This window comes from Archocentrus centrarchus, chromosome 5, assembly GCF_007364275.1.
Source record: "Archocentrus centrarchus isolate MPI-CPG fArcCen1 chromosome 5, fArcCen1, whole genome shotgun sequence".
NCBI lineage: Eukaryota > Metazoa > Chordata > Actinopteri > Cichliformes > Cichlidae > Archocentrus > Archocentrus centrarchus.
The window spans coordinates 13,008,568-13,274,630 of NC_044350.1; the positions used below are offsets into that span (position 1 = coordinate 13,008,568).

The 266,063-nt window shown below is 39.3% G+C and overlaps 16 protein-coding genes and 1 long non-coding RNA gene across 28 annotated transcripts in view; 9 read left to right on the forward strand and 8 right to left on the reverse strand.

The window, feature by feature from the left end:
• The window catches only part of LOC115780863 (calmodulin-binding transcription activator 1-like), a 59,091-nt gene extending 33,462 nt beyond the window's left edge, over positions 1-25,629 (forward strand). The window contains exons 4-21 of the mRNA XM_030730282.1: positions 240-307; positions 2,929-3,064; positions 5,342-5,413; positions 7,355-7,508; positions 8,984-10,851; positions 12,148-12,274; positions 12,706-12,840; positions 16,030-16,178; positions 16,993-17,177; positions 17,263-17,341; positions 17,553-17,820; positions 18,054-18,574; positions 18,899-19,047; positions 19,140-19,386; positions 19,590-19,658; positions 20,258-20,403; positions 20,487-20,558; positions 21,243-25,629. Of these exons, the coding sequence (XP_030586142.1) occupies positions 240-307; positions 2,929-3,064; positions 5,342-5,413; positions 7,355-7,508; positions 8,984-10,851; positions 12,148-12,274; positions 12,706-12,840; positions 16,030-16,178; positions 16,993-17,177; positions 17,263-17,341; positions 17,553-17,820; positions 18,054-18,574; positions 18,899-19,047; positions 19,140-19,386; positions 19,590-19,658; positions 20,258-20,403; positions 20,487-20,558; positions 21,243-21,318 (4,521 nt within the window). The 3' untranslated portion in view covers positions 21,319-25,629. The remainder of the gene's footprint in view (positions 1-239; positions 308-2,928; positions 3,065-5,341; positions 5,414-7,354; positions 7,509-8,983; positions 10,852-12,147; positions 12,275-12,705; positions 12,841-16,029; positions 16,179-16,992; positions 17,178-17,262; positions 17,342-17,552; positions 17,821-18,053; positions 18,575-18,898; positions 19,048-19,139; positions 19,387-19,589; positions 19,659-20,257; positions 20,404-20,486; positions 20,559-21,242) is intronic.
• A 2,519-nt stretch (positions 25,630-28,148) lies between these two features.
• Positions 28,149-46,555, forward strand: hipk1b (homeodomain interacting protein kinase 1b). 4 transcript variants are annotated; one of them, XM_030730283.1, is made up of 18 exons: positions 28,149-28,481; positions 35,744-36,474; positions 36,834-37,025; positions 37,114-37,295; positions 37,443-37,566; positions 38,014-38,133; positions 38,300-38,386; positions 38,501-38,685; positions 38,781-38,931; positions 39,006-39,192; positions 39,399-39,517; positions 40,673-40,807; positions 41,823-41,983; positions 42,411-42,476; positions 42,959-43,126; positions 43,355-43,569; positions 43,665-43,777; positions 44,878-46,555. In XM_030730283.1, exons 2-18 carry the CDS (start codon positions 35,746-35,748, stop codon positions 45,355-45,357), a joined length of 3,414 nt encoding a protein of 1,137 aa, XP_030586143.1. In that variant the 5' UTR covers positions 28,149-28,481; positions 35,744-35,745; the 3' UTR covers positions 45,358-46,555. The 4 variants fall into 4 exon arrangements, with proteins under 4 accessions (XP_030586143.1, XP_030586144.1, XP_030586145.1 ...); XM_030730284.1 differs by having other exon boundaries at positions 41,826-41,983; XM_030730285.1 differs by lacking the exon at positions 40,673-40,807.
• Positions 46,556-48,137: 1,582 nt separating this feature from the next.
• On the reverse strand, positions 48,138-49,610 carry LOC115780792 (RING finger protein 208-like). Its single transcript, XM_030730199.1, has 3 exons — positions 49,501-49,610; positions 48,960-49,343; positions 48,138-48,864 (listed from the first exon to the last, which is right to left on the reverse strand). Exons 2-3 carry the CDS (start codon positions 49,280-49,282, stop codon positions 48,783-48,785), a joined length of 405 nt encoding a protein of 134 aa, XP_030586059.1. The 5' UTR covers positions 49,283-49,343; positions 49,501-49,610; the 3' UTR covers positions 48,138-48,782.
• A 512-nt stretch (positions 49,611-50,122) lies between these two features.
• ube2j2 (ubiquitin-conjugating enzyme E2, J2 (UBC6 homolog, yeast)) lies at positions 50,123-59,049 on the reverse strand. 2 transcript variants are annotated; one of them, XM_030729863.1, is made up of 8 exons: positions 58,912-59,014; positions 58,609-58,773; positions 56,025-56,155; positions 52,918-52,958; positions 52,719-52,821; positions 52,473-52,611; positions 52,287-52,367; positions 50,123-52,156 (listed from the first exon to the last, which is right to left on the reverse strand). In XM_030729863.1, exons 3-8 carry the CDS (start codon positions 56,153-56,155, stop codon positions 51,866-51,868), a joined length of 786 nt encoding a protein of 261 aa, XP_030585723.1. In that variant the 5' UTR covers positions 58,609-58,773; positions 58,912-59,014; the 3' UTR covers positions 50,123-51,865. The 2 variants fall into 2 exon arrangements, with proteins under 2 accessions (XP_030585723.1, XP_030585724.1); XM_030729864.1 differs by lacking the exon at positions 58,609-58,773 and having other exon boundaries at positions 58,912-59,049.
• A 55-nt stretch (positions 59,050-59,104) lies between these two features.
• Positions 59,105-115,337, reverse strand: LOC115780183 (arf-GAP with coiled-coil, ANK repeat and PH domain-containing protein 3-like). 3 transcript variants are annotated; one of them, XM_030729226.1, is made up of 26 exons: positions 115,145-115,337; positions 87,653-87,710; positions 82,278-82,397; positions 81,855-81,908; positions 77,383-77,441; positions 76,804-76,987; positions 76,579-76,623; positions 76,386-76,481; positions 76,169-76,243; positions 74,855-74,866; positions 70,875-70,987; positions 70,474-70,525; positions 70,137-70,237; positions 69,815-69,926; positions 69,457-69,689; positions 68,132-68,201; positions 67,844-67,938; positions 67,471-67,691; positions 67,275-67,367; positions 66,961-67,062; positions 66,604-66,827; positions 66,217-66,326; positions 65,092-65,202; positions 64,416-64,480; positions 61,307-61,356; positions 59,105-60,141 (listed from the first exon to the last, which is right to left on the reverse strand). In XM_030729226.1, exons 1-26 carry the CDS (start codon positions 115,189-115,191, stop codon positions 60,061-60,063), a joined length of 2,583 nt encoding a protein of 860 aa, XP_030585086.1. In that variant the 5' UTR covers positions 115,192-115,337; the 3' UTR covers positions 59,105-60,060. The 3 variants fall into 3 exon arrangements, with proteins under 3 accessions (XP_030585086.1, XP_030585089.1, XP_030585088.1); XM_030729229.1 differs by lacking the exons at positions 59,105-60,141; positions 61,307-61,356 and having other exon boundaries at positions 61,927-64,480; positions 66,961-67,053; XM_030729228.1 differs by lacking the exons at positions 59,105-60,141; positions 61,307-61,356 and having other exon boundaries at positions 61,927-64,480.
• A 1,143-nt stretch (positions 115,338-116,480) lies between these two features.
• On the forward strand, positions 116,481-131,944 carry pusl1 (pseudouridine synthase like 1). 4 transcript variants are annotated; one of them, XM_030729001.1, is made up of 10 exons: positions 116,501-116,515; positions 116,716-116,995; positions 117,080-117,140; positions 118,006-118,193; positions 123,181-123,231; positions 123,426-123,575; positions 125,268-125,438; positions 130,769-130,823; positions 131,016-131,178; positions 131,815-131,944. In XM_030729001.1, exons 2-10 carry the CDS (start codon positions 116,943-116,945, stop codon positions 131,865-131,867), a joined length of 945 nt encoding a protein of 314 aa, XP_030584861.1. In that variant the 5' UTR covers positions 116,501-116,515; positions 116,716-116,942; the 3' UTR covers positions 131,868-131,944. The 4 variants fall into 4 exon arrangements, with proteins under 4 accessions (XP_030584860.1, XP_030584863.1, XP_030584862.1 ...); XM_030729000.1 differs by having other exon boundaries at positions 116,481-116,995; XM_030729003.1 differs by having other exon boundaries at positions 116,481-116,995; positions 130,769-130,800.
• Positions 131,945-132,040: 96 nt separating this feature from the next.
• On the reverse strand, positions 132,041-139,732 carry ddx19b (DEAD-box helicase 19b). Its single transcript, XM_030728999.1, has 12 exons — positions 139,506-139,732; positions 138,302-138,341; positions 138,134-138,208; positions 137,880-138,015; positions 137,345-137,437; positions 137,066-137,168; positions 136,797-136,911; positions 136,510-136,687; positions 136,164-136,401; positions 135,665-135,827; positions 134,417-134,608; positions 132,041-134,278 (listed from the first exon to the last, which is right to left on the reverse strand). The coding sequence occupies exons 1-12, from the start codon at positions 139,560-139,562 to the stop codon at positions 134,217-134,219; spliced, it is 1,452 nt and encodes a 483-aa protein (XP_030584859.1). The 5' UTR covers positions 139,563-139,732; the 3' UTR covers positions 132,041-134,216.
• A 13,872-nt stretch (positions 139,733-153,604) lies between these two features.
• Positions 153,605-156,910, reverse strand: camk2n1a (calcium/calmodulin dependent protein kinase II inhibitor 1a). The gene is made up of 2 exons (XM_030728463.1): positions 156,230-156,910; positions 153,605-155,387 (listed from the first exon to the last, which is right to left on the reverse strand). Exons 1-2 carry the CDS (start codon positions 156,396-156,398, stop codon positions 155,314-155,316), a joined length of 243 nt encoding a protein of 80 aa, XP_030584323.1. The 5' UTR covers positions 156,399-156,910; the 3' UTR covers positions 153,605-155,313.
• A 1,990-nt stretch (positions 156,911-158,900) lies between these two features.
• LOC115780927 (trypsin) lies at positions 158,901-165,725 on the reverse strand. The gene is made up of 5 exons (XM_030730374.1): positions 165,584-165,725; positions 162,369-162,528; positions 160,794-160,935; positions 160,312-160,578; positions 158,901-159,077 (listed from the first exon to the last, which is right to left on the reverse strand). Exons 1-5 carry the CDS (start codon positions 165,723-165,725, stop codon positions 158,901-158,903), a joined length of 888 nt encoding a protein of 295 aa, XP_030586234.1.
• A 5,609-nt stretch (positions 165,726-171,334) lies between these two features.
• On the forward strand, positions 171,335-181,990 carry LOC115780132 (trypsin-like). The gene is made up of 6 exons (XM_030729136.1): positions 171,335-171,384; positions 172,273-172,341; positions 175,247-175,397; positions 175,631-175,772; positions 180,933-181,190; positions 181,541-181,990. The coding sequence occupies exons 2-6, from the start codon at positions 172,278-172,280 to the stop codon at positions 181,688-181,690; spliced, it is 765 nt and encodes a 254-aa protein (XP_030584996.1). The 5' UTR covers positions 171,335-171,384; positions 172,273-172,277; the 3' UTR covers positions 181,691-181,990.
• Positions 181,991-182,326: 336 nt separating this feature from the next.
• On the forward strand, positions 182,327-184,674 carry LOC115780492 (cytidine deaminase). The gene is made up of 4 exons (XM_030729710.1): positions 182,327-182,638; positions 183,347-183,458; positions 183,867-183,924; positions 184,187-184,674. The coding sequence occupies exons 1-4, from the start codon at positions 182,452-182,454 to the stop codon at positions 184,325-184,327; spliced, it is 498 nt and encodes a 165-aa protein (XP_030585570.1). The 5' UTR covers positions 182,327-182,451; the 3' UTR covers positions 184,328-184,674.
• Positions 184,627-195,040, reverse strand: LOC115780491 (dnaJ homolog subfamily C member 16-like). The gene is made up of 15 exons (XM_030729709.1): positions 194,616-195,040; positions 194,362-194,428; positions 194,127-194,272; positions 193,562-193,737; positions 191,157-191,341; positions 190,793-190,897; positions 190,288-190,446; positions 189,929-190,059; positions 189,500-189,677; positions 189,069-189,251; positions 188,847-188,923; positions 188,476-188,556; positions 188,054-188,149; positions 186,294-186,464; positions 184,627-186,185 (listed from the first exon to the last, which is right to left on the reverse strand). Exons 1-15 carry the CDS (start codon positions 194,801-194,803, stop codon positions 185,714-185,716), a joined length of 2,415 nt encoding a protein of 804 aa, XP_030585569.1. The 5' UTR covers positions 194,804-195,040; the 3' UTR covers positions 184,627-185,713.
• Positions 195,041-196,465: 1,425 nt separating this feature from the next.
• b3galt6 (UDP-Gal:betaGal beta 1,3-galactosyltransferase polypeptide 6) lies at positions 196,466-199,750 on the forward strand. Of its 2 annotated transcripts, none has more exons than XM_030728512.1 (2): positions 196,466-196,741; positions 197,122-199,750. In XM_030728512.1, the coding sequence occupies exon 2, from the start codon at positions 197,127-197,129 to the stop codon at positions 198,144-198,146; it is 1,020 nt and encodes a 339-aa protein (XP_030584372.1). In that variant the 5' UTR covers positions 196,466-196,741; positions 197,122-197,126; the 3' UTR covers positions 198,147-199,750. The 2 variants fall into 2 exon arrangements, with proteins under 2 accessions (XP_030584372.1, XP_030584370.1); XM_030728510.1 differs by having other exon boundaries at positions 197,117-199,749.
• A 1,677-nt stretch (positions 199,751-201,427) lies between these two features.
• Positions 201,428-203,207, reverse strand: LOC115780970 (protein FAM107B). The gene is made up of 4 exons (XM_030730440.1): positions 203,138-203,207; positions 202,805-202,961; positions 202,033-202,177; positions 201,428-201,882 (listed from the first exon to the last, which is right to left on the reverse strand). Exons 1-4 carry the CDS (start codon positions 203,157-203,159, stop codon positions 201,784-201,786), a joined length of 423 nt encoding a protein of 140 aa, XP_030586300.1. The 5' UTR covers positions 203,160-203,207; the 3' UTR covers positions 201,428-201,783.
• A 2,032-nt stretch (positions 203,208-205,239) lies between these two features.
• Positions 205,240-209,140, forward strand: tmem167b (transmembrane protein 167B). The gene is made up of 3 exons (XM_030729402.1): positions 205,240-205,391; positions 206,191-206,322; positions 207,338-209,140. The coding sequence occupies exons 1-3, from the start codon at positions 205,382-205,384 to the stop codon at positions 207,418-207,420; spliced, it is 225 nt and encodes a 74-aa protein (XP_030585262.1). The 5' UTR covers positions 205,240-205,381; the 3' UTR covers positions 207,421-209,140.
• Positions 209,141-210,705: 1,565 nt separating this feature from the next.
• On the forward strand, positions 210,706-231,816 carry mapk14b (mitogen-activated protein kinase 14b). Of its 2 annotated transcripts, none has more exons than XM_030728574.1 (12): positions 210,706-211,161; positions 217,715-217,844; positions 221,150-221,208; positions 222,133-222,244; positions 223,918-223,947; positions 224,370-224,417; positions 224,553-224,667; positions 225,419-225,490; positions 227,172-227,251; positions 228,389-228,467; positions 229,441-229,614; positions 229,712-231,816. In XM_030728574.1, exons 1-12 carry the CDS (start codon positions 211,043-211,045, stop codon positions 229,777-229,779), a joined length of 1,086 nt encoding a protein of 361 aa, XP_030584434.1. In that variant the 5' UTR covers positions 210,706-211,042; the 3' UTR covers positions 229,780-231,816. The 2 variants fall into 2 exon arrangements, with proteins under 2 accessions (XP_030584434.1, XP_030584433.1); XM_030728573.1 differs by lacking the exon at positions 227,172-227,251 and adding an exon at positions 227,771-227,850 and having other exon boundaries at positions 210,708-211,161.
• A 29,073-nt stretch (positions 231,817-260,889) lies between these two features.
• On the forward strand, positions 260,890-261,335 carry LOC115779735 (uncharacterized). Its single transcript, XR_004019932.1, has 3 exons — positions 260,890-260,907; positions 261,003-261,164; positions 261,265-261,335. It is a non-coding gene; the product is annotated as an uncharacterized LOC115779735 (long non-coding RNA).
• Positions 261,336-266,063: the final 4,728 nt, after the last annotated feature.

The window sequence follows — 266,063 nt, forward strand, 5'->3', positions numbered from 1 at the left end:
CTGTCTTCTGACTGGCTGCACTGTGACCAATCAGACGCCCAGACCTCACCGTGGCAATCAAGATAGTGGCACGCTCTCTGTGGGCATCAGCAGGTCATCTGGAAATACCTGTTATGTTTTATCTCTCTGTGACACACGCACGCACACACACACACACACACACACACACACACACACACACACACAGCCTGATACACACACACCAGTATAACCTTTCTGCCTTGTCTCTGTCTCTCTAGGAAATTGCTGCATATCTCATCACTTTTGAGAAACATGATGAGTGGCTGACGACGTCGCCAAAAACCAGGTGAGGGGAGAGAGAGCAGACAGTGATTTCCACACACGTACAAACAGTATCGCTCAATCAGTTAGTGACTCACAGTGGTTTAATCTCAGTGACTGAGTGCCTGTGTTTGATTAAAACATTAGTGATGTACGTCGACTGTCTCCAAAGGGTCCTTCTAACGGCCTGCTCTACATGTAGAGAATGCTCTAGAACATGCTTGGACTGTAAAGCACCTAGTCAGCTGGAAATGGAGCATTAATGAATGTAAATGAATTAGGATAAGTGATGTATAATTCAAACGTAGGAGGGTGAGGGGGGTTTGTGTATATAAGATGGGGTGTGAACAGGGATTCACATGCCAGAACTGAATATTCATCGATCCGAATGAGCCATAAGCAGCTCTTTTCCTAGAACAGGGAGAGTTTATAGCTAGGAAAGTGAGTAGGAAGGAGGGGAAGAGAAAATAAAAGACTGAAGGAAAGGGCAGTGTGAATTATTGATAAATCACCTTATTGACATTTACTCTAGTTAATACAGATGTAAGTATAGCATTGAAAGAGAATGAAAAATGACAGAGATGGAGAAGAAGAAAGAAAAGAAGAAAGAAAAGTAAAGTAAAGTTAAGGAAGTGAAATGGTCACCCCATGGCCCCATTTCTGATTACTGACACCGCTGAAAGCCCCAGGATATGCCTCTGCGCTCCCATTGTGCCAGCTAAAGGACTCTTCTCAGGAGCAGCCGGAGGCCAGCAGCACAGTTTATGTTGTGGATGGATTTCTCATTGATTGGTTGTGCTGCCGTATAGCCTCAGTCTCCCAGCAGCAACAGCAGCAGCAGTCATATTGCTGTTATTGAGCAGCAGTTAGATATAATCCCATTTACACATGACATGAGGCACGATTAGAACAGATTACACCTAATCCCATCAGATGGAAAGATCAGCTAACGGAGCCTGTGACATTTACGTGCAGCGCATGCGTTTGTGCGTGCATGTGTGTGCGTGCCCTTGTATCCCTAAGTGCGCACATGTTTGCACACTTTTGGGGGGACCAATATTAAGATAACAATCAATGACCTTCATTTCTCCCCTCACTGAAATACCTCATTCTTTCAATGTAATGACTCCCCCCCACACACACACACGCACACACACACACACACTGGATTTACCCACTCTGTCTCTTTCTGTCATGCCCCCCCCCCCACCCAAAAAAAAAAAAAATTCCTCGCCTTCTCTGTTTTTGCTCTGCTACACTGTGGAACACTGGATATGCTTTTTATATCCCACACATCACAGCCTAGTTACAATCAATAGCATTTATGTCTGCTTGAATCAGAGGCCTTGTGAGCACCACGGGCACCGACCACGCGCCCCTATCAACACACACACACACGTATGAACCCACGCACATGTGCCGCCCACACACATGCACACACGCGCAAGCACACATCTGATCTCATCCATCTTCTCCATAACATAATTAGAATCAGCAGCTCTAAGATGACTCACGCTGCTCGAGACGGAGACTAAACTCGGCTTTGATGGGAGGGTGGGGGTCTCCACTCCACTAAGAAACTGGCAGGCTCACCCCAAAACAGAACAGATTTAAGGTGTCAAAGAAAATCAGCTCAAAGTAAATTCAATTTCACTACTCACAGTGTTCTGAGTAAATTGCAGTCATCTAAGTCCACATACATACATGAGGAAAAAAGGAAAGGAAAGGAGATTAGATGAAAGGAGAAGCAGGTTAAGATAGCAGCAGAGGGAACAAATGAGATGAGAAGATCAGAAAAGTGGAGAGGAGAATGGAGGTACCAAAGAAGCCTTAAAGAGAAAATGAAGAGATGGTATGATAAGAGGGATAAAGACTAGAGGTTGATGAAGACGAGGAGGACAGTAAGAGGAGGTGTATGAACGTGTGTTTGCGTGTGCATGACTGTGTGAGACAGAGAGCGAGAGCATTCGTGAGTATATGTTAGGTTATTGATTGTTAACGTGTCTGTTCTCGTTCTGTTGTGGTGAGATAAGGCAGAGAAAGCATTTTTCATCGTCCTACACACACACACACACACGCAGAACCACGCACACACACTTGTCCTTAATGTTTTAAAGTGTAATGATTGATTGCTGAGTAGCAGGTTTGACATTGAGCCCAAAGAATGCACGGCGGTAGGTCCTGCCACCTCTGATATTATTATAGCGTCTCTAGCTCACGTGTACACGTACATGCATGGCTCCTGGTGTGCACCTGTGTGTTTGTGTGTGAGCATCCCCATAGGTGTATAGAGAATGGGAGCTCAGAGGCCAATGTTCCTGCCATGCCAATAAATCACCCTACTAAAATATTAACATGTAGGAGCCAGAGTCTATGTATGAGAGGGGAGGGGGCACATGAGACCAGCTCACTTGACTGTGGAAGAGTAACACTGACGTCACTGTGTAAACCAGGAACATGTTTTTGCTTGTTTCAGTTGACAAATGCAGGAGATTTTTGATACTACTGGAAGTTTTGGAATACAGCACAAAAAAAAAAAAAAATTTCAGTTCAGTTTCCAGGGAGCAGTTTCAGAGACATTTTAACACATTTATTCTGAATGACCAACCTAATGTTTGACTACGTCTTTATCCTGTATCCCGTCAGACCTCAGAATGGCTCTATGATCCTCTACAACCGTAAAAAGGTGAAGTACAGGAAAGATGGGTACTGCTGGAAGAAAAGGAAAGATGGCAAGACCACCCGAGAGGATCACATGAAGCTGAAAGTCCAGGGAGTAGAGGTGAGAAGCTGCAGTGGAAAAACAAGTCAATGATGTTTTTTGCCGCTGAGTGTGGTTTCACTGCCAATCTCATCTCCAACTCACTCTCCTTCATTTTGAGGTGCCACATACGTGTAGCACAAATGAACACACGTGCTGAAGCTACAGGACAGTTTGTGACCTGGGAGCAAGTGGTGCCAATCTTTCTTTCTCTCTCTTCCTGCTCCTGTCCCTGTCTCAATCCCTCCCCCTGTCTCCTTCTCTCTCTCTCTCTCCCTCTCTCTCTGAAGGATAAGAGTGTGTTTGGCCTGAGGCCAGGAATGATGTCAATGCCTCCTTCAGCAGAACAGAGAGGGGTATCGATCCAGTCTCAAGGCAGCGTCTGTGCGTTTGTGTGTGAGTGCGCGTGTGTGTGTTTGAGTCACATCAGCTAGCTCAAAAAATTGATTATTCAGCAGGAATATACCAAGAGGTGAGAGGAGTGAGCATGCATGTGTTAGAAACAGAAAGAATGATTTGGGAAGGGGAGTGAAGGAGAGCTTGTGGGGAGGCACATGGATGCTTATGGAGGGCTCAGTAGTTTCACATTAAGGGGGAGCTGGAGACACAGACGTAAAAAGGAATAATTGAGATCAAGTATTCCCATTTGCAATTTACAGCTCCACACTCACATTGCGTTTCACATGCATTTCTCTGCAAATGTTCATGTTCACGTACTCAGGCACACACACAAGACCAGCGCGTCTCTTTCTGGTACTTGGTCAGTAATTGTTTATGTCACCGTTTCCCATGACCCCTCAAGCAAGCAAGTAAGCAGTGTGTAGAGCACGGGAATGATGGAATGGGGAAAGCAGCGAGATGAGCAGAGGAAGAGGAGGAGGAGGATGGGGAGCGGCAGGAAGCATGAGAGAAAAACATAACCCTGGATGGAGAGCCTCCTCATATCGAATGGAAATATATGGAAATGCACTCTGCCTTTGGCAAAACACACTTTAGATAGAGGGCGGGCTACTTCTGAGAAGAGGCAAAATGGCGAGAAAATACAAGTGTATGTGTATGTGTGTGTAAATGAGAAAGAAAACAGGACAAGTTTTAAGTGTGGATTATATACTGCCTGATTGCTGAGTATTTGCGTTTGTGTGCAATCTTGTCTATAAAAACAACCACTTTATGTGATGTGTGTGGGTGTGTTTGTGTGGGTGTGTGATTCTTGATTAACAACACTGCATGTGTTGACCTTGATAGAAGGCTTTTCAGCCATCATTTCATCCTTCTTCTGTCAAAAATCACAACCACTCACTTCATTAAGACTGCGTATTGATTCCTCAATACATTTTGAGTATTGACTAAAAAGTTTCCACTGCACAGATGATCAAAAACTGTCAAACTCCAAAACTGGAGTCTGACTTAATACACAGTCGGACTCTATATCTTGTTCTCTGATATCCTCCGATAAAATATTTACTGGAGTAAATCCTATTTTTCTGATTGTTCTGTACCAAGAAAAAATTACTTCTGGTATTACAAAATCATTTTGTTTTGGTAGTTTTGAAAAATCTATGGTATTCTACTGGCATCAGTTTAAAAAGAATTTCATACTCTGAACCTGTGCAGATCTGTATGTCACCTACCAAAATCACATATTTGTTCTGTTTCACACTTACTCTTGTATACACTATTTTGTACATGCACTATTTAAGCATCCCTCCCTGGATGAAGTCCATACTAAATCTTTTCCACACTGAGGCTCCACTTACACTTTGTGCTTTGCCCTCCTCCTCCTCCTCCTCCTCATCTTCTTTGTCCTCTTTACTGTTGCTGATCTGTCTTGCAATGTCTGTAAGCCGACAACACTGTAACTTTTTGTGAATTCCAAGTGGGTTATGCCTAGTCTTGCAGAGGCAGTAAATTTCACAATCACTTGTGCTATAATTGTCAGCATCAGATTTATGGTATTTTAGAAAAGACATTAGGAAAAAACGCATACAGCATGTTTGCAATTTTGTTTTAGCACCACAATCAATACAACCTAAGTGGGTGTAACCTAAGTTCTCCTCTCCTGTTCTTTCCTTCAGTGTTTTCTCCTCTTCTCCCTTTTCATTTTTGTCTTGCTCCCCCATCCCCCTTCTTTTCTCATTAACCAATGTAATCTCTTTTCCTCTCCTCTCCTCTCCTCTCCTCTCCTCTCCTCTCCTCTCCTCTCCTCTCCTCTCCTCTCCTCTCCTCTCCTCTCCTCTCCTCTCCTCTCCTCTCCTCTCCTCTCCTCTCCTCTCCTTTCCTCTCCTCTCCTCTCTATAGTGTCTGTATGGCTGCTACGTCCACTCCTCCATCATCCCCACTTTTCATCGTAGATGCTATTGGCTGCTGCAGGTAAGACCACTGCCCTTTCCCACCTTTCCTTATCTCACAGTATCTATACATATACAAAAAAAAAAACTAAAAGATTTCAACAGTATTTGTAACTTTGTGATAATTTGTTGTTCCTTGTCATTTAAAGCACCATATATTTGTCATTTTTGGGCTATTTCCCTTCACATTATTGCCGTTTCGCAGCATTTATTTCAGCTGTGTTAGTTTTTATTTAACATTCTACCTAAAAAAAAAGGACTGCTAGAAATTATGTAGTATATCATTAGTTTTACACAGAGTTTCACCTGTTAAATTTTCAAAACAAAACACTAAGCTAAACCATAAACCAGCAATAAAAGTCCTCCTCTTCTGAATTAATGAGGCAGACTCGGACTGCTGGAAATACTGTCACAAAACTGGGCTTGTAATAAAACTTAATGTTGTTTGGCCAAAAGGAGTTTCCTACACACACAATTAGACCGCTGGACTACACCTAGAATAGGCTAGACATCTATAATAGATCATATACGATGCCATACCTTGTAGAGTAGTAAAAACATTTCTTCTCCAGAAGCTGACTGTAACTTCCCGAGCACAGTGTGATACCTAACTCTGAGACTCAATGCTTATAGTGAGCATAAAGCACTCAGGCACTAGTCTCTATGTGGTCTTCTCCAAGAAAACACCCCAGAGTTACAAACAACACACAACCTGCTCTCACAAACGTGCACGCACACATGGACGCATGTACAGATGTCTAGTGTGTATGAAAGCATGTTGCTTTTCAACAGAGATGTTGGACTCACTCTGCTGCTCATGTAAGAGACAGCAGAGAGCAGCATTTGTGTGCGCAGTCCCCCTCACACAGGTCTCACTCTCTCTTTTGGGACATACAGTCACCAGGACCTCATCATCTTCAGATGACAGGCTACATGATTAATCGTAAACATGTCCGCATATATATATATATATATATATATATATATATATATATATACGGCCTCTCTCTCTTCATCTCTCTCTCTGTCTGTTTTCAAAGAAAATAGTGATTGAATACCAAGCTATGGAAATGTAAAATATGGAAATGTATACTTATTTATTCATTCATTGCCAGAATTTCCTGCATAATTTGTCACATTAAATTTACAAGAAAATTCCAGCCATCAGCGTAAATTGAACATGCCCTTACCCAATAAATTTTTTGCAGCATGCCTCACCAGTTAGACTCTTGCAGTCTCAAATTTTGAAGGGAAAATTAACTTTCTTTATCTTTAATGTGCCATTTTCTGCTCTTTGCACATATATCAAAATACATCAGTGAAAATGGTCATACATCAGTCTAGGAGTGCTGTTGTATTGCACAGTGAGGCGCTGTAGCAGCCTACTGTGCTATCCTCTTTTGGAGAGAAAAGTGTTCCACCTCAGCAGGTCCTCCCCTCACCTGAGTCTCTCTACTGAATCTTTCATCAAGAGGAGCTTCTCTCTCTAACACACACACATACACATACACATACACATACATGCATGCATGCAAGTGAATGCACTTGTTGAATCATTCATGGGGTAGAAATTCCATAGGTCTGCCGGTGACCTGCAGTATAGTGAGAATTGTTCTCTCACTTTGTTTCTCTCATTTTCCCTTTCTCTATAGAAACATCACACACACACACACACACACACACACATACACAGTGCAGGGTTAGAGAGAGTGATGAGTGGGCTCAGGCTTTTAAATCTTTTATGGGCAGGTGAGAGACTCTTATCTGACACGCTATGTCCGACCTCCCTATCCTCCACTTTCTCTTTCACTTTCCTTCTACAGTTCTCCTCCCATTAGTCCTTAGATTAATAGTGGCTATCTTTTTTTATTCTCCCCCATATGTGAGAAAACAGACAGTGAAATAAAGAGCTTATGCCACATGTGTGCATGTCTTTTGTTTGTGTTCCCTTTTTGTTTGCTAGAACCCAGACATTGTGCTGGTGCACTACCTGAATGTACCGGCAGTGGATGATAGCGGGAAACCATGCGGCCCTGTCCTCTGCTCCATCAACACTGACAGGAAAGAGTGGGCAAAGTGGAGCAAGGAGGAGCTCATTGGACAACTCAAGCCCATGTGTGAGTTATCTCTACATCAGCACTTACATGACCTTCCTCCTACTCTCAAGCACTCAAGTTTTAGCCCTCATGCTTTTACTAAATTTGGGAGTATGGCTAACCCTGGGTGAATATCATTTCTACTCGTCATAATACCAGCAAAGATGTTGAAGAACCCAGACAAGCATGAAAATGAATCAGTAGACAGTTAGTGTGGAACATCTAAAACAAAGATCATTTGGTTCACTGGCTTGTTTTTATCCTTGGCAGCAGAATCGAGTCCCATCTGGAGCTGTGCCATCACTTATCAAAAGAGACAACAGGTGTTGCAGCGGTTCATTGTTGATCATATGGGAGTTTCTCTCTTGAATTGAGGAGAAATGTAGAAAAGGATTAATGGTTCGCACACTTATTGAGCCAATGAAACACTGGGAGGCACCTGTGATCGGTCACTTTATTGAGGAGAAATATGTAATGTAACTGAAGCAGCCCACTGATTATTCCTTATTGTAAAGATAAATCAGTGATCCGATAAAGAAGAGTGAATGTGCCAAAAATGCTTTAATAATTACATTATATTAATTAACATGTAAATAAATGAAAATTATATGTGTACTCTCATTAAACACAATCCTGTTCTTTAAAGAGCCACTGTATTAAGATCTATATGCTACATATTTTCAATTTGGCTTTATACAGCTATTTCTATACTTTTTTTGTTGGCCTCCAACAGTCAACGCCATGCTGCCACCTAGAGGCAAATACAAATTGCAACCAGGAAAGCGAGGGATTGAGGGAAAGGAGATGGGGTGCCTGAAATATCCATCATGTATTATTCATAAATGAGCATCAGGGAGTAGATAACTCCAGTACACACACTAACACACATATACACACACAGATTTAATCACGCCCATCTTTTGATCTGGTTTGGAGGGGCAAATAAGGACAGCTGCCCAAAACTAAGTGGCTTGTTGACTTAAGTACTGCTTCATTTCTCCTTCTCGCTTCTCCACATGTCCTAATTTGTTCACACCGCTCTCTGCTTTTTTCGTCTTCCAGCGCTTCTGGTTTGATCACTGACTTGATCCCTCTGTGGTCAAAGGGGTTTTTATTGGCATTAGGCCTCTGACACTTAAACTGTTTGGTGTTTGTTATTCCCTCTGAAAAATGAGCTGGCTACATATTGAAACTCTAAATGAATACACCTAGTTTGAAGTTTGGAAATATCTCTGGGTATTAAATATCTTGCCAAAGAACCAACTTGTGCATTTTGCATGCCCTTAAAGTTTTTGAACACTTGTGCATTAGCAGCAGTTGTATCAAGAGTCTTCATGAAGTCAGTTTTCAGTGTAGATTCTAAACACTGGAGGGTGCCATTACACACTGTCAGATGTATGTGAGGTAATGCTATGCTACTAGAAAATTTGAGCATATGAAAGAACAGAATATGATGGTAGATGTTTGGTTCTTTGTTTTGATGTCTCTTCTGTCAGGTGCTGGAAGCAGCCTTCATCAAAAATGTTCCAGTGTCAAGCAGCGCATCATCTCCTCCAAGCAGGAGTCAGGAGCAGCAGCGGGAGGGGGAACTGCAGTTGGTACCAATGTAGCAGCGGGCCAGAGAGCTGAGGAAGCAGATGGCACAGAGGTCCAGAACAGTGATGTATCAGAGGGCCAGACAGAGCCCAGTTCTGGAGGGGGGAGGAGCAGAGCAGGTGGAGGAGAGAGGAGGAATGGCAGGATAACCAAACCCTCTTTACTCCCACAGAGCAGCATGGAGGTGTCTTCTTCTACTTCCACCAACCAGGTGGAGGTCCCTGACACCACCCAAAGCTCCCCATTGTCAATCACCAGTGACATGGCTGACAGTCCTGCTCTTGCCATCGGGGCTGGCTTATCACAGAGCACAGCTGTGTTCATGTCTGAGGTCACCACGCTCACTGGGGATTCTGTGTACTCCGCTGGCCACACCCACCTGCTGGCAGCTACCCATGAGAGTACTACTGCTGGGATTCTGTTAGCTGTTGCCCCTGAAAACCAGAGGTTTGCATCATTTCCTGGTGGAGTAGGATTAGGGGAGGGAGGAGAGTTGGTTCTGTCCAGCTCTTTAGACTCTGGGGGAGCAGTCAGCCTTCCTGAGACCACCATGACCTTTGACCCCGATTGTTTCCTCAACAACCCCAAGCAAGGCCAGACATATGGAGGAGGTGGAGGGAAAACTGAGGGGTGTAACGGTGATGATGGAGGTCTCCACTGTTCCTCTAATGGCTTTGTCTACAGCCCAACCCTCGTCAACAACATCAAGACGGAAGCTACACCCCTTGAACAACCGCTGTCCACTCAGAGTAGCTATGTAGGAGAAGGAGCTGGCCTCAGCCCCAGCACCACGCTGGAGCAAATGGATTTCAGTGCCGTCATGTCATCAGCCTGTGTCCCAACCCTGACCCAGCCTTCACACCATCCTTCCCCGAGTCTCTTCCTCCAGGCCTCCCCTCAAACAAGTCAACCTTCGCAGCTGCAGACTAACGGTACTGAGGCAACCCAGGAATCCGGTGAGGCCCAGGCTTACATAGGCCTGCCCACAGTGCCAACAGACTCTCCAGTCACCAATGGAGACTCACATACACACCTCCACCAAGCCAGCACAGACCAGCAGGCCCTGTGTGCAAGGAATGGGAAAGGAGCACCAGTGGGTTCCTTTCCTCTGACACCGCAGGATACGACCGTTGACCAGTCAGGCAGCAGGGGACACCAAGAGGTCGGGGGTTTAGAGAAGCCTGCTGAGAATGGAGGCGAGTTACTGCTCAAAACTGGGGATCCTCATGAGGCTTATGCAAGTGTGGACACCGAGCACTACCTCCAGCCTACAGATGACAACAGAGGAGAGGAAGGCGGAGGAGGTGGTGGAGGGGGAGGGGGAGGGGAAAATGAGATTCTCTGTAATGGTGTAAGCTTGTCAGGGGCAAGCAGTTCAGTGGTGGCCAGTCCTCAGTCAATAGCTGCAGGAGCAGCCATTGAGGGGGCACTCTACAGCTCTCCACTTCCTCAGCAAGGTGGGGGGGTGTCAGCTGCAACAGCTGGAGCAGGAGCAGCCATCAGTCTGGAAGGCTTTGAGGCTTCATTTGGAAGCCAGTTTTCTGATCTCATCAATGATTTCATCTCAGTTGAAGGGTCTGGGAATGGGGTGGGGGCAGCTGTCAATGGGGTTCTGATGCCCCAGGAGGGGGCAGCAGGAGAGGAGCAGGGCACAGGAGCAGGCCACTTGCAGGGCTCTGAGGTGGAGCAGGGAGCTCTGGGATTGCTTCAGGAGACTGGGAGGCTGTTTGGTGTGACAGACTACTCCCCAGAGTGGTCTTATCCAGAGGTTAGTAAACCCAAGTTAATTATCATTATTTACTCATAATTGGTCCCTACAGTGAAATTAGTCTTTGCAGCACATGACTGAAGGTAGCTTGTACTGATGTTAAATGCTGAAATCATGCTGAGCACAATTTGTACTGCCAGCTTGGCTGTGTGGTCATTAAGGAGGCAGAATATTTCAGACTCAGCTGACTGGATTTTGATGAAATTTCGATATTTAACTGATTCTTCAGGATGGCCTCGTTAATTTTTCCATGTACCATTTCTAATATCCCAGACACCAGTTCTGTGGTTTAATTACAGTGAAACTTGTGATAACATTGCATCTTGCTAGCATCATTTCCAAAAACTGCCAAATTTTATGGAGGACTGAAACTGCCAAAATTAAAAATAAAACATAAACATTGATTTAAATGCCTCATGAATTACTTTATAAATTGTAGCATAAATTGATATTTTAGTTTTAATTTGCTTCTGCCTTTAAATACCTTTGATTTAATCATTCTCTATTTTTATTTTTATTAAAAATTCCAGACATGACAGTATAAATATGTGCATTTTAAAATTAGTTATAAAGCAAATATCAGTTTAGTTTACAGTTTATTAAGAACCTGTTGTGCACACTTCTAATCTTACTTTTGATACATTTAAAGGCATATTTTTATTTATTTAATTTATTTAGTTTATTATTTTGGCAGTTTTGGTCCTTCAAGTCTGCACACTTGTTGTAACTTAATTTCACTAATGTGTTTCTACAGCTTTTATTTTGGTCATCAGCAACACATCCTTTTCAGTTTTAAGTTTCTTGAAAAAATAAATAAATAAAACAACAGTTTTCTCCAAAAGCCAATGAATCCTTTTTGCACCAGTTGCCTCCTTAATTTTTTTCAGCAATGATGATCTTTATGGCAGGAACATGACAGTTTAATTCAGACAGTTCAAGTTAATTTGTTATACTTTGATGTAAGGAGTAGAACAGCCTCTAGGGGCTGCTAGCACTGATGGATCTGTCATCGTCAAAGTAGTAGGTAGCCTACTTTGTAAATGAAGAAGAATGAAGAAGAAAGTAAATATTTAGGCCCCTGTGTCTCGGACATTTGTCTTAGTCACAGATGGGATTTTGATAGAAAGACATTTGCTAGGCATTCTATGCATATATGATAGCACACTAACACACATACACATCAAGTGAAGTGTCTCATAAGACTCTTGTTTAAACTTATGCTTAGTAGCAGTTTCCTATAGGCAAGAAAAACCTACACTGTGATATTAGTCTGAGACCTTTACTTGTCCGCTGCAGGGTGGCGTGAAGGTGCTCATAACAGGTCCATGGTTGGAGTCAAGCAGTGAGTACAGCTGTCTTTTTGACCACATCAGCGTCCCTGCTGCCCTCATTCAGCCGGGGGTGCTGCGCTGCTACTGTCCAGGTAACACACCTGTGTATGCGCAGACTCTCACACAACTCACACTTTCCTTTATTTACAAATTCAAACCTTATTCTAGCCTTCATAATAAGTAGGTTTTAAACAAAAGAAACAAAAGAACCAGGAGATATGTTCTTTTTAATATAAGAAGAAAAGATGATAGAAATTAGTACAGTTTTTTTTTTTTTTTTTTAGGATATAGTAAATGATACTTGACTCCTTTCAGGCTGTATGATCAGTGTGATTGGGGTAAAGTGTGAGGCAAACACTGTCTCGCATAAGCAGCTTTCACAATTCACAGTGTATAATCTATGGTTGACTAACTTACTTTCCTAAAGTTAGCATTTGATATTCACCTTCACCAAGAGGTTCATCTCGTGCAGACACACTCCAACACTTTGACCAACACTTTTCTGATATCCATCTATTTCCAGCCCATGACACGGGACTAGTGATGCTGCAGGTAGCTATGGGCGGTGAGGTCATCTCTTCCTCTGTGGTGTTTGAATACAAGGCACGGGACCTTCCAGCCCTCCCATCTTCTCAGCACGACTGGCTGTCCCTGGATGGTGAGAACAACTATCCATGTGTATTGTCAGTTATATTTGTTCCACTGACACCGCAAACACAATGGCTTTTGCGTATAACTGATGCATTGCGTACAGTGAATATTGAGTATAAACCTGAATTTTTAAAACACAAAAAAATAGGTGCTCCTTATCTTTATGTTGAACCTGTTGTGTGTGTGTGATGCTGCCACTTTGCTCCTCTGTTCTATTTTCTGATTCTCATATCCTGCTGTGATGGGGTTTTTTTCTGTAATCAGTGAAGTGCTGACCAGTTTCTCCCACTGTTTGTCTTTAGTGTGTTCTTCTGTTCCAGCAAGCAGTTTTTCTGTCATCCTCCTGCCTGCATGTAAATTGACTTGAGAAGTATATTGTTTCAATGCCTGTTGTTTGAGTAGTGTGAGCATATACCAGTGTCTTTCATCTTAGTTGACAACATTCATAGACAACATTCAGCTTTGCCTTGTTCAATTTGTTTAGGGCAAACTCGCTTATTATAGAGTCCACTGCCAGTGTTTGCATAAAAGATTGTTTTGTTTAGGCTTTAGATGTTGTTCTTGTTTGAATTTAAAAAGAACTTTAAGATGATAGAGGGCAATTAAACTTTCGTTGAGCGCTGGGGGGGATTGGTTGCAAATGTCTGCACAGCTTCTGTGTGCAAATATATCTCCTGATGCAACTGCATCTCGGAAATACACGGGTCTCCTCGGTAAAGGCATGTCCTGGGTCTGTGTTCGCCCCCGTCTCTGCGTTGCGCAATGCGGCAATGCGGCTCTTCACAGCAGGATGGCTGTTTTGCTAGAATGAAGGGCAAGGACACAAAGGCACAAACGCGGACCATTTGACAGTCAAAATGCTGGGCACCGCTGGCAGTGGCGCTGTGCAGCCTCACCGACGCTATATATAGGCTCTGCGTGTTTGAGCGGAGATAGCGAGACTGGGTGCGTTTCCCCCTTCGTGTCCTTTGTTTGGCCTCAAATGTGAATCAGAGTCTCAAAGTACGGGAAACATACAGATAAATAACTGTAATCAAACACGCGTCAGCACATAACTTTGTCACATGCTATTGCTCCTGTTGTACGGATGACGACCGAGCCTCCTGCAGCTCCGGGTCTGGCGGGCGGATTTGAAGCTCTGCTTTCTCAGACACAACGTGGAGACTGCTCACTCCCCCTCTCTCCCTCTCTCTGTCTTTCTCTCTCTTGCTCTCTCCCGCTTTCTCGTTCTCTCCCTGCGCTTAGCTGTGTTTTGCACGGTTGGAGTAGCAACGTGTGAGTCGCACACTTCAAACTCACGGGGTTGAAGCGGGAACAAGAACAAAGAGAGAAGCAGATAGAGAAAGGCTCGCTGTTTGGGTTCGTAGCTTATTTGATTTTTTTTTTTTTTTTTAACTGACGGTAACTCCACGACGCGCTCTTTTACTGGCGTCCAGGTTGTGTTGTTTATAGCTCAGTTAAGTTTTGTTTGGCTTTTTATGTTTTGCTTTTTTTTTTTTTTTTGTCATGTTGGTGTAGATGGACAAACGTTTCTCTTTCTTTAATGCAAAGCTGTGGAGCCTCTGCTATCGTTTTGCATCCCACATTTCTGTCAAAGTATTTTTAAGGTAGCCTCCATGTGGTGCCCTGCCAGTCGATTTCAGACAAATGCAGATAAAGATGCCACACGATGCTGTCACGTTGCTTTCCTAGTCTTTTTGAGTTGAGTTGCAGAATCGAGGATTAAGTATGTGTAGCATCTTTAGTTGATCTGTTCGTTTTCAGCACCACCAGGAGTGGACAGTTCCTCTGAACACTAACAACAAATGAAAGCAAGCTCATGTGGGGGCCCTGATGACAACAAGCATACAGAAGAGTGTGGGGATGCTTATCACAGATATTTTTGACATGTTTGCTTCTGAAAGTTCCTCTACATTGATCATTTGCCCAAAAGGGTGTGTTTAATTCTCAGTGATCCGCATGCAACAAAAATCATACTGAATCCAGCATTTAGTATAAAAAGCCTTTATTTTTAGGTGGATTTTTTTTTTTTTAAAGACTTAGGTGAGTCACTTGTCTTGTGATGTTACTTGTAATTGGTCATTGGTTATTGGGCAAAAGCAAAAAGAAAATGGGAAATTTTAAAGGAACATAGAAAGTGTATACAGCCGTTGGGTAAATCTACAGATACCCCAGATAATGATTGTCAAGCAAACTTTGAAATGCAGAAAGGAAAAGAATTCAATAGAAAATGTGTCATTAGAATGCAAATGCAATTTCTTACTGGCCAATTAAAACCATATACGCAATTATTACACACAAAATAAACTGTTTATTAGATAATGTAATAACATGTTAGTCATATTAGTCATTAATCACTACATTCCATTTAAATTACTACTACTAATAATAGCAGCAGTAATAATAATGGCATGTAGAAAAATTAACTGCAAAATAATAAACACAAGAATTTACCAACCAGTTATAAAGTGGAATAAAATGACCTATTTAATTGCCTATTTTCAGTTAATATCTTCAGCTTCATGGTGTTTTTTTTTTTGTTTTTTTTTATTGTATTAGCTTATTTAATTAGCTTTTTCTGTTCTTCTAAAATGTGTTTTTCAGAGCGTGTGTGGGTGTGTGGCCAGAGGTCTTCCCCATGTATGTGTATGTTTATGTACATGCTGATGCATTACTGATAATAGGTGAGGACAGGTGTTTCTGGTGTGTTTGGCTGCTAAAATAGTCGAGTGTTTTTGCTTTGTAGTCAGCTGGAGTGGCAGAGAGGAGTGGGAGGAGCCTGAGCCTTTGTATCACATCATGGCTCCACCCACATCTGTTCAGTCTTTGTGCTGCAGGCAGCAGAAAGAAAAATAGGAGTGAAATGAGAGCAGGGTAGAAATAGAGAGACTCAGTGAGAGAGCAGCAGGTGGGATGACATAACATGCACTGCAGCAAAACTGCAGCAGCACTAAAACAAAGGGTCATATACAGCCATGCTACACAGATAAACCTACATTTGTCATTACGTGCGTGCTTATTCATACCCATACACCCTTGTTGACAATAATGGGATCTATTAGATTTCAGCCAGTATTGAACCCCTTCTCCTTTTAAGCCTCTCTCTGTAGGATTTACTGAAATCTAATATGGATTTCCTAAATGCCACAGCTTGTTGGTGCTAACAGCTTTAAATGTCTCACCTTCATTTCTGTAGATACCCAGTTCAGGATGTCTATCTTGGAGCGTCTGGAGCAGATGGAACAGAGGATGGCTGAGATAACCAATCAAAATCCCAGCTCAGAAGCCATGGCAACAAAGGGAGGAGGAGTGGAGGGAGGAGGAGCTACTGATCACCAATCTCAAGTAAGGCTGTTGGGTCTCTTATGGTGAAAGTTTCCTTTATGATGTGAAGGTGCGTCTTAAGGGCAGTGCACAGAAACCACGTGAAACCAAAAGAAACTGTTGACATTTTTTTTTAAAAATCTTATTAAGTGTTTAAAATTTGAGTCACTCATATTTGAATATTTTGGTATTGTACTTAAAAGTGAATCAATTTTTTTTCTTTATATGCTGTGTATATTTTTTAAAAAACAGGGCCAAATATATGATGTACTTTATTTATCCCAAAGTTTGGAAATTCCAGCAACATGTGAAGTCATCATATGTGCAAGTAATCCCTGTGAGCCAAAAGCTCAGACTGTTTCAGACAGGTTTTTCTCCTCTCAGCTCTAGATGATGTCAAAGAGAGGGGATATTTCCTATATGTGGTCATCTTAGGGACAGCGTTGACCCTTCAGAGTGCTGTTCAAACCTTCTGTTTGCAAGGGGAAGACAATTAAAGGAACCAAAAAAGCTATTTCTGACAGATAGTGAGCCCAGTCTAAAAATTTACTAGACAAACTTAAAAGCTTACTTAACAACACAAATACAACAATCTAGCCCTGTCCACATACAAAGCTAATACCAATCGTTCTATAGTGAAGTTCTCAAAAGCAGCATTAGTTGCAGGGCTCTGTACTGGTTTTGTTTATATTGCAAAGGTGTCGCAGTATGCCAAAGGTGTCATTAACTTTTCTTTCTCCTGTTGAAAGAAACATTAGTGACACCTTGGAAAAACATTTTTAACATTTGGAGAAGAGATTTATTCAGTCTGTTGTTTTATTGGAAAATCTTCTAGATTTCTCCTGATCAGGGTTCATTCGAGGGTCGTGTGGTGGTGGTGTGTGAGAAGATGATGTCTCAGCCATGCTGGGCTTCTTCTAATCAGCTCGTCCACAGTAAGAACTCCAGAGGAATGACTTTACTGCATCTGGCTGCAGCTCAGGGCTATGCAGGGCTCATTCAGACACTGATTCGCTGGCGGTGAGGAGCACACAATTACAACACGCCATGTTGAAGGCACAGATGGAATTCCAGTAATTTTAATGTGTGTTGTGTTTCTCTGCAGCACAAAGCATGCTGACAGTATTGACCTCGAGCTGGAAGTAGATCCTCTGAATGTAGACCATTTCTCCTGCACTCCCTTGGTGAGTAATCAGTGCTTTTGTGTGCATGTTGCTTTTCATCCATTCCTCTGTGTGTGTGTGTGTGTGTGTGTGTGTGTGTGTGTGTGTGTGTGTGTGTGTGCGCGTGTGTGTGTGTGTGTGTGTGTGTGTGTGTGTGTGTGTGTGTGTGTGTGTGTGTGTGTGTGTGTGTGTGTGTATGCGTGTGACGATTGTTTTCTTTGGACTTCCGTAGATGTGGGCATGTGCTCTGGGCCATACTGAGGCAGCATTGGTGCTTTACCAGTGGGATCCAAGAGCTCTAGCTATTCCTGATTCACTGGGACGCTTGCCGCTAAACATTGCCCGATCCCGGGGCCACACTAGATTGGCTGAGCTCTTAGAGCAGCTGCAACATAGTCCTCAAACTCAGGGCCAGCCTGTGGATGCTTGGATGGACAGATGGAGAGGAGAATCACAGACCAGCGGGATGAACAACAGCCCCACCCCTAACCCAAACTCAGGTTTGTGGTTTATCACCAACAGGGAAAATTTTGTCCCAAAAAGAGCTCCAATTTATCCTCAGTCTTATGTTATGGAGAGTCTTTAGTTACTGACTTCAACCACCAATCTCTGATTTAATTACATACAAATTCTGAAAATTCAGTTTGAAATACAGTTACCTATTTGACAATATGCACATTTTTAGGTGTAAGTGTTTTATTATTGTCATTGGTCACCATATTTGTTTCTTCAGAGATGAGGAGAACCAGGCCAGGGAGCAAGCCAGACAACCAGAGCCAGAGCTGGAGCCAAGCAGAACACAGACCCCAAAAGGGAACCCAGGGAGAACAGGGAGGTCCACCCCCAGCCAAGAGGCTCAAACCCAACCCCGATTCACAGCAACAGCTAGCTAACTCAACCTCTGGTACCACCCCAATTAACTCTTCTCCAAATCCTAATCCTCAACGGTCTCCCCTCCCCAAGCCACTACAGACTCAAACCGCCAACCTCAGCTGTCAGAATGCACCGCTTGCCAGCTCCAGCCCTAGCCAGCCTCAGCTTCCTAGTGCCCCATTCTCCCACCTGCAGGCCAGGATAGGGGGATCTGGAGGGGGCACCCGGTGGAGCCTGAGACAGACTCTGGGGCAGCGTAGCCTAGCCAGGAAGATTCTAGGAAAAGAGCGATTGGCCGTTCACCTGTGTCAGAGAGTGCTGTCTGACAGGGGAGAGGAGACAGAGCTGTTGACCTATCAGGATAACACAGATGATTTGCAGGTACAGATTTTTATGTGCAGTATTGAGCTTGATCTCTAATCAAGCATTCATGCCATGTGTGAACTGAGCAAGATTGGAACAAACATAAAAGTACTCAAAATTAAATTGGTAAATTATGGATTATTGTACAGAAGATTGAGAGAAACAGTTGTTTTTCTCTGTCCACCTGTAAATATAAGAATTGAAAGTCTTTGTGTTGAGTCTTTTAAGTGTGTAGTGTTGAGTGAGTTAAAAATCACCCAACAAAAAAAAAAATAATAATAATGTAAAGGGAAGTGCGTTTTTGTAAATATTTTGGTAAGCTTTCTTCTTCATGTTTTGCAGATGGACATCACAATGCTAGCTGATCACATCATGGAGGCTTCAACTGGCAGGCTCAAGCAGGAAGTTATTGAAGCAGAAATTGAATCCGGGAAGGTTGGGATCAGTGGTGATGTCAGGTTACTGTCTGGTTACCTTGGTGAGGTGGAAAGGTGAGGTTCAAATAATTGCATAAGTCATCAGACTCCTCTATCTAATAAACAAATGGTCTCAACCATGCTCTAATAATATTCTTTTTCCTTAGGTTTCTAAACTCCAAACCTCAGACTCCCAGCCCTAAACCAAACTCTCTCTCAGGGCCGGAGGATCAGCAGAGTCCTCAGGCTAAGCAAGCCCCGTCCTCCCCCTCTGAGTGGAGCTCCTTACTGTGTGCAGCTATGAAAGAGGAGAGGTTGAAAACAGATTCTTCCTGTCTAGCCATGACTGAGGCAGAGCAGGGAGAGCTGTACGAGACCATCAGACATTCTCTGCACTCCCTCAGAAAACACAAGGCAAGTATGACCTAGACTCCCTTAGAGAAACAAAACAAAATTAGCCCATAGTGACGGTATGTAATTTGTTTCTGAGCTCAACCTGCAGTGACTCGGTGTATCTTCCTTGCTTGCATAATCCACATTTACATGAACAAGCTCATCATGACTGAAAACCATTTTACATATACAATGTTTAGACAAATTCTTGTCGCTTCCCACAGGGTCCCATTCAGGAACAACGCAAAGAGATTGCAGCAGTGATTCAGCGCTGCTATAAGAGATACAAGCAGGTAAGAGTTAACAACATGTTGCCAAGATCACCCCCTAACATGTGGCCCTTGAGTTAAGTAATGAACTATCGCAAAAGCAATAATAGTTATGAGCCCTTCATAAATGTAAGCTAAAATATCAGGTGAATTTTTATTTTGATTCTTTCTGATATGTGGTTATATCTGTAGTAAAGGACCAATAGATTTCCATCCACTGAAAAAGTTAATCTAGCATCTAGACTTCATGTACTACTCATGTTTCTTGTAACGTTTTTTACCTTGTTGTTCTAATATACCAATCTGTAATGAATCTACGTAGCTTACTATAGTCATAAGCTGGAAGAGAAGGTGTTCACATTGTGAATTTTGTTTATTGTTGAAATTTTTATTCATATTAGTCAGTTTCAATGCACTTTTATTTTTGCTTTCTGATCATTATAGGCTATGGATACTTACTGACAATACTATGAATTTTGCAGGCTCATAGAGCTGTTATGAGTCTGTGGGTCTTATCATGGCAAGACATACTTTTGCAATATGTGCAATATATTTCATATATTGCAAAAGTATGTCATTTGTGGTCACAGCTGATTTTACAGTACTGTTGTCCTCTCTCCCAGTATGCACTTTATAAGAGGATGACCCTGGCAGCCATCTTGATCCAGAGTCGTTTCCGGAGTTTCCATGAACAGAGGAAATTCCAGCAGAGTCGTAGAGCAGCGGTCCTCATCCAGCAATACTACCGCTCCTACAGACACTCCCTCAGGTACTTCACACACACAAACAAACACACATAAAGGGACTAATTATATTATGTGTGATCTCTTATACCCATGTCTTTGCCTGCAGCAGCCTCCTAACTAAAAAACAGAACCAGGCTGCTCGCAAGATCCTGAGGTTCCTGCTCCGATGCCGCCACAGGTGAGACATAAATCTCTAACATGCTTTCAAACACAAGTGCTCACACATCCAAAAGCACGTGCTTGACGCTTAACAGCCCACTGCCACACATAGACACACTACACTATTGCTAATAGTTGGTGTTGTTTTACTGTTCATGTGAAGCCCCTTGATGGACCATAGGCCTCTGAAACGGGTGAGTCTTCTCTTGCTCTCTTCTCTCTCTCCCTCTCTCCTGGTGGCTGATGCCTGTTTGCATGTCAGCAGAGGGAGGGGGAGAGGAGATCCTGGATTATCATCCTTCCATCTCGCTCTCTCTCTCTCTTCTTCCCTCCCTATCACCTTGTCTCTCTCTCTCTCTCTCTGTCTCTCTCTGCCAAATGATGTCAGGACTTGTGCATGACTGACATAGATAGAAGAGCGATTCCTGCATATGGTCTTCCTAGGGGCATGTTCTGACTGTAATCGCAAGGGGACTTTAAGTGTATTGCCTGGCCTGCAAGTCTATTTTTTGTGCCTTGATGGGTGGGGAGGATATCAGAAGGGAGAATGTGTGTGTGTTGGCAGGAATTGCCGGGAGTTTGTTGAATAACCTATGGCCTTTGGATATGAAAATGAAAAAAAAAAGAATCAAAGACATGCTTTTACACACACACTTACTCAAAGCTCTGACTCTGCCACTCATCTATGTTTGCTTTTCTTCAGGGCCAGAGAGCAGAGAAAGGCCAGGGGTCCTGAGAGCCCACCACCAGGCCCCACACAGAGCCCCCTCAGCCTGTGAGCAATCTATGTCCCCCTCCATCTTCTTCTTTTTCTTTCTGCTCTCTTCCATCCTCTCCAAACTCCCTCCTTTCTCCTTTTCCTAATCCCTTCTCCTGCTTTCTTCTTTCCTCCTCTCCCCTCTTCTCTCTCACCCTCTCTCCCCTCTTCTCTCAAGACAAAAAAAAAAAACTTTTCCCAGACAGACTGAGGACAGGATAGGTGTCCATCATGGCAGCTCAGACAGACAGACTGCTGGGCAGAGCCCAGGGACCTGGCTCTGCCCACAGCACTGCTCCTCCTCCCCAGTTTCACTGGGAGGCCATCACATTAACCTCATGGCATTCTTTGCACTCTTCATGGGTATGTTTCTTTGCAAGAGCAAGTCAACGAGTCAAACCAGAGAAAACGAGGAAGCGCCTGACGCCAACATCCTGCTGTCCGTGGCAGCAACTGGATGCGCTGAAAGGCTCCTGTGATGAACAGCTGGCTCAAAAGAAAGGCTACTTTGACATGCAGAAAATACACAAAACCTGTTGTGTTTTGTATCCGAACAAAAATCCATGAAAGAATAAGAAAACATAAACCAAAAAACTCACTTCTGTGTTGCATTTGCATGCAAGGTTTTTCGCTTATTCCTCCTCTCCATCATCCCGAAGAGCTACAGTCCCAAATCATTCTGCTGATTTAGTATATCACAGTATCACCAACCACTCTGACTCACAGGCGTACAAACCTATAACTCAGTCACCCAATCAAAAGGGGAGGAACTGCACTTGAATGTAAGAGGGGCATTGTTAGATAAAGGGATGGGGTCTGAATAACGATGTCTTAATTTGTTACATGGACTTTGTATGGAGTCGTTCTCAGAGGCGGCATTTTGCCCGCCTGACGTGGTGTGTCCGTGTTTGTTCAATTCAATGCATGTGTTTGAGCTACGAGCTCCTGCATGCTTGCCAAACTGCTTTAGTGTTGTTTCTTTTGTATTTCTGTGTAATTGTGTCTCACTTATGTCCTCATCAACTTATCCTTGCCCTGTGTAATGTGAACTGTGTAAGGACAACTTACTTATTTTGGGTGCTTTGTTTTTTTAAACAAAAAAAAAAAAAACTTTATTTATTTAAGGGTCTGATTATTTATTTAATTGGCTCAAGAGTGGTTTAGCTCGAGGCTGGTTTTCCCCCCCATGTGATGAAATACGACATGTTCCAATGGTTAAATGTCTCTGTTAGTTTGTTCTTTGCGTGAACCTCTAAATCCTATCTGTGGTTTTGAGGAGAGAGTCACATACCATTGCCTTGACTTCTTCTTGAGTCTGAGAGGTCTCTATGCTTGCTCTGTACAGGACATGGGTCTTATACCTGCCCCTATACAGGGCACTGGTCCCCATATTAGCCCATGCAGGCGATCAAATCCATATTTTGAACTATTGCATATTCCTGTATATAAACTGACGAGGTAAGGGGATATGAGGACCCTGAAACTTTTTCATAAGAGGACTGTATTTAAGATTATAAATTATTTTACTCCCATAATGAGAACTTAAGACAGAGACCTGGGTACACAGGATGGCTGTATTGCTTGTAAATAATGTAGATATTGCAAACGGAGTAATGTGCATGAGATTTAAGACAAAGAAACAGCAAAAAGAACATGTTAGTGGCTATGGACTGTGAGAGGATTTTAACTGCTTCACTTTAAGAGTATCCAGTATAAGTGTTACTGAAAAGAACATTTTGTTAAAGCATGCAACTTGAAAACTCTAATGTTAGAATTATAAGTGGGAAAACAAAGTTAGCTGAAACAATGATCTTTCAGACAAAACATTTACACTTTGTGCTTTTTGTTTCTTGGCTAGCAAAAATTAAACTCCTTTTGCCAGTAGTGCCAATTATTATGAATGCTATTTTGCCTAACAGTATGTTATGTTGGCGAAACCAACACCCAAAAGATATCAGTAAGATCCACAGAGGCAACACACAGACAATAAACAGTAGAAGAAATGTAGTGCTAGCGCAGCCGTAGACCTCCTACAAGTTCTGAAGTTTGTCTAAGGCAGACTTGCGTATTGGTGGCGATGGTGATGATGCAAGTGTGAAAATGATGCTAATGGCACTGATGATCGTTTAAATGTGAATGCAATGACTGATGATCCAAAAAAGGGATGTGGGCGCTACATTCTTTACAAATGTGGTTGTGCTTCAGCAACATACTAGCTTTTATTAAGACCATTAATCACACCTACAGCAGATCCAACCTGGCCTCCAGTCTAAGCTTTCCATCCTCAAACAGAATGTGTCCCTCCCACTTTGTTTTTGACATATTTGATTTTTTTTTTTTTTCTTTTCTCCTCATTGTCACTGCCATAATTATACTACATGTACTTTAGACTTATGGAAAGCTCTGTTTAGAAAGTGCCTGCTCAACAACAGAAAAGTGCAAAATAATATCAGGAAGTATCTATTGTATGTCATCCAAAAAAGGTTTCCAGTTTCCTGTTTGTGTTCCTAAATTGTGTGTTTTAAAATGAACTTGACAGTGTTAAACTTGATGTGAGTCTAAGTTGGAAGCTCTAATTTGGTATGTGTTATGAATGGATGCTCGTGGCCTGATTGACGCTGTGTGTCGCTTGCTCAGACAAATAATTACAGTATCACCGTATGCCCCACTTATTTTTGTGCATTTTTCCAGTAATTAGAAGGAAAAAAAATGCTGAATTCAGCTTCCGTGTATGAAAGGCACTGTCACGAGTCTATTCACCCTCCAAGAGGAAGCTGTGTTTTCTATCACTTTGTCTGTTTTCCCTACAAAGAAAGGGAAGAAAAAAAAAAGGATTTTACAGCATTTAAATAAAATCATAACTGGGCTTTTTTTTTTTCCCCCTAGAGGACAAAAATATCTTTCATACAAACTTCTTTTCTTTGTCTTTCTCCCTGTCTCACAATGTGCACACACACACACGTAAACGCAAATGTACACACAAACACAAAAATGAAATGGCCACACACTTTCTCTCTGTGCTTATGTCTTCGGGAACAATGAAATCTCTCCCTTAGATTTTACTCAGGGTTGAAGAACAGGGAGATGGTATGTGGAGTGGAATGACTGCTGGCACAGAGTTGTACCGCTACAGGTGACTGTGTACATTTGGGTGTGCATGTACACATATTTGAGTCTGTCAGGGATACTTCATCCCACTTGTATCCACACTCTTTATAATTGTCTAGAAAGAGTAAATGTGATCTGTTTGCCTTATCTGAGAAAAACACACACACACACTTAAATATGAATTAAATTCAAAGCAAGTGTTAGGGTAGAAAAACGATTTATGCACTTGCTTTAGTCTTAAACGCACAAGATTCTTAATATAAGCAATCCTTAAATGATACAAAAATAGGTAATGGCCCCTCATCACCTGAAAAAAAAAAGAACAGTTAAAAGAGATAGCAGATTGAGAGATTAACAGCTGGGAGATATCGATTGTGTTCCATATGTTTTCTGAAGTTTCATCATACTGAGAGACAGCCATGGTTAGGACAGTGCTGTTAGGAGCATTCATACGGTATCACTTGAATAACTTCGTAAACTGCCCCTCCTCTCACATCAGCACAACTAAAGGACACTGCTTTGAACTGTTTTTATACAACAAACACACACAAACACACACACACACAGGAACATACACAGGCACTAACTTACACACACACACACACACACACACACAAAACTGAACACACAGATTGCAGAAAATCCATCAATATGTTCACATTTTTGGAGAGGATGGTGACTGTAAAAAGATTATGTAGAGTAGAAGAAAAAAAATAAATACATACATAAATAAAATAAGAAATGTTGCCATAGTAGACAGCTGGTAAACATGCGCAGAGATGGCCTCTGTTCTCTTAAGTCCGCCTAGAAATGAATGGTATATAACCTTTCAGGCCTTGTTTTGAGAGGGCGTGGCCAAACACCACATTGCATGCTAGAATGGTAGACCCTCATAGATAATCTATGGCTAGACCTCTCCTTGCCTTCCTCTTCTTTCACCCCTGCCCCCCCAACGCCCCCCCCCCTCATCTCCTGCTGTATTCCCACCTTGCCTGCTGTTGTGTTCTCCATGCCTATCTCACTCTCTCATTCCTTTTGATTTTGTAGCCTAGTTTTTACTTTTTTTGTTTTACAAACATGCATGCACAAGCATCACTAAATTGTTGATGTTTTAAAAGAATATTTTGTTGCTGAGGCCATGCAAAGTGTTTTGAATATTGCCCTTATATGTGGAAAATGTCTTCTGAATGCTTTACATAATTTCTGCTGTAAAATGAAATCAGAATAAAAAGAAAAATTTGCACTTTAACACATTTCCTGGCTCAAATTTTTTCCCTCGCTGGGTTCCTAATGAGAAGGTTGTGGATTGTCTTCCTCTGTGGAATCTGCCTTAGGCAAACAGGGTTTGGTACAAGTTGCTACAGTTGGATGATCCAAAAATATGATTTTCTAAATGTACATGTCAAAAGATTATTTTAAAAAATGTCTGCTGTGTATAATGGCTATAATGTCGAATTTTCTTTTGCATTTAAATGGTGGTAAATGGTAATCGACTAGTTCTTATATAGTGCTTTTCTACTCTAACTGAGCACTCAAAGCGCTTTACACAACACGTTTGCACTGACCCATTCATACAAGCACTTCCATTTGAAGCTAAGCCCTTACTGTCTACCATTCACACTCCAAGGCTTGCACTGGAGAGCAACTTGGGGCTCTTTATCTTGCTCAAGGATACTTTGGCATGCAGCCCTGAGCAGCCAGGAATTAAACTGCCAACCTTCCAGTCAGTAGGTGACCTGGCCTACCTCCTGAGCCACAGCCACCCGAGGCGGTGACCACTAGTTTTAATGCATCAAAGGGAACATTGATCAGATGATTGAAGTAAAAATAATATTTTCCAGTGATCCAGTGGAGACCAAACAAGAGAGGAAGCAAGAATATCGAGGCTAACATGAACCATGTACTCCAGGTAAACCAGTAAAAAAAAATAAAATAAACAAAAATAAAGCCACTTGGAATTTTATTGCTTATTTTCTCCACATAAAAATATCAACCTACAATATTGTGCAAAAATCTTTATTTTTGCTAGGAAAATGGCGATTTTTTTCTGAAACATGCATACACACATAGAAATATGGTGTATAAGTCAAAAAGTCAATATGTGATAGGACCACCTTTATTTTTTAGCACAGTCTGAACTCTCTGAGGCAACTTTCTTGTTGTTTCTTTAAGTAGTCTTCAGGAATAGTTCTCCAGGCTTCTTGAAGGACATTCAAAGCTCTTCTTTGGATGTTGGCTGTCTTTTGTTCCGTCCTCTGTCAAGATGATCCCACACTGCTTCAGTAATGTTGAGGTCTGGGCTCTGGGGAGGCCAATCCATGACTGATCGCTGTTCCATTGTGTGTGTGTGTGTGTGTGTGTGTGTGTGTGTGTTTTCCTATCCAGGTATGCTTTTACTGCATTGGCAGTATGTTTGTGATCATTGTCCTGCTGAAGAATGTAGAGCTGTTGCCAGTCAGATGATTTCCAGATTAGTATTGCATGGTGGTTCCTAATCTGATAATTCCATCAATTTTGACAAGCTTCCCAACACCACTGGCTGAAATGCAGCACCAAACCATGAAAGAGGCTCCACCGTGTTTTACAGATGACACTCACTGTTGTACCTCTCTCCCATATATTGTATGGATGATATTTTGAACCAAAAATTTCACATTTGAATTCATCACTTCATTCTTCACTGGTTTTCAGTCCACTTCTTGGTTAATTTTTAATACCTCAGCCTTTTATCCCTGTTTGGATGGATTCTTGACAGGTACCCTTCCACTGAGACCATTTCTGAGATTTCAGCAAACAACAGATGGATCAGCTGAAGGACCAGATGCATCTCTCAGGTCCTGTGTCAGGTCTTGTTTTTTTGTATTTCTTAAGGACATGACTTTCAGATACTGTTCATCTATTGGAGATAGTTTTTCAAGCCTGCCATTTCTTTTTTTTTTCTTTTTTGCCCTCTGCTTGTCCATTTTTCTCAAATGTTGCACATCATCCCAAGATGTGCCAAAAAAATGAGTTAGTGAAAATGACTGCCAGTGTCCAGAGAAAATCTGGGTCATTGGAACCAACATGTAAAGAAATTAGGTGGATCAAGATTTTTGTACAGTACTGTAATACCAGTTTATAATTTCCCTCTAGTCATCCATGTGGCTGCTGTATGGTGAATATTATCACTATGTAAATGTGTAATTTCGGGCTATGACAAAAGTCCAAAAATAACGGCCAAGTTTATAGCAGCTGTAAGAAGCTACAACAGCTATTAATGTGTCATTAAGAAGATCCACCAGTAAAAGTCACCTGCTTCATATTCAGTGAGAATAAAGATGTAATATTATTATTGTTGTTGTTGTTGTTGTTGTCATGGACACCTCCTGCTTGGTAATTTCCCGTACTAAGTCATGTTCATTCATTCCGTTTTCCACTGTTCCAGGATCCGGGTAGCCCTTCATTTGTGGAATATTACAGCCGGAAAATTACTAGTATCTTCTGGTTACGTCACGCAAATGTCTTTTTACCGTAATCTGTCCTTTTTTCCCCCTCTTTCGTTTCACTTAATGTGTAAAAATGATCCCAAATATAGTTTGATACACATGCTTGACAACAGAGAACAGTTGTTGAGTACACTGTTATTGGCACAAGGTTTTTTTCTATTTGTTTATCTTGTTTAAAATACACACGAATAATGATGTCTATAAGGAATTGCTAGTCATTACGGTAATACTCGGAAATGACGTAAGATTCGCGGCTGTATAAGGACGTGGTTAGTTCCGGTGAAAAGTGGTTTTCGCTGCTTGAAGGCAGTCGGTTTTAAAGAGGGATTAATCATGTTTTAACTAACGCTTGTATAAATTTTAGGATTAGATGAACCTATTTACTGATACCATGAGAACCTTTCCCTTCTGGAGGTGCTGTGCTGTGAGGCCTTCTCCCGTTGCCGAGCTCACCATCGACCGAGGACACAATGCAGGCCTAGCCAGCATCTAAGGTTAACTAGCAGAAGCTAATCGGATCAGTGGCAGACTGCAGTGGGATTTAAACCTCGGACGAAGCCTGCGTTTCCAAGCTGTCATCACATCAAATCCGGTACGTTACAATTCACTTTGCATTCACGCTGTGTTCTGGGCACCTTGTCAGTGATTTAACCCCGCTATCTCGGGTAAGATGCTCTTTTTTTAAGCACCATACTGTCGGAAAGTGAAGGCGTTAGCGTGTTAGCATTAGCGAGTGAAGTAACGTTACCTTGTTGATTTGATCTTAAGTCTGACTTCTAGCAAAGTGACTGCGAAACGTTTAAGGAGTTTCTTTTTTTAGCAGCGATATGGCGATATTTCATAACAGTGGCTTGAACACAACAGTTGAAAAAAAACTTTGGTCAAAAGCGAAACCGTAGCTGAATAATTTGGTTGGGATCGGACCCGTTGGAGACGGCCACACTCCACCCTTAGCAGGGCAGTCCCAGGGATTTTTTTTTTTTTTTATGTTAGAACAAGGGGGCGAGTGAGAAACAGGTGAGGGGGCAGTAGCTATGGGAATCAGAAAAGTTAGTGGGAAATAGTGTTGGACGTTAGCTTCCAAAACACTGGGCGATTGTCAGAGTCGTGCAGTTCATTACTACAGGTCACAGGAGAAAGAAGACTGCACAGTAGTCTGGCTGTACGGGTGTATTCAAGAACACGTTTAATTTCACATTTCTGACATCAAAGAACTGAGTACTGTTTTAAAGTCATATTCTCCGTGTTACCTGTGTTATGAAACTTTTCCGTAAGCGCTTCGTTCCTTCACTGCGGTCTTTATCCTTACTTGCTATTTCGTTTCATTTTTGTTTCTGTCAGTTCACCTGACCCGGCTTACTGAGAAACACACACAGCTCGCAGTTATTTACGGTGATAGGTGAAAACATGCACTCTTAAATTCATTTGGAGTTATTTGCAATAAGAGAAGAGGAGCAGCACCCATTAAATGTGCTTATGTAAACACAAGTTAACATAAGTTTTCATTTCACTAAGAAGCAGATCTTTGTCAGTTTTTGAAACCAGAAGTTTGAAGATATTCCATAGGGTCATATAAGCTTAAATGTTATAATTACAGTTTCTTCTACAAAATTAAGTTGTTTTTGTTTGTTTGTTTTTTTTTTTTTTATGGGAAAAAAAAACAATTGAACAGTGTCTTGAATCCCATATTTGGCCATGTTACTGCTAATTATGATAATCATGGTAATTGCTAGGTAATTATGGTAATCAAAGTATTAAAGGTTTCACCACTGGGGGCAGTGTTTCATCAAAAGTTTTAGTGTCGTTGTCCTTGTCCTAAGACAGAGCAGTATTGGACCTAAGTAGTTCAGTGGATAGGGTTTTTGTTTGTGGTATTTTCACTTAAGATTTTTTTGGCACTGTGCTGAGGGGCAGCAGCTGCTTTTTTTTTCCCTTTTGTAATGATTTCAACAAAGGTAAGTTTTACCAGTCTGTTAGGTTTTTTTTTTTTTTTTTTTTTTTTTTTTTTTTTTGGTGCATTTCACTTTTGTCAGTGGAGAATCTTCCATTAGCTGATTCTGCAGTTCTGCCTGGAGAGGGCCCTGTAATCCTGGACAAGCCACGGTGGAAATGCCAGGGTTTCAGAGCTGGAGTTGTTCCAGTGATCATTATGGCGAATGAGGTATTTTGACAACAGTGTAGATCTTGGTGAGGTGATTAAGACATTGAGTGGAGATTAATGTGCTTTGTGGAGCATTGCAGCAACATGGTAGCACACTCATGCTTACCGGACCACTGTGTGGCTTAAGGACTTTTCGAGCAGATCGAGAGAGGTAAGAAGAAATATGGAGGGATTGAAAGGTCGTGCTACTCCGGACATGATACTGCAGCAGCAGGTTTCTGTGGTTGGAATATTGAACTGCTAGCTGTGGAATGCATCCGTATTACTTTCCGAGGTAATTCATCATTGCTGTCGGAATCCAGTTTCATCCAGCACACTCTTTGGGTTCCTCCATCAACTGGCAGAAAGGTCATCTCAGTGACTGTGGCTACAGTTATTGAATGGATACTGACTACCCTCTGCACCTCTTCCTGGACATGCAGCTCAATGCTTCTGGTTCCACAGGCAGATACAGGAAAGTCTTTACCACCTCATACAGTAATACAGGCGCATTTGTCCTACCCAAAAATTACACTGCGGAGGAAAAAAATACTAAATCTGTAACTTGCGTGCTTTTATTTTGAAGGCGCAACATAGCATCATGTCACTGCGCTCCCCCCGCCCCCTGGGTTAGTTTATGTTTAGGTTGCAGTACAACACCCCACTAGAGTTGGTGAAATGCTTCTCTATAGTGACCAATAAGTGAATTTTTTTTCTTTTTTAGTATAAAATGAGCCACCTTTAGGCTCAGGAGCTGTACCTCATCTCTGAAACCATTTTGTATGTTTAGAAGCAGCAATGCAGCACAGAGGAGACAGGAAAGAGAGGGTGGTACAGGGCTCGAGGCCAGGTTTTAAAATAAATGAAAACTTTTACTGTAAGGGTCAGGTGATGCTGTTAACAGAGCTGACAGCGCACGAGATGTGATGTATACATGTTAGGGCTGAGCAATAAATCAACAATATGTATTGCGATAGACACGTGATCAATATAGCATTTTTTTTATGCTTTGCTCAGAGTATTTACGGATTTGCCGAGTTTCCGATATGTGTCCCCCCCCAATAGTAAACTCAATCCTACGCCCTTGATTTCTTATTTTCGGTATGTGTTTGCTTGTTTCTGTTCACTTTTGTAAACTCATTGTTTGTTAGTTTTAGTTTATTTTGTGATCATGCCTATGAAATTAAGTAGTTTAGAATAGATATTTTAATACAAACACAATACTTCATGCCATGTAGACATTCCAGTCATAAAAACACCAAATGTTTAGTAAGGTGAAAAATCTGACCACATTGCCAAGGGATGAAATGATGTACAGCACTAGTATATTTTATATTAATGTTTGTAGGTATATAATATATAATGCACAATAATATTAAATAAAAAATATTAATTTTATTGTGTATTATCTGTAAAAACCTTAAAGAATGTTCTGGGTTCATACTTTCTGGTCAGCTGGGGCCTTTCTGTGGCATTTGTTTTCCCACTGTCCAGTGACGTGATGTTTAGGTTAATGCCTAAAGCCTGTCACTCTGTGACAGCTGGGATAGGAACCAGCCCTGTGATCCTACAGTGGAAAAGTGGATGCCTATGAGGCATTAAACATATAAATATTATATTGTTCTGTATCCACTGGGCATTTTGTTTAATATATAAAGCTACAATTTTTAATCTAAAACTGCTGTTGAGCAAACTGGCTGAAATCAATTAGGGTACCAAAATGGTGGCCACCTAACCTAAAACAAAGTTGTTGTTTAGGATTATTGAGGCATTTTAATTTTATGGGCAAAGAATACTGAAGAAAATATATATTTTTTGCTATATTATGTATAGTAACTGATGCAAGTACTGAAACATGCTTAAAGATATCTAGACTGGCCACAGTCTAGATATCTTTAATGATGGTTTTAACTGTTTGCATTTTACCTGGCTAGCTGTGACATGTATATATCAGTGGTGTATCTAAATGGCAAGTTTCTGAATGTCCTAATTAAAGAGTACATATTGAGTAAACTATGCATTTTGTATTAATTGACTTTAAACAATTGTAAAATGAATACTGTTTACAATGTATGCACTGTTATACTGTTATAAGCCATTACTACATGGCAAATATTGGCATGAACAGCTTTTGTCTTAACAGTCTAGAAGAAACTCAGCATGATCATTTTCCCCTTTATTCTGAGTTGTTTCCAGCAGTATAAAGCTAGTCAGATGTTTGTTCTTTTTTTTCCTTTTTGTTAATTTTCTTTACAAGCAAGCCAGCTTTTCTTTAGGGTTGCTTTCCATGTGCTTAAGCAATTGTTTGGTGTCCCATTGACTCAAATTCCTGTCCTTCCGCATCTGCCTCGCTATTGGTGTTTCCTCTTATTTCCATGCGGGGCTTTGGCAGTCTGGATTCCACATTGACTCACTACACCATCTTGTGGTACAAATAGGTATTACACAAGTTGGGTCCACACCTGGAATCTCAAAAGCCAAGTATACACCAATTAAGTGCAACATTACCTACTTACTTAACTACCTACTTAACTTGTGTTTGTCCCCTTTTCGCTACCAAAACAGCCCCGACCCATTGAGGCATGGACTTCACTAGACTTCTGAAGGTGTGCTGTGGTATCTGGCACCAACATGTTCACAACAGCTCCTGTAAGTTGTGAGGTGGGGCCTCCATGGATCGGACTTGTTTGTCCAGCACATTCCACAGATGCTAGTTTGAGATTTGGGGAATTTGGAGGCCAAGTCAACACCTCAAACTTGTTGTGCTCCTCAAAACCATTCCTGAACCATTTTTGCTTTGTGGCAGGGTGTATTGTCCCACTGAAAGAGGCCACAGCCATCAGGGAATACCATTTCCATGAAGAGGTGTACATGGTCATGGAACAATGCTTAGGTAGGTGGTATGTGTCAAAGTAACATCCACATGGATGGCTGGTCCCAAGGTTTCCCAGCAGAGCATTGCCCAAAGCATCACACTGCCTCCGCTGGTTTGCCTTCTTCCCATAGTGCATCCCCGTGCCAGGTGTTCTCAAGGAATGCGACTCACATGCACCCAGCCATCCACGTGATGTGAAGGAAAACGTGATTCCTCTGACCAGGCCACCTTCATCCATTGCCCGGTGGTCCAGCTCTGATTTCCATGTGCCCATTGTTGGTGTTTTCAGTAGGTGACCAGGGTTAGCATGGGCACCCTGACTGGTCTGCAGCTATGCAGCCCCATACACAACAAATGGAGATGCTCTGTGTATTCTGACACTTTTCTATCAGAATCAGCATTAACCTTTTCAGCAATTTGAACTACAATAGCTCATCTGTTTGTTTTTGGACCACACAGGCCAGCCTTCACTCCACACAGGTATTGCTGAACCTTCACAATCCATGACCCTGTTACTGGTTCACCACCGTTCCTTCCTTGGACCACTTTTGATAGATACTGACCACTGCAGACTGTGAGCACCCCACAAGAGTTGTTTTGGGGATGCTTTGTTCCAGTCTAGACATCACAATTTGGCCCTCATTAAACTCGCTCAAATCCTCACACTTGCCCATTTTTCTTGCTTCTAACATGTCGACTTGGAGGACAAAATGTTCACTTGCTTCCTATTCCACCCACTAAGAGGTACCATGATAAGATAATCAGTGTTGTCTGTTTCACCAGTCAGTGGTTGTCAGTTATGCTTGATTGGTGTATCTTAATTGTTTGTTCCCTTTCTGTTAGCATTAGTTAATTTTACTTCAAGTAGCTACTGACCTGAGGTCAGTCATCAGACAGTTCCTGAGATTGCTTCATACGCAGTCATGCCAACATGAGTTGGGGTTCAACTGGGTAATGGGTTGGGAATGAAAGGAGCCAGATCACTGGATGGAAATGAAAATTCTCAGCCTATAAAATTGAAAGACACCCCAAATCAAACTGACAAAATTATGCAACAGGTGAGTCGATTCTACTGAAACTTCATTGCACTAACTCAGAGATACTTAGTAATTTGTATGGCTCCCACATGCTTGTGTGCATGCTTGACAACATCGAGGCATGCTTCTAATGAGATGATGGATGGTGTCCTGGGGCATCTCCTTCCAGATCTGGACCAGGGGATCCACTGAGCTTCTGGACAGTCTGAAGTGCAAACTGGTGGCCTCAGATTGACTGAAACATGAGGTGTTCTATTGGATTTACAGACTGTCAGGCAAGTGCTGGAAGCCAGTTAGTGGTATCAGTTCTTTCATCCTCCAGGAACTGCCTGCATACTCTGGCCACATGAGGCCAGGAAGAATCAAGGATCCACTGCACCACCGTAGAGTCTGACAGTTGGTCCAAGGATTTCATCCTTCATACCTAATGGCAGTCAGGGTGTCATTGCTTACCCTGTAAAGATCTGTGCATCCCTCCATGGATATGCTTCCTCAGACGATCACTGAACCACCACCAAACCGGTTGGGCTGAATGATGTTACAGGCAGCATAACGTTCTCCACAGCTTCTCCAGACCCCCCTTTCATGTCTGCCACATGTGCTCAGGGTGAGCCTGCTCTCATCTGCAGACAGCACTCCACTGGGCTGGGCAGTGAGTACAGGGCCCAGTAGAGGATGTTGGGCCCTCAGGCCATCCTCAGGAACCCTATTTCTAATTGTTTGGTCATCATTCATTCACACCAGTGACCTGGAAGAGGTCATTTTGTAGCACTCTAGCAGTACTCACCTTGTTCCTCCTTGCACAAAGGAGCAGATATCGGCCCTGCTGATTTAAGGACCTTCTGGGTAACTGCCTGTCTCCTGGAATCTCCTCCATGCTCTTGAGACTGCTGGGAGATGCAGCAAACCTTCTGGCACTGGCATGTATTGATGTGCCATCATGGAGGAGCTGGACTACCTCTGTAACCTGTGTAGGACCCAAGTATTGCTTCAGTAGTGACACTGACCCTAGCCAAGAAAAGAAACGATGAGAGGAAAAATGTCAGTGGACTTTGTTTTTTTTTTTGTTTGTTTGTTTTTTTTGCTTCCAAGGAGCCAATTTCTTTGTCTTTTAATTGGTCTTTCTGAAGATCTTCCAAAGTGTTTTTTTTTTTTGTTTGTTTGTTTGTTTGTTTGTTTTGTCCCCCCCCCCCTTTTGAACATTGGCACTTGTTTTTTGTTTTTTTGTTTTTAGAAATCTGAATCATTCAATTGTAAATGAACAAGGCACTTAACTCAAGGGATGAACTGCTGCGGTTGATAACAACTTACCAAGGAACCAATTTAAAATTTTATCTTTGGGCATTTTACTAGCAGCCTGTCACAAAACCCATAAGTTCCCATTCCTTTAGTTGACGCTAGTACTTTTGCAACAAGGTGATTCCCAGAGTCATGTTGGCTGAAGATTTGGTGCATCTCGGCATGGTGTGTAATGCGTCCTTAAATTTAAGGAAACTGGACAAATGGAAGTTAAATTTTTTATTTTTAATATGCCTGCCACTTCTATCTACAGTAGAATACTTAAAGAAATTACAATAAAGCTTGACTAAGAGTTCAGGCTGTGTTGAAGAATAAAGGTGGTCATACTAAATATGGACTTCCAAGCTTGTTAGATTTGTTTTTGCCTTATATACTGTATTTCCATGCATGCTTGCATGTTTCAATAAACCGCTGCACCTATTTCCAATTATGGCAAAAAATCAAAATATTTAAGTTGTTTGGAGGTTTTGTTATGTATCTAATTGTCTTCAATTTCTTTACAGCTATGAGTTCCCAGCTACAGGTGTTCTCCCCTCCGTCCATCTCCTCCAGTGCCTTTTGCCGTGTCAAGAAGCTCAAGGTGGAAAGCAACGTTTGGGATGTGTCCACCACTGAGGCTTACAGCTCCATAGCAGGCCAGACAGCATACACGTTTACCCCAGCCATGGCTGTACCGCCGTTTGCGCCATCCCTGGTCTTCCCCCCCGCAGCGCCCGGCTCCAGGGGTCAAGTGGTGGTGCGGGCAGCTGATAGCACCGGCAGTCTTCCTCGTGGATCCAGTCGACGTGTCACTGAGCAGGCGACATCCTCCTCTTATGCTCACGAGACGTCCTCTGAAACTAGGGGGCACAGGCATGGGCAGAAGAGAAAGATGGAGGAGACAAGCAACGGTAGCGGAAGTGGCTGTGGAAGCGTTCAGATATTAGAAGAGCTCTCAGCTCCTGCAGCAACTTACTCCACCCGTACGGGTGGAGGTGGAGGCGGGGGCACAGGCCAGTCCATACCTCACTCGGCTCCAACCACCAAGAGCAGCAGCTCCAATGGTGAAGGGGATTATCAGCTTGTGCAGCATGAAATCCTCTGCTCCGTGTCGAGCAGCTATGAAGTGCTGGAGTTCCTGGGGAGGGGCACATTTGGACAAGTGGCCAAGTGCTGGAAGAGAGGAACCAATGAGATTGTAGCAATCAAGATTCTGAAAAACCATCCCTCATATGCTCGTCAGGGACAAATTGAGGTAAGCAGACAAAGTTTGTCTGTGTTTTAAATCATAATGGGGTCAAATGCCATTTTACACATTTCTAATAAAAGTGGACCGTATAAAAAGATACATGAAGTGCTATGTATGGGTATCTTACCTGCAGGTGTGCACTGATTGCTCTTCTTTATAGACCACTGAATTAAAATGCAGCTGATTTGTAGTGCTTGCATCCAGTAGCATTCAACAATTTAGAGGAAAATGGCTAAATGAAACATGTAACTACTGTAATTTTCCCATACACTGAGTCAAATTGCTGTTTACTGGACTTCATATGCACCAAGATGTGAACTAGCATTTATTTTTCATCTCATATTGAGTTGTTTATTTCTTGATAGGTGGGCATCCTGAACCGGCTGAGTGCAGAGAATGCAGACGAGTATAATTTTGTGCGTTCATATGAATGCTTCCAACACAAGGGTCACACCTGCTTGGTGTTTGAGATGCTTGAACAGAATTTATACGACTTTCTCAAGCAGAGCAAGTTCAGTCCGCTTCCCCTACGGCACATCCGGCCCATTCTGCAGCAGGTTGGCAAAACAGTAAAATGCAGGAAAAAATCCAGTGTTTGTTCCTTGTAATTCAGCCAGACTAATACTCATGTGCTCATGTCTTTAGGTGGCTACAGCACTAATGAAACTGAAGAGCCTGGGTTTAATTCATGCAGACTTGAAGCCTGAAAACATCATGTTGGTGGACCCCATTAGACAGCCCTACAGGGTGAAGGTCATCGACTTTGGATCTGCAAGTCATGTGTCCAAAGCAGTGTGCTCAACCTACTTACAGTCTCGCTACTACAGGTAAGTGGAGAGAAATGCAACTGTTTTGTCTGCCTTGCAGTCTTGCGCAGAAGAGTTGTAACCAATAGCCATGTTAATGTGACACAACTATGCAGCTCAGTTCTGTTCTGTCATTAATCATATATAAATCTTATCTTTGCCATTTAGAGCTCCAGAGATCATTTTGGGGCTGCCTTTCTGTGAGGCCATTGACATGTGGTCTCTAGGGTGTGTGATTGCTGAGCTGTTTCTGGGTTGGCCTTTGTATCCTGGAGCGTCCGAGTATGATCAGGTCAGTCATGTTAATGTTCCCAAGAACTTGCAAGCAATGCTCAGATGCCTAGGAAAGAGTTTCCTTTTTTTTTTTTTTTTTTTTTTTTTTTTTTAAAAAAAAGGTCTAGTTTTGTTTTAAGTTAAGCAATATGAGAGACTAAGCAAGACTACATGATTATGCCACCACCCTACTTCATAATAGAAGTGGCCTTTAGGTTTTGTCACATCAGACTGAGTAGTTTTTCTGCCATTAGGCAAATTACAGTTGACCTTTTAACCAAGAGAGGCTTCTAAGTAGCCCCACACTTCTAAATAAAGATATATCTAGTTTAAATAAATTCCCTAGCACAATAAACTGCAAAAAATTAAGTTGATTATAGTATAGTTTTGATTGTTTAACTCCACAGTACTTAAAACATATCTATTTCTTTGATTGTTTAATCTGAATGTCTTCTTCTGTGTCCAGATCCGTTACATTTCTCAGACTCAAGGCCTGCCTGCTGAGTACCTGCTGAGTGCCGGCACCAAGACTAGCCGCTTTTTCAATCGAGGCCCTGACTCTAGTTACCCACTCTGGAGGCTTAAGGTTAATATGAGTAAAATGAGTATCTAGTTCAGTAAGCTGTAAAGAGACTTGATGCTCCTTTTGATTTGATTACTTCATTTTAGTTTTCCACATTAAACCTGACTTAAGGTTTAGGAGAATGGTTATGTTATGAAACACAAACAGATATTTTGTGCTTCTTTACCAGACCCCAGCAGAGCATGAAATGGAGATGGGCATCAAATCCAAGGAGGCCAGAAAGTACATCTTCAACTGTCTGGATGACATGATGCAGGTAGATCACAAGAAGTTCATAATCCAGGAAATTAAATATACCATGAAGTGATTGCTTGACCACATCTTTTCTTTCTTTCTTTCTTTTTTTTTTTTTTTTTTTTAAATATACCAGGTCAACCTGTCTTCGCACTTAGAGGGGACGGACATGTTGGCTGAGAAAGCTGACAGGCGAGAGTTTATAGACCTTCTAAAGCGAATGCTTCGTCTGGATGCTGACAAACGAATCACACCTACAAAAACTCTGGGTCACCCCTTTGTCACCATGAGCCACCTCATGGATTATCCCCACAGCTCCCAGTAAGTGTGGGTGTGGTGAGATGCACGTTTGTCACTTTGGGTAAGTGTTTGTGTTAAATGTGTTTACCGAAACACTGGTACTCAATCCTCTCCAGTGTGAAGTCGTGCTTCCAGAATATGGAGATCTGCAAGCGCCGGAGCTCCTATGACAGCAGCAAATCCCTCTACTCTACCAATGCAGTCCCCAGTGCTGCAGCGGGCAACCTCACCGTGACCTTCAGTAGCCAACTTAACCAGCATAACCAGGTGTGATCCCTAAATTTTGACACACGTATGGGCCCATAATCCTGCTGGTATTAATGTTTTGTTGTTTTTAACAGGTGCCTTCTGCAGGAGGTGCGGTGCCTTTGCTGAACTACCAGCCAGCTTTGTACCAGCAGGCGACTATCAACATTCCTGGGCTGGCTCAACAGAGTGTCCCAATCCCAGCTCGTCCTGCTGGGCTGTGTAGCCAGACAGAACCCTTCCAGCAGACTCTCATCGTCTGTCCACCCTCCACTATTCAAGGTAAGGGATGCAGCTGAGTTCAAACTTTTTATTTGTATGTATTAAATAAAACTTAAATAAAAAAGAGGTTCAAACTTAAGAGTCAAAAAATATACTTTGTTTAGGTTGAGCAGTATTTTTCCCCCTTCCCCCTGTAATCATTCATTAATAAAAACATTGAGATGGTTATCATCGATATTTTGACTTCTTATTCAATTCTTTTCCAGGGCTACAGTCATCCAATAAGAGTTCGAGTTTCCCCGTGAGAGTAGAGAACTCTGTACCCATAGTACCTCAGAACCAATCTGCTCAGTCCTTGCAGATCCAGCCAAGTATGCTCACACAGGTAAGCATTTGTAAGATGTGCATATGTGTTGCAGTATTTGAAGAAGCAAATTCTTGTACAATATTTTTTTTTTTTTTCCCCCCATTGGTAACTTTGGTAACAAAAATATGCATCCTGTATATGACTGTTTTTGCCTGAGAACCTTTGTGTATTTTGTCCATTAAAGACTTGCCACAAACTTGGCAAGAGAGTGGGAGTGCATATATGGGCAGGTAGAAAGAAATGTCAGTGCTTCTTGACAATCATTTGCTAACTTTTCAGTATTTATTTTTATTTTTTTAAACGTGTAATTCTCCGTTTCTGCGTAATGATACGGTCTTTAACTGTGACCATTCGAGTGACAGCCGTGCATTCTGAATGGGTCGAACACTGAACACAGATACAGGCTAAATTCACATTTCCTGGAGGAAGAGTGGAGGTTAAGTTGCAAGTGGGATGGGGTTCTTCTGTGCATATATTCCGCAATTCATACAGAGCAGCATTTTTTGTTTGTTTTAAACAATCATCATTCAGTAACTTCAGCTCAAGGTTACTGAAAAAAATCTGGCAACATTTCTGTTACTAGCACCCAACTGGAGAGCACTGATGCCTTGTTTTGCTCCTTCATGGATATACTGGGTGCATTTAAAAGTTCTCCCTGTTGTTGGTTCCTTTCATTCCCCCTGCTTTTTGCTGCCACCAACTGCTGCCTGAAGTTTAGGGGTGGAGGAAGGTGGATTAGGTTCTTCAAAATGTTTTAGGGCATAAGATGTTAGCAACTTAAATGTGTGAGTGTTGTAATGACTTGAGGACTGGGTCGATACGATATCTTCTATTTGTTTTTCTGTTGATTGTGTGTCTACTTGAATTTGCTTTCAGAGCTGATTGGATCACCACTCTCGGCCAGGCCTCTTATTCCCAGTCGTTTTGATGTGGGAGGAAGGCCAGATGTGTAGTGAGACTCATCTGGCTCCAAAAGCTAGTTAATTTCTGTTTGCTAAAATGAGGAATAATTGCTGCACTTTGCAGAGGCCAGGTCTCCAGATGGCTAGTGGTGCCAATGTGCATCTCTTGTGCGGCTGAGTGTATCTGCTCTGCTCTTTTTATTATAATCTGTATCAGCCTTGAGGGGCGCTACTTTTCGTCATGACTTAACACTGCCCCTCCCTCCTCCAGGGTTCCTGCACACCCCTGATGGTGGCCACCCTGCACCCACCCCCAGCAGGCCTAGCCCCACAGTATTCCCTGCCTCTTGGGCTGGGCACTGGGGTGGGTCGGCCTACCCTCCTGGAGCACACAGCCACAGTGCTGGTAAAGGAACAATGACACCCCTGAAGAAAGACATGCACATGCACACTTCCTCTACCACTAACAATATCATCTCTCTCCTGCCCCGCTCTCCCTTTTTCTTTTCTTTGTTTTGTTTGCAAGTTTTCTGCTCCCCCTCTGCCACACGTTGTATGGGGCCCATCTTTCTTTTACACGTCATATTTCAGCATTGTCCCTCTTCACGTGTGGATTTGTCACTTTTCATAATCATGGTTGGTCGATGCTCAATTTTGTAAGAAAATCAGACTTTTTTTTGTGTGTGTGTGTTCTGACATCACCTTTAAACTATATTTTATAAATCCCCCTGCCCAGTTCAAAATTGACAAAATTTACACTGTATTTTTATTCTAAAGGACAGTTTCATTCCCCAGTCTTTCCCCATAGGTCTGCTGAGGGCATGGAGCGCATGTGTTGCTGAGTTGGTCTGCGCTTTGCTTGCAGCTTCTCTTGTCATGTCCTTCCTTGTTTTCAGCAGAAGGGGGTTGCAGCTACAAAGTCTTCTAAAACCCCATCTTGACAGCCCGTCTGACTCTGACACACACCTTTTTTTGTTTCAGCCCCAGAACATGTGGCATGCCTTTTCCCAAGACATATCATCAGCAGACTGTTTAGCAGCAGGGAACTAAACTAATCTCTTAAGTGTTTCTTCTTTAACAGGCCCCATGGTTCTGTGTATACTTGTCTTTATACCTGATCTGACAGTTTACAGTGCTTCATCATTTGTGCTTTGCATGATATCATCTTGTGGATTTGTTGCAGGGCAATGCTATAATTAAGGAATGGCTTGGGAAAGGTTGCTCGCTTATCTAGCTTTGCGCTTTTGCCTGTAGAAGAGATTGGCCATTGGCTTGCCTCTTTGTATTCAGTCTTTGGATTTTTATGTCCGCATGGCTCAATTTGTCTGGCCCATTCCAGCAATCAGATAATTTGTGTTCATCCATACATAACTTGTCTTCCATATTACACCTCCTCAAGTGTTTGTTGTTTTTTTTCTCAGCAGGCCTGGCCCACTGGTACCCAGCAGATCCTCATACCATCATCGTGGCAACAGGTCCCAGGTGTGGCCATCCACAGCTCTGCCCATCAGCCAAATGTCACTGAATCGCCCGTGGAAACGATTCACTCCGATGCAGCCGTGCAGCAGGGGCACAGCTGGCGGTGGGTCAACCAGCAACTGTTGAGGCACATCCCAGACACATGAAGACACTGTTTGATTGGTGTTTCTCAAATGTAAAGCAGGATTATTTAAAATGTAGTGTTTCAGGTTTTGGATTTTTTTATTTTTTTTTTTTTATCAACTTTCAATGATAGGTATAAACATTAAGATGTTTAAATAATATAAGTTGTAGCTTTATGTATCTAGTATCTCAAATATTGTAATTTTTCATAGATTCTTTTTTTATATGCAAATAATTTCATTCAGTTAACTAATTTTGGATAAGGCACTGCAAATGTTTTAATTGAATATCAAAATTAGAACTGGCTAATTTAATACTACATGTGAAATACTGCATTGAAAGGTAAACTGAATGGCAAATAATGAAGGCTAAACATCAGCAACTTGTTTGATCTTTTGCCCTAATAGGAGCATTACCAAAACCCAGCAGGAGAGGAAGAAGGTGAAAGCCAGACGTGGAGAGAACAGGAACAGGTTGGTGCAGTCCTGCTGTTTTTGTCAGATTTTATTTTCGGCGTCATGGTTGGGGTTTAAGCTACCCTGTCGTGGGGCAGATGGCTAAAGGGCCCATTATGGTCGCCACATTGGTTGTATCACTCATAAATGGTGACATCACCATAGCCCTTTAACCATTTATACCGGCACTGAGGGCGCAGGTACCCACTGCAGTGTTCTCCTAAAGGATATGTGTTGTCACTGACAAATCCTGTATCAGCATTGGTATAGTAGTAGAGGTTGAAACTGGAAGCAAAGAAATTGCCAAGTTGTCAGTAAACTTGGCAAAATAATTTTTTCAACTTTTTTTTTTTTTTTTTTCCCCTAAATTTTCTCAATTTTCCTCTTCTATGTGGTACGTTTTCTTTGTGTTGCCACAGATGAAACCACATCTGCACGAGGGGTGAACACGCCATCATTATTGATGGTGGTGGTGTTTATTTTATTTTTTTTCTCCCTAGGGTTGTATCTACTGCATCATTAGTCAGTAGTGGTGTGACTCCACCCAGCTCCAGTGCAGTGTTGTCACAGCCAATTGTGATCTCGGACACACCGAGCCCAGCAGTCAGCATCATCACGATTCACAGCGACACAGACACCGAGGATGAGCACAAGTTCCATCCTGCCAGGTGAGAACAAGATGCTCGTCTGCACTGAACACACTGTGGTGTGTTTTCTTTCTAAGGTCCCGTTCCAATATTTTAAGTTAAAAACTGACTGCTAGCACACACCTTCTGTGAGGCAAGGCCACTTTGAACCAGTAGGCACTAGTGTAACTTGATTAATTTAGAATGATTGATGATGATGCACTTGTTTTCCATATATGACAAATGAAACAACACTCACTTCCTTCACAGTCTTGGGATTAGCCAGCGCACCAATGTTATCAGCTGTGTGACCGTGCATGACTCGGACTCCTCTACAGCCAGCCCCCTGACTCCCCTACCACGCACACTTAATCCAGCAAGCACGATGTCATCTCGCCAGGCCAAGTCTCTGGCAGTAGTGGCACCTTCGGTCAAAACACAGGCATCTGAGAGAGCAGCAGAATCACGAGGACGCTTGGAGACTGGTGAGTCACCCGTGTGCTGCTGTGGTTTTAACTGTGAATTTAATTGAGTATGAAAGCAGCATAATTTTGTATTGCTTACTAATGTCAATCCTCAGTGAGTTACATCAAGCCTAAGAGGTCCTCTAACAGACAGCCCTGCAGTTCAGGGGATAGCGTGGAGCGTCTTGGACTGGTGCCAAGCCAGTCGCACCCTTTAAACCTCAGCCAGGTGAGGCTTGTTTTATCTCATTGACTTAACATCAACATGCAAACTAACTTGTAATATGAAATTCCATTGAGCAAGCTTGAATGTTACAATATGCTGAGACAACATGCAGCTTTCTTTGGAAACCTTTTTCAGTACAACAAATTAATTTGATGGCGGCCATGTGACAAAAAAACACTCCAGGGTTAAATATGTATGTTCATACTGCAGCTGTAAGTAAGCTTTCAAAGAATGTGTAGTGTTACAGGTTCTGACACTGGTACCGTTTTAAAGATACTAAAACAAATTTCCCTGGATTCTTAATTTCCTGTTAAAGGCTCAGGCATTTACTGTCCAATTTTACTGTTCCTCAGCAGAGTGCCCTCTGCTGAGGAAACACTGTAATGACATTAGAGTCTGAAAATGACATCAGACATAACTCTGAGCAGTTTGTTCATTTATTTGTTTTTGGATCCTAGCATGAATTTTGTTGTAACATTTGCAGTTGAACCATATGCAACAATTGAACAGCTGAGTTATGTTGCTAAATTTATTCAATTTAAGTCAGTGGTTCTCAAATCCAGGCCCTGTGGCCCGGTGTCCTGCAGGTTTTAGATGTGTCTCTGCTTCAACACACCTGAGTCAAATATAGAAGTCATTAGGAGGATTCTGGAGAACTCAACTGCATACTGAGGATGTAATTCAGCCATTTTATTCAGGTGTGTTGGATCAGGGACACATCTAAAACCTGCAGGACACCGGGCCACGAAGCCTGGATTTGAGAACCACTGATTTAAGTGGTAGTTTTGCTTTATGTGCACATTATGTCAGGCACCAGGAGTTTCCCCACCTTGTTGTTTTTGTACTCAAAGGTTTAAGATATGTTTTAACAAACTTAAAGCCATCTGTCAAATCCAAATGGAAAATTCTATGTACAAGTTAAACATGCACCTTTGTTTGTCATCTGGAGGCTGCAAGAAAAATAGAGTCAACCTGTTTGTACACTTATAAAAAAGAAACTGACTGTAAACTATAAGATATCAGGTGCAGAGGGTCTTCTGCATTTTCATTCTTGCATGTTTTACGCAGCATCTGATTCATTATTTATGTATTTCTGTTTAAAGGTTCAGTCAGTGGTTTCTTCATCTCAGGAGCGTTCGGGAAACTCTCACAGCGACTCATCTTTACGTCGCCAGCAGACGTTCCCACCGGCCGTCTCAGCCTCTCACTACAGCTTCTCCGAGGTGTCCGCCCTGGCGTCCGGCTCAGCCGCTGCCGCCGCCCCCAGCCTATACACCTACCCTGCCTCCACCGCCCTCTCCTCAGCTTCTCAGGCCACAGAGCAGCTGCTGGGCCGTGGTCACAGCAGCCACGGACACTCCCCCTCCGCTTATGCAGCAACGTACACCTCATCCTCCTCCTCCTCCAGGAGGGACTCGGCCAGTCGCAAGGACTCAGTGAGCACCCTGCTGCACGGCCTCCCCGCAGCCTACCAGCATCAGTTCGCCACTGGTTCACCTTACGTTAGTGTGACGCCCCGAGCCGAGGCTTACAGTGCCTACCAGCTAAGCCCCAGGCGCCTCGCGCAGTACCCATACTTATAGGGAGTCGTACACAAAGAAGGAGGGGGGGGAAAAAGTCTACTTCCCCACATAATATCACAAAGGGACATTTTAAACTGTAGAATAACTGTTGGTCACTTATTGTTTGCTGCTTTTAACTACAAGACAGCATTTCACCTCTAGCACATTAATATGCTCTTATGGACTCTTTTGGTGTTATTGAAATGGTCCTTGGTATTATTTGTTATGTATCCCCCACACACACTTTTTTTTTTTTTTAATTGTTTATGGTCCACATTTTATCCTGATGTATTATTATGGCGTTGTGGTAAATGTATTTTAGCTGTTTATCTCAAGGTTTTGTGTGAGAGAGATTTTCCTCCTGTCACAAGCTGCAACAAAACTTTAGGTGAGCTTTTAGACGCCGACTTGCCAGACCGGTGAAGCTGACAGTTTTTAATTACTTTTTTTTTCCTCCCCATGAGCCTTATTACGAAGTTTTCACACTAATCCACTGAGTCCCTGTTTTTAGTAACATTATAATAACTATACCTATGTTTGTTTACTCTCATATGTCTTTATGTTTAAATTATGTTGTAATGTCTGTGTGAAGTAAGGAGAGGAGGGTCCATGAAGACGTGGAATAAAAGAAGAGATGCAGTGAAAACTGGTGGATACATGTTAATTTAAGTGCACATGTGATTATTGTGTTAATGTAGTGACAGTGTTTATAGCCAGGATTGATCATGTCCTTATGCAATAGAAACTCTTTAAAAAAACAAACAAAAAAAATCTACAGTGACTGAGTGCTGAATGTATTTATGAAATTCAGAGTGGGATGTCCAATCTGAGAAATGATGTGAAAAGCTCTTGTTTTAAATTTAAAGAGGGGAAAATATTGTTCCTGCTTTCTCTCCTTGAAATCTCACATGGGCTGGAAAGACATGTGAATCCTGACTGTGTAATTCCTGCTATCATTAAAATGGGGTTTAAGGCCAGTTTCCTCCACTTCACCCCACCCCTCTTGTTTATATAGGGGAGGGGGGGAAACAGTCTTGTTTTCTCCCTTTGACACGCTGAAAATGCTTGCTAGGAGTTTGTAACAAGCTACACACTGTGCTACACAAAGACGGATGGATATAAATGTATGCAAACTGTTGCAGTTTAGCTTTCTCATGAATTGTCCTCTATCTCTGAAAAAGCTTACACTGCTATGGCCCCCCCCCCCCCCCCCCCCCCCCCCCCCCCCGACACACAGTTCAGTTCAGTTCAGAGGTGGCGCTGTCCTTCACACGTACAGCTTTTCCTTTGGAGAATGTCACTGTTTGAATTTTTAAAGGAGGTGAAATCTTTGATTTCCTAAGTTATCAAAGCTTTTTTTTTTTTTTTTTTAAAAGTACTTCTTTTCTCCTTGTGTTTGCATCAGTTTTGTGTTGTAATGTCTGTGTTTCATCCTAACATAGTATAGATAAGAGGCTGTTTAGTAGATCTAATTCAGGGACAAAGGTTTCAGCTCAAATAATCCACTGTCATTGTTTTCCAATAAAATAACCTCAAACACAGTGACCTGTTTCCTCGTTCCACTCCTGTCTCTACTCGTATATCTGCATTCCTTCTAAACCGAAGTTTTTCTACAAGTAATTCACAGGAAGTCTATAAACTGGAAAAATGATCCTCAAATTGGCTCCACAAACCTTTAAGTGTTCTCAGGTCAGCACTGCTGTTTGCTTATAGCTGACATGAGAGGAGTAAAAGTGAGATGAAGGCTTTCATTTTATACCCTGTAGAGGTCTCCAGCCTGTCCCAGGGCCAACACAGAGACAGACAACACTCACAGTCACACATGTGGGCAATTTAGAGTTTCCAATTAACCTGACCCCAGCAAGTCAGGTTGACTTACAGTCTTTGGACTGTGGGAGGAAACCGGAGTACCCAGAGGAAGCCCACGCAGACACGAGGGGAGCATGCAGGCTCCGCGCAGGGAGGGAAGGGCCTGGGCCAAGGTGGAATCGAACCCAGCCCTTCCAGATGGTATTCTGTGAGGCAGCAGTGCTAATCACCGCACCACCGTGCTGCCCCAGTTATAAACTGAAATATAAATATAATATTGGTAATAATTTGTGGAAGCCAAAAATTAAAAGTTAAATTCTTAAAAAAAAATACTGTCTTAAATGTCAAAAAGAGTTGGATATTAAATAATTGTACCTTTCACATCCAGAAAAAGTTTAAATACATTTAAAGTTAATTAATGCAAACACATTTTTTATTTTATATGGAAACTATTGAATGCAACATAACAGTGAACCAACTATTCAATTTTTAATGCATTTCAAACATTTCATTTAAAAACCACAAAGAACAGTTTCACAATGACCCAAAGTTTTGTTGTTTTATTGTTAAAGTCTGTGGTTGCATTTTAAGCCAGTTTAGGGTTTTTCCTGTCATCAGCAAGACGTTAAAATTCTCCTGCTGGTTTTTAAAGCACTAAATGGTTATAGTATAAGTATATTTCTAATACAGAGCCCTCAGACTCTTTGGGACTGCTCTGCGGACTCCAGACTCATACACAGAAAAACTGAACAGCTGCATCGCTCTCTCTTTAAATCAAGGCTGAACACTTTGCTTTTTGAAAACTCTTAAGAAGTCAAACAAGGCACTCGTTGCTTAGTTTGGGCTTACTGAACCAATACACACACACACACACACATATATATATAAAAAATATATAACAAACAGTGGACACTGGATACTTTTGAACATTTATTAAATGGTTCCCATATTTGGAAACTGAATAATGCTCCTTCAACTCCAAACAATATTCACAGTTTTAATTAACACAAACATTTGTGTCACAGATGTCTGTTTATATACCTGACGGTATGTATTTCCCTCTAGTTATTCCTATAAAATATCACCTTAATTGGCTCTAAGGAAATAATTCCTCCATGTCAACAACACACAGAATAGAAAAAATAAACATGACGCGTGCTTTTCTGAGAAATGCACAAAACATGTTAACAAAGTGACAAAAATTGTTTAACACTACCTACATAAATAATTGTACCAAATACTTTAAAATGCATCATAAATTAAAACTATAGTACAAAATCATGTTTTAAATCATCTTCAATGCTTTACTGAACAGAATGTTGATTTGTTGATTTTTTTTTTTTTTTTGCTCCTATTGTGGTGAATAAAACTGTGCAGTGATATAAATCAAAAATCTTCACAGATCACAACTTCAACTGGAGGCAGAGTCGACGTCATCTTTTTACAACGACAGTCTGGTTCAACACTTTCGCACAAAGACGTTCAGGCCTTCGGTCCTCACAAGATGCAAACGCTCACTGAGGCACTGCCGTGCAGATCCATTGTGTGAAAGTCAGATCATGCAAACTTTAGTCTTGCAGATTTGGAGTCTGTCCGACAAGATGGCCGAGGTCCACCTCCTGCTGTTAAACTCTCAGTCATCTGCTTTGCAGAGGCATACCTATACAGCTGAAAACCTTTCGGAGACTGGCCTTCAAATTAGGGCGCCGTGAAACGGGTCTAACGAGAAACAGGAGGATTTTTTATTTATTGACAGATCGAGGTAACAAGACTACAGAAATACTCTGGACTGCAGCTCTGAAGCGCATACTCACAGTGTGGTCTCGATGAACAGCAACTTTGAGTCTTTCAAATCCTCCACTGAATTGTTCTCATTCTCCCTCTGCTCCTCTGAAATCTGGTCCCAGATTTCTGTGTTGACCCACAGGGCCCCTGGCAAAGTCAGGCTGGCTCTGGTGCAGGTAATCCAGCGGCAGAGAGGGCAAGAGACGGTGTAGATGACACCCTTCAGCTTGGACATTTTCTCCAGGCAAGGGGCACAGAAGGTGTGGTTGCAGTGGAGGACCCGCGGGATCCTGTTGCTGCGCGAGTACTCGTGGCAGCACACGATGCACTCGAGCTCTACAATTGCGTCCATGTTGATACCCGAAATGCAGAACGAGAGCTCAGTGGAAGTATCCTTTTCTTTCACCAGAAGACTGCAATAAAGAAAAAAGACAAAATAGGTGAGTGGGGGAGGAAAAAAAAATGAAGGTAAGATGTAACCTGTTCACAAATGTATTACTGAAAACTGAAGTTTTTTTTTTTTTTAAAGTAGGTGACAAAAATCATCTAAGAGCCATTTCAAAAACTTACTTGCAGTGTCGAGCCTGCGTTGCTGCTGAGAGTTGAGCCTCTGCTTTGTCGAGTGCTGTATTCTGCCTGTTTGGCTGGCTGGGACGCTCTTTTAAACCCTCCCTCTAAATGCAATCATGAAACCATGTCAATTCCAAGGAAGCCTTTGCTCTCAGGTAAACAATGTTCTGTGGAAAGGGTGAGTAGGCACGACCTTGGAAAAGCCTGTCTTGCTAACTATTTGTTACGTATTCAAACTTCTTGGGGACCCTCAAAGTCAGTTGAGGGTTGTTTAAATAAACTTCAGTTTTGTTAAACAACTAAATTGCTTTTACACGTGTGGTAAATGTCACTGCACAGATTAAAGCAGTTTATGATCTGTCGCAGGATAGACTTGCATCAATGTATTGTTTTTATAGTCTAACTCAAAGCACTGAAGTAACATTCTACTATGCACTTTATGTGCTTATCTCACACCTGCTTTCAGTTTAAAATCCCCATTTAACCTGATATGCATGTCAACAGGCACTTCATTGAGAAAAGCCCCAGGAAGGTTCAAACCCAGACGCGCCTTGCTGCGAGGCAACAGCACTAACCGCTGTGCCACCTTATCGTCATGAAGCAGATGCAGAAAAAGGGCTGATATTATTAAATGCCCTGCCAAGCAGGGTAATTTATTTGCATTTACTATGAAAACAGAGACAGTGTCACACATGATTAACTGAAGCATGGTAATTTGGGCATTTGCTGTATAATCACACAAACGCACTCCCGTCATAATCATCATCATTATGTTGGTCTGTTTTTGAGAGGGCAGAAAAGAGCAACAGACACGAATCTTTCTTTCATTTTTTTTTCTGTGGAAGCATTAGATGCACAGTAGAACCTGCTTTTACTAAATGCAATGCACAACAGTAAATTATCAGCAATTATGAGAGCCGGCACTACTACCCGACTGCGTGTTTGACTGCATAGCCCTGAGCAAACACTGTGTTTCCTTAGAACCACGACAGACAAGCTGGCAATTTCTATAAATAGAACAGAAACACAAAGAAAAAAAACAAAAGATAAAATTAAAAAAAAGGAATATACATAAACAAAAAGTTGGTTCTCTGAATGTGTCGGCTCATTTAGTCCTATATAGATTGCTGTTATACTGGTCGGCTAAGCCAATTAATGAAGGTCCTTGTCTCCATTTATTTTTGTGCAGACACTATTTGGCTCATGGGTTGACTGGAGAGAAGATCTGCACTAATATCAAACTCTGGCCATCTATTAGTAGATTCTTCACAGACTCAAATGCCAAGTTTAGTTTTTTTATGCTCTTTGCCTACAAATAGATACAGGCTGAGGAGATGCCTACTTTCTCTATTGGGATGCATCACCGATGCAGAAAGCAGACAGCGAGATAAGCAAGTTCTGACTAGTCTCTGAGGTTGTGTTTTTCTGTTGCTTGTACGCCAATTTTCATACAAGGGTGCATAAATTTTTCTGCTGCATTCTGACTAATCATTTTTAAGGTTACTGATTTTTGCCAAATCACTCAATCATAAATCTGCCTTTCATCCTTCACTGCTGACCATACTTTTGGTAAATTCTTGGCATGGATCCCAGCACTGCAACCTGACAGACTTTGAATGGAATAACAGGAATTTAAACAACCCATTCCAAGGAAACTGAAAGCAGAACAGGAGACACCACCTCTGGCACAGAAACTGGAGGACATTATCTAATGACCTGAGGCTTTTCCGTGGCTATGGATTAAACGAAACCTGACTTGTTCAAATGAGGATGAATAGTGATCAATACATGTGATCATTTAGATTCTTCATCTATCTCTTGAAAAGTCTGCACCAAGTTGTCATCATGCCCTGAGGAGTTGCTATGCTCTAACGAGGAAAGGATGCAGACAGGAATGCTTTCTATAGAAGTGATTGGCAGAGACAATCCTTTGACAAATAAGAACACTTTCCAGTAACTTAATGTTCATTATGTCAAAAAAAGACAGTGGAGCGTTTTACTTCTGCTGTGAATGCCCCACAGAGCTACACTCCCCCACAACCCATGAGCCAAATTTGTTCCTAGAAGTGATATAAACCACAGAAGCACAGAGTAGATCACAACCATTTTAATAAACCCCTCCAGTCCCCCGGTCCTACAGCCACTCCCCTCCATCCCCCACCTCCTCCTCTAAGTCCTTCCTGGCTTGGTGGACTTTGAGTTTTTGTCTTCCAAAGTCCATGGTGGTAGTGGTAGTGGTGGTAGTGGTGTAGGGGTTTGATCGGGACTGAGCATCCCTCCCCCCACGTAGTGTGTTTGTAGAATGTTGAGTCCACTAGTTGGCTCACCTGCAGGGGGGAGCACTGCCCTAAAACACCAGCTCCCCTCACTCCTGCGCTATGCTCCTCAGCACGTACTTGACTGTGTAGGCAAATGCTGCAAAGCCTACAATCACAAACAGGTTGGCTAGAGCCCCACCTAGTAGTCCATGGTTACGATTGGCCTGCTGCTGGCCGGGGGCAGGGTTGGCACCCCCTAGCGGGGCAGGACCTCCATTTAGGGCTGGGAGGCCATAGTGGGCTTGTTGAGGGTCACCATCAGGCACCACATCGGGTAAGGGGAGGGGCTGTGTACGGGCATTTAGCTCTTCCTGGACCTTCTGCTTCTGCTTCATCTCCTGGCAGAAAAAAGAATGAAATGGAAGAGGATCAGGCCAAAGAAGAGATGGAATCAGTCCCAGATGTAGGCCACATGCCACGATGCATTTCTCTGTTTTTCATACTCAAATTCATCACCCTCATACTTACATCAACTACATCAGGAAACAGCTCACAGAATACTTTGTCTTTGAGGTTGAAGGCCAGGCTTTGGGCTGACAGCTGTCTTTTCTGGGAAAAAAATTTACAAAAGATGCATGAAATATCTGAGACATGACAGGCCATTTGTGTCCTTATACTGCGTATGGGATCTTTCTTTCTTTTTTTTTTAATTACCGTGTAATCAGAGGTCTCAATGCTGCCAAGAGTGGGTCCTTTTTCCACCATGAAGCTGAGCAAACCTGTGAGAATCGTCGACACAGACCACGCAGGGTTCCACGTATCCGGGTGGAAGTCTGTGATGGATAAACATAACCTGTGGAGAAACGGGAACATTTACAATGACTTTCTGAAAATGCGTCCCAAATAATTTTCAGAACTTTAACTCTTAGTCAACTGAGCAACACAAAGCTATATTCCTACCTTGTGTTACATTTAAATCTCCCATTAGGTGTTATCATATAGATGCTTGGTGGTTTAAAAGGAAATTCTCTGGGAAATATAAGTTTTCCATGGTAATAGCCACCTATAAAACAGACATGATGATCATTGGTTATTAAATTTGTCTAAACTTGCACTTTAAGAGAAGCTGCTTTCAGCATAGGTATTAATTGCGGCTTACCTTCATATGGTGTTTTCTCAGGGCCTCTGACTACATAGTGCCTGCAAAAGAGAGAGACAAAATGTTAGTGACTTCTTTCAGATTTGTGCAAAACAAATGAGTCTTCTCTAGATTTCCGCTAATTTGCTAGTATGGCCCAGTCTCTGTTTCCCCTCTAATACTTGTGTATACGAATGGCATAGTAACCATTTTGAAACATTTTGAGTTGTTACATCTAAAAAACATAGCATCAAATAACCACCCAGGAGAAAACTGGCTGATTTGAAGACAGTTATAAATTGTCTCACTTCCCCATATGAATAATTTACTTGGTGAAATTTACAAAATCAAGGGGCTTAACGTGGATAGAGTTAGAAAGAGGTTAACAGAGACAAGGTGCATGACGCTCATTTCATAATTCCATCCTGGGGGGTAAAGTAAACAGGAAAAATAACCAAAACTAAAACCATAATTGTTGTTGGTGAGCAACACAGATATTTTTTTTTTTTTAACGGGTAGTCTAAGTCATCACTTCCATGTAGAGGCCTGACACACTTATCAATACTGCTCACAAAAAGAAAGCAATAAAACACAATCAACTCACAACTTAAGAGCCACCTACGGTACAAAGAGACAGCATAACATTTGTATATAATAACTGCGATAAGTAACAGGTCAGCACAGTAATGACTCAATGGTCAATAACTTACTATTAAAAAGTTTCCTTTTCTCAGGTGTGCCATCATCAGTCACAAATATAAATTACAGTACTGTGCAAAAGTTTTGAGTCCCCCTTTTTATATTTTGCTTGGAAAATGGGAACTGATGCAGTGATTTATTGAAACATCTTCAAGCATAAATGGAAATACAGTATATAAGGCAAAACATTTTGCATAATTCTAACAAGCTTGAAAGTCAATATGTGGTATGACCATTATTCTTTAGCACAGGCTGAACTGAACTTTCTTTCTTGTAATTTCTTTAAATAGTCTTCAGGAACAGTTCTACAGGCTTCTTTAAGGACATTCAAAGCTCTTCTTTAGATGTTGGCTGTCTTTTGTTCTAATCTGTGCCAAGATGATCCCACACTGCTCCAACAATGTTGAGGCCCAGGCTCTGGGGAGGCCAATCCATGACTGATAGTGTGTGTTTTTCCTCTGCAGGTTTACTTTTACTGCACTGGCAGTGTGTTTGGGATCATTGTCATGCTGGAAAAAAAAAACAAAAAACAAAACAAAACAAAAAAAAAGACAGACACTTTCCACATGCTATTGCATGCTGGACCAAAATCTGATGGTACTTTTCTGTGTTCATAATTCCATCTATTTTGAGAAGATTCCCAACACCACTGGCTGAAATGCAGCTCCAAACCATGACAGAGCCTCCACCGTGTTTTACAGATGGCTGTAGACACTCGCTGCTGTACGTCTCTCCTGACCAACTCCATACATACTGATGATTTGAGCTAAAAATTTCCCTTTTGGATTATTCACTTTATCAGACCTTTCACCACTGTTTTTCAGTCCAGTTCTTGTGTAATTTGGCATACCTCCTTGGGAATGGTCTCTTGTCATCCAACCTTCCACTGAGACCATTTCTGATGAGCTTTCAGTGAACAGTATGTGGATCAAATGAAGGTCCAGGTGTATCTCTCAGGTGTCAAGTCTTTGCTGTTTGTTTCCTTATTTTTTTCCAAGACATGACTTTTAGATGCTGTTCATTGGCTTCATTTGGATATCTGTTTTTTTGTTTTGTTTTGTTTTTTTAGACCTGCTGCTTCTTTTGTCCTCCACTTGTCCATTTTTCCAAAAAAAAAAAAAAAATTTAAGACACTACACACCATGCAGAGACACAGTATACCAGGTTTTCAGATAATCTCTCTTTTTGGAAATCTGCTTGTTGGTGCAAAAATACTACTTATTTGCAAAGTGCCTAAAGATATCATTTAAAATTGTTAAAAATCTCAGTTTTTAAAAACTTTGAAAGACCTTCAGAAAGCCTGGAGAATTGTTGCTCAAGACCACTTAAAAATAACAAGAAAGTCTGACTCCTTGGAAGCAAAACAAAGAAATGAGGGGTGAACTGAAACTTTTGCACAGTTTTGGACCACTGACGGTATGTTGAATAAATACTTGCTTTTCTAAATAATATTAAAATATCACAACTTAAGTTTGTTTATATAATTAAGGAAATGAAGAAAGAATTACTGGATCTATAAACTTTAATAAGGTTATTGATATTTAAGAGTTAAATGCACACTACTGAGGGATGAATCATATCTCCATGCTTATGATGATTTTCAACAGAACCATCAATCTCTTTAAACAAACATCCACTCATCCAACATCCATAAAGTACCAACTAATATTTAACTGTTACTTATTTTTCATCCTAGTTTGATTAAAAAAAATGTGCTTTCTTAAATCCTTTATTATTTAAGTGCCATCTTTTCCAAATATTTTTGACCAATTTCTATAGAAAGGCACCTCCAGCATATTATTCCTCACACAAACTCATTGGTATCTATGTGCTGTTTTGTATGTACTGCTCCAGATTCTAAAGACATCTCCCAATACAAGGGAAATAAACAATAAAAAAAACAAAAAAACAAAACAAAACCTGAGGACACTCCATAGCCACACTTCACGCACTAATTAGATCACTGTTGACATAGTTTTTGCACCATGTCCTTCAAGAAGCCTGGAGACCTATTCCTGAAAACTTCTTACAGAAAGCACAGGAAACTTGACTAAGAGAGTTCAGGCTGTGTTGAAGAGCAAAGATGGTCATACCAAACATGAATTTCAAGATTTCAAGTTAACTGTGCAAACCTTTGCCTTGTATTTTGATTTGTACTATATTTTGATTTATGTTTACACACGTTTCAATAAACTGCTGTCCCCATTTCACATTTTCCCAGCAAAATAAAATATAAAGAAATGAGGGGTGGCTTTAGTAGAGTATTGTAACTGTACTTAAAGTTATTATAATGTAGAATATTCACAGGTTTTAAACTTCACCAATAGTCCAAAAGAACAAAAACAAAACTTCCCTAACCCACAAGAGTCAAAACGTCCTAATATTTCCTGGGTGATGGTTTTAAGGCCTTGACAGGATGGAGAGCTTACCATTCGAGGATGTTGGAGGGAAGGGGTTCTGCACAAATGTAAGGCACGGGGTCTTTCTTAATCCTGAGGTAATCCTGCTTAAGTCTCTGAGTGGCTGTAGTTGGAGCTCTTTTGTTCCCGTTGTTGTTCATCTGATGATTGTGAGAACATGCAAAAGAGCACAGTGAAATACATAAATTTGTTACACTGGCACCACCAATGACAGGACAGTGTTCATGAAGCTGTGTACCTCATACTTTGTATACTGCTTCTTCTGATATTTTATTAAACTTCAAAGAGCATATGACTGACTGCCTTTTTATTTTGAAGATTTCCTCTGTAGTTACAAAGATAGCCCTGGACAAGAACACCACAACACACTAGTATGATTCTGGCTCACAAAAAGCTTTAACTATGCTATTCCTGTGAAATACAAGTACAGTTTCAAACAGAAAACTTTAGAATACATTGCATCCAGTACTATCACCTGACCTATGATGATAATTATCTTAACAAGATGCTCCTGCAATACAACTCAGGCCTTATTCTTAATTAAAACCGTTTACAGCAGGTTTTGTGGAATACCTAATTTATGTTGCTGCACTTAAATATACTGTCATCCTTTAAGGAGGGCAGGTTTTTGTTCTTCTGCTCAAAATAAAACTGCAACTGCTAGATGCCCTATGGACAATCTTTAAATAGTTAATAAACTGTTAAACATGTAAAAAGACCAATAACATAAATGCCAATTTTATTTCTAGCACATTTCATTACAGGTAAACTCAATGTGGTTATCAAAAAAGATGAAAACATTAAAAAAAAACAAAAAAAAAAACCCTATGTAGCTCTACAAAGTCTTAAGGCAATAAAAGCAGCAAAACTTTACAAAGAAATAAAATGCAAGTTAACACACACAGTGTACAGTGTAATACACCTGTGTATTAACCTCTCACAGTAAGCTTGTGAGGTAAAAAGGTTTTGAGTTTGTTTTTGAATGTAGACACAGTTGTGATTGCCCTCAGGTCAGTGGGGAGCCAGAGAACAGGACCACAATCACTTAAGCACGCTCAGCAAGCTTTGATCTAATTCTGGGGACAGATGAAACATCTGCACCTGATGACCTGAGAGATCTAGTTGGGTTATAGACACTGAACAAGTAAGAGATGTACTGGGGTGTAGTGCCAAACCATTGAGTGCTTTATGAACAAGTAGAAGGATTTTAAAGGATTGTTTCTGTTGAACTGGGAGCCAATAAAGTGACTTTAGCACTGGGATAATATGGTCAAATTTCCATGTAGTTTTACGGACTCTGGCTGCTCCATTCTGAACAAGCTGAAGTCATCCTACTGATGATTTTGATATTCCCAAATAGAGCATGACACTAATCTAACTTGGACCAATTTCTCAGTCCGTATGACTTTTTGCCTAACTTTTGGTATTTCTATTTTTAAGTGGTAGAAAGCAGTTGTGGTGACCTTATTAATATGATTACCAAAGCTAAGATCACTATCCAAAACAATGCCAAGGTTCCTGAATTATTCACTGTGTTTGAATAAGAGTGAAATCAGGGTAAAATGTCTGAAAGGCTGTTAATCTACAACAACAGCAAAAAAAAAGAAAAGACGGGCAGCAAAATCTCACACTCAAATGATAATGCTAACTGTAGTCAGGGAGAAGTAGCCCCAATTTGGCTGCAGACCAAAGCGTAAATATCAGAATAAAACCAAAACATGACTTCTCTAGGCTGTCCAAATAATCCATCTAGTAAGAAGCACCGAATGTAAAAATTATTTATCCCATCTCTGACTGTGCACTAATTGTGTTGTGGTGGTTGTTGTTGTTTTTTTTTTTCGCTTTGTTTGTTTTTCCTTTTATAACTCATGCACAGTATTGCTATGGTGCTATAACGCTATATGCAAATAACAGTGCCTCGACAAGTGAAAAGCATTTAGCACACAGCGGAGTTCAAAGTATTGCGTTCAGGTCGAAATACGCAATGTGCCAGAGTTTTTGAGAGTCTGAGCCATAAGCCTACAGAGATATATGTACTTTAAACTTTTTTCCCCCCTGTCAACCCACCTAACTCAAAATTACGACAATGCCAACTGACCTGCTTTCACAGACTTGCTTTCACAGACACAGACAGACTACAACAGTGGTAGAATTATGTCATTATCACTTCCTAATAGAGGAAGGCGTCTTAGCGCAACTTATGTGGCTGAGGCTAATCCGCTACTTAGCAGGTTAGGCTAATGGCTCTCTGGCAAATTCAGTATCTATCATGCTGAATGTCGGACACTAAACAATCATTAGATGCCAAGCTTAAACTGCAGAATGACCGCATATGTAGCCCACCACTCTTTAATCACAATATCAGTACAGCCAGCTGAGGCAGGTTAGCTTGACACGGTGGTTTTGATAATGCTAACCGGTGTCAGTTCCTGTATGTTTGCACTGTAGTGCGAGCGGCTAACTTTAGCCAACGTAGGCCACTGCTTACCAGCTAAAGCTAGCAGCGACTAGCACGAGCAGTTGTATTACTAACGGCAGCGGACCGCGACACCTCTCGCTTTTATTAACTACAGGGCACGTAGTACACACATACCTCTCCAGAAACCCCAGCGAAAATATGTATTCGTGGCTGGACACGAAGTAAGGCTGTTGTTTCCGTTGCCAACCCCAATCCGATAAGACGATGACACCAATGTAGCTTACGCTATCGCCAGCAGGAGGAAAAATTACACTTCCGGTTTTCTTCTTCGTCGCTGCTCTAGGAGTCGAAAAATGACTTCGTGAGTACTTTACTGTCACTAGTTGCCCAATCGTAGTCCTTCTGGATGACCAGTAATGTCTAAAAACCATGGTTACTCTTCAATACCTGTCTTTTTAATCGTACATCCATACTTACATTTGTAGTCAATCACCAAGTGAAACTTGAAACCCAACACAGCCGTCTGTCTGCTGTGAGGGGCTCTAGGTTCTTTATACTGCTGCTTCTATTTATGCTTTTGTTCAAGTTTGAAACAAAACATGGACAACATAAACATTCCACAAAGCCTTTAATAATTCCACGAGATTTTTATTTGACTTCTGCAACCACCTACAAAAAACTAAAACAAAATTTAATTCTTAACAAATATTAAAGGGTTACTTCACTTCAATTAAACATCAAGTTTAGTTTACTCATCATAGAGAGTGTCATTAAGCCTGTGGAAACATTTGCATAGTGATTAGAGTCTATGGAGAAAGCTTTGCTGTATCTAAATAAAAATAAATAATCCAGATTATTTCATCAGTGTTATTTTGTTGTTGTTGTTTTGGCTCTGGCTGTGAGATCCATTGTTTTGGGAACTTGACCACTGTTTATTTTGACCACTATCAGACACAATGTTACAGGTGAAGTAAATAACACTTGTTATGTCTTGCAGTGCAATGTTGTCTGGGAAAACATGGGTCCTGGGAGTCACGAGGGCATTCCTTGGATCTGTAACTACCTACCCAAATACTGTTGCACATGAAGAATTTGCACTCCCCAATCACAGTAACATGTGCCCCAGCATACTGCAAAAAGCTGTTCAGAAACAGCCCATGGAACAGAAAAGAGGCCTCGTGTTCATGTCTTGACAAGCCCAAGGTTGTTTTCATTTTATAATGGTGTTCTGTACAATATTAGGCCGGTAGGTAGTTTGATTGTGTTGTTGCTATGTCAAAATATCTTCAAGCTTTTAGGTCAGCTCTGCTGGATGACCCACTTCCATGACCAAAGGTCATCTGAAACATTAGTGCAATTAAACTCTTTGACCTTGACCAAGTTTATCTGCAAGAGAATTTGACAACTATAAGAAGTTTGCTGTAATTTTAAAATAGTGTCTGTTGGGATTTGACCATTTGTTTATTCCTGCAGCATTTACTCTCCTGGACCAACATGTCTTTTTTTTTAATGGCATGCTGCAGCCTCCTGCTTGATTCCAAAGTGACTGAAGAGTGGTCAGATGAAGTAGAGCTCAGCAGTGATCACTTTGGCGTCTTACACTGCTGAACTGTATGCTCCTTCTCCTCAACTTTTCGGGCTGGAGAGATGCGAGGAGAGATGCGAGGAGAGAAAACTCGCGAAAGACATCAGCACAGGAGATGTCACCTGAAACAGTGGATACTGGAGTCAAGGGTCTGTCCCACTGGAGGACACCATGGAGAATGACCAATCTTCTAATCTAGCCTTTAATGTGCTACAGAACTGTGCAAAAGTCTTGAGTCACTGCTTATTTTTGTTTTGCTTGGAAAATGGGAAAATAGGTGCAGCAATTTATTGAAACATCTGCAAACATACATGGAAATACAGCATGTAAGGCAAAAACAGAGTTTGTACAATTCTAAAAAGCTTGGAAGTCAATATTCTTTATTTGCCTGGCAAATGATGCTGTCTTTGGTATTTTTTGTAGTGCCAACTAAAGAAATGGGATCAAAATATGTGCGTTTGCAACAGCTGCTAGTAACATAGTGACTAAAGATAGTTAAAAATTGTTTCTTTCATAGATCAGTGTTTATGGCTCAACAAAACATCCTTCCACTAAAAGGTACAAGGCCTGGGCTAAAAACGAAAGAAAAAGCAACCAAAGACCTTAAGAAAGCTTGGAGAACAATTACTCAAGACCACTTTGAAACAAGAAAGTCTGGCTCCCTGGGAGCAAAACAATAAAATGAGGAGTGACTCAACACATTACAGCAAATCCAACAACCCACATTCCAATATTGATGAAGAAAGAGCAGATTATTGCTTACTTTGTATACCCATGAAAGAGTAAAGTCCCCAAAGCCTCATATTTGTGAAGCTCCTATAGCTAGTCCATTGGTACGTTGGACACATAAGTAAATCTTTTGTCTCCTCCTAAATGAGATTCTTGGATAGCTAATAGCAAGTGTGGAGCTTAATGGGAAGTAGTGGCAAGCATCCTGTCCATTTTACTCATGGCTCAGACACTTTTGTTTTACTTACCAATTCTCTCTGAACATTTGCTGATGTTTGAATGCTGTCAAACTTACAGTTTAAACTATTAATGTATATAAATACTGCATTACAGTTGTCCTGCCTTCTGAAGGCAATATTACAGTGCCTCATTTATAAAAAAGGGAAAAGACTGGCAGCAATAGCACAGCAAAGCTTATTCTTTAAAAAAAAAAAAAAGAGGGGGGGGGCGCAACAGAGCAAGACACTCAAGTTCACCCACAACCACCAGAGAAGGGAAAATCCTAGCAAAAATCCTAGCAGTGTGCCACAGCAAGACAGCCCAGGATGCTTCACTCACTCTATCCCGAACATCCTTGGCTTTAACTCTCCTGCTGCTCGTGGCACGTCCTGTGGTAACAGAAGCAATGACATGTCAGTCAGAGGTTATGCGTCCTTTGCCTTTAGTGTTAAGTTGAAGGAATTAGACATTTCTGACATGTGAGGACATTTTTCAGTGATGGTGTAACAATGCTTGTGAGAGCACATACATGTTTTACACTGAATTATTCAAGGCACAGTGCTGCTGCTGCAGGCAAGAAGCTGAAGCACTATTTTAATACTCATAAGACCCTGAATGCTTAAGTGATCCTTAAATAGCTGCTGTTCAAACTGGCAGTCTGGAGGCATCCTTGTGTACTAGTCAGTTATATTTGATAACATGAAACTAATCAGTTTATTGCTTTGAATAAGCCAAGTGCTGCCAAAAGTTTGTAAATCACCAAAGACATCACTGGAGTATTCTGTAAAATAGCACCCTCCCAGCATCTGGGTATAACTATGGATTAAAACCATTAACGTTTTTATTAATTGATAGATTAGAGCAGCTATCATTTGAAAAAAAAAAATGCTGGGAGAATGTTAAAGAGATGAGAGCGGGAACAGTGGTGAGAGCAAAAAGTAGGAAGCAGGGTTAGCTGATCCATTTCAGTTTCTCAGTTTTATTGTATGCATTTTTTCCCCTCTTAGTGTTTCTAAAGACAAGGAAATGAGTATTCCAAAGATATCCGAACGCCAGTAAACAGAAGAACACCCACACGCCCTTCAGAGCCATGTCACAGTTCCACCTGACTGGCTGTTTTTCAAATACAATGAAAAGACAAACAAACAGAATCTGTGACCGAATGCTGAGAGGCAGGAAGTTGGCATTAAGTTAAAATATGCAAGTGTATTATTTACAGCATGTTTGTACCTTTAACCACTCTTAAGTCAATACTACACACAAATGGACACAACATTTAATACTTCTGCAAGGGCGACAGCTCTTAACTGTTTGGTCACAGTAGGTTCACATCACCCCCTAAATGACTGGTTCTACTTGCAGTACATTGAACTATTGTATCTATCAGGTAAGTCACATCTCTGTATCCTCTTCTGAACATGAGAGCACCAACAGTGTTTCTACCACTCTGTCACTTCAGAAAGGATGGTAAGAGTATCCTGTATATACCCAGAACAATTTTTTTTAAGTGATGTTATACAACAGTGTCAGACACTTTTCCTTTAAAAAAAAAAAAAGAAGAAAGAAAGAAAAAAGAAAAAAAGTCTTTGGCAGAGGAAAATAAAATCACAACATTTCAAAAATAGAAAGAAAAGAAAAATCACCACAGATTTGTGTCCCGATGAAAGAATGGCACAGAGGTGCAAAAAGGAAGAAACTTCTGACACAAGAGAGGTCACGTTGGTACATGCTTTTTCCACAGGACTGCACTGCACAAAGTGATCAAATTATAGAAAAAAACATTTTTTTTAATCATGCTCAGGATGCAAACAAGGTCGAACCCCCCCCCCAAAAATCTGGCAAAGCATACAGAGAATTTTCTTGGCACCGACCAAGTACACAAGTCCTTTGACCACACGAGTGCTTAAAATCTGCTCCATAATCTCACCATAACATGAATACGTTCCTGTAATATGGCTACTTACAGGAAACTGGAGATATATTACTATACTCATGAGTCATATATTGTCTGTTGAGGAACATGAACTCTGCTATGCAGTTTCATGTTTCTGCATGCCGTCACTGCGCTCCACGATTTGCTCTGAATTGTCTGCGCATAGAGCTTGGTTATTACTCAAGTAATGAGTCACTGTAATTTCAGAATTTCCACAGTGTGATCAGAATTTCCATTGATATGTCGGGAAAATCGAACGAGAAGTTTCAATGGTTCAACATCAAGACTAATCTAAGGCCATCTGAAAGCAAAAATTACTGAGTCTTATGACTGTTATTAGCGTACATTACTATAGATTGAAATGACAATCACTAACAGAAATGCAGATAAAACTGCATTCAAGAATGCATTGCACTGGTCCTCTGGAAAGATAAATAAAAAAACCCAAACATAATTAAAATAGACAATCAATAGACAACAACTTGACTAGACAAGAACCATGTAAAAGCTAAATGATAATACTGTATATGGGAAAAGTGCACTGTGTCTTTTTTCCCCCTTTACATATTATTTAACTCTGTCTCTCAGTATTCTTTGACACATGCACTCTCCTGTTCACTCACTCACTCACTCACTCAACACGTCACAAAGTATCTTACAAAACAGGCGAGGGTCTCTTCCCCACGAGCCCTTCAGTATTTTTGTCACAGTTTTACTTTTCCCTTTCTCTTTATACACAGTAAAACTACCTTGGCCACCTCTACTGCAGTTTGTCAGTTACTCTTTTTCTTTTTTAGTTATTGGAACAAATACCATATTGTTTTACTTCATGCCACAGTACACAGTTTCTAAACTTCTAAATATGCATATTTACATCTCTGATGAAGAAGAGATGGGTACACTGGATGTCACACAGATGGTCTGGATAGATATAAAGTGTACAGGATTAATGCAGCGAGATTCTTCCGAGGTAAGAGCTGTTAGGCAACAAAAGAAAAAAATAACCTCACACCCTCATACAGGAGGTCACACCATGTAATGAAGTTAGAGCATAACCCTGTTAGCAAAACACCAAAAAGAAGCAGATGTCATTTTACTGGCTGTGTTGTGTAGCTGGCATTGGTAGTACCAAGTAATGGCAAGCAGAAAAATAGTGGTGAAGCAGGAAAATGGTGGAGGTGACTGGATAGTCAGTAGAGTTAGAAAGGTCCATCACAGGGACGCCCCCTATGGCTCGAAGCATCCCACAGTCACTCTCTATTCAGACACCCTGCTTATCAGAATTTGCCTGCAGTCTTAGATCTAGGGGAGGTAACTGATTTGTGATCAGGGTGTAGGGACAGTTTCAACATGAATATATTATTTTCTCAGTCAGGGGGAAAATATATAAATAGAGCGCGTGCTTTGCTCCAGGGTACAGAAGTGACCACTAGCATTCGTCTATGTTGAGACAGATGAATTCCTGGATGCACTTCCTATACTGCTGCTCAGTGGGGCTGCTTGTAGGGTATTGACCTGGTTGACCCAGCGGAGCCGCCTCTGCCTCTCGCATCTCTTCATTCATCCGAGCTAGACGCAACCTGGAGGACAGGAGGGAGGAGAAGTGAGGCAGAACAAAGGCAGGTGAGAACAGACAGGGATTGGAAGGGAGTGAAAGGAAATGTGGTGAGGTAAAAGAAGAGGATGAGAGGAGGGAGGAAAGAAAGAAAGGAGCAAAATTACTTTCCAATGATGGATTTATCAGCTTTCATAACAATGGTAGAAACATTAAAATTATACATTTTAGCAGCCAAATGTAACTTAAAAGCTTTTTTTCCTTTTTGCTCTAAATTAACAAAAAAAAAAAAAAAAAAACGGTCACACTCCATCTGCTGATAAAGACTGTGAGGTGAATGTTTGGTTTGTTCACAGTGCATTCCAAGTTTGAAAAACAGGCTGGTGCAAGCACTTTTTTTTTTGTCACATGGATTAAAGCATGGATCAATACTACGAATGATCCACATGCCCTCCACTGAAGTTCAGCTGATTCCATTTGAATTGTTGCTGTTTGCAAAGTTTGTTGTTTGTTCATCAAAAGCATAAAATAATACATGTTCTTCCACATCAGTTACTTTTAATTAATCACTGATTAACTTCAACTTCTCAAAACATGAATGACTGAGTGAGAAAAATCTGACTCAGAATGGCTTACAGGGTGACGATGTCTGCATTGGCAGCCTGGACAGCGATGCTTAAAGGGTCATGACCTTGCTCATCCACCTCCGTCTGTGATGCTCCTCTTTTCAGGAACAGACAAACCTGACTGTACAAACAAAGATGGGCAGACAAAGAGCTTAAAACTGACCTATTATGCGTTGTCTTATTTCCTGTCATCATACACATTGTTACAATGGTGGATTCTCATATTAGACGTGACTAAAAGCTTAAAAAAAATGTGCATGTACAAGTTCTACTCTAGACTGAATAAGATCACAGAGAGTGGATATCCCCAATATGATCATCTCCAGCACATCATATGAGGGATTTCCCACCACCTGCTGGTCAAACCATCTGTTTATCATGGGTAGCCAATTACAAGAAACTTGGCTTAAAGGAAGAGGAGCTAAAACAACTTGTTTCAGACATGTGGTTTCACAAAGTATAAGATAAAGGAGGATTATTTTAAAAACACTACTCTAGCAGCATCCAAGAATAAAAATATGGAGATGGAAAGGATATTAGGTCCACTTTGAAACATCAGTTAAGACTAAAATAGCTGGGATATGACACATTTTGTGGAATGCACATGTGATGACTTATTGATATGTCTTTCATTGATTGCTGTCATCTTTTGTTTCTCTTCTTCACACTTTTGACTGAAGTTTCAGGTCCTGTCGAAGCTGTTTCAAATCATTTCAGGTGATTACTCATGATGTCCGTTGTGTAGCATACCACAGAGATGTTTTGCGTGTGTGTTTTTTAACAGTTATGTTTCCTGTGGTTTTTCCTTTTTAAAATGACCAGGTGTACCAAAACTTGTTAGGCAGCTCAGTTTTGTTTTAGGGAAAGATTACCTCATGCATTTAACATTTGAAACAAAAGGTATTCACTGCTATTGCTCAGTGTGTTCACTGAATGTTAATACCTACAACTTCCACATTTTAGGTGGCTTCCTAAGTGTAGTGGTTTACATATTTGCTTGGCAAGAGAAAAGGTTGCTGGTTCAATGCCAGCCGGAGACACAAATCCCCTTTGGGGTTGCATCAGGAAGAGTATCTGGCGTAAAACATTATGAAAGTCACAGACTTATAAGCTTATAAGCTTTTTTGCCACTTACCCAGTATGCCCCAAGTAGGTTGCATGATGCAGAGGGCCCCTGCCTCTCATGTCCCTCTGGTTCACATCAGCCCCATTCTGTAGCAAGAACTCACAAGCTATCAAGGAGCCCTGACAAAGAGACAGATGGAGAGAATTTTAAGTCTAATGGGTGCTGTTTATAACAGCCGACAATATGTTTGTGTGGAGTCTCTTGTTTTTAAGAATCTATTGCTGTGTTTATAACTGTTATAACTGTTATCATAAATTCTGGATCCTAAATCTTGAACGTCATCTTTTCAGACAGTCTATATAGCAATTTAATAAATTAAAGCAAATTATTGGTATACTCCCACACCGGTTTATCTAAACCAAAATACTCAGTCATGTTGATCACAGAGAGTCTCACCCCTGTCACAGCCTGAATGAGTGGCGTTTTTCCCTCCTCTTCCTCACAAGCAGCATGTACATCAGCACCGTGTGCCAAAGCCTCCGCCATGAGTGGCAGGTTGTGGAGTCGGGAAGATCGGTACAGCAGCGCCCCGGGGTGGAGTTCCCTTGGGTCTTCAGGGTCTGATGGCACTTCCTGTTCAATCTCCACCTCACCACTGGAGGACTCCTCTGACTCCTCTTCTGCGGGTGAGCAATTTAACAGAAGAACGAGGGCCAATATAAATACATGTAACAAGATATAATTTAAATTCTAACTACTGACACTGGTATCACACTTGATGATATTCTGGAGCCAACCCACAAGCACACATACCTTCCTCTGTTACACTGTCCACCACTGAGCCAAAAGCCAGAATGTCTGTGCTGCCGTCAGTACTTCCTCCCAGGCCGCTGTCACTGCTGAGACCTGCAGGGCCAAGCATTGCCAAGCCACGGACACGTTAATCATTACTTAGCACATACTGCACTACATGAAGACACATCACTGGTAGGATTGCACAGGAAATGAAAAATATGTCAAAAACTGCAATAAGAACTTCGCTTTGAGTTATTTTGTTTACCTAAATCTTCTCTGGCTACAATAATGTTAAAATGTAGCTGTATGAACTCATTGTGTGGTGGACTTACTGCGAGGCCCAGAGCCAGTGTCAAAGTAGGAAAATAATGAGTCCAACTCATCTGGACAGAACAGGGAGTCCCGGCGAAACTTTGCTGCAGCTGCTGCAGAAGGACAAAACATCAAAACAAAGTTTCAGTCTGGACTTCAGTGATGCAACCTCTATTTACACATAAGACTACAGAGAAGTGAAGTCCCCACACTGACCTGCTGAGAGGTTTGCCGGTGAGGCACTGCCAGGTTCATAGCGGTGGTATTTCCTACGAGCCTTGTTGGGGGCCCGAACAGAGCTGCTGTGTCGCTGGCATTTCTTCACTGTCCAGGGACGAGACTTCCTTTCACCCTCCACCAATGCCTCGCTGCCACTAATCTTCTTCAGGAAGCGTTTTTCCACATATTTAGATTTGATCCAGGCCTCTTTCTCCTGTCTGGAAGGACATGATCGTAAGAAATGGGCACAGACAATTAAGTGCAGCCCAGGTATCTGTACAATCTTTAGGCTTTTTTTTTTTTTGTCAGAGAGGGCTCCTTTTTCAGAAATGCTTCTCATAATAATGTTATTCTGATTATAAAGACAGACCTTGAACTGGAGGGTCCTGGTTTCTTTGCTCTAAGTTCCTCACAGGATCCCTCATAAATCTGGTTGATCACAGTATTTCCCAATTCACACATCAGCTAAATATAAAATAAGGGAACAAAGATGAGAGAGAACACAGAAAGTGAACATATTTAAAAGGGCTAATTAAAATTGCATTAGAAATGCACTAAAGGAATAAGACATGTAACTCTTCTGGGTGGGGTGGGGGTGGCGAGGTGGGAAGACAGCACAGACAGGATGAGCTGTAGGCAAAGTGTTTGAAAGGTGCACCTTAAGTAATTCTGGCTCCCACGAGTCTAACGTCAGTGAACGCACTTTAGAGAAATGGACGCCTAAACTCCTGAAAGAAACAAGGAAAAAAAGAGAGATTAAAAAGAGTTTTTATCTAACCTCAAGATTTTAGCACAATTTATTTTTGCTACTTTTATATAACTGCCTGGGGCCTGAAGCTAGAGGCAAACATTCACTGTTTTGCTATGCTCATAAGAACCTGGAGGTCTTTAAAACTTAAGTAAAAACAGTATTGTCTTATTACTTAAATTATACACACAGATGGCAAACCCAGTATGGAAAGACACAGCTTTTTTTTTTTTTTTTTTTGCTAGTTTCTCTTATTTATTCACATACATTTTTCAATTAAATTTAGTAGAAACCTAAATAATATTTAGTTTTTATAGCTACAGTTTGATTGATGAGGCTATATGACTTTGGCATTCCAAAGAGGAACTACAGCACTTTCATGTGAATGTAACGGGATGCTTGAATGCAAATGTGGTAAAAACAGGATAAATGTCACTTCATCAGAGGATGATGCGTGACATGGTATCTCTCCTCTAGAAAGAACTTGCTATTTTTAATAACCTTATCTAAGACAGTTTGCTTTTGAGTTGGCTAATCTGGTAGAACTTGCCAGAAACAACAAAGAAAACAAAATGACAAAGCCAGTTTAACATCCAGTTTGTTTGCTGAGTGTGTTCACTGCAGGTGTTCAGTTGGATTTGGCCACATAGGCATGCAGTATGTTTGTTAACCATGCCCCAGCATGCTTCTCCAACACTTCTTCAATGACAGCTGCCTAACTGAAAATCACTTTAAGTGACTAATATGTGAGCGGACAGTGAGTCACTGCTTCTTAAATTTAGTTAAAAATGCAGTGTCATGAATTTCATGTTCTGCACAAGACTGTTCAGGGTAAGGGTGAGTACAGGCCAGCGGGGGGGTGGGGCCCAATCTGTCAGGATCCCTGGGTTTTGGCCTTGTTTTGATGATTATTGTTTAGATTTGGTGTTAGTATATTTCTGAGTTTCTGATTTCCTCTGTTATATTTTTGTGTACTTATAGCCTTCTTTCTTCTTTGTCATGTTGTCTGTGTATTCAACCTGCTTGCCTACATGTCTTCCCCTTTGACTTTCTATGTGGCTTTAGTTGGATTTATGTTTGTTCACCTGTTGGACATTAGCCAAAATAAATGGCTCGCCTTTTGTTATTTTTGCCTGCCTCCTGCATCTTGGATTTTCCATCCTTGAAAATAATTCCAGTTCACACAGTTTCCGTGACTGTGAAATAATAACTGTGCACCCTTAGTGTACAGTCACCTGTGGATCCCTGAGCACTCAATGCAGAGCAGCACTCCCAGGTTGATGGAGGCCCAGCAGGGAGCCGTTTGTCCGCAGTCACTGCACAGCTCATTGCCTGGCAGGCTCTGCACCCGCTGGAGGAGGCTCTCTCCTCCTCCCCGAACTCCTTTGTCAGCCCTCTCCCCCCTCTCTCTGGGCTCACTGGCAGAGTCGATGCTACTGGTGGAGGGTGAGGCTGTCCGGTCCAAGCGCTGTGTTACAAGTTAGAGACAGAGATTCAGTAAGAGCTGAGGAGCGATTTGTAATGAAAAATTAAGGCTTTTCTGTGTTACAGCAGTCCGTGTTACTGAGTGTGGTTAAATGTGTTTGCTTGTACCTCAATGTAATAGTTGTCAGTGATGTCTTTGTAAGCAGAAGCGATGCTTGCCTGGACGGCCTGGATCCAAGCCTGCCTCAGCTTCTCAGACTCAGCCTGCAGCATACAGCTCCTACAGGTTTATAGAAGCTAGTTATAAATGCCATATCTGTGTAATGTTACTGTTTTAGCTTTAGTTTGTTGAATCCCACAGAAATAAAGTCAAAATCTAAAAAAAAAAAAAAATACTAAAGAAAGAATAATTTTGGGTGTGAACTTCTGTGGTTGCACGCACGCACACATGCACGCGCACACACACACACACACACACACACACACTTACTTAGTGGGTGAAACCACCTCAAAGCAAAATCGCCTCTCATTATCTTCACATGGTTTGACTGAACACAACCTCAGATCTTCAACCACCACTGTCAAAGAATCCTGCCAGTAACAGAGGGGAGTGTCAGAACAACAAGCAAAGGTTAGTGGCAGGTCTGACAAGAAAGACAAGTCATTGGTTGGTCCCTTTATTCTCTGCCAATGTGTAAATCATGGCAAGTAGAATCAAGAACTCTAATGTGCTGTTTAACTAAAGTGGTGACAAAATCCTTGCATAAAGACACAAAATTTATAGATTTAGATTTTTATTTAAAAAAAAAAAAAAAATCAAATTGTACCTTGAGTTTCTTTTGGTAGACCAGCTGGCTGTTTTGTATAGAAAACCACCGCCTGGAAGGGGTTGAAGGTATGAAATCAGACTTTTAGTGTGAGGCAGAGATAGGCTGAATCAAGTGTCTCTATGCTGAAGTCTGCTCTATGGGGGGGGCACTCATCACGCCAACTATGTAATAAATCAATTCAATGAAACTGACTGACTCAGTGGAGGTTACTGGAGAACATTATTTGTTCTCCTAGAGTTATTTTACATAAAATTCTGAGAGCCCCACAGAGGTAATCAGTGGTGGAAAGATGACCCCCCCCCAATCTTGTTAGTGTGTTTTCTATATGTACAGGTTATTGCTGATGTGTTAGCTAACCTCTGTTCTATTCAGTTACCGATCTTAACTTTTCATTTTACCTGTTCCAGGTCTTGAATGCATTGCTGGCCCTCTTAAACAGGTAGCCCTCCATAACCACACCATTGGGTGCATCCACATTGAATTCCAGCTTGGGGTCATCATAGGAAAAATCCTGCAGAGAGAACATATGAAGTAATTGTTTGTGTGATACAATTAGTGTGAAGGCCATCTGGGCACTACAAATGGCTATGGAACTTTATCGGGGACTCATACAATAGCTTTGCCTCGACAATAATCAGGATCCGTTACACAACGCGGTTAAAGAGCATGTCAAGAACTCGCAATCATTCAGCCAAACTTTTTGTATCTATTTATATTTCTTGGATTGGCCAAGAAAGGCCTCTAGAGTTAGATGCCACCTGCTCAGCAAAGTGAAGAACAAAAGTGCACAGACTGAAATGAGAGCTGAGGCTGATGTTAGGTTTCCTTATGTTAGGTGAAACTTTGAGGTAGTGCTGAACATATGGCAGGCTGCACACAGACCACAACACACACATACTTTCGGTTCAGGAAAACCCCTTTAATTTTCCACTTTCCTTTTAGCTTTGTTAAAAGCATTGAGTCCTTTTCATTGATCCTCCCACACACAACAATTCATCTCCAATTCACCGGCATGAACTGTTAAGATTCCGCCAAAGATAAGAAGGAGAATGTCCATGTGACATGGAGGTACTAGAATAAAGCCAAATTCTTCAGCAACACCCATGTTTTTCTTCCAGGTTGGTGTCAAAAAATACGCAGGCCATATGACGCAAAAACATGGTGGGATGTGACAACAGCTTGTCTGTCCACCGGCTGCTGCTGAGGCATTCACACCTGGAGGTGTTTCCCTAAATTCAAGGACCGCTTGTGCGCACGCAGGAAGACATATTTGCACGGACTTACAGTCTAACGGGGCGTTTAATGATCAACTTCATGGAATAAAAAAAACAACACAGAAGCACTTTGATTAAACAAAGCAATATCCACCATTTGGAGGAACACCGCTGTTGGCATTTGGCATACTCATACTGTCAAGTCTGAGTCTCTGAACTCCGATTTGCCCCCATTTAATTCTTGCATTTTAAACTTTTAAACCGCCTGTCTGTTCACCAATGGAAAAACTTGAATGCAGAATTACAGCCCACCAGCGCCAAACAGAAGCTCTCCTCAAAACTGACTTCAGGCTCACTGACGGCTGAATAAATAAATAGGCTCACCAACGTGTAGCTCAATCTGCCAAATATCTTCATCGTTATCACACCGGCATCCAACAGCATTACGAATTCGTAAGTATAATAATAAATAACTTAATAAAAAACTTAATAAATAAATGATGACAAAGGAGAGAAGCGTGCGCCTCACGCGAGTACAGACACTGTCAGCGGAACAGGAGCGCGCTCGTGCCGCTGCCCCGGCCGCGTGGACCCGGTCCGGGAGCTCATTAGCATACAGCTGCCACCGCGGGGCTGGAGATCAAACATTTTATTTTCCGGCTGCATGTGCGGCCCTAAAGTAGCTATACCTCATCTCCGCCCCACCGGCGATTTAAGGCTGCCCTTTAACCCCCGCCCCGGACTTCTTCTGTGGGAGCCAACTTTCCATCTGTCTGCAGCTCTAAAAACCTTTCCTGCTTAATCAGGCTGATATTATTGCTCCCCAAACACCAGCCCAGAGGCCCCGCTTCCCACCTTAAATCAGCTAGGCCCGTGCAAGAATGCAAGCGCACAAGTAGCCCAAAGGCGCAGGAAGCCACATAACTGCGCTGAGCCAAACAGGGGATCCTAAACATGCATTTCTGGCAATATACAGGTTAGACCGCTTAAGACATGTTGAACAGTTTCATACCTTAAGATGCTACTTATGATGATTTGTATATAGTGAATAACATTATAGGCATACCCGTTTAATAAGGCACCCATCATGTTATATAATAATCCATCACACCAGAGACATTGTGCTGAAACAATGCCTAACACAACTCCTGCAGAAAAGTTTAGGGGCCTTTTTAGGACCATCAACCACTGTAGCTGTCTCGAGTCAACAGAAAATTCTTAAAAATCCCTCATCTTAATGCACTGCAAGGAAACATGCATGTGATGGAAGTAACACAAACTGATAAAAGTGGAGGCGATTTATAGATAAAAGTCGTTTACAAAATGTTTAATATTAATCTTCACTGCCTGTCTTTTTTTTTGTCTCTTTTTGTTTGCCTTTCACTGATTTGAAAATGTTGTACAGTTAGAAGTGGTGACAATAGAGGAGGAGAGAGCTGAGGCACCAGTTCCCCGGGGAGCCACAATGACGTTCTGCACACAAAAAGAACTGTTGCAAAAGAAAAGAAAGAGGGGAGCATGTGATCAGTGGAGGAGGACAGGGTGAAACAGAGAGGAAGCCACCATGGCGATCAAAGGAAGGGTGAGGTAAGGAGACAGGCAAAAAAGAAGGCCAGACTGTGTAAAACAGTAATAAAAAAATTGGATTCTCACTCATCACTCCATTACCGGTTCATCTTTATCTGAATGTCACAAATATCAATTTCAGATAACCCCACACTAACATTTTCATCTATATTAAATTCTGACTTAACTACTTTCATCAGTCTGTCTTATTTTACCCTGAGTGCTGCATCTATATTTCACAACTTCTGGCGTCTCATAGTGCTGCTTCCCACACTACTACTACATTTGCATATAGAAGGAATAGCAGGGGGGGAAAAAAGATGTCAGCGTTCAGTGAAAAAAAAACTGGAATGGCTCATGGCAGTGTTTTCTCCTTAATCTCTTGATGCAACAAGCCTTTTTATGTCTTCATGTTACTTCAGGCTTTTTTTTTTTTTGCATTTTTTTTGATAAAAGCACTTCCAAAGAATGATGGTAGACATCTGATCTAAACATCTTTGATATTTTCTGTCTGTGACTGCCTCTCTCTGGCTGACCACATACCATCGTCAGTTGGTGTCTGGACCATTTTTTCCCCCCTCTCTCTGTCCTCTGCTCTTTGTAATCTTTTTCCATCGCTTGCCCTCACATTCAACTCCCGGCTGTGCATCTTAATGCCGTCTGTTGACTTTGACTGTAAGCTGGCAGTTGTAACCTTTGGTTCTCAAACCTGTCAGAATAAGGGTTGGTTCTCAAATGGCAAAACTGGCTCCAAACCAGCACTGGGCACCAGCACTGTGTTGGTGATAAACAGATGCTTGATTATCAGAGCAGGAACTACAGTAGAGGACAGTGTCAGAGAACTCAATGAGCTGTCCTCAGATCAGATCTGTGTGTTTAAACTATGACTGTCATGATTTATTTAACAACTGAAAATAATAATAGTAGATCTCTGGGTCATTGTGGTTACTTATTTCAACAGCATCCACTACTATAATAGCTGTTTAAGAGCAAGTCTGTGCTAGTAATTTGTAGAAGGGTCCATCGGTGCTGAAGAAACGTTGCTCACCCTATACTCAGAGAACAGCAAACTGATTTCTGCATCAGCCTAAGTGATTCCAACAAAACCACTCTCCATGCATAAACAGCTACTGCTACCACACACACAGGCACACAAACAATGATTGGTAGATAAGCACCTCCTGGTGCAAGAAAATATTCAGGTTCTCATGTAAAGTGAGATTACTTTCAAGATTAAAAAAAAAGAAGAAAAAATTTAAATATGCACTAAATTTGAACCAGTAATATTTAAAGATGTTTATATTTAAATTTCCAGATAACGCGACCTTGAACCTTGAATACAAACTTCAAGGATCATCTGAAAATCTACACCACTCAACACAAGAAACCTGATGCTAGAGCCAAACACGGCGGGTCAAAATACGGGCCAACAGTTGCAAAGCACAGATGTGCTTACTTTAACCCTCCGCCACTGCGATGCTCCGCACACCATTTCATTTTCTAAACCGCGAATAAAACTCGAACATTTGTATGGTCAACTGAATCCATCAAGCTACAGGTAAATGTAGTGGCTGAGGTAGATAGAAAAACAAACTCACCTGCATCAGAGTCTTGAGGAAGCGGTCAAGTGAGGACACAATGAAGTGAGAGCATGAGAGAGGGAGAAAGAAATGTATTATAGGAAGAATGAGGCTGCATCGATTTCACCAGAACTAACTAAATATGTGCAGCTGCAAGACATGTTCTATTCATGGTGAGTGTTCAGCACATCTCGATACACAAGCGGGCTGCATCTGAGGGCTGCTGAAAAACACACAGCTGTTCTTCATTTCATTAAAAGAACTTAATAATCATGGCACGTTAGACATGAAGTGTTTTGGTCTAAAACAATCAAAAAAATCCAAACCAAGTATTACAACTCAGTGCAGGTTTTACAGATTAAAAAGGACGCGTTGCCGAAAAGGTCATTATGCCATTCACAAAGCCGTTTGTCAAGTCTGGCAGGATGCCGCCGCTCGGCAAATTTAATCCATTGGAGGGAAGGGCTTCTGGCAGAAAAACAGACATATTTTTGGCATTTCTTCCAACAACAGATGGATGATTTTTTTATGCATCTGTGCATGAGTGTGCCTGCTGGGGGATGGGGATGGTTAAAGGGTTGTTTGTCTTTAAGCGGAGTGATTCGTGCACATTTGGAGGAACCACTTTCTTGCTCTTACTATAAGCCTGAATGCAAAAAATGCAGTAGGCTGTCTGTAAGTAGCTGTCAAACTTTATAGGAAGAAAACAGGATAGTCACAAAACAAACAAGGTAAAAATAGTTCACACCTTTGTTTTCCACATAAAGGCATCTGATGTCACTATTAGATCTTTTTCGTTTTGTTTTTTTTTAACCCTGCCAGACAAATACCAAATTTAATTCCAGTATTTTGTTGCCAACTTCTACTGAATTAGGAAGTACCTGTCATGCTGAGAGAGAGCTGAAAATATAAACAAACAAAAAAAATCCAGTTTATCAGCCTTTAAGGAAACATATCTAACATTCTTGTGTGCATAAAAGATATCTGAGATCAACAGATTACTGTCACAAGTTCTTCTATGCTATGACGGGAGAATCTGCACAGACCTGGCTGCAAAAAGAGAAGCCTGCTATAGTCGTGGAAAGGCCTTTAAAAGAAGAAAAATAGAGGGGAACCATCTGTGCTGTAAGTTTTGGCATGTCTAAACACATGTATGCAAGTGTAATACTGAATGCTGTAGAGTCTCCACATCACTGTATTTTGTATTCTGATCTGATTTGGGAGCATATGAGACGGGGAAAGTTGCCCTAGTTTTCCTTGGAAGAAGAGATCACAGGGATGAACTGTTATGGCAATGTGGGCTCAAAGATAAGAGCTGTGATGCTGTCTCACTCTCTGCTGGATGAGGGCATGTTTGTGCTCCAGCTCCCTCTTCTCCATGGCCGAGTCGATGACCAGCTGATCAAGCTGCACAGAACAGATGAGTGAGTGAACACTAAAATACAGTAAAATATGTTTTTAAAAATGAAAAGACACTTAAAATCAAGAAGGTATAGATTCTTTATCGAGTGATAATAGTAATGTTTTGGGTTTGTTTGGTTTGTCTTACCTGTGCAGCCAGTTTTTTCATATAGGGGTCAATCTCATCCAGGATGTTAAAGCCTTGTTGGAACAAAGTATACTGGGCTCGCATGAATGACAGCATCTGTACGAGACAAAGGAAAACAAAACGTGACACAAGTGATACAGTCAAAACATGCCAACTGTATTCAGGTGTTCATGTGAAGATACAAGTCACTCACTGCATCCAGGATTTCAAATTTCTTCTTGGCTTGAAGCACATTAATCTGTGAGAAACAAAGAGAAAAAGAAAACTCTAGATTTCAGGCTTTATGTTTAAGATGAGGAGAGAGCTAAGGGACCCAATCAAGAGCTGTGTGCATGGGTTCAACAGAAGTTGATCGACAGCGCCACCTATAGGAGGACACTGGTAATAGCAGCTAGTATTTGCGCTCCGTCTGTCTCACCTGCAGCACATAGTCCAGGGCCAGGTGCCGAAAAGCTTTGCGGCTGAGGATGAGGGCCTGCGTCGCCTCCTCCGCCTCGTGCACCTTGTTCCTCGGTGCCTGCGCGTTCTTGACCTGTGCCAGCTCCATGTCCTCACGCACTCGATCAAACTGCTTCTTGGTGTCCTTGAACTTCCTGATGTCCCTGGTGCAAGCAGCATGAGAGACGGAGAGCTTAGAATTCACTGCGTTTTTGCCAAATCGCATGGTGTGAGCAAAAAAATTTTTTTATTTCTGTTATTACTGGAAGCTTTCTGCATGTGGTCACAAAAAAAATGCAAGCTCAACAAAATAACTAGGGGACTAGATGGAAATTCTAAAATTTGAAGGTTATATAAGAAAACATCCATCATGCCATATGGCCTTCATATAGCTACTGGTTCAACATCTCGCTCAAGTGCACTTTAACACAAGTGGGGGAAGTGATTCCCCCCCTGGAGGAAATACTTGGTGCCCTGAAATCTGAATTTCCATCACTTCTTACCTATTCGAATATGCATTAGGTACTTTAAGCTACTCAAACTCTGATGAGATACTCACTCTTTAATGAAGGTGTGAAGCTGCTGTTTGATCGACCTCTGAGCCTGGTCAAACAAAATCTGCGGGCAGATAGAAGGAAGCAATATTATACGAGTCACAGTGCACAGCAGATAAAGAGCAAATAATGAATTTGGTGACTAGATTAAATCTACAAATCTGTAGTTCCCCAATCTCGGCACAAGATGGCAGTATGAGCCCTTTCATGTTATTCCTTTAGCCACTTAAACCACAGGCAGAGAGGAGCTGAACTGGAGACAGATGAGAAAACCCACACGTGAACACACTCTGCTACTGCCTCCACAGAATTTTAGGTATATTTGATTCCACATTTTACTTCCTGTTAACGATGGGATTTCCTCTCCTCTTCCTCTCCCTCTCCTGACAGCTCTCCTCCTCTTACGCTTTCCTCCGCTTCTTATGCATTGTGAGCAACTCTTCTCTCCATGTAGGAAATGATCTTGTTTCCATTTTTATATTTCTGCCATATAATGCACCCAAAGTGACTGCTGTTGATATTATACTATAAATATATTAAGGAAAAGCATGTGACTTTTTGATTTCTCTATGTGCAACACACGTGCACCCACATCACGTAGACGCAAAGAAAAGGACTTAAAGTAATTGTGACTGCTTTATAATCATACGCATGCGGACAGTATATACGACAATTACTTGGATTAAACTTTCTATAGCAATCCCTCATTTTCAAGCATACACATTGCGGATTACGGGCTTAGTGTATGTGTAAGCCTCCGACCACATGACATCCCTGCAGGGCCTGATAATATGCGATGGATCAGACTCTCAGATATGTTGCTCAAGGTGGCTTGTCGTATGTTTTTACAAATGTAGAACACACAAATCACAATTGCAGGAATTTCAAGTGGAAAAAATCAAGCTTAAGAATGATTTACTCCTTTAAAAGCATCTGTAAACTTTCCACAGAGCATGTCTTTGGACGCTGGGTAATTTTCACCCACGTGATTGTAGTCGTGATTTTTATTGTGTACTGCTATCTGAGTTGCATACAGAATTCATATGGTCAAAAAAATATTTTTAGCTGGTCATTTTTTCCCCCTCTCAAACATTTTTTTTGTTTGTTTGTTTATCTCTCCCACAGTTGTCAGTGATGCAGGGAAACTGTGGCTTCACTGGACAAAGCTCACATGTCCCAGGAATGTGTGAAGTAAAGAACAAGTTGCTATTTCCATTTTTACATTCTTTTTAGACATTTTTTGTTAATGATTCATTTTATGAGACATTGTTTAGGGGGAAATCAAAGAAAAGTACTTCAATTTGCCATGTATTGTTCTACTTTAATATATTTTATGGGATGTATATTATATCAGGTAAAATATACCTAATTTAGTGTTACAAAACTGCACATTAGTATTCTAGAGTTAAACTCAGCCTAACTAACCAAACTGGAATGACTCTATTAGTCTGTAGTTCCCATTTTCACATATTTCTCACATGCATTCATCATTAGCATTGGGGCGGCTGTGGCTCAGTGGAAGAGTGGCTCATTTACCAGTCAGAAGTTCAATTGTGTCAAAGGATCCCTGGGCAAGAATCCCAAGTTGCCCCTGATTGATCCATCAGAGTGTTTGTGAGATAAAAGTGCTTAGTTATAGGTAAAAAAAAGCACAGTATGAATGTGTGTGTGTGATGAGACTTGTAGTAGAAAGTGCTTTGAGTGCTCAAACTAGTAGTAGAATAAAGGCGCTATATAACCAAGTCCATTTACCATTAAGAAAGTTACTTTCAGCTGCTCCTTTATTCACAAGGTGTAGCCACAGCAGGTAGTGCCACATGTTTGATGTGGGAAATCTTTACACCAGATGCCCTTCCTGACGCAACCCCAAAGGGGATTTATGTCTCCTCTCTGGACTGAACCGTGGATTGTTTGGTGCCACTACCATGCATTATCATTAAAATGCTGAAAATGGAAAACTACCTGACATGATCGTGAACAGTTTGTGACTTGGGTTGAGCAAAATAGGTAGGTTTAGGTATGACGCTTTCCAAGACAGGGAGTAACTTATCTGCAGCTTCCTGTATAAGAAATGAAACCTGAAACAATCTTGGTACATTACCACCATCAGATACATACTAATCCAACTGTTCCACCCAGGCCTGCTCTTGATTATAGTGCCCTGGGCGTGACCCAGCCCAACCTACATTATGTCAGCACTCCACCTCCTCGTGCACTAGTCCTGAAATTCAAAGATATTATGTGTCATGTCGGGCTGTGTGGCTGGAGGGGTTAGACCCAAAATGCAGGACTCAGCAGAGGGTGAACTTAAGGTGGTTTATTTGGAAGATGGAACAAAAGACAAAAACGAACCTACACTGGGACGGGAGCTAGACAAAAACTGAGGAGGAACAGTGAGACACACAGAATAGGGAGCGATGACGACACGACAAAGAATAGATGAAAACTGAGGGCTTAAATACACAATAGGTAATCAGGGCAAGAGGAAACAGCAGTGCACAGCAGGTGAAGCAAATGAAACTAATATCACAGAGGAAGCAAAACTAAACACAAAGCACAGGAAAAAGAAGACTGGCAAAATAAAACAGGTACACGCAGACTACATACGGGGGACTGGCACACAGACACGGGACAGAGACGCAGACTAGTCACAACACTAGGAATAAAACTCAACATGAAAACACAGGAGGTCAGGGCTAAGACAAAATGACAAAACAGACAAGACCATGGAAGCAGGGGAGACAGGGACAAAGGGAACAAGAGTATCAAAACAAACTGGGAAATAACAAAACTCAGGGAAAATAAAACTAAACACGAAACGCTGGGCAGACGGCCCAGGACCATGACACTATGTGTCTGCTAGAGTGTCTGTGTCTCCTGTACCCATCTGGGATGGAGAGTCAAAGCTTCTGTTTGCTTGTGGCCGCTAAGCAAACAAGAACAAGAGACCAGTTTCTCTTTTTAATGCCCTCATTTACGCTTGACAGCTGAAAAGTTGTAGGAACAGGAAATGATGGTTGGTCAAATAAAAAAAAAACTATGGATGCTTTTTATTACGCTAGTGTGTCTCCTTCCTTATCTTCCTCATATCATCCTCTTCCCCATGATGGATGTGTCAGAGACATATGCAGACAAATGTCCCCTTCTTTGCTCCTTGATTCTTCTCTCACATTTAGGGGGGTTGAAGTCCCTCCCTGAGGGTCAGGGCAGAGCAAACTTTTGGACCATGTTAGCAGTCAGGATTCAAGGAAGTGTAAGTCATCACAAAGAAAAGCATCCTTTATTTTTTCCTCCCCTTGTCTATTCATAAGCAAATAATCTTTTTAAGAAGGGTGAATACAGGGAAAGCAAGACAATAGGGTGCGCAGAGGATGTATTAAGAGGGTGTGAAAGGGCAGAGGAAAAGAAACAGCATTCTTAAAATTGGTGCGCTATGTGACATAAGCAGGAACTGGAAACATTAAACAGCATGTAATGGATAAAAAAAGACAGTACACTGCCTCTATAGAAAAAGAGAAAGGAAATTATTGGTCTGATGTGGATAATGGATGTGATGTAATAAGCAGTGGTTTGATTTGATTGGACTTTATAAAGGTCAAGGCTACAGAGACCTGAAGTTGGAGAAGAAGAGGGTTTATCTAAGGATAAGGATAACCCTCACCGTGGAATAATAGCAGGAAAATATGTGTATTTTTTTCTTATAAATTTTCAGATTCTTAACTGTTGTGTCTTTTTGTTACTTCCTTTCTCATCTTGTATTTATTTTCTTCCCTCACTTTTTTTTTTTCCAGTGTCATTACTGACCTCTTTATGTTCCTGATTTTGTCATGCATGGATCCATCATGCATAAACAGGAATTTGTGAACAACTCAAAACACAACACACTATCTCATATTGTCATGTCATGGTTGTAATTCAACCAAGTAAATACTTTAAAATGTTGTAATTTCTCTTTCCGCTGTGGGCTTTCCAAACCCGTATCAGCATCTCAGTGTGAGAAAGCTTTCATAAAGTGAGAAATTACTCATGAGGAGTCATGAGGAGAAATCACTCTGGAGTCATGTGGGGAAAACCTGTGTTTGTGTGTGTGTGGTTTTGTATGTGTGTGTGCCCTGTGTGAATGAAAGTTTATGCATTAAGCTGCAATACACATCTGGTCCAGCATGTGGTTTGAATCAGACACACACGATCACTGGCCAGTGTGGACAGATTCACCGTCACTGAGTGATGTCACAGTTGAATTGTGTGTGTGTGTGTGTGTGTGTGTGTGTGTGTGTGTGTGTGCGTGTGCAAGTGTTGTACAAGACTGGGCCCAGGAGGACTGCATGCCTGAAAGCTGTTAATATGCCAGGAAGACCTGGGCGTTTCCAAACTGCACAGTACCTTGACCTCTCGCCTGTGGCTAAAGCATACTGTGTGTGTGTGTGTGTGTGTGTGTGTGTGTGTGTGTGTGTGTGTGTGTGTGTGTGTGTCTCACCGTGTGGTAGTTGACCATCTCCTGCAGGCTTTCTCCACACTTTTCAAGGCATTCCTGGGTTAATGAGTGCACAGTGTTAGGCTCAGGTTTCCACGTGAACATAAGCATCATTTTGACATAATAAGATTTTCTGAACTTATCTATATTTAAACACACATACTGACAGGAAAGAGAATCCGAATGATTTTCTAAAACAACTACAAAGTCAGTTTGAGGTCTTTGTGCTTGCAGCCATGCAAACTCTCACTGTAAACATCTCCTGCTCACATCGTGTCACATCTTCAGCGCTCACAACAACTGGACGACTCCATGTAGGAATGTCCGAGTAAAAGACAAAGGGAGGTCACTTGCAGAGAAGTTGACACTCAAACATTCCTCAGAGGATTTGAGCTCAGTGTTGAGGACATCTTTGCTCCTACTCACCGATATCATCTCCTCTTTCTTGCACTGCTGGGACAGGTCTTTGATGCCGTTAACAAAGAGTTTGTTGGCGCTGACATAGGCCCTGCCGGCCTCAATCATCCCGCTGCACAGCTTCACCAACTAATGGGAGGAGTAAAAACATCACTTTAATGTCCAAACAAGAACACAGTCTATTTGAAGACTCACATGTTTTACACAATGAGATGCGAGGATGTTAATAGGCAAAGTGCTGATGTAAATCCAACAAAGATTAAAAGAATTTCTGCTCACATGCTGAATGTGAGAGGACACTCAAATTTGGAATAATCCTCATTTTGGTATCAAGGCCAGCGCAGGCCTTAGTGAAGCTGTTGTTTCGGGAATGAGTACTTATTAAGAAAGTGACTAAATGAGCAAATGAAAAGATGCAAATGAAGGAGCTGATCAAAGGCAGCTGACTATATTGCACAGCTATGATTAAAGCTGCAAACCAAATCCCACAGACCAACTTAGTCACAACTTGGTACATAATATATCATGAAGATTTCAAACACTTGGTAATTAGCTGTTTGTTGTGCAACACTACTGACAGATGCAAGGTTGTGTAACTACAATATTTGCCAAAAGTAGAGTGCATGCTCTTGTAAAACGCACTTTTTTTTCACTAAAGGATTATTTGATGACACTACACGGTTTGTGAAGAGGGTGTTAGGCCTGAGGTGCCTCAGGGACGAGCCAAAGTTGATGCAAAAATTACTAATGTTCATTTATGGATGAATAATTTTTTAATATGCTTTACAACATAGAATACGGGAAGATTTTTATTTACTCCTTAAAAAAAAGAAACAAGCAGTAAGCAGTCTGTTTAAACCTCTGGGAAATCTGTGAAATATGAGTTATCACAAAAACACACCTGCACCTGCTGCAATGCCTAATAAAGGTAGACTGAAGAAGTAAATGATCTTTGGGGGAAAAAAAAATTAAAATGCTACATATATGAACCCCAGGACACCACGAATGTCTGTACAAACTTGGACTTGTACCAGTGCTGGACCATTCAACCAACATGCCGATGCCAGTAACCTCAGGGCCACGGCACTACCACTGATAAAGTCTAAATGGAGATTACTGCTGATATAACCACAATAAGTCGAAGCTATGTATTAAAAAGATTTGGGAGTCAATACGGAGTGTACATTTCACACAGAGAAATTAATCAATGAAATCAAATAATATAATTTACTGCATAGTATACTATATAGCCAGAGCTATATGATGGCTGAATTGAAATGATTAACATAAATGTATATTACCAGGTGCAGGCAATGACAGTATGTACGCCTTTAAATGCCACATCACAACTGTTTCTGCAATTGCTTTCCCACTTCACGAGTAACATGATAAGCTGCAGAAAGTTACACTGTCATTACCAAGGCACTTACGCAGAAGCAGAAAATATGTGTTTGTGTGCATGTGTGTTGGCAAGGGTGGGGTTGGGGGGGGTGCACAAGAGCGTCTAGTAAACCTTTAATTATCACATTTGGTGCAAGGGTTCCCAAGGTTGTCTGTATGTGATTTTTGCCGAGTGGCTGACGGTAACGCCTGCAGCTGCGTGAACATTGCTAAAATGGGCTGCTGAGATCAAAAGCATCAATTGCCAAATGTTCACACTTACCATGTTTTTTTTTTAAGATGTATGATGCAGTCCAAATTTTAACTGCGCTGTCAGGAATCCATAGAAGATTCAATGAAGCATGACGCTCCCAAGCTGGGCTGACAACATATATGTCAACAAATTGGTTGATGGAGGCAAAGTGATCTCATCGAGTGCAGCCCTAAGCCCCCAGAGTGTGAGGATGGCCATTAGAGGCACAGTCTGTGTGTCTCGATATAATAAATGAGTTGGAAAGACTGCAGGCGTCCACCTGAAGCCAAAATGCCACATCTGGTACCACACAACAGACCTTTCTGTGTTAGCTGACCAAAACAATTACGGCGTAATTACAGAGTCTCTGATGGGCAATGAGGTGCAGAATGGACATTTTACAATTTTGTCTAATTAAAAATGCTCTTTAGTACTGATAGTGTTATATTAATTGTTGGGTCACAACAAGCAAAATAAATATACTCCAAAAATGATTCATTTGAGTACTCCAGTTAGCCAGTGGACAGCACTAAACATTTGCAGACAGTGAACGAGTGGTTCAGCTTTCATCAATCATGTTGATGTACTCCTCTAAGAGGTTCTTTGCTGTCACCACAGGCAGCTTCGGGGTAGGTGGAGGACTCTTGCTGAACAGAACAAACCTCCCTGGTGGAAACCTCTAACCTCTGAGCCTTTTCATTTTTCAGTGGAGCTGAATTGGAGCTCCAAGTTCAACAGAAGGTCCTGCCTTACCTGTTGGTGGCAGGAATCATCTGTAGATGTTCATATGTGCAAAATGTGAGGGGCTCTAATCATATGACTCCTTAATGATGGACTTCAATATTAAGTAAATGCCCAAACCATCTAAATAACTACTTCTTTATTTAAACAAACCTAGCAGTTCACATTGAGGGTTGTTAATCCACATTTCATTTTGTCTACAGGCTGAACAAGATCAGCAGTCTGACATTAGAAGAACTGTCTCAGACTCACCTTCAGAGGGACGAAGCCACGGTAATGTTATTTCCACCTCTAAATTTTCTTTTACTTCTACCCTTATTAGTTTATATGAATAAGCATATCCAGAGGTGGGAAGTAATGAAGTACAAATACTTCGTTACTGTACTTAAGTACATTTTTCAGGTATCTGTACTTTACTTGAGTATTTATTGTTCTGAGTACTTTTTACTTTTACTCCCTACATTTTTACACAAGTATCTGTACTTTCTACTTCTTACATTTTCAAACAGACTCGTTACTTTAGGTTTAACACGTCTGAGAAAAGTCTGCATTTCCGTCAAACATCAAACGATCTAAATGGAGGAATAATAACATAAAAGAGACAATCGTACTGGCGTATCCTCCATCACCGGACTTATCTCGTACAAAGGGATTAAATACACAAACCCATTTAATTAATGTCTCATTTATAGCGCTATAATCGGGCCGGACCGAGTCCGTAAGTTGCATAAACAGCTTAGCTAGCGCTACTGAAGAGGAGCGAGCATAAAGGCAGTAACGTGTGGCAGGTAAATGCAACCTTTCTAAATGCTCAACAAATATCTGCAAACACACAAAGTGTGTGCAGTTTGTCACACAGTGTGTCTGCTAGCTAAAAGAAGAGCTGCTGTATTTCAGGGAGAGCAAAGAGAGAGAAGTTCACTCAGAGATGGAGAAAGAGGACAGGAGAGGAAGAAGAGAGGTTAGAATTAAAGGTAAGGACTGGAAAATAAACTGAAGTATGCTGACTTTGTGTTATTCAAAGATTGTATGAAAATACTGCAGTTTAGTACCTAATACCTTTTATATTATTACAATAATATACAATATGATGAGGTTCAGTTAGCTTACAGAAAAATAGCAGGTAGAAACGTCCTCCAATAAGCTACTTTTACTTTCTTACTTTGAGTACATTTCAGAGCCTGTACTTTTTTACTTTTACTTAAGTAAAGAAATTGAACCAGTACTTCAACTTTTACCAAAGTATTTTTTAACACAAGTACTTGTACTTCTACTTAAGTATAGAATGTCAGTACTTTTGCCACCTCTGAGCATATCTCAGCTCACTTCCTCAAGACAGATGTTTGAGACAGTCCATAAAGAGCTATCTCTGTAACTAATAGGGTTTTCATGCAGCTATGAAATTTATTCCAGTCATTCCATTTGCCTTTAACCGTCCACTAATACCACAGACCATAGAGCCTGATCAAAGTGCAGCTGATGTGAATACCTACATTTAAGGAATGAAGCTCCAGTTTGGCATTAACAACAGTATCTGTGTTGATTTTAATGCCTGCGAAGGTTTGGAGCTCTGCAGTTACTGAATCAGCAGAGAGTTGGCAACATTTATGCCCTACGTGCCTCAGCACTCAGTGACCCCGCTCTGTAACTTTACACAGCCTGACACTTTGTGGCTGAGTTACTGTGGTTCCTAAACTCTTCCACTTTGCAATAATACCAATTACAGAATATCAAGGAGGGAATAAATTTCACAAAGTGACTTGTTCCAATGATGGCATCCTATTACAATACCACACTCAAATTCAGTGAGCTCTTTAGAACGACCCATTCATTCACATGGCTAGGTGTTTGATTTTATTCACCTGTGGCAATGGGACTGAAAACACCTGAATTCAGAGGTTAAGAGGTATGGCCCAATACTTTTGTCCAAATAGTGTTTGTTTGTTTGATGGGATAATTTTGGCAAAACTAATATAGCTGCTGGACTGATAGTACTATGAAATGTTACATGAACTGTAACATATGTATTAAATAAATATGTCTCCTAGTTTTGGTCATTGTGGCAACTTTAAAATGAACTCCTGAGAAAATAATCTGGGCAAAATGCACTTCAGAGCAGATAAAACCTTAAAAATGTCCATTCATCCAATTTCTTCTGTTTATCCAATTCAAGGTCACAGAGGGGCTAGAGCCTATCCCAGCTATCATAGGGCAAGAGGACAGGTCGCCATCTATTGCAGGGCTAACACAGAGAGCCAGACAACCATTCACATTCACACCTACAGCCAATTTAGAATTGCTAATTAACCTAATCCATGCATGTCTTTGGACTGTGGAAGAAAGCTGGAAAAGAAATCCATGCAAACATGCAAACCCCACACAGAAAGGCACCAGCCAGGTGAAAGATTCAAACCCAGGACCTTCTTGCTGTGCGCCAACAGCCATGAATGAAATGGAATAAAGGAAACAGTTTTATTCTATATCTCTGGAATACCTACAATTAATAATAAGTTGCTGTTGTATTAAAAATGAAAATGAAAATATAGCACACATTAAGGTAACAAACTGCACTACGTGAACCTTGTATACCACTAGTAGCTTTGCTGGCATTAATTGGTATTTTCTCACTGTAAATGGGCGATCTCATATTCAGTGCATGAACCTACGACATTTAATTAAGTGCCTGCAGTGTTTTCATGATTTAAATAACTTTGACATTTAAATAACGGCGTGTGAGAACAACAGACGGATAGAAAAAAGGAGCAGAGGAATAAAATCACAGCGACAGTGTAGAGAGTAAAGGAAGTAGCACTCAGAAAACCTCGACATCTGCTGGTATTTAGAATTCAAACAAAGTCAATGAAATTCACAAATGTCCTGTTTCAAGTGTTATAAACAAAGAAAACTTGAAAGAAGTGTATGCATGATTTTTTTTTTCACTTTATCAGCTGATTTTATCTTTTAATGAGAAGTACAGTCCACAGAACCAACATATTAGAAGGATTCATACCTTGTCGAGCTTTGCTTCAATTTCTCCCACATCTGTCTCCACATCATCAATTCCAGCCCTGCAGAGAGAACACAAAGCCAGACGGTTACTCAGAGCTGCTTTTCAGTAATGCCATTTCTGAGAAAAAGAACCATGGCTTAACCTAAAAACAAATACTGCGGCCGCAATCAGACAATTTAAACTCTTGTTTTAGAGAGATTCTTGGATTAGCGGTAAGCCACAATATCAGAGTGAATAATAGTAATATGGAAAAAAAAATATCAGTGAAAAGTTTAAACTGGCTGTGACTCTAAAAGAAAAGCAGAACAGAAGAAGGTGAGATGTGAAGGCATGGCCTAAAGAAGATAAAAAGGGACCAAAATGACAGTGTACAGCTAGCATGTACACGTACATATATAGAATAACACTGTAGAATATCTGTATTTTATTCCACTGCAAATTAAGCTGCAATCAGTCACCATACATCACAGTCTCATACACTCAGACATTAACCCTGATGATCAGATTGACAAAGGCATAACTCTGGAAGATTAGGGGCCACTGCTGAGCTGTAAAATCAATGAAATCAATATAAAATCATGATACAGAGACATACAGGCCTTATATTCAGTACCAGCATTTTAGCCTCACATTAATTAATACTTTTAATCTCATTTTCTTGTCTTCACTTTTCAAAGATCAGCTGGAGTGTCTGATCAGCCCGATACAACCAGAAACCAGCGTCACACCCGTCACGTGCTGGAGCATTTCAACCGTAAATCATGGGAGACAATGATCTCATCATACAATCTCAGCCCCACCCGCTTCTTCAAGCCTTTTACACCCCGCAGCTGGTTTTACACGTCACAGCACAGAAGAGCAAGAAAAGCACCAACATCTGCCCAGCTAGTTAATGTGATTAAGGATGCAAGTTTGCTTGTGTCTGTTGTAGAAGGGATGAACTCACTGGGAGGGGTAGCACAACTCAGTTTAGTCAGTTAGCAGCTGACAATTGCAACAATGCCATGAGCTGCTCATTCTTGACTTGCAGCTGTCTTGCACTTGCGCCTTTCTCTTTCTCTTTCTCTCACCCATGCCACATTCTGTTTATACAGACTGAATTTTTCCCTGTCACAACATGACACTGACATAGCAAACGTGCATGTGTGTGGTCTGCAAGATGGCAGGTATTTATTGTTTCAAAGAGACTGAGATGGGGGGAATAAAAAGAGGTGCTGAAAGCACAGACCTTGCGTTAAGCAGTCTTTGTAATTTGTTGCATGTGCATAATGCTGCCGCAAAATGTTTTTGCTGGATGAAGCTAGAAATACAACATTTCACTGCACATACTTCCAGGCTGTGTGTCTGTCCAACAGCATCATGTTCTCAATTAAGTCACGCTGTACCAGACATCAACAATGTCAAGCAGCTGTTCAATCTAGAGGATAAGCTCATTAAAAGGGTATGGTGTCTCAGGCAGCACGCTGCCTAATAAACACTGACTGACATTTGATGACAAGGGTGACACAGATGACATATAATACAGCAGCAGCAGTCGATAGGCTATTGATCAAAGTTTTCATGTTCAGCACAACGTGATTGTGGCAGCTCCTTGTGCTTTGTGTTGCAGAAGTTTTTTTCCAGCATGCATGTTTTCTATATCGATATGCATTCTTGTAAGTTTATAACGAGGGAAGCTTTGAAAATCGACTCACTAAGGAGGTTACCTCTGTTAAAAAAAACATCACTACCAAACCAGTTATATGTGTGTGTGAGAGACAGACTGCAAGCATGTGTGTGTGTGTCAATATAGAGTATGCTTGTCCTTATTTACCCCTTCACCACCTGGGGTTATAGTGAAATCAAGTAAAACTAACTTCCTTGAAGTAATGGGTAATGATGCAAAACCAGATACCTGCATGCCAATATGAGGACACTGATGAAATGTAATATATAATAAAATACATATATATGTGTTTCCAACGTGTGTGTGTTCAGTGAGCGAATGTACAATGAAGAAACACTCCAAAGCAGCTCCACCGATGACGCAGGCCAGTCAGAAGGGGGATGGGCTCGTATGCGCTGCTAGTGGTAGGACAATGTACATGGGCTGACATCACCAGTGGGGGGGGGGGGGGGGGGGGACCTCACGTGCACTAGTACCATGCACACACCCATCAGCCCCAAATACTATCCTTACTAGTGTGCTGAGTCTATTCTTGTCCCCCATGCTGTTGGTGTACTGTAGCATGCAACCTGCATGCAACATCGTCTCGCATCTTTTCACATGAGAGCCAAATGAGTTCTCACACACACACACACACACACACACACACACACACACACACACACACACACACACACACACACACACACACAGAGCAACCCCCCCCCCCCCCATGTCTTCCAGACTCAGTGTGTCACACAGCATCACATTCACATCAGGATCACTTCAAGAACCCGAAGGACAGAAGTAGAGGAATCAAACTGCTGACAGTGGGCAAACCCAGACCCGGTGGCTAAAATACCCACATGCAGCTTGATGTCATACTCACTGGAATGAAATGACATGTGCTACACATTATGTGTCATGAGTAGAACAAACATGCATCTAAGAACGTCTAACCTGTTAAAATGGACTTCTTACAGTCTTTTTTCCCAACCAAAAATGCAGGAGCTCATAAAGTTTAAAAGGTCAATGATGAAAAGTGTGTGTGTGCTCATGTAAGCCCTGGATAAGTCTTCATTTAGGGTCAATCTGTCAATCTGTACTCCTGTCTTATTTGAGCCACTGACCTACAAACCTCTATCCAAAAAGGTTGGGACCTGTGTAAAATATCAATAAAAACAGCAAGTTACAAATCACCTGAAGCCTTTATTTATTAGAAAACAGCACGAAGGCAACATTGTTTCAAATGGTGAAACCAAGCAATCTCATTTTGAATTTGATGCTTTACACAGAGTACTAACTTTACTGGTAACAGGGATGTAAGTACACACATAACGTGCATTTTTCTCACTGAATACGAGCATGCCGTTCTTATAAAGCTCTGTATCCTCAACAGTTTGTTGTAGCACCTGTTTTTATTATTTACCAGATGACTCATCAATCCAGGCCACTGCGGGGAATGAATGGCATAATCCTGTTTTCACTACATACTCACTATTTTATGTGGAGAGTACACTGCCACCCCTCACTCACACATACAGAGAAGTGTAAATCACCAAAGCAATGAGGTGATTACACACCCGCACACACACACACACACAGACACACACACACACACACAGACATGTGGACACAAAGAGATAAAAACAGAAGACACACATTGACCCAGAAACCCATTAACTAAAGGGTTTCATCAGAAAGCACAAATTAGGTATAAAACCTGCAATCTGCCAAATTTACTTCCATTCACACAAGTAGGCACCTACATTTCTGCCAACAATGAGGATGAATACATTATGGAGCTTTCACTGCTGTGTGAAACAACTGCTTACTGACAACTGAAACAACAACCTAAAAGAGCAATTTCATAATGCACAAAAAAAACACACACACACACACACACACACACACACACACACACACACACACACACACACACACACACACACACACACACACACACACACACACACACACACAAAGAAATAGAATTACTGCCTTGTGGCTGCATTTATGATATATTTATATCTATGTGAAAATGACTTAACTTGAATTTGAAAGCTTGGATGTTTTTGTCCAGATTTATGTCTAGTGCATTAATATGTATGTATTTTAACATGTAGGGTCCCTGAGAGAAATAAAAGGCTCTATTTGGCTTTATTTGTAAACACAGGCAGCTCTGATTGAATACAATGCTTCATTAGACAATGCTTCAAATATAGATGATGCTGCAAGGAAGCTTGAAATTCTAAGCCATGGATGCTTCGCATATCTCTAACTAACACAGTTTTGAGGTGTGCAATCAAGATTCTCCATTTTACTGTCTGATCAAATTTCAAATATGGTCGCAGTTATGGCGTTGAATTATGGCCAGAAAAGCTGTCTGAAGAGGACCATTTGGATATAAAACGCCATCAATTTCTATGTTTTATGCCCTTTGAAGTTCTGTCATAATTAGCAGATAAATAAAGTCACAATGACCTCTGACCTTTGATGACCAAACTCAAATCAATTTATCATTGAGCCCAAGTGGACGCTTGTGCCACATATTTTCCTGAGGTGTTCCTGAGACATTGTGGGCTGAAGGATATACCTGACAGCTGAGTAGAAGAAGAAGAAGAAGAAGAAGAAACAGCCTTTATTGTCCCACAGAGGGGAAATTTGGGTGTAACAGCAGCCGCAGTTATTATAAATATAAATAAAGATATAATAATTTACACTATTAAGAAAAGAATATATATAAAATCAACAAACAAGATTAACCTTAATACTACTAATAATAACACTATATACAATGTACATGATGTGCCTGTGTGTTGAACCTTAACAGGCCGGACTATTTACAGTATATTATATATTATCCTACATTGTGTAGGTTATTGTGATTTTTGTTGGGAGCAGTGATGGTTATAAAGTCTTACAGCTGCTGGGAGGAAGGATCTGCGGTAGCGAGGAGGACACAAAGAATAAGTAATAAATGAACACCAGTCAGCAAAACACCACAAATATATATATATCTTATACACAAATGTTCTTAATTGACATAGAATAGACATGGTACATTTACAAATACATTCAAATTTGTCAGCTGTCAAAGATTTTGACATAGAGCACTATTTATATTGTGGTAACAACTATACTAGACCAAAAAAAGTTTCACCTCATCTTTACACACCTTTACTTACACCGTTATCTTGGCTTTCTGTGGAACGCAGATTTTCTCTCTTGCACGTTTCTTTCTGTATTTTGAATAATAATGTCAATGGTAGGTGTTTGGAGAACGCCTGACTTCCTGCAGCATACATTACTGTTATTAAGCTGTTATTAAGATGCACACACAGACGTAGGCTGCACATTCTCAGTTATATTGAATGCATGTCTTCCTTCAGCCACATGCACACGCCAAAATACCCCTTCCCAGAATTCCAAGTAGCGATCACCATGGCAACCACTCACTGACCCACATTACCATGGCAACAGGCATCAGCATTACTCCATTACGCTCCCCTTTCTTTTTTTACTGACCAATTTCCTCTTTGTCTGATGTGTCTGTCCCTGTGCGGCCCCCCTAACCCCCATCACTCCTTTCCTTTCAGATTCTTCATTTTCTAAAAGGCACATTATTCATTGATGTGTGCTCTTACACCGGCTCCTCTCCCGCTGATGAAAGATATCAACCCGCTGATACAATCTTTGTCATTGACGAGGCAGTGCATTACAGTGGTGAGCTGGTGGCTGTAGTGTGGCTTGTGATGCATCTGCATCTGCAGCGCCCGCTGTGACAGGCAAAGTGCCCTTGAGTAGCACACTGATCCCACAGGAGCTTTAAGCACTCTGTGGTCAGTCCTGCTCAATACAAACATATCTATCACAGCAACCCGTGCGCAGTTATTCAAGTCGTACATTTTCATATTAGTAAAAAACTGTCAGCGAGTCTATATCGTTTTACTTGTGCTGAATCATACCATAACATTCAAGACTGTTTCCTAGTTAAGATTTTTTTTTTTATTCTAATGAACTGTAAGTGATATCGTTAAAAATGCAAGAAAATATCAAATGAGGTCACTTGGAATATCTTTATTGCCCACACTAATGGAAATCATTGTGAGCAAAAGCAGGTGTTTTGTTTTGTTTTTTTTTGGGTGGGGACAGCAACAGCAGCCCATCCCTCATTTCTTTGTTCTTCCATGCTAAACCACATTCAGCTATTCACCAATCAATTTCAATCACATCACACAAACATTATCATATTCATTTTATCTACTGTGCTGTCACAGTCTTCTTTATAAATATTCCAAAATAAATTCCTGCTATAATTTTTGTCCACTACTGCATCGTTTTCCCTGATATCACTGTCTCCTTATTCTCTTTGTTTTGTTTGCGTATGCCTCCTTCTGTCCAACTGTCTGCTTCCAGTCTGCCTGTCTGTAACAGTCCTGTGATTGCTGATGGCACAAAGCTGAAGACAGTGCGTGCTTATTTATTTTTTTGTGTGTGCATAACTCTGTGTGCACGTATATAAAAGGATAAAGCAGAAATGAACTTAGCAAACTGTGTATTCATATGTATAAATCTCAAAAGCTGCAAATTTCATGGGGCAAACGTGTGTAAAGATCCATACAGTCAGACATGTCACAAAATACAGCACGATTCAGCACGCTGTGCCACTGAATGCTCAAACACGTGTTCAGAGTCAATTAAAAGAGCCTCCAGTCAATGATCCTCACACACTTTCCTAAACAGGCTGTCTTTTCACACCAACAACGAGCCGAGCCAAACACTACTATCTTATGTGTAGCAAACAAAGATGCCTTCACTGCTTCCCCATAAATCCCACCCCCTTCGCAACGCACAACAAACATCACACTCATTCCCTGAAAAAACATTTGACTGTGCCGACGGCTGTTCGGACAAAGAGACCAAACATGATGCTGACAAAAAGAACAAGCCTCGCTAGAGCTTCAGTTTAGCTGGATTACACATAATCTCATCCAGCTCTCTTAAAACAACAGTAACCAACATTCAAATACAATTTATTTAACATTAATTCTTTGGATTTATTTAACATTAATTCTTTGGTGGTCTCTTGCTGAGAGTGAGCTGAATAGACCGATACCGCTCTTGTGTCTGTATAGTGAATAAACCACCTCCTTAAATAATGAAAAACATGAAACAAGAAGAAATGGCTGTCTAGGGTCTTTCCAGAGGTAACAAATCAGTGTACACACATCTGTAAAGAACACAGGAGATTTTAAGAAATTACCCCTCCAAAAACTTCACACAACCCTCCGCCTGTCAACTACTACAAGTGGTAGTAGCAACGTTTAAAAAAAGTCACACTTTCCTTTAAAGCAAGATACTTTCCTTTTATTAATTAAATCAGTGTGATCGGTCACCATCTTTTCACCATTTGTCTAACCAGTATATCTTTCAACTTCTGGACAGCCTTTGTATTATTTGTGAGAAACACTGTCTTATAAAAAAAATAGTTGTTAATGGAGAAGAACAATGCTTCATGCAGTCATGAAACGCAACATAAGCATCACCACAAATTCACTCAGGCAGATAGTTTCTCTGCCTCCCACCAGCTGTCAGACCACCTCCATGCTGGCATCAATGAAAAAACATACACCCAAATATAATGTGTCTTTGTTATGATTATTCATAAGCAGTCATTCTGTACACCTCTCACTATAAACACACTGCATTTCCAAATGTTTCTACCGAAGCAGTCTGGGGATGTGGAAACGTCATTATCTCATTCCAGAGTGCATTCCAGCTGCAGGCCAGCAGGAAGTGTGCTGGAAAACCTCTTGTACTGAGTGTGAAGCAGACAGAAATCATTTTTCTCTAATGTCTTGTATCCATGACTCGTGCCTTTTCTGGGAAAATACAACATTTTCAAGAGGGGAGCGGATAAAACAGAGAAAACTGCGTTCCACAGGAAGCCACCCTGCTGAAAAATGCAGCCCCAGTTTCATCATCATGAAGTGACACTAATTGTTTCCACTGTTTCCACAAAATCTTAGAGCTGAGAGTTAGAAAGAGTACGTACTGCGATCTGCTCAACAAAACTACATTTCATATTTAAAGAAAGTACAGCTGTCTCCCTCGCTTCCACTCATCATAATATTTGTCCATACTGTGCATGAAAGTGGTGCTAAATTTCCCTCACATTCACCCTAACTCTTTCAGCAGGTTTCCCAGACAGAGATTAAGGCTAGTCCTAGAATAAAAGAAAAAATTAATGGAGACCTCCTTTATTGTTTATTGTCTATGATCAGGCTTAATCTATGTCTGCGAGACTGAGGCTTTATCACTAAAAGCGGTCTATGCCTGATCATCAGTCAGTTCTGTATTGTTGGCAGAGGAAGAAACAGTGCAGTCCAAAGTTGATGACATGCAATCTAGGTAAGCTACATTTATGGAAATGTAGCTGCAAGCATGACACATATGCAGCCCAACAAGATTTAAATCTCAGTTCCACACACCTATGTGCCCTTTGTCCAAGGGGAGGAGAGGTGTGGCCAGGGTGGAGTGGGGCATTTTGCTGCTAAACAATCGAGATCTTGAGCAAAGGTCTGATCATCCTCAATTCACACTCAAAAGAATGTGAACTCACAGATTCACTTCCCAGTTACTTCACATGACAGACCTTCTGCCGCTCATTCATCCCCCTGTAGTGTTCATTCATTTTCCCTTTACACTCCAGTCATTATTGAGAAGCTAAATAAATGTTTATTTTTAGCCTTGTTCTCTGCCTGCCCTATATTCTGTTACTGTGTATCTTACGTGTAAATTCCCTGCATGATGGGACATGCTAAACTACCAAGTCTTTTCAAAGTGTGGGGTTAAAGAAATACACAAGAGACAGAAGAAGACAGCTTCCAAGAAATTTAGATACAGCAGTCTAGGAAGTGTGGTATTTGAGTTGAAAAACTGCGACGGTACAGCTCTAAAAAAGAAAAAAGTAAAAAGACACAGCAGAGCTCCCAACACAGAGTGAAATCAGCAGGAAGCCAAAAAAAAAAAAAAAAAAAAAAAAGGACAGTATAACAGTAGGACTGCACATTTATCCAAATCTCTAACCACTTTAACCTTCACTGACCTCACAACAGGGTGTTAGCAGCGGGCGTCACGCACACAGATGCAGCTTACATGAGAAATGCAGAGGAGGAAGAAGACCCCTGAGGCTTATAAGCACTTTGTTCCCAGGGCTCTTTTGCTTCTATGCTTTTTACTTCCATCCCATCCAGAGCCAGCTCACAGAGTGGGATGACAGAGGGAGTAACAGACAGCAGAAATGGAGTCACACTTGAAGATAATATAGGAGTAGACAGATATTGGCTAGCCTCTTTAGGGAAGAATGTGCAAAAGACAGCAATAACCTGCATAGTGTCTTTTGTTCAGGCCACAGCCAAATATTTACATCTGTGCATCTATATGGGAGGGAATGAATGTGGGCAAAGTGTAATAAATGTTAGGATGTCTCATAAAGCCTCTTTTCTCAGACACACACAAAAACATTATTCAGTAGATAACACAGCTCTCCATTAGTCCCTGCAGAAAAACATGCGGTTCAGTTAGACCAGCATTCCTATAAAGGAACAGTTTTTAGCCTTTATTTCATAGGATAGTAGAGGGTGTAAGCATTAAAGCATGCTGGAATGGCACAGGGAGGACTCAAACCCAGGCACCTCCAGTAGGCTTACGGATCACCTGCTCAGCTACAACATTAAAACCACCTGTCTAATATAGCTTTCTGTTGCCAAAACACGCGAGTGAATTTTGAAAGTGCAGTTTTCTACTATAAAATATATTTTCACTGTACAGTTACAGCATCAATGGATATTATGATGCTGTGATGACTAACCAATGACTAACCAAGCTAGGTATTGCGTCGCAAAAAGAGAAACTAAGTCAGAATGAAAGTGAATGTTGCCCCTAAAGATATTTTAGCCTTTCACTGTAAAATAAAACAGGTGGAGTACATTAAGATGCAGTTAATGCAAGTTAATGCAAACATATGTAATGACTGATGAATGGCTTAAGGCAAAAAAAACTATTCAAACTTGTGCTATCAAGTTCACAGGGACTCTCAAAAGAAAAAAAAAAAAAAATCTGTCATGCCAAACTGTGCTCAACTGGTTTGTACAATATTTATATTCAACGGAAGAGGAAACAAAACACATGTTAACTGACAGATACAGAAAGGTTTACAGGTAAGCTAAATGTGCATTCCTTCATTGGGCTTTGTTAAACACAAAGATCCGCTGTTTTTGTTAAGCAGTGCAACAGATGATTCAGTTCTTTCTTGAAGAATGTTTGGCATTGATAAGGCTCGCCTTTTGTTTAACTCCTGAAATGCACGCACGCATGTTCATACGTATGTATGGATAAACCATGAATAGCACAAACGGCCTGTTTAAGGTCATACCAAAGCATGTGAACAGAATTTAAGTACAGACTTTAATTAGGCCACTCCAAAACCTTCATTTTGTTTCTTGTTTGTTATTTGACCCATTCAGAGGTGGGTCAGCTGGTGTGTTTTGGATCCTTGTCCTGTTGCACAACCCAACTGAGCTTGAGCTTCAGGGCACAAACTGATGGCCGCACATTCTCCTTCAGGATTTTCTGGTAGAGAGCAGAATTCATGATTCCATCAGTTACAGCAGTTCCTGAAGCAGCAAAGCAGCCCCAGACCATCACACTACCACCACCATGTTTGACTGCTGGTCTCATGTTCTTTTAATGAAATGCTGTGTTAGCATTAATCATATGTCAGATGTACTGTAACGGGACTCAAACCTTCCAAAAGGTTCAGCTTTTGTCTTATCAGTCCACACACTATTTTCCCAGAAGTCTTTGGGATCATTAAGATGAGCCTTTGTGTTCTTTTTTGGTCAGCAGGGGTTTCTCCTTAGAGCTCTCCCATGGATGCCATTTTTGTCCAGTCTCTTTCTTATTGTTGAATCATGAACACTGAACTTAACTGAGGCAAGTGAGGCCCGCAGTTCCTTAGATGTTGTTCTGGGTTCTTCTGTGACCTCCTGGATGAGTCATTGATGCGTTCTTGGAGTAATTTTGGTAGGCTGGCCAGGCTGGCTGCTCCGTGGAAAGTTCACCACGATTTGTACTGCAATTTGGCTCTCACTGTGGTTCACTGGAGTCCCAAAGCCTTAGAAATGACTTTGTAAGCCTTTCCAGACTGATAGATGTCAAAGACTTTGTTTCTTATCTGTTCTTGAGTTTCTTTAGATCGTGGCATGATGTGTTGCTTTTTGAGATCCACCAGCCTACTACCTTTGCCAGGTTCTATTTCAGTGATTCCTTGAGTCAACAGGTCTGGCAGCACTCAGGTTGTGTGTGGCTGGTGAAACTGAAGTACACTTTCAAGATATTTTGGTTTAAGCTGATATGTTTGTTTGTACTTATGCTATTTTTATTTATTTGACAGCTTGCAAGAAATTTAGAGACATCAACACAACATTCAGTGAGACATACAGTATTGGTCTCAGGCCTGAATCAAACTGGCTATAGCTCACTTGTACATCACGTCCTTCAAGCAGATATTTATGTTTTTGAAACTAGATCACCAGGTAAGGCTTGGTAAAAGCCCTGTGGGATAAAGCGGTGTGACAGTGCATGGTAATATCTGATCACATCTCGTTTCCCACACTGAACAGCTCTAAGTCAAGGTGTTTATTTATGGTTCTGTGTGCACGTGTGTGCGTTTTACTGAGAACATGTGTGAGAGAGAAGAGGTGCTGCTTTGAACCAGTTGTGCAAAAGAGGAAATAACTCAGTTTTGCACAAGAGACTGCTTCCCTGCTGTTATCTTTGGCAGCTCTATCCGAACATAAGCAGAATCAGGCTGCTGCTGACACCACAGTCAGATGTGCCAAAGAGGAAACAACCACAGATTTCGACTTTTATGCATCTAAGAATGGTCTGTCACTGCCAAACACCCCAAGAAGGTCAGTAATGATCATCTGACAATGTACGTCTCACTCACGCAAGTCGATCTAAATCGGGTCTGGTTTTAGTTTTCTGGCTTTCACTGCAGCATATTGATGAACTCTGCTTGGATATACAGGACTCCTGTTGTAGATTACTGTATCTTAATGTCATAAACTAAGATGTTGCTATCTGGCCACATCTGGTCCTCCTGCTTGCATTTTTCTTTATTCCTAAAAAACATCAGTTCAGTTAAAATCGAAGGATTACACTTGAGAGTCAGTCATCCCCACATTTTATGACCTTTGTGACACACTGGCCACTAATCCAGGATATATTATGCCTTTAAACCAATTTACGCTAGGATATCTTCCCGTTGGAGTTGGAGTGTACACAGATTAACTGTTATTTATGGCAAAAGTAACTGATTGATATATTTCTGCAGTTTGACTAGTTGCTGCTGTTCCATGCACGTGAATTATTGTTTGGCTATAATGTTATCTGATCAACTTTCAGGCTAATTTACTGTGAAACGATTCATCTGAGTTTTGTTTACATACTGAGATTTATTCATTTCTCACTTCGATCGAGCCATTCAGCAATCACTGATGACCTCAGTCTTGATAAAGTCATCAGCTGGTTTCACACATGCACTGCAAGGAGCTGCACGTGACAATGCAAACCTAAGACTTCAAATCAGATATTAAAATGTTGTTTAACCCTAGAATCTCACTTTCACAGGGGTGAAAATCCCCCGACAGCACTGTTCTAGGTTTAACCTGCACAAACCACACAAAGTGCACATGGTTGTCCTGTGCCTTGCCTCCTGCACTCTCGCCTAAACCAGGCTGAGATAGACCGTGCCTGCTGCAGAGATATCATTATCATGTGCTAACATGTGAGAAAGGGCTCCCTAAGAATATGAAACAACAGCTAAACTATCGTAAGCGCGCAGTTACCCACCGATTTTTGTCAGACATTCTGAAACTTGAATCTCAAAATCTCGAATGATCTGTCAACAAGCTGTTAAATAACTCTCTCAATCTCCCTTGCTCTACCTCTCTCACACGCACACAAACAAACAGTCCCTTATTTCTGTTTATGTGCGATGTAAAGATGGGAAAGGAATCTGCTGAAGGCGCAATGTAGACAAAGTAAGCTCTCAGACCAGCCAAATTTAGTTTGGGGTAAACATTTATACATCTAATGAACACTTAGTCCATTAAGCAATTTCTGTCACTGTAATTGTGAATGTCTAGTTTTTCTTTTTCACTCTGAATTACAGCCTTTTTCTCTGAAGAAAGCTACAGCAAAAAACATAAAACCAGGTTTTTATTTCTAATGCTGGGCTACTAAAGCATTATCCTTACTCAGACTACGATGGTGGTCAGGCAAACAAGATTACAACACCTAACATGACTGTGTTGCTAACAATCGCTGTTGTTGTGGAATAGAAGTCTGGCTGGATAGAAAAGTGAAGGGAAAGTCCAGGGGATGAGACAGAATGAAGAGACAGGTTTACATTAACACAAGGGGTGGTCTTATGCAAGAGCCTTGCTCATTGAGACAGCAAGAGAAACCAAGCAGGGACAGACAGCGTGGGTATGCAAGTGGAGTGTTGTGGTTTAGCTTATAAAGTGCTAGAAAATAACTATGTAATATGTTGTTAATGATACAGTAAATGCACACAATCTTCGGACACAGCTGGTAATTTCAGTTTAGATCTTAGTGATTTTAGAATTCATAAAGCAAATAAATGTTCATTAATTTACTAGAAACACAACACAACAATAATTTCAATTTAATTTTCTGTAGATGCAAAAAGCTAAAAAGTGACCTGGGAAAATAAAGACGTCACTAACTGAAACTGAATACTTTGTTTTCCCTCTAATCACTCCTAAATTACACAATCCTTCCCAGGAATGCTTCTTTGAATTCACAGTTATACACCAGTTTCCAGGAAATTATTAGGAAACTAAAGGGTTATTCAATGTTCCTGCGATTAAGATTTTAGTTAAAACCAAGCAAACAAAAGCCTACTTTATGGAAATGTAGTTGGCTTAATTGTAGCAATTATTCAAAGACTTGAAATGACTCAGTCATACAACTGTACAACCTCTGGGGTTGGCTCCAAAAGCCAGTCAGTCCCCACACACTGCTATATTACAGTAGAAATAAATGTTTAAACCTTGGTACATAATGTGGTTTTAGTCTCTCTGGCTAATTTTCCTTTGTGATAGCAGTACAGGAGGTGAATCTTTCATTCAATTTAAATTTTGAATTTTGCATGACCAGGGGTGTGCTGGCTTTCAGTGATGGGTGCCTAGCACTGACTTTACTGCTGAAAAATATTCAAGTCAGCTGTTCATTTGTTTTTTAATTAATTTTTGTTTTTGCTAGCCAAAGTTAGCATCTCATTTAATATTAATTTTAGTTACAAATTCATCTTCCTAACAAAAAAAAATTCCAACTCCACAAAAAAACAAGACAGCAACAGCCAAAACTCTCAGCTTCGAAACCTCAGTCCAAAAACCAATGACTGACGTCACAGTCGCTATGTCTCTCTTTTATATACAGTCTTTGCTGTTTACACACCCAGGTGATCGTAGCTTATCTGCTCCCTGGTTTGATGTAAGCATTTTGACTGCAGGAGGGGTGACATAACTTTTTATTAAATTCAGTTACATGACCGGCCTGAGTTACATCTCACAAAAAGTTAGAAGAATGCGCCGTATCTGTCAATTATTGAGCTGTTTAAATTAAGCTAAATTAGCTATTTTTGCTGTGTTATGTGGTTTCAAAAATTTGGGGAGAAAACTGTGCTTGGCTGCAGTGAAAATTGAGCCTTAACTCTGATCTGATTTACTACTCTCAAGTCCAAAGTAGACTGTAAGTTGCAGTCACCATGAAACCTCTGGTTACGCTTGTTTCATATAGAGCTGAACGTTAATCTTCCTGCTCTCTGGGCCAAATCTCTCTTACAGAACCTCCCCGTTCAGCTAGCTACATCTGTCTACTTTATGTGACATAGGCACACACGTTCAACATGTGATTCCCACCATATCTCTACACTCTCATACCAAAGCACTATATGATACGGTCTTCCTTGCTTCCTTCCTGCTCTAAGACATATTGCCGTTCAGCTGTTGTGATTTTTTTGTATGCAGTGGGCAATCCATCGAACAAATAGAAGGAAGCACTCTTTCTGTGACAGAGTGCATGTGTATGCGACTTTGTAGGGGTGGAATTTATGAATCCAAGAAACTGTGGGACTGCTGACATGGCAGATGGGAATGTTTTCATTTGGTTTCAGGGAATTCCACAGAGATCAGAGACACGGATGCAGGCTGAATAATGTAAAGATGGGAAACGTGAAAAGGGAATCCATCAGTGTCCAAGAGAGGCAACCAGTGTTCCTGTTTCTTTCCATGTCTCTCAAGACTGGCTTATCAATCGCACTCACGCTTTCAGCACTGCAGGGGTATGTGGATTCAGTGAGGATTGGGGCTGGTGGCCTGCCAAACACACGGCAAGCCAGTGTCAACAACCTGCTTAGGAACAATCAGTGATGCATGTCTCAACACACTGTAGCTGTGACTATGTGAATTGTGGTATTTACTAAAGACACCGAATGTTTGTATCAGTGGTCCAAAATTCTGACGCAAACTGGATCAGCTTGCTCCATTTGGTGCCACGTACAGCCACAGGCAAAAGGATTGTGGGCGGAGGAAGAGAGATTGAGCGCGAGAGAGAGACAGAGCTGAGTAAGACATAAGAGTAAACAGGAAGAACAAACAGCATATCAAAGTTTAAACTAATAACAGGATGCAAAAGAAAACTACTGTTCACAAAGCCAAATGTGCACAAATAAAACACAGGCAGAGAAAGTTGGGACAAATCTGAACCAGCTGCTCAAGTGGACCCAGATCTAAAAGAGAGACATGCACAAACACACCTTCTAGTTTGCATAGGATGATTGTGAGCCAGAGTGAACCGCGTGCCTATTTCAGTAGTCACCCCGGGGAAGCTGTATCCGACACTGCTGTCCACTTCCTGTCCCTGTCCAGCTCTGTCCTCTGTGTCTCTGGGAAATCTTAGGAATGTGTATTTTTATACATGCTTATGTGCCTGGAATTGTTGCCATTAATCTGTCTCTATTTTTTTTTCCCTTTCTTCTGGGTGCACTGAGTCCATTCCATCTCCTTTGGACCTCTATTCTCTCTCTACTACAAACATCCGCCCATCAGTCATCCCCCCTCTCCATTGAGTCATTGATCATACTTCCAGTCATGCTAAATTCCCGTCATCTAACTAGAACCAATTCAAAAATAGACTCAGGGAATCTACTGAAACTCAGTAGGTATTGCTGCTGCGGTGCTGTAACTGACTCATATCCACCCCCAACCCCCCACCCCCACATCTGCATTACCAATACAGGAGGCTGGAGGAAAAAGAAGGATAAAGAGGAAAAGAGGACAGCAAATCTGTACATGACAAACATGCGCAACTGCAACAACACGACTGATGGATGTTCAAACAAAGATTTCCCTCTCTCTCTTCCTTCCTGTCTTTTAACTGTCACTTAGCTGAACCAGTTGGGCCGTTTATTTATTGTTCGGCTCCACGACACCGGATAATTCCCACATTGTCTGTAGATGACAAATATGCACTTGTGGCTTAAATTTCTCTTCTTGCAGGAACGCAAGCATCAGTCATGCCAACGTCACAGGCGGCGATTTCTTTGACTAGCTATGATCCAGAATTACACACAGATAAATAACGGACGAATGATTGTGTCTCCTGGAACAGGCTCTTAAGATTTAGTGTGAGTCCCATCAACAGGATGTAAACATTAATGACCCCCCCCCCCCCCCCCCCCCCCCCCTACAATTTTAAGACAGTTTTTATGCTTCAAGTAGTTTGGCGACAAAATGTTGATTTGCAGCGTGAGAAACCATCGACTCGTTGACCCTTTGACCCTGCAGAGAAATAACCTTGTCATGTCACATTATGGTACCAGATTCTGCTTGGTGCAGCATGTTTTATAGCTATATCCATCTGTTCATACATGTACCATGCCCTTAGGTTTCATGTGCAGCTTTCTGTACAAAAGTCTGGCAACCACAGATGCATTCCAGATACTACACACCAGCGGTTGTGCTGGTTTCCCCTTTGAGCGATTTAATGACTTCCTGCATTGTGAACTTTCCATAGTTCAAACATGGCTTCCACTTACACCAAAAGTCAGTCTGCATGTTTGGCTAACAGTGGCAATAAAACAAAGAAATTAATTTAAAAAACTACCATAACACATAAAAGTAAACACCTGGGTTTTAAATCTGGAAAAGCCTTAAAAAAACAGCTCAAGTGAGACAAAATGTGTGTTTACACTGTGCAGGATGCCGAAGGATAGACAAACATTTCTTGCTGGAAAAACAACATGTAATACCAGCATGAAGAAAGAAACCCAGGAACAAGATGAAGGCAATTTACTTAATAGTTTTGATTTGAGTTTCAACAGGCCTTGGCAGCATTTGCTCAAACTCCCAACCAAATGTTGAGCTCAGTGGTACTGAATGATTACACAGAGAGGTTAGTCACAAAAAGCTGTGACACAGCGTGAAAGCTGTGAGAAGGTCTGATTCGTGCCACATTTTTCACTCTTCGAACTCACGACAGGAATTTAATCTCTTCGGACCCTCGACTCTCATGAGACCTGCACATCTGCCACGAACCGCAATCTGACTTTGGAGAAAGGATGTTTTCAAATGGTTCACGTACATTCATTTTAAAACAAAAACAACACCATTTTTCACATTGCCTGACGTCCCTGATTTAAGCTACATTTATTTTAGAGTGCATGCTGCTGCTGTTGATTGTCATGTCTTTAAATTAACTGCCTATTAGACTTCAGTCATTGCAAAACTGAAACCATCAAGTTATGGTTAAATGAGAATCCACTAAACCTCTCTCATGAATCACGACTTGCTCAATCATAACTGCCCAGGCTCTCATCTGGATAATTAATCTCTGGGCCAAAATAAACTTTAAGCTGCAGTCATGAAGCTGTGACTTTGACATGCATTATGTTCTAAAGGCAAAGAATTAATAATTACATTTTTTGGATTATGAGTTACAGAAAAGGCCTGTTTTTATGACCATCACATCCACTATACTGGAACTAAGATGCAGCTGAATCAGTGTGGGGGGGTTACACTAGTTGCTGGCTCTCTTTCTTGCTTAAATTACAGTTTGGAACACCTGCCAAATTTGTTTTTTGAGATTAGCGTTGGGCAGACATGAGAGACAGGAGGTAAAGATGTCATTTTGATGCTAAACTGGGCTCATTTTAGGAGAAGTACGCTGGACAAAGAGAAGATCGTAATTTGATCTTTTCGTTCTCCTGATAAGTGTGTGCATAGTTGAACTGTATGTTTAGTATGGGTGGGGGAAAGAAATTGATACAGCATAATATTGCAATATTTCCCATGGCAATATTGTCTCAATACAGGGACACCAAATATTGATATTTTATTAAATAAATTCAAATCCTCTGCAAATACTATGAACAAGAGGGATCATCACCACCATCCTGAGATAATGTTACATTAAATCAGCTCAACTGAAAACCATCCAACACTGGACACACAAAGCTTGACAAAGTAGCCTCCTAATTCAGAGCAAGCTACTTGCTCAGTCACACAAGTTAAAAAAAGGACGGCAAGGTTTTAGTGACAGTTTTTGGTATGCTTGACGATCACATTTTGCAGCAAAAAAATAACTGAAATGAGATAACTTTATCTTATTGGATAAACAGATAAAGGTTAACTTTGAGGACATAATTTGCTGTTGAAAAAAGCTGATAAATCACAGCATATGGTACTGCAATACTCAGCATATTGCAAAATGTTAATAATCGCAATAATATCGTACTGAGAGTGAAGTATTGTGATAATATCATATCGTGGTGTGCCTGTTGATTCTGACCTCTAATGTTTAGTGTGAACTAAAATTACCACTCTTTACCTTTCTTGTTTTTAATGTTGAATATTCCCGACTGCACTGTGGTTAAAGCATCCTCCTGTGGAGCATACATCAACTTGGCCTTGCCAACCTTGGGGATGGGTCTTAAAATGACACTGGGCCAGTGTCATGGATTTAAAAAAAAAAACACTGTACAGGTAAATTATTATTATTATTTTTTTAAAAAAAAAGCCTTTTCAATGGAACATAAGCACACTCCATGACCGACCCACGGCTCACAAGTCCTTTGAACTGCAGTCTGACAAAAACTGTGCCAAACCCATTTCTGTAACGCTTTATCCCGCACACTACGGAAAGGAAAACTGTATTGAGGTTCTCAGGGTATGAGCCTGATAGTGTGTGAGCTTTAACATGGTCTGTAGGCTATCCAGCTGATTTAATCAGCGAGTGTGTTTACTGATAATCCTATTTCATATAAGTCCCCTGGCAACACGTGCGTGCTGTGGATTCACTGGATGTGTCCACGTGCGGGGCTGATGTTCCCATAAACATGTCTAACTTCTGTGTGCTTGGCACGGTGGCAGAAAGAGAAATATAATGATATGATTCGCCAACATGCTGGCAAGCAGGCAGACACACACGTGTGACACAAATGCAAATCAGTTAAGAACAATGAAAACCACACAGTACAGACTCCATTATAATACCTATCATTATCACTACTCATTTGCTTCCTTTAATGTTCTTCTAAAACAAAGAATTGGAGCCTGCACATTTGTAAACACCAAGACTCATGTAAAAGGAAAAGCAAGCAGGAATACCAGATTTGTGAGCAGAGCAGCAGCTGCGATCTGTGCACAGTATGTTTCCAAGCAAACAAAGTGCTGTGTCAGCAGAAACGTTGCTTGTAAGCTCTGATGTCAAAAACTCTTTTCCTAAAAAACGAAGTGTTACTGGCTACAATATTTCTGGACACAGCAAACATCTGCATGTGAGCCTCTCATTCTGTATATTGCAATTTTCTCTGCATTAGATCACATGATATGTGATGGCATATTTCTTTAATTTTTGAAAGCAGTGTGCTCTTTTTATCTGGAGTCACGCAGGAGCATCTATTCCAGGCACACATTGCCTTCTTTGTTCACTTGATGTCTAAATGGAATATTGTAATTCATTATTATCAGGTTGTCCTAAAAGCGTCCTGAAAAGCCTTCAGCTGATCCAAAATGCTGCAGAGAGAGTACTGACAGGGACTAGAAAGAGAGAGCATATTTCTTCCATATTGGCTCCTCTTCATTGGCTCCCTGTTAAATCCAGAATTCAATGGAACTTCTATGCAATAAAAAGAGCACTTAATATCACTGTTAGAGGGTTAGACAACACATTGATGCCATGCTGCCACAAAAACATACCACAACTGCAATGCTTTAAAATTGTAATCACAGATTTTGAAGCTTCTGACATGACCGACTTGTTTTCTGCAGTTTACTGTCGGAGTGTTCCTCTTACCTTACACACCCACGGGGTGATAAAATATTCATGTAAACTCACAGGGGTTACGAGATTTTTTTATGGTCCCAGTCAGTCTGCATTGTTTTGGGGTTTTTTTTGTAATACTTTCAGGTTTACAAGAGTTTAATAGGTCAATTTACAGTTAAGTGATTTCTTTCTGGAGAAGGGTTACTTATCTAATCACTAACATCATTAGGAGTCTATGAAAAAACAGATCACCAGAGCACTGTCTGCTTGATCTTCAACCTGCTGTGGTCTAACTTTTCAGACCAGAAGAAAGTATCAGCAAAGCTTAAACTAACTCAAAACAAACAGACCTTTTACATTTTCTGGGCTAATCAAATATTCAAAATGTTATATTGAAACTCAAATGCTTAAATTCATTAGTCTGGGCAACAGTGTCGAATATCTGCAGTTATACAGTATCAATCAAAAGTTTGGACACACCCACATATATATATATATATATATATATATATATATATATATATATATATATATATATATATATATATATATATATATATATATATATATAGCTGATAGTTACCATAAATATCTGATCAGCCAGTCACATGATGATTTAAGTAAGCATGCATGGTTACAAGTATAATCTTCTTTTTGTAAAATATGCGGTGCAAATTGCGATAAAGGGTTATTTTGAAGGGAAAAAATGTAACATTGATCCTGTTCATATGCAGGCTATTGTCCAGAATCCTCCATCGTTGTGATCGTTGTGTGCTTCCAGAGCAGCCGCTAAATTCTCCAAGTTGACCCTGAAGACAAGTGGAGAAGGTCTGCCATCACTTCAAGATGTCCGCTAATAATACAGCTGAAACACTCTGTTTACTGTCTTTTGCATCTCAGGCTGCCATTTTTCCTTTTCCTTCTCTCTTCCTGGAAGTTAGTTCTGTTTACTCTTATAAGCACCACCACGGAAAGTCATCAAGTAGTGACTCTGAGTCAAATTGAGTCCATGCATGTTCCATACGAACACTGATTTTTGGATGCAGCGTATTCATTATTTGTCACAACTTATTGCTGTACCGATATTCTTTCACTCCTTTATCACAGTGGCACATTTATTATATAATGAAACCGATGTTCAGATTGAAGACCCACCACGGGGATATTAAAAATGCATAAATACCCCACATGTGAGACTAAGTCCAGCATTAGTAAATTCTGTGACCTTCCTATACCTTGAAAGGCAAAACAACCATCTTGGATGGCAAATCCCTTAAGATTATAGCTGCAAGAGATTTGGTCGCAAACAGTGTAAACACTGCTGGAAAATATAAAAGACAAGCAGAGCAACTTTGTTAAATTTGTCTTAAAAAACAGCTTTACTAACATTTTAATATGAAGTGAGAATATCTGTATAACAGGACAGTGTCCCAGGCCAGCCTGGCTGTTTCCTCTCTGCCTGTGCACATCTCCTACGTGCACAGATGCATTAGAGAAAGTGTTTGGGAACAAATGTCTTGACATTGGCTACTTAATGCAAGTGGTCTGGAATCTTTTTAAACATTTTGCCAAGAACTCGTCATTGTAGAGAGGCTTTATAATCTGGTGGTTCAAACGGTCACGGTGACTCTAAAATGTGATTTTTCCAAGATAAGTTACAGGCAGGCAGACCCGGTCATTCTGGGTGTACGGTTAAAAACAGGTACCAGCCTGGGACATTTTCCAGGCAACACCACATTTGCAAATGTGCAGTTTATCACTGTCAACCTACTTTGGCAACAAGTAATCTTATTCAGCACTTTAACACATTTTCTCATCTACTCTGGAAATCTGAATCTGGGCTGTTGGTCACCATGTGACGGTCATCTCTGCAAATAATTCAGCTGTGCTCTCTCTGCCGGCACACCTGCCTGCTGGCACACCCTGCAGACAGGAAGGTATTGTTTACGCCTGTCAAAGCCTACTGGTCGCTCTTGGCAACAGAAGAGCTATTTTTCCGCCTCTGACTAGCAAAGACAGCATGATGCATATTTACACATTTCACAGGCTCCTAACAATAGGAACCCATTATCTCAAATACACAGCAATGTTAAGATGTGTAAAAAAACAAAAAAAAGGGAGGATTAGAGGTGATGGTGATGCAGGTAGGGAATAAAAATCCAGACTGTTAAAGAAACCAGGCCACCAGACAGACAGCTAGAGCATCAAAAAGCACTTTAATCTGCCAATAAATGGAGGCATGCTTTTAAAAAATTGTAGAAAATCACATAAGAACTGAAAGCCTCTTTTTATACAGACACATCAAATCTTTTATCAAATCCACTTCACCATAAGGTTATATAAACCTGAGATATTTTTGAAACTCCACAATTTAACAATTTATTATCATGTGGACTCTCTCTATCGAGATTTGCAGTAAAATTCACTTCAAAACAAGAATCCTCTGAACTCTTAAAGGCCAGATATCTAATAACTTATTAGTGATGGAACTTAAAATAAACACCCATGCCCTTTTTTCAGACTGTCTCTATTGTACACTTTAAAGTTTTAACCTCTTATTTACTATCCATGCTTTCTCTGCATGTAACAATAGCAAGGTAAAGAGCAAGTAAAGATCTGACAGGAGTAACGGCAGAGCCAAGCAGGACTAAGGCTGAAAAACAAAGCCACTGTGAAAGCACCAAAAACTGCCACTGAGAGCTGAAGCTGGCTCCAAAAGTAAGTCTGTAGACTCCAATACCAAAATTACCAACTTCAGAGCAGAAATAAATAAACCTGTTCACAGCCTGGTACAAAAAAAAAAAAATGCATTTGTCTCTTTGGGTAATTTGCCAGTCTTTATGATTTTGGTGCCTGTTGGATCATTTTTTAATGCAGCTATCAGAAAACCAATTTGGCTCAGCGTGCAATCAATTTAACTAAAAGATGGTCTGAAAAGTCTGTGCTCCAGTATTGCTAACCAGCGCAAATTAGCCGTGTGTGTGTGTCATAAATCAAAAGTCTGTGGATGCACTTTGTTCACCAAGCTGTCTAGTGTTATCCACAGACTATAAGTATTAACTGATGAAACTCAACCCCCTCATCTCAATATGGCTCCAAAATACCAAGATGTCAATTGGCGTAATGCCAAACTCAAGGCTTTGAAAGAATACTCCACAAACCAAAGGCTAACTCTTATATCCAGTCTACGGGTGGAGCTGGCCAAACAAAGATGTGCCAGCCCGTGAGAAATCATCACCGAAATTAAGTTCTGAACATCCAGCGGTGCTGCTGAAATATGGTTACAAATGTGTGCAACTCTTCTCGACAACACATTGTGACATGCAGCTACCTGAAAGCTGAAGAGAGTATTTAAATATGAGGTAAACTGGCACACAGGTTTTGTAACATTAAGCACAGACATGAAGGTCTATAGCACAAGCCCTCCAGTCTTATGGGAAAAATATTATCCACTGATGATAAGTATACATGGCCACTATTTTTAGCCTAAACATTTTATGGAGAATTTTTTTTTTCTTGAAAATGCTCTGTTATTTATTTAAAAAAATTTTTTTTTTTTAGCAGAACAGCTTCGACAAGGTTTCAGGTTATAATACTGTTTCAGTTTGTGTGACACATTTGCAAAAGAAGATCTCGATCTGCTGTGTCCACTTTTCAAACGCTGTTGACTCACTCACTCAACCTGTCTGGACAGCTTGATGCTGAGTACACGTTGTGGGTGGGATGAAAGGCAAACCGAGGGCGGCAAGCAGGTGCAGTCGCTTCTGAACACACAATGGCCTAAAATGTCCATTGCTGGAGTCAACAAACACTATTCCATATTTCATGTTCTCATTTTGATTTTTTATTAACACATGACACAGACAGACCTACTGTGGGCTTGCTGTTATCACTAAATGGGCTTTGACACTGGATTATGGCATGCAACTGTCATTCTACTGTAATAAATTCAAGTACACTACTAATTACCTGACTTTTTTGTTTGTTTTTCTCTTAGACACTTCTTTAACATCTTGTTCAGCTGAATGAAATGAAACGGTTCTGTTGGAGGTTTCTTCTTGTTAAAAGGGAGTTTTTCCTTCCCACTGTCGCCAAGTGCTTCCTCATAGGGGGTCATTTTGACTGTTGGGTTTTCTCTGTAATTATTGTGGGGTGTTTACCTTACAATATAAAGCGCCTTGAGGCAACTGTTTGTTGTGATTTGACATGATAGAAATAAAATTGAATTGAATTGAAAGAAAATGAAGAAAAATTCTCTTTTTCCTGAAATTCTAAATGACGTCTTTCACAGCACCCACTCTCCTCGTCCATTCTTAAATTTCCTGTCCTCCTTTCTCCCAGCTGTCTCACTTATAGCAGCTGTTGCTAGGCAACAGCTAACACCCACCCATATGAATATTAATACTTATATCACAACAATACAGTCAGAATGGTCAATTGACGGGCTAAATATATGCTGTAAAAAGACAGGATAATGCATCCTTTTATGATTGAATATGTAAAGCAATTAAAATAAATTTCCACTTAGTTTGTGATGATGATTTTTGTCATTTGTGTTTGGAAACATTTAGGTTTATGTCACTCAGTTTTAGTAACAATGAAGACACTGCCTATAACTTGTACCTCAAACACAGCCCTGTTGGCTGAACCAAATGAAACCATAACCAAGATGATGCTTATCACCTGTAGCAGGTTCCAAATTGTCCATTAAGCTGGAATCGCACACCTCTAAGCTTATCGAAGCTTATCTGCTTTTTTCAGTGCTGGCATGTTTTTCCAAATGTTCCACACTGCAATGCAATGACAACGAACTCTTGGCGACTGGGCTTCTGCACACCTGAGTCACATGTAGACCTTTTTCCTATTCTTTTTCTCTGACTCAGAGATAATAAATCTATTGCACTGACACTGAAAACCAGTGTAGGCTTGCATTTTTATCAGCCAATAAAAGAATCAATAGTGGTATAGTGGCATTAAAAAAAATCTTATTAATATCTTTCCCAAGTGTAGACGATCCAAACACTGAAGCAAAGGCAACAAACATCTGACGGGGCTGTGCCTCCAGGAAATCTGATTCAAACCACTCACCAACAACAACTATAGATAGATATACACACGACACACACTCGCAGGCTTTGTTAAAAAAAATGAATAGAGCAGGTGAATAAGAGGCAGGGCATAGGTGATGAGTTCAGTATACAGAAAGAGGCTGAACAAAAAATGCGTGTTACAAATACACCGGCAGGCATACCTTTAAAAATTCCTTCACGCAGTGATGCTTACACAGAGACATCACGGGCACAAGTTAAGACCTGCAGTGAGCGGGTGTGTGTGAGCTGTTTTAGCCTTATGTGCGGGAAGTTTGACAGGATTGCTCTGTTTCTACAGTATGACACAACAAGGAGGGGAAAACACAGCTGGATCAAAACACACTTCAATATAATAAAAAATTCTACCATCTTTAACTGCCTAGCTTAGTCATACATCACTGACAACGCCACCATTTTTTGAGATTAAATGTTCATCTAGAAACATACCAGTCTTTACGATTAAGTTATTGCACAATCATAGACAGACACACACACACCCACACACACACACACACACACACACTATTTTCAAAACTTCCTACAGCAAGGCAGCCTCACCCTTAACAGTCAACAATGTCCACAAGATGGGTGCCTCTCACCTCACGGCAGTCACTCTCACTTTCACTGTTAGTTTTGTCACATGAATTTGCCCTTTGGGCACTGCTGCCTTTTTCCAGTAGTTCTTCCAGTATCTATAGATTGGATCAACATTATATAAAACTGTGCTCTGGCTGCAATCAATCTATGGGTTCTTCATGTGTGACTTAACCATGTTGACTCCTGCTAAAATATTCCCATTAAACGGATAATGTGAACACAGACATGAAAAAAAAGTATCTTACGTGCCAAACTGTCAACATGATCATGATCCCAATCTCCTTCCTCATAATAATAGCATTACACATTATTCACGTCCTATGATCTAAGGAAACTGCAGGAGTGGAACTCTTCCAGATATTACTCTTCATGTAAGAGCATGGGAAAGTGAACTGGGAGAGAAAAGGGGAAGTGTCTGAGTATGCTCTGCTTCTCTTTCTCTTCCTGGCCTTCTGTCTCAGTCATCTATCATCACCGATGTGGGATTTATAGAGCCAGTCAGATGTCCGTCTCCCCTCACTCTCTTTCTTACATTTCCCTGTTTGCCTGTTCATTTGATTTACTATCTGTTATTCTGGGGACATATACAACACTGAACAAACCGGATGAGCTGTCTGCAAGAGAGACACAGGGGGAAGAGCAAGAGGGAAGCAACAAAATGACAAACAGAGAACAGTGAGTAAACAGGCAAAAGATGCTGACACAGAGATGACTTCATAACCAATGCATTGCATTTCTTTGTCTACAAACAAAAGAAATGAGGATTTTGCTCCTTTGAGTAAAACCACTCAGTAGAAGGCATGACTGCAGCTCATGTAACTGGCATATTTAACTGGGGATTCCTGGCCTACATGTTGCTAGAATTTATTCTGCCCCCCCCCCCCCCCCCCCCCCCCCCCCCAACTGGCCTGTGCAGGAGTGCAGCCAGACTGGCACGTGGACCTAGTGAGGCTACAAACCTCCAGCGGACAGGCACAGATGGCTTTGTGCCCAGGAAACAAACTCCCTTCTTGCAGAGAGTGTGTACTCCACTCCCTGCTGCTTCTTTGCAAGCCTGGCCACTATTGTTGGTGCTGCTGCAGCTGCTGCAAGGGTATCTCCTCTCCAGTGTGCAAATAGACACACACTGGGAGACTGCAGGCGCTCCTGTATGACCAAATAAAAACTGCACCCAAACTGTACTCCTGAGATCTCCTTATATATGTCTTCAAAATGGATGAGTGACCCTTATAAGAAGGTTAAAAGAAGACATGATGTAATCACTAGAAAACCACTTGTAATTTTACATTCAGGCAATATGGATCCTCATTGTGCGTGGCAGTGAGTGTCCCTCCTCTCATATGCACTGAGCTGATTCACAACCCACATTTAAAAAAAAAAAAAAAAATCACACCATTACAGAGAAACCACTAACAAGTGTTCCACCGCATGTACCACACTGCAGATCTTCATAACCAAACAACTGGTGTGATACGAAAATTACAAACAATGAATAAAAATGCCAGAAAGACAAAAATGGATAGAGAATATCATCCTGCTTTTTCAACAAGCCGCATTCTTTCATTTTACCCTGTTGATACCCCCCCTTACATTCCGCATGAGCGAGGCGTGCTACCCCTCTCTATTTAAAAAAAAATAATAATTTAAAAAAATTAAAAATTAAAATCTTGGAGCCTAAACCAAGGTGTGCCATTTTTGCGCACCGCTGTGATGTGCCTGAGAGGGGACCAGCCTTACCTGAATCGGGGTGAATCTTTAATACATTCTTCAAAGTCCACAGTCATTTTGGCGTTTTCTCGTTAATTCCCACGTCAGTCTGCTAATGTCATTGCCGCCCAGCGGGATGCAGATTTAACTGTGAGGATGGTGACTGGTATCCCCTTGACGCGCGGCAGTCTGTCGCCCCTCTCCTGGTGGCACGGTGACACAAAATGCGAGTGAGCGGCAGGCAGATTACTACTACACTACCGCCGCTGCTGCCCAGACAGGCGGGAGGCGTAGCTGCACTGTGGAGACTGAGAAAGGAGAGAAGACCGCCGAGCAGACACAACCTGCCGTAACAATCCTGTTGGAGCAGAAGGAATCATGGGAAAGAGATAGATAGATAGATAGATAGATAGATAGATAGATAGATAGATAGATAGATAGATAGATAGATAGATAGATAGATAGATAGATAGATAGATAGATAGATAGATAGATAGATAGATAGATAGATAGATAGATAGATAGATAGATAGATAGATAGATAGATAATGTCTGACCTTACCAAAAAATCCTCCTCTGGAAGAATGGGCAAAAATCTATACAGACACACTGAAATATTGTAGAAAGCCTTCCCAGAAGAGTTGGAAGCTATTATAGGTGTCAGTGGTCAGTTTATACTGGGATGCCATAAAAGCTCTTGTAGGTGTAATCTGTAGATGACCTGGTACTTTTAGTGTATGAGTTATTTTGTAATTACAAACACCAAATTATGTAAAAAGCAAGTTTTTTTTTTCATTAAGCATCTATGACTGTAATATTTCCCTTCTAATTCGCATCAGTATGATCATTGTTATCCCAGAGAAAAGTGGGGTAGGTATGAGTGGAACAGACTTAAATACAGACTTAAAGAAAACAGTTAAACCTTTGAATGAGCTTAAATTTACAATAAACCGTATCACAGATGTTTACTAGATACATTTGTTACCTAAAAATGTGGGTCACTTCATCAGTAATATTGTTGACAAGAGTCAAGAAAATACAACTCACCTATCTCAAACATTAACTATGCTTATGTTAGAGCTAACCATTTAATTTCCAAATTATTCCGAGTTTTTTAATATATATATATTTAACAATATAATGGAGGAAATTCGTTTAATGAAGCGAAATTAATCGATGTCAGGCGTATTTCTTTCTCTTTGCTTGCTCCACTTAACCCTCCTCCACTGAACTGGCTGCTCGTGTTAGCGGTCCTTTGACTACTTTGCTGCCGACATATCTTATCCCCTTATACAGGATCTGGCTTTAATGGCTGTGCGCTCGGAGGCGCTGCGGCTGGGTGACGCAATCATAAAGCGACGTACTACATCGTGCGAAAAGTCATCGCTCATACATGCAGAGGTGGTGTCGTGTTGTAAAATAGTGCACTGAATATAGATGTCACAGCTTTGATAGCGTCATACACTGCACTGTACGTGTTGTATGAAACTGCGGTGTCTGTCATGGGGCGCTTGCAACAGCTCTTTTATTTGGTTAATACTGGAGTCTTGTGATACATTAACTTATGTCAACATAGAAATTCTAACAACTCTTCTCTCCAGTGTTCTTCCGGACTACAAATTAGAGAGTTATCGGTGGTACTTGGAGGTGCGGGTCGTGTCTGGGTGGTTCGTTGGCTCCAGCGCCTAACGTGTTTAGTTCAAAACACAGGAGCGCCTCAGCAGAGGCAGAGGAGGCAGAAGTCAAAGCAGGACCAGTGACATGATCTCCCATTGTAGTTTTTCGTTCTTGTGAACGAGCAACATGCTCCGTGTCATTTGGAGTCAGCATGCATAAGGCTCGTTACCTCGTCTTTTTTCAATACATAGGAACAAAATACTGGTAGGTTACAGAACACACACACATACACATATAAAATAATACTAATAATGATTATTATTATTATTATTATTATCATTATTGCAGTGGTGCAGTGAAAGTCCCTCCACATCAGCTGGGGAAGAAAGGGGTCCAGGACCACTTGGAGGTATGTTTTAACTCACTTTGAGCACCAGGAGACAGGCTGCCTTTAAGCTGCTAGCATTAAATTAGGCTTAAAAAAAAAATGATCTGCCATGATTTTATGAGTCTGCTTTGCCAGAGAGCAGCTTATAGACCTTACATCTTCTGGGTTTCTGATCCACACATTAAAAAGCAGCATCATATCCTGACACATGCATCTTTATAACGAACTAAAAGTTCCCTTTTCTTGGTCTAACACAGAAGCATGTCACTGATCCTTCATATAAATGATGTTCATATAAATGATGATAAGGCAGGGGTGGGCAATTGATTTTTCCCACGGTGTTACATCAGAAACTGGGACTGTTGCAGAGGGCCTCACCAATAAGCTTATAGAGAGAAAATGTAACAGTTCCAGTTTGTGATGTGGCCCACACCTCTGTTATAAACGACCCCGCTGCCCCACCCCTGCCCTTGCCACCATCCCCACCAACATATATGATTTGGGTTAAACTAGTGACCATAAAGCACATGAAAAAGGTTCCTGGTTCACATCTAGCTGGGCGGCATTGTTGCATGGCTTTCCCCATCACTCTATATTCCCTGTTTTCCTCTCTGCTGTCTAGCTGTGTTTCTAATAAATGCATATTTAGCCCCAAAAACAAGCGCACACACAGAAGGAAACATAGATTACAGTGCTAAAAAGATCACAGTCTTTCTTGTCACATCATGCTGCTGTTTACAGCTCTGTTTGATAACTATTTGAGGCACACGAGGCTGTGAGTGGTTTCAGAAGTTTGACAGTAAGCTTTAAAAAGTTATTTTGTTTTCCAGGCTATCAACCCAGAGCTATTTATATCTAAATAAAGTTATTTTTTATCTTTGTGCAGAATGCAATCCAGAGACTGAGGCCAGACAATCCTGTATCTCTGTCAGTCTCCAGCAGGACGGACACGGGTGTTCATGCACTCTCTAACTCGGCACACTTTGACCTCCGACGTAAGAACGATAAGCTGCCGTTCACCGAAGATATTCTTGTTCAGGCGCTCAATTACCACCTCAGGACAGAGCAAATCAGGTGAGTAAGGGCTCCTCGTGTAATCACAAATATTCACCTCTGGAGATGAGAAGGATTTAATATCAACGCAGGGCCGTGTAAAATTCTCTCTCAACAATGTCCTCAAAATCTTGTTGAATTATTTTCTAAGTGTTCACACCTTTTGCCTTCAGAACTGCCTAAATTCTTAATTAATTAATTCCTCAGAGATTTTGGTCCATGCTGACGTGATAGCATCACATAGTTGCTGCAGATTTTTCAGCTGCACATCCATGATGTGAATCTCCTGTTCCACCACATCCCAAAGGTGCTCTGTTGGATTGAGATCTGGTGACTGTGGAGGCCATTTGAGTGCAGTGAACTCACTGTCTTGTTCAAGAAACTAGTTTGAGATGATGCGAGCTTTGTGACATGGTGTTTTATCCTGCTGGAAGCAGCCACCAGCAGATGGGTACACTGTGGTCATAAGGGGATGGACAGGGTCAGCAACATTAGTCGGGGAGGCTGTGGCATTCCAATGGTGCTCAAGAAAATATCCCCCACACCATTACACCACCACCATCACCCTGAACTGTTGATACAAGGCAGGATGGATCCATGCTTTCAGATTGTTTATGCCAAATTCTGGCCCTACCATCCGAATGTTGCAGCAGAAATTGAGACTCATCAGACCAGGCAACATTTTTTCAATCTTCTATTGTCCAATTTTGACGAGGCTGCGAATTGTAGCCTCAGTTTTGTGTTATGAGCTGACAGGAGTGAGACCCGGTCTGGTCTTCTGTTGCTGGAGCTCATCTGCTTCAAGGCACAACATGTTGAGTGTTCAGAGATGCTCTTCTGCACATCTTAATTGTGTTTGTTTACTGTTGCCTTCCTGTCAGCTCAACGCAGAGGAGCTGTTCTCCTCTGACATCTGGCGTTTTCACCCAGAGAACTGCCACTGAGTGGATATTTTCTCTTTTTCAGACCATTCTCAGTAAACCCTAGGGATGGTCGTCTGTGAAAATCAGAGGAGATCATCAGTTTCTGAAATACTCCAATCAGCCCGCCTGGCACTAACAACCACGCTGTGTTCAAAGTCGGTTTGAACTTCAGCAGGTCACCTTGACCATGTCTACATACCTAAATTCATGGAGTTGCTGCCATGTGATTCTCTAATAAGATATTTGTGTTAACAAGTAGTTGAACAGGTGTACCTAACAAAGTGCCAGATGAGCGTAGATACAGAGCTTGCATATAATGAAGACCCACAATGTTTAATAAATCCCAACGAGAACTGTGACTGACTTTAACATGTGCCTGAGCAGTTAGCATATACATAGGTTTAGTGAAATGTCATAAGTTCACCTGTTGAGCATGTACAGTAATGGAAAATGGCATCTTCAAATACTGTTGCATATGAGTATCTGTCATCTCCTTTCTTGTCATTGTGCTGTCTTCATCTCCTCCTTGTAATCCCTTCATTACATATTTTTGCATTATTCAAAGGCATAGTTGCTTATGCTGTTTTGATTTTATGCTGCTGTGATATTCTGTTACTTAGTAAGCGGCGAGAAGAACTGAAGGACAAAGTGAACACAGATAGAAAAAGTAAGTAAATAGACTCAGTGTCAGTGAGAGAGGGTGTGGAAAGATGAGTCTGAATAAAGAGTGCAACACACTGAGAGAAGGAAAGGGGAGGGAGAAGCTGCTAATCCCCAAACCTGCAGAGAGAAGGTTAGAAAGGATTATCCCTGCTCTGCTTTTTGGTGTATAGCATCCATTAGCACGCGCACACATGCACACACACACACACACACACACGGATACACTCTTCATTGTTCATCACTCTAAACAGAAAGAAACACACCTTTTGTTTTCAGCCAACACTTAAAAGATACAACTGTTATCGACTCATAACTGCTTTATATAGACACCCTCAGAAGTGCTCGTACACAAACACGCTTCATATGTTCAGATTGGATAGAACGTTTTACTCTTGATGTGGAACAAAACCATCGTCAGAGCTGACTTGCACAGCAGGTAGTGAGAAGAGTTTTTGTTAGAGCTACATCGACAATACGGCTTCTGGCTTGTAGCTTTGGTCTGCTGCTTCCTGAGACAGAGAGCCAAGGCGCGATTTGAGCCCAGCCTGCACACTGTAAAAAAAAAAATCTCTTCTCCTTCAGCTCCATTTGTCTTCGGTGCTGCTGTGAAAATTGGCCTCAATTAGCTTAAAATGAACGCCTCTTTTCACATAAAAGGAAACTGCTGAATAACAAAAAAGTGCCACACCAAATGCCCTAGTTCCCAAATGTGTGAGGCCATGCTCTGTACACTGCTAATGAAAATTTGATGTGTGTGTGTGTGTGAGGAGGGAGGGGGGGGTGTTGGAGGCCAGGCGAAGGCTGTCACTTCACATTGGAGCAGCCACTGAAGGCAGATGCAAGGGTTTCCTCTGCCACGTGTCGCACCCAATCTCCTCCCCTGGAAACGTAACCCAGTTTCTCTGATTGTGCACAGACATGCGCACAAGCACACACTTACACAGACATACACATGTGTACATAAATATGATGCATATATTTGATCACCATTGTTCTCACAGTTCCACATACTCCTACGTGCTTACGTGCTGCCAACGCGGGTCATCTCACACAATCTCAGACACATGCATGAATGCATGAATGACTGCATACTCTGTGTGCTGGCACAAACGTGTGTGATCAAACAGTGTAGAGTGCTAATGTGCTTTGTGCAGCCCTATTGACAGTAATGTAGCTGGCTGCAGCTCTTTGTTCTTTCAGGTTGCAGAGGTAAGAATTAAGGAATCCCATCTGTCACAAAATTGTAATTATAAAGTTACTGTTTTTTTTAAAAAGCTATTTTCAGCTCCTCCCTGAAAGCGTGTGACAAGGTGTGACCACAGCAGGTAGCTCCACATATTTGGTTTGGGAGATTTTTGTGGGAGATGCCCTTCCTGACATAACCCCAAAGGCATCTGTGCCTCCTCCTGGGATGGAGTCAGGGATTTTTTTCACTTGTTAGGCAAATTAAAGTAGATTATTACAGCTTTGCCTTACATTTTGACTTTCTTACCTGTGTAAGCATGAAAAATGATAATGAAACCAGCTATCAAGCAACAGCAGCTCACTCAGTTTTAATTTAGATCGTTTCATAAAAAAAAAAATGCTCACGGAAAACCTCACGTGGCATACTTGAAATAAACCATATGCATTTTTCATTATTTTAGCCTTAGAATGAGCTAAAATGTACTTTAAACCAGGTTTCATTTAATGTCATTATTTTTTTTACCACACTTGCAGTGTTCCCATTATATATTGGATGTATTTCCATTGAAATGTGGGACAGATTCGCATACTGCCCCTCAAAGTGATTTTTTATTTTTTTTATAGCTTAATAGCAGATATTAGCATGCTGAACTGCTATATACACACTGGCCACTTAGCCTATCACATGGCAGCAACTCCACGCATTTAGACATGTAGACATGGTCAGTGCAACCTGCTAAAGTTCAAACCGAGCATCAGAATGGAGAAGAAAGGTGGTTTAAGGGACTTTGAATGTAGCATGGTTGTTGGTGCCAGAGAGGCTGGTCTGAGTATTTCAGAAACTGCTCATCTACTGGGATTTTCCCACACAACCATCTCTAGGGTTTACAGAGAATGGTCTGAAAAAGAGAAAATATCCAGTCAGCGGCAGTTCTCTGGGGTAAAAATGCCTTGTTGATGCCAGAGGCCAACCAAGCTATGCAGAAGAGCATCTCTCAGTGCACAACACCTTGAAACAGCTAGGCTACAGAAGCAGAAGACCACACCGAGTGCCATTCAGAACAGGAAACAGACACTACAATTCACGTGGGCTCTGAGTCAATGATGAGTCTCAGTTTCTGTTGTGACATTTGGTTGGTAGGTCCAGAATTTGCTGTAAGCAACATGAAAGTATGGCTCCATCCTGCCTTATATCAACAGTTCAGGGTGGTTGTGGTGTAATGGTGTGGGTCAAACTCAGTGCTAGCAGGGTCTACCTAACACAGTAGCCAGTGAGTGTACAGTAAGTATTACATCTGCTTAAAGGTAAAACATGGGCCTTTGAACATGTTAACACTGCTGTGCCTCAGGACAGCCTAACGTAGCCACCGGTGTCAATGCACGTTCTTGGTTTTTCTACTGATTAAATTTAATGGCAAACATATCAGCTGTCCTTATAACTGACTGTAATACTAGGAAAAGGCAAAGAGGGGAAGATTTGGCCTGTGTTGTACTAAATCATCAGTAATAGTGTATTTCTGTAGAATCTGACAAATTATTGATCTTATTCAAAAATGTTGATATTTTCAGTATTGCTTTAGCATCAGGCGCAAGAACAACTGGCGAGGGCTTGAAATCATTAAAAGGAAAAAAAACAACCAAATTTAAATCTCCTTTTTGTTCCTTCTCTCTGTAAATCTCACAGTCTGGTTCATCGTTTTAGCAGTAACACTGCACACAGCAGAGTGAGTAATTGAATTGTACATGTAGAACTTGTGCCAGAAATGCCAGTGTCATTCTTCAGTCTGCTTTAAGATGTCTCACAGCATCAGGAATCGATCCAATCCGTTAGAGTTATTACATCAATCCCTGCCTCGTGCACAGAAACACAGGAAGTGTCTCGTGTTATCCTGCTGGAATCACATCAGAGAGCCTCAGCCTGAGAGTCTGCTGTAGTGTTAACTCTGTTAAAATAAGTGTTGTGCTCTTGGCAGCCGTTTCAGGGCTCTGCTGGTGTGTCTTTGTGTAAAAAGCTGCAGTGCTGGCACTTTGGAGCATGACTTGTACAGTTTTTCTAGCTGGGAGTACAAATGGGAGTATTAACACTGTCTGTGTTAGGGGACTGCTTCAAGTGGAGGTAGACATGAAGATTTTTTTTTTTTTTCCCTGAACAGCCACCACACTGAATGTTTAAAGATCCTCTTCAGGCTTTCTTGAAGATGATAAGAATATTTATGTGTAATGTGTTTTTTCCACAGATTCTGCCTCAAATTTCCACTTTCATCATCTTTTAGCGTCAGCATCTGCGCGTATGTAATTTTGTATAATGAAGCTCATAGTAAAGAAGACACCAATCAAAACTGGTTTTAGATTTTGGTGCAGAACAGTTGCTGAATGAATACCATGAAATGCTAATTAATGCCGTTTATAGAGTCATATGTAGTTTCAGATTCTTGGGCCTGAATAAATCCCAGTTTTCACTGCTCTATGCACCCTTTTTCAGGATCACTCGTGCCCACCGTGTTCCTCATGACTTCCATGCTCGCTTCTGTGCTCAGTCTCGGACCTACGTCTACCGAATAGCGTTGGGAATCTCCCACCACTCTCTTCTTCCCATCACAGACTGCGATTTGTGCTGGAGCCTCCGCAACACGTGAGTTATCTCAGTTTGTTCGTGCTTTAGTGTGCATGCGCATGATGACTGCCTTTAACAAAAAATAGAAAGCAAGCTCGGAATAAAGCTCAAGCTAACTACGCATGTGTATAAAGACACACACATACAGTCTCTCTCTCTCTGTGTAAGAGAAAAAGTGGCACACTAAACACATGAGTACTCCATATGTATCACACCAGAATTGCAAGTTAGGGACAGTCAAACAAAGTGTTTTTTTCTGAGCTGATGTCCAAAATACAAAGAAAGGAGGAGGAAGGAGAGGAAACAGGATGGACAGAGTATCAAAACAAGGAAAGACATTCAATGGCGTGGGCTTCGAAGCTTAGATGAGGTCCTTTTAGCTGTGATTGGAAAGACTGAGCACAAAGAGAAATATTTTAGTTTGTGTTTGAGCATTTGTTTGCTCTTCTCTCTCCTCACTTTTTTGGGGAAAAGTAGGGCAAGATGAGCTGCGGGCTTATATACTTGCCGAACAACACCCACGCATTTTACCCTCTCTCTTTCTTTCTTTCTTTCTTTCTCTCTTTCTCTTCCTCTCCGCTTCATATTTTCTCAATGTCTTTCTTTTCTCCTCCCTTCACTAATTTCTCTCTCTGGCGCCTCGTCTTTGTTATCCCTCTCTCATGTTCAGCGTTTGTGTTGCTCTTCCCACCCCTGAGCGTCTCTGTCTCAGCAGCTTCTCTCCTTTCTCTCTTTGATCCCTGTCATCACACTTGCTCCATTTCTCCCACTGCAAAAAAATAAAAACTTTGATTTTTTTCACACATTTTCAAGATTGTTTGTAGAATTCAGTAATCAAACACTGCAGTTTTGAATTTACTGAAACATTGATTGCATGATGTAAGTTGTTGAAATGTCTTTCCATATTTTTCTTTTTCTTTTATGTTAGACTTTCAAATGGAATCAGATTGATGCTAAAGCATTGCTGAAAGCTTATTTTTGTTTATAAAATGTGAGAAAATTAGAATTTTACGCTTCCTCGGTTAAAATGTTTTTGTTGTGTTAAGAAGTCCTTGTTGCAGTGGTGTGCAGTGACTTTTACATAAAGGCAAACAGAGATGACACACACAAAAAAAAGACTTTTATTCTTTTATGCATGCTGACAGCTTCCTGCACCTTGCTGCACTCTGCCAGTGTTAGTTATTACTTTCACAGTAAATATATTTAACAACAGTGGAATTAACAAACCATTAAAATCTTTTTTGCACATCTTCATTCATGTCTTTATCACATGTTAAAAATGTCATTACTCAGCACACTCCTCCTTTCTCCCGCTCGCTCTGCCCTCCCTCTCTCTCTGTCAGATCATATTTAAGCAGCAAATGAAGCGTGAGACTGTAGAGAATCTGATCGCTGGCTCGCTCTCGTGCTCCACCATAAATGAGTTGGTGCTCCATGCTCTCACGTGGCGGTGTCCCTCAGAATCTTTCTATTATATAAGTTTTCTAATAAATTATTCATGGCGCTCTGAAAAGACGTTCATGTGTACGTTTCTCCCTGACCTCGCTGTTCAGGCTGCAGTATCACAGTAAGCTTACAAATGCTCACTTAGGAACTCTGTTGACCTCAGATTTGTAACATTTCCCTGTTTTCAAATGAAGTGTATTGTTGTTAAGGGTCACTTGTTTTTTTAAAAAAAAGTGTATTTTTCATTCTTCTGTCTTTCATCAGGGAGTTGAACATGGATGCTATGCACGAGGCAGCTGCCCTGCTGGTTGGGACTCATGATTTCAGCAGCTTCAGGGCTGTCAACTCTGACATGCCTTTCAAAAACCCTGTGAAGACACTGGATGTGGTCACCATACAGCCAGGAAACTCCTTTGCACATGCTCACTTTCACAGGTAGGCTATAGTATACAGTTGTGTTCAAAATAATAGCAGTGCATTTAAAGACGCGAGTAAAGCTCGGGAATCCTTAAATTGTTTTTATTTCCAGGCATTGGGAACACTGCACATTATATTCTAAATCAAAACATGAAGAAAAATGTAGAAATTTTCCAATTACTTTACAGGAAATGAAGAAAAATCAATGTTGTGCTGTTCAAAAAAAAAAAAAAATAGCAGCGTCTGCATTTTTCTTTATAAACTCAAATATCCACTTTAATCACTTTGTGAATCACTAAACTAACATTTAAATGTATAACCACTGTTTCTGAGAACTGCTTCACAACTGTGTTGCATGGAGTCGACCAACTTCTGACACCTGTGAGCAGGTGTTCCAGCCCAGGATGATTCGACAACTTTCCACAATTCCTCTGCATTTCTTGTTTTTGCCTCAATAACAGTATTTTTGATGTCACTCCAGAAGTTTTCTGTTGGGTTAAGGTCGGGGATTGGGAAGACCACTCCATAACTTTAATTTTGTTGGTCTGGAACCAAGGTGCTGCTCGCTTACTGGTGTGGTTGGGGTCGTTATCTTGTTGAAACACCCATTTCAAGGGCATTTCCTCTTCAGCATAAAGCAACATGACCTCTTCAAGGATTGTGATATATGCAAACTGATCCATGATCCCTGGTATGCAATAAATAGGCCCGACATCATAGTAAGAGAAACATTCGAATGGGGCTGCAACTAATGACTAATTTTATAGTCGATTAGTCATCGACTATTTAAACGATTAGTCGACTAATCGGATTATGAATCACATAATTATGAAATGTCACTTATTTAGCCCTCAGCTTTTACATTTAGCATAAGGTTATTTAAAGTGTGGTAGGAAACACACCGAAGATGGATACTTCATTCAAAAATTTTAATCAGGTTTGCTGCTGATATAAATTTAACAGTCCATTTTTCCAATCATAATATATATATATAATATATATGCGGCGCGGGTTCGAGTCCCGGCCCGTCGCCAATTTGCCCGCGTGTCTTCCCCTGTATCTTTCCCCCATTTCCTGTCTCTCTCCACTGCCGCTGTGGGCAAAAATGCAAAAAAAAGAAAAAATCATTGTTAATAAAAACGACTATTATCAACATTTAAATTCGTTGTCAACTATTTTTATTGTTGATTCTTGTCAAAAATGTCGACTAATCGTTGCAGCCCTAATTGGTAGTCTTCCGTTTTCGTCCATTTCTCTGTGACTTTGCTTTCCATTTTAGAGCACTGGAGATCATTTTAGTCGAGCAGCCTATCGTTTTCTGCACTTCTTTATATGTTTTCCCCTATTCAGTCAGCATTTTAATCAAAGAACGCTGTTCTTTTGAACAATGACTGGAACGGCCCATTTTTCTCAGGTTTTCAGTGAGAAATGTATGTATAACGTGTTGGCTTCAGCCTTAAATAAGATTGACGCCTGTTTTTTCACAGAGTGAATGAATGACCTCACTGATTGGACTCTATACTGCTATTATTTTGTACACATCCCTTTCAATTAATTATTCAATTACACAGACTCAGGAACATGCATATCATGAATGTTGGGTCTGTTGTTTTCTATGACTCTACACCTACTGGTAAATTATTTGCCATGTGGTAATATGATTTCTACCAAAAAGATTGATTGATCTGGTAAGTCATGTTGGACTGCTATTATTTTAAACACAACTGTATATTCAGGTCACACTGGCTGCTGCTGGGCAATTTGATAGATAAAGTATATGGATATATACACTACTGTGCAAATGTCTTGAGTCAGCCCTCATTTCTTTATATTTTACTGGGAAAATGGGAAATAGGTGCACCAATTTTATTGAAACATCTGCAAATATACATGGAAAGATGGTATATAAGGCAAAAACAGAGTTCGTACAATTCTAATGAGCTTGAAAGTCAATATTTAGTGATGGACTGATGGACTATTTCAGAGTAATTTATCCCCAACACATGAGTTGCACCAAAAAAGCTGTGAGAACAAGTTTTAGACATCTGTAATATGCAGTATTTCACATTATATTTGCACCTAATTGTCTGCAGTTTTGCCAAAGGAAACCATTTTTCCTCTTCTACCCTCTGCAGAATTCCTGGGAATGATCCGATGTGGGCCTACTTTGGTCTCTGTGAGGGTTTTGAAAGCCTACAGCTGAGCTGTGTTTAGTTTTTCATGAGGGTCACTATTCTAAGTAACAGTGATAAAATGAAAGGAAACTGACTGATGAATTATTGATGAGCCTAAGGTTGAACTAAATTTTTGATCCTAAAACGGGGAGATGCGGTGTGTGAGGCTGACTACTTTGGTCTCCATTCAACATAGAAAAAAAATGTTTTTTTTTTTTTTCCCCCTCCTGGAATAGTTGATCTGATTTTCATCCATAAGTGAACAGCTATTCATTTTAGAGCCTCGTGTAGGCTAAACTGTATTTTCACTGTAACATATTAACCTTTGGTTGGTGTGCATTTTTAAAATCAGTCTTCACCTTCCAAGTATGAAATGCAAGAAATTCTGGTTGTAGGCAAAGTCAGACTATGTAAATGTACAGTGTTGTAGGAATTTTGTTACATATTTGTACATCGGTCTCCTTAAATATTTGTATGCAGGAGCAAATGTATTATTTCTTAGGATTTTTTCAGCATGGATTCATTTTTAAATTAATATATGTATAATCCATCATCGTGCTGCAGCGGGGAAAGTCCCCGTGTTAGCATGTTTTTTCTCCGGGCACTCCAGTTTCCTCTCACAGAACATGCAGTTAGTGAGTTAGTTTTTTTTTTATCTGTAGTTGTAAATTTTTTTCTAATACTTTGTTGCAGTTACAATTATTACCATGTTAGCATTAAGCACAAAGCACAGCTGTGCATAGAGTGCTGGAGTAACTGTAGACTCTTACTGTTTGACTAAGTAATCTTTAAATTTGTGAAAATGTAATCATCACTGATCAGCCTGGTAATTAACTGACTTATGCTAACTCTAGAAGCTTGTCAGACCATTGGAGGAAAATTAACAATTAAAAATGCTCCTGCACTGAGACAGGAGAAGCACAATATAAAACTGTCTTCAAGTAAGTAAGTTAATTTTAGCTATATAGCAAATAAAAAGCAACATGTTTTACATTAAAATAAGAATAAATTACAGTTACAGTTGATGCTTGTCTGAGCCCACCATGGAGGTCATTCCAGAGTTTTGGAAGCAGCAAAGCAGCATCTACCTTTTGATCAGGAGTGACTGAGAAGCAGACATTAATGATTTTGAGGGAGTGGACACAGCATATCTACTACATACATACACAAACCTACATTTAAGGCTTTAAACATCATGATAGCATCACACAGTTGCTGCAGATTTGTCAGCTATGCGTCCATGGTGTGAATCTCCTGTTCCACCACATCCCAGAGGTGCTCAATTGGATTGAGATCTGGCCCGTGGAGGCCATTTGAGTACAGTGAGTGTTTGAGTTACTGCTGCCTTCCTATCAGCTTGAAGCAGTCTGGCCACATAGCGATCCCATAAGACTGCAAATATGAATATGCAACAAGAGACACAGAAGTGCTTCAGTCTCATTTGAAGATGCTGCCCTTAGAGTCCACAGGCTAAAATCTCTGCTCTATAAATCTGTCTCTGCATTTCCTACATGTCGAATGTAATCAGACAGCAAGCGCTGAGTCAAATTTGCATTTGACCCAATTCTTCCCATACACATGTTTCCTTAGTTCACTCTGTCCTTCTCAAAATAAGAATCAGTGAGGGTTTTTTTTTTTCTTTTTGAGGGTCGGGGCAAAGACAGGAAAAAAAAATTCTATGGCATCACACATAATCCTGTTGGGCCTATGCCACAGTGCCATATTTAGTATGTGACATTTAAACAAATCTGTGCATGATGACAAACACAGGCTCTAGCTGATGTCTGGCATGAATGTCACATCAATTCTATCCACGCAGTTGGGGACAGCACTGTATCAAAAGTAAGGCTGCAACGATCGATTATTTTAGTAATCGAGGCTTATATTTATTATTCCATCAATTAATCGAGCAATCGGATAAGAAATACTTTTGTCGTATTAACAATTCATCTGCATATTTTAACTTCTGTACTGTAGTTTTTCGCTGTGTGAAACAAACAGCGGTGGATGGAGCAGCTACAAAGTTCTCTTTTCTTCACTTGCTGATCAGGTGGTTGATGAAGGACCTCCAGCTGTTTCCCAGTAAAGGTTTAATGGTGGTTACAGGAACAAGCGCTGCTGTTTTGGATGCTAGAAAAACGTTTATTTTTGCTCCACCTGAGCTCACCGGCTCAATAACGGCTCCGCCTCTTTGCACTTGCTGCCAGACAGTCTGCATGTAATACAGCTGCAGCTGTTTTGTTATCAGTGTTTTTGTTGAAAAACTGGAGGCTGCATGAGCTTAATGTTGTAATGCTTTGTATTCACAAGCATCCTCCTAAATACGGCTCTATTGCAGGTCTATTTTTAGTCTCTAATCAGGGATTAAAGCAATAAAAAATATTTTGATGGAGCTCCTCAGTACTGAAAGATTGTTAGTGGTAATGGCGGCGCCGGTTAGCAAACCGTGGTTATATAGCGATCTGTTCTGGGAGCAACAGCTGAAGTAAAGGAAAAAAATAACAGCTGAAACACACACACAGGGCAGAGAGCAGTGAAGGTGTGGAAAAACGTGTCAGCGATGATCCACTCAGTGTTAAAGGGTCATTTTTTCCAAATGATGGAAATCCGTTGCAGAGATGGAGAACTTTAATGCTGCTAATGTGGAAACGCTCCACTTTACATGGAGACCTGAGCTGCAGAGTTGAAACGAAGCGTGATCGAATTATTCGAGTTACTCGAGGAATCATTGCAGCCCTAATCAAGAGTGGCTTAACATGTAAAGATATGAGGAAGGATTATTTTTCTTTTGAAATCATTCATTTTCAAATTGTGGTTAATAAATTGATTTATAATTTAATTTGTTAGTATTTTTTTTTTTCACTTAGAGAAATAAATCAGTAGGTGTGCTTTTGATTCACACTCCTCTTTGTAGTTTTTATGTTTTTTATGAGACTGGATAATTCTACATTATGTCTGACCGCCATTCAAGATATGGTTTTGGTTGCAGTGTGATGTTTTAACCCCTGTGGCAGCATTTAACTTTTCTTTACCATTACACATTTACTCAGTGATGCCTGATAGACTTCATGCCTGATGGACTTGGTCTCATTAGTCACACATTTCATGAGGTGTGAATGTACCTTATGGCTGTATATTCATACAATATAACACTGGTTTTATTCATTTTTCCAGAGAAATGCCATTCTGGGAGCTGACTTTTACAAGTAAATCTTTTCTATATAAGCAGGTTTGTTGTTTATGTTCTTCAAATTTTCTTTAAAATTATATTTCTCTTTATCTCTCTGTGAGATTGTGAGCAAGTAGTGCCATCTGCTGGTGATCACTGAAACTTTATTCAGAATAAAGTGAACATCAAATCTCTTGAGATAAGTCATGCTTACTTCTGTATAAAACTTGTTTATCCGGCCATATTCTCCAGGTGCGGAGGTTGACGGGGGCAATGGTGGCAGTAGGCCAGGGGCTGCTCTCAGTAGCCCAGCTCAAAAAACTACTGGAGGCTCGAGACTCTCTGGCCTACCCACAGGGTATGGCTGCTCCAGCCCACGGCCTCTTCCTCACCAGAGTGGACTATAGGGACACAGGTGAGAACAAAGTGTAATTCAGCTGCTTCCCATCATCTCCATTCTCTATCAAAGTCATATTATTTCCATTATATACAAATATTGCAGTGTAGTGTGCAGTGGTTAGCACTGTTTCCTCACACCAAGAAGATCCTGGGTTTGAAATCACTGGCCTGCTGGGGCCTTTCTGTGTGGAGGTTGCATGTTTTCATCATGCTTTCATGAGTTTTCTTCAGGTACTCCAGTTCCTCCCACACTCCATAAACACGGGGTTAGGTTAATTGGTGATTCTAAATTGGCTGTAGGTGTGATTGTGAGCATGAATGATTGTCTGTCTCTCAGTAAGCCTTGCGATATACTGATGATCCATCCAGGGTGTTCCTCACCCACCTTTCGCCCTGTGACAGTTGTGATACCCTCCAGCCCGCACGCAAATCTGAATTAGATAAGCGGAAGAAAATTGATGGATGACAAATATTTGCAGTCATATTTTTTCATGCACTGGTGGAGTTTACTTTGCTACACTTAATGTCATTCTTTTGAAAGAAAGAATATAACTGTCACTACCAAAAGACGCCCAGTGTGCCCAACATGTTTACATATTTTATGAATTCTTCCTGTGTCAGGACATGTCTAAGTTAATCTCTGTCTCCTCAGACCTGCAGCTGTCAGAGGAGCCACTGCCCTCCACCAGGCACTCAGAGGATTAATGCTACTAGAATAATTTCATTTGGTTTTGTGTATTTCCACATTACTTTCCAAAATAAATGTAAAAATTTGTGATTTAATGTAAATATATGTATAATATGTATTCACTTGTTTACTAACAGCGATTGTACTTGATTTGCACACATACACAAAAAACCAACAAGGGACATACATATGAACAGCTAGATGTTCATTTAATTCAACATATTAAGAGTACATATCTGTGTCCATGAACGCAGCTTAGCTACAGAAGAACACATCCCTTGAACCTATCACTGTCTACACAAGATCTTTAGGTTACAACAGACAACTTGCCTTAAGCCTGATTCGGCAATGTGCACAATTATAAATGGGTTTTGTGGGTTGTCAAGAATTATCAAACAAGGTGTACAACATGTGGGCAAAAGTGTGAAGTTCTATAGCCAAAACTGCTTTGTGTCCACGGGTCTCATACAGTGGCGTTACATTATGGATCGACAAAGTGCACACACTCACTGATAACATATACATCCGAATGTCCGAATAAAACTGCATACACTGCTTCTTTACCCAAAAGTCTTCACAGACTATATTCCTGTGGATTTTCAGCAAACTTGAGGTCACTTCCTTCTAATTTGGCTGCATCTGTTCATTGAGTGATTTTCAACAAGTTGTCCATAAATAGTCCATAAAATCCGCACTACCACCGACAGTCTTCTCTGTGCCGCTGGGAGCCAGATGAGGTTTGTAAAAGGTTCAGGTTGACCAGTCACCGGTCTTAATGTTCCAGCGCAGTGATCAAATACACCAGACATCACATATCTGTTCTTGATTTTTGTACAGTCATCCAACTGATGCAAGGTTAACTGATTTAATATCACCATATTCGAAGTGCTGCGTCTGTCAAAATTGAACCTTATGAGGAATGTTTCTGCACTTCTTAGAAGTGACAATCTCAAAAATTCAGTAAAACTATTTTTAACAATTTTTTTTTTTTAATATGTACACAAGTACACATTTCCTATCCTTGCGACCATGTTGGAGCAACACAGTAAATCTGATTAGCATAGGTCCTCAAGTCAATTCAGCATTTGGTTTCAAGAAGATAATTCACACATCCTAAAGACGCCCATAATTCAATATATAATCAAAATTTCAAGTGTTAGTCAGAAATTTAAGCCCAGTAGCTTAAATATCAATAACAAAATCATATGTATATATAATGCACTTGAGGAAGGCATTGCGTAATTTTTAAACTCACAATCCTTAATAACAGCACAGTCTGGGTGAAGAAATGTAGCTGAGCTAAAGTCAAACTTGAAACCCTGATTGAAACGATTGAGTGGGGACAGTGAGACACAAAGGAAACATCACCGTAACGGTCACATTTTCAGTTAAAAATCTGGTTTTATGAGATGAAGGAAGAAAGAAGACTAATGACTAATGCTTAGCAGTGCCACCAAGCTCATCCTTATGGCCATTTCGGCGTTGTTAAAAATGATATAAATAGCATGCGTGTGAGATGTGTGGCTGGCAGATGATCAATTACTGGCTAAACACAGAAACATCTAAATGTCCATGACTTGGAGTTAGTAATGTGTTATCACTCTAGGCAGCCTTTTTTTGGCATTTGACTACACACCCTGATGCTAAAGCTGAGGTTATTTCAGGATTAATTTGTGTCATGTGAATACAGGTTAATAGTGTTTGATAGTAGCTATCACAGGTTGATAAGTTTGCATAGACCCTTGAACCCCAACCATTCGCCATTTCAGTAACACAATCAAAACTACAGCTCTGAGCAGCATACCCAACTTCACCCTTTGTACTGATTTTGGTACTCATAAAAAAGCACGATAAAAGCTGTAATAGTCCACATGATACGGTTACATTCAGTTATACTTTAAAATATTTGTGGCACATAAAATGAATATTTTTTTTCTATTAGGATTTTTCTGAATCTCTTTACAGAATAGCTTGTATCATGCCACCACTACGCCCACCACTAAAAAGTGTTATTCTTATCCACATATTAAAGAAATTTAAAAAAAAAAGAAAAAAAAAGTCAACTATGCCTGCTTTTACAGCATCACAATACAAAGCATTAAACTCATACACTTTATTTAAAGGAGTACAAAGAGTGAAATAGGGTATGTATCAGAGACTTACAAAACACTTGTCTGAGAGGAGACATTTCCACTTGTAAACATATGCTGTGTGTGTGGTTTTGCTCTTTTCTCCGACGACTAAAAAAAACCCCAAAACAAATAAAATAAAATAAAAGCAATAAAACACTGCAGGAGCGTACAGTCCTGGGACAGCAAAGAGGGGGAAAGAAGCTGGGCGTCCTTCACACAAATACAGCTTTTTCTTTAGCTGGCAATTTTCTCAATTTCATCCAGATCATCCGTGTCCAGTTTTTCAATTTTTTTATCTGCAGAGGGAGAGGACACAGAACAGAGATGGGTTCAGAGAGGAGCTGACATTTGGCTGGAAAAGATGTTATGTACATGTTTTAAAAAACAAACTTAAAAAATAAATAAATAAATAAAACAGCTGCTGTGAGACTTACTGAAGTGATCCTGGATCCTGTGGAGGATGTTCATGCTCATCTTGCTGTCCACCATGTTAATGGCCAGTCCCCTTTTCCCAAATCGACCAGTGCGGCCAATCCTGTGCAGGTATGTCTCGTTGTCGGGGTTACCATCTTTGTCAACTGGCAGGTCAAAGTTGATCACCACAGAAACTTGCTCTACATCAATACCTGTTTGTAAAAAAAACAGGTGGAGGAGGGAGGGGTGCAAGTGGAATAAAGAGTTACTAGAAAACAATGTCCATAGGGACGACACTGATATTTGTATTTCACTGTAGAAACCCATTTCATTTCATTCATCAGTCTGATGTCAAATGCATTCAGTCTGGATGATATGATTTAAGTACTTATATTCATGTCTTCTGGCTACTTCCTGATTTTTTTTTTTTTTTTTTTTTTTTTATATAAATGCAGCCATTACAAAGAAGGGATGAATCTGACTACTCTGCATACTCATACAGCAGTTACTTGTCAACTACAAGACATCTGTGCCCTAAATCATATCCTACTGAATATCATTTTTTTTAAATCCTCATCAGGACATTTGGTACCACGACTGGCAAAAGTCTGCAAGTTGTGGCTGCATACAGCGGGTGTGGCCATTCATTCTTTTGAGGTATTGCTTTGCCCTTTCAGTCATTTCCATCTTCACTTCAATGTTTACAATTAAAAGTCCTTTTATTGATATTAATGTGAAGGTTAAAGGATCTGACCTGTAGCAAAATGTTGAAACTTGTGCCCTTTCCACTTTCAGTGACCATGAAAACGTGTAGTTTTAAACATTGCTTAAAATCATATTTGGTAGCAGTTTAGTAGTAATTAAGCTATCTAGGCTCATGATTTATAGGTAGATCAACATTTACAAATAACAGGAAAGATATGTATAACGATCATATGAGCCATACCACATACAGGATGGGACCACTGTCATTCAAACTTTTCTTAGAAGTTACACGTTCCTTTGCATTAGCATAGGTTTTCTTTAAAATTCTCAACTGATTGATGCAGGTTTTTGCTAAAGAGCTGGAGGTTATGTCCATCTTTTACATACAGTCTATGATTTGTAGTGGATGTAGGCTTCCTCAGTATTGTATCTTAGACCATGCAGTGTACCATTGATTTGGAAAAACTACAAAAAAAACATTTTCTTTTAATGAAAAGCAGGTAAACACGGCAGATAAAACTCATGACCACACAATCCTAATTCTGTCTGATAATAGTATTTACCTCGGGCACAAACATTTGTGGTGACCAGGACCTTCTCCTTTCCATCTCTGAAGCGTTCAATGACGGCAGCCCTCTGCTCCACTTGCATTTCTCCACTGAGTAGCGCTACCTGGTGGCCTTCTCTGGATAGCTCTCCTGCCAGCCAGCCTGCAGTCTTCCTTGTCTGAATTGAACAGAGGAAAGTGCACTGTAGCCAATTAACCAGCAAGCTAGTTGCATATTTATACAGAAAGTCAGAGTATAAAAAGATTCAGAGATCGGTCCTTCCCTAGTTTAAAAAAAAAAGGCCTGATTAAAAGGCCTAACTAACAGTTAAGTTAGTTAATGCTACAGACCCCTCTTTTCAGTTCTAGATCAAAGAGAGAGAAAACTTGGCAGCAAATGATGATGAATAGCAAATTCTGATTTAAGCATATAAAAGGAATGTATAAGGTTATGACAAAAAAAAACATTTCAGACCAACAGTCCCTCTTTTTTTTTTTATTACAGATCAACTCACATGACAGAAGATCATAGCCTGGGCAATGGTGATGGCTCCATAGATATTAGAGAGAGCTTGGAACTTTTCCTCTTTGCTGTTACACAACACATAGTACTGTTTGATGGTGTCCAGTGTTTCCTCCTCTCTCTTCAACTTGATTATGTTGGGATCAGGCACAATGCGTTGAGCAAAGTTCCACACAGACTCTTCAAATGTGGCAGAGAACAGCAACATCTGGCAGTTTTTAGGCAGCATCCTGTGTGGCAAAGAAGTGAAGCATAAAGCATACATAATTAAGTATTTTTTTAAGAACTATTTAAGCTGTATGCTCATTAGGCCTAACTATCAGGTTGTTTCAGCTTACCTCTGGATGCGTATACTCTGGTCCTGGTGACCCTGTGTGGCGATCATAACGTCAGCCTCGTCGAGCACAAACACCTTAATTTTCTTGGGGTCTATAAACCTGAATTTACTGCACCAATCCAACATGGTACCAGGTGTGCCAATAACTATCTGTTCCTGCAGTTTCATGCCCCGTTGCACTGCAAAACACAAACAGCACACAAGTGCTCATAAGAACACAATAATATCAACAACAATTCAATATATAATGGTACAGATGTAGCACAGCAGAAATGAGAGAAACCTTACACTTGTTCCCTCTAATGGCGTAGACTAGTTTGACTTCAGGGTAATATCTGCCCATCTGCTCGATCACTTTACCAGTCTGAAGTGCCAGTTCATAGGTGGGTGACACACACAAGCACTGATGACGTGAAAAAAGAAAACATTAAACAGTAACACAGTGAGAGACCACATAAGACTGACCGACACGAGGAAGTAGGAATTTTTTTGTCCAAGACAAATCACACTTATCACTTGGCTGACTTTGCTGAACAGTAACGAAAGTTAATACCCACCTGGGGGTATTTGTTGTTGGGGTCGACATGGCTGAGCATGGCCAGAACAAAGGCAGCTGTTTTTCCTGTTCCTGATTGAGACTGAGCAATCAGATTCTGTGGACTACAAGAAATAGGAAATTAAGTCCCCAGGTACAGACGGCAATAAATACCATGAATGAAAGGTGCAACATGTTATTCGGGATTAAGTGAATTGATAAGTTATTGGAGTGAGGGATTTCAGTGGCTTTTCAGAAACACAACACTTAAATTTCATATCAGTGTGTAAAGTACACTCACGGTTCAGCCAGCATCATCGGTAAGGCAGTTTCCTGGATTTTGGATGGCCGATTGAAACCCATACCATACACTCCCTTAAGCAGCTGTGGTTTACTGTACAGAGAACAAGAAGAAAAAATTTAATGCCATGTCTTCAGCAAAATGTTTCACAGTTTTTCTTGAAGCACCCCGTCAGTCTGTGTAAACGCACTGTGGTGAGGATAGGCTTAAAAGAGAAAGTACAAATAGAGATGCACCGATTAGCTGGCCAGGGACCAGAATTGGCTGATTTCCAGCATTCTTGGCCCAGACCAGTGACCAGCCAGTCAGTCTCTCATTTAACTGATTACAAGCTGGTCTGTTTCAAGTGAAGACACAAAGTTGACTAGAATTGTGTGTGTGTGTGTGTGTGTGGGGGGGGGGGGGGGGGGGGGGGGGGGGGGTGTAAAGGTGGGTTGCTTGGTGAGAACTCGCTACGCATATATGTGCGTCAATACTGTTAAACCTGACAATGACCAATTTGGTGAAAAAGACAGACAAATGGGGAGTCACTCACAGCCTTAATTCTTCAAAAGACTTGACAGAGTAAAGTGGAGAGTTTGGATCCTTCTGAAGAACTTCCACTTGATTAGTTGTGTTGACGAGATTATTTCGGATCAGCTTGTTTAATAAAGACTGTGCTGCTTTGTCCTCTGAAACAACAAGGTAGAGGAAAGATAAATTACAGCAGAAGAGACAACCAAGCAATCGCCTAAAAAAAACAACAATGTCCAAAAATATTTAAAGGCATGCACATAATTTACTGCCTACCTTTGTCGTCGTCATCTGCCGCCTTCTCTCCTTCTGATTTTGCAGCTGCAGAGTCTGTTGCGTTTGCAGTCGTTCCTATAATAAATAACGCCAATATGTACATGTTTGGGTTTCCTGGTTTTCTGAATATTGACTCTTATCCCGATTCAGCTGCATATGCATGCTTACCATTTTCCTCTGGCTTCTCTTTTATTTGAAGGCTTCCGATCTGTAAGGAAGAGCAAAATAAACTGTGTTTGTGTGGGGCTAAATATAAGTAGGTGTCTTACAAAAATTTTCATTATTTCCAGTTACATCTGAAACCCATGCAGATAGAAAGAGCATGGAAAAAATTACATTTTGATACCAAAACCACACTAATATAGCACAAATAATAATGACGTCACACCCGATTAACTACTTCGTTGGCATGCACTGTTTTACCATTATAATCAATGAAAACTGTGATCTCAAAGTGCATTACACTCAGAAAAGTTGGCATTTTTTCTCTGGCTTTAAATCAATATTTGAATGAAATTTTAAGCAAAGAGAGGCAGAAGTATGGCAAACAGAAAATGTAACAGCTGAGAAAACAGCTTTATAACAAACAGAATAGTTTAATTTTGTATAAACTTTCATTTGTTGATTGCACTGGCCGTCAGGGAATGTTGCTTTGACAACAGACATTTTCCTTACGTTATTCAACTTCTTTCTGATCAAGAAAACTTGATGAAACTTTAACAGTTTTAAGTTGAAACTTAAAATTACACGTCCATACTTTAAATAGATGTCCATATGTGCCATCAGTGTTTTGACACGTTAACTTTTTGAAAAACAACCGTTCAAAACGAAAGATTTAACAGAAGGGAAAAAAAAGGCTGTCCAGAGGGAGTCCCTCTACATTATAACAAAAAACCACGGAAAAAACACACCTTCATTTGATCAGAAACCCGGTTTTTGGCAGACCGCTTCAGCGTATTTGCCGGGGCTACAAACAGCTTAGCTCAGACTTTGTTGCTAAGCTATGATACAGTGATTGTAAAATACATAATATTAGTATGCCCATTTCGGACCCCCCACCCCCACCGTTCCTTCATATGCCGGTTAGCCAGTTAGCTGCTAAAGCTATCAAACCTCTGAGCACGCAGCACCTCATCACGCGCTAACTTAACTTAGCTCTGACGCGAAGCCGGTAGTTTCGTTTTTGAGCTAATGAAACTCTACAGAGACAGTCCTCTCCAGGAGCCACTTTATTCACTGACGACCCTCTCACTGCACAATTTCAGCCGTTCACATTAAAAGCGGATCGCTAGATGTCTTTAACACATTGAGCCAGACCAGGCCAAAGCAGGCTAACAACAGGTTAGCTCGTGTTGCGTAAGTTAAGACTTACCGATTCCGCCGCAGCTTCTTGCTCGTCCACTGCCTGGGCCCAGGAGTCCGTAGCCATTGTGGGGCAGTTTCTTCTTCAGTTATTATACTCAGGAAAGTCGACTAGAGATTCCTAGCTCAGGCTTAAGAGTCAATAATGTGTAAGTAACTCTTTTCCACAATGGCGTGCAGATCCCGATTCTGGACACCTAGGCAACTGGCAATGTCGCCGGGTGGAACACAAGCACCAAAAAATAATAGTTCCGAGCTTCTTGAAATATCCTTTCCGCCTCACATAAAATCCTGAATTGTGAGGAGCTCTTGGGGTCAAAGTGTGAACAGTTAATTAAATGCTGGGAATTAAAAAAAAAAAAAAAAGTTGTGAAATATTTTGTTGAAAATCAGAAGACTGGAGGCTAAATCGCTAAAAAAATACTACTCCTTTGAGCCTGTAGAGGGAGCCACATTGCTCTCTATAGGCTCACTGCTGCTATGTATGCACACTAAGCCTGGTACACAACGTACATTGTGTGAATCATGGCATTGTAAGGTAACGTATTTTAAGGAATAGTTTTCCCTCAGCACGGGGTTAAATTAAGATTAGGTTCAGGTTGTGTTCTGTGCAGTGTGCATATTTTCAGTTTTCAGTCACAGTTGGGTTCAGTTTAGGCAGCACAACTAATTAGCTAGGTTAAGAAAAAGATCATGGGTTGAAATGCACCCGATAAAGAAAATTCTTAGAAAATGAATGAGGCCCATAGACTGTATATAAAAGACAGACATAGCTTCCAGACATAGACACTATAAAACACGGATGTAGCCTATAGATCTGAAAGGTAAAGCCAATGTAGAGTGCCTTAAAACTGCATTCTGTCTCAAGCTGCCAGATGTGGTTGTAAAAAGACTTTCCATTCTATAGAAATTTAATTTTTTGGGGTTTTTTTTTTTCAACCAACCGGGAAGACCATTTTGACTGTAACCATTACAGTGAAAACGGTTGTCTCGAGGCTTCAAAACGGGACTTCATAACTGTATTGCAAAGACTTCAGGTTACAGAGAGCTCTATGGGAAAATCTCAGTCACAACTTTCAAGTCATTTTCAGTAACATCATTTTGTAAACTGTGGTTAGAGTCAGAAAGGAAGATTAGCCAGATTATGCTTATTTGCTAACAACTTGGGATTAATAGGAAATGGATCGACTCTGGTTTGGCATTTTTGCTTTTGCCATTTTTGGCGCTAGAAGTGATGTTTGGACAAGAAGGTGGAGCTGGGGCATCGCAAGAGTTCAGCTAAGACTCTGGTAAGGTTTCTCAACCCCAAATTGCATTTATGTCCCCCAGAACTGCAACCTAAACCAGCCAGAAGCCAGTAAAGGGTATTAAATACAGCTAGTCTACTTTAATGAGTTTAGCTGTACAATCAGGCCTGCCATGTGTCTTGCTCATGCCCTGAACAAAATGATCTCTAAAGACTTCCTCCTCCCTTCTGCACTGCTCTAATCTAATTGTACTGGCTTAACTCTCAAAAGCAGCTTCCATGCCTCTTTTACATAAAGTTTTCTCAAAGTGTACCTGTCAGTAAAACAGTCAAACTTTATATCTGTGTCTTTTACTAAGCTCATAATCATTGCGGTAGTAAATTATGAATCACAAGAACAGCCACGCCCTAAAGTATACCTTAAAAAAGGTTTTAAAACTAACGACAATAACTCTTTAGGAAGATGTTTTATCTCAAGGGAGAGTTAACTAGTTTCTCACTGACTTTTATCCAATCAGACATGTTTCTGCAGCATCATTAAAGAGGAGCAAGCAGTACTGAGTGAGAAAGGCTGGATTCCAAGATAAAAGAAGATCCCTTTGAAAGTGTAAATCATTGCATTTTAGGAGTTTCTGTACGATTTCTGTACAATTCCAAAAAAGTTGAGACGCTGTGTAAAATGTGAAGGAAAATGGAATTTGCAAGTCTCATAAAACCTTTAAAGATTTAAAATGTTTAAACTGAGAAAATGTACCTTAAAAAAAAAAAAACAAGGTCATTTTGAAAAGAATGTTGGGACAGGGCCATGATTACCACTGTGTAGCATCCCCTCTTTTTTTTAACAACGGTCCATAAACATCTGGGAACTGAGGAGCGCAGCTGCTGGACTTTTGGAGGAGGAATGTTGTCCCATTCATGTCTGATAGAGGATTCTAGCTGCTCGACAGTCCTGGGACTTATTTGTTTTTCATTTCACGATGCACCAAATGTTATCAGTTGGTGAAAGGTCTGGACTGCAGGCAGACCAGTTCAGCATATGGGCTCTTCTACTATGAAGCCATGTTGTAGTAATAGAGGCAGTATGCGGATTAGCATCTTCTTGCTGAAGTAGGCATGCCTTCCCTGAAAAAGACATTGTCTGGATGGGAGTGTATGTTGCTCCTAAACCTGTATTTACCTTTCAGCACTGATGGTGCCTTACCAGATGTGCAAGGTGCCAAATCCACAGGCACTGAGGCACCCCTATACCATCAGAGATCCAGGCTTTTGAACTGAGCACTGATAACAAGCCGGATGGTCTCTATCCTCGTTAGTCCGGAGGTCCAGCATCCATGATTCTAAATAGAATTTCAAATTTTGGACCATCTGACCACAGAACAGTTTTCCACTTTTCCTCAGTCCACTTTGAATGAGCTTTGACCCAGAGAAGACAGCAGCATTTCTGGATATGTTCACATATGTCTTCTTCTTTGCATGTTAGTGATTTAACCTGCATTTGTGGAAGGCACAGTGAACTGTGCTCACGCAATGATTTCTGGAAGTATTCCTGAGCCCACACATCAGAATCATGCCTGTTTTTATTAATGCAATCCCACCTAAAGGGCCAAAAAATCAGGCATTGATTTTTGACCTCTCTCCAGATTCTCTGAATCTTTTGATGATATTATAAAATGTAAACAATGAGATATTCAAAGTCCTTGCAATTTTACATTGTGTATGAGTGTCTCTATAGTGTAGTGGTTTATACATATGCCTAACAAACAAAAGATCCTTTGTTTAATCCCAGGAGGAGACACAAATCCCTCTGGGATTGCATCAGGAAGGGCATCTGCCAAATCAAACATATGGAACCTGCTGCATAGACCCCTTGCGAATAAGGGAGCAGCCAAAAGTAGCTGTTCCATAATTTGTAGATGCAAATTGGTGAATATTTGTCTATCTTTACTTCTCTCTATAATGTCTCTATAATGCTCTTTTTTTTATACCCAGTCATGTTGCCAATTAACCCAATTAAATTCAAAGTGTTCCTCCAGCTGTTTCTTTTTAGTACTTTTCCATTCTTCTGTTGCCCCGGTCCCACCTTTTAAGATGTGTTGGAGCCATCATATTCAAAATTTGCAAATTTTTTTTCTTAAAAAGGTACAATTTCTCAGTTTAAACATTTCATATGCTTTATATGTTCTATTGTGAATACAATATGGGTTTAAGAGATTTGCTATTAATTGAATTCTGTTTTTATTTACATTTTACAAAGTGTCCCAACTTCTTTGGAACTAGGATCGACCACAGCCTCTAAACGATGTTTCTCTGAAGTAGCAAGAATACACTGAACTGAAATTAAATCACTCAATACATCAAACACTTGTAAAGGATTTGATATGAGTGCCAGTGATTCTTTATCCTTCATTTCTTTGAATGCACAGAATGAATAGTTCTGCTCTTCTTGTGGTTCTGCAGAGCAAACTTTTTGTTGTTGCACAATTAGTGCTGCAGCAAAGTCACCCCAGTTTAGTCCTTTAGTGGAAACTAGGCTATTAACTAGAGTTGGCCTCCACTAAGGATCATTCAGGAGCACTCAGGGTCACATCTGGAGCAGGACTGCTGTGGCTGGCTGCTCCTTAATTGATTGCAGAATGGATTTCGCACATTTTGTCATCTCCACTGGGATAGATAGATGATGACTATGGCTTTGGACTTTGCTGGAGCAGATTACACTCATGTCTGTTCTGTTCTGACACCCAGCACTCAAAGCAACTCTGTGTGCATCAGTTCGAGTTTATATGTATGTTAGTGGGTGTGTTAGCATGTGAGAAAGGATGCAGGGGGACTCTCAGATCTTCAGTTTGGAGACAAATTTTTGTCAGGGGCTTGATAGAGCAGAGTTTATTGTTGCCTCCAATCAGCTGCCTTACCAGAGGTATCCATGGCAACTGAAAGAGTAAAAGTAAGGTTTGAGGTCTCCAGAGAATTTGGAAGAGACAGAGAGAAGGACTTTGTATTTCCACATAAGCACTCATTTCAAGAGTCGAATATGACAGAAAGGATATCAAAGGAGAGTGGTGAACGATCTGAGGAGAGATAAACACGCAGCCCACAAATACATAATGTAAGATCACTCAAACACTCCTCCATGCTCCTACATTAACGATGTGTCAGTGTTTATGTAGGAAGTACAATATATATGCTCCTATATTCGCCACAAAATTAGACTGCAACACTTCAGCAAAGTGCAAGCTTGAACTTGTCTTCTCAGGTTAAACAATGATCTGCCTCCTCCTTCTTTTTATTTAAAAATTGCAAGTGATGCAAATGCAAAGGCATTACCAGACAGTCGAAGTTTGCAGAAGTTAAAGTTCAAACCACAGAGTTCAATTTGGGACATTTTTCAGTTAAAAAAAGACGTGTTGTGTTTTGCCACTTCATCTGGAAACTGATGTTGATATTTATGATTGCTTTTTGTTTTTGTTAGGAGACTCTTAAATTAAATTTAAAAAAGACTCTTAGTTTTATACAGCATGATTGCACCGAATAAATTTGCCGGGAAGTATTTGCACATGCTTGTTTGTCTCTTCTGGAAAATGCAAAGTGAGCAGGAAGTATTTACTTTTATTTGGAACAAGTATCAGCCACTGGGAGTTATATATATATATATATATATATATATATATATATATATATATATATATATATATATATATATATATATATATATATATATATATATATATTGTCAGTTCTGGACAGTCAGTTCTGGACTGTGAAAGAACAAACAGGCGGTTCACTGATGATCGAGCACCACTTCAGCTCTGAAAGCAAATGCAAAAAGTGTTGGATTATGATTATCAACTGACTGCTTATTTTTATTCTGAAGGCCACCTATAATAAGGATATTATTAAATATTTGCACTTAGAAACAACTAGTGAACAAATGAAACAAAATTACTGATCTATTCTTGCACTATGTGATTGGCTGACCACAGTAGATGGTTCAGATCTATTATAAGATATAAATACACTCTAAAGAGGGGGTTTTCACTTCAAATGGTAATCTTACAGGCGGTAAAGACAAAGGTATCCTTTTACTGAGGACTGCAGTGCAGACTGACAGTAGACAACAGGCTGCCCTCACGCCGTAACAAGTACGGACAGGCAGAACTGAACAAGAGGTAACAGGCTTAGACGACTCAGCAGATGATCTGGGAGAAAATAAGTAATGGCTTTCCTTTATGCATAACGTAGCTGAAGAGCTGCTGCACTGACAGATGAAGGGATAAATGAGGTATTGGACAGATACAGAATGGGAACTCTGGAGACAATAATACAGTTTTAAAGGCTATACTTCATGTATAACTACTATACATTTGTTTAATGGCAGGGTGACTGAAGAAAAGCACCAAAAAGCAGGACAAAAGCAGCCCTTTTATTTGGTTAAGAGCAAAGTCCAAAACATTAACAAAGTACAAAAAGGTAAGAAAACAGTACTTTAAAAACAACCACCAATCAGGGAAGCATGTCAGGAGATGTGAACAGAAGCTCTGACAAACAAGAACGGGAAAACGATACTATACACTATTATTACCACTTTATTAGGTACACATCAAGAGCACCAGGTTGGACCCTCTTTTTCCTCCAGAGCTGCCTTAATTCTTTGTGGCTTTGATTCAACAAGGTGCAGGAAACATTCCTCAAATATTTTGGTCCATATTGACACGATAGCATCACACAGTTACTGTCTGATTGTTGTAGAAGGAAGTGAGATTATCAGACCATTCTTCCATTGTCCATTGGACAGTGGAAACAGCAGGGAGCACAGCGGAACACAATGACACTGATGACACAAGAGGAAGCAAAACTAAACACACTGCATAAGAAACAAGACTTCACCAAAATAAAACAGGAAGTGGACACCAAGACTAAGACACCAGAACTTGACAAACCTGAACCACAAACACAGAAACACTGGGCACAGACCAGGACCATGACAGTAAAGACAATCGCTAAATCACAAATGAGGATGGAAAACTAAAGAATAACTTTCAAAGTAAAACAAGAAATGAACAAAAGGTAACTAACATGAGAGAAGGCTCCTGTTAACACAATAAGAGAGAGGGAAGCACAAGGCAAGTGTTAGGAGGTGCTATCTTTTGAGAACAGTAGTTTAATATTCAATTTCTTCTAGTTTCTTTGTTTTGTTAATAAATTACATTTTTGGACTGTTGGGTGTTGGGTATCTTCAGGATTTTTTGGCCTTTATTTAATATCAAGAGAAAAGAAAGTTGAGAGTGAAGTTCTGTCATTTACAATGTTCTGCACCATTTCTCTTTATTTGACTTTGTGCAGTGGAATATTTTCACTTTGAAAAGAGGAAGTGGTATCCCTGCACTGATGCCAAGTTGCAAATAGGTTGGTATCTATAATATCTTAGTACTAGATTTACGTCAAATGGAAAAAAGTGGCCTTGCATGAACTATGAGTAATTGAGCTTTCAGATACAACCTGATGTGAGGCAAAGAGCAAAATATCTGGAGTTTTCAAAAATTTTAAACTGCTACACTGATAAAATATTTTTTTTGAGAAAACTATACACCTTTACCTCAAAGAACCACCAGAGCACACTGTGCTTGCTGCAGGTTTCATGGAGAATTTGAGTGTCTTAATAGTCACACACATATTGCTACACACACTAATTAATGCACACTATTCATCTCACTCAATATGGTTACCAATATGGTTCCATTATGCAAAAGAGCCAGATATGATCCCACTGTGTAATAAAGGCAAGGACACATGTAAGACTGAACAGCAGTAGGACTCTGTCTTCTCTGTTTGTTTCACTTTGGCTTTAACGTGACAGAATTCAAGTCTTTGGTCGTCCATTGGCAACTAATTAATCAAAATCAAAGGGAGACAAATCCCGTAAACACAGACGAGCTGTAAGCTCGGATCCATAGGTGAGAGAGAGACAAGAAGAGGGGGAGAAAAGGAGATTAAGGGAGGCTTCTCCCCAGATGTCTCCTTCCCACTTTCTTCTGGTAGACGTAATTAAGATTCATACCCCTGATCCTTTACTCTGTGCGGCTTCTCTCCTGCTCACTCCATGCATCTCTAGTAAGAAAAAAAATAAGACAGAACCTGTACACCCACGCCAGAATTAAAATGGTGATGCAGCACTTGTTTTCTGTCAACAAGAGTGAGCATACTGAAAGAGAGAGAGAGAGAGAAAGAGAGAGAGAGCACAAGAAGAAGAGGGAGATGGAGCGAGACTGCTGGTTGGTATTCCTGAGGCTTAGCCAGAGAGGCTGATGGTGCAGAGTGGACATCAACAAGGAATTTCAATGTGGATACAATGGCCTGCTGTTTTCAAGCCATTTATATAGTGTCTTAAACTATAAACTAAAGTGGTTTAATAATTAATTTTAAAGCATGTAAATTGTATTTCACATATATTTAATTGTACCCACTTGTTTTTTTCTCCTATTATACTCTAAGTTTTGTAAGACAGTAAGGCAGATATGCTTTTGAGTCATTGCAGCTAAATTTTTCAAAACTACTTTGTTAGACCTTTGAATGCTACAGACAGGTGCCATTTAGTTCCCCTATAGTCAAGAAGAGGCAAGCATTTCTGCGGCTATTGTTGTTTAAACAGAGTTGTTATCCATTTTGACCTGTTTCACCAGTGAGTTCACCTGTTTAAGTACAAAAATAAGCTAGGCAGATGAATTTATCACCGAGATGTGAGAGAGGTGAGATGAAAGAATCAGTAGTTTGGAGCTGAGCCTCCAGCATGCAGCACAGTTTCAGTCCCAAGGTCGGCCAGGCAGCCATAAGCATCTGGATCCAGCCTCCCTCCTTTCTCAAGGGGGAAACCTAGCTCTCCCCAAACCCGACTCACTCGATAAACAGCTGGATTATTACATAAGACATGGTGGGGGCTAAATTGCCCCAAGTTCTTTGAAAAACCTGGAAAGAAAAAAAAAAAGATTAGGCAGACTTCTAATTTGCTCGTGCAGTTGGGAGTTCAACAGTCACTGACAATCATGCGGGCATGTTCGTTCATCTACCGGGGCCAAAGAGCTTCAAGGCTGTCAAGCCCCGGCTCAACAATTTTCAATTCCTTAATAATTTATTGATGGCGGGCAGTCAAATTGCATATCAATAATGTAGAAGGGCTCAGTACAATGTTGATACAAAATACCCTTTCAGTCGGGCTCATTCATGCTCACAGACCTGCAGACATATGTACCGTGTTTAGTCCCACGTGGTCCGGCACTGGCACATTGCATGAATACAATCTGCATCTGCAAGCTGTGTAAGGCTAGTTGATGATCGAGCATCCAAAAAAACAAAAAAGAAAGACGCCTCTCATGTTTTCATGTTTCAGGATGAAGCCTCCGAGGAGAAGAATTAAGCCTTTCATGTGGGGGCTGGGACAGAAGTGCAGATAAACGACAAAGACGCTGATATGAAGAACAATCAATCAGTGTGTGAACTGTAACGATCTATATTCTTTATATTATTGCACATTATTTCTGTGCAAAAAAATTATTAAAGTTCGCACACAACACTTATCTTGGTCTTCGATTGGGCCGCTATAATGTGTGTTTGGGCATGAGCCAATCACGCTTGTAGGACAAATTAAGTGACCAATGGCGGATTTCCATCTAGGTCAGCATCTTTTATTCAGGAGTCATGCGTACACAGTTACATGCCATCCCGCCCTGGGGGCCCTGTGGAGACCCACTCTGCCATAGAGAGATGGTCCACCATTTTGTTCTGTTTTGAAAATGATCTCCATGCATGAGATTAGCTGGGGGGCCCGCAAGCTCTTCTCTTTGTTGTGCATCCCAGTTTGAAATTGTGAGTGTGTAGAGCGTGTGCACGTGTAAGCGTGTGCATCCGTGGTGCCGAGCTGCATTTGTGCATGAGCGCACACATGCTTGTGCATGGAAGAACGTGTTTAATGGGGGCTTTTTGCTCAGTGCAGGGGCAAATACGATGCTGAACGAGACATGCGATGCCCATTCTGTGGATGAAACTGTAGTGATCTGCTGCTGAGCTTAAGAATATCACTCGCGGCATTTCAAACTGGCTGTGGTCTTTATAGAAGTGTACACATTTCAGTTCATACCTCCATATGTGCAGTAGATGTCTTATGTGTTTGTGGATGAAGAAGGGTCAGGGGTTAAACATTTATGAAGGTCATGCCTTGAACTGTGCCTGACCCTGCACTGTGCACCGCCATTCCCAGCATTTAGGCTTTTGTAGGAGACTTGTAGCATGGAAGGAAACCTCTGCATCAGATGGCATGCTGTTAAAAAAAACAAAAAACGCACTAATGTATGGGGGCGGGGGGGGGGGGGACTATGTATACAAGTGGCTACAAAGTATTTAAAGTTGATTTTAAAGCTTTATGATGCCACTGCACCAAAATGTAAAAAGCTGTCTCTCTCAGCCGTTGGTTTCTCTCCACAGACTTAAAGCAGCAACAAAGCAACTAGACAGAGAGACGGAGAGTGAGCGATGGAGAGGGGGGGGAGAGAGACTGGGGAATGTGGTTGCTATAGTAACCATCTGGTGGGTCTGAACTGTTTCTCCCTGGCATTCATTTCATCATATCGAGCCCCTGTCTTTCTCTCTCTCTCTCTCTCTCTCTCTGGCTCTCTACGTCTACTCTCACTTTTGTTTATCCCTCTCTTTTTTCCCCTCCATCCCTCTTATCTCCTCATCCCCATCTCGTGCCGCTCTCCCACTCTTTCCAAGCCGCCTGCCTTCCTCCTTCTCTTCCTCTCTCTTCTCCAGTTCTCCTCACTTTTCATTGCGAAGCAGCGAGAGATGGAGAGTGTTTAATGTTAATGCGCAGTGGTCATTCCATCTCTGTCTTTTTGGCTGTCTGTCCATTTTTTATCACCCTGCCCTGACAGATCCATCTGTTAATCCTGGACCTTTTCAACAAAAGGAAAAAAAAGGAAAAGAAAAGAAAGAACACCATTCGCAGAGCCAGAAATTTGGGCGGGATTCAGGTTTTGGGAGATAAGCAGAAGCTGGACTGATATCTAAGAGAAAACTTGCTTAAACGATTGACGTCATCTGTAATCACGATTTAGAAGCAACCAAAGTGGGTTTTACCAACATATCATAGCAAAGTTGTTTTTTTTTTTTGGTTACGGCTCTCTTTAAAAATGTGACGTAAAACCCCACTCAGGAGCAAACTGAATATTCATCTAAAGGTATATTTATTTTATTTTTCCACCCATAGCTGACTGCATTTCCCCCTTTCCTTCTTATCAGCAGTTGTCCTTGTGATTTCCCAGCAGTCACAATCACCAAGAGGATACCTGATCCCATTGCCAAATAAGCCTGCCCACCACGCAGATACATGTACGCACTGATATTTTTGTGTACACACCCAAAATAAAAAGAAACATCAACGCACGCGTGCACAACCACACAAATACACACATGCAGTGGAACGAAATGCAAATGTTGCCTTAGACATTTGCATGCACACACATTGTATTACTGAGCCATGTAACACCCACTGATTCACGCCAAAAATAAATAAATAAATAAGAGGGGGTGATTTTCCCAGGGAGTGGTTCAGCATGTCAGGTCACGGTGGGTATTTCCCTGCCAGAAACAAAGGTCAGATTCAGGAGTGCAGTGGAGAGCAGCATAGTTTGAAATTTCCGCAGGGACAGCCGTGTGAGAAACTGTCAGGCCGGAGTGTGTGCGCGGCTAGCAGTGGGTTTGCAGGGTGTGGTTTTCCCCCCTTTCTGCTGGCGACCCGTGAATACTCTCTCTGCCATTCTTTCTGGCTTGTCTCTTCCTGTCCTTCACAGTGCGCCTCTTCTTCCTCTTTCTGCCTCGTCTTCTACACCTGTCGGAGCTTATGTAACCTAACAGCTATGCAGAGCTTGACTTTCATCTGCCCCCTTTCACAGCACTGGTGATTACTTTCTCATGAGTGCTCACTACAAAACCCAACTGCCACAATATTATCCAAATAGTAACTGAGCAAATTAAACTTCCCCTCACGATTAATGATAATAAGGGTGAATCTGCTCATTCTTATGTTGCATTTTTGAGCGTCTTTTAGCAGTGATGGCCACCCAGGAAAAGTCAGAAATATCTGCTGCACCTCTGTGATCAGCATCAGGACTTAGCTTCTTTCTCTGCTGAACTATATATACTTAATAAGAGAGAGAAACAAAGTCCTGAAATTGAAATGCAGTGTGAAAGGAGGTTGTAGAAATATAACTTCCAGAGTTAAAAGGTTTGAAAATCTTATTTTTGGGGCAAAGTCAAACTTCATCAGTCTTGACCAGTTGATTCTATAATTGCAGTTTTCATATCACAGTGATGATTGAGATTAAAGTTAATTTAGATAATAATAGCCCAAATAACTGCACAGAGACATTTCAAGACTTTAGGGGGACTCTGGCTAAAGCTATAACCTTAGTCTGAGACAAAACTGCATGTTTATCTGTGAGTATATATTAGCTATATAAGCTGGCATAACCAGTACAGTGGTGTGGTGGTTAGCACTGTTTCCTCACAGCTAGAAAGTCTGGGTTTAAGTCCACATTGGCACGGGCCTTTCTGTGTGGAGTTTGTATGTTCGCCCCGTGTTTGTGTGGGTTCCCTCCGGGTACTCTGGTTTCCTCCCACAGTCCAAAGACATGCAGTTACTGGGGTTGGGTTAATTGGTGATTCTAAATTGCCCATAATGTGTGAATGGTTGTCTTTATCTGTATTAGCAATGCCACAGGCTGGCGACCTGTACAGGATGTACTCTGCCTCTCGCCCTATGACAGCTGGGATAGACTCCAGCAACCCTGAAGAGGATAAGCGGAAGAGAATGGATGGATAAGCTGGCAAGAATAAGTTGTGTAATATAAACTGGCTAAATGATTTCTATTGTGATGACAAACACAATGTGGCCCTCAGAGGTACGTCAACAAGTGAGTGGTACTATTTATCTAACATTTTGACGTACCTGTACTTCAAAATATTTGTGAAAGACAAATGACCAAGTTTATTATTGTTAACTAGCTGGATGTGTATACACTAATAATATTCAGTATGGATTTTTAGACACAAAGCAGCACACATCAGAAGTCCTTAAAGTTGTCAAAACTCATTTTTACATGAACCAGAATTTTACACCAGGTGCCCTTCCTGGTGCAACCCCAAAGGGCATTTCTGTCTCCAGCTGGAATTGAGATATATATATATATATATATATATATATATATATATATATATATGTATGTATATGTATGTATTGTTTTTTTTTGGACCACTGTTCTTAAATATATTCTCTTGGTCGTGGCTTACATGGTGCAGAAAACTATTTTAATGCAAACTGAGCTGTTATTTATTGCTTTGCACCCACATGAATGCAGGATCTCTCACAGCTTCCTCTCAGTTTTGACACTTCACAAATCTTTACATGACTTAAAACTTGTGTTTAATGTTGATTAAAGAACTCAGTTAACCATTAGGTCCAAATTAAGGAAAAACTCCAGTTTCTTCTTAAAATAACTTCTTATGTTTTTCTCTGGTTTGCACTGTGTACATAGCCATATAAATCTCATCTCATTCTTTTATTTTTTTATTTAAACTATATTTTAGCTATTTATATTCTAACTGTTCATATTGCACTGCTGCTGACTGAAGGGAGTTATCACCCAAGTTTCATTGTATTCTCGTACACAGACAATAACGCTTCTTCTTCTTCTAAACTAATCATGGGTTCTTAGCTTTTTTAGCTTCATGTTCAGCAAGTTGTGGGAAAACAGAAAACAAAGCTTTCTTCTAACTCTGAAAAAGAGACATTTGTTGCAGCTGTAGTTTCCTTTGCTTGACTGTGTACTTCAAATGATTGCTACTTCTGAGTACTTACACTCCTATAGCTCTCTCTCTCTCTCTCTCTCTCTCTCTCTCTCTCTCTCTCTCTCTCTCTCTCTATATATATATATATATATATATATATATATATATATATATTATAATATTTATCCATTTTATCTTCTCCATGCAGTTTTAGGTCACTCAGACTCTAACGGTTTGATTGTTTGGGAATAGCTTGTGAGTTTTACTTAACACTGAGCAGATCCAAACTTAGTCCAACTCATCACATCGAGCTTTCGCTGCGTAATTTTCTATGAAAGGACACTATCATAAACAGTTACCCCTAAATGTAACATCCTCTGATGCTGTGTGAGGGGATAGACTCTTACTGCAGTACGCACCACTGTCATGGTTTACTGCCATCTTGGAGGAAGGGACTATTTTGGCAGGATAATGTGGTCACACCACAGAGTGAATAGGGGTTCTTGAGCTAAGAGGGCAGAGATAAGAGAATGGAGGACATTCCATTAAAGCTAGTGATTGTATCAAGCTGAGGCTCGGGGAAGACTATTCTGCACTGAAACCCACCGCAGCACCCATCGAGTGCAAGGTGCATCTGTTACCATGGTACCCGGCTCAGGCAGCCCCTTTCATGTCTGTCAAGATGGGGAGGGAGAGAGACTAGCAATATGTTAGTCTCGCCTGCAGTTGGAGCTGAAATGGACATGAGAGTGACTACGTTTGTTTGTACGCGCATGCTTGGATGTATGCGTTTGTAGCACAGATCCAGGCAGCCCGGGTTTAAGATGCTGTACGCTGACAGAGGCTCATCACACAACATGAATCATTTAGTCACCACAGCAGAGCTGGAAATGTCACATCTCATCAGTGTTCCTCACGCCTTGGTGCCCCGGCACCATTTACATTTCCGGCAGTGGAGTTAAGAGAGGACTTGATTAAAGAGAGAAGCTGAGATTTTAAATGCAAACAGACATTTATTGCATTGGGAAGCAGTGGTGTACATTTTCCCCACAAAATCATTCGCAGTACTGTAGCACTTCATGAGATCATAGTCTGTTGTGCAGTTGTCCAAGCAGTGTCATCAACTCTCCTTTCAACAAATCGCTACAAAGTTTGCATTTCAGCTCTTTGATGGGATTACTTGCTCATCATTCTTCCCATTTCTGTCTCCTTCCATATCTGATCTTTTCCAAGGAAGAGGATGCTACTTTCTCACAGTGGAAAATGCTGACTTGACCTTCCTTGGCAGCCAGATAGGCAATCCAATAACAACAGGAGAAACTGTACAAGGAACATGTTCAAAATGTTAGCCAAGCTATCTGCTATTGTCGTTATCTTTCTGATACAAAACTATATTTTTTGTGTTTTTGCTACAGTTTTAAAACAGTTTAACAAAAAAAGCAACATCAAGTACATCATTCCTTATTGTAAACCACAATCAACACTAACAGTAAATAGTACTTTGTCATAATCTTTATTACAAGATATTAGGCCACTGTACAAATCAGTGTGAATCGTACAGTACAACGCAGAGTTAAGACTGTTTCTCGAGGTTTGTCATTCAAAGCTGTATACGAGGTGCTTCAAGAATACACAAGATTTTCAGAATTTCTGCCATGCATGCATGAGTTTATATTTGCCATGCATGAGTTGGTATTTCAGTGTTTTAAGAAAGAGCCCTAAAAAAATGGCAACCCAACAAAACAACTGAACCCAATGAGTAAATGTATAAAGCACAAAAAAAAGAACAAGTCATCCGGTACAGTATATCCCTCATGAGATTTGGCACACACAATAATGCACAATGCAATATAAATAGTTCTTTTTTTTTATCAATAAGGTGTGTACAGTCAAGTTACAGTATCAACCAATCCAGGTGAAAGCCTGGGAAGCTTACAAACAGGTGGGAGGTACACGGTATATAAATGACTCATTAGCTGCAAAGTATGGTAACAAAAAACACTCAGGCAACATCAAGAATTGTTAAGTGAAAAAAATATCACTCGTTTGCTCACAGTTTTCTCAACATACAAAAGAAACACTCCCTCAGGCCTTAAGTCACTGCAAAAGACATATTCCCAAGGATCAATAATAAATAAAGTCTTCAACACGGAACAAACCAGTTTACCAATTCCCACTTTGTGCAAGAAAATATGGGCTACCCTTTCCATATTTACAAACTGCTGTTCATTTGCCCTCGCTCAAAATGAAGAGCAGAACGAAGGGTACCACAGGTTTGATTGATAAGATATAGGAGAACTGTGTGCTTTAGTTTTTATATTAGATTTATTTCTGTATCCTGTCCCTGATTTCTGCATTTCGACAGCGCTGCCTCCTGCCTTCACCCCCCCACCAACCTTTTCCCCGTTCCCTTCTCCTGCGTTTGGATTTATGGCGAAACCCCGTAGTCGAGGGTGTGTGTGTGTGTGTGTGTGTGTGTGTGTGTGTCTTTGTCTAAGTGTGTGTTGGGAGTGGGGGGGTGGGGGTCCACCTGGGGGTCTCCTTTGCTGCCATCTCCCACCCCTGCCAGCATGTGTCATCCGGACAGTCATGACTGACTGGGAGAGGAGGGTGTGGAAGTGCTGCTTGCTGCCACATGAGAGAAAGTGCTTATATACAGTGTCTTTGGATTAAAACTGGTAAATATCGCCATAAAAAATTTAAAGAGTGTCTTTTGGGGAGTGGTGAGCTGAGCGCTCTAAGCCTCTGCTGGGGTCTTCTCTGTTCCATTTTTCTGTGCTTCGTTGTCGCCATTCTCATCCTCAATCACAACTGTGGATGACAGGGGAGAGAGTTAATGAGGGGGGGGGGTCTCATCTTGGTGTGGCGTCTTGAAAATTCAACATCGACTGACACGCTGGTGTTAAAGCCCGAAATCATTAGTGCTGCAGCTGTATGAGCAGAAGTGATTCGTGCATGCATGAGAGAGTGAGCCCATGCAAAGAGAGAAAAAGAGAATAACCACGAATGCGCATCAGTGCCTCCGATGCATATGTGGGAATGTGCAGGTGTGAATATGCGTGAGTGCTTGCGGTGCACCTACAGGTGCAATTCTTTTACGTCTTTGTGTTTGCCATGTTTGCCAATGCTGTGTCTGTGCACTACTGTACATACAACTGTGTCTGTCTGTGTGTCTGCCTCTGCATGTGTGTGCCACCACAACTGAGCCTCAATTTTCAAGGACTATCTAATGAGGTATTGTCAGGGATGCAGGGCACAAGAAAGCACAAACACAGCCAACCTGACGTGATCATGCAAACACAAAAATCTCCATCATACTGCATATAAAACTCGATCAGCCATTCGTTTGGGAGGTGACAATCAGCACAACTCTGTTGAGCAACATTGAGAAGGCATTTAGCAGCACGCACTGCGCATCCAACTTGTGTTGCAATGCGAATAGAATAATTAAAACACACACACACACACATTACACACGCATGCAAACAGCAGACTGGTTCTTTGATCATAAAGTCTACTTAACACCACGTAAAGACAACAATGCTGCCGATCTGGTTTCACGGGCAAATACCCTTAAATATGGTGCACCAGTAGCCGATGTGCGCATTCACCACATCACCATACAAGCGAAAACGCCTTAATTATATAATTACCCCGTTTGCTCCTGCCTATTTGTCCGAGTTTCGGCGGACGTTTATTCTGTGAGCCACTGAAGAAGTTGTTGGTGTCTTGAAGACGACAGGTGAAGGAAAGGTGTCCCTCGTCGCCCTCATTTCCATAATGACTCATTTTTTCTTCGTTGAAAGGCAGCACTTCCGACATCTCCAAATGCGTCTTTATCACGAAGGCGCAAACTGAAATGTATAGCTCGTCGCCAAGCTTGAACCCGGTCCTTTGTAACAAACAAAAGGGGAAAATAAACAATGGAATCTGCTGGCACGACCTAGCCCTTTCTGCTTACCCCGAAGACACGTGTCTGTCTCCGTAGGTGCGCAACAGAAATATCAGTAAATCAAAATGTCCTCAGTTTCCCTGCTCTTACAGGTTCGGCAACATTATTCAAAAAAAAAATCCACAGACTCTCTCTCTCTGCGCGTATTGCTTTGGAAATGGAGGCGCGCGTACAATGGAGCCGCGAAGCGCCCGCTGGTTTTGAGCGGCTGAACCCGTCGCACGGAAAATCTGAGGAAGAAATGCAAATTGAGGAGCGATGCAAAACACGGATCCCGGGGAGACCTGGTGAGGGAGCTGGTCGGGGGTTTTCTGGTGCAGCCCAGAGTAGCGTCCAGTTGGAGTTGTGGTGTAGCCTACCAATGGTCCACTCTCCGGGATCTAGATGCAATCAAACAGATGGCGATTTTAAATTCGAAGATGGCACATAAATGGGAATCGATTCAGATATTTGTGGTAGTGGTGGTGGGGACCAAATTGCGCCACCAATTGACGAGCAAGAAATATGAAAACCTCAAGCCTCTTTTAGAATTTTTCAAATTTTTTGGTGTGTTTCATGAGTTTTAAGAGGACGTCAGAGCTCACCAGAGGATGGCAGTCTCTTCACAGGCTGGGATGTGACTTTTGGCCCCGTGGCGCACTTTTAGTCCTCACTGAGGCCCTGTGCTATTTTCACTTGATCGCCACTGCATATCAGCATTTTTGTTTGTTTGTTTTTGTCAAAAGAACAGGCATTAGCAGTTTAAATAGTAATCCATGTTACAGAGTCGATCCAGGATTCCAGGATTTTGTTATGAGATTATTCATGATTTAGCTAAATATCAATTAGACCCCCCCCCCCCCCCCCCCCAAAAAAAAAGAGAGAAAGAAACTGCAACTAATTAATTAATTTTCTCTGGAAATATACATTGATAACACAATTATTCATAATACACATACTAATAATACCATAATGGGATCCACCTTGAAAACATTTAGTGTTGTGTTAGCGCAGAAGGTCTAAAGCAGCTTGAAAAAAAAAAATTTTTTTTAGCACCCACCACTGTCTACTGTTTACATTAATCTCACTACTATAGGTATGACAGTACAATGGACTGTCTTACAAAACAGATAGGGCATGGAGGAATGGACAGGTATTCAGTCTTGAGACAGAGTATCCTTTCTCAGAGGAACTTCCCTAAATATCATTACACAGACAATGACATGAAAAATGATATCAGAGTCTGCAGCAGAGCTGACTTTTATGTGCCGTCGTGACACACCTACTCCCTTTGGACCTGAGGTGGCAATGATTTTATCACAGGATCCACCTTTCATATGAGAACATCTCAAAGAACAATATTTTTCACAATCTGTGGTTATATTGCCATCTGAACTGGCTTTTGGTCTTAAAGCTCCCAACCAATTAAGAAGAGTAACCCAATACGTGAAAGTAGAGGCAGAAGTAAACCCTTGAGAGTGCTGAATTGTAAAAGGCTGCATTTTGTTTCTTATGAATTCTTTTTTTTTTTATTGTCTACAAAAACAAGTATGTGTAATGCTTACTTTTCTCACATTCAGGGTAGCTGCAGAATAAGTTTGGTAATGGGTGGTGTGCGTACCTTATGCTAAACTTGGCTTAAGTTTCTTCATGGTATTGTGTCTTTATGACTGGTTAAATTAGCATTTTTTTTAGAATGAACACCACAAGACTTAAAACTCATATGAGCCTCTATCTCTGGCCTGTATGGGTGGGGTTTGTTCAGGGCTGATGAGTAAAACTAGCCTTGCAAAATAAAGGACTCCTTGTACTGTCATCAGTTACTGATTTTGTGTGAAACTTAGTAGCATCCATCATTGTTTTCAGTGTGCCCATCTTCTGTTTGCTGCTTCCAGCAGGATAAAACACCCTGTCACAAAGCTCAGATCATCTCAAACTGGTTTCTTGAACATGGTTCGCTGTACTCAAATGGCCTCCGCTGTCACAGATCTCAGTCCAGCAGAGTACCTTTAACATGTGGTGGAACAGGAGATTCTCAATATGGATTCAATATGGACCAGAACTGATTCTCACCACTTAATCCTGACAGAACTCCCCATCAACCCCAAAGTGTTTTATTGGAATGAAAGGTTTATTTATTTCTTTTCCAAGCTGTGAGCTCTGCTAAAATTACATTTACAGTCACCTTAAAAGGTAGAAATCGTAATAAATCCTATAATTCATTAGCCAATCAGTATTCACAACTAGATCATTTCAGAATGTCAGATGTTTAATTATATTCAAAAGATCATTTTCTAAACAGAACTGCTTTCTATCCATGTTAACTTAAACATGTTCGAGGGAATGTCTCGTTTCAGGCAGAAGTGACTGCTCTGATTATTTTAAGTTCATCATTATCGCCAAGGTTTGAAGCAACGCAGGTATGACCCGTAGATGGTTTGATCTATCCACCGGCGGAATCTGGACACGGCCGTGTAGACTCCAGGAAACTTAGCGTCACCACAACCATTGCCCCAGGATACCACACCAAAGACCCGTCTGTCACACACCAGCGGCCCACCAGAGTCTCCCTGTAATGAATAACAATAACACCCACTATCAGTTATCATGTCACAATGTGACTTCTGGAAAAGCTTTCTGTTACCATAGTATTGATGTAAAGCTGCTTTAATATCTGTGGTGTTACTTGATACATGAAAGAATACAAAGACAACTCTGATATGATCAGCTGTGTCCTTAGGACAGGGCCCATAGGAGGCTGTTTGATTTACTTCTCAGGTGGGTCAGATGTCCCAGCTATTGATGGCTACTTATTTAGGATTATTAGTCATTTTAACTCAAAGCACAATATCATCCAATTCCCAAAATGTATAAATGTATATTTACAGATGTTTTCCTAGCATTATATAAAGAAATGATGGCTGGATTAAGACTTTTGCACAGTACTGTACCTCATGTATTATATGTTTCACATAATTAATGTTCACATGTGGCTTTTAGGATACAGTCATTAAGGCAAATTACAATCGGCCAACACAGTATAGATTTAAACTTGACTGAGTGTGGGTGGATGTGTTTGGTCTGCGTTTCCAATCAGGAAAGTTAATGATAATCTCCTCGAGTCGCTCATCATTATTGCGTGAAAAAAAAAAAAATCCAACATACAAAGTCTGGTTGTCAAACACACAGGTTTTACATTTTGAACTAGTCATTCACTACTTTGGCTAAGGTAAGACATCTCCTTCTCACATATCACACACTGAATTTCATGTAAATTGTTCTCTCACAGCAAAGGCTGGGCTGAAACTCTTTCATGATACAAATAACCAAATCATAGCGTGCTTATTTGTTGCAACTACAGAACAGTTTACAGCAAAATTGCAGTCAGGTTTTTAGTTGCGGTGCTATTTCAGGGTTGCTTTTCTATCTCCTCCGTAACTATCACAACTACAATAATGTTTCAGGACAAACAGGCATGTCTTCTTAATAAAAGCTCAAACCAACTCTGATGTGATCAGCTGTGTCCTTCCACTGTCAGGGGAAAGAGGTTTCCAAAACCATGTTATTGTTTTGCTCTTAAGTGAGATGGTGAAAATAGGATTAGCTTGTGCTGTTTGATAACCACGGCCGGGACCTCTGAGCATGTGTTATTTCAGAATGAATTTCTTGCCTTTTCAAAAAAATCAAATGAACATGTTTGTCACTGTGGGCCACAGCGGTGTACAACACTCATTTACCTTGCAGCTGAAGCCTTTAAAACATTTTTTTCAGATTAGTGAATGGTGGTACCTTTATCCTTTGTACCTTGCATGCATCTTTGCCTCCAGTACTGTAGCCAGCGCAGATCATGTTTGCTGTGATGTTTCCATTGAAGGAGTCGCTGCTGTTACACCTTGCAGTTGAGACAATGGGCACTGTGACTGTCCTGAGCGTGACAGGCGCCTGGCCTCTGTCCAGACTATTGTAGCCCCACCCTGACACCCGACACACGTGGCCTTCAGCTACACCTGTGCCCTGCCTGGGAAGAGGCGCCAGTGACACGTATTTGTTCAGAACCATGGGAGCCCGCAACTGGACAGAAAATTGGACAGTTTCCACATGGATGTGTTAAAAAGAAGTTATGTAACAATTAAGGGATTAAACTTTAACATGCACATGCTGTCTTAATGATTAGTGATTAAATAGCAGAGAATTTGTGTCTGTTCTGAATTGCTGTTTGTGTTTCTAGTCCACGAACACCACTTCAGTCAATCACTGGTAACTTTACTGCACTGTTCCTGCAGTACCTTAATGAGCATGATGTCTGCGTTGTTGGTGCTCCTGTTGTACAGTGGATGGGTGACCAAGCTGTGGGGTTTAGCGTACTGCTCAGTACCCTCAAAGATGTTTACCTTGTAGTCGCCTGCCACTATCATCATTTGCTCTGTCCTAAAACACAGTGCATTTCCATCTTGCATTACATTCATCAACAAATAAAGCACAAAACAGATGTCCACTGATTACTAAGCTTTCTTTTTAATCCCACAAATAATATGAGCTTAGTTTGCTTCTTGTTGTGTCTTTGAGAACAAATAGTTTTTGTATTTTACTCAATTCATGAATGACAGCAATAAAATGACCGGAATACAAAGTCAAACTCAAAGTGTGCACAGGGGTTGATCGTAACCACCGTGAACTGCTTGTCTGCCGGTGAACAATGGCTCACTGTGAGCAGGCAGGGATGGGGACAGTGTGACAGAAATATGGCCAATTTCCTAGATTCAGACAGAGATCACACTTCACTGTCTTGCTCAGTGATGTGCCAAGGTCAGCTGACTAAACCGCATCTGTGTGCTGTTTGACTTCCCACTGGCCTGCATAGAGGTTGAGTTTGTGTCCTGACGTTACCTACCCACAGCAGAATGAATGTTTGTGTTTAGGCATCTGTTGGGACCATCTGCTCGCAATAGCAAATCATGCCAAGTTAACTCTGAACCACAGTGTGCTGAAAAAATGCCAGAGAAATGTTCCTGTCCATGCAAGTGTTTCAGATTTATGATGGAAGTTTACTCATCCTTGATTTGTGGCTGACAGTTGTTTCTTTTGACCAACTACATCTGAGTTCATAAAAACGATGCACAGAATGTGCAGCGCCTGTATAGCTGACAGTTGGCTGTGGTTGTGTAGACAACTCCCAAATGTGTTTACCACCTTGTCACATGTCAAACAACTGTACCCTTGGCTTCCACAGGTAGTTCCTTCAACAGTTATTTTGCTTGTTGTTGCTACAAGTTGCTTAATTTCTTTGACATTCCCCAGTCTCTGATTGGTCTTCCTGTGTGGATGCCCCTTAAGAGTGAAAGTCTATAGCTATGCTGGTGCCTCTCTGAGTTGGTGCTAAGGCACAGCAGTGATTTAAGCTAAGTGCTAATGTCAGTATAAAGATACAAATATCAAATTGATATGTTCACTAGGGGGCTGCATGGCGCTGCAGTGGCGGTCAAGTTGTTTACTTTTAATCTGGCAAGATCTGATGTCCACTCCACAGCAGCTATGAAAACATGTGGTCAGACCACCACTGTACAAACTACCTGCATAACCCGGAACAAACTTACTAGTTAGCACTGAACAGGCTAATGGTGACATTGATTTTAGAGGTATGTCCACCATACAGGGTGATGGCAAGTACTAAGTTATAACTTAGATGCTCTTTATGGGTTTCATCATCTGGGAGTGAAAGATGAAGGTTTAGTATATGCTTTAGTTTGTAAATTATTCAATCCACTGACTGATAAACCACAGCTGAATTTTTTAGACTGTAAGACACATGAAACCTTGCCAGCAACAACTTGTTCGGAATGACAGATCTTGAGCATTCTTACCCGATATTACAGTGCGCTGCAGTCAGCACCCAGTACCTGTGAACTAGTGATCCACCACAGAAGTGTTGGCCGCTGGTGCTCTGCAGTGACACGAGGTATTTGATGGAATTTGGTGCAGCGGCGTGACCACCCACTATACGGCCTTGCATGAGCACATGGCCTGTATGGAAACATTAGCAAGGCAAGAAAGGAACAGGATTTACAAATGTGTTGTATAACGTGTCTTTGGAGAGTCATAGGATATGTGGAAGTGGACTTTGTGTAGATTTTGGAGATATTTTTACCTGTCAAGTGAAAAGCTCCCTCAGTTCTGACAGACTAATCAAGACTGACAGTTTTTGTTTTCAGTCGCTCTTCCTAAATTTCATAAATCTATCAGTGAGCAGACTTTAAAACAGATCCAGCCAGCCAGCCAGCCATTCACTTCCGCTTATCCTGTTCAGGGTCGCGGGGGGGCTGGAGCCTATCCCAGCTGTCATAGGGCGAGAGGCAGGGTACACCCTGTACAGGTTTTAAAACAGATCAAAAACTGATTTTTTTTTTTCATGCTTTCATCAGACCTGCTTAATGCACAAGCTGCATGGATAGTAAGTTACTACAAATTTAATCTGGGATCTGTTGAGGTTTTGCAGACACATGACCACTAGTCATGTGATATTAACTTGTCTGATATTTTGGATGTGTGACAGTCGTGGTGACAATGTGGGATCAAGTGAATAAGGCCCCAGTCACACAGGCTTAGAGACGGGTTCATAACCATCTGGCAACCAAACGGGAAAAATTAATATTCTCCAACTAATTGCAAGTGGTTGCTGGAGGTTCATGGCAGTCACTGGGAAAATGATTGCTAAAGCCAGTCACACAGGATTACATACTGGTCAGTGACCACCTGGCAAGCACCTGTTGCTAGGGAAATATGTGTGTTCCCCATCCAGTTGGTAAAAACCTACTTTGATCCCTAGCATGTTACTGCAGTCCTATTTTGAATGGAAGTGATGGACATGTCTGCAAACACAGATGCTCTCCGAGCTGTAATAAAACTGTGAAAAGTGCGACACACACCAGAAACAGGGACCATTTTCCTTCAAGGTAAAAGTTGCCCTTTTGAGACATGTTGGTTGCAGTGCTGAGGCATAACTTTTACTTTGAAGGTAACCCTTCTCTATTTCCTGTGTGTGTGGCAGTTTATCAAGTTGTATTACTGCTCAGCTAATAGTTAGCAAGTGTTTGCAGCCAAACATGAAAATCTACAGGCAACCATGGCAATCTGCTGGCAACCAAAACAATCACTAAGAGATTTTTGGTCCAGCACCTTCTTTGAATCAGATTTCACCCAATGAGAGCCAGAAACCTCAAGGAACCACTACCTACCAGTCAGGAAATACCTGATTTTCCCTAGCAACCAGTGGTTGTATCACATCCAATATGGTGCTGCACACTCTCCAGTAATGTGTGCATGACATCATGTGATTTGTCACTCCAGAGAACATATCTCTACTGCTCTAGATTCCAGTGGCTGCGTGCTTTACACCACTGCATCCGACGCTTTGCGTTACACTTGCTGATGTAAGGCTTGGATGCAGCTGCTTGGCCATGGAAACCCATTCCATGAAGCTCTCTTTGCACTGTTCTTGAGCTAATCTAAAGGCCACATGAAGTTTGGAGGTTTGTAGCGATTGACTCTGCAGAAAGTTGCCAACCTCTGTGCACTACCGTGCACTTCAGCATCCACTGACCCCGCTCTGTCAATTTACAGGCCTTCCACTTCATGACTGAGTTGCTGTCATTCACAATCGTTCCACTTTGTTATAATACCACTAACAGTTGACTGTGAAATATTTTAGTTGTAAGGAAATTTCACAACTGGACTTGTTGCACAGGTGGCATTCTGTCATGATACCACGCTGGAATTCACTGAGCTCCTGAGAGCGACCCATTCTTTCACAACTGTTTGTGCAAGCAGTCTGCATGCCTAGGTGGTTGAATTTAAACACCTGTGGCCATGGAAGTGATTGGAACACCTGAGTTCAATGATTTGGATGCAAGAGTGAATACTTTGGCAATATAGTGCATATTATTATGTTGTCAGGAGGTCAGTGCACATTAAAATGCTTTTATAACTCACTGGGTGTTGGAGCCACCTGTGCCACCCTGTTTAAAAAAATCCTAGACCCTACCCCCCCAACCCAACCACCTCTAAACCATTGGTATTTTCAGGTCATGTCCAAAACCAGTCCAAAGTAATAACACTATTGAGCATCCAATACACAGTAAATCAAAAATAGAAAACAAAGCATTCAGGATATGTAACTCAAGTCTTTACACCCTTACATGACATTGTTGGAATTTTTCAAAAATAACAAAATATAAAGCAAAAAGAGAAATGGACTCCCAGCCACCGCCTCCAACTTCAGTCTCTTATATACTAACAAGGTAATGTGCTGAAACATCGGTGTACACATCCATCAGATCCTCTGTACGGTGGCAACAGAGGATCTGATGAGATTAGGCCATCCACTTCTCTCATTCACCAAAAAAAAAAAACATAAAAAAAGACATTTATGTTATATGCACGATAGGTTGCATTTGTATATGTCTCATACTATAATTTGCTCATAAACTGGCTAGTTTCACATTTTTCTAACATAATTATGAAATGAGTAAACATTATATTGTCAAATGGGAACATGTTAAAAGGTAAAATACCAGTATGAGACATAGAAGTCTCATACTATACATTCCTTCTGTTTCTTTTCCTTCTATGCACAAGAACATGCTCTATTACCGTAGCTCAAATGCCATCTAAAATTACAGAATTGACTTTTCTCTCCCTTGCCTTCCTCCTCTGCCTCCCAGATTGTTTCCATCCAATGTTGGTATCAACCTTCAGCACATCCTTGCTGGCTGTACACTCTGAACTGGCTTTTATCAGTTTCTTCACATCATTAGCAACAAAGTACGCACCGTTTTGAGCTGCTGCTTTAAATAAATGATTTCTGTGCTTTAGGTATGTTTAAAATCTGCCTCCTGAGTAAACTGTGCTTCCAGAAAGGTTAAATGAGAATTCACAAGGTTTTGCCAAAAGAGCAACTGATTCAATAAATTAGCTTAAGATACTGATAACAAGTTTGAGAAAATGGGAGTTAGTGTTTTAGTAAATAAATAAATAATTGAATCCAATATTCCTTTGTTAAAAAAATAAACCATATACTCACTGTGGACTGCCATAAGCTCCAACAGTACACAATATAAACACATAAGCAGCTTCATCATAGCAGAAGAGGTTTTAGAGCTCCTACACCATACCAGCTGCTGAACCACTGCAGTGTCCTCTGCTCCTGTATGCAGCCTGGCCATTCATTCATTCCTGTCAGTAAACAGTGGGTGTCAGCCCCATCAACCTTTATCCTCGAGTTTCCTTGAGGAGTTTTTAATTTCATTGTTGATCGTGCAGCAGCACGGACCAACACTGTAGCATTGATTGAGGAGGAAAAAGAGGCGAGAGAGCAACAAAGTTCACATTCAAAAACTATCTCCTATCACAACTCTTTCTTCTGACCCTCCTGCCTTGTCGAAAGGCCTTACATTGTTGCTATGGCAACACGGGGTACTGTGGTGAGCAGGTTCATCTATACTGTATCAGGGTGCTCTGTCTGTGTCATCATCCAGGCTTATCCCTGTTGAAATGTTTCAATAGTCTGTGTGTGTGTGTGTGTGTGTGTGTGTGTGTGTGTGTGTGTGTGTGTGTGTGTGTGTGTGTGTGTGTGTGTGTGTGTGTGTGCGTGTGTGTGTGTGTACACGCAGACTCACAGCAAAGTCAAGACAACGCAGAGGTATTTTACGCACAAGTGTGTTCTTTGTATGAGAAACACTCTGAGTATGAGTCACCATCCATCATTGAATCCGTGTCAACAATGATAATAACACATTATCATCAGCCCGATGATGATGATCATCAGCCTTCTGGCAAGTCAGCATCATCCACAGCACGGAGGGGAGATTCTCGCCTGACCTCCTCTTGTCCCACATTTACAGCAAGCTGAATAATTGATGCTTCGCCCAGCAGAATAGGCGAGAGAGAGCTTTGTGTGGCCTCCAACTGTCAGGTGTTTCCTGGGCCAACACTAACCTGTCTTTATACAGTAATTTTCTTTCTGCCATTCATAAATTGCTGCAAAGCACATAATTCAAGCAAATGATATGGGAATGTTGTAATACAATGGTAATATAAATGCACTGTTAAGAGGTCAGTTAACTGAATCACATAAAACCACTGACTGTATATAAAAGATGTACAAAGCCACCATGGCGCCTCCCAGTCATTTGTGGATTCACAATTTGAAGCCTCAACTAGCTTTATGGATTTTTCCACCTCGGTGATTTGGAGCCAGAAGTGACCATATTTAGCTGAGAGGACAGAGTACCAAGTTACCAGATAATGCTAGCAGCCATGGTTAGCACATTACATTTATGGGCTACATGGCTGCTCTGCTAATTAGAGCTAAGTAACATACAAATAAAACACTAGATTTTCACTTACCTAAACTGGAGCACAGGCTTATTGTTTGGGTTAGTAATACACATAACCAATTAGGAGCCACATTACTTGTTATAGATAATTTAATTTAAAACACTCCAAAAAGCATCAATGTCACAAACACAGTCCAGTCCAGGCATTCAGTGAAGCCGTACACATAAGCCAAATTAAAATGTTTTTAAAAAAATCACCCCTATAGAGGTGTTATGAGAGGGGAAATTAGTTGGTTCATTTTATAATTAGGAACACATTTCATGTTCATAGGTTCCTAAGACAGCTGGGATAGGCTCTAGTCCCCCCGGTGACCCTCACAAGGATAAGCGGAAGAGAATGGATGGATTAATGGATGGATGTAGGTTGCACTTATCAGTTTTGAGCACTGTTTTACACATTTCTTTTTAACTAATACAACAAAAAGTCAATTATTTTTGCAGAAAATTTGTATGTTATACAAAAAAAATGTGTTCTTATTTTTCTGCTGTCCGATTTGCTAAATGCTCTTCAAATTAAAACCAGGACACATGTCTTTGCATGTTATTTTTATCATTATTTGTTCAAAACAATCAAGTAAAACATGAGAAAGGTGCTTTAAAAACGATGTGAATAATTAATATGCATTGCGTGTGCCCAAGAAATCTCTGTCAGCCGTGTCACCCGCTGGCAGCCCTGTAACTCATCAATAACATGACATAACCAACACCAACTGCTTTCAGTGCCTTCAGTGGAGGTGATTTTAAATGGAGTGAGGTGAGTTTCTTTTTCTTCTCTTCAGGATTTCTCCAATATTATCGTCTGTACATAGAGGGAATTTTTTGTTCATCAACTGTGTTGCCAGCATGTTTTTGTGGACTTGCTTTAGATATTATTTTTTACAAAAATGTAAAGAAAATTTATTTAAACACGAGTTTATTAAGTTCATTAAGAGGGCATGTTAGCACCTTGCAGTTAGTACAAAGGCCCACAATGAAAGAAATGTCATGCTTGCATCAGGATTTAGGCCTACTGACATAATTTATGCTTACACTGAATGTTTTTGATAAAAAGAAAACGAATGATTATTATTATTACAGTTATTATTATATAGATATTATTATATAGATATTACATGGTAAAATATGAAAAAGTGTAGTTACTTGCATAAAAGCATGTGGTTCAATTACATTTTTAGAAGGGATCAACATGACTGATCTAAACGCTGTTATATAGTCTAGGTATGGTATATATTATATTACAGTGAATAAATACACTTAGCTGGACCTCACCATCTGATCATAGGAACATTTGTCTGTCGATGTCGTCTGCATTATCCTGAGCAATACTTGCATCAACAAAGCAATGATGTGATGGCTCATTTTGATATGATTCAGTGGTTTGAAAGGATGCATTCCTTCTGACATTTGTGTAATCCGATTCATAACAAGTAAGGTTGGAAAACTCATTACATTCACAGTGTTACAACTGCATTATTACACACTCTACTATTAAACAGCGTGTTTCATGTTTTAGGAAGATAAAGTTATCCTCTGCTGAGAAGCAGAAAAAGGGCATCATATTATGCAGAGAGAAAATAAAATGCCTTTATCTTAAATAAAGGTTTCTCTTTCTCTCCTAATGTGACCTGTCAACTGTGTTACGTGTGATTTTTGTGTCATAAATCTTTTAAATGTTGGCTGAACCGCAATGAAAATGATGGGGTACATTTCTAGACAGGGAAGTCTTACATAAGGATGATGAATAACTTTGAATTCAGTGTAATGTGGAGAAAATATTCATCTTTGATGATATCAGTGCACAGAAAATCCATTATCAAACCCAAACTTCACATTTTTAAATCAGATCGACAGAAACCGTGAAAATAGATGCAAAAACATTTAAATATGTTTTGTTTTTCAAATGTGTAGCATCTCATGTATGTCTTCTATAACACAATTTTTCTCCGTAACAGTTGTCAAAAATAAATAAAATAATTTAAATATTTAAAAATATCAAAAACAGTTAATTCTGGCAATCAAGAAAAGTTGCACACTATTGGGATATGTTATGGAAACAACTTGATTATTTAGAAAAAAAATGATAATTTTCTGACTGTTTGGTTGATACAAAATTAATTCCTAATGACAGAATCACTCAGCTATGGAGAGCAAAAGCAGGCTGTAAACATTTTTATTTCCGAAGCTGAACATTTTAACATGGAAGTCGATGGCGAATGACCGTAGATACTCTATGGGACTAACTGGCTTTAAGAACCAGCCTCAAGTGACCACTGAAAGAACTTTGTCACTCAGTACTTGAAGTTACCACTTCATAGAACTCACTTATCCCACATGGCATGTAGTAGTGCAGACAAATTATGTGTCATTTCCCCCAAAAACGTTTTGCCATGTAAGCTTATGCAACAGGTGCTCCAGTGCCAGATGCTTCTCTCAGATTCACCTTTAAGATGTGCACACTGTGCATGCAGTTTTGTGGAAGTCATCTATCTTATTCTGTCGCAAACGCACACAAGGAAACCCTGTGTGTCACAACAGCTTTGCACCTGAGGGAGAGCCGAGGATGCTATCACCTTTCACCCTCACAGTTAGAATGACACCGTGGCGAGTTAGACTATAGGGAGGCTATGGCCTGCAAACAAAATGCCCGATCGGTGGGAACTGAGAATGGAAAAAAAAAACAAAAAAACAACAGTAACAACTTCTGGGAACCTAAATCAGAATGACACCTGGGAGGAGAAAACTTTAGGAGGAGAGGAGAGGAAGGGTACTGTATATACCTGCAGGGCCAGGTTTATAAGCAGAGACAGGCTGTGGCATTGAATTCCCAGCTTGCAGGAAACATTCCTACAACACTGTCAAACTTTACCTTTAAGTTGTAATGATTTTTTCAGGAAAACATTTTAATTTTAAATGTTCAAAGGAAACATTTCTGCAAAGAAGAGTGAGCCAAAATTCCTCCACAGTGATGTGAAAGACTCATTGCAATTATCACAAATGCTTTATTGCAGTTATCAGGTTTAGGGGGTAATTACAGGTAGGTTTGGATCGCTTTTGTCCCTTAACAAAGGAAATCATAATTATAAAACTGCATTTTGTATTTCCTCAGGTTATCATATTAAAATTTGTTTGATGATCTGGAACATGCAAGTGTGTCAAATATAAACAAAATCAGGAAGGGGCAAATACTTTTTCACAGTACTGTACATGGTCACAGTGAAAAGAAAAAAAAAATCTTAGTGCAATGCTTCAGGATAGTTTTGGGGATTTCACTGAGGCCTGAGATGATGGAAAAGATAAATAGAACATTTTGCCTGCAGCTTTTTAATGATGTGTATGAAATGTTATTGATAAGGTAAGAAACTGTTCTTTTTAAGCGTGCGAGTTTGTCCAGCCTTAAACCTCGGAAATGTGCTGATTAAATTGTCATGTGAATTTTCCTCTAATGCCCTCAAACCAAAATTTCAACTTTTCAGCCCTGACTTCCTCCCACAGTCCAACGACATGCACGTTAGGTTAATCGGTGAGTCTGAAAAAATGGCCATGAATGAGATGCAGATAAAATATATAAAGTGTATAGAAAAAAACACAGTACAAATGTATGGTTACAGATGGCTCAGATGGTCAGCAGGACTAGAAAAGTAGGACCTGGGCTCTCTCCAGGTACTCTGACTTCCTGCCACAGTCCAAAGGCATGCACGTTAGGTCAACTGATTTGAAACTGGCTGTATGTGTAAATGTGAGTCAAACACCTTAAGACAGTTTATATAAGACTCAAACCTTTCAAAAACCTGCCATTAAAAGCATTGTATGTTGAGACATAATGGTTTAACAATGTATTGCTACACATTTAAAACATTTTTAGAATTTTTTTTTTAGAGAATATTATGAAGAACGGTTTAGAACAAACATTGAATTATGTTGTTTGTTTTGGAAACAGAAGGGGGGGGAAAGGATGCACTCATGTGTTCTGGCTCTCATCTCAGTTTAACGGGATTTCTGAGAATAAGTTTTTCCGTGTTCAGGTAAAGAATAAATGCTGTTTTAAAGTCTGCCACATCTCAGGTTGATATCATTCCTCATACTCGTGCTTTTGTCCTGCACTTGCTAAAATCATTGGATATACTAACAACATGTCTGGTAGGTGTATATTATCATCTCTCTGGCTTGTTGGGTTTCACCTCTGCACAGCAACACTTTGTCTCCACCACTAGACAATAGGCTGAAGCTGTGAGAACAAAGGCCCCAGAAAGAAAGGTGTAATGAAAGACAACGATGGGGAATGTCTTTTTTTTCTTGTACTAGGTCAGACCCTCCTTTATGTGCATGAGAAAGACATTTAGATAAATGGTGTGTCACGGTGAGGAATAATAAGAGTGACAGGTATGAATACAATATAAAAGAGGCCCAAGTTCTCAAGCTTGTCTCAGTCTGAGAGGATTGTGTTAGAGTGTGCGTGCCGGCGTTTGGATTTATACTCATCTCTAAGGTGAGGCAACACTGTATACAGTGGAGTTTAGTTTGCTTACATAGTTTTGTTCATTAGCAGCGTGGGTGTGAAATAAATGGCAGGGTACCAGCTGATTGTGTAATAAGAAAGCAAAGCCTAATCAGGATTTTCTTTATTTTTAATTAAAAGTTCAAATGAATCCATTTAAAACTCAGAAAAACTTTATGAATGGCTTTGCCTCTGCGTTAATGTCAGTAACTTCACCATGCATTGTATTTAAACGTGTAAACTTTGCAGAAGTTCATATCGCCGCAGACAACATTCATTAAGACTTAAGAGATTCCTGCTGGTGGGGCTTTGAGCACTTTGGCAGGTTTTTAATGTGTCTGTCTGTGGAGAGATTTTGTGAATGTGATACTGTCATAATCATGCAAGATAAATCATAAAACTTTGAGAAAAAATAAACAGACCAAGTTTGATGATGATGTGATGAGTAGTGATTGTTGCTGGTAGTAAGGCAATGACTCCCTTCATGAATCTGCATTTGTGTGTGTGTGTGTGTGTGTGTGTGTGTGTGTGTGTGTGTGTGTGTGTGTGTGTGTGTGGTCCTGGATACACCCACTATTACAAAAAATAGCTTTTGAGTGCTTTGGCATGTCTGTGGTCAGGATGTTACTGAAACAATGTGGCAAGAAGTTGGGTGTGGTACAAGAACTCATTCTAACTGTGGTAACAAATGATCACATGTTGGTTATCGTGGTAGATAATACCAAAATTTTCAACCAAACTGAGGAGTTTACCTCATTAGTCTTTATACATAAAGGGTGGGTTATAATCTGCCCTCTTTTTTCCCACTCTGCTGGACTAATTTATGACCTGTGACACTGGCTATCATAGATGCTTCTTAATTGTTTCTGCTTTCACTAGTTACTATGACGACCCTGGCTCAATCCTGTCACCTCTCACTGGCCTTCCTGTTTGTTGTTAAACTGACAGGTGAGATGCAATGTCACTGAACACACGTACAACAGTTACACACTGTCTGACTTCATGTAGAATCCAGTTTCCAAAATGTTGGATGCTTTGCGAAATTTAAATGAAAGCATAGTGGAAAATATAGGCCACTTTCAGATGCTGAAATTGAGAATTTGTTCTATTGTTTCTGAAGAGTTAAATACTTATTTAATGTCAGCCACATTTTCCATGAAAGATAGGTTAGTTGCAATAAAGGATTAAAGATTTAAAAAAGAAGAAGAAAAAAAAAGACCCTGTGGAACATTTTACAACAATTTGACTTATTTAGTGATATGAGTGGAACAAACAGAGCACCCCAGAGAGGCCAAGTTTTCCAGAATTAAAGACAGAAAGCGGTTCACCATTCTGTGAAAGACTGTACGGGCAAATAGTTCAACAATTTAAGAATAATCAGTTTTCAACATAAACCTGCACTTGTGGTGTGTAATATCATTAAAATATTCAAAGAATCCAAAAACAAGGCAAAATATATATATATATATATATATATATATATATATATATATATATATATATATATATATATATATATATATATATATATTAGGGATGCGCCGATCCGATATTCAGTATCGGTATCGGTCCGATACTGGCCTAAATTACTGGATCGGATATCGGAAGGAAATAAAAAAATGTAATCCGATACATTAAATAACATTTCGCTCACATTAGCTGCATTACAGGGCTCAGTCGTCTTCTTCTTCTTGTGGGTTTGCGGTTGACCAAACCAGCTTAGAGCTGCATTACCGCCACCTACTGGAATGGAGTGGGGGATCAGGAGTTAGAAAACAACCCCCTCAGATCCTCCGGTCGCTGTGGATTCCCTTTGACACTGAGCGATCATTGCTGACATGTTTTTCCGCCTCCACCGCTCTCTGCCTTGTTTGTGTGTTGTGCTCGCTGTGCTGAGAATCAGCTGTTATTTTTTTTCTCTACTTCAGCTCCCGGACATACTGCTAGCGAGCGCAGCTATTAGCACTAGTGACCGTCTGGTACCGGAAGAACCCCTTCCCCGTCAAAATATTTTTGATACTTTAATCCCTGATTTGTGACTAAATATAGACCTGCAGCAGAAACGTATTTAGGGGAATGCTTGTAAATATAAAGCATTACAATATTCCGCTCAGGCAGCCCCTAGTTTTTCACGTGAACACTGATGACGCAACAGCAGCAGTCAGCTGATTTATGTGCAGTCTATGTGCACAAGCGGAAAGAGGCGGAGCCGGCGCGCTCAGATGGAGCAGAAGGAAATGTTTTTCTAGTGTCCAAAAGAAGCCTTTTCGTCCCTGTAACCTCCATTAAACCTTTACTGGGAAACAGTTGGAGATCCTTCATCAACCACCTGATCAGTAAGTGAAGAAATGAGAACTTTGTAGCTGCTCCATCCACCCTGTTTGTTTCACATAGGGAAAAACTGCAGTACAGAAGTTAAAATATGCAGATGAACTGTTAATATGAAAAAAGTATTTCTTATCCAGTTTCTTGGGTAATCAATATAAATAGAATACAGAATTGCTAAAATAATCGATAGTTGCAGCCCTAATGAAATTTGCAACATGCCATAAGCATCACCTTCTCACACAGAAGCAACAGGATTCAGGTGATAGTTATTGTTGTAAGTAAAGTTTCTTTATATAGCGTTTTTCACAGACAGAAAAGCGCTGTACAATAATTAAAACACAATATCACCCCCCCACCCCCACCCCCAGAAAACACTATGTTAAAAACATAACATTACCATTTTGAAAGAAAAAGAATAAAAATAAAGTCAGAAACCAGAAAGCCTGGTTAAACAGAAAAGTTTTCAACTATTTTTTAAATGATGCCACAGAGTCAGCTAAATGGAGCTGGAGTGGTAAACAGTTCCAGAGCTTTGGTGCCACTTGTATGTGGGACAACTAAAAGACTTTGATTTTGTTGTTTGAGAGACTGTTGACTTCTTTTTTTTTAAATTTTTTTTTAATGTTTTTAAATGCCTGGATCAATTTTAAATATCGGATTTATATCGGTATCTGCCAATATCCAAATGTAAAATATCGATATTGGTATCGGACATAAAAAAGTGGTATCGTGCCATCCCTAATATATATATATATATATATATATATATATATATATATATATATATATATATATATATATATATATATATATATATATATATATATATATATATATGTTTATGGTTGACTTCTGTGTCAGACCCCCTGTGGGTACCTTAGTGCACATGGCATGGAAAACACACACACACATATATGTGTAGGGCTCAATGACAGGGTTTTGCATAATATATCTGCCATGCAATGTCTTTATCAGAAAAGACCTGGATTATTTCAGTAAGATAATGCCAAACCACAGTCTGCATAGATTATAGCAACATCACATCATCATAAAAGCGTCTAGACCTGCACATACTGAAGCATTTGATGCATCACGAACCAAAAAATATGACAAAGCACGACTGAACCTTTGAGCATCTAAAAGCTGTTTATTAAGCAAGAATGGGAAGCAGTTTGCTTTCAACGCTGCAGCAGTTGGTCTCACCTGTTTCCTTCTTTCAAAAGAGGTGGTGAACACGATGGAAAATGCCACAACTTTTCTCCTTCATAAAAAACCTGTTTACCTGTCAGGGTATCAGGCATATTCGAAGTACGCATATATTGTTTTCAAAAGGAAAAAAAAATTCTCAGCTTCTACATTTGATATGTTGTCTTTGTATTATTTAAATTAAATATCTGACTTAAACAAGTTAACATGGTTTCTAGCTGGTTTGAAAACCGGTTGTAACCATGTAAATATTTAAGGAAATGTAATTTTGAATAACTTTGACATAAACCTGCCTCTGTGTATCCTCCGTGGCTCTTAGGTGCGTACGGGAACAGAATCATTGGAGGTCTAGAGGTAAGCCCTTACTCCATCAAGTATCAAGCCTCCCTCTTGTACAGCAACTCCCACTTCTGTGGAGGCACCCTCGTCCACCCGCAATGGGTGGTGTCTGCTGCCCACTGCTGGAGGCCGTAAGTTACTGCAGCTTTACGTCAAGCCCACTGAAACTGATCAGCAGAGCACCTTGCATTCAAACTTAAATACAAAGCGCAACACTTTTTAGTGCTGTCACTATAATTATTACTACATTTATTTCATTTCAAATATTTGAACAACGTTTGTGTGTCTTTGAAAGAAATGACTGATTGAAAATCAATGTACAGGCACCTAAAAAAATCATCACTTTTGCCTTCTGCTCTTGTAGGAGTTACACAATTAAAGTGGTCCTTAGTCAGCACAACCTCACCCAGTGGAATGGATTGGAGCAGATATTCAATGTCTCAGTCATCATTAAACACCCACAGTACAGTTACTGGCTGCTTGACAATGATATCATGTTGCTTAAGGTAAGAGAATCCCGTGACAAACATCTCATGATTTGTAGTGAGTGCATTTCACTGGTTACTGTTCCTAGACATGGATGGACCTTTGCTTTGCACCTCAAGAAACCCTTCACATGATACAGTATAACACCTGTCTGTTATGAAATTTATGCTATTTATAAACTCTGAGATGTAGGCCAGGCATTGCACTAATAATGTTTAGCCAGTTACATTCAATGTGATGCAGCCGGTAGCATCCTGTAACCTGTAGCCTTCTTGCATGGTAATTGTACAAACTTTAAGCTGGTGGTTTGCAACAGTTTTAAGTTTGCAGTCTCAAACAGCCAGCTGAAATGACATAATAACAACAAAAAATTATTTTTAATTTACCCATTATTTAACCAGGAAGTCCCTCAAGGGAGATCTGGCCAAGAAGGCACACCATTACAAAAATTACTAAATCAAATACACACATAAGACAAAAAACAATCAGAGTCAACAAGTAACATAATACATAATGCAAAATACAAAGTCTTGCTTATGAATATCAGGTGCACTCTTTGGTTACAGAAGCCTTCATATGAGCTCTGAACTCTCCCAGGGAGACAAAAGCATTCAGCTTTAGTGTGCTCTGAAGGTTATTTGATGACCAAGGTGCAAAATAAGTTCAGAAAAAAATCCTGGTTACCCTAAAAAGCTAGGAGACTCCTAATCATAGCAGTTGTTTGAATGTGTTAGGAGTTTACACAGACAAGAAGGGAACTTACCCAGTATGTCTTTGTAAAAAAAAAAAAAAATAATAATAATAAAATGCCAGTTCTATTGTCTCTTTATGCTTAATGAAGGCCACAAAATGAGATTATAAAGTACAGTGATGTGTGCTCAGCAACAAATTTGAAATGTAAAGAATCTAGACAAAAAAGTATAGATGAGGCAGCATGCAGGCAAATAATGTAAGCATGATTAAGAACATTTGAGAATGTGGCCTGTGCATGTGTTTTCCTAACTGATAGATTAAGACAGGTCCTGTTTTGTTAATAAAAGCCCAGTCTAACCTTTAGCTTTTTCAGTAAGTGCACTTGAAGTGCATTCAATATGCACTCTAAAGGAAAGTCATTTCTAGATACCCAAATATTTGTAGGATGATACACTTTCAATAAAGTCTCGTCCTGGGGTATGAATAACAACATTATTTGAGGTCACCTATGAGCAAGCACCTTGCAGTGCTGTGAAGGAAAAACTCCCCTTCAGCAGGAAGAAACCTCCAGCAGAATTCTGTAGCATTCAACAACATAACTAAAAGATGGTTCTGTCTTTCCAGCGCTCATGAACTAGTGCTGTGTGCAGCAGATGAAGACCCCAAAGAAATACTAGAGAAATCATGCTTGAACACAAAAACTCTCAGATTTATTGCTGGAAAACGATTAATAAAACTGAGCTGAGCTGGACAGGGTCAACAGAACAGGTTACAAAACACACTTGATTTGAACATGGACAGAAAAGCACACAGCAGGTAGTAAGCCAACAATGACAACGCAACAAAGGACACGGGAAAACTGAGACAATAAATACACAGCAGGATAATCAGGAAACAGGCAACAGGTGGAAAGAAACAAGACCAGGAAGTAAAACTAAAAACAGAGAACAAGAGACAACGTCTGACCAAGTAAAACAGGAAACAACACAGAGACAAGAACGCAGACTTGACACAGGAGGCAGGCATAAGAATGAATGTAAACACAAAGAACCAAGACACATGCACAAACACAGAGGGAGGAACTGAACTAAGCAGCAGAACTGAAAACATGATTAAATATAGTCAAATGGAAACAAAAGTCAAGAAACCAAAAACCAGAGATCACAAAATAATGATACAAATCTCAGAACACAAGAACATTGGGCAAAAGGCCCGGGACAATGACAGGTTCAGGGTTACCTGACCCAGCCTTAATTGTAAGCTTTACCCAAAAGTAAAGTTTTGAATCTAGTCTTAAAGTAGAGAAGGTCCAAACTGGGAGCTGGTTCTACAGAAGAGGGGCCTGATAGCTGAAGGCTCTCCCTCCCATTCTACTTTTAGAAACTCTAAGAACCACAAGTAAGCCAGCAGTCTGAGAGCAACGCGCTTTGTTAGTATAATATGGTACTATAAGGTCTTTGTGATGGGGCCTGATTATTCAAGACTTTGTACATATGGAGAAGGATTTAAAATAAAATTCTGGATTTAACAGGGAGCCAATGAAGAGAAGCATATATGGGAGAAATATGATCCCTCTTTCTCGTCCCTGTTAGTACTCTCACTGCAACAGGACAGGATTTTTCGAATTTTAGAGATATTTATAGATATTTATGAAAAAAAGTAGTTTGACATATTTGTTTAATATGCTCATTGAAGGACATATCTGGATCAAAAATGACTTTAAGATACCTCACAGTGTTACTGGAGATCAAAGTAATACCATCCACGGTAAGCATCCGGTTAGACACCATGTTTCTATGATTTTTACAACCAAATGTAACAAATTCAGTTTTGTCTGCATTTAAGAGAAGATAATTATGACCTTCAAGTCTTTAAGACATGCCTGTAGTTTAACTAATTGATTTGTGTCATCTGGCTTCATAAAGAGATATAGCTGGTATCTAAATAGCACTGAAAATGTATGCAGTGTTTTCTAATAATAAGGGAAGCGTATATAATGTCAAAAGTGCTGGTCCTAGTACTAACTGAGTAAAGTATGGTGTCATCTGCATAAAGGTGCATTTTAGCCGTAGATATATTCCTTCCAATGTTATGGAAAAAATAAAATAAAAATAAAACAGGAGAAGTAAAGTAAAGTAAAAATAAAACAGATGGACACTTGACTTGTGTCCATCTGTATAAGCACACTGTATTTTATCTGAAAGATAGCTCCTGAACCACCCTATACCCCATCATACCAACCAATAACACTGAGTCGATCTAACAGCAGCTCATGGTCAACAGAATCAAGTGCCTTGGATAGACTGACATACAAGGCAGCGCAACACTGCCTCCTGTCCAAGGCATTAATAATATAATTTGTTACCAACATAGCTAGTAGTACTGTCACCTGATCTAAAGTCAGACTGTTTCACTTAACATATTATCTTGTCTGCCAAGTATTGTTTCAGTAAACAATTTTATTCAGATTCTTAGAATCTCGGCAAGAGTAGAAAGTTTGGGCAATAATTGTTTAAGCCTAGACTGCTTTCCAGATTTTAGGGATGACACAAGTCTGGAGACTCAGATCAAAAATATGAGTAATAGGCTCAGCAATAAAATCAACTGCAAGCTTTAAAAGATAGGGATTCAGATAGTCAGGTCTAGATGGCTTTTTTGGATCAATGGATTTCAAAGCTTTATCGATTGCCATAGGTCAAATTAATTGGTTATTTTTCCAGACTAAGAAACGATTATGCATAAATTATTTGAGGTTCCCTTAAACACTGTTCAATTCATTAGCTGTAGAGTCTTGTGATGCAAATGACTCATGTCACTTCCAGGCAACCAGCATAGAGACTTGTTACTTTTAACTGTAACGATAAGTAATTTTGTTCCTGAAACATAATGAAAAAATTCTAACTTCCTGGTTAGTTTAATAACCAGTGAATTAGGGATGTGTTTGAGATGACACAATCTACAGTTTCAATCATCTTACATAGCCTTATTTTGTTATTAGATTCATTTTGTACTCTGCACAGTTGCACAAACAGCAGGGTAGATCATTTCAAAGACTAAAAATTGACTTATAGTACAGCCAACATTTCTCTGTGTTGATTGAATTGGGTAACAATAAAACATTACTTTGTACTTCCTGCTGGCACTGGGATAGAAAACAAGTCTTTAAGCTGATAGGTTAAATTACCTATGCAGTTTATTTACAATTGCACCAGTCCTTTATAACCCTATGTAGCTGTGTTGCGGGGCTCTATTAATGATTGATGATGAGTCCTTCACTGATTCAACATTAAAATGCTTTGCAACAGTGTTGGAAATCACCACTGTGGGAACACAAGCCATAATAGATCTTAATTAAACCTTAATTGTGTTTCAACCAAAAGCCTCCAAAAGCCTAATTATCTTGCTGTATCACCACAATGTAATACACTGCAAATGTGAAGTGGAGTCATGTGAAAAAGAAAGTTTTTCACAGGACTCTATGTAGTCCTGTGAAAAACTAAGCATCCCTTGTGATTCAGTAGCTTATAGAACTACCTTTAACAGCAATAACTTCAAGTAATGGTTCTCTATAGGACTTTATCAGTCTCTCACAATGATGTGGAGGACTTTTGGCCCACTCTTTACCATGTTGCTTCAGTTCATTGAGGTTTGTGGGTTTATGCACAGCTCTCTTAAGGTCACACCACAGCATTTCAGTTGGATTGAGATCTGGACTTTGATTGGGGCATTGCAGCACCTTGATTCTTTTCTTTTTCAGTCATTCTGTTGTAAATATGCTGCTGTGCTTGGGATCATTGGCCTGTTCCATGGTCCAGACTTGGTCAAGCTTTAGCTGTCAGATAGCTTCACATTTGACTAGAATACTTTGGCATACAGAGGAGTTCATGGTCGATATGTTGTGTTGCCAAACAAGGTACTATGCATTATAGCCAAACGTCTCCATTTTGATCTCCTCTGTCCAGTGGGCATTTTTCCAGAAGTCTTGTTGTTTATTCAAACCTAAACTGTGTTGCTATGTTTGCTTTTAGCAAGAAGAGGCTTTCTCCTGACAACCCTTCCAAACAAGCCATACTTGTTCAGTCTTATTCTAGTTGTACTGTCATGAACTTTAACATTTAACATGCTAACTGAGGCCTGCAGTTTTAGTTACTTAGTGTACTCCGTTTTCACATGGGAAAATTCTTTCTTTGTGGATTGTCTCTTTTTTTAAATATAGTCAGAAACATTAACATGGAGAAGCCTACCCACACTGTATATTTTTTATGCTCTAAATACTGAACTGACAAGCTGCTCACTCATCCATCAAAGTGTTGCTTCCATTTTCATGTTTTTATTCTCTGTTTCATTGATCCAAATTATACACCGTGTATCTTCTGTTAAATGTTTCTAAAACCTGTTTATTGATGTGAACAGAAACTGTACAATGCTATCTTTGCTTCTAGTTTCTTTATGTTGACTGACAGAAGCATATGTTTTCTCTGGATCAGCTGGACCGTCCAGCTCAGATCAATACCATGGTCCAGCCTGTCTCTTTGCCAGACACTGACTCGCCACCATTGAAAAACCTGAATCTTTGCACAGTTAGTGGCTGGGGTGTGACCTGGGCGTACAGTCAAAGTCTATCACCTGAACTGAAGTCTGTGGAGGTGGAATTCTTCTCCAGCTGCTGGAATTACTACCCCTTCAGGATCACAGACAACATGATCTGTGCTGGCTCCAGGACTGGCGGGAGAGACTCCTGTCAGGTGTGTGTATGTGTGTGTGTGTGTGTGTGTGTGTGTGTGTGTGTGTGTGTGTGTGTGTGTGTGTGTGTGTGTGTGTGTGTGTGTGTGTGTGTGTGTGTGTTTGACAGAGAGCGATTCCTTTTGGCTCTCATAGGAAGTGATAATAACCTAATAACATTAAATCCAATATCAGTGTATATCAAAACTACTGACATGGGCTCTAAAGCTAAATTTAACAAGAAGTCAGCCACACATTTTCAGATATAATCAGTTGAGCACACACAAAACTCAGATTTAACGTTTTAATTTCCTTTTATTTACATATGATAAAATGCATCCCATTAATTAACCATCTCCTTTTCCCTCCTCAGGGTGATTCAGGAGGACCTCTTGTCTGCAACGGTAAATTTGAAGGCATTGTATCTTGGGGCATCGGCTGTGCGATTTCGTACTACCCTGGTGTCTACACCAAGGTCAGAAACTACATCGGATGGATCAATTGGGCTATTGAGAATAGCTAATAATAATTTTTACCACAAGCTAACAGAAGATTCTGCCTTGATGAATAGAAACTTGAATGGATCCTCAAAAACCTAAAATGCTATGTTTATCTTTTATATTAAGATTTATATATATAGATATATAGATATATATATAAATATGGATACATTTGTTAAAGCTAAACCTGTAACCTACACGTGACCTATGTGTGAACCTTTCACACACAGACTTTATTCTCATTGACTGAATATTACCTGAAGACTTCCATTATTATAAATAATTAACCATGTTTTTGCAAATTTCATCTATTAAAAACACTTTTTTATGTCACAGTTATATTACAGTGTTATACAAAAGTGAAAATATGTCATAGATTTTGGATAACATTCATTGTTTTGGTCTCTGAAGCCGTATTTTGTCCACTGACTCTAAAGAAATGGACCTTAAAATAAAACATTTTTCTCAGATTAACCTCTGTGTTTTTGTGTCATTTGTTACACCCTAAAACACAACAGACAAGAAAAATTTGAAAACTGGTTGAACAAGTGAGTCACAGTTAAGTCACAGACTTGCCCAAACCCTCCCTTTTATGACACATCTACACAAAAGTCACCAAAAGGACAGCACTTCCCGTCTTTATGATGGCACGCTGACATTCTAGTGAGCGATTGGCTGCCTTTACCCTCTCCCCTTTGCCTCTGTCCCATTCACATTTAAAGCTGAGCTACAATAGGCTCACTCACTGACTTAAAAAGACATCTTAGAAAACAAAAAAGTAACTATGGCAGGAGCGGGGTTCAACAGGGAGGTGATGCATATCGAGAATAATGACTCTAAACACATTTCCAAAGAAGAAGTTGCAAAACTGATTCATCTCTCCCAGGAAGCAAAGAAGCAATCCTACTGTCCTTACAGCAAATTCAGAGTCGGGGCAGCGCTGCTCACCTTTGACAACCGTGTGTTTACAGGTAAGTCTCCTGTGAAACTTCTCATTTTTGATGGACAGGTGTATACAGTATGAGGCTTTAAGGGTTTTAGGTTTGGGGTGAACATAGAAGCAAGCTCACTGGCTACTATTTACTATTGTATGCATGCTGTTAAAAAAAAACAAACAAACAAAAAACATGACAGTAACCTTTAGCATAATTGTGACCTGAAAAGTATGAAGTGAAAGAAGGGAAGACATGAGAGCTAAATTTGACATTAGTTTGATTGGAGTTTTGTCTTGCTTCACTGTTAATGATTACCTGACAGTTCAAATGTCTGGACTTGGTGCAGAAAACTCAAATAAATCATCCTCAGCTTTTTTTATTCAACAACTAAGTTACATCACATTTCTCAGAGGGAACAAACACACCCATGAGCTAAGTCAGCCTTTTTGCATCACCTGCTTCAACAGCACTGTAAACACTGAGCGGGATGTCAAAGCACTGTCAACAGTAAAGCAAAGACACAAATGTCTGGTCACTGTCAGTGGACTGTAAAGACCTTGGCAAGTCACGTGTTCCTCAGTGGAAATGTCTGGGTGGTGGCGGTTGGGGGCAAAAGGTTGGCAAACAGCTGTAACTCTAAAAGCCAAGATAAATAAACAAGCGACCTCTTTCACAATGGGAAGACCCCCTTTTTATAGCACATATGCTTAAATAATCCCATTTCTACTCTTGTCTCTTTGTCAGGTTGTAATTTGGAGAATGCATGTTACAATCTGGGAATGTGTGCTGAGAGGAATGCTATTGCAAAGGCAGTGTCAGAAGGGCACAGAGATTTCACGGCCATTGCAATTGCCAGGTAATGTGCACATATAATTAACACACACTGTAATCTGGGGAGTTCTGTTTCCACAGACACCAGCATCCTTCCTGTTCTTGCATAGTCGGAATCCATGACTCACTTCACATTGCATGTCTTTGTGCATGGCGCTAAACAGTAAGAAAGAGTCAAACTACCCATGACTTCCTTGTATTGTTTGACTGGGAAAAGATAGTGAGAAAAAAAAGCCAAGGGACGTAATGGTATGAAACAGCTAAATAGTAGTAGAGAATTTAGCAGACAGTCAAAATACTACTGTGACATGCTGTCACCAGTCCTAAACATTAAACAGAAGCTGAGTCTTTATACATTTCTTATATAAGTAAATGACTCTTTGTCTATACTGACATTTTGTTTTCCTGCTTCATTTTCTCGCCCTTTCCTCAGCGATATCAGTGACCAGTTCACTTCCCCATGTGGAGGCTGCAGGCAGTTCATGAGAGAGGTATTAACTCCATCCATTTTGGCTTGGCAGCTTTCTTTAAAGGAACCTGTAATCTCTAATAAGTGACTGTATACAGTACACAGTAACCAGGTCACACTTCACTCTAAGCAATATTTATACTGCCTTGTAGAAGCTTTTGTAACAAATAAATTAGAAGGTGCTAGTTTCTTATTAAACAAACCTTTCAGTGTGAAACACTTGAATATCCTGTATGCTGTCTAATGTATGAATTCAGCTCATTTCTTTCCCGTTTTCTTTACAGTTTGGATCACACTGGGATGTATACCTCTCAAAGCCTGATGGCTCGTACAAGAAAATGTCTGTGGAAGAGCTTCTGCCGGTCTCCTTCGGCCCTGAAGACCTGACCAAGGAGAAAGTGCCTTACATTCCTAATAACTACTGAGCCCGTCTTCTAGTACGAAAACACATGGGTATCCATGACATGCAGTGTACTTTAAACACATACTGATCATTTATTATGTCATGCAGCAGTTATATTTATGGTCAATATTTGTTGGTGTATTATTTGTATAATTGTAAACAATGTTAAATATTTAAGTGTACTCTAAATACCAAGTTATACTAACAAGTCTAGAAATAGTGCATCTCAATTAGCCACCTACCTACCCCCTTGTATATGATGAACATTGTGTAGATAGAACAAAAATGTAGTGCAGTTAAAAGAAGCACAAACAACAGATGTCAAACAGGTCAAACTTATCCACACACTTTAATAAATAAACCATTTTAAAAAGAATTTTAGTTACAGTTCATTTTATACAGTTAGATATGGACATAAACAACTTCCAAAGGACATAGAACAAAAAAAAAAAACAAGTTGCAGTGTACCACAAGTGTTATTCGTTGAAAAGTAAATTATTTCATTACAGAGACGTGGGTGATTTTTATGATGTGTTTTTAGGTCTACTTATTCCATGCATTAACATTTGCTGTGGTTAAAAGGGCCTAATCTTAAAAGGGACAAGTATATGGCATGATTTATTTTTTCTCACTGATTCAAAGTAATAAACCAAACAGATAAATTGGCCTCAAACACCTACTAACAAGGTGCATTTCACCTAGCATGTGTTTGAGGCTGATTTCCCTGTTAAGTGGATGGTTTCTGTATACTATGCTGTGTAAGTTCTATTTTTCTCTATGCCTAGAGTATGAATGTGATGTCAGATTATAAAGAGTGAACTAAAGTACAAAAATCAAATTCAAGTGAAGGATCCTACAAGTCCACTGAAACAAATCATCTGTAAATTCAGTGCAACAATTGCAATTTGCATGCCATCATTAACCTGATCTCAAAGAAAGCCTCTGTGGAGCTCTGATCACATGAACCAGAATTTTCCATCAGCGCGACACAATGCTAAAAGGCCAAACTCTAGAGACGTGTTAACTGCTGAAGCAAATTGCAGAGGCTTAATGTGGTTTAAAGTCCCTAAGTAGAGAGAAATAAACTGCACATCTCCCATGCTGTATGACTTCATCTCATGATTGCACAGAAACAGCTGTGAAAGGAGAAGCAGGTTAATTCACACACAGCGCTAGCTAGAGCTAACGTCTGAGCCATGATGCATACGTGGATGTAAACATGTGAACCAAACATGTAAGAATTAGCATTCTGCTGTTGGAACACTGGGTTTCAACAGTTCAGTGGCAAACTACATCTGCAAAAGAGAGCTTAGAAATTTTTAAGAACTGCAACTTCCAATTAAGTTAGCTTGATGAAGTGTTTAAATCAGGAGACAAGACCACAAAGAGTAATTTTCTTACTTCAACCTCAACCCTCTGCAGTGGTGTCATCAAGTGTAGGCCATGCTGGGACATGTATCCTGGGCAGGGTTCCCTCCATTAGCCTCTCCATCCACAGTCCCAGCCTGTCAAGCTTATGGTGAACTTCTATGCTAGTGGCTCTGCTGGAGCCTCTCCTGGAGCCAGACCCATCCTCCCTGGAATGGGATCGCGAACGGGAGTGTGAGCTAGACCTGGACCTGGAACGGGACTTTCTCCTGTTGTCAGAGAATGAGGTGTCAGAAGATGAATCACTGCCATCGTCCCCTGTGAAGACAGGTCTAAAGAGGCAGAAGTATTTCTTGTGGCCATTGAGGGCCAGAACATAGCCCATGTAGTTGGAAGACTCCTCTTCTTCATCTGAATGGCTCTGTGCAGCATCACAAGCTAAGCGAAGGAGTGATGGCATCCAGTGGCGATGCTTATCAGCGTTGAGGAAGGAGAAGTGGAGGGTCGGAGACCTGCAGATATGTAGCCAAGAGGTCTAGGATTAATAGGTGGAAATATCGGCACAATACAAAATCTTGATATTACTTTCAGCTAATAGAAAGTAAAACCTCAAGACTTACCCAGAGAAAGAGAAAACCTCCTTGGCAAATTTCCTGAGCAAAGCACTCTTCGAAGCATTGGTGAGCACCAGCACAACATTGATGTGGCCAGGCCTCAGCTTGACGAGGTTACTGGTGTATGTAATGTCTGTTAGCTCTGTCACCTCCACAAAGTCCTTTTTTGGTGGACGGCTGCACAGACCAATAAGAAAGTAAGAGGGTAGAAAAACAAACAGTGAAGCAAAAAAAAAAAAAAAAAAAAAAGAACTATTTTCCTGTAGTTTATGCCCATATACAGCAATGTGCAAAAGACTTGAGCCACCCATCATTTCTTTATATTTTGCTTTCAAGGAGCCAGACTTTCTTTTAGTGTTTTAAAGTGGTCTTGAGCAATAGTTCTCCAGTTTTTCTTTGGACATTGGCTGCTTTTTCACTCATTTTCAGTCCAGTCCAGAGTGTTTTTTTTTTGTCTGCTGAACCACACTGACCTATGAATCATTATAGTATAAAAATAGTACCTAACTTAAGGGACGAAACAGTGCTGTGTATACACATAACAGACAACTTGGAGCGAAAAAAACCCCACAATTTTATATTACATCTTTGGGCACTTTGGGCAAAAAAATCCCCCAAAACAAAACAAAAAAACCAAAACACACACATATTTGTTCCCATTTATTTTGTTGAATCTATGAAAACAAGGACAGAGATAACACAGTTTGACAGGCATGAAACAGCATTTTTGCACCAAAAAGGTGATTCCCAAAGAGCTCTTAGCCAAAAACTTGGCATATGGTGTGCAGTGTGTCCTTAAAAAAATAAAAATAAAAATTGAGGAAACTGGACAAGATGAGGACAAAAGAAAAAGTGACAGATTTAAAGACTACAGGAGACAAACAGTATCTGAAAGTCATGTCCTTAAGAAATAGGAAACAAAATCCAGCAAAAACCGGACACGGGACCTGAGTGATACATCTGACCCTTCAGTTCATCGATCTACTGTCCACTGAAGGGTCATCAGGAATGATCTCAGTGGAAGGGTGGCTGTCAAGAAGCCATTCAAACAGTGAGAAAAGGCTGAGGTATGCCAACATTACTGAAGCAGTGTGGGATCATCTTGATAGAGAACAGAACAAAAGGCAGCCAATATTCAAAGAAGAGCTTTGGAATGTCCTTCAAGAAGCCTGGAGAACGATTCCTGAAGACTGCTTTAAAATTACAAGAAAGCTTGACTAAGAGAGTCTAGATTGTGCTCAAAAATAATGCTGGCTGTACTAAATATTAATTTTCAAGGTCATTAGAATTGTACAGACTCTGTTTTTGCCTTATATACTGTATTTCCATGTGTGTTTGCACATTTCATAACTTACTGCACCTATTTCCCATTTTACTAGCAAAACATAAAGACAAGTGGGGTGGCTCCAGACTTTTGCATACTACTGTACACATACAGTAATTGTTAGAAAAATATTTTTATCTGCAGCACAAAAAGCAACTCAGTATTTATCAATTTCTAACAAGCTGATACAGCTTTGTAGCCAATTTTTACACATGCCAAGGGTTTTGATATTGAACTGAGAAACTATTAATCCATAAACACTATTCTACTAGGTCATGTGTAATGGTCCACAGCAAGATAAAAAGCCCCTAAACTTCAAAATATGCTTTAAAAACCATATTTCAGGCATTTTGTGTGTAAATTCAGAACACTCCTTCCAATTTCCAATTAGTGTCACTCATGGAAGGTATGGGAGTCTATCTTATGCTCATCATTACCTTACCTTGAAGTACTTGCTCTGCTTGATGCATCATCCTCAGTTTGTGGCTGATCCTTTGGCTTTGGCTTTGGCTTTTGGGGTTTGCTCTCCCCTGGCTCACTGAAAATATACCAGAGAAAGAAAATCATTAGCATGGACACCAAAAGCTCCTTCATCTGCCAACCAGTCAAGTTTCAGTTTGCATGCATATCTGTCCAGGCTCATAAAACATGCCCCTCTCTCTCTCTCTCTTTCACTCACACACACAAAAATCTGGCAACACTGAAAATCTATAAAACACACTGTCACTAATTTGGCACGTGATAAAATTAAGTAGTGTCACAACAATCCTGTCTGTGTGTTATGTTCTTAAATAATAAATAAACTAAGAAGATGATGTCAGATCCAAAAGTGCCTCAGACAAAAACAGGTTCTACCTGTCTCACCTGAATGCCTGAATGATGACTGTGCCAAAAACAATGAAGAGAGCTGAGAAGATCAAGGACAGGATAGGCATCATCTCTCGCCTTGCAGAAACAGAAAAAAAAAAAAAAAAGGAAACATACAGGAAAAAAATCCAATGCACAGCTCACAGTTTTCATGTAGCAATTAAGTCTCTACATGCATATACACTTTTGAGGAGGTGGATCACCGTTATGACGAAACACACCAAGTATGTACTTACAGAGCCCCCACCATGAACGTGATTCGGCTTTTTAATCATTTCAAAAATATCAGCAAAAAACATTGTTCGACTCTCTTTTTTTTTTTTTTTTGCATTCAACTCAGCAGATTGCACGGGTCAGTATTGTCTTACCAATTTGAGTAAAGAAGGTCATCGTATATTTGAAGAACATAATCATAAGCAGCATTCATCCACCGAATAATAAAAATCTGAAAAGGGGAAAACAGAGACATCAATGCTACAAATAAATAAAAATCTTCCATTTCAATTAAGTGCACCCTCAGATTAATGTGTACATGCCGATGCAGAGCCAGCTGGCAGGCTCATAAGTAATGCCTGTACGCTGGCACTTACGGGGGCCATCTCGTTGTTGAGTTCTGGTAAAGTGGCGTCTGAAGTCAGATACGTGGGATCCTTCTGAAGGAGCTCCAGCTGTTCATGAAGGTGAAACTTGTCTTCCTCACTGCCATTCCAGCCACCACTCACAGTGCGGTACAGGACCTTACCAGCCTGGCTCCGCCTCTCGAGAATCACTACCTGTCAGTGTTAAAGAGGACTGTGGCTGTAATTTGAGGCGCTGCACCATCTCTCGACTGCACATATTGGTAATGTGACACATCATATCGGACAGATCCTCACATGTTGTTCTGGATAAATGAAGAAGGTTTGCCAACAAGTGCAGGCTGTCCCTGATTTTTGTTTGTAGCGATAATGGACAGAAAAGACTTAAGATTTAAAATGATAATTGTTGTAAAGTATAGACTGTGTGTGTTTTGACCACTGACCTGGGGTGAATGTGTTCCCTGGTTGTGGAGCAACGCCTGACAAAGAGGCTGCTGCTGACGCTGGTAGACATAAGCAAACCGCAGCACATCTTTGCTGTTAGCTGAGGCAAAGTCCAGGAAGGCCTTATTGCCTGGAAGAAAGGCTGAGTCCTCCCCTGTGATCAGCAGCACACAGTACCTGCAAACCACTCACAGTCAACTCCCCAGCTACAGCAGCAGTCAACTACACAACCTTTGCATTACCATTGTAATGACTGTCCAACTACTCTGTTTGGATTTCAGTTATGAAATTTTTATTTTGCTTCTGACAGACTTCGTTCATTTTATCTTCCTTTCTACAACTTCAGCAGTGTCGGACAAGAAGCATGAACGGTCTTAATATACAAGACGTCAGCCTAAGAAAGATTTTAAGTGCACAAAATGTCTTACTTCCTCCGTCGGTGGAACTGCTTGACAGGACACAGCTCATCAAAGAGCTGCTGGCTGACCAGTCGTGGCACCTGCAAGAACTTGTTGTTTGAGATAAACTCATCCATGATCTGTCGCTTCATCCCTCTGGCCTGATTAAAAAAATAAATAAATAAATAAAAGTTTAAATCTATCCTGTGGATATACACACACGCATACACACACACACACACACACACAAGCATTGAAACTGTGATGATTTAGGCAAAAATAAAACTTTCGTTAAACATAATTTAGGCCACTATTTTAAGAGGGTGATGATATATACACATTATTACCATAAGATGGTAGATCTAGGCTGCAGGTTATTCATAGTGTACCTGAATGATGTCAACAGGCTTCTCTGTGTCTTCCTTAAACAGCAGCATGGTCGGAGCGTATGTGTTTATGTTGAACTGCCGCACGAGCCTGCTGCTGTCTGTGCCACCCTGGTCCACAAAGCCGAAACGCACATAATCTCTGAAGGCGAATGCTGCTAACTGAGGAGTGGAGTGGAAAGATTAGAGCCTGAAAGGGGGCTCAAGACATGTTAAGCATGACTAAACTATCTAAGGTGAAAATAAATTAGCTGAAATTATGTGAGGTATATAAAAATATAATCAATGTATTTGGAAAAGGAATGATTTCAAGAGGAAGAGCTGCTAAAACAGGGCACTCGCTGTCAGAGTCGAATTTCTTTGCTGTTGTGCATTTTTTGTTTGCACCACATGTTAACATATCAATATTAACCAGGAGATGAGTCAAGCTGAACAACTCATTCCGTTTTCCATCAAAATATTTACAAGCAATCACTGATTACATTAAACAGATGTGTGCATCTCCTACCTTGTAGAGCAGGGGAACAATGGGGACTTGGTCAAACAACAGAAGGCTGGGCTTATTTTCCACATGCCAGTTACCAAGAAATGCCATGTAGTTGTCATCAGAGATCTGTAAAAACCGAAATTAGCTTTAAAAACAGACTTCTGTGCTAAAAATCAACTTTATTAGCAATCAGCATGTTTGTAATTAGGCCTATGTTTGCATCACAATCAGCTAAAAAATAAAAGCTATCATATTTATCCAAGTACAAAAAAATCTTTTGGTCTGTAAGTAATTACTAATCTAGAAACTCCACAGAAAATATGGGAAAAATCAGCTGATTAAAGTACACTTGTAGTAGTAGCATATTTGTGTCAGTTATAGTTACCTTCACCACCAGCTTCTGGGGCAGCAGATCTTCAACAAACTGTCGCAGGTGCTCTCGTACCACAGCCTGATGGAAAAAGGTCACTCTTCCATTCACCAGCCCGATGATGGAGGGGGCACGGTAAGCTCCCAGCTGCTTTGCCAAGCCACGCTCATAGCCCAGGTCTACAATACCAATGCCTACACCTGGAGTAAATATAACAGTAGACCATAACTGAGCCTGATACACTTTAGTAAAACAAAACCTCTACTGCACCAGAACTGAAGCAGTATCGGTAGATTTGTGATAATCCAGTAATTTTGCATGGTGAAAAATCCAACAAATACAGAGAACTGAAAGATAAAAGTCATAAGATGATATAAAATGGGAGTTAATGTCATTGCATGTTACAGTTTTTTGCTTCACTAACAACAAGGTGATGGATATCTTCTCTACACTCAAAGATATCTGTGGCTAAATCTGTTTATATTAACAAGAGATTTAAGCAATGTAAGTAAATTCTACTTTAACTCTTTCCCCCTTGCATGCCTACTGGGGCCAACCAATGTCTTCTGTTCTGAACTGAGGAGTTTCTGTCATATTTCAGGCCCGCTTCCAGAAGAAAATGACTGGGTGTGCATCAGGAGTTAGCCGGGGTGATCTCTGCCTATACAGCTAACTGGGGCTACCCTTGGAAAAACCAAGAGTCTTTTCTAATGGCCGTCAAACCATGTCAGGTAGCAGTCAAATACAGTCCAATACAAATAGCTTTATCTGTCTGACCTCAGAAATAAACAGAGACATGACTCTGCCTTAGGTGCGTTCATTAAAGTGGTCACTAAGAGTATTCTCTTTGGTGATGCTAAGATTAGTGCGAATACTGTGAATACTGGACTTAAGTTCATCAGTCTGCAGAAATACTACAACAAATGGATAGTAGTTTCTGCTGAGTGCTTACCTACCCAATGTGACTCAGAAAATGACCCAAACAGTACAGTACTTAATACTGCTTTAGCAACAGGAGCTACAAGTTCAATACTAACCATGCTCAGACTGTCGGGCTGGGCAGGCACACATCTTCCATCCTTACTGAGCACTGGAGTCTCCCAAAGCTGTTTCCTGAGCCAATTCCTGCATGGTCTGTTCACACGTGACTATCAGACCATCTGTACTCAACCACCACTGTTAAGTTCGCAGATGATTCAGTGGGATCGTGACTGACAACAACGAGGATGCATACAGGGAGAAGGTCACTTGGTATTAAAGATCACAAATACTAAAGAGATCATTGTAGACTTCTGAGCTACAAAGTAAAACCACACATGCGCCTCTATACATCAATAAACAGGCCTCAGAGAGTGTACCCAGCTTCAGGTTCCTGGGGGTCACTATCACACAGCACCTTTCCTGGGATGAAAACACCTCAGCAGTTGTGGGTAAGGCACAACAGCACTTTTACTTCTTAACAAAGTTAAGGAGCCCCCCCCCAACAGCTGCTGGACAACTTTTACAGGCATATAAAAGTTGACAACTTGGTACAGTAGCTGCACCAAAGCTGAGGAAAAAGCACTCCAGCATGTTGTGAAAGGAATACAAAACATCAGTGGAGCAGAGCTACTGTCTTTGGCACATATCTACATCACTCACTGTGTGAAGGGGGCCAAACAAATACACAACGACGCTACACACACCTTAGACACCATTTATTATGCTCCTCCCATCAGCATGTCAGAGCTATCTACACACATACAGACTGAAGTTTCTCAAAAACTGTGGCACTGCTGAGGTCACTCTGTCAGTATCTCATGTACTCATGTTATGTCCAATTTTACACATTTACATCCTTCAAACACACATATATATTTATATAGCTATATGAATTATTTTATCTACATTTTACAACTCGTGCAATCATTTTGCACTCTGTCCAATACTATAATACTGCAGATGCACCCACACGCTTACTGTTTCTTTTTAGGAATGTTAGTCCAGTATTTTTTAATAATTAATGCTTCTTACATTTCATGTTATTTTTGAAATATGCGTCACCATTTATCTCCTATTTAAATGTTCAACATATCATAGGAGGCTAGTATAATTGTAATGTTGTTATGCTTGCACAATGACAATAAAAGTATTGAATCTTGAAGGAAAGCAAGAAATTCCTGTAAAACAGTTGTGATATCCATTTGGCAAACTGAATGCAGATGCCAGTTGTTCTCATAGCAAGACAGTTGATCCAGACTAACTGTGCTTCTAATTAGCAGAATTAAATCTCAACTATCCACCTCTGCTGCTACATTATCATAATACAGAGTTGATTTCTTCCCTTTGTTTTACGCTTTGCTTTAAGGAACCAAGTATAACAATTGAACCATAATGAATAATTAAAGAAGTGGAAGGTTAGGGCAGATTGATAGCCTTACCTAAAGGCTCCAGCTCCTGCACAGTCTCCTTCCACACTGGCTCGATATGGATGCATGCAAAGCACCACTCGGAGGTCACTTTGATTAGATATGGCCTCTTGTGGCTGTCTGGAAGGACATCGCTGTTAAACTGTGCATGGCGAAGCATGTACTTGCTGTCAGCAAAGTCTCTGTTTCTGGAAGACAGAGAGAAAAATGGGAAGTGTTTTAAGATCTAGCCTACAGGATGCTGTCAGTTACAGCCTGAGAGAAAACTGTAACTGGTCACTTGTTCTGTACTAGTGTAAAACAAGTGACTAACTTACCATACTAGTAAGTACGGTGTTGACACTTACTAAGAGGTAGAGATCGTCCTCCAAAAAAGAACATGGTAATAAAAAGGCTAACAAGAAAAACAATGGTTCACAGGATCAAATGTTTGCTTGTCCAAATTTATCTAAAAAACATGTGATGTTATTACTTTTTCCACATGAATCTATGAACTGTACTGAATATATATACATATATATATTTTTAGTTTGCAAACGCAAAGAGAAGGCCAAATTACTCTGACAATAGATAATACCTGGGGAAGTGAAAAAAGGACTCATCAAAGTAGAAGCTGTTGTGAAAGCTGCGGAAACCTCGATGCTGTGACTGGCCAAAGGGTTGGTTTTCCTCCATCTGCCCATACCGGTCAAAGTTGGACCTTCGCTCCTCATTTGACAGGATCTGCATGCAAAACAGAACAAACAGCAAAGGTTAAAGGACATTAATGTTTACATGTCACGTTGAAATTGTGAAGATGCATTTTCACCCACCTCGTATGACTTAGAAATCTTGATAAACATGTCCTCAGCGTTAGGGTCTTTGCTTTTATCTGGGTGCCTAAAAAAATGCCCATTATAGATTACTAGCAAATTCACAGACGGTTAGATAGCGTTTTGAAACAGACCTACTAGTAATGGGTTAAGCAGTCAGCAGCAGCATTCATGTCAAATGTGAAATGCACACTGTCAACTGCCATCTAAGATGTGATGGCCTGACATTAGGGGACTGGCTGTCAGTCACTCACCATTCTCTGGCAAGCCTCTTGTATGCCCTTTTGATTTCTGTTTGACTGGCACTCCTGCTGACACCCAGAATTTTATAGGGGTCATATTCAGAGGTTGTTTTCACCAGCTGTGCACTCAAAATTAGCATAAAGATGGCGACAAAAACTGGACATGTCCCAGGCTCCCGGCTGGTCTTCCAAACCCTCATCGCTTGTCTCTGTTCTCGTCCAACAGTAACGTCAGTTAGCTACCGTACTGTCCAGAGAAGTAACGTTAAACAGCTCTCCTGTGATAGACAGATATATAAAGCTATGTGTTTACATGGTCAGCCATGTTAACTCTCTGACTGCTACGTTTAACCAAACACGACATTTTAGTATTTCACAACGACGAGGCCATTATTACTAGGAAATGATGGACAGTAGCAAAACCTCGGTTTCATGCCGGCGACGAAACAGTTAGTTTCCGGTTAAAACTTTCAAAATAAATTCAAATGAAGCACTCCCAAAACAAGAAAATTTTTTGAGCAAAATGCAGTTTTTAAATTATGATTTAATTTATTAAGGGGAAAAAGGTTATCCAAACCTACCTGGACCTCTGTGAAAAAGTAATTTCTCCCTTAAATCTAATAACTGCCTGTGCCACTCTTGGCAGCAAGAACTGCAATCGAGCATTTTGAATATTCTGCAAACTGAGGAGACCAAACCTTTTGGAAGGTTTGTGTCTATTGTGGTGGTAGTGTGATGGTCTGGGGCTGTTTTGCTGCTTCAGGATCTGAATTCTGCTCTCTACCAGAAAATCCTGAAGGAGAATGTCCAGCCACAAGTTTGTGTCCTGAAGCTCAAGCACACTTGTGTTATGCAGCAGGAAAATAATCTGAAATACACCAGCAAGTCCATATGGCTTTAAAAAAAAAAAAAAAAAAAAAAAGGGTTTGGAGTGGCCTAGTCAAAGTCCAGACTTAAATTACATTGAGACACTTTGGCATGACCTTAAACAGGCCGTTCATACTGATAAACACCTGATTATAGTTCTTCCTGCCAAGGGTGACACAACCAGTAATGTAGGTTTGGGGTAATTACTTTGGATCGCTTTTCCCCTTAATGAATGAAATCATCATTTAAAAACTGCATTTTTTACTCAGGTTATCTTTGTTGAATATTAAAATTTCTTTGATGGTCTTAAACATGCAAGTGACAAATATGCAAAGAAAAAAAGAACAAAGAAATCAGATTGGGGGTAAATACTTTTTCACAGCACTGTATATGAAGTGACAACTACCAGATGTGTCATAGGTACACTCTTAAAGCTGCAGTGTTCATTCCTAATAAAAGCATGCTCAGGTTGCAATTTTTTATTAATCAACTAGTAGCTTCTTCTGGTTGTGTCTCAGCCTGCCGAGCTCTGCACAGAACATATTGCCTCACACAGACCTAACCATAAGAGACCCAGCAACGATTGTTCTCAATTTCCCAAAGGACGCGCTTATATTTTGAAGCAAACAACACAACATCCGGTCTGCGCGCCAAGCTGGAGAATGACTAATACGCATGCTCCATTTTACAGCTGTTTTCCTCATTTTCTTCTGTCTAATTTTACTTTTTCCTTATGATTACAACTGCTAAAGTTAGCTCTCTGAGCTCTTTTTGTTGTTTGTTGTTTTATATACCTGTAATCATTGTGTTATATCAGCTCTGGGGAAAATTTGCCAGATTTAGTTGTGGTGTTTGTCCATTTGCTTATGCTCATTTAAAAAAATAAAAAATTAAATGAAATCAGTATAAGCATGTCTTTTTTGTCATTTTTAACCCCTCGTCCCCCGGGGTCCACTTCCGTTTCCTCTGCGTCACGGAGACCCAGAAGTACCAATACTAGGAGGCAGACAGAGATTGCATTGATACCTTGTGTGCGGAGCTCCTAGACAGAGGCTGCTTATTGTAACCCAGGCTGACCCCGTTAAAAACTAACCGGTTTCCTGCCTTCCTCTCAATATGAACTGGCTTTGTGCGTTTGCATTCAGGACAGTGAGCTTACAAAGTGCGCAGATGGTCTTGTCTCGGTAGCTATCGCTAGCTCTGCAAAGCTGCTATCAGTGGTCCGCTCCAGCTGTATCATTCACAGCACAGACACGCTTTAATTTGCTAAGGTAACTAACAAATCTTCTTTAATTCATAACTGCTTACGGCATCCCTGTGATATATGTGTATATATATATATATATATATATATATATATATATATATATATATATATATATATATATATATATATATATAGTGTACTGTTCAGCTACTAGGTTTAGGAACCAGGTGATGCTGCAGAATCATGGATGAGCAAAAGAGCTGAGGTTACTTTGCTAATACGCTCCTTAGCTGCAGCCATCCAAGGCATAAAGCATCTTTGTGAAAAGATAGAAACACGCAAAAGCTCATTGCTTATTAACTTTTAGCCATATTTTCACATGCGTATGGTTGGAAGTTAAAAAACTATATTTTGAATCTTTTATGTTTTTTCACCCCAGAGTAGGCATCATGAATCTGTTTCGTCTGGTGTGCCGCCACAAGACAGCTCTGGTCATTGGCACAGTTTGCAGTTTTGCTGTGGTGCTTGTCTTCTTGGCAAAATGCACATCAGAAACCTTGAAACAGGGTCACCCCGATCCTCCAGGTCGAGCCCCGCGAGCCAGTGGTTTGCAGCCGCGTCCAGCGCAGCAGAATCCTCCCTCCACATCCAAAGACTTGTCAGCATTCCTCGTGGTCCTCATCACAACGGGACCAAAGTACACGGAGCGACGTAGTATTATCCGCAGTACCTGGCTCGCCAAGCGGGACTCTGATGTTCTGGCCATGTTTGTGGTAGGAACACAGGGCCTTTCCAGTGAGGACCTTCAGAATCTTAACACAGAGCAAGGGCGGCACAAGGACTTACTCTTACTGCCTGATTTGCGAGATTCTTACGAGAACTTGACACTCAAACTGCTCCACATGTACTCCTGGCTGGACCAGAATGTGGAATTCACGTTTGTCTTCAAAGCAGATGATGACACATTCGCTCGCTTGGACCTCATTAAAGAGGAACTGAAGGGGAAAGAGGCCAACCGGTTGTACTGGGGCTTCTTCTCGGGGAGAGGCCGAGTGAAAACGGCGGGGAAGTGGCGCGAAAGCTCGTGGGAGCTGTGTGATTACTACCTCCCCTACGCGTTGGGAGGTGGCTACGTGCTGTCGGCCGATCTAGTGCGTTACGTGCATCTCAATGCAGGGTACTTCAAGACGTGGCAGAGCGAGGACGTGTCGCTGGGTGCGTGGCTGGCACCAGTAGATGTCCGGCGGACCCATGACCCACGCTTTGACACGGAGTATAAATCACGTGGGTGCAATAACAAATACCTGGTGACGCATAAGCAGAGCTTGGAGGACATGTTGGAAAAACATCAAACTCTGCAGCGCGATGGCAGGCTCTGCAAGGAGGAAGTCAAGCTGCGACTGTCCTATGTGTATGACTGGAGTGTGCCACCCTCACAGTGCTGCCAAAGAAAGGATGGGATCCCATAATTGTTGTGTTTTCTAAAAGGCTGAAGTTTGCTTTATATCTATTCATGTCATCCAATCAGGAATGTTATTGGACTTCTTTCCTCTAAATCTCCATTGTTTTTCCCATTTAAAGTCATGTAACTGGTACAAGATATTATATGCATTGGAGCATACACACACAACACAACAAGGGTGCCATTCACTGTTTTTCTTTTACCAGGCTAAAGCAGCTTTAAGAGGTCTAAAACTATAATCGGCTTCATTTCAATTTTGTGCGGGTTTGACATGTTATAGCAGTGGTTGTGGGGTAAATATGCGGTTTGGGTGGAGAAAAAAGCCATGAAATAAGAGACACATTTTCACAAATCTGAAGCTGTGTTTCAAACACTCTTTGAGGGTCCACTTGTTATTCTCGTCTAAGTTTGACAACTCCATACCCGCTTGACACGGTGTAAAACCGAAATCACCCATTTTAAGCAGAGCTGCAGCTTTTATTATGATGTTCTGTACCAATTTTACAGCTTGAAATTGTTTAACTAGAGAACTGCCAAGAGATACTACCCTTCAAGTGTTTAATCAGAAGCCATTTCCAGTCCTCTTTCATTGTTGAGCTCCTTTAGGTGTTACTGTCAGTGCTTACCGTATCACCTTTTGGTGGCCTACTTCTCTCCACTGTCTGTGCGTAATCTTAATCTGCTGTACCATTTGCTAAATATTTCCCAGTACTATGAGGTATGTTTCAAGTTTATTTCAATGTAGAAGATAGTACAAAGAAAGACAGATTGTTAACCCTGCTATTGATGTCTACTTTTTTGTGAAAGCAAATTTTTTTGTATTTTATTTATTGTTAATTTATTCTGCAGCAAACACAACACACTTGTATTGATTCCGGACAGACGTGCAGTTGGTGTGGCTGTATTTAAAGTTTGTATTTAAAATATATTGGAGAAAATTCACATAAATCATGGTTGAGAAATGTTGACTTTTTAAATGCAATGCTTTTGTTTACCATTTATGGCACACAAGGTTTCACGTTGTTTATTTTTTATTTTTTCCTTATACTGGAACCTGTGTGAGAAGTTTGCGATGGTACTTACATTTCTGACAGCATTTTACAGTCGAGTTGTGGATATTTACTGTACAGAGACATAAATGTGAATGTTTGTTTGCAGCTCAGCACAGATTCACGAGTGGACTACCAGCAGGCACTTGGTCACTTTTGTTTAAGCAAGAACACTTGTTTTAATTTCCCTTAATCGTTATTCATCCATTGTCTGTTTTCTCTGATGTTAGGCTCTCAAACTGAAACCCGCCTTGTGATGTCAGTAACCTTTTCCCAAAACTTGTGAAATCTGTACAACAGCTTTGATTAAAGAGTAAGATATATTGGAGCACTCTAAGTGAAGAGTGCTGCACAAAGGGCAACATCCAAGCAAATTTTTTTTTTTTCCATTTTAATGACTGCTGTTACATCGCAGTGAATAATGACATGACTTTTCTCACTGTTGTCAGTAGCAGTTTTTGATTCAGTGCATCTCAAGTTTTCACCACTGTTATTTTTTTTTTATATACATGGTCAGCCACCCTGGATGTTTTTATTAAAAAATATATACATATATTATTGTCATGTAAATCGTCTACATCAGTTGTTTTTAATGGGGTTACCATACATTACAGCCAATTGCATACATAATGCCAAATTCTCTTAAAAAAAAAAAAAAAAAAAAAGGCAGGCGTTCTGCTAAGAGGAGTTAAAGTGCTGCTTTAATACTAAAAACTGGAAGCTGCCTGCCTGATATTGTAGGGTTTCAGAATTCATCACAGTACAGAAACAGCATTAGTGAAGGTTACAAATGATCTTCTTATGACCTCTGATAGTGGACTCATATCTGTGCTTGTCCTGCTAGACTTCAGTGCAGCATTTGATACTGTTGAACATTACATTTTATTACAGAGATTAGAGCATGCCGTAGCAGTGGTTTGAATCCGATTTATCTAATAGACTCGTTTCTTTATGTAAATGGGGAGTCTTCTTTGCACACTAAGGTTAATTATGGAGTCCCACAGGGTTCTGTGCTAGGACCAATTCTATTTACATTATACATGCTATTCTTTGGCAGTATTATCTATCCACAAAGCCAAATGATACACACCAATTAATTTAACTGCATGAATGTCTTAAAGTCATAAAGGCCTGGATGACCGCTAATTTCCTGTATCAAAATTCAGGTAAAACTTAGGTTATTGTACTTGGCCCTACAAAACACATTGTCTGACGAAATACTCTTGATGGCATTACCCTGGCCTCCAGTAACACTGAGAGAAATCTTGGAGTCATTTTTGAGCAGGATATGTCCTGCAATTCACATGTTAAATGTGTATGACTGCTTTTTTTTTTTTTTTTTTTTGCATTTGTGCAATATTTCTAAAATTAAAAACATCCTGTCTCAGTGATGCTGAAATGCTAACTCATGCGTTTATTACTTCTAGCCTAGACTATTGTAATTCATTAATATCAGGTTGTCCTAATAGCTCCCTGAAAAGCGTTCATCTGATCCAAAATCCTGCAGCTAAAGTACTGACAGGGACTAGAAAGAGAGCAGATTTCTCCCATATTGGCTTCTCTTCATTGGCTCCGTGTTAAATCCAGAATTGAATTTAAAATTTAATGCATTTAATCATTAGTCATTATTAATCTCTGGCTCTCTTCCACAGTGTGTCCTTTGCTTCTTCTCCATCCCTTCACCCTCAACCGGTAGCAGCAGATGACTGCCCCTCCCTGAGCCTGGTTCTGCTGGACATTTTGTCCTGTTAAAAGGGAGTTTTTCTTTCCCGCTGTTGCCAAGTGCTTTCTCATAGGGGGTCATTGTAATTGTTGGGTTTTCTCTGTAATTACTGTAGGGTCTTTAGCTTATAATATAAAGCACTTTGAGGTGACTGTTGTGATTTGGTGCTATTCAAATAAAATTGAATTGAATGGGAACCCAGGACCTCTGGGGGGGGGGGGTCCTACGGCAGTAGTTCATGTTCAGTTGAATTGGGATCTAGGAAGTTTGGGGCCTAGATCAACATCTTGGCTTTCTGTTGTGGTTCTGGAGTTGGTCCTTAGCACTTTTTGTACTGTGGTGGGGCTCATCATCCTGCTGCATCAGGATGTGCCATGCAAAGGGTGAAAAATGCAACAATGCATAGTTGGGCAGTGGTATACATCAAACTAACATGTAACCACATGAGGTTTGCCCAAGCTAAGCAAAATATTCCATTTGCATAGAAACAAAATGATCAGTGTGACCTTTCCCTTTATTTGCCAGTGGTTCTATTGCTGTGGTTGAAATCTGGACATGGGAGCAGATTTTGTAATTGCTTCTGCACGCAGGCTCCTAAAACTTATTGTTTTTTCCCTGTAATGAAATACTTTGCAAAATGGGAATTCTTCATGAAATTTGCAGGAGCCTTTTGCAGCTCATAACTACGACAGTTTATATGAGTCAGTACACTTGAACATCATTCTCAAAATAAATTTTGACTATACTGTTCTACTCTGAAATACATGCAGGTATCAGTCAAGGGCCTTGTTCCTTTCAGCTGATAGTAACAAAGAATAAGAATTTGTCTGGAATACAGATTAACAGTATGTGCAGATTTTCCCTGATCATCACTAGGAAGGATTTGGGATGTGCTTCAGGGTTTGTCGCACACGAACAAATTCTGGCACATTCTTCAGACTTTCACTCCTCTTCTTCTCCTCCAGCTCATACTGCAAGACAAATATCTGTTTGGACATCCTCCATAACACAATGATATTTTGGTCAACATGCAAATATCTAAAAGCACACCTTTCACATAATTCCCAGGATACTTATGTTACTGCTTTTTTGTTTTGTTTTGTTTTAATTAGGATACTTACAACTTGGATCCTTTGCCACCTTATACGTAGCTTCACCTCCAAGTCAGAGGGAGGGTGGAGAGCCAGCTCCTTCTGCTTGTTCTTCTGCCTTTGTATGTGTTCCAGTACACACAACAGCTCAGGCTTTCTTCTTGGCAGTACACCTCTGAATGCACAACAAAATACTGATAGAAGTGGTGTCTTGATTAAGACTACCAAAAATATCATGATACTACATTCTTGTTGGGCTACTTATCAGTAAATGCAGGCAGGTTACCAATAATACTACAGATCCTTTCTTTTACCAGTACCAGAAAGTAGGTCTTCAGTTAATAGAAATCATGCAGTCCCTGGATTATTTTGAGTTATCATAACATATGGATCAAGTGATGTGGAGTTCCTAGAACTCCTTTAGGCACCTCGGGTGCTGCTGATTGTGTTGCATAGGCTATTTTTGCTTTCTCAAACCTGAGAGTGAGAACATTTGCCCCCTGTTGAGGGATCAGCAGCGATCTCTTAACAGGGCATTTAACTTTTGACTTGATCCACATTAAACACCACCTAAGCATACTGTTAATCCACGGCTGCGGCGGCCCCGGCCAGCTGGATGAGGAGTAATCACACAGAGTAATAAAATATGTCCACTTAGTGTATTTCCAGCAAAAGGTACTAGAAAATAAATAGGGATCTCTGGTATTTTTAATTACTGAGGGTACAGAACGTTTAAGTATACATTGCTGAGTAATGTCACATTTGTGAAAAGCATCTGCTACCTGTATCAGTGTTTTCTCACCGTCTGTAACAGAATAGCAGCTCTTGATGAAGAGCTCTGTGTTGGTGGGAGGCCAGGACGGGATTTGGCAGCTTTCTGGGTTTGATGAGGTCACTCTCCTCCTGTTGTTGATTTTCAGTCACCTGGTGAGATGGGACCGGCCAGCACTGATGTCTGTCTGATACACAGGAAAACAAGCCAGGGCATTTTATTGAGTACACACAGTACTACAGCCTGCATTTGCAGCACAGCATTCATGAAGTAAATTAAAACTGGATTCTATTGTGCAAATGAAGCTCATGCATTTGTTTCTTTGAAGATCCATGAGTGACTTTCAGCAAACTTTCATCTTACCTCTTTTATTGTGAAGGCCCATTTTGTGTGGTACCTGAATGAACACAGGAGTAAGTGTGTAAACTCTAAAGTGGGGCATGAACAAAAGAAAGTGTAAAATATGCAAATTTATAAAGACAATCCTCTCGTTCATCAGCATATTTTTACACTTAATAAAATAAGTTCAGAGAGGTAAAAAAAAGGGTAAGTAATCAGTATTTTGTTTAGAAAATCACAGTGTTCTCTAGTTTGAATCACGTGCACCCTTCATTACTGATAATTATTTTTAGTACACAATTTAAAATGCAAAATATAGTCAGTGTATGACACATTTTTAGCTAAAAAAGCTACAAAAGCCTGACCCCCTTCTCATTAATGCAAAATATTTTTTAAAAACTAATAAATATAATAAAAGTATCAAGGGTTTGAAATCTAAATGATCATGCATAGCTAAATGAATTGCATCTGCAGAATAATTTGTCAAAACTAAAAGTACTGCTGAATATAGAAGCTTGTTACCACCAAAACAATTAGGCCATCCATAAGTCAAAATTTCAACTTAGTCAGAAAGTTGAAATTTTAAGTTAAAATTTCAACACATTTCTTACTTGTTAAAATTTTAGTTTTTGATATGAACAATTAATTTGTAACTTGTAGAAATGTCAGTGAAACGTAATCACAGTCAATTTTTGCCACTGATATCTATCGAAACCCAAGGCCAGCACTATTATGGCAACAATTCAGTTCTTATGTGTTGCTGTGAAAAAGTTTTTTTGCATATTTGTCACACTTATATGTTTCAGTTACCAAAGAAATTATAATATTAGACAAAGATAATCTGAGTAAATCCAAAATGCAGTTTTTAAATGATGATTTCATTTATTAAGGTAAAAAAACTATCCAACCTGCCCCTGTGTGAAACAGTAACTGCTCCCTAAACCTAAAAACTGGTTGTAATTCAGCCATACTGGAAGGCTTTGAGCATGAACCGCCTGTTTAAGATCATGGCAACGCATCTCAATCTGATTTAAGTCTGGACTTTAACTAAACCGCTCCAGAACCCTCATGTTGTTTCTTTTGAAGCATTCAGAGGTGAACTTGCTGGTGTGTGGACATTGTCCTGCTGCATAAACCAAGTGAGCTTGAACTTCAGGGCATGAATTGATGGCCGGACCTTCTCCTTCAGGATTTTCTGGTAGAGAGCAGAGTTCATGGTTCCATCAATTACAGCAAGTCATCCTGAAGCAGCAAAGCAGCCTCAAACCATCACACCACCACCACTACCATGTTTGAACTACAAAATATTTTCCCAAAAGTCTTTGGGATCAAACAGATGTTTTTTTTTTCTTTTTTTTTTCTTTTTTAGCAAATGTTTGAAGAGCTTTGTGTTCTTTTTGGTCAGCGGTGGTTTTCTCCTTGGACTGCTCCTGTCATGGTCCTGGGCCAGCGGCCCAGTGTTTTATGTTCCTCTTGTGTAGTTCTGATTGTTAGTTTTCTTACAGTTTTGTTTCTCAGGTTGTTGTTGTTTGTGGGTTATTCTGGTTTCCCTGTGTTCTTGTCTTCCCGTGTCTCTGTGCTCCTCTGTGTTTCTGTCTCCCCGTGTTCTTGTTTGCTAGTGTCTGTTATCCCTTCTGTGTCAAGTCTCTGGTGTTGTTTCGGGTGTCTGTGTCTTTCCTGTTTACTTGCTTCCCATCTTATGTCAGTCTGTGTTGTAGTTGAATTCTAGTTAGTTATGTTTAGATTCCCTTTGTGTGTCAGTCCCCCTAGGTGTCAAGTCCGCATGTACCGTGTTAGGCTACTTCCTGTTTTATTTTGGTATGTCTTTGGTCCTTGTGCTTTAGGTTTAGTTATTGCTTCCTCTGTTTCCCTCCCAGCTGTTTCCCATTTGTCCATTACCTGCTGTGTATATATATTGTCTGTGTTTTTACTTTGTTCTTGTCACAATATTGTCATAGTGTTGCCCTCGCTGTGTGCTTTTGCTGCTGGCCTGCCCGGTCTGTTCCCTGAGTTTTCCCGGTAATAAAAGCTGAGATGCTCTAAATTTAAATGATCCTTTAAATTTAAGTTGTAAATCAAATATTCCAGTAGGTGGCAGTAACGCCATTTGAACAGCAACAGTCTGAAACATTAGAAGAAGAGTTTAAGCAGGGAAACGGAAATGTCAGCCGAATGACTGCTTAATGTCTCCACTTTAAAATTTAGGATGGAATGCTAATCTAGAGAAGAAAACGGTCATATAACGTCGTCAAAGAGAAAGCTGCGAATATGACAAATGGTAGGTTTTTTGTGTTTACCAACTAGCTAAGGCGTGGCGGCAGCAGAGCAGGACATGAAGTTAGGCTACTTCTGGGAATTGAGGCTAGTGGAGGCTAGGCTAGTTGTAGACGTGGCCCTGGGTAGCACTGTCACTCTGTTATCACCAAAACAAACTCTTAATTCATTACAGTGCTATAGCACTTGTCTCTTTTTGAATAGCAGTTTTGTCGCTAAGCCTGCTGTGTTTAGTATAAACCTCTTCGTACCTCCTGTTTTTTTTTGCGAGGCTACAAGGCATTGTGCTGCCAGGCTTTGACTGGTGTGTCTGTGGCTAATGCTACAATAAATTCAGGATATCCAGGTAGACAACAGCTACATTGAACCAAAACTAGAAAAACAGTATTTCTGGTATCTACTGCGGCTCCACTGCTGCTGAAAGAACACAGACCTTGGATCAATGATGATATTGCTGCTGCTGCATCTACATGAAACTTTAAAGCGTCAACAACACCACAGACAGAATACACAAATATGCTGTCTGATATAACTCAACGTATCACTGGCGTAAACATTTGTCTCAATGGTAGACAGAGGGGAAATCATTAGGTGACAGGCTGTGGGGATGCTTCATTGAAACTGCCCATAATTCCTACATTCATAGTTTTGTTTGACATATTGCAGTAAAAATTACACTTAGTGTTAGTGGTTGCTCGGTGTCAATATTTGCTTCCTCATTAAACCATGCATCCATCCATCCATGAGTGATTGTTACTCTTTGCCATGTAGGTGTATGTAATCTCACTTTTTCTTTTCTATAGTGTACTCATTCGATGGCATCCTGGTCTTTGGGCTGCTATTTATCTGCACTTGTGCATACCTCAAAAAGGTGCCTCGCCTCAACAGCTGGCTGCTGTCAGAGAAGAAAGGAGTATGGGGTGTCTTCTACAAAGGTAAGTATGATGTAGTAGTATTTATATGCAAAGTCTACCCAGCATTAAATGTGTCACTGTTATGTAAGGGTGTGTGTGTGTATGCTTAATATTAGCAGCCTGGAGCCTTCTTTTTTGTCCAGTACTCTTGCACATAAATTATTTAAATTAAAAATAAAAATAAAAAATAAAATAAATAAATTATCTATATAGCTTTTGGGAATTATTTTTATAACACTCAAATACTTACAAATTATATATATTATGTTAGTAGCTGATCTCAAAGTGAACAGGGACATTACATCTACGGAAGGTGTACGTTGTTGTTTGTAAATAAATTTTGCTAAACTATTTTTAGTGCAGTTGCACTTTGGAGTCACTGGAATGTGTCGTGCATATCTGTAGAAGTGTGTTTATCAAACACTAACACTAATAGTGCCTGTAATTGATAACTTTATCTTATACAATGAATCTATTGCTTGTGAAGAAGAAGAAGGAGAAATATGGTTTTATTATTCATTTGTTTGGTGTTTATGAACAGCCATTTTTGCCGTCTCACTATATACGGTGATAAATTGAAGATAAAAAGAATACCATGATAAATTCACATACTTGTCTGCGTTCTCATACATGAGCAAAGTGAACAAGTGCTGCAGGCCTGTTTGCTAATAATGATTCAGTTGTTAGGCATTTATAGATTTATTATGGTTTTTTTTTTTTTATTAGTTTATTTGACAGGGACAGTGTACATTAATTAACATTATAGTAAATGCACCAGAATTAGCCAAAAGGCTATTTTTCATCTGTTGTCATAATAATTATAAACAAAGAGAAACCAACAGGAAGCCAGCTTTGTTTTACTATTTGACTGGCAGAACCTTTTCATCAGTGTGATATAGTACCTTCATTTCTCATGCACTAATATTACTGGATTAACCAAAAATGACTGAATTTCCAGAAAATGTAATTTTTCACAGTATGCACTGATATTTTGGTTCAAGATGTGACTCATGTTTTTATCCTATCTCGTTCTCAGCTGCAGTAATTGGGACAAGGCTTCACATCGCTGTGGCAGCTTCATGCCTGGCCATGGCCTTCTATGTTATCTTCTTAAAATGATGGTCAGGCTGGACTGGAAGGGACAGACTTTTCAGGGAGGGGGTGGCCTCATCTCTGCGGTCACATGTTAATCCTTGTTGTTGGGACACCTCTTGGATTCTATGACTGATGAAACCCCGCCGGACCTTTGAACCCATGTGACAGTGAAGCCAGTGCTGCCCCCTTCTGATGACTGGAAACACAGCTTCTTCCTTAATAATAATATGTATGCACTACAGATATGAACTACTCCACAGTTATTACAGAGCAGAAAGGGTGCTGGGTCACATGGTAACATTCTGTTGTTGGGTAGTACTGTCTGGTGTCTCCATCCACCCCGTGTAATAATTAATACTGAAGGATGCAGAAGATTGAAGGGCTGTGTGTGCATTATAATTTACACCTGTGTACAACTTAAAAAATAGCCTACCTGTATATATTTGGTAATAAAAAAAATGCCAGTAGATATTTGCTAGAGGTTACGTGTGATCAAAGTGAAAATGAGCAATTCTGCTCGTGCCCAGCGACACCTTTTTTTTTTTCTTTTTTTTTCTGTCAGTGGTGGAGGGAAAAATAGACAAAGCTAATATATAAAGATGTCCATGTATACACTTTTATTTCCATTTTTGGATCTCTTATGTTAACATTTTTTAGCTTACAAAACTACACATTTTACATAGGTGTATGTTGTATATACTTTATCAAAATGTGTACTGGATAACATGTTTTAAATGTCACACATTAGACTGTAATTAAAGTTCTAGCAAAACTTTAGAGAGAGAAGAGTAGTACCTGCAACAGATGAGGCATATCTCAACATTTTGTGAAATATTTAGCTGTGTCATACTTGCCTGAAGAATTCAAAACAATGCCAACTAGGGATGGTGCTTCTCATGCCATTTTAAATGTACACTGCTATTCTGACTTTAATTCTGTCACCTTATTTGTATTCTCAAAAGAAGAAATTGTTTTCAGAGGGAATGCAATGCAATTTTAAGTAAAATGTTGGTCATACAATTTCTATGTATTGTTTTTAAAAAGCAATCAGCACTCACTATCCACTTTATAGATATTTTAGATATACCCGTTCAACTGCTCATTAATGTGAATTTCAGAAGCTGCTGATTTACTGGGATTTTTCTGCACAACCATCTCTAGAGTTTACAGAGAATGGTCTGGAAAAAGAGAAAATATCCAGTGTGCAGCTGTTCTGTGGGTGAAAGTGTGTTGTTGATGTCAGAGAAGAATGACCAGACCAAATGTATATTTTTTAAAAGCAACTGTTGCTGACCACGTCCACCCTTTTATGACCAATATACCCATCTTTTGATGGCTTCTTCCAGCGGGATAACACATTATGTCACAAAGCTCAAATGATCTCATACTAGTTTCTTGAACATGACAATGAGGTCACTGTCTTCAAATGGCCTCCACAGTCTCCAGATCTTACTCCAACAGAACACCTTTGGGATGTGGTAGAATGGGAAATTTGCATCATGGATGTGCAGCTGACAAATGTCGACCAAAATCTCTAAGGAAAGTTTTCAAATACTTCTTGAATCTGTATGGTGAAGCACTAAGGCAGATAAGAAAGCAAAAAGGGTGTCCAACCCAGTAGTAGCAAGGTGTACCTAATAAAGTGACCAGTGAGGATATAAAATGAATTCCTCTCAGTCCCTTTGGAGTTTGTTTTTTGTTATTGAGATGCAGTTGGAGATTACATCACCTTTGCACATCTTGCCAATGCAAACCTGCCTGAGTTCTGTCATGACATATTTGCATTTAATTTTTTTTTTAAAAAGACTGTATTGGCATCTGCAGGCTCTCTGATTTTGGTCTTTCTTGTGTAGTGGCATAGTTTATTTTAAAATCTCTGCCTTCATATTTAAGATTTAACATCATTTCTCATCAGCTAATGTGAATTTTTCCTCCTCAAGATAGCTTTTTTTTTTTTCTTTGTTTTTTTCTCTGGTTTCATTTTTACCCTTCAAACCCACCAAAGTCTGCTGCAGAAACACCCCCCGCCCAGTGAAATCCCCACAGCACGATGTGTGTCTTCAGCATGCGTCATGGTGGATAACTGTGTTGAGGCTAATGCAAAAGTTTGAACACAGTTTGTAGTTTATTCTGGTTCTATGAGACCATGACCCCCCACCCACCCACCCACCCACACATACCCCGCCACATGCCTTTTGATAATCAGGCAAGCTATCACCCACTGTACAGGCAATGGTTTTAAGGGTTTCTCTCAGTGCACCTAGTGAACCTTGTACCTCCTTTACACATGTCACAAACCTTTCAGTTGCTTTGGCCACTAATGCCCTCCTTGTGAACATTCTCAGTTTTTAAAGACAACCTTTAGCAAATAAGTTATTATCTGTAGGAATGTGGCTTACTTTCTGTACTCAGAGGGACATGCAGTCCTTTGAGAATTGTCTGTTATTTGCTGTAATAACAGGGAAATCACAGGTGTAATTAGTATTTCTAATCTTGCTGTCGCCTATTCTAGTAAGTTATGACAGTATGATAATGACTCAGCATTTTCTCTACAAGGACACTAAAACAGAAGTCAACCATCATTCATTTTTTTATGTGTATGTGTGCATTTCCTGCTTTGAATGTGCCACAAGAAAGACCTATGATCACATGTGCAATTACCTTTGCATCCATTTACAAATGTCAAATTGGCTAATAAGCAATCTTGGACTTTCCAGTGTAATTAAATTAAAGCAGCTGTCACACCTTGTTGACACACAGGTTGTGTCAAGGTTCATTTGCAATCAGGTATGCAGCTAGTGAGAACAAGTCTTAAAGGGCTAAATACTGTACTCTTGAACCACTTAGAATTTTATAAGTAATGTTATAAGCATTGTATTAAATGATATAGTTAAAAGTACCAATACCACATTGTAAAAGAGCTTTGTAACAAGTAATACGTACTACTCAGCTAAAAATGTCTCCTGTCACTATTATACTGCTATAGCGCATGTTATATTACAAGATATTATTATTGTTTTTATGTTAAAGCAGGATTTCTCTGTTTGTAAAGGTTAAAATTGAGCTAATTTTAATTATGGTGCAGCCATTTATTTTCATCTTTCATATTAACCTGCTCCTAGTTTGTATGTAACGTGTGTGTGTGTGGGCGGGGGGGTCCTGCTCTTATCCACGGTGGGGACGGGATATCCCCTAGTTTCCCAATAGCAGCTCACTTCTCGCGAGAAAAATTATTGCTACGTGAGCGCGCACTGACGTAGTAAGCGAAGAGACGTACGCGTACACGTTTCCGCGCGCCCAGCAAAGCGGGGACAGGGCGAAAAATCCAGCGAAAGCCAGACAGAGCTTCCTGACCCCAAAGAGCTTCGTAGGGGAAGTTGTCTTCAAGCGTCTCCCCCCCCCCGCCCACGACCTCGACGTGCACGGAGAAGGTGGGCTTTTATCTGCACAACTGCACCGAAATTTGCACGACTAAGCGGCTGGAGTTTGGGGGTTTTTTGGCTTTATTCAGGGTCGGCTCAGTTTAGAGTTTTATTGCAGAGCAGCATCACCCACCGCGCGTCGTGTTGCCGCACAGGGAGGAGAGGAGAGGGCAGAAGTTTCCGCTGGCTTGTTTTGTCACCGCGGGGCTGGTGAATCCGCAAGCATGTCGCAGAAGGAGAGACCCACGTTCTACCGACAGGAGCTCAACAAAACCGTGTGGGAAGTCCCGGAGCGCTACCAGAACTTATCTCCCGTCGGTTCCGGCGCTTACGGATCCGTGTGGTAAGTTGTTGTTGCACTGAGAGACACAGAGCACACAGCGCGATTGCACAACGGCAGTTCCCACCACCCACCGCGGCCCGTGAGAGCTGTCTCTCGTCGGGCTGCTTAATCAGCCTGCGCAGGGTGTGCGTGGAAGAAACGGGGATGTAACTTGTGCCTTTTGTTTACGTCCTAATACTCGGACCGCGGTGGCTCAGCTTTGCACTCTCCCCACGGTGGCACGCATTTTTTGGGCGGGTGTGGATTGTTTGTGATCTGTGCACGTTTTTCACTTTGTTGCTTTACTTTCTCTAGTCGCATGAACAGCCTTGTGTAACTTGTAGCTTACAGTAAGCACAGTGGTGGCTCCGGGCTGAAGTTTAACTTCCACAGTAACTGCTTTTTTAATCGTTTATCAGCAGAAGGCTGCATGTGCGGCGTGTCTATGCTTGCATCATCTGGTATTAAAAAAAAGGGGGGGGGGGGGGGGGGGGGTGGCTCCTTAACAGATCATACCCGTTATATAGTTTAAGGGCACACCAGCATATCGTGACACACGCGCTTTCCACTGGAATAAGTACCGTATTCCAGTATGTACCGCCTGGCACTTTACACATCCGCACATTGCATACATTATGCATTTTTAGTTGGGTGCAGCCTGCAGAGTACCAGAAGGTCACGTGGTTTTCGGAAAGTAGGCCCCCCTCGTGCACAGTGAGAGCTTTCTACAGGAGCCCATCCGACGACGACGATGACTCTAGAATGATGTCATCCTTTCGCCCGTTGTGGCACACACATGACTCACAGTCCCGAGGTTAGGCAGCGGCATCAGTCCTGACGCCTTCTAGTCATTACAAAGTCGTGGACAGCAGCGGGTCGTAATTATAACTTTACAACTCATTTTGACCCCACTTTCATGTCTTCAGCTGTTGACTGAGGGTGTGTGTGTGTGTGTTTTTTTTTTTGCAGATATTAGTGGTGGATGGTGGACAAAGTATGACCTCATTTTGTCCTAAGACAATAGCTGGGTTTGGAAGCACCAAAGCTAAAGCAAATGAAAGGCATACTTTAATAGATGACCTGTGGATGAGATTTATTTTTGTGATTAATGCTTATATGTACTGCTTCTTGTGTCATCCTCTGTGTGAGCCTGTTGTCATCAGCAGCTGCTTTGTGGAAATTCCTCTTTGCTTTTCTCTGGAAGGAGCTGTCAGCTTTTCTGGTGGAAAACCTTTTATGTAATACAACTCCCTCCCCAGAAAATTAACAATTCTGCACTCAAGAGTGGTCCAGAGAGCGTTGCGTCTCTAAAGGCCTTCAGAAGGTATCTGAAAAATATAAATAACCTCATAGCACCTCTGCCAGCATGTCACGGCTGTTGGTCAGCTGGGCACATGCTCCCAGGCACTCAGAGAGCCAAGTCTTTGTTGTCTCCGCAATAAGATTGCTTGGGTTCTCCGCTCAATAAAACAGTCTAAGAGGCATGAACTGTATGAGTTTTTACATAAACTGCCTGATCAACTTTGCACTTGCATACACCAGAAAAAAGAACACCACTATTGTGCGCTTATTTCTGAGCTTTACTCTGTTTTTTTAAAGGATATCCTCGGTTGGTGTGGAGTAAATGCTGATTTCAGTGTGGCCTTGCACTTTTCAGTGCAAGTTTCCCAGCTAAGCAGAAACCAGCAGGAAAAACGTACATGTCTAAATGGTGCGAAGGTACATTACCACAGGGCAGAAATAATCTTAGCTTTTGATGGAAAGAAAACAATCAACTCTTTAGCCTTAAAAAAATGCATTAATGTATGTTGTAATGTCACTGGCATGCAAATTTTATAGCAAACCTCATTATGTTACAAGACATCCTCTCAGACCTACAGATGCCTGTTGTTATTGACAGGCCTAAACTGTTAATTTGGGGTGTAAAGTTTTCTCGGCACCGCTCCAGCTTATGATGCAGGGTAAATTCTACCTCTGCTTACAGACATTTGTTATTCATGAATTTGGAATTCGACCTAAAAGATTCTGTTTATGTTTATTAAGCAGCGAGTTCCAGCTTCAGAGCCTTTACATGGGGGGTGTCATCCCTTCATGTCCTACAGCAGCCCTTTTATAGGTTTACTCTAGTTTGCTGATAAAGAAAGAATTGCACGAGGCTCATTATATTGCATATTGTGGCTGACGCATTTGGTTGTTGCCTCAGAGAGAAGTGCAGTGACTTTTCAGCTTAAGCCCCAAACCAGCAATTTTATGACTTTAGCTTTAGCATCTGGTCATGTGAGGTCTATGACCAAATGCATTAGTGATGTCAGAAAAGTAAACCCCCTCATTTTGGTATAAAGTTATGGATTAGAGTTTGAGTCCCTAAAACACAAGTATGACCTTTTGCAATGTTCATTTTTTTTTTTTTTTGTTGCCTCTCTTGTCCAGCAGCTTTAGCAAGCAGAATCATGATCTGAATGCCCTGCTGTGCCAAACACATTTGCTTTGCTAAGAGGAACTCTATAAACTCTCTATAGGTTCCTCTTGCTAGTCAAGTCAGATCTGACAGGCAATAAGAAAGGAGAAGAGAGAGCGAAGAAAAGAAAAGGGGAAAAAAGCTTGAACATTTCAGTCTGGATACAAGAAAGAAAATGTATGAAATTCTGTGTCAGTGATATACTAATCTAAAATATATAAAATATATTCTTGTATTCCCAAATTAATTTTGCCGAACACACAAAAGCTGCAGACCTAGGAACGTACAGAAAGTAAGGGAGGTAACTGAGACTTCCTTTTGCTCCTGTTAAGTATGCTCAGAACAAACTCTCAACCAGTTCAAGTTTATTGCAGTCATTTCAACAACACAGCTGATAGGAATTTGTCTTGGTGTGCTCACATAAGAGCAACAAACACAACATAGGACAACATGATACAAAACACAAAAGTACATGTAACCTATAAAAGTAGTTCAGTGTATCAGAGTACAGGGGGTGTACCCATCTTTAACGTGTGTTGCAGGGGCAGGAAGTACAGTCCAGATTGCAGAATGGAGCAGTCCATAGTGCAGGAGGTTCAGTTTATACGATAATACAGTCTTTAACAGATTTATTAGATCACCACCCAGTGTAAGGTTTATGCCACAGCTGCCCTAAATTAACAGTTTTGGTATTTACCAAAATCATTTTTCATGGTTCTGTAATGTTTAATTCACTTTTTTTTTTTTTTTTTCAAGAAAGTTTTTGACAGTTTTTCAAAACATTTGTGTTTCCTTGTTTTTGTGGCAGGAGGACCAATAAATTTATTAACCACTCTATGGTTACTTAACCACTATGGATAATTTCAGTGCATCATACATTCACATTTTATCACCACATCCTGATGTAGGTAAACTGAATTTGCAGAGGGGTCCAGTGCACATTTAAGTGCTTAATAGCCTGGAGTTAGGTGCTATAATGAATAAAAAAGGAACATTATCATCTAAGATTTTTTTCTCCTTAATTGTTTTTTTGTTTTGTTTTTTTAATGAACAGATACATACATTTTTAAACTTCTAGATTTTTGTTAAGGTGAGAGTGTAACTAGGTGATGGAGTAGGCATAGCTGGGTGCTTTTTTTTTTTCATCTTGTTAGCAGCGCAGGATGGAAAATTATTGTGTTTATAGACCACTGATAAAGTAATTACTGGTGATGATTGTTGTTATTAGCTGGAATATGAATATAATGAGATTATTTCAAAGATCACGTAAACATGATTACCATGTAAGCGTGGTTGTATCGTCACCAGATCATTAAGCCATCACACTCACCATATTGATTATTTAATGTCTAACATTGACGCTTGAGTGACACAGAGGAAATTAAGCCTTATCACAAGCACTGCTGTGCCTTATGTCATTGTGTGTGCATATGAAAACATTTCCTGCGCCACGACGCACTCATTATGAAAGGGTGATTCGTCCCCAGCTACAGGAAAGCTCGATGATCACCAGGAGTGTGGAACTGGCTGCGTTGCTGCTCTGAAATGTGGTCATCAAAACTCGTTCTGCTTCTCACCTATTGTTTTACTTTTAAGGTCACAGTGTCCTGCATGACTCGGCCGTCTTATGGTTGGTTCCTTTCATGAATGCCTACTGAGGATTGTGATGCATTGTTGTTCCTAACAAACATACAGGTTTGATGGGGTGTTTTTAAATTTTTTTTTTTTTTTTTTTAAGAGTGAGTTGTTGCTTCCTTTTCTTGTTTGACCTGTGCAAAGGTTCAGTTAAGTACGTGATCCAAAAACTGTGCTGGCTGTGCCATTAAAGTATTAATACAACACAAAGGGTACAAAACCCATTGTTTCATATATATATATATATATATATATATATATATATATATATATATATATATATATATATATATATATATATATATATATATATATATATATATATTAGTGTGTATGTCATGGCTTCCCACTTAAAATTATATTGCGTGTGCTGAGATTTGGCAGTGCCTTTCATATTCACTGATGTAAATGTACCCTGTCACACACTGATAAGAAATCTAATGTATACATGCACGTGTGCAGCTCAGATAATAAGTGTATAGATGCAGTATTTGTGCTTACTTACAGCATGTGCACATGTCTTACGATTATAAGACAGTTACTACAGACATCTTAACGAGTCATCTACAGCACATATTTGCCTGTTTGCTCACTCTGTCCTTCTGTTAGTCAGCATGCTGCCGCTCTACTTCCCCGTGAAGCCGGCCTCACAACGTTGCTCCTTTTATAGTCTACATTTTATGGCCATTTGTTATTGCAGTTCCATTTACTGCAGACTAATTGGATAGTGTATGCTTAGACCCATCTTGTTTGCCCTACAGATTAGCAGCAGTTTGAGTGCGTGTGCCTTTTGTTTTGTCATTTAGGATTGGTACACTGTTTACTGACTATGGGTTTTCCCTCACTGCTGACACACAAAAGTTGTTCTGCAACCCTCAGTCATGGAGTACATTGGGTGTGGGAGATTATCTCAGCCTTACTGGAAAAAAACAAAAAACATGCTGCTTATCTTAATGTTCTTATTATGGATGTGTTGCACTTGGGGTCATAGCTTTGTCACTCACACAGAATCCATTTTAACACTTCTCCCATGTGTGGCACTGCACACATTTCCAGGCATGTGCAGTTAAAAAGTTGACAGTTCGAGTCTCCGTTTGCAAAATACGTCCAGAGAAAATCCTTCTGAAAAATGAATGTTGATAAACTCTAAACTGAAAGGAGACACGGTGCGGCTTAAAAATCGGCTCACTAGTTCTGGTGATTTCATTGTGTTGCTCTATACAGTTCCTCTTTTTGGTTTTAGTTGGTCTGCGTTGCAAAAAAAACAACAGACACATGTATCGGAGCACATATTTACAGGTTTTGCAGTATCCATGTGTTTTGTAGCTTGTGTGACTGACCTGGAAGGAATGCGGTTAATTGTAAGTAGGTTGTGTTCCCTCATAGATACAGGAAATGAAGCAATGTCAAGCTTCTCTTCCTGGCTGTCTCTCTAATAATAATATTAAGAATTGGCCAGTGTTTACTTATTTCTTATTGTAAATGAGTGAAACACATTTCATTTCACTCATCTTTTTTTTTTTTAATTACACATTCTTTGACTGTGCTTTCTGCCATTTTCTTTGACAGTTACCAGGAAAAATAAAATAAAGATTTAAAGCAGAGACATTAAGACTCATGTTGACAGCTCCTTCACATTTACTGGGCAGTTGCTACATTAATTTTGAGTTCACTTGAGTTAAATTAGATATCCTGCACATCAAACCACTGTGCATTAATGGGCTGTTGATTGTTTATACACCAGAGGAAATTGAGGCCACACGCCTAATTACCAGACCTTTTTTCTTTATGTGTTTTTTTTTTTTTTGTTTGTTTTGTTTTGTTTTGTTCCTGTTACATAAAACGATCTGTTTTGTTCTCTTCCTGTGATAAAAAATACTACTAATAATGTTTTGACAGATTGGTTCTTCAGACGTCAGCAGTGCTTTTCTTGAATGAATGGGGAAAAAAATAACCAATTCTGCAAATAGAGCTGCAATAACAGACCTTCAGTGGTCAGTGACAAGTGGTTGTGGACATCTTGTGCTAAGCCAGACGGTCAGCTGGGTTACATTAATATTACAACACTGGAGCATGTAAACAGCAGTCATATAATAGAAGGAATGCTTTGCTCTGTCTGGACACTGCTGATCATTGACCAACATGTTGTGCAGTTAATTATTTTTCTGTAATTAACTGCTGTATTTTCACACTCTTGTGCTGTTGCCCACCATGCAGCTGAAATTTGAGAACAGGTTCAGTCATGTTCCCTATTCAACTTTAGACTGTAGAGTGTAACATGAACTGAAACCAAGAGCTCGGCGTTATGTAAGTATTTGCTTTGTTTACTGCATTATGGACACCTACACAGTCTAATGAAGGATCTCACTCTCAGTTTGGGGCATGTTTGGGTTTTTATCTGACAGTTGTTAGTGGCCTGCTGCGATGTGTTTACTTTTCCCAGCTAACGCCTCACCGTTTCACATGTTATGTTTCTTACAGCTCGGCCTTCGATTTGAAGTCGAACCTGAAGGTAGCGGTGAAGAAGTTGTCCAGACCTTTCCAGTCCATCATCCATGCAAAGAGAACCTACAGAGAGCTGCGGCTGCTCAAACACATGAAGCATGAAAATGTAAGTCACCTGCAGCCTGGCCGACTTTGCTTCCACCCCTCAGCCTGTGGTGGTGATTGCTCACCTCCTTTTCAATATTTAACAGTTGTGCAGTTTAAGTCTAAGGAAATGATGGTGTGTGTGTGTGCACATGAAGTAGCACATGAGGTTTACAAAGGGAGCAGTCGCTTGCAGAAGCAGCCCCTTTCACAACTGCTGACCTCGTTAAGCTTTTATATGTATATATACATACATACATACATGCATACTTGTCAACGTGGAGCATGTAATAAACCAGTTGGATTGATGCCTCCATATGTTTCTGGAAGGAATGGTGCACGAGTGCTTAACATGCTGAAAAATGAGGAAGAAAGAATAGAAAAACATGTAGCTCATGCAGGAATTTAAAAGGGGAAAACATGTAAAGACACATCTATAACATAGTGACGTGCAAAGGTGACTGTACAGTATGGCAGGAGATTTCTGCTTGTTTCTGCATTCTTTTTACTTTGAGCCATCTGCAAAGAATCTGCCCGTCAACTGCCTAAAACTGACTACACAACTCTTTCAAAAAACAGGAGTCGTGGAACAGCACTGTCACGTTAAAAGCCTAATGTTAGTTCTTCTGGTGTTTTCATGTGTCAGCGTGAGCACACACGGGCACACCGTCCTCAGGCACTAACTGTGTTTGCTAACAGGACATCACAACAGAGGTTTTCCCCTGCAAAGTGACTAACGCCTGTTGCTTGATGCTGCTTCTGTGAGGCATGAGTCACCAAACAGGTTTACTTACATCTGCAGCCCCATCACCTTTTGTGGTGTCTTCCTTTTATCTTATTTTTGTAGCTGCTGCTTTTTCTTTCTTTTTTTTTTCTTTTAAATTCATGCTAAGTATCTCAACTTCTTTGGCAGTGCCGTGAGTTTCCCGCCTACAATCACTGCTTTGGTTCGCGTGTGTGTGTGCACGCGCGCGCGTATGTGTAGATACTGAACATGCAGACACTTGCCTGCATACGAAATGCAAACATTGTTCCTGGTTTCTGTGCTGTTGCTTCATCCGGGGTAACACTTTGACCAGAGAGAGAGAATCTTTATGTGTTTTGAAATGTGAGTGCTTATTTCTCAAGCTGGCATGCAAATGATGGGTTCTTGAGTGCTGTGTGGGAACAAATGCCATCTGGTGAACGTTGTATATGAGTTTAAAATGTTTCTAGAAAGTGTGCATTGTAAGAAGTGGTTCGCCAGTAGCCATACGTAGAAATATTTAGATTGTGTTACTTGTGAGTGATTGGTTGGACTTCCTCAGGTGTCGTCAGCCAGTATCAATTTCAGAAGGCACGCTCAGAAGAAGAAAGAAACTTTAGCTGTAATGTATGGAACGTCTCAAAGGGGAAAAACCACTAACAGCCCTACAACAGATCTCATGCTTAAATTAAAGCCCATCTTGTAAAGTTATGATTTAATGTCATATTAGCTGAATTTTACATCGTTTAATTGCCTTCAAGAGCTCATTGCAGGCACTCATGGAATTCACGCAATAAGTGTTCAGCAACTCTAGAAGTTATCACGACACACATTTAGCAGTCTTTCTAATAAATGACTGAGATTAAGTCCTTAAATAAAGATCTGATTTGGGATTGTTGCTACTCAGAGTGTTCCTGCCTGCTCTGATTAGAAGCTGCTGTGCAGAAGTTATTCAAATATTATGTAAATGCGAGAAAAAAAAACACATTTTTTGCTTGCTTACATGCATTTCAACAAAAGGCCAGTTAGAAGAAATGTGCCAGATCGTATTGAAAAAAATGCATGCCTCCTTATGTTGTGAAAAACGTTTGATCTGAAACCATTATTGCTCATGCCAAAACGTTGATTTAAACTTGCTGTGGTTCAGTCCAAGCGCGTTTAGCTCAGCACTCATTACCTTTTTTTCTAGATCCTGTTTCCTGCACAAGCCCTGATTTCACTTCAGCTCAAACATTTTTGTTGAGCAGTTTTGGAATTAGTTTTGCACTGTGCATCGGCACAAAAAAAACACACACACACACACACACACATCAGTGCTTTCATTTGAAAAACAGGTTTTATGTGGAATACGGATTATAGAGGATTATATAGAGTCAGTGCCTGTATCACTGTGCCAAATGCACGATGGTAACGTTGCATAGAAATGTCAGTCTGATAAAGAGTCTCACTTATCAACATTAAACTATGGTTCTATTTTTTTATCTCAGTGTGTACATGCTCCTGCCAGGTTTTGTGTTGTACTAACAGGAAGGAAAAAAAAAACATTAAATTTTGAGGGGGTTTTGTTCATGAATCCACTGTGTTTTAATACATACCTATGGCTTACATAGACAGGGATTCTGTGTTTTGCTCATGCTGTTGCCAGGAGACTCCCTGGGTTTTGATTTTGGAAAGCCTGAGTGGACCAATCAGCTGTTTGTTGTGGCCCGAACCAACCAATCAGCTGTGGATGTAGGACATGTGTGGGTGGGCCGCTTCAGCGTTTTTACAATACCTATCTACCTCAGCCCCCCTGACCCCAGGGGGTGGGGGCAGGGTTAGCACACAGGGTGCCTCTCTGTCGGTGTGCCTGCATGCATATGTATGTGTGTGTGCATAACACACATTCTGTTCAAACACCCAAATGAAATGACTTTCTGGTGTGTTCTGTCTTTATTCTGTTTTTCTTCCCTTCGTGCTTCATTCTGATGCACCCTGAAGCTGCATAAAACAAGTCTGTTATTCAACTGTAATGATTATATGCAGCCATATTTTGTCACTTTCACACATTATTATAATTTAAATAATAATTCCTAATAATAATTTATTATTTAAGTCGTGCAATCACAAACTCAAAGTGCAAGAGACTGTGGAAAGGGGAGAAAATCCTTGCAAATGGCATGGATTCTAGTTAAAGGACTCCAGAACACTCTTGTCTCTGAAACCTTTTGTATTGTTAGTGGAAAAAAGAAAAGTGTAACTCATCCAGAATTTAAAAGCTGTTAGAAATGACTTTGCATTGTTGGAACCAGCGTAACCGGTTAACCAGTGTAACTTTAACTCCCCAAAGGTGCCTGTCCTGTCAGCTTGGTGCATAAACTTAAATAATGCATAAATAACCTGTGCAATCAGAGGAAAATGGCCCCTGACTGCACAGGTCTTGAGATCACAAGAGCACACAGACGGCTCTACCAACACCCCTCCATGAATCACAATGGTGATTCATGGAGGGGTGTTTGCTTATTTAACTAAAATTAAACTTCACACAAGAACCAGTTGCTAATTATTTCTCACCTTCTGACCTGTCTTTTTTTCCCCTTCAGGTGATCGGCCTATTAGATGTTTTCACACCAGCGACAAACTTAGAGGAATTTAACGATGTGTAAGTCTCTCTCTCTCTCTCTCTCTTTATTTTTTTTTGTTGTTGTCTCTGCCTCTCCGGTGTTTACTCTTCCAGTCTGTTCACTTCCCTCCATTTCTGTCACAGCTTCTATAAGCTTTATTTTTTCCACAATGAAACCCTTCATGTCAGGAGGTGATTACCACCACAGCCAAAACTTAAGAGTTACAGATGCACGATGATACTGAAGTTCGTGTGAGTGCAGCATGTGGCGAGTGGTGCCAAGGTGAATGTAGGGTGAACACGTGCTCCTAAGGAACATCACAGCTAGTCTCCATGGTAACAGCCATCTGGCAGTGTATGTGTGCAGAATACTCAATCAGCGTCCTTGAATTCTTTGCATGGTGTAGCGTCATCAGCATGTTGCACATTTGTGGAAATGTGAGATGAACCTCCACACAAACTCATACACGGGAGGGTGGGGTTAGCCAAAGATGTACCATTTGTCTTTCATGTGACCAGTAATGAACACCTCATTCCTTGACAGTGACTTTGGGCTAGTGTTCTGTGATTAATGAGGTCACACATACACTACAGCCACTACTGGCCTCATTCAGCTGATCTGCTTGCTGTTGAACTTATTTCACTGTTGAAAAAAGATAAGTGGAAGTGTGGGTTTTTTTTTTCCTGTTGTTTTCATTTTCTGTTATCCTCCCTTTAATCTTGCTTCTTCGTCATTTTGGTTTTAATACCATAGTAATGCAGACAACTTTTAAGTTGCCACGCTTCTAAATTATTTTTACAGAAAGTGATAAATGATTTTATTGAAAACAACTTTAGTGGCAATCAGCAGGAAGTGAAAAAAATGAACCCTTTAAACTTTTAATTAAACAAAGCTGCAGCAGAAATCAAAGAGTGACTTTCAAGCGTTACAAGACTACATCTGATTGGCTGTTTGATTTGCAGGTACTTGGTGACACACCTAATGGGGGCGGACCTCAACAACATCGTGAAATGTCAGAAGCTCACGGATGACCACGTCCAGTTCCTCATATACCAGATCCTCAGAGGCTTAAAGGTTAGCGAGGTTCTCATTTTTAACTCAAAACTGTACATTTCTAAAACTTGACTTGCATTGATTCTATGGAAAAGCTGTTCCCCATTCCCCTATACATATGTACAGATTCATCTGTAATTCTCTGTATTTACTAAATCCTAGATGGCAGTGAGTCTCTTAACTTTTTTTAATTTTCTGCAAACAGTGGTAACTGAAATTGAATGAATCAAGTTGAAGTTGCAGCTAATAAATGTTAAACGGTTCCTCTTTTGGAAATTTTTGCAATGCAGGAAAGAGCAAATACTTCCCAATCAAGACTGTGAGATACATAACCTGCATACGGCTGCAGCTGGTGGCTTTTGTGTTTGCAGTATGAGCAAGCCAGATACAATTGCAGCCTATTACATGCTGCATTTTGATGTTCCACAGAAGCGTTATCTTTGTGAATCACGTGTTTACACAACTTATTAAGAGGAAGTGGATATGCCACAGTGGCTGTGATTGTGTTGGTGTAGTTACCAGCTGCAGGCCACAATTTTAAGATTTGGTTTAAATTTGTGGCTCTAAAAAAGAAATATGATGAGGTGCCAAGAGAGGAACTGTGGCGCTGTACAAAATCAGGAGTGGTGAGGGTGGTGTATGAGAACAGCGAGACAGTGGTGAGGTTTGCAGTTGGTGTGACAGATGGGTTCAAGGTGATCGGGGATCGGCTCTGAGCCCCTTCTTGTTTGCAGTTGTGATGGACAGGTTGACAGATGAGGTCAGGCAGGAGTCTCCGTGGAATACGTATGATCTTTGCAGACAGCATTGTGATCTGTAGTGAAAGCAGGGAACAGGTGGAAGAGAAGTCTGGAGAGGTGGAGGTATGTTCTGGAGAGAAGAGGAAAGAAAGTCAGTAGAAGCGAGACAGAGTACATCAGGGTTTTTGCTAGTGGTTGATCACCTGGTGCTGCGCCGAGCTGAGAATTTTACTGGTTCACTATTGGAAATATTTGATATCACCACAATTAGCAAGTGGCCACAGCTATTAGCAGTAGCAAGCAGGTGTCTGATCCTGCGATAACGCTGGGCTGTGAATTCTTTTCTGAGATGGAGGCAGATAATCTGCTGAGGCAACCCCTAAAGGGAGCAGCTGAAAGAAGAAGGTTTACATTTTGGATAGAAGCATAAATACAGGTTTAGACTGCTTTGTTAGACTGTCTACAGCGAGCCTCTCCTGTTAGGATCCTGGAAAATCAAAGCATTCCCTAATTTTTGCATTTCACATGGAAACATGGTGCAGATTTAAGAAGAAACTGTTTTAATGTAACTCGTGGCTTATTAAAGAATCTATTAAAAGTCTATTTTACTACTTGTAGTTATTCTGTCAGGCTGTAAGCTCTCTATTGATGGCTGAGCTTTAACAAAGTATTGCAGTGTAATAACGGTCAGTTTCAATGCATCTGAGACAGAAGTTCATGTAAATCATCATTTTAATGGGAGAATGCAAGACTTACTATTTATTTTGATGACTGTGACTTGCACAATCCTCTGTAGTTAAGTTATGTTAGTTGTCTTTTATTTCTATACTTGTTGGTAGGCATTTCAAGAACTGTACTGTAGTTATTTTGATGAGGTGTTTTTGTGATTGCGTTGTTTCCAAATTGATGGTGTAATTTACATTTAACTATTTTTTATGTTCTTTCCCCCCACAGTACATCCACTCTGCAGATATCATCCACAGAGTAAGTGATGAGCCCACTGAATGTGTCAATAAATGTCTGCTCTGATTGTTGAACAAAGAACGACAGTCTTAGGCTGGTTAAACTGGTATTGAACAGATGATTAATGGCACTTTAGCTATTCTGGATGGTGTTTTGTTTACAGTTTAGAGCTCTAGAATATCAGATTTACAGTACATTATTATTGTGGCCAAAATCATTAAAAAAATTGTTTTGCTTATCTGATTGTGGATTTTAAGCCAAATTTATTTGTGGCAAATGAACTAGGCTTAAAATATAATTGACCGAACAAGTACAAAAACAAAAACAAAAAAAATACACATATTTACAGTATAATTAAGTATGTAATAATGTCAGTAGGATGTCTTCTCATCTGGACTTCTGCTCCTTTTTTTTTTTTTTTTTTTTTTTTTTTTCCTCCTCAGGACTTGAAGCCCAGTAATCTGGCTGTGAATGAAGACTGTGAGCTTAAGGTGAGGAAACTGATTGATTCCGATCTAAGCTTCACCACATATGATAAAACTTCATGTAGAAGTGAAGGTGCTCAGTCATGAATCCTGTCTCATCTTTTTGTCTCTACGTCTCCGACACATCATTACATCGCTCAGATCCTGGACTTCGGTTTGGCACGGCACACAGATGACGAAATGACAGGATACGTAGCCACACGGTGGTATCGGGCCCCAGAGATCATGCTCAACTGGATGCACTACAACATGACCGGTACGTGCACAGACTTTGAATCATGTTTTGGGCTAAATCTAATGTTACATCATGTGCAATTTCAAAAAATTGTGTTGAAATAGCTTGTTGATGTCTGCGTGTTTAGGTTTGCTGTAATTCACAAAAGTCAGCATTCAAGGGTTTACAATAATGGAAAAATGAGTTTTATGTTTGCAGTATGCACTGCTGCTCTTGTTAAAACACAAAATTGTCTTCTGTATAAATGAGGAGGCAACTTTAGAGAAACTAGAGCAGCTTCTCAATTTTCCTGTTTATTCAGCGTAATCTTTAGAGGCCTTTTCATCGGCCTAATTCATGCAAAACAGACATTTGCCTTGTTGGGTGCCATTTAGTTCTGCATCACACTTGCTTTACAAGACATTAAGAGGTTGGTAGTATCAATGGGCAAATAATTAGATGTGGACTTAAACTGTACAAGCCATTTAAGTCCAGCTGCTCTGCCTTCACCAGCAGCTTTGAAAAGTTTGGTTTATGAACAAAATTTAAATTCATTGTAATTATCTGGTAAAGAGATTCATTTCCTAATATTAACACTTATAGAATTGAATTTAGCACATGTAAACCAACACAACACAGTTCTTTCACGGTTCAGCAAATTGCAAAAAAAAAAAAAATTGCATATGCATGTGCAATCATATTGTTCTGCATTATGCTGAAAAGCTTGGATTTGTATCATATCTAAAGCATTTGTATACCTGCATGTTTTAAAATATTTCTTTTTATTTAATAGTGGATATCTGGTCGGTGGGCTGCATCATGGCTGAACTACTTACAGGACGGACGCTCTTCCCTGGCACAGATCGTATCCTTCCGCCTCTGTCGCTAAAATACATTTCAGCTTGTAGCCAGCCCGCAGGTCTCTGTTAGATTAGGAGGAAGCGCTGGTTGAGTTCACACTGGTTATATCCACAGGGTTTACAGATGTATTAGACTAGTTATATAAGAATTATTGTTCACTGCACTCACTGCCAGGCTCTCACAGAATCTATTACAACACTCTTGCAAGCACACACAAAAGCACCATTTTACCTTATTTTGGGCTGACTTAAAAGCTGATAAAGGCTTGCTGAGTATTGAATTTAGTGAGCTGCATGCCAGAATAGCGAAGGAAGCTTCTGTGTATGTGTGTGTGTGTGTGTGTACATGATATGCACACTCACTCTCATATGGAGTTAATAGTCCCTTGTGGACTATGACTCAGTGCTGCCCACTTTTATCTCCACTGCTTTTCCACGATACAGTAACTTCCTGTTTCCCTCCCACAAAACCCATACACACCAACAGAGCTGTCACATGATTTAAAACAAAAACACACCAGAAGACCCTGTAATTAGTACACACACATACACATCTTCAAATACACAAGGTAGTACACACCACTGAGTTCAAGGTTTTGTTAAAAATCAAAAGCTGTTGCATAATGTTTGTAATTCCTGCTCTAAATAATCAGTCAGCCCATCTACACCTTCACTGCATGCCTTGCAGGGTTATGTGTGTTTGAATGTGTTGAAACTGCTTTGAGCCGTAGTGGAGCTACCCACCCACGGCGCTTGTTTGAATATACAGCAGTCTTTCTGGTCTGTCTCCTTTTACTTGTCTGAATGAACGCTGATCTCTGCACGTGTGTAGAGTGGGAGGGAACAAGGATGCAATGCATCACATAAGCCTTTGTGCAGTATAAGGACAGTTGCACCTCTATGTCATTGATATTTAAAATTTTGAATAACAGACATGCTGCAAGTACATGTAGTTTTTTGGTAATAGGTGGTAGTGTGTGATGAGCAGTAGTATGATCAAGTCACTTCAAGCTACTAGATGTGATTTGGAGAGTTCTTGGCATGTTGTCCAGTTACATTTTTGCAGTGTAGAGAAGCAGCAATTGGTCTATTAATTAGTTATACCATCAGCAAAAATGATGTGAAACTATGCCGACAATTTTTTCATCGTTTCAAGTCTTCTCTAATAAGAATGATGAACACACTGTTCTAGATTCTCCTTTTTTTTAAAATTTAATTTGTAGATTCAGTATCCTTTATCAAACATTTTATAATGATTTTATCACTGTTTTTAAGACTTAATAGTGAATTGTGAAACATGTGGCGAGACAAGCCAAATACTAACAGCACTGTAGCCTGTTAGCTCCAGTGAGGTCACTGCGAATGTGTTTTGTCTTTTGTTTGCCGTTTGCTTCGATGTCTTGTTATCCCTCTGTCATATTTAAGTGCACCTTAAGCATCCAAATACTTCTCATAGCCGCAGTAGGTAAAATAGTGATTATCAACTTACTGAGTACTTACTGTTTCAGTTAGCAGCTGTTATTTATGCATCAGTGTGACAGCATATGATTTAGTTGGTGGTAGACTTAATTTTAAATAAGTGGGCCTTTACAGATACAGGTGACCGCATCGACTGTTGTACGTCTCACCCTTCTGTCCTTGTTACGTCCTCCATCCTTTCTGTTTTCCTTCATGTGAGTGTGGTAGATATTGATCAGTTGAAGCTTATAATGATGCTCGTCGGAACGCCAGGGCCTGAGCTCTTGATGAAAATCTCTTCAGAGTCTGTGAGTGCCATCCCATCCAGTTTTGTTTTTTGTTTTTGATTTCTTTTGCACTGCCTGCCTCCCTATTTCATTGCCTTTGAGTTGCCCTGGCTCTGTACTCTACTACCTCTTAGCTGCACCTGTTTTCCTCTGAATTTTCTTAACACGCTGCTTTAATCACGCTTGAGCACAGTGCTTTAATTTCTGCTTCTTTCTAGCATGACTATGACTTTTTTAGACTTTCTTTTTTTTTTTTTCTTTTTTAGTCCTGCTAACTTTGTTTGACAGAGTAACCAAACTTTAGTGCAGAACCGGGTTACGGTGTTCATGAATATCTGAATATAGGTTGCAGGCAATGAAGGTTTTCTTTATATCAAAGTTTAGAAACTGTCTTCCTCTCTCTTACACCCTCTTCATCCTCACCCTGTGTGTGTTATCACCCCAGTCCCTTCCCCTTCTATACATCAGCCCTCCTAACCACACCTGCTCTTTGATGTGCTGACCTCCATGTTATGATACCCCTTGACTCAGAAGGTTTAGACATAAACCAGCTGCAGCAGATAATGCGCCTCACAGGGACGCCCCCAGCCTCCCTCATAAGCAGGATGCCCAGCCATGAGGTGAGACAAGTTCCCTTCGCCTTCCCATATGCCCCATCTCTTCCCCACAGCTGGATTCAGGGCCCAGCTGCAGTCATCCATCAGCTGATACCTACATTACTGTTTAGAGATAACTACAGCTAGACTTGATGTTTAAAATATTTCCTCCCAGTTCCTTTCTGCACACTATCCTCTGCGCTCACTCCACATATTCCCTGTTTCCTCTTTGACTCATCATGCTTGTCACAGCAAGGCTTCTGAGAGTGTTCTGCCAGTGCAGCCAGTGTATTTCGATCATCTGTCCTGTTTCACTATGAAAATAATGCCACAGTGTTTATGTAATGCATGTGATCTGGGTGTTTATTAAAATGCTTGAAACATGCCTTAATAGGAGGATGTGCAGTCTGTCTTGCAAGTTCAGTTAAGCGTTGTTGTTATATTTAAACCTTTTACATTTTTGCAGTTTAAAGGCTGCCTTATTTCTACTTATTTCCTTATTTCTTGAAGATCTTCTGCAGTTTACTTTTGCAGTACACTTCTTGTTTCTCTTTTCTCACAGGCGAGGAACTACATCAACTCACTTCCTCAGATGCCCAAGAGAAACTTTGCTGATGTGTTTATTGGTGCCAACCCTCTTGGTAAGTTCCTCTTTCAGAATGACACCACAGCTTACACTGCTGATGGCTCACCGGGTCCCTCTAGTGGTATATCTAGTGGTAGATTTAGTTTAATTACCACAGTCTTTGTTGCGTGGAGGAATTTTGTGCTTTAGCCAGTGCAAAAGGAAAAACAGTTGGGAAAGAAAAAAAAAAAACCCCTGAAATTAAATAACAATGTCTCATTGTCTTTACTTTATGTTAGGGTTCTTTCTCATGTGCATCTCATGCCACATCAGGGCATGCTTTAAGAAATCTGTTTCAGGTAACCAGTGTCAGGTTATGTATTACACTATATTGCCAAAAGTATCTGCTCGTCTGCCTTCACACACACGAACTTGAGTGACATCCCATTCTCATTCCCATAGGGTTTAATATGATGTCGGTCCACCCTTTGCAGCTGTAACAGCTTCAACTCTTCTGGGAAGGCTTTCCACAACATTTAGGAGTGTGTTTATGGGAATTTTGACCATTATTCCAGCCTTTATTTATTTAGCAGTTTCTCTGAGTGTTGCATATTCTGAAGTGAATTTGTGAGAACTTCCACTGCTGGGAGGATTGTGGTATTGTGTTAATTCAGCCTTTTATATTGGTGGTCACACTTACTGATGATTCATCAAGTGCATTTGGCTTGGCTTCTGTTTACCCTCTTAAGTCCTGTGGAAGCAGAAAGGATGTACTTAGTTTTCACAGGACTGCTCAGAGACCTGTCAGAACTTTCTTTTTATGACTGTATGAGCAGCAAACTGCAGTGATGATTGGTTGGTAGAGGAACACAAACACAATAATTCTAATTAGGTGAATAATGTGACGTAGTGTGTTCATTTACACCTCCATACTTTGTTGTGGCAGTCTGATAGAGAAGCTTTGTATGATTCCTTCTCATTTGTCTTATGCTGGACTTTTGTGTCGTCTCATAACCATCTTTATCTCCGTCATTGCTGTTGTTTTGTAGCGGTGGATTTGCTGGAGAAAATGTTGGTGCTGGATACAGACAAACGGATCACAGCTTCTGAGGCTCTGGCCCATCCTTACTTTGCCCAGTACCACGATCCAGATGACGAGCCCGAAGCAGAGCCTTATGACCAGAGCTTTGAAAGCCGTGAGCTGGAAATTGAGGAATGGAAAGGTAAGTTGAGCCATTGCTAGAAACTAGGTGGGTTTAAATTATTTATTCTGTATAATGGTAATAATGGTAAATAATATTTTAAATGATCTCTTCTCAGCCTTAACCTATGAAGAGGTGATCAGCTTTGTGCCACCATCTTTCGATGAAGATGACATGGAATCTTGAGGAGGAAGTGGCTTTTTTTCCACAATTTGTTTTCCAAGAAACACTCTTTTAAGGACTGTCAGTCTCATGTGACTATCCACCACTTTCCTCACACACGCGCACAGCGATGACATTCAAGTGCCTGCCATCATTCGTATGTGGGGGGACGCTGCGCTATCAGGGAAAAAACAAAACAAAACAACAACTTGACATCGTGTTCATACCGTCCCCTGCTCTGCTGTTTTTCTTAACATGCATCCCAATGTGCTGAGGTAGACTTTAACTCTCCTTATATTTTAGTAAGTTTTTATCTCAGATATATATTCTTTATATTCTGTCCCCTATTCTATGTACACAACAAGAAAATTACATGTCAGTATCTCCAGGCAAATTGTAATAACTGAACCGCTAAAATGTATTTTATAAATGTTTTACTTAGCAGAAAATAATACTGTAGGACAAAAATTCTGGAAAGTTTTAAACCAAGATGAGTGTAAATTTTTATCTTTCCCACACATTTTAATGTTAATGTTATTTCTACGAGTACATAGACCTATGTAGATACTACAGAAACAGTATTTGTACATAAATATTTCTGGGGAAACAGCTACCATGTGTGTAGTACTTGGAATTAACTGAGACACACGTTAGCCGACTCATTTGACAATTTATTTCAAAATGGTATATAAAAAGATACAGTATGTAATTTATTAGAAATATGTATAGGATAGTCTAAAATAGGTAAAATATTCACCCCAATATGGAAAATTCAAAGCTTCATATTTTTTAATGTTGGATTTTTACACATGGCAGCCCCCCCCCCCCCCCCCCTTTTTTTTTTTTAACAAAAAGATGAAAATATTTCTTATGTGTCCATTTTCAGTGAATATTTTATTAAGCTTCTTTCATCTTATCAGTTCTTAGCACGTCTGTCGTTTCACATGAATGTTTCAGCAAACAGCCACCGATCTCTCCACAGATCGCAGCATGATGAAGCCAGAGCTTTTGGTTTAGTAGTTTATTCAAATTTCACGTTTTCCATCACAACATCAGCCGACAATGTAATTTAATCATATTGCATTTACGAAACAGTACCATTGATGTTTATTGAATGTTTGGGGTGCCAGTTTGCCCTGTATATTTATGATCTTTTCTTATATTGTTTGTATATTGATGTAAAAGAGAATATTATTTGTCAGAATTTAAGGTTGTTATTTATGGAGAGCATATTGTATTAGTATCCAAATGTGTCATCAGTAATTTCATGGATCACTTGAGCCACAGTGACTACAGCTTTTATATCAAGCGCCAACAATGTTATCAAGATACAGTTTAAAATCAGTTTGATACGTTCTACTCAATTTGCTAACTTACCAGTGCTGAGATTGTACTTACACTGTTCCCTGATATATCGCCCACCAAACTATCACATTTTCTTAAAAAAAAAAAAGCATATCCTGAAATAGAAGCAATATGTGTATTGCATACAATTCACCATTTACTTTGACTAACAAACCACTAAACTATTTCTGAAAAAATGCTTCCAATGTGAACTATTTGAAAAGTCAAAGACACACAAGCTGTACCCACGGTCGCTCTGCCTTTGTCAACCAAACATCAGACATCAGTTACATTTGATTTCAACTGCTTGTTCTAAATGTAGTGATTTTTCTAATGTGTTATTTTACTCTTTGTGTGCTAAATCAAGATTTTATGTTATTCTGTGATTCTGTAATCATTGTTTTATAAGCAGCACCAGCCGCCTGTTGGTCGTAATTTAGCGGGGCACATGTTTGCAGGAAAGTGCGTACGTTTACTCGCTGGATGCTGAAGGGGCATGCCGAAACCTCGTATTTTATCATTTTCAAACAACCGCATTGATAGGATATTTATTTTTCTTCATATCCTGATGTCAATAGTTAATTTGGTTACGCTTGCTCTGCCTGAAATATGTTCATATTTTTTCACTATGTTTTTGACCACATGTACCAAGACAGCAGGCCATGCCACCTGTAAATACCACCATTAGAAAATAAAGGCTACTATTTTTCAAAGCTGTAACAGTATTCATTCATTGGATAACTTTTAGCTTTCAGCATGTCACCACTGGATGGCAGCAACACTCTCAGACTGGTTTGTCCCAAAGAAAAAACACCCAAACCCAAGATAAGACACACAGTGGAGGCTGTGCAATGCAGTGAAGAGTTCTCCGACTTTTGCATAGACCACTCCACAAATGCATGGCACAGTGTAGCAGAGCCACCTCAACACCACAAGACTCAGCTGTACACCTGCACTTAAAGGAGAAAGATCACTCTTGAGGATCCCAATGTTCACATTTTTGCAGTCAAAGGACAGACGGTTTGAGAGAGGAGTAAAGGAGGCCAACAGCACCTATCAGCCACCTACAGTGCAGTCCTGAAATCCCCTTCCAGGCGTTTCAACACCCCCCCTCCACACACACACACACACCTTGCCTTCAGCTCACATTGGTGGCAGAGTGGGATGTCTTACAGAGATGCACACTTGGCCGGAGTGATGGTAATGACCCACACCTTTGTTTTTCATCGACTGGGACCTAGTGTTTATTGATGATGTGACCGCTGATAGAAGTGGCTAGATGACTTCTGAAGCGCACATGGCTCTCTGCTCAGATTCAGCCAAATGCTGCAAAACTGGTCAGACAGGGCTTCATAGTGCAAATGTATAATGACCCAAAGCGAACTGAAAAAGGCACCCAACAGTTTCTCAAGGCAAAAAGAAAAAAAATAGGGTATTTGTCAAAGGCCAAGTCAGTCACCGGCTCTCAACCAAGCAGAGCGTGATTTTTAGTTGTTAAAGAAGGTAAAGAAGTGTGGGGCCCCATACATGGCACGCAAACAAGAGAGAGACTGCTGGGAGTTGCAAGCACACACTACAGAGAGCCCATACAAGTTGTGGTCAGTGTACATTCATGAAGAAGTGCTGGGCATCAACAGGGGGCACAGGTGGAGTATGACAGATGTCTTTGAACTACAAGTTGTTTTTGTATCAGTCTTATGGTCCTGGCCTTGTTGGCCAGTGTTATTAACTTTTGGACTGAGGTGGTTTTACTTCATTATTCCATGAGATTCTTGGTTTCTCTTGGACTTGTATTATTTGTTGGAGTCATCGTGTTTTCTCCTGTGGGTTTGAGCATGTTTTGCAAGAAAAAGTGAGTGATAATTTTGACTTAATTGACTACATTTAATATGTGAGACACTGAGCAGCAGCATCAGCTTTGTGACTTGTGTCGAAGGGTTCCTGTAGTGATCCTTTTGTGTTGTGTTTGGATGGAGCATTTGGGAGGAGCCCCAGTGGTAGCCTGATGTTAAAGGGCTCGGTGGCGAGGCCCAGGCCATTGTGTGTGGGCAGGGAGGCTCCAGGGCCCAGAGGAGCTGGATGCAGTAGATCCTCATGAGTGTCCTCCTCACCTGCACTGAGGGCTGTGCCGGCCTGACCTGGATGGGGGAGGGATTAATGAGGCGGTACCGAGACACCGGGGTACCCCATCCCCCCAGCTGAGACCAGTAATCAGTGAGATTGTTATTAATTCTGTACATTTGCATCACTTTGGTACAAACAGGCAAAACCTAGCATCAATAAAGCAATTTCTTGCTAGAAGCCAGAAAGAAAGAAAGAAAAAAGATGTCAGACAATTAAAGACAAAAGAGATTTTTTATTAATTTATTTTTTTTCCTTGTCACAGGAGCAGGGACAGCTGGTGGTTGGTGTTGACATCTGGCACTTGTTGCACATTTTGCGTCAGGTGTCACCACAGAAAGCCAGGAGCTGGAGCCCAGCCACCTTGATGAGGCCGCTGTCTCACTGCATGTTGGAGGTGGACCACAGAGATGGGCGCCAGCTGAGCGAGGCCAAGCAGTCAGAGGTGGAGGGGGACTGTAGGAACTTCCACGAGTTCCTTCCTACTTTTGCTTAGTAAACCCAGTAGTAGCTGGACACCTATCATCCCTGCTGTCTAGTGAATTTTGTCAGAACAACTTTGTGTAAACAGGAAAATGTGGTTAATTTTAGACCAACTGCATAACTGCCTGGTTTAACCCAGATCAATCACTTATTGTCAGAAGTAAAAACATAAAAGATGTTTGGCAGAAGATGAAACCGCCAAAGATGTCCTTCAAATGTGCTGTTGTTTGGAACTCAGCAGAAAATGTTTGTTCCTCACTGATAAAGTTACAGACTATCTGAAAAGTTAAGTTTAAATCTAGCTGGTTGGTAAAATGTATAGAAAATCCAAATTAAAACGCAAGTAGAAAATGCATGAAAAAGTTTAATGGTACCCTGTGATGGCCTGTCTTCTCATCTCATCACAGCTAAAGCCAATTAACAATCTGTAATTAATATAACAGGCATCTCTAATTAGCACACTTGAAGGGCATGTTAACACCTCAAACCCGCTGTTGTGCTCCTCAAACCATTTTTGCTTTGTGTTCATTATCCTGCTGAAATATGCCACAGCCATCAGGGAATACTGTTTCCATGAAACATGGTCTTTCTCAGGTGGACTTTGATGTTGGTGGGGGGTTTTTTCCCACTTGAGAAGTGTGCTGCACATTTTTTATCATCCACAACAAGACACTCACTTCTGTTTTCAGGGTCGCGGATGAATGAAATTCTGTTGTGAATTTTAACAGAAACAGCAGAACACATATAAAATGTTCAAAGTGGGACATTTCACTACTTCATGAAAAATATTTTGAATTTGATAGCAGCAAATTCATGCAGTCATCTGGATGGAAGCATCAGTAATTTCAATTTCAATTTTAAAAAGTACAGCTTGAGCTTGAAGTGTACAGAATGCCGTTTATTTTGTGTTCTTGCAAATAATTCAGCTGTTTATTTTCTCTGTGCTCAAAGATGACATAAGTATAATTTTTAATGATGGGTTGAAGGATTGTTGTGGTTTTTATTTCCTAGATGCTACTACATGTTTTTGAATAACAGATCTTGTAATAAAAAGCATTTTTGTGAATTTACAACACTTCCCCATTTTAATATGGTGGTTATTATTGTTTTTTGTTTTAGATACTAAATTTGTACTGTACATAGCACTGTGCTGTACTGTATACTGTAACTCTGCATATGATTTTTTTTTTAATCATTTAGTCAAATTTATGGTAATATAATCATATGTCTTTCCCTTTCATTCTATCAGTGTATCTCTGAGCTGCATTGTAAATAAACACCCAACTCTGTTACTGTGTCTGAAGCAGAGAGTGAGTGGTCTAAACGCGCTCCATCACTCATTTGGTTTTCATGTCTAATGTGAAACTTCCTGTTAGATTCAATCAACTAACTCTGACTATGTTGCTGAATCTACCATGTACCATGAATCTACCATGAATCTACAGTACATACAGGTATGTACCGAACTTACCGTACATACCTGTATGTACTGTACATACCGTACATTCCATACCATATATACCATATGTATGGCACATACCGTACAAACCACAACACCATACCGTACATACATACCATACATATATTATATATATATATATATATATATATATATATATATATATATATATATATATATATTTATTATATTTTTATTTTTCATACCGTACCTTCTGTACATACCATACGTACGATAACGTACATATATTATAAATTTTTTGTTATATTTTATATACATAAAAATTTTTTAGATTTATTTTGTACCGTACATTCCATTACATACATACCGTACCTACCGTATGTACCATACATACCGTACGTATCATACCGTACCTACCGAACTTACCATACATACGGTATGTACCGTACATACCGTACATTCCATACCATACCTTCCGTATCATATGTACGTACACTATGTACCATACCGTACATACATACAATACATATATTATAAATTTTTATTTAGATTTTTATTTATATTTTACTTTTTACATTTATATAAATATATTATGAATATATTTCAAATTTATATTTCAAATTTTTTTTTGTACCGTACATTCCATTACATACATACCATACATACCGTATGTACCGTACATTCCATTACATACATATCGTACATACCGTACATTCCATACCATACCTTCCGTATATACCGTACATTCCACAACATCCATATCATATGTACGTACAGTATGTACCATACCGTACATACATACAATACATATATTATAAATTTGTATTTATATTTTTATATTTATCTTTTTATTTTTACATTTATATAAATATAGAAAATATATAAATATATTAATAATATATTTAAAATTTATATTTCTAATTTTTATATATTTATTATATTTTTATTTTTCATACCGTACCTTCTGTACATACCATACGTACCATACCGTACATATATTATAAATTTTTTGTTATATTTTATATACGTATAAATTTTTTAGATTTATTTTGTACCGTACATTCCATTACATACATACCGTACCTACCGTATGTACCATACATACCGTACGTATCATACCGTACCTACCGAACTTACCATACATACGGTATATTCCATACCATAACTTCCGTAACATATGTACGTACAGTATGTACCATACCGTACATACATACAATACATATATTATAAATTTTTATTTAGATTTTTATTTATATTTTACTTTTTACATTTATATAAATATATTATGAATATATTTCAAATTTATATTTCAAATTTTTTTTTGTACCGTACATTCCATTACATACATACCGTACCTACCGTATGTACCATACATACCGTACGTATCATACCGTACCTACCGAACTTACCATACATACAGTATGTACCGTACATACCGTACATTCCATACCATACCTTCCGTATCATATGTACGTACACTATGTACCATACCGTACATACATACAATACATATATTATAAATTTTTATTTAGATTTTTATTTATATTTTATTTTTACATTTATATAAATATATTAATAATATATTTCAAATTTATATTTCTAATTTTTTTTTGTACCATACATTTCATTACATACATACCATACATACCGTATGTACCATACATACCGTACGTATCATACCGTACCTACCGAACTTACCATACATACGGTATGTACCGTACATACCGTACATTCCATACCATACCTTCCGTATCATATGTACGTACACTATGTACCATACCGTACATACATACAATACATATATTATAAATTTTTATTTAGATTTTTATTTATATTTTACTTTTTACATTTATATAAATATATTAATAATATATTTCAAATTTATATTTCAAATTTTTTTTTGTACCGTACATTCCATTACATACATACCGTACCTACCGTATGTACCATACATACCGTACGTATCATACCGTACCTACCGAACTTACCATACATACGGTATATACCGTACATTCCATACCATACCTTCCGTATCATATGTACGTACACTATGTACCATACCGTACATACATACAATACATATATTATAAATTTTTATTTAGATTTTTATTTATATTTTACTTTTTACATTTATATAAATATATTATGAATATATTTAAAATTTATATTTCAAATTTTTTTTGTACCGTACATTCCATTACATACATACCGTACCTACCGTATGTACCATACATACCGTACGTATCATACCGTACCTACCGAACTTACCATACATACGGTATGTACCATACATACCGTACATTCCATACCATACCTTCCGTATCATATGTACGTACACTATGTACCATACCGTACATACATACAATACATATATTATAAATTTTTATTTAGATTTTTATTTATATTTTACTTTTTACATTTATATAAATATATTATGAATATATTTCAAATTTATATTTCAAATTTTTTTTTGTACCGTACATTCCATTACATACATACCGTACCTACCGTATGTACCATACATACCGTACGTATCATACCGTACCTACCGAACTTACCATACATACGGTATGTACCGTACATACCGTACATTCCATACCATACCTTCCGTATCATATGTACGTACACTATGTACCATACCGTACATACATACAATACATATATTATAAATTTTTATTTAGATTTTTATTTATATTTTACTTTTTACATTTATATAAATATATTATGAATATATTTCAAATTTATATTTCAAATTTTTTTTTGTACCGTACATTCCATTACATACATACCGTACCTACCGTATGTACCATACATACCGTACGTATCATACCGTACCTACCGAACTTACCATACATACGGTATGTACCGTACATACCGTACATTCCATACCATACCTTCCGTATCATATGTACGTACACTATGTACCATACCGTACATACATACAATACATATATTATAAATTTTTATTTAGATTTTTATTTATATTTTACTTTTTACATTTATATAAATATATTATGAATATATTTCAAATTTATATTTCAAATTTTTTTTTGTACCGTACATTCCATTACATACATACCGTACCTACCGTATGTACCATACATACCGTACGTATCATACCGTACCTACCGAACTTACCATACATACGGTATGTACCGTACATACCGTACATTCCATACCATACCTTCCGTATCATATGTACGTACACTATGTACCATACCGTACATACATACAATAAATATATTATAAATTTTATTTAGATTTTTATTTATATTTTACTTTTTACATTTATATAAATATATTAATAATATATTTAAAATTTATATTTCAAATTTTTTTTTGTACCGTACATTCCATTACATACATACCGTACCTACCGTATGTACCATACATACCGTACGTATCATACCGTACCTACTGAACTTACCATACATACGGTATGTACCGTACATACCGTACATTCCATACCATACCTTCCGTATCATATGTACGTACACTATGTACCATACCGTACATACATACAATACATATATTATAAATTTTTATTTAGATTTTTATTTATATTTTACTTTTTACATTTATATAAATATATTATGAATATATTTCAAATTTATATTTCAAATTTTTTTTTGTACCGTACATTCCATTACATACATACCGTACCTACCGTATGTACCATACATACCGTACGTATCATACCGTACCTACCGAACTTACCATACATACGGTATGTACCGTACATACTGTACATTCCATACCATACCTTCCGTATCATATGTACGTACACTATGTACCATACCGTACATACATACAATACATATATTATAAATTTTTATTTAGATTTTTATTTATATTTTATTTTTACATTTATATAAATATATTAATAGTATATTTAAAATTTATATTTCTAATTTTTTTTTGTACCATACATTCCATTACATACATACCATACATACCGTATGTACCATACATACCGTACGTATCATACCGTACCTACCGAACTTACCATACATACGGTATGTACCGTACATACCGTACATTCCATACCATACCTTCCGTATCATATGTACGTACACTATGTACCATACCGTACATACATACAATACATATATTATAAATTTTTATTTAGATTTTTATTTATATTTTACTTTTTACATTTATATAAATATATTATGAATATATTTCAAATTTATATTTCAAATTTTTTTTTGTACCGTACATTCCATTACATACATACCGTACCTACCGTATGTACCATACATACCGTACGTATCATACCGTACCTACCGAACTTACCATACATACGGTATGTACCGTACATACCGTACATTCCATACCATACCTTCCGTATCATATGTACGTACACTATGTACCATACCGTACATACATACAATACATATATTATAAATTTTTATTTAGATTTTTATTTATATTTTACTTTTTACATTTATATAAATATATTAATAATATATTTAAAATTTATATTTGTAATTTTTTTTGTACCGTACATTCCATTACATACATACCATACATACCATATGTACCGTACATTCCATTACTTAACTATCGTACATACCGTACATTCCATACCATACCTTCCGTATATACCGTACATTCCACAACATCCATATCATATGTATGTACAGTATGTACCATACCGTACATACATACAATACATATATTATAAATTTTTATTTAGATTTTTATTTATATTTTACTTTTTACATTTATATAAATATATTATGAATATATTTCAAATTTATATTTCAAATTTTTTTTTGTACCGTACATTCCATTACATACATACCGTACCTACCGTATGTACCATACATACCGTACGTATCATACCGTACCTACCGAACTTACCATACATACGGTATGTACCCTACATACCGTACATTCCATACCATACCTTCCGTATCATATGTACGTACACTATGTACCATACCGTACATACATACAATACATATATTATAAATTTTTATTTAGATTTTTATTTATATTTTACTTTTTACATTTATATAAATATATTATGAATATATTTCAAATTTATATTTTTAATTTTTTTTGTACCGTACATTCCATTACATACATACCGTACCTACCGTATGTACCATACATACCGTACGTATCATACCGTACCTACCGAACTTACCATACATACGGTATGTACCGTACATACCGTACATTCCATACCATACCTTCCGTATCATATGTACGTACACTATGTACCATACCGTACATACATACAATACATATATTATAAATTTTTATTTAGATTTTTATTTATATTTTACTTTTTACATTTATATAAATATATTAATAATATATTTCAAATTTATATTTCAAATTTTTTTTTGTACCGTACATTCCATTACATACATACCGTACCTACCGAACTTACCATACATACGGTATGTACCGTACATACCGTACATTCCATACCATACCTTCCGTATCATATGTACGTACACTATGTACCATACCGTACATACATACAATACATATATTATAAATTTTTATTTAGATTTTTATTTATATTTTACTTTTTACATTTATATAAATATATTAATAATATATTTCAAATTTATATTTCAAATTTTTTTTTGTACCGTACATTCCATTACATACATACCGTACCTACCGAACTTACCATACATACGGTATGTACCGTACATACCGTACATTCCATACCATACCTTCCGTATCATATGTACGTACACTATGTACCATACCGTACATACATACAATACATATATTATAAATTTTTATTTAGATTTTTATTTATATTTTACTTTTTACATTTATATAAATATATTATTAATATATTTCAAATTTATATTTCAAATTTTTTTTTGTACCGTACATTCCATTACATACATACCGTACCTACCGTATGTACCATACATACCGTACGTATCATACCGTACCTACCGAACTTACCATACATACGGTATGTACCGTACATACCGTACATTCCATACCATACCTTCCGTATCATATGTACGTACACTATGTACCATACCGTACATACATACAATACATATATTATAAATTTTTATTTAGATTTTTATTTATATTTTACTTTTTACATTTATATAAATATATTAATAATATATTTAAAATTTATATTTCAAATTTTTTTTTGTACCGTACATTCCATTACATACATACCGTACCTACCGTATGTACCATACATACCGTACGTATCATACCTTACCTACTGAACTTACCATACATACGGTATGTACCGTACATACCGTACATTCCATACCATACCTTCCGTATCATATGTACGTACACTATGTACCATACCGTACATACATACAATACATATATTATAAATTTTTATTTAGATTTTTATTTATATTTTACTTTTTACATTTATATAAATATATTATGAATATATTTCAAATTTATATTTCAAATTTTTTTTTGTACCGTACATTCCATTACATACATACCGTACCTACCGTATGTACCATACATACCGTACGTATCATACCGTACCTACCGAACTTACCATACATACGGTATGTACCGTACATACTGTACATTCCATACCATACCTTCCGTATCATATGTACGTACACTATGTACCATACCGTACATACATACAATACATATATTATAAATTTTTATTTAGATTTTTATTTATATTTTATTTTTACATTTATATAAATATATTAATAGTATATTTAAAATTTATATTTCTAATTTTTTTTTGTACCATACATTCCATTACATACATACCATACATACCGTATGTACCATACATACCGTACGTATCATACCGTACCTACCGAACTTACCATACATACGGTATGTACCGTACATACCGTACATTCCATACCATACCTTCCGTATCATATGTACGTACACTATGTACCATACCGTACATACATACAATACATATATTATAAATTTTTATTTAGATTTTTATTTATATTTTACTTTTTACATTTATATAAATATATTATGAATATATTTAAAATTTATATTTCAAATTTTTTTTGTACCGTACATTCCATTACATACATACCGTACCTACCGTATGTACCATACATACCGTACGTATCATACCGTACCTACCGAACTTACCATACATACGGTATGTACCGTACATACCGTACATTCCATACCATACCTTCCGTATCATATGTACGTACACTATGTACCATACCGTACATACATACAATACATATATTATAAATTTTTATTTAGATTTTTATTTATATTTTACTTTTTACATTTATATAAATATATTAATAATATATTTAAAATTTATATTTCTAATTTTTTTTGTACCGTACATTCCATTACATACATACCATACATACCATATGTACCGTACATTCCATTACTTAACTATCGTACATACCGTACATTCCATACCATACCTTCCGTATATACCGTACATTCCACAACATCCATATCATATGTATGTACAGTATGTACCATACCGTACATACATACAATACATATATTATAAATTTTTATTTAGATTTTTATTTATATTTTACTTTTTACATTTATATAAATATATTAATAATATATTTAAAATTTATATTTCTAATTTTTTTTGTACCGTACATTCCATTACATACATACCATACATACCATATGTACCGTACATTCCATTACTTACCTATCGTACATACCGTACATTCCATACCATACCTTCCGTATATACCGTACATTCCACAACATCCATATCATATGTATGTACAGTATGTACCATACCGTACATACATACAATACATATATTATAAATTTGTATTTATATTTTTATATTTATCTTTTTATTTTTACATTTATATAAATATAGAAAATATATAAATATATTAATAATATATTTAAAATTTATATTTCTAATTTTTATATATTTATTATATTTTTATTTTTCATACCGTACCTTCTGTACATACCATACGTACCATACCGTACATATATTATAAATTTTTGTTATATTTTATATACGTATAAATTTTTTAGATTTATTTTGTACCGTACATTCCAGTACATACATACCGTACCTACCGTATGTACCATACATACCGTACGTATCATACATACCGTACGTATCATACCGTACCTACCGAACTTACCATACATACGGTATGTACCGTACATACCGTACATTCCATACCATAACTTCCGTATCATATGTACGTACAGTATGTACCATACCGTACATACATACAATACATATATTATAAATTTTTATTTAGATTTTTATTTATATTTTACTTTTTACATTTATATAAATATATTAATAATATATTTAAAATTTATATTTCAAATTTTTTTTTGTACCGTACATTCCATTACATACATACCGTACCTACCGTATGTACCATACATACCGTACGTATCATACCGTACCTACCGAACTTACCATACATACGGTATGTACCGTACATACCGTACATTCCATACCATACCTTCCGTATCATATGTACGTACACTATGTACCATACCGTACATACATACAATACATATATTATAAATTTTTATTTAGATTTTTATTTATATTTTACTTTTTACATTTATATAAATATATTATGAATATATTTCAAATTTATATTTCAAATTTTTTTTTGTACCGTACATTCCATTACATACATACCGTACCTACCGTATGTACCATACATACCGTACGTATCATACCGTACCTACCGAACTTACCATACATACGGTATGTACCGTACATACCGTACATTCCATACCATACCTTCCGTATCATATGTACGTACACTATGTACCATACCGTACATACATACAATACATATATTATAAATTTTTATTTAGATTTTTATTTATATTTTATTTTTACATTTATATAAATATATTAATAATATATTTCAAATTTATATTTCTAATTTTTTTTTGTACCATACATTCCATTACATACATACCGTACCTACCGTATGTACCATACATACCGTACGTATCATACCGTACCTACCGAACTTACCATACATACGGTATGTCCCGTACATACCGTACATTCCATATCATACCTTCCGTATCATATGTACGTACACTATGTACCATACCGTACATACATACAATACATATATTATAAATTTTTATTTAGATTTTTATTTATATTTTACTTTTTACATTTATATAAATATATTAATAATATATTTAAAATTTATATTTCTAATTTTTTTTGTACCGTACATTCCATTACATACATACCATACATACCATATGTACCGTACATTCCATTACTTACCTATCGTACATACCGTACATTCCATACCATACCTTCCGTATATACCGTACATTCCACAACATCCATATCATATGTATGTACAGTATGTACCATACCGTACATACATACAATACATATATTATAAATTTTTATTTAGATTTTTATTTATATTTTACTTTTTACATTTATATAAATATATTATGAATATATTTCAAATTTATATTTCAAATTTTTTTTTGTACCGTACATTCCATTACATACATACCGTACCTACCGTATGTACCATACATACCGTACGTATCATACCGTACCTACCGAACTTACCATACATACGGTATGTACCGTACATACCGTACATTCCATACCATACCTTCCGTATCATATGTACGTACACTATGTACCATACCGTACATACATACAATACATATATTATAAATTTTTATTTAGATTTTTATTTATATTTTACTTTTTACATTTATATAAATATATTAATAATATATTTAAAATTTATATTTCTAATTTTTTTTGTACCGTACATTCCATTACATACATACCATATGTACCGTACATTCCATTACTTACCTATCGTACATACCGTACATTCCATACCATACCTTCCGTATATACCGTACATTCCACAACATCCATATCATATGTATGTACAGTATGTACCATACCGTACATACATACAATACATATATTATAAATTTGTATTTATATTTTTTTTGTACCGTACATTCCATTATATACATATCGTACATACCGTACATTCCATACCATACCTTCCGTATATACCGTACATTGCACAACATCCATATCATATGTACGTACAGTATGTACCATACTGTACATACATACAATACATATATTATAAATTTGTATTTATATTTTTATATTTATCTTTTTATTTTTACATTTATATAAATATAGAAAATATATAAATATATTTATAATATATTTAAAATTTATATTTCTAATTTTTATATATTTATTATATTTTTATTTTTCATACCGTACCTTCTGTACATACAATACGTACCAGACCGTACATATATTACAAATTTTTTGTTATATCTTATATACATATAAAATTTTTAGGTTTATTTTGTACCGTACATTTCATTACATACATACCGTACCTACCGTATCTACCGTATCATACCGTACCTACCGAACTTACCATACATACGGTATGTACCGTACATACCGTACATTCCATACCATACCTTCCGTATCATATGTACGTACAGTATGTACCATACCGTACATACATACAATACATATATTATAAATTTTTATTTAGATTTTTATTTATATTTTATTTTTACATTTATATAAATATATTAATAATATATTTCTAATTTATATTTCTAATTTTTTTTTGTACCATACATTCCATTACATACATACCATACATACCGTATGTACCATACATACCGTACGTATCATACCGTACCTACCGAACTTACCATACATACGGTATGTACCGTACATACCGTACATTCCATACCATACCTTCCGTATCATATGTACGTACACTATGTACCATACCGTACATACATACAATACATATATTATAAATTTTTATTTAGATTTTTATTTATATTTTACTTTTTACATTTATATAAATATATTAATAATATATTTCAAATTTATATTTCTAATTTTTTTTGTACCGTACATTCCATTACATACATACCATACATACCATATGTACCGTACATTCCATTACTTACCTATCGTACATACCGTACATTCCATACCATACCTTCCGTATATACCGTACATTCCACAACATCCATATCATATGTATGTACAGTATGTACCATACCGTACATACATACAATACATATATTATAAATTTGTATTTATATTTTTATATTTATCTTTTTATTTTTACATTTATATAAATATAGAAAATATATAAATATATTAATAATATATTTAAAATTTATATTTCTAATTTTTATATATTTATTATATTTTTATTTTTCATACCGTACCTTCTGTACATACCATACGTACCATACCGTACATATATTATAAATTTTTTGTTATATTTTATATACGTATAAATTTTTTAGATTTATTTTGTACCGTACATTCCAGTACATACATACCGTACCTACCGTATGTACCATACATACCGTACGTATCATACATACCGTACGTATCATACCGTACCTACCGAACTTACCATACATACGGTATGTACCGTACATACCGTACATTCCATACCATAACTTCCGTATCATATGTACGTACAGTATGTACCATACCGTACATACATACAATACATATATTATAAATTTTTATTTAGATTTTTATTTATATTTTACTTTTTACATTTATATAAATATATTAATAATATATTTAAAATTTATATTTCAAATTTTTTTTGTACCGTACATTCCATTACATACATACCGTACCTACCGTATGTACCATACATACCGTACGTATCATACCGTACCTACCGAACTTACCATACATACGGTATGTACCGTACATACCGTACATTCCATACCATACCTTCCGTATCATATGTACGTACACTATGTACCATACCGTACATACATACAATACATATATTATAAATTTTATTTAGATTTTTATTTATATTTTACTTTTTACATTTATATAAATATATTATGAATATATTTCAAATTTATATTTCAAATTTTTTTTTGTACCGTACATTCCATTACATACATACCGTACCTACCGTATGTACCATACATACCGTACGTATCATACCGTACCTACCGAACTTACCATACATACGGTATGTACCGTACATACCGTACATTCCATACCATACCTTCCGTATCATATGTACGTACACTATGTACCATACCGTACATACATACAATACATATATTATAAATTTTTATTTAGATTTTTATTTATATTTTATTTTTACATTTATATAAATATATTAATAATATATTTCAAATTTATATTTCTAATTTTTTTTTGTACCATACATTCCATTACATACATACCGTACCTACCGTATGTACCATACATACCGTACGTATCATACCGTACCTACCGAACTTACCATACATACCGTATATACCGTACATTCCACAACATCCATATCATATGTACGTACAGTATGTACCATACCGTACATACATACAATACATATATTATAAATTTTTATTTAGATTTTTATTTATATTTACTTTTTACATTTATATAAATATATTAATAATATATTTAAAATTTATATTTCTAATTTTTTTTGTACCGTACATTCCATTACATACATACCATACATACCATATGTACCGTACATTCCATTACTTACCTATCGTACATACCGTACATTCCATACCATACCTTCCGTATATACCGTACATTCCACAACATCCATATCATATGTATGTACAGTATGTACCATACCGTACATACATACAATACATATATTATAAATTTGTATTTATATTTTTTTTGTACCGTACATTCCATTATATACATATCGTACATACCGTACATTCCATACCATACCTTCCGTATATACCGTACATTGCACAACATCCATATCATATGTACGTACAGTATGTACCATACTGTACATACATACAATACATATATTATAAATTTGTATTTATATTTTTATATTTATCTTTTTATTTTTACATTTATATAAATATAGAAAATATATAAATATATTAATAATATATTTAAAATTTATATTTCTAATTTTTATATATTTATTATATTTTTATTTTTCATACCGTACCTTCTGTACATACCATACGTACCATACCGTACCTATATTACAAATTTTTTGTTATATTTTATATACATATAAAATTTTTAGATTTATTTTGTACTGTACATTCCATTACATACATACCGTACCTACCGTATGTACCGTATCATACCGTACCTACCGAACTTACCATACATACGGTATGTACCGTACATACCGTACATTCCATACCATACCTTCCGTATCATATGTACGTACACTATGTACCATACCGTACATACATACAATACATATATTATAAATTTTTATTTAGATTTTTATTTATATTTTATTTTTACATTTATATAAATATATTAATAATATATTTCAAATTTATATTTCTAATTTTTTTTTGTACCATACATTCCATTACATACATACCATACATACCGTATGTACTGTACATTCCATTACATACATATCGTACATACCGTACATTCCATACCATACCTTCCGTATATACCGTACATTCCACAACATCCATATCATATGTACGTACAGTATGTACCATACCGTACATACATACAATACATATATTATAAATTTGTATTTATATATTTTTTGTACCGTACATTCCATTACATACATACCGTATGTACCGTACATTCCATTACATACATATCGTACATACCGTACATTCCATACCATACCTTCCGTATATACCGTACATTCCACAACATCCATATCATATGTACGTACAGTATGTACCATACTGTACATACATACAATACATATATTATAAATTTGTATTTATATTTTTATATTTATCTTTTTATTTTTACATTTATATAAATATAGAAAATATATAAATATATTAATAATATATTTAAAATTTATATTTCTAATTTTTATATATTTATTATATTTTTCTTTTTCATACCGTACCTTCTGTACATACCATACGTACCATACCGTACATATATTATAAATTTTTTGTTATATTTTATATAAATATAAATTTTTTAGATTTATTTTGTACCGTACATTCCATTACATACATACCGTACCTACCGTATGTACCATACATACCGTACGTATCATACCGTACCTACCGAACTTACCATACATACGGTATGTACCGTACATACCGTACATTCCATACCATACCTTCCGTATCATATGTACGTACACTATGTACCATACCGTACATACATACAATACATATATTATAAATTTTTATTTAGATTTTTATTTATATTTTACTTTTTACATTTATATAAATATATTATGAATATATTTCAAATTTATATTTCAAATTTTTTTTGTACCGTACATTCCATTACATACATACCGTACCTACCGTATGTACCATACATACCGTACGTATCATACCGTACCTACCGAACTTACCATACATACGGTATGTACCGTACATACCGTACATTCCATACCATACCTTCCGTATCATATGTACGTACACTATGTACCATACCGTACATACATACAATACATATATTATAAATTTTTATTTAGATTTTTATTTATGTTTTACTTTTTACATTTATATAAATATATTATGAATATATTTAAAATTTATATTTCAAATTTTTTTTGTACCGTACATTCCATTACATACATACCGTACCTACCGTATGTACCATACATACCGTACGTATCATACCGTACCTACCGAACTTACCATACATACGGTATGTACCGTACATACCGTACATTCCATACCATACCTTCCGTATCATATGTACGTACACTATGTACCATACCGTACATACATACAATACATATATTATAAATTTTTATTTAGATTTTTATTTATATTTTACTTTTTACATTTATATAAATATATTAATAATATATTTCAAATTTATATTTCAAATTTTTTTTTGTACCATACAGTCCATTACATACATACCATACATACCGTATGTACCGTACATTCCATTACATACATATCGTACATACCGTACATTCCATACCATACCTTCCGTATAAACCGTACATTCCACAACATCCATATCATATGTACGTACAGTATGTACCATACCGTACATACATACAATACATATATTATAAATTTGTATTTATATTTTTTTTGTACCGTACATTCCATTACATACATACCATACATACCGTATGTACCATACATTCCATTACATACATATCGTACATACCGTACATTCCATACCGTACCTACCGTATGTACTATACATACCGTACGTATCATACCGTACGTACCGAACTTACCGAACATACGGTATGTACCGTACATACCGTACATTCCATACCATACCTTCCGTATCATATGTACGTACAGTATGTACCATACCGTACATACATACAATACATATATTATAAATTTTTATTTAGATTTTTATTTATATTTTATTTTTACATTTATATAAATATATTAATAATATATTTAAAATTTATATTTCTAATTTTTTTTTGTACCATACATTCCATTACATACATGCCATACATACCGTATGTACCATACATTCCACAACATCCATATCATATGTACGTACAGTATGTACCATACCGTACATACATACAATACATATATTATAAATTTGTATTTATCTTTTTATATTTATCTCTTTATTTTTATATTTATATAAATACAGAATATATATTAATATATAAATAATATAATTTATATTTTTGATTTTTATATATTTATTATATTTTAATATTTCATATATTTTTATATTATTAAATATAAATATTTATGAATATATTAAAATATGTACCGAACATACAGTACCTGCCGTATGTTTGGCACATACTGTACATTCCACAACATACATACCATATGCAAGTGCATGCCATAAATATATTATAAATTTGTATTTATATTTTTACATTTATCTTTTTATTTTTATATTTATATAAATATAAAAAATACATAAAAAAATATATATTTACAATTTATATTTTTGATTTTTATATATTTATATTTTCATTTTTTATATATATTTACATTAATAAATATATATAAATATATTAAAATATACCGTACATACCGTACATACCATACCGTACGTACCGTACATTCCATTACACACCTACCGTATGATACCGTATGTACCGAACATACCGTAGAGACTGTATGGACCTGTATGTACTGTACATTCCATACGATACATACTGTATGTATGGCAGATTTTGTACAAACCAAACCATAAATACATACCATTTGTACCATACCATACATATATTATAAAGTTTTATTTATATTTTATATATATATATATATATTTATATAAATTTTTTAGATTTATTTTTTATATTTTTATACATATATGTAAATATAAATATACATACCGTACCTTACATACATATCTTACCGTACATACCATACTGTACCTACCGTATGTACCGTACATTCCATACCACATACACCGTATATATGGCACATACCGTACAAACCACACCATACCTTCCGTACATACGTACAGTCCACAACATACATACCATATGTACGTACAGTATGTACCATACCGTACATACATACCATACATATATTATAAATTTTTATTCATATTTTTATATTTATCTTTTGATTTTTATATTTATATAAATATAAAATATACATTAAAAATATATATTTACAATTCACATTTTTAATTTTTATATATTTATTTATATTGTATTTTTCATACATTTATACATTAATAAATATATATATTAGGGGTGGGACTTTAACGCGTTAATTTCGATTAATTAATTACGGGGAAATTAACGCGTTAAAAATTTTAACGCATTTTAATCGCACTTTGCACCGTCGAACGTTTCTCAGTGCGCGAGTTCCCGGCATACAGATTATATCGACGCACAATGTCCAAATTAGGGGCCGCATCCTGCGAAGGACCCGGCCCACGTCTTTCGCAACCCACGAACACCACAAAGGCCGGAAGTGAGCAGCTAGCCTTCATATCAGCGTCACCTGCCGTCACCTCTGTGTAGCTCATGTCGCCTAGCAACCGTGAGTGCGAAGCACAGCTGTGTAAAAACAGCTGGTTAAACGGAGAACGAACTTTTTCTCCTTTTTGTGGTTTAATTTTAAGTCTTTAATTCAAAATAAGCTGTTAAAACAAGCAGAACAACATCAAGGAATACAGCTGAGTGAATGATTAATTTCCAACTATAACAAGTGAGACATTAATGTTGAATAAAACTATCCAGTTATGATGCTTAACTTTAATTTCAGGAGTTTGCTTATCACAGGAGCACTTCCACCCTTCGTTGGTCTGTGTAGCAGACTGGTGGGAAAATAAACAAGATTTTGAAGTTTAAGCTTATGTATATTGATTTATTCATCAACCAAACTTAAATTAATATTTATCATGTTAAATATTGAAATGCGATTAAAATGCGATTAATTTCGATTAATTAATTACAAAGCTTGTAATTAATTCGATTAATTTTTTTAATCGAGTCCCACCCCTAATATATATATATATATATATATATATATATATATATATATATATATATATATATATATATATATAAATATATTAAAATATACCGTACGTACCATACCGTACATACCATACCGTACGTACCGTACATTCCATTACACACCTACCGTATCATACCGTATGTACCGAACATACCGTAGAGACTGTATGGACCTGTATGTACTGTACATTCCATACGATACATACCGTATGTATGGCAGATTTTGTACAAACCAAACCATAATTACATACCATTTTTACCATACCATACATATATTATAAAGTTTTATTTATATTTTAGATATTTATATATATATATATATATAAATTTTTTAGATTTAGTTTTTTATATTTTTATACATATATGTAAATATAAATATACATACCGTACCTTACATACAATACCTTACATACAATACCTTACATACAATACCGTAGAAACCACACCATACCTTCCGTACATACGTACAGTCCACAACATACATACCATATGTACGTACAGTATGTACCATACCGTACATACATACCATATTGTATTTTTATTCATATTTTTATATTTATATAAATATAAAATATACATTAAAAATATATATTTACAATTCATATTTTTAATTTTTATATATTTATTTATATTTTATTTTTCATATATTTATACATTAATAAATATATATATAAATATATTAAAATATACCGTACGTACCATACCGTACATACATACCGTACGTACCATACCTTACATATAAATTTTTAGATATTTATATTTTTTATATTTTATATTTTAATAGATACATAGAAATATAAATATACATACCGTATGTACTATACGTACCTCACATACACTTACCGTACATACCATACTGTACCTACCATACGTACCGTACATTCCATACAAACCACACCGTACGTACCATACCTTACATATATTCTAAATGTTTAGATATTTATATTTTTTATATTTATATATATATATATATATACATATGAAATCAGTTGAGGTTGAGACCTTGGTTATTCGATGGCCTATGCCTGGTGCTATATGGACAATCATAATTCTGAGTTATATAAAATGAAAATTGATTTATGGAATGTAACAAATAATCTGTATGATTTCTAAGTTGATAAGAATGTGTATAACACAGAAATGATTTTAAAGCACAACAAGTTAAGGAAATTGTGAAATCTTGGAGAATCACTGAGCAGGGTAAGATGAGGAAATGAAACCTGTTGCCTAGGAATCAGTAGGAACCGAGGGGAAAAACAAGCTGAAAATAGCTTTAGATGGAAAGTACCTAACAGGCCTTGTATTACGAGAAATGAAGTAATGGTTAAGTCAAATACCATAATTGGAAGCTGGGCATTGGAGTGATAATTTGTCATGATGATGTTTTAAAACTAGGATGTGTCTTAGATTTAAAATATAAAAGGTGATGCACAGAAGTAAGAGAATCTTGGGAGCCCTTCCCAGCACCAGGACTGATCTGCAGAATGGACAGGGCCAACCCAGCTGTGGACAACTAATTGACTTGGAATGGTTTTGAGTGCATTCTCCCTGTATTTTCAGTTGAAGATTGGAAGTACCTAGGCTGTTGGATTTCAGGGAGGATTTCTGCATAACAGTAAGGACTATAAAAGAGGACAGTTGACAGAAGAAAACCAACATCTTTCTTTTTGGACTTCTCCTTTTTCCCCACTTCACTGCGGCAGCAACAGACTGGACATCGGGTGTGGTCGCTTCGGCCGAGTGACTCACTTGAAGTCCTTTCTTCCCAAAATAGGATGTTAACCAATTGGATATTTTCAAGCCCCTTCCTCAACAACCCAGCTCTTAAGTATACCATCCTGATTCAGATCTAGTAATTCTGAAAGATATGCTCTGTGATTGATTCATTTTGATTCTGAAACTTAAATTCTAAGTTGATTGTTGAATTTGGAGAATTGATTAAGAATTGATTTTGAGCTAAATGCAAACTGCTTGAGCTGAAACCTGCATAATAAAATTTGACTCTAAAAAGTCAGTATAATTCTCTTGAGAATTATTTTCCCCATTAACGGTACATCTATATCCATGCAACAGTAAAACTCTAGGCAAGTCAAGCTACAACATCTGGTTCTGTTTGGACACACTAGTCGTTAATAATCCACTTCAACTTTACTTATGTCCCTTGGGCTCACTGTCCGAGCCGATAAAATAATCTGACCAGTAATGATGAGCCACTACAACTAATTCGGACTATATTTCGGGGTCGACTGTGGAAGCCTTCCTGATCAGCGGCATTGGAGTATAGAGGAAGCGGGGCAGAGGTTAGGATTATTAGTGGTTAGAAGCCAGATGAGTCACCCCATCACAGCTTAAGTAGTGTCACTGAGTTGCAGGAGAGGGTAATACCCCACTGATGAAAGTGATTTGGACCCCATGAAACGGAGTAGCTGTCACAGAGGTAAATACCTGTGGGATCTAACAATATATATAAATATACATACCGTATGTACTGTACGTATCTTACCATACATACCGTACGTACCATACCTTACACATATTACAAATTTTTAGATATTTATATTTTTATATTTTAATATATATATACAGGGGTTGGACAATGAAACTGAAACACCTGTCATTTTAGTGTGGGAGGTTTCATGGCTAAATTGGACCAGCCTGGTGGCCAATCTTCATTAATTGCACATTGCACCAGTAAGAGCAGAGCGTGAAGGTTCAATTAGCAGGGTAAGAGCACAGTTTTGCTCAAAATATTGCAATGCACACAACATTATGGGTGACATACCAGAGTTCAAAAGAGGACAAATTGTTGGTGCACGTCTTGCTGGCGCATCTGTGACCAAGACAGCAAGTCTTTGTGATGTATCAAGAGCCATGGTATCCAGGGTGATGTCAGCATACCACCAAGAAGGATGAATCACATCCAACAGGATTAACTGTGGACGCAAGAGGAAGCTGTCTGAAAGGGATGTTCGGGTGCTAACCCGGATTGTATCCAAAAAACATAAAACCACGGCTGCCCAAATCATGGCAGAAAAATGTGCACCTCAGCTCTCCTGTTTCCACCAAAACTGTCCGTCGGGAGCTCCACAGGGTCAATATACACGGCCGGGCTGCTATAGCCAAACCTTTGGTCACTCGTGCCAATGCCAAACGTCGGTTTCAGTGGTGCAAGGAGCGCAAATCTTGGGCTGTGGACAATGTGAAACATGTATTGTTCTCTGATGAGTCCACCTTTGCTGTTTTCCCCACATCCGGGAGAGTTACAGTGTGGAGAAGCCCCAAAGAAGCATACCACCCAGATTGTTGCATGCCCAGAGTGAAGTATGGGGGTGGATCAGTGATGGTTTGGGCTACCATATCATGGCATTCCCTTGGCCCAATACCTGTGCTAGATGGGCGCGTCGTTTCCAAGGACTATCGAACCATTCTGGAGGACCATGTGCATCCAATGGTTCAAACATTGTATCCTGAAGGCGGTGCCGTGTATCAGGATGACAGTGCACCAATACACACAACAAGACTGGTGAAAGATTGTTTGATGAACATGAAAGTGAAGTTGAACATCTCCCATGGCCTGCACAGTCACCAATATTATCTAAAAATTATTGAGCCACTTTGGGGTGTTCTGAAGGAGCGAGTCAGGAAACGTTTTCCTCCACCAGCATCACATCGTGACCTGGCCACTATCCTGCAAGAAGAATGGCTTAAAATCCCTCTGACCACTGTGCAGGACTTGTATAAAATCAGGTGTTTCAGTTTCATTGTCCATATATATATACCTTATGTACTGTACGTATCTTACCATACTTACCATACTGTACCTGCTGTACGTACCGTACATTCCATTACACACATACCGTACCTACCGTATAATACCGTCTGTACCGAACATACCGTAGATACTGTATGGACCTGTATGTACCGTACATTCCATACCGTATGTTTGGCACATACCGTACAAACCATACCATACCTTCCGTACAAACCTTGCATTCCACAACATACATACCATACCGTACATACCATACCATACACATATTATAAATTTTCTATATTTATTTATATTTTTAATATATTTTTATATTAATATATTTATAATTTATATAACTTATAATTTAATTTATATTTAATTTAATGAATATAAATATATATACCGCACATACCGTACATATATTATAAATTTTTAATTATATTTTATATACATTTTTCATATTTATTTTTTATATTTTTATGTTTTAATAGATATATAAATATACATACCTTCCCTACAATACGTACATACTGTACATATCTTGCCGTGCATACCATACTGTACCTATCGTACGTACCATACATTCCATTACATACATACTGTACCTATTGTATGTACCATGCATACTGTACGTATCCTACCATACATACCGAACATACCGTACATACTGTATGTACCTATATCTACCGTACGTACCGTACATTCCCCAGCATACATACCGTATGTACGTACAGGATGTACCGTACATATATTATAAATTATTATTTATATTTTTTATTTATCTTTTTATTTTTATATTTATATAAATACAGGAAATATATAAATGTATAAAATAAAAAATAAGATAATAATATATTTATATTTTTTTTACATATTTATTTATCTTTGTATTTTTTATATATTTTAATATTAATAAACATACATATATATATATATTTATATATATATTTTAAAATATAAATATATATATATATATATACAGTATGTACCTGTATGTACTATACATAGCGTACTTTCCGTACATACCGTACATATATTATACATTTTTAGTTGTATCTTATATACATATATATTTATATATAATTTTATATTTATTTTTTATGTATTTATATATAAAACAGCTCGGTCAATATAAAAAAAATTATTTAAACAGTTTAAAAAATGTATAACCATAAATTTATGTATATAAACATATAAGTAATAAATATATTTTTCTTTACATTATATATATATATATATATATATATATATATATATATATATATATATATATAAATAAATGTAAAAACATAAACATATAAAAATATAAATAATATATGTACAGTATGGTACGTATATGCACGGTACGGTATGCATGTTATGGACCGTACGGTAGGTACGGTATGGTATGTATATTTAAATTTTTAATTTTATATATATTTATTTTAGGGGTGGGACTTTATCGCGTTAATTTCAATTAATTAATTAGGGGGAAATTAACGAATTAAAATTTTTTATGCATTTTTTTTTTTTTTTTTTTTTGCCTGTCATGTCTGGCAGATCTTGCAAACAGAACTGTGATCTGAATGCATTGTTGTGCCAAACATATTTGCTATTTCAAGATGAGCTCTATAGGTTCTCTATAGGCTCCTCTTGTTACTGTGTAATCCTTTATTTTATTTGAATTATTTTTAACATGCTATTTATCAAATTGTGCCAGAAATGACAGGCTTAAGAAATAGAAAAGAGAAAAGAAAGAAAAGAGAAAGGGAAAGAGGAAGAAGAAAAAAAAAAGAGAGAAAATAGAAAAAAGAAACAGGAAAAAGTGCAAGTAAGTAAACCAAATAGTTAGCCACTTGTTAAACTTAAGATATTGACAATATCTGCAAAATTAAAGATTGTGTGGAGAAAAAAAAATAAATAAATAAATAAAAATAAAAGAAGAATAGTTATACAAACCAACCATTTTGTGTCATTATGTGGGTATATGTGTTTGTGTCATGAAATGTACTTACCAATGAAGGCAGAAAGCCGCAGCCCCGCCCATCAGAACCCAGAGGCAGGCAAAGAGAATCCCAGGAAGCCCAGGCCACCAGCAGCCCATCAAGACCTACGAAGATCCGCGGCCACTCATTCCAAAGACAACCGTACACCCCTCCCAGCAGACGGAGGACGGAGGTCTCAGATGGAGTCCCAGCAGCCAAGGAGCAAGGGCACCAGAGCATTCGAGGCAACGAGAAGCCAGCCCCTTCCCCCCAGCGGCCAGCCCCCCGCACGGCCGGCAGCAGGGCCCCAGGGCCCCCGGCACCCAAGGGCCGCCCGAGCCCCCACAGGGCCCCCCCCACGCCGAAGAAGCCAACGCAGCCCCGCGCCGCAGCCCCCAGGGGAGCAGGTCACCACCCACATCAGAACATCCGGCCCCACCCAGGAACCAGGAGGTACCCACACCCCAGGGGGGCAGGGGGGGAGAGGCAACCAGCAAGGAGCAGTCAGGAGGCAAGCCACCGGCCCAGACCCAGGTCCAGCCAAACATACAACCACACGCACACCGGCAAGCACACCCATGTACACATTTATACACAAACACACTCTCCCACACACATATAAGGAGGTATAAGGTACCACCTTCTGTCAAATGCATGTCAAGATCTTATCAGTAATAGATAAAGATCTATAGCATAGATAAGATAAGCAATTTTCATATAGATGACGTCATATTTTTAATTGAATGTAGATTATAAAAATTGATAATATTATGTAAGGGGTATATGGAAATGAATGTCAGGGTTGGTGCTTATGTGTCACTATAGGGGGAGGTGGGGTGAAAGTATACATAAATATATATATATATATATATATTTATATATTTATATATATATATATTTATATATTTATTTTAATTGGGTATTTTCTTTTTATTTTGTAAACATAAATAAATAAAAAGGCACAGGACTTGTCATTTCATTTGTGTGAGACATTACAGCATGTATAGTTTGTTTTTTTTCTTTTCATTTTTCATTCAGCTATGACTGAAACATTTTGCTGTGGACCACATTGGAAATCTTTACTTAATTTTATTTGTATATGTTTAATTCCGTCTAAAAAAATGAATGAAATCAAGATTCGTTTTACCCGGTTTTCGCAAAGACAGCACCAGGACACCGTTAGTGAGCCTACTGAGACCTCTGTGTGCCACCGTGAATGTGATCAGAAATAGGTCAGACAGAAAGGTCGGCAAGCCTGAACTTTCGCCCCTCCTCCCTTCCTCTCTGCCCCCGCCTCTCTCTCTCTCTCCTGCTCCTCCTCCTGTTCCTCCTCCTGCTCCTCCCCCTGCTCCTCCTCCTGCTCCTCCTCCTCCTCAGTTAGGGTTTTGTGTTTAATTCTTCTGAGGAAAAAGAAAAATTAAAAAATGAAATTGTAAATTAAAAAATATAATTGAAAATAAAAGCAAATAAAATAAATAAAAAGAAGAAAAGCAAATGAAAATATATAAGCAAGAAAAAATAAAAGTAAATGACAAAAACTAAAAAGTAAATGAAAACAAAAAAAAATGAAAGCAAATAAAATTGAAAATTAAAAAATAAAATTGAAAATTAAAAAATAAAATTGAAAATTAAAAATAAATGAAATTAAAAAATAAATTGTAAATGTAAAAATAAAATTGTAAATTAAAATTTAAAAAGTAAACTAAAAATTAAATTTTTAAAAAGTAAAATAAAAGTAAATTAGTGAAATCATCTGTTTTTTAAAAAAAGTTTTCTGTTTTTCTAGTTCCACTAAAAACCTACCCCTCCCTCCTCCCTCCTCCCTCCGATGTTGAGCCGCTTTGAGATGTCGAGCCGCTTTGAGATGTTATCCACCTCTCTGTATTACAGTGTATTACGGTATTGAAAAAAGAAAAACCAATACTTTAGACTTCAGTGGGGCCCCACCTATGCCCCTATTCAGGGCCTCTCTTTTGACGGTAACACCTCTGTTTGCTTTAGGTAAGATACAGAAAAATAACGGTCACCGAACCTCTTTAGCTTGTTGTACGCATCTGTTTCTGTAAGATAAGTAACCCACACCTCTTTTTTCCGATCGATCAATTTCATAATTGGTTTGGACAGAACAGTGAGCACATCAGAGCCTGTCTTGTTTATGAAAAAAACAACTGAATCTACTAAATGTTGACACCTTTTTTTTGGGGGGTAAGTTACGTTTTATTTCCACTTTTTATTTGTATGCTTAGTTTCAGCTTCATAACTTTAAAAAATATATAGGTTATTATAGATCACAGGCCCGCCTTAGAAAGAAGTATGATAAAATCTAACTGTCAAACACACAAACCTATAAAGAGCCTCAGTGTAAATATGCTGTTAGTTTGTTCCTCTAATTGTAACTGTCACTAGGATTTTTGATAAAGACATGGATTATTCAGGTACATCAAATTCTGTTTTTAGGTTTTAGATCATTTTAAAAACTACTTTTCTAAATTGTTTTTTACTTTTAGATGACACGTTCATTGGCTCTATTTCAGACACAGATGACGGTAATTTTTTTTTTTTTTCTCTTTTTTCACCACGTCTTTTTTGATGAATAATGAGGTCATATAACGTTTTTTTTTCTTTCAGATGTTGAATTGATTGAGGAGTCAGATGTTGGTATGGCTTTTTTTTTTGTTATATATATTTTTTCAGACAAAAAAAAAAAACAAAACGACTTAAAAATAACACACTTTTTTAAAAAACCATTTCAGACATATCTGACTTAGACCGCTATCTTCACGATCAGAGAGCTTTCTCCTCTCCGAAAAGAACTCGCCTCGGTTCAGCTTCTAAAGGCTGTAAACTCACAGACAGCCAAAGACAGATTCTCCGTGGTGCTACCTCAATAGGAAAACATCTCACAGTTGACAGAGGTGACAAAACCCTAATCCATTTACCCCACATAAGTATTAAAGATAGGTGAGAATGTTAACTATGTTTTGTTTTATTATTTTTTAAAAATCTATCTTTCAGGAGGCAAAAGTGTGACTGGAGCTCGCATACCAATACGCAGAAGGAGGCGGAGAAATGAGAGGAGGTCCAGACGCGAATACACCCAAGTTCTTCGTAAAATATTTACACTCTTGTTAGAGTTATTAAACTTATTAAATCACTTATGTCTGAAAAAGTGACCTAAACTTTTTGTTTTGTTTTTGTTTTTTTTGTTTTGTTTTGGACTGTGTTTTGATTTAACAACATTAAAATGTCTAATAATGATTATTTTAGAGATTTAAATGCAGCTTTAGCCTTGTTAGGGGGTGAAAATAGAGAGAACACTAGTCAATCCAATCCTGTTATTGATTCTGTGAACTCTTTAAGCTCTTCACATGTTGATAATACATCTGATAACAGTACTGATCCCCCTCAAAATCACAATGCATTTGATGTTTTTGACGCTATCGATAATGCTTTAGCTCAATTACAGTCTAATCAACCGCCTATACCATCTGAATTATTAGATGAGATAAACCTGTTAAATCAGAGACCCTGTGAAAATCCCTGTTCGGTTCAAACAAATTGTTCTACAGTACATTTTGCTGTACCTACTGTTCCAGCACCTGCTGCTGTACCTGCTGCTGTACCTGCTTCAATTGCATCACCAGCATCCCCAACATCACCAGCATCACCAGCACCCCCAACATCACCAGCATCCCCAACATCACCAGCATCCCCAACATCACCAGCATCAGCTACTGTAGGTACTTTTCCAACTGTGCCAAGCATCCAGCAGGGGGGTGGTGAAGAGATTCCTATTTCTGAGACTCAGGGACCTCCCTTTGATATTGTTTCACGTAGTAAATTCAATAACCTTGAAATTAGACAGATTTTAAATTTCCCGATGCCTGAAAATGTTCCTGACTATGGACGATATTACCAGGCTGTATTAACATCCGCACGTGAGATTATAAGTAGGCTTCTGGCGCAGATTCAGCATGGCGATTTAGTGCAATTAGAACTACAGGGCAGAGATCTACAACATAATGTCTCTTCAGTTATCAGAGTTCATGACAGTTATGATGATATCAATTTATCTGAATTTGAAAGCCTCTTACTAAGAGCTGTACAGTCAAACTGGAGTGTTTTTACTGACTCGTCATTAACGTTAACGGCTCAAATTGTTAGGCCTCCTAGCGGTAGTGGTAAGAGACTTTTGAAAAAAATCCTCAACAATGAAATAATACGTAAAAAAAGACGTTTTTTATATGTTCTCGGGAATAACAATCACCTGTGTTTTGCAATCAATTTAGCTCATCTTTTGAACCCTGAATTAAATGATTCCCAGACTGAGGACTTAGGTAAACAAATCCAGGCAAGTGCCGGTATATCTGAAGACCGACCTGTCAGCTTTAATGATGTTTATAAATTTGAATTAGCTCTGGATTGTAAGATCGTTGTCTTTTACAGAACCGAATGGGATCGTGATTTAAAGAAATTTGATACACAATCCCCCAAAAGGGAAAAAGTTTTATTTCTTTTTCTGTTTCAAAATCATTATTATGCAATTAAAAATCTAAAAGCTTTTCTGGGCACCAAGCATGCATGTCAATACTGTTACACAGGGTTTAATAACCCTGTATCCCATCATTGTGGAGGCTACTGTGCAGTGTGTCTGGATCCTGAATGTAAACAGGGTTTTTTTTATTATTCAGAAATCTGTTCTGATTGTAATAGAGTCTGCAGGTCTAAAGAATGTTACATCCGTCATAAAAAACCAAAACAGATAGGTGACAGATTTGTTAGCAACTGCCAAATTTATAAAAAATGTCAACAATGCGGTTATGTTTTCTATGTAACTAAAAAAGGTACCCAGCATAAATGTAATGATGTCAAATGTGTAATCTGTGGTATGGAGATCTCTGGGGTTGATACTCATCAGTGTTACATTAAGAAATTGGAAAAAGAAACAAAAGACAGTAAGAAAATAGTTTACTATGATTTTGAGACATTTGTAGACCAGACTGGTGAACACAAACCATTTCTTGTATGTACAGAAACAAATCAGGGTCACAAGTGGTTTGCTAAAGGTTGCAATTGTGTTGAAGCTTTCTTACTCCATTTTAGAAGACCTTATTTCAAGGATAGTGTTCTCATTGCTCATAATTCTAAAGGGTTCGATGGCTATTTAATATTATCTGTAATGGCTCGACAGGGTCTTAAACCAAACATAATAATGCAAGGATCTAAAGTTATCAGTTTCATAGACCCTGACTTTAACCAAAAATATATTGATTCTTCCAGTTTCCTCCCAATGCCTTTATCAGCAATACCAAAAGCCTTAGGTTTTCACGACAAAGTTAAGGGCTATTTTCCCCATTCATTTAGTTGTAAGAATAATCTGTCATACATAGGACCTTATCCAGCACCATCAGCTTATGGTCTAGAACGTATGACAACAGAGGGTCAGAGAAACTTTTATAAGTGGTACAACACTAAAAGAGGTAAAGTTTTTGATTTATGAGAGAGGCATTATTGTACTGTGAAAATGATGTAGACATATTAGCTCAAGGTTGTACCATTTTTAGAAAGGGCTTCATGGAAGTAGCAGGAATTGATCCTTTTGCTTGCACTACCATTGCATCAGCCTGTATGAAATCTTTTCAGACAAATTTTATGACCCCAAACACTTTAGCATTAACTGTCCCTGAACTATACAGAAGGCAGGTAAAATCTTTTTCTTCAGCATCGATCCAGTGGTTAGAATACGAATCTTATACACGAGGGTCTTTCATACAACATGCCCTTAATAAAGGCGAAAGACAAGTTGAAAATTTTATGTTGATGGCTTTTTAGATTCAGAGGTCAGACATGTGTTTGAGTTTCTTGGCTGTTTCTGGCACGGCTGTGCCATGTGTTACCCAAATCAACATGAAAAACACCCTTTTCTGGGGAAATCTTTCGGAGATGTTTATGTTGCCACACTTACCAAATTACAACGATTAAGAAACAATGGGTTTGTAATACATGTTATGTGGGAACATACTTGGAATAGTCTTAAACAGTATGACCCAGATGTTAAGGCATTCTTAAATGCTTTCAACCCTCCAGAACCTCTACACCCCCGTGACGCTTTGTTCGGAGGCCGAACGTGTGCTGCACGTTTGAGATATACAGCCCAGGAAAATGAGAAGGTCCACTACGTGGACTTTACCTCTCTGTATCCTTATGTTAATTCCACTAAGCATTACCCTCTAGGGCATCCTAAAATTATATTCAGGGACTTTCAAAACCCTAAAAACTATTTTGGACTTATAAGAGCCATAGTGCAACCCCCACGAGGGCTGCTTTTTCCTGTATTACCTTTCCGAACCAGGTCAGGGAAGTTGATATTCACACTCTGTAAAACTTGTGCTGAGCAAAACAACCAAGATTCAGCCTGTAACCACAGCAATGAGGCCCGGGCTCTGACAGGTGTCTGGACTACTCCTGAATTCAATACTGCTCTTGATAAGGGGTATCAAATAATTAAAATCACAGAAGTTGGCATTTTGAAAGAAAAAGTAATACATTATTTAGTGATTATGTGAAAACTTTTTAAAGGATAAACAGGAGGCTTCAGGGTACCCTGATGATGCTGTCGATGAAGACAGTAAACAGAGTTACATTGCAGATTATTTAATCAACCAGGGGATTGCCTTAGACCCGGAAAAAATAAATTTAATCAAGCTAAAAGACAGGTTGCTAAACTATGTCTAAATAGCCTTTGGGGAAAGTTTGGACAGAGAAACAATCTAACCAAAACACTCTGGTCAGTGAGCCTGAACAATTTTTCAATTATATGTTTTCACCTAAATATAAAGTAAAATATTTCTCTTTGTCAGTGATCAATTAGCCCTTGTTCAGTGGGTTCATCCTGATATCTCCATACCAACCGCACAGACAACATCTTTGTTGCTGTTTTCACCACAGCTTACGGGCGCCTAGAGCTGTACAAGTATTTAGATAAACTACAGGAAAAAGTTCTATATTACGACACAGACAGTTTAATATATATTAATAGAGATGGGGATTGTCCTCTGCCTTTAGGCAAATATCTAGGGGAGTTAACAAGTGAATTAGATCCTGATGATTTTATTATCGATTTTGTCTCTTCAGGTGCTAAAAGTTATGGTTATAAAACCAAAAATTTAAAAGTTGTTTTAAAAGCTAAAGGAATAACACAGACACATGATTGTTGTGAAAAAGTGAATTTCGAGAGTATAAAATCTCTTGTTGAAGGGTACATTGATAAATCACAGGTGGATTCTGTAATAGAAGTACCACAGCACAATATAGTCCGTGATAAATCTGAGTTTTCACTCAGAAATTCCAGGTTTATTAAAAATTCAGGGTTGTTTTTGACAAGCGAAGGCTGCTATCAGACGGACAGACACAACCATTTGGATACTGAGATAAAAGATGTTTAATACTGTGGATTTCGATCATCGGCTTCAAGTGCCTTTTTCATGTCTGGTCTCCGGCCCAAGTGGATCTGGGAAAACTTTTTTTGTAAAATCATTGTTGGATAATGCAATGTGTGTATTGAATAAGCCAATTGAAATATTGTGTGGATATATACATCTTTTCAGCCTTTGTATGATGAACTGCGCAAGAACAATAAAAATATAAAATTTATTGAAGGCTTGCCTGATTCATTTGACGATGAGAATCTCTTTCCACATGGCCTGAACCATCTAATTGTCCTGGATGATGTCATCTTTCAAGCTTCTAACCATCCCGAAGTCGTACGGCTTTTTACACAATACAGGCACCATAAAAATATGAGTGTTGTTTTG

Coding starts and splice junctions, on each gene's coding strand:
- hipk1b (XM_030730283.1), top strand. CDS start 35,746: ATGAGTTCCCAGCTACAGGTGTTCTCCCCTCCGTCCATCTCCTCCAGT. Junction 37,026..37,113: donor TCCGGCCCATTCTGCAGCAG/GTTGGCAAAACA, acceptor TCATGTCTTTAG/GTGGCTACAGCACTAATGAA. Junction 37,296..37,442: donor TTACAGTCTCGCTACTACAG/GTAAGTGGAGAG, acceptor TTTGCCATTTAG/AGCTCCAGAGATCATTTTGG.
- LOC115780792 (XM_030730199.1), bottom strand. CDS start 49,282: ATGGACGCAATTGTAGAGCTCGAGTGCATCGTGTGCTGCCACGAGTAC. Junction 48,865..48,959: donor CTGTTCATCGAGACCACACT/GTGAGTATGCGC, acceptor GTTTCTCGTTAG/ACCCGTTTCACGGCGCCCTA.
- ube2j2 (XM_030729864.1), bottom strand. CDS start 56,155: ATGAACAACAACGGGAACAAAAGAGCTCCAACTACAGCCACTCAGAGA. Junction 52,368..52,472: donor TTGAGACCTCTGATTACACG/GTAATTAAAAAA, acceptor TTTTTTTCCCAG/AAAAGACAGCTGTCAGCCCA. Junction 52,157..52,286: donor TGTTTCCTGATGTAGTTGAT/GTAAGTATGAGG, acceptor TTTTTCTGCCAG/GAGATGAAGCAGAAGCAGAA.
- LOC115780183 (XM_030729226.1), bottom strand. CDS start 115,191: ATGACTGTGGACTTTGAAGAATGTATTAAAGATTCACCCCGATTCAG. Junction 76,482..76,578: donor AATTTGAAATCCTGGATGCA/GTGAGTGACTTG, acceptor TGTCTCGTACAG/ATGCTGTCATTCATGCGAGC. Junction 64,481..65,091: donor AATGCAGACATCGTCACCCT/GTAAGCCATTCT, acceptor CCTGTCCTCCAG/GTTGCGTCTAGCTCGGATGA.
- pusl1 (XM_030729000.1), top strand. CDS start 116,943: ATGCATAAGGCTCGTTACCTCGTCTTTTTTCAATACATAGGAACAAAA. Junction 116,996..117,079: donor TACATAGGAACAAAATACTG/GTAGGTTACAGA, acceptor TCATTATTGCAG/TGGTGCAGTGAAAGTCCCTC. Junction 123,576..125,267: donor TGCTGGAGCCTCCGCAACAC/GTGAGTTATCTC, acceptor GTCTTTCATCAG/GGAGTTGAACATGGATGCTA.
- ddx19b (XM_030728999.1), bottom strand. CDS start 139,562: ATGGCTACGGACTCCTGGGCCCAGGCAGTGGACGAGCAAGAAGCTGCG. Junction 137,169..137,344: donor CCGATGATGCTGGCTGAACC/GTGAGTGTACTT, acceptor TATTTCTTGTAG/TCCACAGAATCTGATTGCTC. Junction 136,912..137,065: donor CCAACAACAAATACCCCCAG/GTGGGTATTAAC, acceptor TCACGTCATCAG/TGCTTGTGTGTGTCACCCAC.
- camk2n1a (XM_030728463.1), bottom strand. CDS start 156,398: ATGTCGGAAGTGCTGCCTTTCAACGAAGAAAAAATGAGTCATTATGGA. Junction 155,388..156,229: donor AATAGGCAGGAGCAAACGGG/GTAATTATATAA, acceptor TGTCATCCACAG/TTGTGATTGAGGATGAGAAT.
- LOC115780927 (XM_030730374.1), bottom strand. CDS start 165,725: ATGGCCAGGCTGCATACAGGAGCAGAGGACACTGCAGTGGTTCAGCAG. Junction 160,936..162,368: donor GCAGCGCACTGTAATATCGG/GTAAGAATGCTC, acceptor ACTGTGTTTTAG/GACAGAGCAAATGATGATAG. Junction 159,078..160,311: donor GAGGCAAAGATGCATGCAAG/GTACAAAGGATA, acceptor TATTCATTACAG/GGAGACTCTGGTGGGCCGCT.
- LOC115780132 (XM_030729136.1), top strand. CDS start 172,278: ATGACGACCCTGGCTCAATCCTGTCACCTCTCACTGGCCTTCCTGTTT. Junction 175,773..180,932: donor ATGATATCATGTTGCTTAAG/GTAAGAGAATCC, acceptor TCTCTGGATCAG/CTGGACCGTCCAGCTCAGAT. Junction 181,191..181,540: donor GCGGGAGAGACTCCTGTCAG/GTGTGTGTATGT, acceptor TTCCCTCCTCAG/GGTGATTCAGGAGGACCTCT.
- LOC115780492 (XM_030729710.1), top strand. CDS start 182,452: ATGGCAGGAGCGGGGTTCAACAGGGAGGTGATGCATATCGAGAATAAT. Junction 182,639..183,346: donor TGACAACCGTGTGTTTACAG/GTAAGTCTCCTG, acceptor TCTCTTTGTCAG/GTTGTAATTTGGAGAATGCA. Junction 183,459..183,866: donor ACGGCCATTGCAATTGCCAG/GTAATGTGCACA, acceptor CCCTTTCCTCAG/CGATATCAGTGACCAGTTCA.
- LOC115780491 (XM_030729709.1), bottom strand. CDS start 194,803: ATGAGGGTTTGGAAGACCAGCCGGGAGCCTGGGACATGTCCAGTTTTT. Junction 194,273..194,361: donor AGATTTCTAAGTCATACGAG/GTGGGTGAAAAT, acceptor TTTTGCATGCAG/ATCCTGTCAAATGAGGAGCG. Junction 188,150..188,475: donor GTCATCATTCAGGCATTCAG/GTGAGACAGGTA, acceptor GTATATTTTCAG/TGAGCCAGGGGAGAGCAAAC.
- b3galt6 (XM_030728512.1), top strand. CDS start 197,127: ATGAATCTGTTTCGTCTGGTGTGCCGCCACAAGACAGCTCTGGTCATT.
- LOC115780970 (XM_030730440.1), bottom strand. CDS start 203,159: ATGGGCCTTCACAATAAAAGAG. Junction 202,178..202,804: donor CTGCTATTCTGTTACAGACG/GTGAGAAAACAC, acceptor TTGTGCATTCAG/AGGTGTACTGCCAAGAAGAA. Junction 201,883..202,032: donor GGTGGCAAAGGATCCAAGTT/GTAAGTATCCTA, acceptor TTTGTCTTGCAG/TATGAGCTGGAGGAGAAGAA.
- tmem167b (XM_030729402.1), top strand. Junction 206,323..207,337: donor ATGGGGTGTCTTCTACAAAG/GTAAGTATGATG, acceptor TCTCGTTCTCAG/CTGCAGTAATTGGGACAAGG.
- mapk14b (XM_030728574.1), top strand. CDS start 211,043: ATGTCGCAGAAGGAGAGACCCACGTTCTACCGACAGGAGCTCAACAAA. Junction 224,668..225,418: donor GATGCACTACAACATGACCG/GTACGTGCACAG, acceptor TTTATTTAATAG/TGGATATCTGGTCGGTGGGC. Junction 227,252..228,388: donor TGAAAATCTCTTCAGAGTCT/GTGAGTGCCATC, acceptor CTTTTCTCACAG/GCGAGGAACTACATCAACTC.